The 288358-nt window shown below is 38.5% G+C and overlaps 3 protein-coding genes across 4 annotated transcripts; 1 reads left to right on the top strand and 2 right to left on the bottom strand.

Annotated features, from left to right (window-relative positions):
• Positions 1–6168: 6168 nt before the first annotated feature.
• LOC137287915 (DNA polymerase theta-like) lies at positions 6169–46899 on the bottom strand. Its single transcript, XM_067820289.1, has 27 exons — positions 46739–46899; positions 45076–46298; positions 43667–43798; positions 42961–43115; positions 42346–42502; positions 41501–41615; positions 39740–40125; positions 36185–36331; positions 35334–35546; positions 33803–33945; positions 32839–33007; positions 32132–32286; positions 30834–31158; positions 30222–30465; positions 23631–24399; positions 21119–23288; positions 20403–20537; positions 19807–20100; positions 17101–17313; positions 15604–15731; positions 14980–15340; positions 14341–14520; positions 12229–12413; positions 11455–11566; positions 9551–9675; positions 9141–9282; positions 6169–7997 (listed from the first exon to the last, which is right to left on the bottom strand). The coding sequence occupies exons 1-27, from the start codon at positions 46897–46899 to the stop codon at positions 7759–7761; spliced, it is 8778 nt and encodes a 2925-aa protein (XP_067676390.1). The 3' UTR covers positions 6169–7758.
• Positions 46900–48267: 1368 nt separating this feature from the next.
• Positions 48268–78140, top strand: LOC137288094 (chromatin assembly factor 1 subunit B-like). Its single transcript, XM_067820472.1, has 13 exons — positions 48268–48372; positions 49095–49217; positions 50352–50457; positions 53984–54010; positions 54516–54627; positions 57012–57115; positions 57907–58003; positions 58665–58922; positions 60952–61052; positions 61339–61390; positions 71544–71669; positions 76800–77031; positions 77472–78140. Exons 2-13 carry the CDS (start codon positions 49095–49097, stop codon positions 77826–77828), a joined length of 1695 nt encoding a protein of 564 aa, XP_067676573.1. The 5' UTR covers positions 48268–48372; the 3' UTR covers positions 77829–78140.
• A 12642-nt stretch (positions 78141–90782) lies between these two features.
• LOC137288093 (tubby-related protein 4-like) lies at positions 90783–280694 on the bottom strand. 2 transcript variants are annotated; one of them, XM_067820470.1, is made up of 13 exons: positions 280434–280694; positions 207344–207472; positions 179399–179563; positions 178154–178325; positions 171623–171733; positions 170162–170325; positions 167968–168195; positions 157310–157541; positions 136819–137009; positions 120995–121229; positions 116352–117517; positions 93593–93766; positions 90783–90936 (listed from the first exon to the last, which is right to left on the bottom strand). In XM_067820470.1, exons 1-13 carry the CDS (start codon positions 280692–280694, stop codon positions 90820–90822), a joined length of 3345 nt encoding a protein of 1114 aa, XP_067676571.1. In that variant the 3' UTR covers positions 90783–90819. The 2 variants fall into 2 exon arrangements, with proteins under 2 accessions (XP_067676571.1, XP_067676572.1); XM_067820471.1 differs by having other exon boundaries at positions 170183–170325.
• Positions 280695–288358: the final 7664 nt, after the last annotated feature.

Here is a 288358-nt window from a genome sequence, read left to right as displayed (position 1 = left end):
ACCACTGAGTCTAACAAAACCTAGCAGAAGGTCGCGTCAGGTACCCTTTGAGCGACCTATGACCGTCCAATCAATAGCGAGACGGTAAAATAGATTTAAGAAATCAGACAACGGCTACTACTTAGGGATCGGAGGGACTTACAAAATATTCAGGTCACCTTTGGGGTTCCTGCTGACATGGTTACCATTAGCTAATATTTCCGCACGATGACATCTTTGAACAGTGACCAAAAAATAAATAAATAAATAAATAAACGTCTTTAATAACCGGGTCCAGATCAGACAAATCCAGTGATCAACATCATGAGCATCGATCTATGCAACTGAGATACAATGACAATTGTCAACCAAGTCAATGAGCCTGGCTACCTGATCCGTTAGCCTCCTTTACGTTTACCTCGCTTTCAAAAGTTTCGGGCAAATAAGGGTACTATGTATGATCCCATTCATTGTTCCATAGTCGGCGGATGGAGTTATTTCAGAAGCCACCCAGATATCACCATAGCAGATAACTGCTCTACGTACGTAGCATTTAGAAGTAGGCGAAAAGGAGACAACGAATGAGCGAGTCTAGTTTTACGCCGCTTTTATCAATATTCCTGCAACATCACGACGGGGAACCACAGAAATGGGCTTCACACATTGTATACATGTGGAGAATCTAACCCTAGTCGCGACGTGACGAGCGAGCGCTTTAACCAATAGGCTATCCCAGCGCTGCACAAGGGAGATGTCTCTAAGGATATATAGTTTTCCTATAGCATTTATATACCTATAAATGTATGGTAAATAACATTCCGTGGCACGGAAACACTATGTTTATTGCAGTGAATGCGTCGTTTCAATGCAAAGACTCATCCACAGTGAAAGGTCGCATTTATTGCGATAATGAAGTACTGTAGCCGGTGAATTATCTCCCTTGTTCTTGGATACGAGTCATTTGTGACCAACTCGTGTTGGTTGCGGAAAGTGGCGTGTGGTGTGACGAATGATACCCTGAAATAAATATACCCAATGCTTGTGACAAGACCTTTAAAAATCAAGAAAGTCTGGAGGCTCGTTTTTATTATTTTTCAATGAACATAATATGGAAACCGTCTTTACTGTGAAATATGTTCATTGCAGAGACTACATGTGAGTTTCTTTCTTTCATACAGATGTATTTAAACAGCACGTTTGTTAAATTAAGACATGAAAAACATGATTGATCAAACAGGAAAGCAAATTCACAAACCGCTTGACGCATTATTAAACAAAAAAAAGAAAGAAAGAAAGAAAGAAAAGATATAACATTTTAAACCAAATGGGGGATACTCGCGTGATCCCCAGCTAAGCAGGTTATTGTTTTCATGTGAAAATATGAATTGTATCGAGTGCAAGCCTTTGGGCCTCTTTCGAAGAGCCTGACACTCAGTCTTAGCCGCAGCACTGAACTTACAAGGTATCACTGGGCCAATTATTCAAGTCAAGCAGTGCCCATAGCATTAGGCAAAGGTTCCAATCTAAATCCCAAGGGTTATATATCAGCGGTGTCGAAATACACGTTTGGGGACCTAAACACAATATGTTTTCCCTGTAACCTGAATGCGATCGATGTGCCATGACCTCCAGGTTAGCAGACGACACCGAAATCAGATTCCAGATGGCGCTGAAAATGCCAGATGCAAAATAGCCGAAAGGTAGCTTCCCGCCCACATTGTCGATAGTTAACTCAAATTGTGGCAGGGAGATAACAATGACATATACAAAGGTACAATTAAAATCTGTCGGTTCCGCAAATGACCTATCTCTATCCAGGAATTAGATTCTTCTGAGATTTATGAGGACGGAACCACTCTGTGGTCGATTATAGTATGGTAAGGTGATTACACGGCAGTAGGTTTGAATGAACGTCTGTCCCGCCTGCATCATGTCGAGGAGAAGATGAAGGCTGAGCAATCTCTTTAATACGACAGTGTATAGACGTTGATTTCAGTGGAAACGCCCGCAATTTGTTTTCCTTAATGAATGGTAAATATAATCAGTAGGCTGCCTGAAAGGTTGAAGTAGAGAGAGTCGTTTTGACACGCCTCCTCGTCGATATTCAGTCATTGTGCCTGTCTTTGTAATGTACAGCAATGGTTACATGGGGAGACGTATATCTGAGCTATCTGCACGACGCCTTGGCAATGGCCCATCCACATTTCTGCCATGTCAGCAGTAAATGAGGCATTTGTACGAACTCATGACAACCTTTTTATATGGCTGAGTAGTATCTCAGGCATTTGTACCAACATGGACAAAACGTGAGCACGTTTGTTGTCGCTGTAACAAGGTCTCAGGTATGTGTACGAACTTTGGCACAATGTGAGCCAGTTTACGTCGCTGTAGCATGGCCTCAGCTATGTGTACGAACTTGGGCACAATGACAGCTTTTATCTATGAAACTTTAACATCATCTTAATCAGTTGTATTAACTTAGTGACAATATTAGCCATTTTGCCGCTCTAGCATCATGACAACCAATTTTACAAATTTGGGTACACAAACAACCATTTCATGTGGCCTCTGCAATATCTCAACCAATTGTACATATCTCTACCAACATCTCCATACCATGGAGTGAGACATATTGAACTCAGCACTTTTGCATGACGAATCGGGAGGCAAAGGTCCTTACGCATACCAAACGCTAGAAATGGGCTTCACACTTCTCACGCTGTACTCATGTTGGGTATCAAACCCCGGTCTTCGGTGTGACAAGCGAACGCTATAATCATTGGGCTACCTCACCGAATCAATACTATGTGGCATGTCACACAGTCGGATTGTTTCCGCACTTCATAATACAAATCCTTTCTTGAAGTGACCCGCAATGAAAACGCACAACTGGTTTTAATGTGGAATAAAGTGACAAAATAAAAAGGTTTAGATGCAAAATCATTTTCAGTTTAAGACATGGGTAGTAAGCAATGATAATGGTTTTGAAAAAGTTGGATATCAGAAAATGCGAGTGGAAATGTTTTTTTTAACGGTGGGCTGCACAATACCAACCACCCCTCGATCCAATCTTCCATGAATGAGTGCATGAGTTTAGTTTTAAGCCGTTTTAGCGACATTCCAACAACAGTACGAAAGGGAACACCAGAAATGGGCTCCAAACATTGCCCACAAGTGGCATATGTGGGGAATGGAACCCGGGTTCTTGGTGTGACGAGCGAATGATTTAACCCCAGTCTCCCATGAAGACATACTTGATTTTTATATGAAGTTAAACAGGGGCGGTGGGGGTAGCCTAGTGGTCAAACCGTTCGCCGAAAACCCGGGTTCGAGTTCCCGCTGGATACAATTGAGTGAGTTTAGTTTTACGCCGCAATCAGCAATATTCCAGCTATATGGCGGCGGTCTGTAAATAATAGAGTCTGGACCAGACAATCCAGTGACCGACAACATGAGCATCGATCTGCGCAAGTCAGCGAGCCTGACCAACCGATCCCATTAGTCAGTTAGGACAAGCACAGCTGGATACAATGTGTGAAGCCCATTTCTGGTCTCGTCCGCCATATCTCATTCACTCACTGAAGATATACAACAGTAATCTCTAGAAGCCCACATATATGAAAACACATCCAAATGGTAAGTTGTTCAATGACTTTGCTGTATATTTCACTCTGCTTTGTCAGAACGTAGCCTAGGCAATCAATACATCACAAATGAGATAGGTTTGTTCCCGAATGACTCAGTTTGTACATTAAGTGGCCATGTACCATTCTCGGCGGATTCTAATCCCGTCTTCCCAGTCATATACACGATCCCTGAATCTACAGATTTATCGTGAAATATTCCCGCAGAAAGTCTTCTGGCAAACACAAAATTGTTAAACCTTCGCGCGAGTAAATGTCCAGACTCGTTGCATTGCCTGTAGTGGCTTAATTCAACAAGGAAAGCGGGGGTGGAATGAACGCACAGGGCAGTCGGAGAACCAGCTGAAAGCAGTTGCTTGAGTACTGTATATGTGCCTGACGCGGCGCACACCTCAGATCACTTGGCTACAGATGATCGTTTTGTCGATTGTGTTGGTCCACAGTCACAAATTCAGCAAATGACCTTGATATCAGACTACAATTAATCTATTTCACGGTTGCTGAAGTGATGGTGAAACACACTCCTATTCAAGCACATTCAGCAAGGCCATGCGGATTTTGGGGATGAATGTAATAGATGAGTTCTTGAACATTAAAAACGAACGATGTTATCTTCACCGTCACCTCTGTCACCAGACTGTCTGTCCCAGATTGCATTTTGTTTTTGTGTTACCGCACTCGGAAATATTGTAGCCATGTGGCAGCTGTTTGTAGATAATCGAGACTGGACCAGACAATCCAGTGATTAACACAGCTGGTATGCGACGTCAAGTCTCAGCCAAGTCTGACTGCCTGATCCAGTTACAGACTAATTCTAACGCTAATCTGCGGGGTTTCAATCTAGATTATTTACACTCTTCTTAAGAAACTGGAATGAGTGCCAAGGGGGCGGGGCGCATCAGCTGTATAGGAAACAAAGCCAATCACGAGTGGGTGAGCGAGTAAGTTTTTACGCCGCTTTTAGCAATATTCCAGCGATATCTAGGCAGGGGGACACCAGAAATGGGCTTCATACATGTGGAGGTTGAACCTGGGTCTTCAGCGGGTCGAGCGAACACACTGACCACAAGACTACCTCACTGCCCCTTGAACCAATGAAACCGGACGTAGAAAGTAATTACAAGAGCGATGACGATTACCTCTTTTTATCCACGGTAATAGGTTTATCACAATCAACATGTCGCCCGCCAGATATCACTCACATATTCTCTCTGGGCGTGATTGCATTGCCAGTGTTTTGATTTACCCGTGAAATAGTTGACTGAGCTCCTCACGTCCGAAAAAAATCGATGTTGCCAGTTATAGGTCGAGTGGGATAACACGCCGCGCAAGTTGCACGTGCCACGCGAGAAGTCCGTGCATACCATGCTATTCGTGGAAACCACGAGCTCCCTTACCGTGTCTGTCATAGTCGAGACCAATTTTCTCTGGTAAATTGACTGGAAATTAATTTAACCCTCGCTTTGATGTTTTTCTTGAACTTCAAACGGTGTGATCGGAATTTCAAAACGAATAATGTTCAGCCTATTATCAGAAAACGTTGAAGGCGATTATATCTGTTTTAAGAATGTTTGACGTGGAATTATTTAACACTCTGCTATGGAGTTAGAATTATTATTATTTAAAGTTGGATATTATTTAAAAATATCACACCACAAAGTAAATCTTAACACTGGTTTTGGAGTGACGAGGTATTTTTATAAGTAATTTTAACATCAAACATATTTCATATTGTGGAAGATTCTTTTCCCAATGGGCGACTCACTGAAACTCATGTTGGCTTCTTTTACCCATGCCATCTATCCAGAATACATAGATCTATCCTCAAGTTGTCAATCACTGGATTTTCAAGTCTAGACTCACTTATTTACAGACCACCATCGTATAGCTGGAATATTGCAAAGTGCATCATTAAACAACAAACATCATATTCCTTCAATGATCTGATATCAGTAATCTGGTTTGTGTGCTGAAGATCGCTAACAATAGGTCTTTGGCATGTCATCCTTTCCCAGTTGGGTAGAAAGATTCCCATGACATCAATTTCTGGACAGCCTGGTCTAGCCTAGTTGTACATGGTTCGATTCCAACCATAGATACAACATGACAAGCCAATTTCTGGTGTACTGCAGTGAATTTGCTGGATTATTGCTAAAAGTGGCCTAAAACCATACACAGCCACTCACTGTCATACTTCTCAAGAAGGGAGGACTATTCGGTAGCCTAGTGATTAAAGAGTTCTTTCATCACGCTGTGGACCAAGGTTCCATTTACCATATAAATACATTGTGTGAAGCCTATTAACAACTACAATTTGATCTGCCCATGTCGTGTTAGGGACGTGTTAGCCCTCTCTCCAGGGATGGTGGGGTAGCCTTGCGGTAAAGGCATTTGCTTGTCACGCCGTAGACCCAGGTTTGATTCCCCTCATGAGTACAATGTGTGTAGCCCATTTCTGGTGTTCCCAAAAGAGATCTTAGTGGAATATTGCAAAAAGCTACATAAAATCATATTGACTCACTTACTTCTCAACGAGAACAGAGAAAACAGATCTGATAATATTTATGTTTGTCATACATATTTACAGAAAATTAACATGTTATTTCATTATTCTACATCAATCATAATAAATTAGAATGAAGTAAATATCTATATTTAGTCTGAAAAGGTCTGTCTCAAAACAGCTGCATTATCGTCAAGCCCCCAGAAAAATGGCAGTGCTTGATGAATCAATTCATTGAGAAAGTTCATTTGTTCACCTCAGTCTACAAAAAACTGTAAATACAAAACAAAATACATTACTTGAAAAAGGTTAAGAACATTTCTTTCATATGTTCATAGTTAATAAATGAGATTAACATGGCGGAAGATAAATAGATTGTATGCTTCTCCCTTGAGTAGTACGGTCTGAAGTACAGGTAACAGGGCCTTTTTGTAGCAAAGGGTAAGATAGAAAGATGTGTACACCAGACTGCATTACCCTGCAGAGAAGCATACAGCTTAGGCAAAACAGAAAAAGTGAAATGTTTCTTGGGCTTTTGCACGTCACTTTTATTTGTGAGTAATAATTTTTTATTGCCATTCAAAAAGAATAATTTTGTCTTTGCTGCATCCCAAAAATTCATTTGTCCATTGTAAGAATGCATGTAAGAATGAGTGTGACTGAATCTACAACTCGTTAACACGCGCTAAACTTCCCAAGTGAGAGACAAAAATAACAATCTGTTCTTCCCTCGTTACTTTTTTCTATCAATAATTAATAAAAAAGTCCTACCATCTTCGTCTTTTTTTAACAAAATGTGTGTCCAAGAAACATTTAATTTTTTGTTATGCAGCCTTATAATACATAAGATAATAATTTCATATACATATGAGAAATCAAGTTTTCCTTAAATCATTTTGAGTGTACGTAGTATATCTACAGTCAGCACCAGGGATCATTCATTGTGTATGTGGCAACAAACAAGATCATATTCAACCTGAAGCAGATCATGAGAGGCAATGGATGACATTTGGCAAATTTCATTAAGACCTGTAATTCTACATGACATATCGTGTTGCATGGCCTGAATGGAGTCTGTTGAAGACATAATTACTGAAGGCCCTGGGGATAAACTTCCAGTGTGCTTATGGAACCTTGACAAGCTACATCTGCAGGAATGTGGTTACATGTACAAGAGGGTTATAAGACACCAGACTATTCACATAAATTCTCAACTGTAGTAATGACATTGATGACACCCATGTCTACATTCAGAGTTTGGGCTAGTGAATTATTTTGTCGGCTAGTAACTTGATTGTCTGACTGGATAGCAAAATTTGGAAACTATTTTGCATCTGGCCAACATGTCACACCACGATACACAAACAATAATAACATGGCAGAAACATCAAGACACAACACTACAGAAAGTCACGTTAAGACAATCGATCCCATGACAACACAATGTTCCCATCAATCTTCAGCACTAATATCACTAACTCTGTGGACTGTCAGCCATCTTTTGATGTTGTTTGATTTATATAACTCAATGGCCAAATAACCTGACAAACTGATCTTTGAACCACATGCCAGTGAAATCATGCCCTTAAAGATAATTCTGTTTGGCACACAGTTGCAGAGTTTATCTCCATGTTATTTCAACTGTATCTCCTCCAGAGTCCCCCAGCTTGCCCCAGCCTTGACCTTCACTGGGAGCTTCACAGAGAGCTTGGTAGCACTCTCCATGTGCTGCTGGATCACTTGACCTGCTAGAGTTACCTCCCCTTGGGAGACTTCATAAATGAGTTCATCATGCAGTTGCAGCACAAGGAATGCTCCCCTGGGAATGTCACTGGCCTGGGATGGAAGCCTGCGTCCATTCGTTTGTGTTTCTGTGAACACAGGAAAATTTGTTAACGATACAATCTCATGTGACCAAAGTCGGGAACATTTCCCTTGACAAATACTCCATAATGGGCTGGTATAAGTGGACACTTGTTGGAGGTTGTTACAATAATAGCTCTTGTATCAGATGTTATCAATTGTTAACAAGGTGTCCGTCCCTTTTGATGGGGCTGTTTGACAAACACCCACTTGCTGCAATTATCAGTGTGAAGTATCAGTGTATGGACAATTTGTATGATTACTTGTTTAGCTGTCACGCACACTGACCAGATTGCAGATAACGCAGACGTGTTCACCGATCAATTTACTTCATGCTGATTAGGTACTCAGTGTGGTGTAAGATCCTTGATTGTATCAATGCATAAGATTGACATTGTTTGTTATATTTAAACACATCATGTCGTCAGGTGTCAATATTGTGGCCATTGACTGAAAGTGAATAATGTAATATTATCACTGTTAACACAAATAACCTTTATGAAGAAAACTTTCTCAAATACGAAAAAAAAACCCTAATCATCACAATGTCAATTTAATTTGTTCATCTGTTATGAAACCCTCTAAAATATGTGCGAGTGAGTGAGTTAATTTTAACGCCGCTTTCTGCAGGATGATCACTCACCTGCCCAGGGTTACCCTACCCACAATGCAAGAGGTTCACTCACCTGTCCACCTTCAACACACCCAGTGTGATTGTCCATCACACCCTACTCATAATGCAGGAGGATCACTCACCTGTGCATCTATGACACATCTGGTGTGATCATCAATCCCACCCAACCCACAATGCAGGAGGATCACTCACTTGTCCACCTACGGCATACCTGTTGTGATCGTCAATTCCACCCTTCCCACAATGAAGCAGGATCACTCACCTATGACACACCTGGTGTGATGGACGATCTCACCCTACCATCAATACACGAGGATCACTCACCTGTCCATTTACTAGACACCAGGTGTTACATCCACCCTGCTCACAATACAGGAGGGTCACTCACCTTTCCATTTATGAGACACCTGGAGTTATATCCACCCTGCCCTCAATACAGAAGGACCATTCACCTGTCCACCTATGACACTGCAAGTGTTACTATCCACCACACGTACAGTGAACGAGGATCACTCACCCATCCACCTCCGACACACCCTGTGTGACTGTCCACTCTGCGGCAGGACCCTGGCCAGCTCCATCTCCACCTGAATCATAGCTGCCTTGACCACATCTGCGGCTGACCCCTGGACTGTGGTGTTGACAGCCTGACGTGCAGCCTGCAAGGACAGTACATACACCAGCCATGCCTTGTCATCATAATCATAATGAAACAATAATTTCAAGTGCCTGCATGTCAAAGTTGCGAAGGAAGTATTACAGAAAGTTATATGATAAATAGTTGACAAACAATCGGGGACACAAGAAATGGACTTCACACATTGTACATATATGGGGAAAAGAACCCAGGTCTTCTGCGTGATGAGCAGATGATTTAACCACTTGGGTACCCCACCTCTATCAGACAGCATCCCCTACAGTGTGTACCTGTGCCCTTGAATGTGGGTTGACATCCTTGATGGCTGGGAGGTACCTCTTCCTTCCTGAGATGGTCTGGACGTAGCCATGTTGTATACATGACTCAACGGTGGACCGCAGGAATGTCCGCAGACCTGCATAACCAACATACTAATATCATTTCAGGAAATTACAGAAGACACTCAAAGATCTAGTAAAATGTACGTTTCTGAATAAATGAATGCTAATATCAACATATGTCATATTTGGGATTTCACTTTCTCAGTAAAATACAAATTGTAGTACTTCTTTGGTTGAGTCCCATCCGGGATTCAAACCCGCACCCTCAGAGTCAGGCACCCTATCGCCAGCACACAAAGTCAGCCGCCTAACCCGCTCAGCCACCGCGACTTCCGTCTAACCTGCTCAGCCACGTGACTTCTGGAAGTTGCGGTGGGTGAGCGAGTTAGGCGGCTGATTTTGTATGCTGGCGATTGGGTGCCTGAGTCTGGAAGTCGCGGTGGCTGAATGAAAAATATAATTTATACTTATCCTGACTCATGAACTGAATCTGAACTCAGCTACAATCATGTTTATACTTTTGAAAAGACTTTCATTCACGGGTAAGATTGGCATCTGAATCAGGCAGAAATGACGTGACGACTCTGTAATTCTACTATTACACATTATTGTAGCTACATGAACGGACATCAAGTCTGAACCAGAAAATCCAGTGATGGATATTGTAAACAGTGATCCATACCCATTCTTGTATGAGTATCAACAGTCAATAAACCTCGCTAGCAGCTCCAACCCTATAATGACCAGCAGATTGCTGGGGACTGTTCAAACCTGTGACCTCAACAACCTGACCAGGCTAGCTATTCTTGAAACGTTCGTAGCCCTACAAATTTCTTAAGCCCATCCTTAACACATTGGCTATGATCAAAGTTCAGAATTTTTAGGGCTATGACTGTTTTGAGAATAAGGTTCCTAGAATCCATATTGACAAATTCTCATCTCTGATCTATACTAGGGAGGTATATATTGTTGGTAATTGTTCCTTATTTAGTTCCTGTCAATCAGTCCCTGAACTGGAAAGTGAGAACATGAGGCAACATACTTATCAAATGTTTAAAAGTCTCATGCAACCAAAAAGTCAAACGTAACTAAAACACAGTTATCACTTATTCATGATATATAAAATGCATTGTTGATTAAGAAAAAAAATTAAACAAAATTATAAGCATATAATCGCAAATCAAAAGTGCAATGTTTTGTCTTGGGTTTACCTCCCTCTAAAAAAAGCAGCCGTGGTACCGATTCCAGTCAGGGCAGGTGGGTGTGCACTTAAGTGTAACGATGCCTTTGTCATTGGCCACTGGTTCATTTGACAATATGCTTAGCTGGCTCTGTGTTTTGATTAGACTATCGCTCACGACCTCATACTCGGGGCACAGGTATACTGTTTCAAGCTTTTTGAACCTATTCACTGTGCATGCATTATAGGCCCAGCGCAGCACAGGTGTTGAAACCACTTCCCCTCAAGTGCTGGGGGTAAATTAGTTGAATTGGCATTTTTGATGATTTGTTTTGGTAAGGGCATACTGAAAGGTATCAGAATCTGCAAAGTTGTGTTTTACATTGCATGTGACCTTTTATACATGACTATGGTACGACATACATAATACACTGAGGGAAAGAAATAAGGGATCAGATGAAAGGACATAGGTTCCATTATTTTTTTCTAGGTTTCTTCACAAGCTATGTATCACAAGACTTGTGAAAAAAAACTGGAAAAATAATATGGGAACATTTGTGCTTTTATGTGATCCCTTATTTTTTGCTGCCAGTATATTAACAACTAAAAATCCATTGCCTGCAGAAACACAGGACAGAAGTTGCTGTACTGTACCCTTATGAATGAAACCCACCTGGGTACTTGGCCTTGAAGGTTTCCATGAAGACAGAAGCATCGTTCTCATCAACCCCCAGCTGTTCCCCTAGTGCCTTGGGGCCGATACCATACAACATGCCATAGCACACCTGCAGCCAACAAGAAATACAGCCATTATACAGCCAACGAGTTTTCGCACATCTTCAAAATAATATGTGTGGCATTTTAGCTTTTTCCACAAAAGAAACAGTTTTACTATCTCAGCTGTTGTTAGATCAAGAGGCAAAACAGTTAGTGGACATAAGCCTCCAACTACTGGCTCTTCTATAGTAGCACACAGGTATAGAAATGATTGGTTTCCCATGTCTCTTAGCAGAGAAGGTGTTAAACTAAATGTCAGTGTGTCTTCAGCCATTTGTACATATTTGGAAAGTTTTGACTATCTACCATTCATGACTTGATAAACAATTCACAGTACGACAAGCAGACTTATCTGGCTTATCCAAGCTAAACAATAAGTGCTACAAAGAACATGTTTACCTGTCATAATGATGTGAGAGGGTTTTCACGACCAACCACAGCTTTTATAAATTACATCATCCTCTCCAACACATTACTGAGAGGAACACTACAATAGGTTACAAGTGCTATGAAAGTCAACCAAATGTGATTAGATTTCCAAGATTAACTCTTGAAAAATTTGTATTTGTTTGGCATGATAAAGTATGTCAAAACCCTCCTTCCTTCTCTGAAAAGTTGTATGAATGGTTGAAAGAAGCATTTATAAAATCACATACAGCCTTCTTAGTACCTGTTTAGCCTGCGCCCTCTCTATGCTGGTGATGTCATCAGGGGAACAATTCTTCCACTGAGCTGCAATCAGCTTGAACACGTCTCCATCCTTGTTGAGGATAGACATGAGTTTACTGTCCTGGGACAAGTGGGCAATGATCCGCAGCTCTAGCTGAGAATAATCCGCAGCAAGCAGAACGCCACCTGGGAGGAAATCGTTTGTAAGGTGGTTCATGACATCCTTAGCTTGCATACGCTGAGAGCATGTAATTAATCAAGTTTGGTCAAGACACTCTCATTGTTGATATCATGAGCAAAGATCTATCCACAAAAACTTCAGACAAAGAATGCTTGGTGAGTGAGTATGGTTTTGAACTGCTTTTTATAGTCTATTTCCAGTGAAAACATACCAATGAATTTCACTTTACACAGAAAAGTAAATGAAATAAAGTGAAATTATGATTGTGAATCCTAATACTTTCACCTTGCTAAGTGCACATTTAAATCTCAGAATTTTAGGATGAAACTTAGGATAAAAGTTGTTTAACAAACGATCATAGATTCAAATCATTATACATAGTTGGAACAGTGATACAAATGCATTTGCAGTACAGGATGAGCATCAACTTACACCAATCCCACTTGTTCTCGGTGTTTTATTCAATGTGCACACACCCTTGTAATGCAAACTAATAATAGGAAAATAAAATATGTTGGTTTGTTAAACAACTTTTATCCTAACTTTTATACAATTCTGATATTTAAATCTTCTTAAACTATGAGGTTCTGCAATCATGATTTCATGGCAAACAAACTACAGCAATATTCCAGCAATATCGTGGTGGGGTACACCAGAAATGGGCATCACATATTGTACCCATGTGGGGAACTGAACCACTGGCATGATCAGTCAACACTTTCACCACTAGGCAGTCAAAGTAAACTTATCCTCAGTACTTTTCATTACACCCCACTACTGAGTCTAACAAAACCTTATGGGAGGTTGCGTCAGGTAACCTTTGAGATTGACCAATCAGAACAAAGCTTACCAAATCGCGAAAGTGGACATACACACATACCTTTTGAACTTTTTATCTCGAAAAGGTTCGTGCCCGAACGATTCCGAATGCCATTTAGCATATGCTCGCTTCCCGGTGATGCACAGGGCGTATGTACAACAATGACAACGGTGAGTAAACAGTCGCTGAAAATAGTGTTTTTGGCAATATTCAAGGATGTTATCTTGCGGAAATATTAGCTAATGGTAACCATGTCAACAGAAACCCCAAAGCGTATATACTGCAGGTCAAATAACTGTGTCATATGCTGAATTTTGTTTGTGGAGAGATCTGTGTCAGTGACCTGAAATTTTTTTAAAGTCCCTCCGATCCCTAAATAGTAGCCATTGTCTGACTGGTTAAATCTATTTAACCATCTCACGTTTGATTGGATGGTCGTTGGTCACTGAAAGGTTACCTGACACGACCTTCTGTTAGGTTTTGTTTGAGTCAGTGGTGGAGTGTAACAAATCACACTTAGACTGACCACTAGGCTACTCCACCCCATCCCTGCTTGGTAGGGACCTTCCTTATGGGAATGATTGGTTTGTTGTTGAATGCCACGTCCAGCCATATTGAGGCTATATGGTGAAGGTTTGTAAATGATAAAGTCTCGACCAGACAATCCAGTGATCATCAATGATGTGTTTCAACCACGTCATCAAGTCCGACAACCTGATCCCATTACTCTTACAACAAGCATGGGTTGCAGAAGACAGATTCTAACCCAGATCTTCACGGATACTGGTAATAATCAAATCTGAATCAGACACACTTATTGTTGATGTAATGGTCAATGATCTATTGACACAAAGTTCAATCCATGAAGTTGATTCTTAAAACCTAGGATGCTTACTGAGTACCATTTCTAAAGGAATGATCAACTTCTGCCAAAAAGAACACTAAATGATTTTGGTCATGGAGATGTCTATCTCATGGCTAATCATCATAAATATCAGTCAGCATTAAAAATCATTTTGTTGACAATTAATTGGCTGAGGGAACAACAATCTACAGAGAAATTGTGAAGTTTTTCTAAACACCTGTCATAAATCTTCATCACTGGTGCTCACCTTTAAAGGGAACAAAAGCATGTCTCATGCTGACTGCCACACTGACAGACTTGGCACTATCTGTTACTCTGGCAACTTGGCGACTCCCTCCAAGAACCTTCCTCTGCTTAGAATTACCTCCCCTTGGTCTGAGTGCTGGCATGTTGATAGTGTTGGCTGGAGGACTCTCACCAATCAGGTCTGTTCAAGCAGAGGTTAAAACTGGGAGTTAGAGTGTGGGGTATGACTACAGTTCACATTGGATCATACCTTGATCAGCACATGATGTGGCCAGCTGCTATCTTGCCACTGAAGTACAGTGACGCATACACAGTTTCCGTTATACATTATCTTTCAAACCTTTACTTGGAAACGAAGTAAGTTCAAAGCATGTTTCTTTTATGGAACTTTTATTTAATGTACCTCTTCCTGTTAAGCGTTAAATATTTACTTTGAAAGTGGTCCTAGCAAATAACATAGAAGTTCCCTCAAACACTGAAATGTTCGCATGATTCAGTTTGTAAATTTATGAAATGTATGAGAATATTTGTTGCTGGAATATCATAAGGTCAAAAACTTTTGTAATCTATATAGAATTTAATGAAAATGATAAACTAACCTGTCAAATTCAGAAAAATAATACCTACAAAATATACCTACCTGGCATAGCAATTTCAAAATCTTTAGGGATGTTCTGCAGATTTGGTTCCGACATGGACACTCTCCCTGTTGAAGTGTGCAGCTGACACTCCCCGAAGATGCGGAACATGTTCAGGTGTGAACAGGGGACCTTCTCCTTTTGAAGTGGGAAGACTTGCTTGGTGAGGGCGTTGCAGATCCGTCTCCACTCCAGGATTACCCCAGGAAGTGGATGGAGGGGCTTCAGTTTCTCCAGGACATCCTTGGAGGTGCTGTATGAGGTCTTCTGACGTCCTCGCTGACCTCGGTTGCCCACTGTCCGTGGCACAGGGGCGGAGTTGGAGTCACCATTGATGGGGAGCTGTAGCTCCACAAAGAGAACCTGGGGTTGAGGTCAAAGGGTAGATGAAGAAATTATTTTCCAGATTATGAGCACCCTTTGGGACCCAGAGCAAGCCCTATACCTATTGCAAAACATAGGTTGCACTTCACCTTTAAATGATTGTCCTGAAGCTAACACTGTGTTTGTGTGTGAGTGAGTGAGTATGGGCATGAGTGTTTGTGTATGCACTCAATCAAGCGACATAGAAGTGTACGGTATCATAGTATCTACAAGCATCAATTAAGAGAAACTGTAAACTTTACCTGCCCAACATCATCTGTAGAAGAGAGGGAGAATGGGTGTTTGGCCAACTCATAGGCCTGACTCTCAAGGGCAGTCAGCTTGGCCTCCATAACAGTCTTCTGACTGTCACACTCTGACTCACTGAAACCTGAAGTACAAACTTGTCAACAGCCAATTCAAAATACCATCTATTTGGAAAATTCAAGTGACACAACATAAAATCTACTGTCAGGGTTTCAACACTGAGGAAGTTGTCTCCCTTCAACTAGCTCATTGAGTGTCTTTTTGCTCTTTACTTTTTGCTTCTACTTTTGATTTACACATCAGAACATCAGAACACAATACATCTTACCTGAAACACAAACCCAGGAAAATGTAATTTCTATTTAAATGCTTTCCTGTTTCAAGCCACCAGCACATACTAAATCTGATTTGTGCAATTTGAAGATATGGAAGGATACTCCAAAGGCATTTTATGTAAGTCTCAATGTAATTCCTCGTATCTCAACGCTGGAACCTTGAGATATCCTGTTAACCCCATTCTCGATATCTCCAGGGCATACATTCCAAAAACTCTCAATTATACCCTGGATGCATCTACAGCCAATCAGGTGTCTACGCTGGGAAGTTAAGCATAGCAAACACAACTCACTGTCCCGTTTTAAATTATCTAACTGATTAAAATTGGCAACACAAACCATACACAGGTTCTCTGAAAGAGGTAGAAGGGGTTCTTGCATATACGTTTTCAAAGTTTTGGATCTGTCAATTTGTCTGTACGATTTCCCCCAAATCTGAGTCACACTGCGAACAAACCTTCTCTGTTGACACTGGCAAGCTCGGCTGTAACTGCGGCTTAGCTACTGTGAGAACGCGGAGCCAGCAAAGGGAGGTAATAAAATTATCGTAGATGCAACCAGGGTATAGAGAAGAGATATCAGAACGTATACCCTGGTGATACTGAGGATGCATTAACCTATGAATAACTGAATAAACAAGTCGGGGGTGGGTTGGATTTGGGTTATGAACTAATGTAGATCTTGACATTCTAGTATGGTAATATTGATAGTTTTGTTTATGATGACAATATCAGGCTATGGGCACATGCTACAGACTAATTGCAAGAGTCATTGCACCGTAACTGTCTTCCATGTATGTCTAGCCAGTGCCACTGGTTATAACTAGTGGATATAACAGTGTTCAGGTTCCTACAGGTTTCGGTTTAAGTTAAGGATTTGGAATATTGATTACTAACATAACAATGGAACTCATATGTTTCTATTGCATTATAAATACCAACAACCACTGGGAAAAACATCAAAATAAAATTTCCAACACATTTTCAAGGTTTCTAATGAAAATGTGTTGGATTTTGTGACCAGACAGTGGCATGTTGATGCTAAAAATACAACTGCCATGACATCCAATACTTTAGGGCAATTTCGGGATGTAACTTTGAAAACTCTCCAACAACTGAAGCAAATGCAAGTTGAAAATGACTGAAGTACTTGTCTTACCAAATCCATTGAGCTCCATCCTTGCCATGGTGAGAACAACTGGCATCTCAACATCACAGAAGGCCTCAGTCAGACCCTCGTCCTTCAGCTTCTTCATGAAAAAGGCCATGAGCTTTCTGGTGAGGACACTTTCCACTGTGGCTCTGTATCGTCCACTGCCCTGGGGTAGGGGTGCCAGCCCCACACTCCCCAGCCCCAGCCCACCTCCGATATCTGCCATAACACATCATTATATTACAACACCTGTCATTCTAACTGGTCTGTTGATGTGATGTGAATGAGCAATGTTCCAACAATATAATATACTGAACTACAAAAGAAACGTCACACTTTTCAAAGTCATCTTACTCACACCTGATGTGGAATTTGATAGGTTGACTCACAGTTTATGCTATTGTAACATTACAAATATGGCATTGACCATTCATAACATCATTTTAAAGAAATGAGATTTCTGAGTAGGATTCAAACTCATACCCTTTCCGTGAACATGGTAATGCTCTCCAACGCAACTTTCTGAAAAGCATGATGCACATGCAAATCCCTGGTCTAGTGGGTATAAAAAGGACCCCAAACCATCATCCTGTCATTCGATTCCTGATCACTGTCACCATGCCACGTTCGAAATCAGAGGGAACAAGCCATCGGACGTCTTCACGCTGGTCAACGTCCACGGGTCATTGCCAACGACTTCAACTGTAGTGTTCGGACAATCGAGAGACTGCGGGAGCGGTACAATGCAACCAACAGCACTAACGATCGTCAGCGCAGTGGCCGTCCCAGGGTAACAACAGCACGTCAAGATCGTCATCTTCATCGGGAGCACTTGCAGGACCGCTTCCGCACAGCGACAGAATCGGCTCGAGCGACTGTTGGAACCCACAACAGACCCATTTCTGCAGCAACAGTTCGCCGTCGGCTGAGAACTTTCAACCTGGCCTGTCGACGTCCTGCTCAGGGTCCTGTCCTGACAGTTCGACATCGTCGGGAGCGTCGTCTGTGGGCCCAACAATATCGGCACTGGCGCTATCAGCAGTGGAGGACTGTCATCTTTTCAGACGAGAGTCGTTACTGCATATCCGTGGCAGATGGCAGAGCTAGAGTTTGGAGAAGGAGGGGTGAACGGTACATTGATGCATGTCTTATGGAGAGGGACTCGTGGAGAGGACCAAGCATCATGGTTTGGGGTGGCATTGGACTGAACCACAAACTTGGACCCCAGGTCTTCCAGAATATTGGTCCAGGTCGAGGAAATGGAGTGACTGCTGTCCGTTACATTGATCAAGTGTTAAGATCGCACGTTGTGCCACATTTTGCCCGTCTTCCAAACCACGTGTTTCAACAGGATAATGCACGTGCTCACACAGCCACGGTTAACGAGGGACTTCTTCCAACAGCACAACATCCGCACATTGCCCTGGCCTGCTCTAAGGCCAGATCTGAACCCAATTGAGCACATATGGGATGAAATTCAGAGAAGGATGAATGACCTTCGACCAAGGCCGACAACTGCTGCAGAACTCACGACAGGTTTTCATGGCCTTCATCAACCACTTGATACAATCCATATATAGGCGTTGCATGGCAGTTATCAACGCAAATGGTGGCCACACACGCTACTGACTTCAACCCTGAATGTCAAGGACATGACCTCATCATGTGGCACCATGTGTTGTCAGACTTGTTTCTGAGGTACTTGTTAATCAACAGGACAAAACAGTTCCTTCAATTTCAACCTTGAATAAGAAATATATTTCCACATAAATAAAACAGTTTGCAATACATACATGTACGTCGTTTCTTTTGTAGTTCAGTGTAGATGCTATATATCTGTAGTTATAATTTCACCTCTTGTTAGAATTCTCTGTTGTTCAGATTGCCTGCTGTTAGACATTTTTGTTTTATTTGAAAACATTTACATGATGAAGGATCACTGGATTGTCTGGTCCAGACTTGATTATTTACAGACCACTGGCATACAGCTGGAATATTGTGGATTGTGGAGTTAAAATTAATTCACTCATGTGATGAAGGGACAGAAACAGCACTGTTACAAACAATACAAAAATTGCTATTCACAAGAAAACAACAAAAAGTAATAATGTCTTGCTGAAGAAACTAGAAATACACTCAGGACAAATCATGCATTTAGGTACAAATACTTACAAAATTTTGTCACAACCATGGGAAGCAAATGAACAGAGTGAATTGGTCATTTTAAGATATCTACGCTAGTCATTTAGCCAGTGTTTTCTCTGCTGCAATATTAACACCTTTGGCAAGCCATCTGTAAATAACAGGTTTTGTCAACATGTTTATTCCATAGCTTGATAAGCAATATTCCACTCTATATACACTCATGGCTGTAGGTCATACACAACACCTTTGGGGCAGTTGGGTAGCCTAATAGTTAAAGTATTCGCTTGTCACACTGAAGACATGGGTTTGATTCTTCACATGAGCAGAATGTGTGAAGCACATTTCTGTTGTCCCCTCAGGTGATAATGCAGGTACACTGCAAAAAAAATGTCATAAAACTAGACTCACTCACACACCCTAGTCACAAGCAAAGGTGTATGTGAGGGTTGGGGCCAATTCTGACCCCCTCAGGATGACACCATCTGACACAGTACTTAATCTGACACAGTACTTTAAGATAAATCTAACAGAGAGAAAGGGTTGATAAAGTTATTCCTCGGAACCTACTGTCAATCATGAAGACCTCCAGGGGCAGGTAGTTGGTGACCAGCCCCTGCATGTTCTTCTCCCTCGCCCCTGGGTCAAGCATCCAGCTGGCAATACGGGGATCCTGCACACGCCCCCCAAGACACAGGCCAGTTCCCCTAGCCAGGGTAGTGTACTGGGACTTGACATCGTAGGACATGACAGTGACTGAGTTGGTGTGACCATGTTCCAGCACTGACTTGATGCTGCTCAACTTCTCTTCCAGTGAGAGACTTGTATCTAGAGGGGGCGGGGCTAGTGTGTCATCGGGGTCACCTGGTAACAAGGATTTACTGCATAGAGAACTACATATGCATTAAAACAAGTCAAAGGAATTTTTTTGTCTGTTCGACTCCTTGGACAGCAATATTGTAGCTATAAGCCTGTAAACAGTGGACCCAGCCCAGGCCATTAGTCCTGACACTGGTAGGGTATGGTCGAAGTCTTAAGCCTGACCACTTAATCTAACTAAGACTCACAAAGGAGCAATACCAACACTGACTAAGAAACGATTCAAAGGTAATCAAAGGTATGACAATGAAAATAAAGTTTAACTTAGGAGCACTACATGAACTTACTGATGTCACTGACAGTGGAGAAGGAGATGTAGTAGGCGTCCCTGTTCTCCCAGGACACTGCCACACCTACAATGACACGGTCGTCACCGTCCACTTCAATCCCAGGAACAAGGGAGGTAACTGACTTCCTGCTGTCTGATTAGAAATACAACCACCAGAATTATCTTACTCAGTTAATGTCAATATGATGGGAGACCATGTTTATTTTGTTAACATCCACATGATCTAGAATGCCTCTGCATATAGACAATTATTTCAAACTATCTCAAAACCTCTTGCTTTGTAATATATTCAATGCACATGATCTGTTTCAAATTCATTTAAACAATTTTGGAACAATTCGTACCTTAAGTCACTTACATTAAAACAGATTTGCTGCACTCAACTTATAGTTATTATTATGCCACCAGCATATCTGGTGTACTTATCACATTTCGTAACAAGAGCCAGTCACCCTCATCATAAGGTGTCATCCTTCAAACTAAACGAAATTAATCCAAATCACCATTGCATACATGCAAAGACAGAGTGTTGGTGATATTAGCTTTAGCATTAGCTAGTTCCCAGACACGACAAATTTAAGAGCTGACATAATAAATCTTTATCGCATGTTTAAAACCAGTACATTTCTCTTTGGTAACTTGTCCAAGATTTCCATTGTTTCATCATTCAACACTTGAACAGTATGTGTCTCAAAGAAGCTGAACAGTACTCACTCCTGATGAATTTTCCTCCTATGCCAACACCAGCCTGAGGTTGACAAGGTGGCTTCTTCTCACATGCAACACACAGAGAGTATTTTCCCTTGCTTTGCCACTCTGTGATGAAACTCTCAAACAGTCTCCGGTCTGCACAGACATCAATGATGGTAAAGGATTCCTGTGTAAGCAGAATATCTGCATCTCCTATTCCAGTGGACTGTGACAGTGGAACATGTGATGACACATCATCTCTTTCACAACTGGATGAAGAAGCATCTGTAACACCAGATCTCTTCATCTTCCTGTCTTGAGGTGCTTCAGCATCTCTCTCACATCCTCTTGATTTGTCTTTCATTCCAGGATTATTAACATCTGTAAGAATATTCTTTACTGGACCTGCAGGCTTATTCTTAGGAGTAGTAGACTTACCAGCCTGTGTCTTGAGAACTGAGGCACTGAGGGGCGCCTTCCTACAGCTTCGAGCTGGCGTCACCCTAAGACAAGGTGACATGACGACTTTGTTTCCATCAGGTGGTGTTGGTGGAAGACAGTCACTCCCGTTGCTATCATTGTGGGATGTACCCAGTCCAGGTGTCTGTTCATCTTTCTTCTGCTTCAAACAAATATTTGGTGAGGAAGCCTGTGCCTCCACACTCGTCCTTTTCCTCTTCGGCAAAGCATCACCTATGGATATATTGTCTGACTTAGTCATTTTGTTATCACAGTTTGAATCCATATTATTTGATTGAACATTGTTGCCATCAACAAGTTTTTCAACCATGGAATATGTTAAAGAATCTCCAAAAATGTTATCTGGTTCGTCAAATTCCATTAAAGGTGACCTTCCTTGTACCTTTCCATTATTCCTTTTCACAGAATGCTTTGACTGAACCTTAATAGTTTCTTTATCACAGTTGCGTTTTTGGGACAAATCACAAGGGTGACTAGTACTGGGGAGACCTTCCTTCATCCTGACAAGGTTTTGGGCAACAGGAGTTTGCATAGTTTTGCTGAGACTCTTCCTTACTCCTTTCTGACTGTTGAGGAGAGAGCAAGAAAAAGAGTCTGTCATGTTGAGGGCAGCTGCCAGGTCCCCCTTCAGCAGTTGCTCATCATAGTCACAGGACACCGGGTCATGTTCTGAAGTAGGTTTCTCCAGCCTCTCCCTATTCTGAAGCATCTGTTCAGTATCACATTGACCTCCAGGATCATCTCGTCCAGCTCCTGTTTGAGATTCATCTGGTGTTTTCCTCGTCTTCAGACCAATCTCTACCACCCGTTCAACATTATCACAAGATCCTCTGGGACAGACTGTTCTATCTTCAGGGTGGTTGACCTTCACAGTGACCTTGTTGACCTTGTTGTCCTGTGGCTGCTTGTCTGGAATCTTCAGCTCAGTGTAAGATGTCTCTTCACAGTCAAACATAGTGGAGTCCATGAATGCATCTTCTTGATAGGCTATCCTCTCATAGTTGCTGGCTGGGATCAAACCATTGGAATCATCCATGTTACAAAGCGGTGATGTTGGCCCACTAGGAACTCGTTTCCCATTGTCACAAGTCTCTGAAGAACGTTTAAGGCTCAGGGTAGGTGGACAGCTCTCCAGTTGCAGAATCAAGTCATCAGAACCACTAAAATCCTTATCTCCCTCCTTGCTATACATTACAGGTCTCGTCTGTGGTTGATGACCACTTATAACATCAGAGGAAGTTGACCCTTTCTTTGCCCGTTCATCCTGTCCATGAACAGTGCCACCTCTCTCTTTGTCATGGGATTCATAAGATGGTCTATGGGTTGGTGGACAGCTCTCCAACTGCAACATCAATGTATCAGAACCACTGAAATCCTGACCCCCCTCTTCAGTGTACAGTGAAGGGCTTGTCTCTTTTTCAAGGACTTCAGTTTCTTTACTGGACTTTGTTCTATCTCTCTCAGATCCAACACAACTCTGTCCATGAGGCATGCAGCCATGACTTTGTGTGCCATGAGTGACACTTGCCTTCTCCGATACATCTCTAGCTATCTGGGTGTCGAGGATGAAGCTCTCTGTGAAGTCTTCCCCATCACACTCAGTCCCTGTGTTCCTGTCATTAGATGGAGAGTTAACATGTTCAGCACTGTTCTCTGAACTTGACTTGGGAGATTGTTGCGGGATATTGGGAGAGTTTTTGACATCCAGAATCATCTGAGAGGTGAATGAATCGGTGAATAAGTCTTCAGTGAAGTTGTCCTCATTTAAACTTGCTTGTTTTTCTATTGTCCCTACTGGTTGAAATGGAATTGCATTTGGAGACTTATTAATCACACTAGCAGGAAGTACTGCAACAGGTAGTTCATTTGAATTTGATTTTGAACTGGAAGAATTTAGTGGACGATTTCTGGTAGAAAGATGAACATTTTCTTTCTGTGAGTGTTGACATTTTTGGTTAGGAGGGCAACTGTTTTGTTGCAGTTTGCTAGATGAAAAAATGACCTGTTTTTCATTTGAGAGTTTATTCTTTACATCAATGTTTTCAGTGACACTTACTTTCTCCTCATTATCACTAATTGCCATTCTTGCCATCCTCTTGAGGGATACATCACAGGTCATAACAACATTGGCACTATTTTCTCTGCCAGACTTAGAGTCAGGCTTGCTTTGAAGAGCACCCTGAGGACTTGTCGATAACTTACTGAAAGATGTCCTCAGTGCTGGAGGAGGACTTACAATCAGACCTACATGGATCGTCTCTGTCTGCCCAACAGTTTCTTTCATTGACTTAGGAGAAATGTTATCCCTTGAGATAGAACTGTTGTTGGCTCCAGTCCCACTGGAATTGTTCCTTGCAGGAGAAATCAAAGAAGATCCTGCCCTTCTCTTCACTCTGTTTCGTGACCCTGAACTTAGCCTGCCTCTTGACCCTGAACTTACTCTACCCGCTGACCCTCGCCCATGTCGTCTGCTTTGGTTTGATGGTGTCCTCACAGGAGTCGATCCCTGATTCAGAGATGGGCTATCAACACTACTCTCATTGTGAGATCCAGGTCTGGTGACACACACCTTGACATTAGCAGCCCCATCCTGCTCCTCTTTCACATTGGTGTCTGACGTTAGATCTGCCTCAGCTTCAGAACCTTGCTGCTTCCACTGGATGCCAAGACCTCCCAACTCAGCCTGGATGATGCTCTTGGCCTCTTCTATGATGGCGACCGCTGCCTCAGCCTCTGTCACCCCTTTCTTGCCGCTGAGCCAGATACTGCGAGCCTTCTTTCTCTGTTCCATCTCCCACTCACTTTCATTGTCTTGTCTCTTGGAACTAATCATACAGAAAAAGATTTAATGGAATTTTCAGGGAAACAAAACAAATATGTTAATGGAGGTTCTCCCAGCAAAATGTAATTTTCTGAATAAAATTTACATTTTATACTTATCCTGACTCATGCTTATTATGTTTATGGCCTCCGTCTATGCGAAGACAGTGGAACGTGTGAAATCCCTCGAAGTTCCCCTCTAATTGAAGGCGACATACAATACACTCACCCATCGGAAGACTAGCTCTCCTCCCAATACAGTCACATGACCAGCCATGCTTGCCACTCTCTCTGCAATCTCAGAAGAGAATTACAGTGAAATAAACGTGCCTGAAAAGGGCGGTTGGGAGAGTTTGAAGTCTTGAGTCAGGATAAGTATAAAATATCAAGTATATTTTCGAAAATTACATAATTTTCCTTCTCCTGACTCATGCTTATTATGCTTACAGAATCCGATGGAAACAAAGCATTCATTAACTGGAACGTGATGATATATAGATCAGCTGATGACTTGTGTCTAAAGCATCTGTATGTCAAGATTTCTATCAAGACCAGTCGCGACCCTCCTTCATGTAAAAGTATATTCATTATGAGTACAGGGTCATAATCACTCATCCTAGCCTGTCCAAGACCTGTGCATGGACTCTCAAACATGATATTCCACAGAGCGTCTTGGTCTCAAGAAGTCATGTGATAAAAGGGTGATTGAAACTCGGCGCCTTTGTGGAATCATTAGTTGTTGTGCGTGAAATTGGTGAATGCCAGTGACGTCATCCGTGGTGATGTCCCGTAGGCAGTGGTTGGCAAACACCTTATTAGATTTCCAAAAGCAGTCCCCCATTATAATTGATAATATGTAGTTCTCATGTAGAGAGAATGTCAACCCCAAGGCTCCCTCTTCGTGTGGACTGGAAGCTTGCAGAGGTTCAAGTCCTGCTGCTTTTAGGCCCTCAGTATAACAGCTCTCATCCATACAGAGATAGTGTTGCAGGATACTTCCGTAGGTGTCTCAGTAGAAAATGGAAACATTGTCTCCTTGTTTTGGTTTGCTGGAGATATATGTATTCAACTTTCTAACTATGCATAATGATAAATCCTGTGTAACATGTGGCCCAAGGACTGTAGATAATGCCGGGATGTGGAATTGTCTCCCCAGTTGTCCAGTTGATTTTTGCAAATGCTGTTGCCAGGGTGAGTAGAAACAACATTTTCTGTATCAATAATTCAAGTGATGTCTGGTCTAGTGGCTCATAGACATCACTTGTGAGGTGTTGTAGTACGACATTTAAAGCCCAACACAAGCCATTCCTAGACATATCCCTTGACAACTCATCTGAAAGAATCGTTCCCACTGTCTATCAAAAGCCCACCCACACTGACCAGTATATCCACTACCTATCCAACCACCATCCACACATAAAGCAAGTCATAGTCTCCACCCTAGCCAGACATGCCAAAGCCATCTGTGACCCAGCCCACCTCCAAGATGAAATTGACCATCTCAAGAGAACTTTCATCACCCTCAATGGATACCCTAAACAACTCGTTGACCAGACTATAGCCACAACTCTCCAGCATCAGAACGACCGCCTCCCAAAACCTGAGCCTGCACCCATCCGAGTCAACATTCCATATCAAGGCAAGATAAGTCATCAAATCAGTCGACTCCTCAGAAAAACTGCCAGGGTTGATGTGACCTTTTATTCTGATAAGACATTGAAAAACATCCTTAGAGCAAATGGAAGAGGTGGCAGTGATGAAACCAACCCCAACCCCAGAGGCTGCATCTACAAGATAAACTGTGATTGCGGCAGCAGCTACATAGGTGAAACCTGCAGACCATTCAACATCAGACGCAAAGAGCACAAAACTTCAGTAAGAAAATTAGATCTGAAATCGGCCTCATCAACTATCCAAACCACTCCATCAACTGGATAAACACCGAAATCCTGGTTTCCAACATCAGTGATTGGCAGAGAAGAAAGCTTTGGGAAGCAATCAACATCAGAAGATTAGAACCTCAGATCAATAGAGATCAAGGCATGTACCTACCCTCTGCCTGGTGTGTCAACAAGGACTCATAGACTCTCAATCTATCAGCTGTGTAAACAACCATGTACTGTTAAAACATTCCTCCTTTTCATCTCTCCTCTGTGATTGTATATACCTAACTACATTTATGTGCTTGTATATACATCTTACCTCTCTGGCTTCATGTATACCTATATATATTCTGTAATGTTACCTATGCTCATTATCCACCTGACGAAGGGGCAAGAATTAGCCTTGAAATGTCGTGTTAAAAGAATTAAAGAAGTTGTCATCCATAAAAGTGTCTTGTATTAGCTTGATCCCTGTTTTCATGGTGATAACAGAGCTGAGTGTCGCCAAGTTTGTCGAGGTTATAGAACCTTTCCTCAGTCCTCTGGTATGTCGTAGATGACATAAGTAGTCTGCTACTTGATGATGTTTGGCTTTCACTGCAGTAAAGCTTTCCTTTCAGGCCCAACCGAAATCAGTTGTATCAGCATCATCAGTTTTATCTTCCTGATCGCTTTCAATAGGAGTACTGGAGCTGGTAAGGTGTAAGCCTTCTGTCCTGCCCATGAGATGCTGAGAGCGTCTGTTGTCCATGTTAACGGATCTAACAGTGGAGATATGAATGATGGTATCTGCTTGTTGAACCTTGAAATAGGTCTATTTGCAGAGATCCAAATGTGTGATTGATGAGTCGAAATGGCTCTCGATATTGCATCCATTCCCTTGGAGATCGTTGTGAAAGGCATGACAGCGCGTCAGCCATGGCATTGTGTGCACCTAGGATGTGACATACCCTTATGTGGAGGTTCAAGTCAGTTGATGATGTCAAAGAATTGAAAGCAGAGTGTGAGATCATGTCGATCCTTCCTTGTTTAAGCAGAACGCTACTGTGGAGTTGTCGGTGTGAATGATCATCAGCAGTTTGTTCCTCAGTGCTGTCGACCAATGATGTACTGTGTTGATTACAGTTTTCATCTCCAGGTGGTTGATATGCTGAATGTGTTCGTCGCTCTTCCAGATTCCTGCTGCCACCTCATTGCCCAGGTGTGCACCTCAACCATACAGAGCACCCGAACCTATATGCATCTAGGTAGAGATAATTGTTGTGGACCGGGTCTAGAAAATAAGTCCTTGCGCAGACATTCCATCAGTGAGTCCATCATAGTAGATATTCTCTCAAGTTGTCCGACAGCGCTATCTGATCCAAGGTGTTGAGTTACCAAATCAGGAACCATTGTAACTGGCATAGTTGTAGACGTCCTCATCTGGTCAAATCCTGTGCTGATATGAGCAGACCAAGCAGACATTGCCACTGTCATAGTGGTAACAGAGAGAGTACAGTTTGTTCTGTTATGGCCTCAATTTTGACCCACAGATGGGATAACGAGTGAGGAACTGAATCCTGAGGAATTGAAGATCTTGCTGCTGCTCTAATTCTGACTCCAGTAAATTCACAAGCCATTCAAGTTGAGTTAGCAGCCACATGGTGAAGTCAGCTGTAGCCTGAGTTAAGTTGTCTCATGATGAGCTTGAATGCTGTCATTCAGGTAAAAGGCACTGCGAAGTCCCTGCTGACGATTGGCTTGGTGACCCCGAGTAAAAAGTCACAGGGCCGAATATATTCCAAACAGTAGAACCATTCATTGGTAGTGCTCACTGATGAATAGGAAGCACAGGGATTTCCTGTAGTCTGGATGAATCAGAATGTGTCGGTACACATATTGTAGATCGATGCTGGCTAGATAATCTGCTTGACGGATGAAATGATGCGTTTGTAGCAGATGGATCATTCTGAACATTATAGTTTCAGTAGATAATTCTTGTTGAACTCCTTCATATTGTATATAAGTTGAAACTTTTCCTTGGAGCATTTCTTGTGGGGGTACCAGTAAGATTGGGGAGTAGAATCCAGAGCCTAGATTTTCCAAGCTCTCTTAGTGCTAAGATAGTCATAAGTGCCATACATTAACATTAACGTATGACTATCTTAGTGCTAAGAGAGCTTCCACAATCTAGGCACTGGTGTTAATTGATCCAGGTCTCTTATTTTCAGTAATGCTGCGTGTAGCGGGATGTTGTAGCTGTCTTGTAAGATGCTCATGAGAAGTCCTCAATTCTTCCAGTAGCGTTGTATACCTCCATCCTCTCGTGAAGGTTGTATGGCATTTGCAAGGGGTGGAAGACTCCAGTCATTCCAAACCTGATCTTCAGCACTTTCCTCCTATACTACCCCTAGCAGGATGTCCTCTTCCATGGGAGTGCCTGCTTCCTCTGGTTGAGCGATGAAAGGAGTTCTTGCCGCCATGAGCGTTGTACTTTTTGTCTCTCGCTCTCTGAACCCCAGAGAACATTGACTTGTTGGAGTAACACTTGAGGACCGTAGTCAAAGGGTCAATCAACTTTATCATCATTACTTCCCTGGAGTCCTCGCTGACGGATTCCTCAATTCTGCCGTGGAATACTGTAGATGCTGACCGGGGAGCTCTATATAAAGGCTTAGTGAAGCTGTTGTTGATAATAATCCTTGCCCATGTAGTAGATTCAATCCCCCAGACGTAGAGACTAGATTCTCTGATATGAATTGTTGATCCTTCTTCTGTGTGGTGAGTGCACAGAGGATCATCCCTTCGTCTTCAGTCTCTGTGTTGCTGAACTTGGAGATGAGGGCCTCGTTCATAGCCCTGGAATGGGTGAGTGCAAAGAAACTACACCCAGTGGTTGTACCTAGTTGAGCCAGTTGCAGACCCTCCACTTTGGAGGGTCTGTTGTGAGTCTCATTGCTAGTAGGCCTCATCTACACTGGACACTTTTATAAAGAGCTCCATGTGATGCAGTGGGAATTGACGAATGCTGAAGGCCAGAATGTGTTGTTGCTGGTACTTAGTCGCTGTCTGAAGGCCATTGACAAGGTTTCAAGGATCATAGATATCGACGCAGTTGGGGGAAACGTCCATGTGTCAATGTCCTTGTTACTCACCTTATAGGTATGAACTTTGTTGGAGTCCTGTGATCTAGACAAAGTCTCACTGGCATCAACTCCGTAGTTCACACTGGAAGGATGATTTCATTGACTAAGACCAAGTCTAAGTTGAAGAAAACATGTCCAAATGAAAATATATAAATTTCAACAATAACTTTACATCATGACAATAATAATTACAATCCAGAAACCGAATATGAGACAACTTAGTTTTCAGGAGCAAAATATAAGCAAAACTTATTACTTTATTGGGACCCAAATTGACCCCACCATCCTCGTCAGGCGATGAAGGAGAGAGTGACAAGAATGGCTGGTCATGTGACTGTAGTGGCAGGAAAGGGAGGCTTCTGGTGGGTGAGTGTATTGAATGTCCACTTCATTTTGAAGGGAACTTCAAGGGACTTCAAGCGTTCCGTGATCTTCGCAGAGAGGGAAGACATAAGCATAATAAGCATGAGTCAGGATAAGGAAAAATTATGATTACAATTTTCACTTCCCTTTGACTAATCTAGTTTTTGTTCACCCCCATAACTAACAAAACACACTTGACTGCTGAACTTCTTATTCGGATTTACCATAACGTATTCCAAGAATTACCACAGATGGCGTACACAAAGCTCTATTCCCATGAAAAAGCACACAGGTAACATGATTCGGTCTCCAACAATCATTAGAGTAAATGAGTGAGTTTTGCTTAATGCTGCTCTCAACAGTATTTCACTTATAACAAATACAACAGTGTGTCAGCAGAGAAACATATTTGGATGAACTGGGAGCTGAACCCTGACTTGGATTGAACAACAATACCTTTGAAATGGTGAGGATGTTTTAAGCAGATTTTCCACATCCTGTGGGTTGCTGTTGGCAAGGGAGGCAACTGTCTGATAGCCACCGTTGTACAGCTGGCGGGCACGCTGGCCATTCAGGAGGGAGATGCGTACCAGATCACACAGCTCTCGCTGAATGCCAAATGTCAGTCGGTTCTGGAACTGTGACAGGATCAGCTCTAGGTTGTACCATCCAAGGCGGCCACAGAAGACAGTCACCATACCTTGTCATGAAGGGACCAGTCATTGTAGAGAGAATATCGTAAAGAACACTATCATCATGAATAGAAATTAATGGACAAGTCATTGTGAAGACCGTAGGGTAGAGAACAGTGTCACCATAATTTGGTCCTCAAATGATGCTTTCAATCACACTTTCATGGAATTGCTTCCTGTTAACAAATCTTTATTTTCATTTTGGCCACCGTCCCTAAAACTGATTTATGAAACAAAACAAGCCTTAGGAAACAACATGCTACTTCGACCACACTATGAAATAAAATGAACATCCAGTGTTATCTACTGTCAGTCCAATTCTTTCAATTAGTGGCACGTATTGATCTAATTCAGTGAAGATAATTATGTGCTTCACCTGCAAAAGTAGCAGAGGACTGTTGCAGAGATTGAAGTTGACCTTTGTTGACATTGTACTTCCTGGCGACCTCATTCAATGGAACTTCCTGTACGAGATCCAGCAGAACTAGACTGGTGTAAAACCTTCGATGAATGGCGACAGAACGAGCCTGGGCAGCTGTCTTGGTGACGATGCGCCCTCTGACTGCCTTGACAATGAAGCCTTCCTCCACACCAACAAGTTCAGCCACACGGCGCCGACTAGGGTGCATCTTCTCCCAGCTGCAGTAGAACTGGTACCAGTCTATGTTAGCAGACACTTCCCCGGAGTAGATAGGGGTCACCTGTCATCATCCACATATGCATGATAAGCTTCTGAACACAACATAATACCATTTGTTTGATGGCACATGCAGCAATTTTCAGTTATGATGTGGGCCTAACAATGTAGACCACATAATCCAGTGACACATTATGAGCCAATCAAGTCACTAGGGCTGACCATAAATTTTAGTCAACACCACAGGCTGTGGAAGTCAGGGTCCAAACATCACAAGTATTCATAACATTACCTTTAGAGTAGTATTATATGTGCTGCTATCCATCTGTCTGGCTTCCATGTCTGCACTCCCATTGTCCATTATCAGTGCTTATACCTGTCAATACTAATCTTCACTAGACTTACTCCTAGCTTCCATTAGTCTACAAAGGCGACTATGCTTGTCGTAAGAGGCGACTAACGGGATCGGGTGGTCAGGCTCGCTGACTTGGTTGGCACATGTCATCGGTTCCCAATTGCGCAGATCGATGCTCATGTTGCTGATCAGTGGATTGTCTGGTCCAGACTCGATTATTTACAGACCGCTGCCTTATAGCTGGAATATTGCTGAGTGCGGCGTAAAACTAAACTCAGTCACTCACTCCATTAGTCTACTGTCATTACCAATCAACATCAACTACCTAATGGTTTACTAGTTTTCATTCACCTTTTGAAGTCATAAGAATATACTCCAAAATGTCACATTAATCATATGGAATTTATCATATGGGAGATATCTCACGTTTTTCAAACAAAATCTGTCTACACCTTCTTATGGTCCATTGAAGACAAACACTGGGCCTATAATTTTAGATGTTACTCACCCGACTTATAAAAACTGGTTGTGTCGGTGGATTACTTGTCTTTAGTTTATGAACAAAATCCAGTATCTTTAAACAGTTCAAAATCCACAGTAAATGCTTAATGGAGATATTTGTGGTGAGGACAGTTCAGTGGACTACAGCTGAAAAGCTGTTAATGTAGAAGACACAACCCACCAGATATATGACATGTAGCTCATCTTCTAGAACAAAGCAGCGCCGAGCTCTTTGCAGCTCTGCAAACACAGCCAGTCCCTCGTCCGGTGAGAGAGACGAGGCAAGCACTGCTGAACCAAGCTGGGTGGGGTAGAATCTCTCACTGGTGCTGCCATCTGACAAGGAAGTATAAGAGCTGTTGTCAAAACTAATTTGAAGTGGTTCCATGCTTTCATGCATGCATGCATTCCCTGCATTGTGAACAAGCGTGCATGCGTGCAACAAACCAACCTTCAAAATTAACCTATTCATTGGTAAGGGACAGAACTCTTGGACATTCAAGTATAGAAAATACATCTGTGTCACAGAAGCAAAACTGAAAGGAAGAACAAGTTGTTACAGGCCCTTAGCTCACTGTGATCGAGTGAGTATAGATTTTTAGCAATTTTCTAACAATATCACAGCTTGGGACATCAGAAATATGTGGAATGTAGGTTACAATGTGTGGAACTCAAACATGACCTTCAGAATTTGGAGCAGTGGGGTAGCCTAGTGGTTAAAGCATTCGCTTGTCATGCTGAAGGCCCAGGTTTGATTCCCCACAATGTGTGAAGAATATTTCTGGTGTCCCCGATGTGATGCTGCTGTAACATAGCTAAAAGCAGTGTAAAACCCAACTCACTGAAATATGGATTCTCTTGACATATCAGGTATATGTACAGTCTTACCACTGTTTTTAGTAGTTTTCAGTGTGACAAACTCGTTCTCTCTCAGGAAGCTGATGCAGGTGTCTATCAGCTGGTTGTTGTCCTGCTCCTCCGAAGTGGCTGCTAACATCGTGCACGACGCATACGCAGCAACATCCTGTGGAGCTGTTGCAACACCGCTAACCACAATCTGTACAAAGACAAGGCTGTATAACATACTATCAAGACTTCACTCACACCATACTCATCACAAACAGAATTCCTAATGGCATATTTATATATCTTCTCTCTGCTGTGCTCATCATTTAAGACTTTTTTTCAACTACTCACATTGAATGATGTATTGCTCCACACAAGTGTTTACTGGTATAGTACAAAGCTCGTTCACTGTACAACAGACCAAGGCTTTCTTTCACAACGTACTAAGGTGATCGTAAGTCACTAAGGTAACTTAAGCATAACGGTAAAGAATGGGAGTTAAGGTTTACCTTAGCAAAGGTTGTTTCATGAAAGGAGCCCCTTATCAATCTCTTACTGTGTGTTAAGCTACGAGTCAGTGACTTTGAGACCTTTCATAACGGGACAGTCACATTGTGGCAAGTCAGCCTGATGTGGATGGAAAGTCCAAAGTGATGCGAAAAGTTTACCCATTTATGAAACACACAAATCTGGCTATAGAGCTAATGCACACACAACTCTAAGAATCTGCACTTCTTGTCACAGCTAATGGAGGTAGCTGTGAACCTGAACCTGAAGCACCCTAAGCAAATGTGACAAGTAAGTCAAGTGATGCCTGATGTGGATAATAAGTCCAAAGTGATGCGAAAAGTTTACTCTTTCATGAAACGCACAAATCTGGCCATAGAGCTAATGCACACAAAACTCCAAGGATGTACTGATCTTGTCACAGCTAAGGGAGATAACTGCAAACCTGAACCTGCAGCACCAAAGGCAAATGGGAAAAACAACTCAAGTGATGTCCAACCTCCAGTATCGCCCTCTTCATACTGGAGCTGAGCTCTTCACTCCCCTCCCGGATGAGGCAGCTCCTGACAGGTGGCAGCTCTGACCTCATCAGCTCCATGGCACGACTCTTCTCATTTGGTTTACACACCAGCACACTCTCACCTGGCAAGATGGGTGTATAACAGTACATACTGACAGAGGATTGTCATAATGTAATTTTTTTAATTAAATTCATATTTTATACTTATCTTGACTCATGCTTATTGCTTATCGCCTCTTCCCTGGCAAAGGTAGTGGAACACCTGAAATCCCTTGAAGTTCCCTTCTAAAAGAAGCGGACGTAAAAAAAAACTCACCCACGTATAGTCTCCCCTTTTCTACGCAACTGGTCATGTGACCTGCAATGCTCTTCACTCTCACCTTATCGCCCGACGAGGGCGACTGAAATTACCTGAGTCGCCACTAGGGCAATAAGTTTTTCAATTATTTCGGTCCTATATTTATGTCGTATATGGTATTTGGTTTATGTATATGTATCACAATTTGTTTCTTCATGATTATTGTGTGGACCAATAATGTTGCTCAGTTAACCCAAACTGACTGTGAAGCGTTAGAAGGTTAATAGTCATTTGAACATCTTATCCCACCAGGTACCCATCAAACCATGTGTCATGTGTGCTTCGTTATTGGGCAGGACTGAATTCCTAAAAACTTATCTTACATTGTGATCATGCTTGTGATAGCAGCAACTACATGTGCAATATGGGATTCCGCAGTTGCAGAAAAAATCACAGAAAGTACCTTGCCATACAGAAAAACGTCTGGTTGGTGGAAAACACATTTGCGTGCAGAATCCGTGCAGAATTTGCCACTTTTCTGCCGTGGAATTTGTTCATCTTAAACAACTGAGTGAAACTGTCAGCCGAAACAAAAAGTAGAGCTAATGTCAAAAGTAGGGTTGGTTACACATAACAAGGACTGACATATTTATAGTGACAACATTTTCAAAATAATCATGATTAAAGATACTTTATTAATACAGCAAGTTTTGGGCATTTTTCAAAAAATATTAGATGAATTTGACACTGCAACTACATTCTCAAAATCGAATGTAATTGAAAATTGAAATTATTTCAGATTTCTTTTAGGTATAAAATTGTCTGCAAGAAACCGGAAGTTGTTCGTCTGCATCAACTGAGAAAAGAGAAACAACTTTCAGCGAGTGTTTAATTCTCAAACACAGAAAAAGGTGTTGGTGCTTTGTCACTCAAGATGTGATGTGTACTGTCGACTTAACTTTATATCTGTGTTTGAGAATTAAACTATGAAGGTCTGTATAATGTTTTAGTTGTTTTTTCTAAATGTTTTAGCCACAGAATGTTTTGCAGAATACTGAAAACTGGGGTGCAGAATTTGCTTAAATTTGCCGCAGAATTCTTAAAAAATTGCAGCGGAATCCAGGAGGGACTGATGGGAGAAAGAGAGGAAGGATCTCTTCATTTACAAAGACATGCATAAAATCGTCGTATGTTATGGTGTCTATGACCTACCTTCTGTGTCCACACCCTTCCTGCCAGCTCGGCCCACCATCTGCTTGTACGTCAAGGTGTCTATCACTTTCCCATGGAACATGACGGAACGTATGATGACACGTCTGGCTGGAAGGTTGACACCAGAGGATAATGTAGAGGTAGCAACCAGAACCTTCACAGTACACTGACGGAAGGCGCCCTCTATGATGTCACGTTCGTCAAATGTCAGACCTTGAACACAGCAGTTTAACAAAATCCAAGTAGTTTTGATGGCTGACTGATATAAATTATCATATTTCATGTTCACATCCATAATCGGCATCCACTGGAGACATCACGACAATTCAAATGCATCAGAATGCTTTGGAGACCATTGACTTCATTGGTCACCATGATATCATGATCTAATGACATTATTAATGTCTTATTCACTAAGTTTGATAAAAGGCTATTTACACTTTTGGGAAAACCTGTAGTTTCCAAAACATATTTCAGAATATAAAAGAGTGGCAGTATAATGTGTCATATCTAGTCAACTAAGTAAGACCTATTTAATGTTTGACTTTTCACTTCAGACTTTATTGTTTGACTTTATTTGTATTTATATTATAACCACATGAGTGAAGTTTTTAGATTGAATCCCTCAAACTACAAGTGATGGTTAATGCAAATATTTACAGAAAACTCATGACATGTGGTACATGTCATATTGAAACAATCCGATCCTCATTTTGGTCCATGTTATAACAATCAAGTGGAGATACAACCTGCATGAAATCCCAAAACCGCTTCACATCTGTATAATTAAAAAAAAAAATCAACTCTGATTCATAAAGACACTTTATCACTTCATACATTTCAGCCGTTACCTGCATGATGGTATGCAACTCCGAGGGGCACAGTCCGCCCCAATACAGAGTCCAGTCCCACAGGGCTCCTCTGCAGCTGCAGCAGAACGTCCCTCAGGGCTGTCTGGTCAAGGGGGAGGCGAACCAGGGACGATGCCCTCACAAACCCTGCAGGACAGGGAGTGGTCATTATACTGGCAGAATAGCAGCAGGAACAGAAATATAGACTGCTCAAGCCAGTCAGCTTGTGTAATGTACAGTGTTCCCAGAAATTATTGAGAAAATCTTTGGGTTTTTTTGTAATGATGCTGTTTATGTAAGAACTGCTATTTCTAGATTTAGATGTTCAAACTTCAAAATTGCCATAGAAACTGGAAGATACACTAATACTGATAGACATCTAAGACTGTGTAGCCACTGCAAAAATAATAATGTAAATGTCATTGAGGATGAATTCTATATTTTATTGGAATGCCCACTATATGCAGATATTAGAACGAAATACCTTAGTAATACGCTAAAGAAACCACACAACCTCATGTCTGTTGTTAACATTTTTAAAGATCCCAACACAAATACTCTCCATAATGTTGGACATTTCCTCTTTCATGCTGAAAAGAGGATCCATTTAAAATATGCTCAGCGACTGTAATTGAATTATGTTTGTATTTTGGGCCTGTGGCCTTTATACAGAATAAAAAAATGTCTGTCTGTCTGTCTGTCTGTAATGATGCTAAGATTGGAAAAAGGGCTTTCACTATGCACTAAGCATACTTAATAAAGGAGACAACTCTTGAAGGCTTAGAAGGCAGCTCATTACGTCAAGAGTTATCTCCCTTGTCTGAGCAGACAGCTTCCTGTGATGACATGGCAGAATTTACAGCAAGAGAGAAAAGAAAGCTCATTCTAGATGATTTTGAAAGGGGTGAGGCTGATGCTAAAGTGTTAGCTTGTAGATATGGTATTCCTCTGTCTACAGTATACAGAACTTTGAAGAACCGGGATAGAGCACAAAGCAGGGGCAGGTCGGCCTAGGAAATTCAGTGTTGTGGATCGCCGAAGACTTGGGCAGATTGTGAGTAGGGGCAAATTGAAAAGTGTTGAGAACATCAGAAATGAAATGATTAGCAGAGGAAGTCCTCAGGTATGCAATGAAACAGTTAGGCAGGAATTACAGAGACTTAATTGGGTGAAAAAACGTGAAATTCCCTCGCCGTTGATGAAAGATGCACAAAAGGAAAAACATTTAAACTGGTGTCGGGCTCATGAAAATCAAGATTGGGATAATGTTTTCTTTTCGGATGAAAGTTCTGTTTGGCTTTTCCCTGATTGTGTGAAAATTTGGACCAAAGATACTGTCAAACCTATCTACCAGCGACCAAAACATAGCCCGAAGTTTCACATGTGGGGTGGCATATCGGCTCGCGGAGTGACGCCATTGTGTGTTTTCACGGGAAACTTGACAAAAGAAAGATATGCTGACATTCTAAATGGTCACCTTCTTCCGATAGCACAAACATTGTATGAAGATGATTGGATTTTCCAGCATGATAATGACCCAAAACACACTGCGCACTACACAAAACAGAGGTTGTTGGGCGAAAATGTTCAAGTTTTAGACTGGCCCAGTTACAGCCCAGACCTAAACCCAATTGAGAATGTGTGGGGAGTCATGAAGGACAGAATAAACCAAAAGGGACTGAGAAATATTGAAGATATGAAGGCCGAGGTGGTCCAATATTGGGATACCCTGTCACACGATTACCTACAAACTTTGATGGGTAGTGTGCCTAGGTGTATTCAGGCATGCATTGCTGAGCGAGGAGGTCTAACAAAGTACTAAAACAAGACTGAGACTGTAAAAGGATGATGTTTTAACATGTTTATGTAAGTAAAACGCCAGAAGTTAATAAACGTAATGAGTTACATGACGCAACATGATTCTCAATAATTTCTGGGAATACTATAAAAGCTAGTCCAAGTGTGAGATGAATTTCAGTGCCCTGTACCACAATGTGATCCTCACTGAGATGATCATAACTCAAATACTTAAACACATGGTTCACGATAATCTTAGTATTACGATCACTTAGTGAAGCAGTGGCTAGATTTTCAAAGCTCCCTTAGCAGCTAGACAGTTGTAAGTTAACGTTAATGTATGGCACTTACGACTATCTTAGCGCCAAGAGAACTTAGAACTCTGGACCCTGGGATAAGATTTCTTGGTTTGGGGAGCATCCTCATATGTTGTTACTGCTCCAGGATGAGTTTTTGATTAATTTCTGTCACTGCAGCAGGAGGCTAAAATTGATCTGGATGTCTGACAACATATCCATGCAGCTGTTGAGTGCACGTGCAAAGGAACAATTTGGTAGAATTAATGGTGTAGTCATGGTAACAACAGAAATATGCAACCAAATGTCAGCACTTACCAAATGTCAATAAATGTCTTCATCAAGTTTTTAAATGAGTAGATTATAAAAAAATTAGATCAGACGTCAAATATTATGCTTGAATTTCTGATCATATTCAGTTGACTGGAATTGATTTGCCACGCAGAGTCTGATCAGTTGTGACACAATGTTTACATATTTTACACTCAAAAGAAGTATTTATCAGGTTCTTTTCACTATTGACAGAATTAACAACACAAGTGATATTAAAGAATCATGTTCTTTACAACATCTCCCAAGAGCTGAAAATGTGTGCATTGTTTAAGCATATTTCTGTGCTAGCCATCATGATTTGATCATCATCAATAATTTGGTCAAACATGTGCATGAACGTTCCAGGTTACCTTACACACATCAGTGAAGTTGACTTCTTTTGACAAATGAGTTAAAGGTATAGCTCCTTATTTTCTGGTATTGGACTGAAACTGAAATTAGTTCTAGTACAAATATCACAAAACAAGAGTGAGTGAGTGAGTGAGTGAGTGAGTGAGTGAGTGAGTGAGTTAGAATAGAATATAGTATCTCATTGATATCATGGCATGTCATCTCAACTAAGGCCAACATCTTTGAAGAAATCCATAAGCACTGATATTGTGCTCACACACCTAAAATATGAATCCAGTGCAAACTGGGATTCGAATCTCACAATCATAGGTTCCTGACATGTTCAAGGGACACAACTCCACAAAGCAGATTGTACCACTGGCATGTTTTGGGGTTTTTTTTCCATAAAGACTGAATGCTAATAGTTCAATCCATGTCACTATCATAGAGCCTGATCACACACAGTCAGCAAGTGGCAACAGGCTTCATCATCCAAAATATTTTGTATAATTAGTGTGCTTCCTTCATATTTGATTTTCAACATTTCCTTCCTGAGTAGTTGTGGATAAAAATCCAAAATGTGTTCTTCTTTGAGTGGCATTTCTAGAGGATGGAGAGTCAAATAAGCACATACTTTATGGATAGACAAATTGTTTATTCAGGTGATGCAACATCATATGTGCTTGACAACAATACAAGAATCTGTATCGAGACGTTACATCATGTGAATAAACAAGCTGTTCATCCATAAAGTTTGTCCTTATCGAAAAGGTTTTCTTTGAGCATCACCTGACTGTACCTTTATCAGAGTCTCCTTCTGCAGGTCTGGCTGCCTTCCTGAGATTATAGAATTCCCTGGCTATGGCCTCAGACAGCTTTTCACACCAGTTCTTCGTGGGGCAGAAGATAAGGACGGAGTGGCCGGCCAGGATTGTCTCCAGACACAGAGGGATGATGTGGTCGCTGTCGCCGGTAAATGTGAGGTTGGGGTCCAAGTCTCTCAGCTTCCTCATCTGGGAGTCAAACACTGATGTCCCCAGCTTGACACTCTCAGTGAGGGGCACTGGTCGGTAGTCAGTCTTGTACAGGTCAGCCTTCAGCCAGCGGGCCAGAAGGTCAAGGTTAGGCAATGTGGCACTCATACCTACAATCTGGACATGGTCTTCTGCCAGTGTAGACTCTGCACTGTGAAAACAAACAAATGAAGATGTATTCTGACTGGAACATTTGGCAACAGATACACTGATATCCCATTACTTGATAATGATACTGGATTGACTACTACAAAGTTTTATGGAAACCTGTGGAGGTAATGAATTCTTTGAAGAAATTCCTCCTTGGAGTACATATAAGCATTTAAATGTCCATTTTAAATCCTATGACTATATTTTTCAACAAAATATTTACAAAACGAAACATATTCTTGTCTTGAGACCACCCCTACAGGGCCGCACCAGGTCCCCTACAGTCAAGAGCAGATAACTCTAGCCATCAACCTTGCACCTTACTTTTCATGCAGTCGTTCTGTTGAATAGATGTGCATGGTGTTCGTTTTGAGTTTGCTCTCCTACAGACAATACGATGAGTGTACATGAATCTCAGTCTGTATGTATGGTTGCTTTCTTTATGCTGGACAGGGATAAGCCAGCAGCTCTTAGTCAGTGAGTGAGTGAATCGGGTTTAAAGCTGCCTTCAACAACCCATTCATATGAGACAAAAGCCAGACAACTTGTTTCGAAGTAACCAGTACCAACAACTATATGACACTTTGTAAACAAGCATTTCCCTCACATGCAGTTGGGACTTGTTGGCAATACATCATGCTTTTTGAATCACAAGTCATTGCCATAGACAAGGATCTTGTAATTGAAAATCTGAGACATGCAAAATTCTAGTTTTGACACAAGTGACAGAGAAACCACTGTCATTTCCACATTGAAAACATAATGATTAAAGTTACAACATAGAAAATGTTGAAAAGCTCTCAAATGTAACTAACCGATGGGGCCTATAATGCAAATGAGCCATGATCATAGAGTTAGCAGTTGCCTCAGATGGCCCTATGCAACACATCATCACTGATGTCAGACGGCAGCACCACATGTGCTTGCAGCATGGCTGTATCATTACCAGCAAGAGGAGGCAAATATTTTCAAATGAATATCAACAATATATTATTTGCAATATCCTGTAAATATGCTACTGACTATGAATTATGTGGTTTCTTGATGGCTGAAAACTACCAATATCATGTCTGTGATGCACCAATCAATCTTCATCTACAAGCCTACTTTCACAAGCACGCCCACTTTCACAGATAGGTGAGTGAGAGGGTGGGTTTAATTCTATGCCACTTTTAGCAATAATCCAACCATATCACAAACCATGGGAAACCAGAAACAGCTTCATACATTATACCCATGTGGGGAATCAAACCTGGGTCCTTGGTGTTAGAAGCAAATGCTTTAACCACTAGCCTATCCCACTGCCTCTTCACTCATAAACAATAGCATTTACAATACATGGATTACAACAAACAGAAGATGAACATTAGCAGTACTTTGTGTTGGTGTTGATCCTGTTGGCGACATAGGAGATCTTGGTGAGCAACAGCTCCAGCAGGTAGCCACGGTGAGAGTCACCCACCATGTGCAATTCGTCCACCACAATTATTCCTGCAAAACAATACAAGAGATACATGTCCCAGTTTGATATTCCAGAAATCTTTACCAGTATCAGTCAGGAGATAAACTTAGGGTATTTCACTATAAACTAGATTGTCTTAGAGTGACAACTTTGGTAAGTGATGAGAATTAGTGCAGAGAACAGCCCAAAGTAATGCAAGTCCAAAATGTTTTATGTGATGACACCTACAAGCACAATATTGTGCTAACAGAACTAGACACATAATCACAGCAGTCAGTTTCTGCCAGTCCATGATGGCTACAACTCTACACACTGAATTGTGGGGACACTGATGACTGTTTAAAAACCTTGGAATATGTGTGGAGCAAATTACTACAGAATTGCAGCTGCACCACATTTGTCCTCCAATCTAACTTCTTGTCAGTTTAAGCCAATAAAACACAAACGTTCGCTCCCTCTGTATATTTCTATGTCATAATGTATTCTGAAGTAAAGTCAAGTTAACATGCAGGCCTTTGTCAACATTTCCTGTCCCTAGTGACTAAATACACTGAGAATGTAGTCAGCCATACTCCATCTCTCCTCAGCAACCCTTGCTTGGCCTAACAGGCAACCAACAGGATCCAACTGTGCATATTGATGCTCATGCTGTTGATCACTGTACAGTCTCTTTGACACTCAGTTGTTTACAGGCCGCTGTTGTATAGCTGGAATATTGCTGAGTGCGGCATTAACAAACAAATCAACTTCATCTCTCACCCAGCTTGTGCAACTTGTTGTCCTCTAAAAGTCTGTTGATGAGGCTGTTGCCCTTCTCTATGGTGCAGACAGCCACGTCAATGCTGCTGAAGCCTCCAGGTGGAGAGTAGCTGCCCATGAACCCACTGACTCGCACTCCTGCATCCTGGTACAGTTGCTGCAATCAGTTCACCATGATGTGTGTCAGTGCTGAGACTGAAGGTCTGATGTAAGTCCTGAACTCTTACATTGTTAGTGTGATACTTCTACCTCCTGACAGACATGAAGGCAGGATGAAAAGCCTTCCTTCTTGTCTCTCTACACCCTTGTGCTGAGAATTCACCTGATACAAGGAGCCCTTCTTGTAATGAGGCAGCTTCTGCCTGGTTGGAGACATGAAGGTAGGAGGAAGACAGCCTTCCTCTTGGGTCTCTCTACACCCTTGCGGGTCGGTGGTGTAGCCTACTGGCTCAGGTTCAGTGCACCACATGGATACAAAGTGTTCAGCCCATTTCTTTTGTCCACACCATGATATTGCTGGAATATTGCTAAAAGCGATGTAAAACCCAACTCACTCACTATGCAACATTGTCCAGGAACAACTCACTTGATAGTGTATGATCCAGTGAGCCCTACCTGCAGTGAGAACATCTTCTCCCTGGTGACAGATACAAAGGGCAGGATGAAGAGAGCCTTCCTCTTGGTCTCCAAAACTCTCTTCAGTATCAGCAGCTCTGCCACCAATGTCTTTCCTGCACTGGTGGGGGCTGAGTATACCAAGTTACCTCCATCTGCAGATGATACAAGTTATTACAAGTTATCATGCCATGAACATGGAACATCCTTGATTCTGATTGATTAATATGAGGTTTCAAATAGCAACAACTCCCTCTAAATGAAGCAGCTGGTCTTACCATTGCATCTTTATAGAAACAATTATCAACAGAATATTATGCATTTAGTTCCTGAAACTGAAGAGCATGGGCTAGGGGTGGACCAGTCTAATCAAATCTAAGTTTACACTAAGGCACAACATTGTCTTTATTATATAGCTTATATCAAGATCAAAGAAGCTCTCCCTCATATCTACAGGAGGTCAAGATAAGTAAATCTGAGCATGTTGATTAAGTAAAGCATTCTGAGCAGCCCATCTTATTTCTGCATCTCAAAATGGAACAGAAACAGGGAAGTTCCACATGGAAACAATGAAACAATGATTAAAGACACTGCTTTGAGCCAACAAATAACATGGCTGCCCATATCCACAACTTCAGCTTTAATATATATTTTGTTTCATAAACAATGAAATGACACAGATGAGACTTCGTGGAATATTACTTACTGAGAACATTTCCAGTACAGAGACACTGTGCCTGCCACTCAAACATCTGTCTGACCCCCAAGCGATGGTACTGTGTCAGCACAGCATCAGGTAATCCCCATGCAGACAGCAACAGCTGGCTGGGGTCCACACCTGGCACAGGGATACAGAATCTTACAACAAGCATTCCTACACAATAGATGGAGAATCTTATGATATATATATTATTATACACAAAACACCTCGTGCTACACAGATACAGGATCTTAATAACTCACTTCCTACACAATAGTATCTTATAAACAACCACACTTTATATATAAATGACTTTACTCGCAGTAAAAAGGCACTAACTATAGAATTTCACAGGGCATAAAATACTGCATCCTTTACAGATTCGCAAAGGGAAAATTGGCATAAATAATTACAAGACATCCTGTAGGATGAAAACATAGTATGTCTTTTGGAATCATTAATATTTCCATTGCTTATAACATATCACTTAGCGTTCGCGACACGCCAAAGACCCGGGTTCGATTCCCCACATGGGTACAATGTGTGAGGCCCATTTTCTGGTGTCCCCAGTCGTGATATAGCTGGAATATTGCTGAAAGCGGCGTAAAACCAAACTCACTCCCTCACATATAACTAACATTAATGATCAGGAGTGAAATACTCTCACAGTTTGGAGTGGCAATGTTTGTTTTTTTGTCATTTTCACATTGGAATCCCATCCTATCCAAGGTTTAGAGCTTCCAAACTATACAGTTCATGGAAATCACGTGAAACATGCTTCAAGTCAGTATACCATACAAGAAATACTACATGTATTGTAAAAGGTCAGTTTATACTTGATAAAGATACCAGAAATAATAATGTGATCCAGGCAGTCTTGACAATTAGCATGATTCACCAGCACAGCTGTAGTATGAATATCACAGAGTTTGTTACACAGCGGTAATTGGTATGAGGTACCGTATCTGGTACATAAGAATTGTTATAGACAAGGGAGATAATTCAAGGAGTGAGTGTAGGTTTTCACCACACTCAGCAATATTTCAGCTACATGGCAGCAAACTGTAAATATTGAGTCTGGACCAGACAATGCAATGATTAATGCAAGAGCATTGATGTGTGCAACTGGGAACCGATGACATGTGTCAACCAAGTCAGCGAGTCTGACCATTTGATCCAGTCACCTCTTACATCAAGCATGGGCTACTGAAGATCAGTATTCTAACCTGGATCTTCATGTGACAATAATTCAATAAAATACAAATTGTTTATTCCAGTTAGTATGATACATCAGTGTAGATACTAAATCCATTATCAAGCAACAGTGTTAGCATCTACAATTAAACACTGCCTTCATGACAATACAGAAGTTGATTGACAGCACAAAGTTTGAAATACAAAGTTAGAATATGTACCTTTGTCCAAACATGCTGCATCCATTGAATTCAAACACACATCTGTTTTTCCATTTGATTCTGAACTCTCACTACCAGCAGGGCTCTTAATCTTATCACTTCCAGAACAAGTCGCTGGTTTAATTTCCTGTTGATTGTCTAATGCCAATGCTTTGGTTGAAGGTGAGCATTTATTCCGGGCATTCTCCTTACAATTCACATGACTGCCACCACAAATATCAGTGATTACGGATTTAGACTTGATTAGCTCAGATTTCCCATCAAGTTTTAACTTTTCCACATTTTGAAGATCACTCAAACTCGATCCTACATTTATTTTGTTCCCAACTTCGGATAGGGGGACAGAAGTTTGAATGTTTGAGGATTGTCTGCTATTACATTGTCTGATGTCTACATTTCCACCCTTTTTCGTCTTAACCATTTCTATAACCGCCCTGTCCATCTTTTCCTTTCCATGATTGTCTCCCTTCGTCTGAACCAGCCGCTGTGAATCCTGGGGTTTGGGGCTAGAGGAGTCTGGGCACAAAGCTACAGCGGCTGTTGAAGTCATGGGTGGTGTCTGATAGGAATTCATTGTTGCAAACAGTGCCTGAATGGGTTTCTCTTTATTCATCATACTTTTTCCTTTTTCCAGACCACTGCAGTGCTTTTTGTCTGCTGGGCTTTGTGTCGGGGTCAGAATGTGGATTGAATCTTGACTCTGCTGAGAAAATTTAGTCTTTGTATTTTGTAATTTTGTAGAACTTTTTGTGCCCCTGGTTCTTTTTCCTGTCATGGTTTTAGTAGGTATGTGCGTCTTGCTGGAGTTAGCAGACCCACAATTATGATGATACCGTGAGGATGTATAATTTGAATTTATTTCTTTGCTTGCTTGTTTCAGCTCATTAGCTTCTGCCTTCTCTGAATCACTGACAGGCTCAGCAGCTCTCTTATGCTTCTGTGGGGTTACAGAATTCAAAACAGCTACTGTACGAGCTCTTTGCTTTTCTCTGACAGGTGCTCTTTCCTTCTCACTCGCTACCTTTGCAACAGGTGTACTGCAGATGGGGGCTCCCCTATTTCCCATTTGATAATCTGCTTCCATTTTGTCAACTGCACACATGAAGTCAGAGTCAAGTTCAAGGCCAAATGAGGAGCTGAGACATGAACTGATGTCAGCATCTCTGGAGCCACCATTTCTACCAGGTTGTGTTGGGGTAGTTTGCTTCCTGCCATTGTCAGACCTGAAACATTAATAAAGGAAGAATTTCAATGTCATCAACACCATTGTATCTAGGATTATAAACCTGGTTCAAATGGTTGGCATATTTTGGGAATATTTATTTTGGGTAAAATAAGAAATGTTTGGGGGTATTTTACACTGCAATAGTGTAAACATAACATCAGTAATTGAAAATAGGAAATTCTTGTTATCTGCACAGCAAACCAACATTTACCAAAGGTCACAACAGAATGGTTTTAACATTAAGAATGGTGGTGTTTAATATATTTGGCTTACTGGCATATTAGATCTGATGAATCGTGTAAACTGTTCAGTTGCTGCAAAATGACTTCCAAGAAAGTTTAACATATATCCTTCGAAGTCTTATCAAACAAAATATATTTTAGATTGCTTGATGTGCCTCCATAGATTTTGTTCAAATTTGGTTCACAAGCAACATACCCTTTCCCTGTAGCAGTGACTCCTGTTGCTGGGTTAACTGGGATCCTTCCAAGCCTCTTCCTTCCTGAATATGAGGGAACATTTGACGCTGAATCATTGAAGGCTTTGCGCACTCCTGTGAATGGTTTTTGTTGGCGCCATGACTCGGTTAATTTTTTCATGTTTAGGAAATATCAGGATCTGTAATATCTTCTTCCATAGCAAATATATGCTGACTGGAAATTGAATGCAGGTGAATGACTACTGATCTGAAATGAAAAATCATTATAGCTTGTACATGTTACTGACCAAATACTGAAGGAAATTTCCTTCTTCTATAATAGGTGTTTACCCACATTATAATGCATTATATTCTTGATGGTGGGGCATTTTGTGGACTTCCATCTGTATCCTCTATATTTTTTTAAAAATAAATCTAGGGCTCAGTGTTTGCCGAGGCATAAGAATTCAGGAGTTATCCTTGAGAGGGAGTCAGGATATGTTTTGGGGAGTCAGATTCAGTTTGGAACTTCATGCAGACATCAGCTATGATTGTTTGATAATGACAAAAACAAGGCAAGGCAGGTTTTTGATCATCTCTGAGCAGTTAACTGGCAAACATTAAAGTAAGTCATTTTAAGCAACAGCAATTTATCCCAACTAAGGGTATACTGGCAATGTGTCAACAATAAAACACTAAATTCACAGAGTGTTTGATATCATTTGTGCGTAAAATACACAGGTTTTCTGCAATAGGGCAAACACTTCTGCTAGCAATATAGGCCTATGGTTTGTACAACATGCCTAAACCTAAACTTAAACATGAACTCTAAAAATAAACTTAACACATAGGAGGCATTCAAAATGGGGGGTTAGGTGGAACTCTTACCTATACTGTAACATGTACCAATACGAAAATTATGCATAGAGAGCTACTTTCTCACTAGTATTTCCTAACTTAAACATCAATACAGTCGCAAACCTATCACCAAAGCATCGAGACAGTGAGAGCTCTCGGTCATACTGTACCAGTGACAATGAAAATAAAACCATGCTTCACGTAGTGCCATAATAAGTATAGCTTCCAACCAGACACGATAATATGTGTGTAGAATTCGATCCAAATGATTAACATAATGTCGGTGTTGTTTATAACCTTAAGCTGTTTCCAACATTCAGCAGTACTGTTCGGCATTGCGTGCCATGTCACTGACACTCATGGATAGAATATGCTTAAGAATAATCATAATAACCCGAAACACAACATGGCGTGAATTACTATTCTTATTACTTAAATGTTGCAGCAATTCATGTTTGAAATTTCCGCTCTTCCGACGCCATTTTGTATGCAAAAAGCAAATTTGACTTAAAACGAAATACCAACACCCTTAAAACAAACATGTATCACAAATTCTTCCAAATCATGTTCTCAGCTGTCATGCAATACATACACTTATGGAAATAGTTTATTTCTAATATGTAGAACAGAAGACTCGTCACAAAGTGGTTTAATAATGACAAAGCTCCGTCCTTATTTCCATACATTTTTCACGGTGCGTATTTTTACTAGCAGCGAAGCATGATGGGAAAATATTGGCGCCAAATAAAAACAAAAACAAACTTTTCCCCAAGGCACCAATTTTATCGTTATAAAGGTAATTGTATATAATTTGTGATGGTTCATAATTGTATTTCTACATATGTGCTTATTTTTCGCCAAGCATTTGGAATTTCAGAAATGTACGTGCATGACACCAAAATTTTGCACTGAAGCGATTTACTTTATGAATCGAGTCTAAATCATTTAGAAATTTTCAACGTTTCATGTACAAACGTCACTTTTCAGCCTCCACATTACTGTTCTTATGTTATTTAAGGTAAGGTTAATCGGATTCGCGGATTCTCCCACTGCACTGTGATTGCTGTGAAGATTTTGAACAGAACAGTTAGTTGCAATATAAATTATAATATGAATTAATTGCTTCACAAAAATATTTGAAATACTGTCAATTATCTGATCCTAAAATTTAGATAGATGTATAGGTCTGTGCATGAGACATTGTGTATCCATAAAATTTCCACATGTGATCTAAACAAGCATCGCCAGTAATCTTTTTATCCACCCCAGTTTGTGAAAATGAATTCTAAAGGGTCACATGTAACCAAAAATTCAAGCGTAATTAAAACACAGTTATCACTTATTCATGGTATATAAAATTAAGAAAAAGATATTGGTCTTTTCAAATGGAAGATGGAAAATATCATTGGACCAGGCTAACGAGTAAATGAAAGAAGTAAACCAGACTTTGAAAAGTAGGTCAATCAGTAAACATGGTGACATGTATGACTGTAATTATTTCGGTTTCCATCGTTACAGATGAAAGTGGTAACACCCGAGATATCCTGGCATGGAAAGGAGCCCATCTACAGCATCGACTTCCAGCCAGGGGACAGAACCATCCAACGCCTTGCCAGTGCCTCTGTGGACAAGCTCATCAGGGTAATACTTTGCTGTGGTAGTGGTGAAGTGAAATGTCCATAACAATAGAGTCCTTGAGGACTACAATAAGGGATAAACCTGATAGGATGCTGTTCTGCAGCCTTTCTGTATAAAATATGGATTGCCACTGACAGAAATTTGTGTTGGTGCCTGTGGACAAAAAATCTTTGAAAAATTCTCCTCCAAAATATACAAATAAATATAAATAACTATGAGCTTGTTTAAACAGTTTATTAACATACAGATTAAGTAAATACATGTAGCTGAAAACTTCAAACACCCAAATCTGAAAGACGTCCACCTTTATTTAACCTGGTTTGGCACTTGGACTGTCCTATTAAGAATTAAGGCCCACCCAAATTTAACCAGGTGGGTCATTGGCTGCCTCAAAATTTCCTAGGTTTATGCTTATCCGGCGTCTGTGATGACAAAATGGAGTCTTTTTCAAAAGGAAACCAGGAAGTCCTTCAATGTGATATTTATTGTGTCATAACCTAAATTGGTGTCACAATGCTGCACCCTAAAAATAGCTCTGCAGATGTGAAGCAAAAATGAAAGTGTGCATGTGTAGCAATATATCTGCACATTCTAGTCTTCCCCCCAAAGTAACCCCATAAACCCACCAGCCCTCAGTTATACTGGTCATATAGAAAGTATTGTGGGTCTTGTCAAATTGCTTTGACTTGTCAGCCATAAAATTCTATTCACTAGTATGAGTTCACTTTATTTTTTTTCGTAACTTTCAATCAAGTCAGGCATATTGTTGGGAGTTTTTAAAGACTTGGTTAGTTTGGAATTTTGCCTCCTTGTGTTTCAGATTTACATTTATGGGTGCACTGTCGCGATCTGCCCATCTCTTGTACTGTGCGTGATGTAAATGTCAATTAACAAGTGGCATGAATGATGAAGGTGTGACCTAGAATGAACACTGTTACAATCAGCAGTTGGCCATCAAATACCTCTCAGATACAGATTTCTGACTGATGTTATGTTGATAACCTTAGGCACAATGTTGTTCTTCCTTTGTTTCCCTCTCATTTGAATTTGTATGTTATCAAACACTATATTTGTAAGGAGCTGTACCTTTGTCTGAAGTAGATACAATTTAACAACATGTGCTTTGGACAATTTCAGATGTGGCAAGTGAAGGTGGACAAAGAAGGCAAAGTAGAAACTGAGTTTCTCTCCAACCTCCGACGACACACACGCTCAGTCAATGTCTGCAGGTTTTCTCCTGATGGTAAGCTTGTTTCATTCTCAGCAGTTTGAGGAGTTAGTATTAGTTTGATGACAACTACTGGGGTAGTCACTTAATCCAGGGCTTTGATTTTCTAAGCTGTCTTATCGCTAAGACTTTCGACTATCTCAGCACGAAGAGAACTTAAAAAACCTAGGCCGGATGACTATTTGCTTCAGATATTATTCCCTGCCTTAAAGTTGGAGCGGAATATTCGTTTGAGGTCGTCCATTCATCAGACATGATTAGGACAGATTTCCACAAAAAACGTTATAGAAACCAAATGTGGTATATATTTTTAGTACACCTTTGCCTTGATATAGTTAAAAAATGAAATCCATGCAGGCGTTCACAAATCCCATGACCCCACGCCCAGGACAAGTCAGTTTTCATTTTGAGCAATCAGATAATGGTATCTTACTTGTCCATGGACTTCTAGATAATTTCCACTTATGGTTTCTTACTGCAAATAATCTTGGATTTTATTTCTTATCTGCTCATAAAGTAGAGGTAGTAGAGAGTGAAATTATCACTCTTCGATAAATAGTCCTGTAAACATTAACATTATCATTGTGTCATAAAATCAGAGCAAGTCGAAAATTAGTCAGGACAAGTTACTTTCTTGAAGCCACTTTCCCAGTGGCATGTGTCTTTTCAAAATATTTTTGAACCCCTACCATGTAACATTTCTTTACTAAGATTTGACCCTTGTCATTCTTGACTTAGTAGTGCACTGTATCCTCAAAAGGGACAGATTTTCTCAATTACTGTTATAGACAGAGAAACCAAATCTGGAGTGTTTTCAGAGCAAGAATGTCATGGTGTAATTAAAAAAACAGGAACCAAATAGGAACAGAATACCGTGGAAGGGAATATTGATGACCATGTCTGTTGTTCTAATTATTAAGATAGATGGTGACACTATGACTTAAATGACATTTATAGTGTTTCGCCCCATCAAATGACTTATTTACTTGATCATCAGTTTAACACTGTTACATAACTATCAGTATGAGATTGCTGTTAAAAACATATCAACTGTAATGGATGTCACTATTAGTTTTTGGAGATACCATTTGTTCCAAGCAAAGTTACTGTTTCGAGCTGAAAAGGATTGCTGCTTCTGGATGAAATAGTTATCCTGGTTACAGAATGTAGTCTGGCTAATAGATGGACATTACATCCCATTGTCATTCATGTTATCAGCCAATGGTTTGTGTTGTCAGAATTCATTATCCTGGTTATAGAATGTAGTTTGGCTAATAGATGGACATTACATCCCATTGTCATTCACACTGTCAACCACTGGTTTGTGTTGTCAGAATTCATTATCCTGGTTATAGAATGTAGTTTGGCTAATAGATGGACATTACATCCCATTGTCATTCACACTATCAACCACTGGTTTGTGTTGTCAGAATTCATTATCCTGGTTATAGAATGTAGTTTGGCTAATAGATGGACATTATATCCCATTGTCATTCACACTATCAACCACTGGTTTGTGTTGTCAGAATTCATTATCATGTTAATAGAATGTAGTTTGGCTAATAGATGGACATTATATCCCATTGTCATTCATGTTATCAGCCAATGGTTTGTGTTGTCAGAATTCATTATCCTGGTTATAGAATGTAGTTTGGCTAATAGATGGACATTACATCCCATTGTCATTCACACTGTCAACCACTGGTTTGTGTTGTCAGAATTCATTATCCTGGTTATAGAATGTAGTTTGGCTAATAGATGGACATTACATCCCATTGTCATTCACACTGTCAACCACTGGTTTGTGTTGTCAGAATTCATTATCCTGGTTATAGAATGTAGTTTGGCTAATAGATGGACATTACATCCCATTGTCATTCACACTGTCAACCACTGGTTTGTGTTGTCAGAATTCATTATCCTGGTTATAGAATGTAGTTTGGCTAATAGATGGACATTACATCCCATTGTCATTCATGTTATCAGCCACTGGTTTGTGTTGTCAGAATTCATTATCCTGGTTATAGAATGTAGTTTGGCTAATAGATGGACATTATATCCCATTGTCATTCACACTGTCAACCACTGGTTTGTGTTGTCAGAATTCATTATCCTGGTTATAGAATGTAGTTTGGCTAATAGATGGACATTACATCCCATTGTCATTCATGTTATCAGCCAATGGTTTGTGTTGTCAGAATTCATTATCCTGGTTATAGAATGTAGTTTGGCTAATAGATGGACATTACATCCCATTGTCATTCATGTTATCAGCCAATGGTTTGTGTTGTCAGAATTCATTATCCTGGTTATAGAATGTAGTTTGGCTAATAGATGGACATTACATCCCATTGTCATTCACACTGTCAACCACTGGTTTGTGTTGTCAGAATTCATTATCCTGGTTATAGAATGTAGTTTGGCTAATAGATGGACATTACATCCCATTGTCATTCACACTGTCAACCACTGGTTTGTGTTGTCAGAATTCATTATCCTGGTTATAAAATTTAGTCTGGCTAATAGATGGACATTACATCCCATTGTCATTCATGTTATCAGCCAATGGTTTGTGTTGTCAGAATTCATTATCCTGGTTATAGAATGTAGTTTGGCTAATAGATGGACATTACATCCCATTGTCATTCATGTTATCAGCCAATGGTTTGTGTTGTCAGAATTCATTATCATGTTAATAGAATGTAGTTTGGCTAATGGATGGACATTATATCCTGTTGTCATTCTTACTATCAACCACTGGCTTTTGTGGCTTACTCTGAGCTAAAACACTAGTTACTGAAAATTACAACACAGGCAAGTCTAAAAATATTCAATAATATATTGAGCAAATAGTGAGCAGGTTGCAATGAATCACAATACAGATTTCTAGTACAATGCAAATAAGTCACATGTCTAAGGTAATGGGTCATAAGTATCGAATATCAACTCACCAAAGTGTTGGTATTTACAATGAGAGCTTGTTTACAAAATCAGTGGTCAGACGGACTGTGTCAAATGATGGTGATGCACTGATGTAGACTAAGGCAAACAGATGACGAGGCAGATGTGCACATTTCTGGTATATTCTGAGTGTAAGTCTGTGTGTTAGTCCATGTATAATTTTCTCTCACACAACACAACCAACTCTCTCTAACAGGAAGTAAACAATAGACTGCCAGGGGCAAGTAACTCTGGAGTGCTATCTGAAAAGGCCTGCTGCTAAAAATAATATTATTTTATTTATGATTTCTCAAAACTCTAAACATTGTGACCCAATAACAACTATCACTTAATGAATGATAATACAAATTACAGAAAACACACTTTCGTAACATGGGTTTGGACATACCAGTATCATTTTAAACAGCAGCATAACGAAAACATGGTGATTCTTTCGTGATATTGTGATAATATACCGATAGTACTGTTATAGTTATCAAATTCTTTGATGACAGCCTCATGATGAAACTGTCTGCTTGACCAGTGATGTGCTTGCAATGCTGTTTCCATTTAGGCTAAAACTGTTTTCTTCATGTTTCAGGAGATACCCTAGCATCAGCTGGAGATGGTATGTTCCTTTTTGTTTCATGAGGTTGTGAATATTTCATTCTTATATTTTATCACATATCATGATTATGTTCCAATTTATTAAATTTGAATTTTGTGGGGAGTACTGTGTGTAATATCCAGGAGCTTCTGGGGATTCTAAGGTCTGCTTCTGAAATACTGAAATCTGGGTACTTCTAATCATCTGTTTTAAATAGAAAATACTATGACACAGACCTTTCTATCTTTTCTGCTTTCTTTTGAGACACTGTTGGTGGCACTGTTGGATAGCCTAGTGCTCAAAGTGTTTGCTCATCATGCTGAAGGCCCAGGTTCAATTACCCAAATGAGTCCAATGTGTGGGGTGCCTGCCATGATATTGCGAAAATATTGCAAAATGCTGCATACTCATATCTGATTGACAGTACTTTTATGTCTCTTTTATATCAGAACTCTTCTGGTTATATCAGATCGACAGTATGGATCCTCTGAATTCACTCTGAATTCACTCTGAACTACTCTTGCAGATAATGTGATATTGTTCTGGCGTCTCAGCGATACTCCCACACCTGCAAACAACATCTTTCAGGAGGAGGATGAAGACAACAAGGAGACATGGGTTGCCTCGACAACACTTAGGTAATGGAGAAAGTCTTGTATATAGAGACTCTCAGTACAAAAAAAAATGAGAACTGTGTTTTCTTTGCATTTATATTTAAAAGCATCTGATATGAGAAATTACTTCTTATCAGTCCTTAAAAGCACTTTTTTTTTGCAGAATTAATGATGGAATGGACCTGTGAACATGCATGTTAGAATCTATCTTCAGGAACCCAAGCTTGACTAGGTTGACACATGTCATTGTACCCCATTTGTGTAGATGTTTGCTTGTGCTGTTGATCACTGGACTGTTTGGTCCAGACTTAATTACAGACCACTGTCATATTACTGAGTGTGGTGTAAAACAACAACAAACCAACCATTGTAGTGTATTGACCAAAATACCTGTAAAATATCTGACAGGAAAAAATAATTGTTTGATCAGCTTTCTATACATTTGTGATTCAGTAATATAAACCTAAAGTGTGCTTCTCACTATATATTAGGTCATCCCTAGTTTTCCCACAATAACCACATTTGAGGTTTTTCTTTTGGAGGGACAGGTTTTACTTTTCGCTAGAAAGACCTCTTCCCAGGTTTTACTTTTCATTACAAAGACCGTTTCCCAGCATTCAAATGATACATGAGTGTTTGAAATCAATTGAAAAAATATCGCTCAAGATTAAATTCACAATATAAATGTTTTCACAGGTGGGATTAGAACTGCAAATCTCAGATTCGTAGGCAGATGCTCTACCGCATGGCCACTGGGCTGGCGAAGGTGCTTATGGTTACTGTCATTAAATTGATTTTATGTTCACTTCAGTTATTGTTATGTAGCTTCATTGAATGATCATCTACACTGTAATTACACATCATTAGCAGTCTATATGTTAGAGAAAACACTTTTCGACAGTTTTGGTTTTCTTCATTACCAAAACCTTGGGGTCGTGTTTTCTCTGATACATGAAGCGTACAATTTGATAGACTTTAAGAAATAATAAGAAGGAATTTGTTGCTTAACCCCAGATAGCATTCTTAGTTGGCCCAACGTTGGCAGATATTGGCCCAACATTGGCAAACATTGGGCTAACTAAGAATGCCATCTGGGACTTCCTACATTTTAACATGTGTCCTCCAATGAAATTGGCTGGAATCAAACTAACGTTACAGAGTTATCCCCCTTTGACTGCTAGTTGGAAAAACCTACACGCACACGCTAGCTTAGTCTTATGTCAAAGTGTTTCCACCAGTAGAGGTGAATCAATGCAAATATGTGAAGCACTTCACTGAAGTGCCGACACTATGACAGTAGGAGATGTTTTTGATGTGTACATCTATGTGTGATCAGTATGCACAAGTTTCAAGGGGATTTGGTTTGCTCTGGGATGAAAAGGTCTTGGATTCTGAGAATTGTCTTCAATAGTAGATCAATTTAGATTCTGCCTTTTACAGACCTTCTGCCTTGAATTTTCATATCCAAAGCCCGTCTGAAGTCAGTCTCATTAAAATCATATCTTCTAGTTCAATTTGATTTGTCTGAAGTCTGAGTACATATCCATAGAATATTATTGTGGATATTTCACACGTCTCGGTGCTGTTTGATCTTCCAAAAGAATGTGTTAAGGGTTTCATTTTTCTTCTGTGCTGGACTCTTGTTCTCCAAATAGAGCTGGTAAAGAAATGAAGATGGATTGAGTTAGAAAGCTGATATTAGATTGGCTCTAGTATCTGTACATTCTCTAGGTTGCTGATAGTTCATCTTGCATGCCCCTCAGTAGACTTGAGTTCGATTCCACACATGTGAGGCCTATTTTTGGTGTCCCCTAACAATATATTGCTGAAATATTGCTAAAGGTGGCGTAAAAATAAACTACAATCAATCAATCAATCAATCAATCAATCACTCATGTGTCCCCTGATATTTGTGCAGGTTGATACCATCATAATAAAGAATGTGAGTTTAGACAGATGTCAATTTTCAAAACAGTTTCTTTACAAAATATTGATCGTCTTCTGAAAACTTATCCTTTCCAATGTTTTGAACTGTCTGCTTCAGTTTAAGTTAAATATGGCCCAAATTGTAACCATGGTTACAAAATAAATGTTTGGAAAATTTAATTAAGCAGCTCAGAATTTTTTTAGAAAATGCTGTGCTCCCTGTAATGTAATAGATGGAAAGTGTCCAGAGTTAAATATTTGTTTTGTTTATTGTTTAATGCTGCATTCAGCAGTATTCCAGCTTTATGACGTCAGTCTGTAAATAATCGAGTCTGCACCAGTGTTAAATGACTCATTATGACTTTTGCTTATGTGGATGAATGCTTTCAAATAAAAATACAGGAGAATTGCATGGAGTTTAGAATTAGCCGCTAAGCAGTGAAATATATCACCTGTGATGTCTCTCCTGTAATTTTTCCCAGAGGTCATTTGGAGGACGTATATGACTTATGCTGGTCAGCTGATGGTCGTTATCTCATCTCAGGGTCAGTGGACAACAGCGCTATTCTCTGGGACACCAGTAAAGGTAAAGGCACTTGGAAACATGAATAAATACCTGGTTGCATAAATCTGTACTGATTTACTTCATTGTTCTCAAGGATTCCAAGTAGTGGGCTGCTACCATCTTTGTTGGTCTGACTGTTGACTCAGCAGTGAATGTGTACACATATCTTATGGTCTCAATCATCCACCCACCCACGCACTCACTCATTCAACCAATCCTATTCACTCTCTCACCTACTCACACCCAGCCCACCCCGTCACTCACACCTTCAACAACCAACTTACTCTCTCACCCACCCACCCACACTCGTCCGCATCCATCCACTCTCACACACCCCCACACACCTCACCGAACCACTCATTCACTCACTTACTCACACCCCACTCACTCACACCACCACACACCCAATCAGTCACTCACTTACTCACACCCCCACCCACTCACTCACACCAGCTCACTCACATCCATCCACTCTCACACACCCCACCCGCCCTTTCACTCTCACTCACTCACACCCCCACCTACCCACTCACTCACTTACACACACACCCACCCACCCACCCAGTCATTCACTTACTCACACCCCCACTCACTCGCTTACTCACACCCCACCCACCCACTCACTCACTCAGTCACCCACTCACTCACTCACTCCCCCACCCACCCACTTACTTACATCCCCACCCACTCACTCACATACACCACGCACTCACTCACACACCCACCCACCCACTCACTTTATTTTGTTAGAGATGTGACAGCTCTACTACTACTACTGATATCACTTAAATTTTCTCTCTTTCTATTTTTAGACAGCAAGCTAGCTTTGTTCAATGACCACAAGAGTTTTGTACAGGGTGTGGCTCTTGATCCTCTGAATGAATTTGCTGCCACACTTAGTTGTGACCGGTAAGTTAACTTAGACTAATGAGGCTTGTTTTAATTGTTTTCATCAGTTATTATTTCCTCAAATACAATGGAATTGTGAATTTCGCTGAAAGTGTTCCAAAAGAATAAATGTGGAATTAGATCAGTATTTGCTTGTCTCCAGCAGTAACATGGAATGATGGACTATGTGTGTATGTCCCAATTCTTGTTAATGAGATAACTCGTGAACTGTTGGACCCAATATCTTCAAATTTAGTGAAAGTCTGTGTTTGTGGATTATGCAGACATGAGTTGATTTTGGTGACCTTGACCTTATTTATCAAGATAATCACAACACTTTGACCACTTTTCAAACTTATGTAAACAAGATATCTCAAGTAACATTGGACTCAATGTCATCAGTTATGTTGACAGCCTACATTGGGTGATTATGTAGACACCAGTCATTTCAATCATCTTGTATGTGACCAAAATGTAAAAAGTAGAAAATAAGTTTAAAATAGTTCTCCTTTTTTTGGTGGAGGGGGCCATATTAGTGGCAAGCACTTGTTATTGTTGTTAGTAGGTTTTTGGAATTCAAAAATATTTGAAGATAGATCATCTGACCACCGGTCATGAATTTTAAAATAAATTATTTTTAACTAGATTGAAATGACACTGTGTTTTTTTTTTAATGTACCAGGTCGTTGCGAGTGTACAGCATGACAGGCAAGACCTGTGTCAATAACGTCTCTAAGATGATCATCCCATCAACAACCCCTGACCCAGAAGTGAAACAGAAGCCTTTCAGAATGTACCATGATGACACCATGGGGTCGTTCTTCCGGCGTCTAGCATTCTCTCCAGATGGCCAGTTTCTCATCACCCCTGCTGGATGTGTGGAGCAAGGAGACAAAGTCACAAACGCCACCTTCATTTTCACCAGGAACTGTCTTTCAAAGTAGGGAAAGCTGATCTATAGGACTAGGGCTGGTTAACACAATCACTGAATGAGTTGTGAGTATATGCTGCTATTAGCAAGATTTCAGCAATATCACAGCAAGGGAAACCAGAAATGGACTTCACATATTCCACCCACATGGAATATGGAGAATCAAACCTGGACCTTTGGTATGATGAGTGAACACTTAACCACTGTGCTACCTGCTGCCCCTCTCATAGGAATTATTGTTGATAGGAAAATTTATGAATAATTTTCAATGTTAAAACTGTGCCATCGATAATATCGTAAACTTTGGGGATAAAATAAAGTTTTAATTTACTCACACAATACAAAAAGTTCAGACTTTTTGCAGTGGCTGTTTCTGAGATATGTTCAGGATACTGTTTTGTTGTAGTCCATGTATAAACATTTGTTTTGTCAAAAATAGAATTCCCAGCTTTTTACAATACAATGCAAAATGCCTTTTGAAAATCCTTTTCAGGATTTCTCCCCTGTAACATATTCTGATAAAATGGATCGACTTTCTGGGGTTGTGGGGTAACCTGGGGATTGGGAAAGGCAGGAAACCTGGGCCATTTCGCACATAACAGTAAAAAATGTTTCATTAACATTTAGAAGTTTACGTTTGATACAAGTGCAGTAAATTCAGAAAAAGACTAATAATTCTGAAAATGGCCCATTGTCAAAGTTCTTAATCCCAATTCCTGGGTAACCTAGCGGTTACGGCATTCATTCACAAGACCCGGGTTCGATTCCCCACATAGGTACAGTGTGTGAAGCCCATTTCTGGTGTCCACCGCAGTGATATTGCTGGAATAGTGCTAAAAGCAGTGTAAAACTAAACTCACTCACTCGCTCACTTACTGTATCCAGTGGTCAGGTTCTATAGTTTAGCTGATCACAAGCACTGATAGTAGGATTATTGCTCATAATATTGTGTTCCAGGTTTGATTAACTATAGAACCTAGAATATTGTTCGATACAGTGTAAAACAAATACCTACAGAATGAAAATGGTTTGAAACCACTAATCAAATGATTGTAAGGAGTCAGTAGAACCAGTGGTAACACAAACAAGCAATAACGTCTTTTCTCACTACGAGATATAGACCTGTGAAGGTCTGGGGTAGAACAGGCCTTTAGCAGCCCATGTTTGCCATAAAAGGCAACAGTGCTTGTTTTAAGAGGCGGCTAACAGGATCGGGTGGTCAGGCTCACTGACTTGAATAACATGTCATCGATCCCCTATTGCGCAGACCAGTGCTCATACTGTTAATCACTTCATAGTCTGGTCCAGCCTTGATTATTTACATAGTGACCATATAGCTGGAATAATGCTGAGTGCGACATAAAACTGAACTCACTCACTCACTACGAGATGTAAGCATGTGAAAACCTTGCTCAACATTTTTCACATGGACTTTGACCTGTGAAGGTCCAGGATAGATTTTATCTCCAGCACCAATGTTTGTGTGGACAGGTTGACAATACGTCTTGTCAATGATGATACGTCCATGCTACAGGCACATGTGGTGCGGCCATCTGACGTCTCTGATGATGTGTCGCATGGGGCCATCTGAGGCAGTCATGACTTGGAGTATGGTCAATCCTGCTCTTGGTTAATAGATGTGATCATATCCCAGTAGTGTAGATCAATGCACCTGATGCAAGAGGTGACTGACGAGATTGGGTGGTCAGGCTTGCTGACTTAGTGTCATCAAACCCTAGTTGTGTAGATCGATGCTTATGCTGTTAATCACTGGATTCTCTGGACCAGATGTAATTATTTACAGGAATGTCGGAATATTGCAGCATTAAGCAATCAAGCAACCAACCAAGATGGACTTGGCACATTTGTAGTGCAACAATCACTGTTGCCTCTGGTAAATATATGCTACTCAACATTTATTAAGGATCAAAATGATCATCTTCAAAAGGATTGTCAGGGCAAATACCATGTAGAATATATCATGTTATAGATCCAATTGTGTTTCCGGTGCTAAGAATTATATTATCATCTTTCACAGGCCTGCCATGTACTTACAAAGCCCACAGAAACCCACTGTAGCAGTCAGGCCTTGCCCTCAACTCTTTGAACTGAGGAAAGTTGACAATACAAATATAAAGGGTAAGAAATCTTGCTTGTATTTTTTAGAAGAATTTTCTCCTGGACAAGAATATCATCTGTCAATGTCACTATTTTCCTGAAGTCAATTTATCAGTGTCTTGTGCGATCTAGTTGTCTGTATTTGTATCTGTAAATGTTTGACATAAAAAGCATGGGTGCGATGAAACGTCTATTGTGATTTTATATGAAAAATGCTGGCATTTATTGAAATATTTTTTGTGCATTTTAAAACTGTTTGATACGTTTGACGCCGATTTGATTGCAAGGGTTCTTTGTATTGTTATAGATCAAGAAAACAACAACCTAAAAGAATGGGAGAAATATTCAACATTATTTTGGTGAGTCACCCTTGTATCCATTTGGGATTCTCTGACAAGCAAGTTGAGGTTGTGTATGTGTCTCTTCTGAGAATCGTTTGTGGGAGGATCTGTGTTAGAATATGTTTCCAGCGGCCAATGCTGCTTTTAAGAAACGACTGAAGGAATCATATCGTCAGGGTCAGTAACTTGGCTGTTACATTGTCTGTGTGGTCGCCAAACATGATTCAGTCCTAAGACCAAACTTACAATATGATAGTGCTGTGTATTGGCAAGTATATTGTATTGCAATACAAGGTGATTCAGGTATCTGTATACCCTGTACATTATAGGTACGTAACTATTCATGTTATGGTTCTGATAACAACAATCTCAAAATTAGGCTTTATAGTCACGGATTCTGTTTTATACAATTTATTGCATTACAATATGTCGTTTTGTCATTGATCAACAAAGAAAAACATTTGTTGTGAATTAAAGTGTGTAGGTTTTAATTTAAACCATAAAGATAATCACAAAACCTCATATATGTCCTTTACCCACTTTGTCATTTTCTCACTGATTTTACCAAATCAGCAAGCTGTTCTCAACATGACGCCATGACTGTATGGTTATGTGTCATGATTAAGAGTCATCATGACTGTTTTCAAATCTTGGAAAATGAATTTAGCTTGCTGCTACTGATGAAATGCATCCGTGAGATTCAGTGACTTGGTTGATAGCATGTCATCTTACCTGCAAGGTATAGATAATTACCATTCAGGGTTTAAAAAATCCCATTGCTTGATGCCCGGGACAAGTCAGTTTTCATTTCAGGCAATCCCGGACCTCAGAGGAATGACATAATATGAAATTTATCTATTGAACTTTCAAGGATTGATGCTGTTCGGTGAAGTGTCTGATAGTAATGTACTTCTAATACTTACAGTGTACAATAGCCTCTGCCATCATGGAGCAATAGATGTCAGGGACAGTCTCCTTTGAATAACTAAATGCCAAGGCCTGAGCACCCTTTGTTTAGTGTCTGGAAGTCTTTGATATATGTCTTTGCAGCATATATGGTAATAAAAATTCCAAATTGAAATCTCAATGAACTAGGTCCAAACAATAAAAAATATCACTTATTGCAGAGCTTGATTTCTGGAAAAGAAATATATTTGCCTCTGTGCCACCTTACATGATGCTTCAAACAAAGACAGGCATTATCTGCTCAACATGTAATTATCTGTTACTTGTGGTTGTGATATTCCATTTCATGTCACTACAACAAAATTATTTTTGATAATCTGGTATGAGAATTTTATATTACTTCATAAAATTTTAATGACATGAACAAATTTTTAACTTACCTTACCATAGGTCTTATGCATATTACCTCTAGCTTCGCTAAACGAGATCAGACAGTCGTTGATTCGCCATCCCCTCGATGGCTACCTCATGTAATCTACGAATGTAGTCACGGAAGTGACGTGATCTCTCCACTCGCGCGAGAGCGCAGAATCCAAAATTCACTTTTACCTTTAGCGTTCGTGCGAACGGACGTGTTGGTTTGCAGTTTTTTTTTTTCCTACTGTGTGTAGTTTCAATAAAGTTGCTACTCCTTGGTAGGTATGGTTTGTATCCCCTCATTATGTATCAAAGTCAAGTCATACAAGCATTTAATGTGCTTACCTTGCTACCTCGTGTTGTTCTTTTCTCACTCAGGCTTGGCTTGGCCATGTCGGAGGTGAGAACGACATGGCGTCCATGAGGGTAGTTCATCTTGTTGGTGGTTTGCCCGTCATGTTTCTGCCCATGCTTGGTCATTTTCACTTGTGTTTTCGGTATTTAGCATACTTTTTTCTGCCATGAATTTCAGCGTAGCGAAGGCAGCCATTGTGGTTGTTATTTTTCGCTGCCCCGCACTTACGGGTGTGCCTATTTTTTACGTAGGGGTGCAACTACTTTCTACATTTTTATGTAGGGGGTTTTCCTCCTAGTATTGTATTAACATGTCGTCAAGTCGTGGTTTCTTGTCTGTTACAGTTCTGTGTATGACTCGACACTATTGTACTGTCTGCAAGGGGCAGAAATCAGCCAAGGACCCACATCCCTGGTGTCCGGATTGTGCGTCCGCTGTTTGTTCCATCGATAGTCGGTGCCTACACTGTCAAGCGTTATCTCTCACCGATTTCAAGACCTTTTTGGCGGTTCGGAGGAAACGTTTTACGCAACGTAAGAGAAGAATGTCGTCGCCAGCGTCTTCCTTGGGATCCTTACCTGACGACCAAGATCTACCACCGCCTTCAATACCACTATCAACGCCGAGTGTGGAGCGCTCATCTATTACGCCGGCGCGCTCCTCTCCAGAGCCTACGCGTTCGGACGCCTTTGTAGATTTATCTCACCCGGATGCCTTATCCCATCCTGAAGTTCAGAGGCTTCTGCGATCTCTCTTGACGCCGGGCGCTGCTGTACTCCCTACCTCGGTATCTACACCTTTACCAACGACAGCGCCTAGACTTACGCCAGCGCCGTTGCCTGTACCAGCGCCTCTGCCTGTCCCGGCGCCACTGCCTGTCCCGGCGCCTTTGTTTACATCAGCACCGGTGTTTTCGTCAGCGCTTATCCCGACACCAGCGCCTATTCCGACGCCAGCGCCTGTACCAACGCCAGCGCCAATATTGTTGCCGGACCCTGCTCCTATAACTACGTCTTATCGGATCCCCAGAGTGTCTCATACGCTGACTAAAGAAGAAATGTTACAGCGCCAGCTGGATGAAGAGCGCGCTCGTCGTTTAGAGGCTGAGCGCTCCCGGCGCAGATCTCGTTCTAGGTCCCCGAAGGGTCGGCGCTCTCGTTCTCCACATCGTAGCAGGCGCCGGCGCTCCCGGTCGGTTTCCCGCTCTCCAAGGCGCTCCTTAGAGGAAGACTCACGTACCAGAAGTAGACGTAGAGTGCGATCTCGGTCAAGATCACCATGACGTCTCTCTAGATCCCAGCGTTCGCGATCGCCGGAACCACTGCGGACTTCCGGCAAAGAATTTAACACTAAGAACTCTGCTTCCAACTCGAGTCAGCGACGAGAATCAACCTCTATTTCCTGGGAGGAACACGAGGAACAGTTCTTTTGCCCAGACTATGAGGAGGAACCTGGCAATGTTGGTGATAGTGATGGCACCTATCTTCCCTTAACTGGTGTCTTTGAGTGGATTGCCGACAGATTACCGGACTGTCCTTCCCCTTCTTCGGATTCAAACAACCCGGCGTCGATTCACTTGACTCCTGAGTTACTTATTCCACCACACCCTATGGTGGCGGATGCGATTACTTTGTTAGACTCGGACTTTGCGAAGTTATCCTTAAATCCGACCATCAAAGCGTCGAAGTCTAAGAAATCAGATTATAAAGTGCACAGTCTGGATTTTGCCGACAACGGGGCGGCGCTAGACGATTCAATTAAGAGGTTGTCAAGTTCAACTCCGTCATCTTACAGAGTTCAGGATTCAAAGTTAGCAGCTGTTGATACTGAACTGAAACGTATGCTTAAACCTATCTCGGCGCTTGCGTCAGCCACCTCCGCTGCAGCCTTGGATTTGTCAGAGGATAATGCCTCGAGGGTGGATCATTTAACTACCATTTTTGCTTGGCAAGGCAGAGTACTCCATGACCTACTTGGACACTTACGTGCGGCGCTAGCCATGACTACTACTATGCGCCGATCTGGATTTTTAGATGCTTGTTCTTGGCAAGAGGAATTTAAACGTCAACTTCTTCGTGCACCATTTACGTCTAAGTTCCTCTTTGATGAAAAGATACCGTCGGTGTATAAACAACATGCCGAACTTACTAACACGGAAGTGGCGCTGTCAACTTTCGAGGCCTTGGGCTCTGCATTTCGTGGCCGAGCCAGGGGTAATGCCAAGAAAAGATATGTACCCAGGAGAGAGTCGATCCGTTCCTCGTTTGGGAGGGGACGAGGTCGTACCAAAGACTCAGATGTCCAGCGCAAGCCTCAAGAACGTGGCAGGGATCCCCAGCTACGTCCGGTCGAGGTAGGGGCAAGCGTCCCTACTCCGGCCGCTGAAGCCATGGACTACTACGACTGGGACCTCCCACCCCCAGTCGTACCAGTTCATCCGACCCCTGTAGGTGGGAGACTAGGGATCTTCTGGGCCAACTGGACATTCCTGGAAGACCCGTTTGTTTGCAAGATCCTGAGAGCCGGCTACAAGCTACCACTAGCCAGAGCTCCGCCGTTGACTACCACTCCCCTGTCACGAGGGTACTCAATAGATCAACAGGTACTTATCCTAGAAAACATCAACATTTTATTAACAAAACATGCTATAGAGATAGTGTCAGAACCCCATCTCTCCCCGGGGTTCTATTCACCCATCTTCCTGATACCCAAGAAAGGTTCCACCAAAATGCGGATGATTCACAACATGGCGACTTTCAACAACCTGTATTTAGCCGAGCCCCCGCATTTCCGAATGACATCACTGGATCAGATCCGAGCCAAATTGTCACCCGGAGCTTGGATGGCCAGCCTAGATTTACAGGATGCTTACCTGCACGTTCCTGTATTCCCACGTCACAGGAAGTTCCTGCGTTTCATATTCAACGGAGTACACTACCAGTGGCGAGTGCTGCCGTTTGGAATTTCTACGGCCCCGTGGCTTTTCACTCGGGTCACACTGCCTGTCACCCGGTTTCTGCACCTCCGGGGGATAGACTTCGATCCTTACATCGACGATTGTTTTCTAAATCACTGCAATCCTCAGTTGCTACGCAAACAACTGGACTTCTCCACACGCCTACTTCAACAGTTGGGATGGATTATCAATTTCGAGAAGTCGCAACTGAAACCAACGCAGGAGTTAACATTCATTGGGGGGTTGTTCCTGACTCGGCTCAATCTAGTCAGGGTCCCTCCCGATCGATGGCAGAAGATTCTCGCCTTTACGGATCGAGCTCTGTCCCTACCTCTCACCCTCAGAGAATGGCAGTCTCTGTTGGGCTTGTTGACGTCGGCGCAGGACCTCACCCTCAGAGGACGGCTTATGCTGCGCCCACTACAGAGGTTCCTATTACCATTCATTCGAGAGAACGACCTCCAGTCGTCATTTCTTCTACCCCCGCACCTGCATCAGTACCTCAGGTGGTGGACGGTAGAGTGGAACGTCTGCGCCGGTGTTTGTTTGACAAACTTCAACCACGACCACGAATTGTTTGTAGACGCATCCCTCTTGGGATGGGGTGCTCATTTGAACGGCCAGACAACCTCAGGGCTGTGGTCAGACGCCGAAAAGGAGTGGCATATCAACAGCCTGGAGATGCAAGCAGTCATCCTAGCGGTTCGCCACTGGCTACCGGTCCTAACAGACTCCAGACTCCTGGTAGCGTCCGACAATTCCACGGTCGTGTGGGTGATTCACAATCAGGGTACAACCAGGTCCAAACAACTTCTGGACCAGATGTTCCTGTTAGCGGATCTGGTAGACAGCAACGGCATCGTGATCGCGGCTCGTCACATTCCCGGCTGCAAAAACATTCTGGCAGACGCCCTGTCGCGCCCCGGCAAACCATCCCCGACGGAGTGGATGCTTCATCCGGACGCATTTCGCCAGATTTGCTGGCAACTCGGGAGACCACTGGTAGATCTTTTTGCCACCAGTTTCAATCACCAGTTACCAACGTACGTATCTCCCGTGCCGGATCCACAGGCGTGGGCAGTCGACGCGATGTCTCTATCATGGGAAGGACTGGACGCATATGCGTTCCCTCCTCCAATTCTTCTCTCGGATGTAATCGCCAAGATCAGACTGACGCAGAACCTCCGACTGCTTTTGGTCGCACCTTGGTGGCCAGCCAGATCGTGGTTTCCCGATCTTCGACGGCTCGCCAGCGGAGACCCTTACAAACTTCCAGAGTGGTTGCATCTGCTTCGACATCCACACAGTCGACAGCTGCATCCGGATCCACGGCGATTCCATCTTCACGCATGGGTCATCTGCAGAGAGCATTAAAGGCTAAGGGCTACTCTGCGCACGTGGCGAACGTTATAGCTCGCGCGCATAGAGTTTCTACCCGTTCTTTATATGACGACAAATGGCGCTCTTTTGAGAATTTTTGCGCACGAAGATCTCAAGATCCCATGGCAGCATCTCCTCAGTTTGTGGCACAGTTCCTTCTCTACCTACGGAACTCTAGACATCTCAAAGGCAGTACCTTAGGCACCTATTTGTCAGCTTTGAATTCTGTCCTTGCTATCAAGTCAGATTCACAGATCTCCAAGATACCGGAACTTATTGCGCTTCTCAAAGCTTTCAAGCTGGAAGACCAGAAGACCAAGTTTCGTCCTCCAGCTTGGGATCTTAATGTTGTCCTTCAACATCTCAGAGGGCCGCCGTACGAGCCATTAGAAGAAGCCTCCTTTGAACATCTTTCCAAGAAGACGGTTTTCTTACTATCATTGGCAACAGCGGCTAGAGTCAGCGAGATCCATGCTCTTGACGTTACTCAGATCCGATTTGAACAGTCAAGACACGGACGTGCTCATTTGGGTTTGCTTTGGGATTTTGTGGCTAAGAACCAGCTTCCCGGGCAGCCTAACAGGTTATTCTCCATCCCTCCTTTGTCTACGATCTTGGGTCATCATGACTTGGAGGAGGAGCTGCTATGTCCAGTCAGGGCTCTCAGATGCTATATTAAAAGGTCAGCCTCTAGGAGACGATCCCGCAAAAGGTTATTCATTCCCTTTGCCGTGTCCTGCAAAGGTGAAGTAAACAGAAATACTATTGCCCTCTGGCTCAGATCGACTATCCTGGCGGCCTATGACGACAAGCACCTGCCTCATCCGGTAGCAAGTAACCCGCACGAGATCAGGGCCTTGGCGTCTACGATGGCCCTCCATCGGAACTGCACAGTACCGCAGATCATGGAGGGCTGTTTCTGGAGGTCATCAACTGTCTTCGCATCCCACTACTTGAGGGACTTGGCAGTTGAAGACGTGGAGGGATTACAGTCATTTGGTCCATTGGTGGTTGCTCAGCAACTTACCCGACCATCCGCCCATTAGGTAACTACACTTCTACTTACCTTTGGTCTTAAGATTAACCTCACCCCCAGGGTGCGTCGGTTTTTCTTTGGAGTTCTATTGGGTTGCTCTTTGTCCTGTTCCAGGTATTATCCTGAGACCGTTGACATTGGCTTTCCCGAGTTCTCCTGATGCATGTGCACGGTTTGCTGAGGGATGGTCCTCTGGAGTCCACACCACCATCCATCTGTCGAAGCCATATGCATAAGACCTATGGTAAGGTAAGTTAAAAATTTGTTAAAATCTAAATATTTTAGATATTTAAATACTTACCTTACCATAGGGCGGTGACTCCCTCCCAACGCTGGATGCTCCTCCCCACTTTGGACTCTTCGGACCTTCCGGTTGACGGTAAAAGTGAATTTTGGATTCTGCGCTCTCGCGCGAGTGGAGAGATCACGTCACTTCCGTGACTACATTCGTAGATTACATGAGGTAGCCATCGAGGGGATGGCGAATCAACGACTGTCTGATCTCGTTTAGCGAAGCTAGAGGTAATATGCATAAGACCTATGGTAAGGTAAGTATTTAAATATCTAAAATATTTAGATTTTAACAATATGTGTGACACTGTCACTCTTTCAATCAGTGGCATCAATCATTGCTCCAAACCAGTTTGAGCCATCAGTCGGTTTTCCAGATAAAGTCTGTTTTTTTAAAAGGGAAATAGGAACATGGACAGTGTGAATGTTGTTTTGAATATGGCCATAAATATAAATATGAGGTTACATTTTGCAGTGCACAGTGCAATTTCCAAATGCTAAATCGAGCCATGCATTGTGTCACGTGACACATTTTATATTTTTTTTAAAAATTGATTGTATTATGTTGGTTTTTTTTTAAAAAGAGCACTCAAGTCATACAATCTAAAAACTCCCAAATCTCTGTTTTTTTGAGGCAATAGAATTATGTCCATTTTGTTCCAAATTCAAAAACAAAAGTGAAGGTGTTTTATTGTCAAATGTAAGTGCTGATTTTGAGTGAAATGCATTCACAGAGACAATTGGTAATTTTTTAACCTGTCATTAATTTTACAGTTACATTACATTCTTACACAAGCTCTGCCTCCTGTTTCATCAAGTGTGTGTGCAATTACAAATACTGTGATATTGTTTCATGATCTTGTATTTATTTAGGCATTCAGTTGTTTTCTTCCAATGTATATGAGTTGAGATTCTGCTTATGAATGCGTATGTTCAAACATCCTTCCTGTCTTGTAACTTAGAAAAAAAAGCCTGAGTTTGGCCATGTCCAAATGCATCACCTTCGGCTGTCCCACTGTCAATGTTGGAAATTTTATCTAACAAAATCAAAATAAACTTGCTAAATGTGATTTTTGGGGGGGACAAAGACAGTAACATTTCCTAATCAGACCATGTAGTTAATTCCAGATAGTTGATGTAACATTGAGATTGTTTTTGTTTGTAATTAATTAAACAGAAAGTTACTGATTTTTAGAAAACTGGAAACTTCTGTGTAGAAGCAAAACTATTGATCATATTATAACAAAAATATTTCATTATGAAGAAGCTAGTTGGGTACCACTTGACATGATGTGTGTGAAGTGAACAATGGCTGTTCTATACTGTGTGCTGAGAAATTTGGCGATCACAGATTAATCCACAGGTGTTTCATGTTGATATATATGAACTAATTGAAGAGGATATATTTAGAAAGCTGAGAATTAGTGCATTCTATACATGATTCAAATAACACATAAATCTGACTTGTGGACTAATTAATGCAAGTTTTATTTGGAGATGTCATTATCCTGCTGTCCTGTCAAGTGGGTTTGACAGTAGCATTGAGAGGATTAAATTCACTTGTCTTGTGGTAAGCAGCTTTAAAAACAAGTTTTAAACCCCTCCCTTCAATATCAATCACTGCATTGTCTGGTCAGAACAGAATATTTGTCATATTTACATGCTTCTGCCTAGTAGTTTGAAAAAGTCTGTCCCAAAACAGCTGCATCACTGTCACACAAGCCCCCAGAAAAAAAGACAATGCTTGATGAATCAATTCAATGAGGAAGTTCATTTCTCTACAGGCAACTAAAAAAACTAAAAGCAGCTTACAAGTAAATTCATGAACCCATTCACTCAAACGGCAGCTGTAAGTACGTGGTATAGTCACAATTCACACCTAATTTTGTTATCAGACTGGGAGGAAGAAATACCTCCAAATTAATGAGATGACAAAAACAACCTGAACACACTTTAATAAAAAAAATTCAAATTAAGACCACTCATTCCAAGTGACTGCTGTGGGTGCTTGTATCACATATATTTCTTCTTTTTCAAAATGTCTGTCAAGATTTATATGAGCACTGCTGTGATCCTGTTTCAACTTTGTGTCATACACTTGATATGAAGATATATGATCTATTTAGGAAATGAAGGTACTACACTAGGCACCAATTATCGGAATATGTTTATAAGTTTGTCTGCAGCACTTTCCTCAACAACCTTTACAAAGCTTAGAAAACATCATGAATTTCATAAGAGGGCATACAAGAACATCTTGCATTTGGTGATTATATCTTTCGACCTGGAAATGAACATGAATTTCATGACGAAGTCCTTCAGAATCCTTTCAAAACATACTTGAATTAATTCTTTGGAAATGAAATGGTGCCGGAGGGGAGTTTGGAGGAAAAAGATAACAGACACGCTTTTTGTTATATTGTGTTTATTTGAAGTTTGAATCTATTTCAACTTCCAGAAGACCTACATAAGGTGATGAGGTCATTTGCACTGGAGAACTATTATTCACATGGAAGGAAGTTGAGCAGAACATTCTATATATTTAGGTTTGTTTGTTGTTTAACTCCATATTTCAGCTGTATCATGAGTGTATGGCAGCAGTCTGTATATAATCAAATCTATACCAGACAATCCATTGATCAACATCATGAGTATTCATGTATGGGTTATGATGGCATGTGTCAACCAAGTCAGCGAGTCTGACCATCTGATCCCATTAGTTGCTTTTTACAAGAACGGGTTGTTCGTTCAGAAGTCTGTTGAAATCATTCAGAAGTCTATTGAAATCATTCAGGAGTCTGTTGAAGTCTTGTGTTTTATTCTGTTCCAGTTTACCGTACCGAGTAGTGTTCGCTGTGGTGTCTGAGGACGCGGTGTTGTTATATGACACTCAGCAGACGACCCCTATCGCTTACATCAGCAACACCCACTATCTCCAGATGACGGACATAACTTGGTGAGCAGTCTTCTCTGATCTCTTGCCTGACTGATAGATGTCAACCACAGATATAGGGAGCCGTGCCAATTTACACTTATCAGAGGGGTACACAAAGTACGCAGTTTGGACTACCAGTTGTCTGACTTTCATTTTTGTGGGAGTCGCGGTGGCTGAGCGGGCTGGGCGGCTGACTTTGTGTGTTGGCGATTAGGTGCCTGACTCTGAGGGTGCGGGTTCGAATCCCGGACTTAACCAAAAAAGTACTAGAATTTGTACTTTACTAAGAAAGTGAAATCCCAAATATTACACATGTTGCACAGATTTAGGGTTTTTGCTACAATATTTTGCACATATTTTCAACCAGTAATGTCAGGTGAAATATATTTCTTGATCTTGACAAAAAGGCGTGACTAGTCATTTGATTTCCTCCCTGATTTTCACAAACTGTCATGATATTTGATGTAGCCAAGTGCTTTAAAGGTTTTGCTGGGCATACAGAGTTAATATGGCTTTCCCATCCTTATGAGGTACCCATCCAGAGCTAGGTGGATTGAGACACAGTCACAGCACTTTGTCCAATTTTATTGCACGTTGCTGTACCCACAACTGGGTGTTTGCATGTATTTATGTGGCAACCATCTGCCAATGGATTTGTGGGTGCTTTTAAGTGCACAGGGTTGTGATTGTGCTTGGATAAGGTTGCATTGGTTTCCCCCCCCCCCCCCCCCCCAAATGGCAAGGATTCACAAACTTTAGAAAATGTATATCTTCAGAAAGATTTTAGTCTACTGAGTGCTGTTGTTTTTTTACAAATAGCAATAAGAATGCCATGATGATCCTGTAAAAATGCAGGTTCCTGAAGGTGAAGTGAATAAATCTCTCTCTCTCTCTCTCTCTCTCTCTCTCTCTCTCTCTCTCTCTCTTTTTCTCTCTCTTTCTCTTTTTCTCTCTTTTTCTTTCTCTTTCTCTATCTCTCTTTCTCTCTCTAAAAAGTATAATTATCCAAGTACAGTAGAACATGGATATAGCGAACAAACGGATATAGCGAACAAATTTAAAAGTCCCGTCAATGGTCCCTTTATAATATCATTCAAATTATACGTAAATAACGAACTCGTGAGTAGCGAATTAACTGTTATAGCGAACTGATATCCTGACCCCAAGCCCAATTAACGAAGTGAGTAGCGAACTCACTCAGTGTCAGCTCAGTGTCAACTCAGCGACTTAGCAGTATACATCAACCTTGTGGGCGGTGAATCAACATTGTTTAACCTCGTTGGCGGTGAATCAACATTGTTTGATAGTCATTAATTAATTAACAAAAGAAACACATCGTGTTTAAAAGCTTGACTGATACACAGATCTTCAGTTCGCTCTCGTTGCTATGGCAGGCAAACGTAAAGCTATCACCTTTCACACAAAGCTTCAGATAATCCAGGCTGTAGAATCAGGAGTAAGATCGAAGACAAAACCTCACACACGTCAAGCTTGTTTTCTTGCCACCAAACACTACGAGTAAAATTCAACCCATGGATCAGGGTATTATCGCAAACCTGAAGCAACTGTACAGGGGTCAGGTGATGAGGAACATGCTGACAGCCTATGATCAGAAGAAAGAACACCAGATCACTCTCCTTGATGCCATCCAGATGATTCATGCCGCGTGGAGACAGGTCACATCTAAGACGATCGCCAACTGTTATCGGAAGGGAGGCTTTGTTATTTCTGTGCAAGATGAAGATTCATCAGACGATGAGAGTGACAACATGGTTCTTTCCGATCTCAGACTCATGTGGAGTGAACTGTCAGATAAGGCAGAAGAAATCCCGGCTGATGTCACGCTGGATGACTTCATCAATGCTGACAATGAAATTGTTGTAGCCGAAAGACCTACAGAAGACGAGATTGTGACGTCAGTCAGCCACCAGTTTGCCACACCCACTGTCGCACCTGCTCCCGACTCGGACAGTGAAGATGATGAACCTCGTCCGAAGCCATCATTTGCTGAGGCCAATGCAGCATTAGAGACACTGCGTCATCTGCTTGTGTGTGAAGGATGAGACAATTCTACTTTTGACTCTCTAGCAGATGTATGTCAATAACAAACAACGGATATAGCGAACTAAATCCCTTGGTCCCTTGGAGTTTGTTATATCCGTGTTCTACTGTAAGTTGTTATCAGTTAAACTAACGACTATAAAAGTCAGAAAGATATGTTTTTCATGTTCCTAGGGACCTTCATTTCTGGCAAATTGGATTTTGTTTTTGTGTTGTTGTTTTTTTTACCAAAATGAGAAAAAAATATTCAAAGCAAAGAATTCTGAGCTCGACTTTAACACAAAAAATAGTCTGATGAAATGTTCTTCAGGTAGATGTTTTAATTACTGTCACCAGATGAATGTTCAAAGAGAATAAAAACTTATAAATGTTTTCTTTTTAAAAACTGTTTAAAGCTACCTTTTGAAAAGAACTGTCATAACTTTGTCATTTTTTGAGTGTTTGTTCTTTTTTTTTCTCAAGGTCAGTGTTCTTCAAGATCGTAAATTGAGATATTAGTTTCCCGGTCTGAAGGATGTTTTATTTCAGCAGAACTTGACTTCCATCTTGTTTCCTGTTTTGGGCTCATTCCTGTCAGTGATGATACATCCATGCTACAGGCACATGTGGTGCCGCCATCTGACGTCAGTGACGATGTGTTGCATGGGGCCATCTGAGGCAGTCATGACTTGGAGTACAGTTGTTCCTTCACATGGTTAATAGATGAAATTGCATTCCAATAATGTAGATAAATGCTCCTGATACAAGAGGTGACTAACGAGATCTGATGGTCAGGCTTGCCGACTTGGTGTCATATCCCAATTGCATAGATGATTGCTCATGTTGTTGATCACTGGATTATCTGGTCCAGACTTGATTGTTGACAGGCTGCTGCCATATTGCTGGAATATTGCTGGAATATTGCTGAGTGTGGTATTATACAACAAAAAAGGGAATAAAATCTTTTACTTGGAACATCAAGTTGTCTTCCAAATTGATGTCCCCTAAAAATACCAGCCACTGCATGATGGTGTCCTTGAAAGTACTATTACAAGTGGGTGCAACTGTCAACACAAGATATGGAAAGTATGACTGATTAATGAGGAGTCATCTGTTAAATGAATCACAGTGTTTGGATGTCCTTTAGAAGTCATTGTCGTCCAAATCAGTAGAACCATTTTTTACCATCAGGACCATCTAAGCATCTTCCAAGCCTGTGTATGAAGCTGATACATGTATGCAAGTTGTGGCCGATGATGATACGTCCATGCTACAGGCACATGTGGTGCCGCTGTCTGACGTCTCTGACGATGTGTTGCATGGGGCCATCTGAGGCAGCTGGAAAATAATGCTGAAAGCATTGAAACCTAATTCACACTTGTCTAAGGGAAGTAAATTTCTGGGGAACATCAGAGCTTCAAAGAAAACCTTTGAAACTGAAGTTCTAAAACTCAACGTAGAACCATCATTCAGATCTCTTAGTGTTTATGTACACTGGAACTGGAAACAAACATTTCATGAACTGTGATGACTCTCTGTTCCAAGTAAATAAACCGATCAGGTAACCAATCCCGATATCCAGATCACTGACAACCAACTAAATCTGCTGGAAGAGTGAGTGAATGACTTAAGTTTTATGCCACAGTCAGCAATAATCCACCTATATGGCAGCTGTCCGTAAATAATCAAGTCTGAACTAGACAATGCAGTGATCAACATCAAGTGTATCCATCTTCACAATGTGGATACAGCGAGCCCAATCCCGCTAATCACCTCTTACAAGAAACATGGGAAATGGGAGACAATAAGTGGACTTTTGATCAGGTTCTCGGTTCATGGCTTCAGGATTTGGATGAATGGGGGTCATCGTAACCTAATGACGTTGAGCAATGCTCTTGATAACAATCACTGGATTGTCTTGTCTTGATTTGATTATTTATAGACCACTATCATGGAAATGGAATGTTCAACCTTACCAACAACAGGAAACAGTATCTCCCAGAGATGTGTGTTGTTATTGGTCCCCACAACACAGTCCTGGTTGTAACAGATGACTCATCTGGACTTGGTAGTCAGGCTCTGAAACTGTGGCTGCATGTCAGCATGTAGGGTTATTAGCTCACCGGTTTGCCTGCTCAAGGATTGATTATTTGCAGTAAATATCCAAATGTCTTGATATTATCCACACTTTCACTCAATGACATGCTTGAGTATGTCAGACTGGCCTTGAAAAGACCTTACGTTTGATAAATTGCCACAAAAGATGGATCTGGCACCATTGTTTACTCAGCTGTTAATGAAGAAATAAGCTGCAGTGTTTTACGTCTATGAACTTGTCAAGCTGCACAGGATTAACCCTTAACTCAAAACAACAAACTACACCTTACACTGATGTGTGGACTTTATACATCTTTGAAAGTTTACCGAGTCTCTTGTTGAGCTGTACAGTGTGTGATTATTGTTTTGAAAAGGACTCAAAACAGTTGTTGAATTCAGCAACTACCTGAGTGCTAAAGCAGGTAAGTCTTGAGTCAGACAGGTAGTTAGTTTTAAGTTGTATGGGTCCATTACAATGCTTGTTAATGTTAATACCTACATATTTGTCACAGTTACCTGAATATGTCTTAAATGATTGCCTGGAAGGTTCAGTCAGGCCCAGCAGCCCCTGAAGTGTTTCTGGGAGGAGGTCTTAAGTATTTGTGAAAACACTAGCGTTAAGAGACTAGTACTTGCCAGTCATTTGCAAATTTTAGCCGCCCGTTTAGAATCTATCTTCAGTAAACCTTGCTAGTCATGAAAGGCGACAAACAGGATCGGGTGGTCAGGCTTGCTGGCTTGCTTGATGAATGTCAGTGTTGTTTCGGAGCTCATGATATCAGTCATTGGATTGTCTAGTCAAGAAAACTGATTATTTACATTTCATACAGCATTTACGTTATTTACAATATGTAGCTGGAAAATTGCTCAGAGCAGCATTAAACAATGCAAACAAAATGTTTGTTAACAAAGATGAAAAGACTGACATAAAGGCAGTGAGAAGGACCTATGTGAAGGCAGCACCTCTACAACAATGTGTGTGTTTATCTCCCACTGTGACACTTCTCTCTGCAGGTCCAGCAACGGTCAGATACTGGTGGCATCTTCGTCAGATGGCTTCTGCACATTGGTGACATTTGAGGAAGGAGAGCTTGGCATCCCTTATGTCCCCGAGGAGAAACAGACAGAAGTGAAAGACTCTGAATCTTCATCAGATGCTCCAAGCGTCGACCTAAAGTCAGAATCTCACTTGCGGAACGAGACAGCAGTGATGATGGCCCCACCCGCCATCAGCCCAGATAAATTGGTATGTTACACCAATCTGAATAGATTCAGAAAGATAGTCTTCATGCACAATCAGTAAAATACATGTCACTTAAGCTTACAAAGGTTGTAGGGTGTTGGGGTAGTTTAGTGGTTTAAGCGTTTGTTTGTTTGTTTGTCTCGCCGAAGACCCAGGTTCAATTCCCCTCGTGGGCACAATGTGTGAAGCCCATTTCTGATGTCCCCTGCCGTGATGTTGCTGCAATACTGCCAAACACTGAGTAAAAACTAAGTTTCACCAACTCACTCACTCAGTGTTTCAGTACATTTTCAACATCTCCAAACGAACCTAGACTTTAGTGACTATAATCTCAACAATGGTCATCATCAAACTTTTGTCTGTTCCAAACTGTTACCAAGCCTTGTGGGGTTTAGAATTGTAATGTGACTTCCGTGATAATCAGTGTTTTTATTTTCTCCCAGAAAACTTCACCGGACGAAGCTGCAATGGAAGTAGACACTGGAAGCGAGGACCTTATTCTTATTCTGGACGAGACGACAAATGATGCGTCTGGCTCAGACAAGTCTCACTGCAGTGATACAAGCAAAAGTGGTGAGGCTCAGAAAAGAGGCGAGACTGATGCTACCAACAAGAAGACTAAAGACGAGGCTCCATCCACAAGTAGCAATATATCTGTGAAACCAACGAGCACTGAAATGAAGTGTCCTGAAAATGAGTCTGGACTTACTGTGAAACCCATCTCTGGCTCAAGTACGACGGCTGGGAGTAAGCCGAAGCGTATTCAGTTCCAAACAATATCTCTTCTCAAGCCTAAGTGAGATTATTTTATGAACATGAGCATCTTCTGAAAGAAACATGATGTATTGAAGGAGAGATTGATTAGCCAATCTGCAGTGCATATTTTCAGCATGTTTTTTCTGCTTAAGAGAGACACCATGCTGTTAGATCAATCAGTTTATGTCTGCAACTGAAAAAACACACAGAAACTTTCTTGTTAAATGCCAGATTCCTATTTTGTCAGGCAGACATACTTGTAAGAGCTGTGCAGCAAAAGTGCTTTATGATCTTGGAGGATTTTATACACATTGTCATTTTGAAATGGATTTTTATGATAAAATTCAATTTCCCAACCGTGTCGTCTGTTTGATTAAATGCTTGTATGGAGAACTTCCCCTCAATTGATTGTGTAGGGCATGGTGTTATTTAGAATTTCTTTAATTCAGAGCTCAGATTGAGAATCTTTTCCAGGATGTGTTCAAAATAATTGATGTCATTCGATTAATCAGATATTTGTGAAAAACAATATCAGGTCAAATCAAGATATTCACCATTATAGAATGCATGCAGGGAGCATTTGAATTACAAATTGTTTCACACACCTCTTTGTTCACGTCATGGGTTGAAAATATCCAGATTATGTCCTGACTCATGGTGTTGTGCTTAGAAAGCAGCAGGACAAGGAAGTGCGTACTGCATTTAAAACAAATGAGGCAAGGGTTGGTCTGCACATTGTCAGTATTCTGTGTCTGTGTAGAGAGCTCGTGTTATATCAGTGTGCTAGCCCCATAAAACCAACATAAATTCAGACAAGTACAAGCAGTCGCACTCTCTCATGCATGCATGCATGTCGCTGTAAATGTGCTATATTCCTCAGCACAATGTTAAACCCCAGGTCAGTTCTTGTTAAGATAGCGTAACTCTTTACACATTTTGGTTTTTTGGAATTGTTTTCTAATCTGTGATGGTGGGTGGCGGCAGCGAAAATACTGTTGCAAAATAAATGTCAAGGGATTACATCAGTGCAGCTGACATTAATGACCATGTTTTTTTGATAGTTGTTGAAGTCTAACTTGTAAGAGACAAAAGCAAGTAAAATTAAACTAGTGTCAAATGGATTTGTCCATGCAGAAATTAAAGGACAGAGTCTTCCAATGTTGGCTGCTCATGAATTGCTTGCGGCCACAGCAGTCATTACTCGGGCTTGAGAATAGGTTAGGGAAATATTGTTATTGCTTGATTTGTGCGGTAAAATGAAGCTAAGAGGATCATCACTAATTTTTTTAATAGTACTCTGAAATCTGTGAGGAGTGTCACTAATTTTTTTAATAGTACTCTGAAATGTGTGAGGGGTGTCACCAATCATTTTAATAGTACTCTGAAACCTGTGCCAGGCATCACTGATATTAGATTAGTACTATGAAATCAGTGATGGATGTCAATAATGTTTTAGGTGTCACTAATTTTTTAATTGTATTCTGAAATCTGTGAGGGGTGTCAGTGTGTTTGGGGGGGGGGGGTTAGAGTCGATTAGGGCTGTTAATGTTGTTGGTTCCAAATTGGTGCTACTAAACTTCGCCACAAGTGTCACTGTCATCATTGTTTGATTGGGATTGGACATGGGTATTTTTGTTCTCAGTGTTTCATTAGTGTTCAAGAATCAGTCATGACCCTTAAAGTCATCAATGTTTGAGTGATACTCTAGAATTGGTCATGGCCTTTACTGTCATCAGTGTTTGAGTGGTACTCTAGAATTGGTCATGACCCATATTGTCGTCAATGGTTGAGTGGTACCCTAGAATTGGTCATGGCTATCCATGTTATCAATGTTGAAGTGGAACTGTGGGATTGGTCATTGTTTGAGTGGTACCCTAGAATTGGTCATGGCTATCCATGTTATCAATGTTGAAGTGGAACTGTGGGATTGGTCATTGTTTGAGTGGTACCCTAGAATTGGTCATTGCCTTTATTGTCATCAGTGTTTGAGTGGTACTCTAGAATTGGTTATTGCCTTTACTGTCATCAGTGTTTGAGTGGTACTCTAGAATTGGCCATTGCCTTTACTGTCATCAGTGTTTGAGTGGTATTCTAGAGTCAGTCATGGCCTTTACTGTCATCAGTGTTTGAGTAGTATTCTAGAATTGGTCATGACTGTCCATGTTATCAATATTGAAGTGGAACTGTAGAATCGGTTATTGCCTTTGCTATCATCAGTGTTTGAGTGGTACTTTAGAATTGGTCATTGCCTTTACTGTCATCAGTGTTCAAGTGGTACCCTAGAATTGGTCATTGCCTTTACTGTCATCAGTGTTTGAGTGGTATTCTAGAGTCAGTCATGGCCTTTGTCAGTGGCACTCACGGATCTGTCAGGGTTGTTATTGTTTGCTTGGTGCCCTACAATTTGTCCTGGCAGTTGTTGTCCTAAATGACAGGTGCTCTAGAATCGACATGTCATAGAAGTCTGCCATAATATTTTAATGGTCCGTGGCATCACTGACATCTATATTTAATTAGTCATGGGCATTTAGTCATCAAGTGTTCGCTGTCAAGAGTCTGTCATGGCTCTTTTTACCATCAATATGTCATTCCTGCTCCAGAAATCAAATGTCATTGCTGTTAATGTCATCAAATGTTTGTTTTCAGCTGTAGAATCAGACACATATTTATGGAATCCTTCTGTGATGTAATCAAATGATCAACAGGCATTGCTGACACCTGTTCTAAACGAGACTCATTTATGGGAGACAGTGTAGCGACAACTTAATATGATGGATCTGAACTCCAAACAAGTCAATATGACAAGAATATCTGCCACTTCACCGGATAATGACAGAATAGTGCTCTCGATCTAATGTCAGTTCCTCAAATGTTTGTCCCTAAATTCAATCATGTTTCTATTTAGAGTAAATTAATAATTTCGATTGAGTTACTTCACAGCAAAGCATCTGCTATTGGCTGTGAACAAATAGCTGTATAAAGTGGCATAATATTTTTGTATTATTTCATGATGTCCCCTTTCCAGATGAGATGAAATGGAGCTTAATGTTGTATTAAGGATATTTCATTTATATGACAACATGCGTACATGTGTGCATGCGTGCATGCATGTGCTGGTATTAAGCCAGGCTTAATCTGGTTTAATAATGGTAGCTCACTGAATACCCCACTCCGCCCAAAGAACGGAAGGTATGAGTTTGATCCGCGACCTAATCACACCAAAATAGGTAAAAATATGGTATTTGTTGCTCCTACCTGGCACTCGGCATTGATTGGTACAAGAAGGACTGGTTGACTTGGAGTGAGTATATTGTGTCTAATAGAGGTATTCATTCTTAACTGTGGCATGGTATCTCATTTAGCTAGCACTATGACACCAGTTTAAATCTGGGCTAGTAACATACACACACATGCACATCAGGGAATGAGATATATTTTCAATTTCAATGTTGAACCCAATTCAACTCATCAGATGATGAATTTGCAACCTTTATGTCTATCACTTCTACATGCCATTCTAAGACCCTCTTTTTTTTCTTCACGTGATGAAGGATATACTTGGAAATGTTGTGTTCCTCATTACAGATGTTGACATCCATAAATTATCACCCTTAATTGACGTTATTCACGAGATGAAACACTTCAAACAATGCAAGTCAGTAACTTAAACAGTGCTGGTCTGCAGAAATCCTCGTTTGTAATAACTGGAAAACCACCTGTATGCATGCATAAAGGGACAGTTTTGGGCATGAGTGTTCTCTTGACAGGAAGGGCTGAGTTCGATTTCCCACACGGTTTCATGGCGTCTGGAAATGTGAAAGAAAACAGCATAAAATCCAACTACCCCATGCTCGTCACCATGAACAAAGATGCTGCATAAAGGTGGCAAATGGTCTAAGGCAAGGTACCAAGAACTGAGACCATATCTTGCCAGTGGCTAGTTAGTCATTCAGATTGTTGAACAGCAATACTGACAGGTCTTCACTGTTTTTAACCATATTTCAGTCATATTTTATTATTTTTTCATTGGTATGATGTTATAAAATTTAGACCTGTCAGTAATAATTATTGCTGACAAATACTCACAACCTCCAGCATCCAGTGTACGAAAAAGCCAATGGCATGCTAGCCCATGACTATTAAAAATCCAGTCAGGCCAGTAAATCTCCACAGTCACTGGGCCAACGGGCTAGTGAATTTTCACAGGCCCATTTTGTTAATATTACTCACTCTGACTGAAGTTATACACTTTTAAAACATGCAAGGTTATGTCCTCATAAAAATGTCTATCATATTTGCAGCTTAATGGTGAAACCTGTGTCACAGAGATAACATCTTATTCTTGTCTATTTTTGCAATCTATTGCTTAGTTTCTTCATTCATATTTCCTGCTTGTGAATTATTTTGTGGGCTAGAAACTTTCAGGTATATCTTGCCTGAATGAATAGCAAAACATGGAAACTATTTCGCAGACTGACAGCATCCAATGAATTCATCATAGTTTTACCATCATGAAACAAGAAAACACTGATCAAGGGACAACACAATTCTGGCTGATATTCTTCAACAAAGTTTATTCCATATATTGATGAGAAATATTAGGAATTTGGCACACAGAAAGCAATGAAGCTATCATACATATTCACAGCAGTAAAACATACTTGAACTATCAGGGTAATCCACCTGTCTTCTACAGGACACAGTATTGCCAACTGGAACGAATGCTACTCACAAAGATTACTCAAGTCCAATGTCTAGAAGTATCACAGAAATAATAATGTGTTCCTGTTGTCCTTCAGAGGAAACATTTTCTGGGCAACAATATGTAACTTTAATGAATGCGACTAGCTGTTTAAGGATCACTCCAGAGGAATGTAATGCAGATCTACTATGAAACTTTGGTGGTAATGCACAGGTAAAAAACCTGATAGGCTGTGATGAACATTCCACAAATCAATGGCAATTGCCTGCTTGTTATCTGTTCTGTGGAAAATAGTACTGGAATGATGATAGTATCCATGGCAATCATATGGCTACTGGTTCTGGATAGTCACTACTGGACATCAAACTTGTGTCATATACTTTGAGCTGATGACTGCTGAAGGAGCAAATATGAGACAGCTGAGTTAGTGTTACAAATGTGATCTGATCGTGTTGTTGGGAAGTACATTATTCAAATAATCCTTTTCCAGAATGTCTTTTGAATGTATCCAGATGACCAACTCTGTAGATGTAAGTAAACAATCCTACACAAATTTAACTTGGTGTATACAAAATTGAAATTTCTCACGGAGAAGTACAGTCTATAAGCGCTCAAGTATGTACACAAGAAAACTGACATGACTGTTCTACATTAGATTCCAGATCTGTACAGAAAACATGCCATTTAACCATAATGCTTCCCCCTCAAGAACTGTATTTAGTCCTACAGCCTCTCTACACAAACAGCTCATCTTCTGCAATGATCTGTCATGACTGTTTCACATTCTCCGTAACAAATTGCCCCCTAACTACAAAGACAGAGCAATGCTAAAAACTTGTTTTTCGCATTATGATTTGTTGGAGTTGACACATGCATATTGCTTCCTGCAAATACTTGCCACAAACGCACGACCAGTGTGTTGTAGCTGAAGAGCTATGTTTTATTCGGACAAGTGCAATTAATTTACAAGCTATTTCTAGTAAACTTTGAAGTGTTATTTCCAAAAGTTCCACTCCATGATTGAAGCAGCAGTTCGCAATAACCTGAAAACCTTCAGGATGTAACTTTTACTTTTTGCTTATCACTGTAGAGTCACTGGCTGAAAAATGATTTAAATTATCCAGCAAAAAAAGTGGTTACATTAAAAGGGAGTTAAAAGCCTATTTTTATTCAGTTTTAATGCAATCATTACTATCTGAATTTGTTTCACACCACCAGCTTGCCTGCATGACAGATATCGCTGCAAGAGAAATAAAATATGGTTGATACACCATTTCAGTCATTCAAAGGCTGTTATGGCAATTTATGTCTCCAAAAAGCAGGAATAACACATATCTATTTACCCTGACTAAAACCTAAGCAAGGTGTATTAATGAGCAAGAAATTAGTTAAATGAGCAAGCAAGTCAAGGGACATAACTCATTACATTACACTAATTATGATATTCACTGTAATAAGCACTTTGTGCACTTAAAAGATTGATGAAAGGGAGACCTTTGAACATCAAACACAAGCTATGTTTGTTTTAAAAACTTGAGCAAATTTGGTAGATGTACAGCTAACACTGACAGAACTTAAACTTTCTCATCAATAGTTACATGTTCTGTGATGTTTGCTGTAAACAGATTTGTATCATAGACCACAAAATATGGACTGTCGTGAAAACTGTCCATCTTTGTCAGTAAGATTTTGAAAATGTTGGTCAGAGGGTAATATGGCAATTTATAGTTATCAATATGGAATTTGAAAATATTTTGCACATTTTCACAATATGTAAGGAATGTTTCTCTAGGAATGGACAGATGTCTTATCAACCTTGGAATGATCTATACACAATCATTGGAACATAAATCCATCAAACAAATTCGAGAGAGCAACTCATGTGATAGTTAAAGCAAGTCCAGCAAGAACTCTGTCAAACTGGATCAAAGCATTGCTGTTTAATCTATTGGTCTGTATTAGAGTAGTTATTGATCTTTCAAAACAATAACACAGAATCAACTATCAGACAATGTTTAAGTTACCTTTTTGAAAAAAAAAAAAAAGTTTGTAGATGTCATGCATGTAATTTTAAATATTCTGTTAAGAATTACAAGCACCACTTTACTACTTTGTCACTGTGTGTGCGTTCTCAAGGAAAACCCTGGAAACAAAATGTCCACATTTCCCTAAATAGCAAAAGGCACAATTTGACAACCTGGTGTTTTTGTGTGCAAAGTTTCAACAAAGTGTACCGTTATATGATAGGGCTTTGGTCAGAACAGACATGATTATTAACTTAACAGTTTCAACACCTGACTTGAAAAAGAAACCCCCAAAATCCAAAAGTTTAAGTATCCCTAAAAAGCAAGAGGCACCAGTTGACAATCTGATCTTCCTGTCAAGTTTCATGAAAGAATGCCTATTTTTAAGAGATAAGACTGTGACAAAAAAATGAGAGAGATGTTAAATACTATATTTTCCTGTTACATACCAAGGGTATCATAAATGTATTAATTTCAAAATTGTTCTAATTTCACACAAAGTCACTCTATGACATTCATCATATACTAACATGTAGTCAAGATATGTAAAATTATAAGAATGGGCAAATCATCTGTTTCACAATTACATTTGGTACAGGAATGAATACAATATACCACACATAAAATGATTTGAGCATTATATGGAAAAAGGCTTATTTACATATACAGCAACATTCTTCCACACAAACCATTCAAACAAAATCATATAAATAAAATATATACAAAACATATAAACTAAATAAACTATCTGATACATATTTTGATTTTTACAACTTGAACATTGTGTTACGTATATGAGGTATATGTGTATTTAACACTTGTTGGCTATAGTCTGAGTGGGTTACCCTATTTCTAATTCGTAAGGTGAGGTATTGTAAAATCTTGAAGCTTACCCTATTTCTAATCTGTAAGGTGAGGTACTGTAAAATCTTTGAGACAACTGTTACGAATCTTACCATTTTTCTAATCAGTAAGGTGAGGTATTGTAAAATCTTTGAAGCAACTGTTACGAATCTTACCATTTTTCTAATCAGTAAGGTGAGGTATTGTAAAATCTTTGAAGCAACTGTTACGAATCTTACCATTTTTCTAATCAGTAAGGTGAGGTATTGTAAAATCTTTGAAGCAACTGTTACGAATCTTACCATTTTTCTAATCAGTAAGGTGAGGTATTGTAAAATCTTTGAAGCAACTCCTGTGAATCCAAACTGAAACTTGAAAACATTCACCTCCTCGAGGACATTTTTAACGCATCTATAAAATGTTCTGTACTGATACGACTGCCTACTTCAAACCACTATGAACTGAACTGCATTGTGCACTAAGCCCCAAACCAAAAAAACGCAGGTTCTTGTGGAACTTTTTTTAAATAAATTATTTAGCATGAAGAGATATGAACTGCTTTGAACACACAGATGTGGAATCGAAACCATGACAAATGGCAGCTTTAACCACTGGGCTACCCCACTGCTCTGTTTAGTTATATGATCAAGTCAGCTAGTGGGAGGAGCCCAGAGTGATGCAGTCCTTAGATAGGGAACATTTAGGTGAAACCCATCAAAACTGTTTGATGGTAGCAACTCAGAAAAACGTAATACAGGTGAATCTGTGATTCATGCCAATTAAAGGCTTGTGACAAGCCTTAGGCTGCATAAAAAAAAAATGAAATGTTTCAAAAGTGACAAGGCCGATAGCACTTTTCTCAGAATTTTGATTGAAAAAAAAAGAGTAAGCAGGGAGGAACACACTTTTTTTTTCTCCTTCCAATTACAGTTTTGTCCTACAACAATCTCCCCAAATACATGAGTTCCTACTGTCCATTCATACTGGTGCTCCCATGTGGAACCAGACAGGCCCTGTGGTGAACACCAAATATTGCAAAAATTCCCATGCAGACATAAATTCTAGTCTGTGGGTGACCATCTGACACAGATGTTATCACAAGAATCCAACTCTCTAAAATTCTGTACATTCTCCTCAAGTTCTATACAGACAGCAACATATCATAAGCAGTAGTACATGCATCAGAAGACTCCAAGATGTCTTCCAATGTTAACATGGTGACACTGGATTTAAGAGTAGATTTGGTGAGTCTGAGTGTAATATATTTCTCGGTTTCATCTTTGACTTTGAAACTAGTTGATATCCTACTTTACTGTACTTACTTATCCCTTACCTATACATCTGGTAACTCACAAACGTCTGTATGATGTTATAACCTTATTTCTCCTACACCAAAAGCAAACCATATGTCGCAATAATCGTATCCCCTTCCCCACAGCTCTAAACTCAAGCACCTGCCTCAAAACTTGTTTCTTTCCCTTACTGCCACAAAATTAGGTACCTGCTTATCACATGCCACAACAATATTCCCCAAGTCAATACTACGCGGACATCAAGCACATTTGCAAATCCTCCATAGTATTCCAAGGCATCCTGTGCTATTTACTCTGTATGATGGATTAAGATACAAAGGTATAAGTAGAGTGTCAACTGCAAGCAAAAATCCACCTGTGCAGAGTACCAAAACAGGAGAGGGAGCCATAATGGGGTATTCAGGAAGTGGAGTGATGTTTAGTTTTATGCCATGTTTAGCAAAATTAAGCATTATCACCGAAGGGGACACCAGAAATGGGCATCACACATTGTACCCATGTGGGGAAACAAACCCAGGTTTTTGGTGTGACAAGTGAATGCTCTGATGGATTCTTTGTATGTGAAGTGAACAAAATAGAATTTTCTTAGCAAATTGACTAGTTATCCTTCCACAAAAAATGCTACATTTGGCAAATATTGCCAATTGCAATTTTTAATTTTTGTGGGCCACATAAAAATAACTTTACTCAGCATCAAACAGTTCTGATTTGAATGAGTACTTTATTTTCAGGATGTATCAAATTTGCAAGCAGAAGACACAAATTCAAGTGAATGTCAAATTTAATTTCAGTAAGATTTGGGTTTTTTGCCAGTTTTAGCAATACTTCAGCAATACTGTGGCAAGGAACATCAGAAATGGGCTTCACACATTGTACCTATGTAGGGAATCAAACTCGCGTCTTCGCCATGATGAGTGAATGCTACCCCACCACCAGCAAATATAATTTGAAACTTGAAGATTTTGCTGTACAACCCTTTAGATACAACATAAGCAAGGGTCCTGTCGCCAGTGCACGTTGTGTGTGCTCATTACAACAGTGTTATTCAAATAATGCTGAACCAACCAGGCCTGGAGGGTTGGAGGGACCGCCATAGTAGCTACAGTCGCTTGTTCTCGATAATGGAATCAGATCCTCCTACTTTGTAACTGCATAACAAGATAATGGATTGTTACTAAATTACTGACAGACCATGTTAAAAAGAGGTAATCACATTCTTAACAATCACAGGAATATCTTCAGTAATTGTACTCAGAACCAATTTGGAACAGAAATGGTAATTAGTCAACATGGAATGTTATGATAAAATTCATAATTACATTTACTTAAGTACCTGCTTTAAAAATCACTCATTCAATAATAAAAATACTCGTAGTTTTCAAATTAAACAATGACATGATAGAGACAGTTTCCATACTTTGACATAGTAACACATCAATAAACATTAACATAACATGCTGAAAACAGATGATGGTACCACAACACTCAAACGTGACATCTTGAAATGCTGACAAGAATTGCAAAGTCATAAAATATCAATGCTATGAGAACCATTTTGATCATGACCTTGAATTTTGTACAATGATGGCTATAGTATAGGACAATGTAAAAACACTAATCAGTCATGAAATTAACTCAACATCTCAATATACATACATGACAAAATTTGCATAGCTTTTGAAGAAATATTTCTGTACCATTCTGAATATGATGTAAGTAGAAGAACATTGTCTACCAGTAAATGAATGCAACCAGACTTGAAATGAGATCGTAACCATCAGATCCATTAAATGAAAAAAACACTTCTCAATGTCAAGACACACACATCTATATTTCTATAAATAATCTACCAATTTCCTATATTATACAGAGTTCATCAGAAAACTGTAAACAGGCTGTATACAGCCGGGATACAGGCTGCCTGCAGGAACCTAAGGGCAAGAAACATCATCAGGCAGTTCCTTAACAGAGCAGTTGTTATATAATGCCCTTTGATGTACAAAATCATTTTGGTGGACAACAGTGCCAAATCTGTGAGCACCATAAGCTGTTGATTATTATTTTTAAAGATTTATTCAACAATACTGAGGACACAAAAAATCAAAGTAATTAAATATGACCAGGAACCATTTCACCGATGAAATATATAATTTGTTGTACATGACTGTAGTATCACTGTCTGGGCTTAATTTAGGGCTTTGTTATTTGCACTCGTGCAACCCCAAATTACAAATTGTCAGCTAGTTATTAGTCAAATTTGAGCCAGGTGCAAGTCAATTTTTGAGAAATAAATCTAACAGTATATGTATAAGTATGTCAGCTCATTTTCATAGATACATTTGGGCTGTGACAGTTCTTGTAAACAGGAATCAGCTGCGTCTCTGTGTTGCTATTCACGGGTACTATGTCATGGAAATATGTTTGTGTGCACCAAAACCTATGACATTTTAACACACAATTTGGCTGATCGGACTGGATTTATATCCTCAGTTGCACCTGGTGTAAGTATGTTAACATCTCGGCCCTGTCTGTAGACTTCAAGTCAATGATTTTGAAAGCCTGTAAAGGTCATTCGGAACTGTAACTTCCTTGAGAAGCATTTTAAAGTAGGAGCAGTAAGGAAGGATAACAACATATGAATGAACAACATCTCTCTCACTGCAATAACAAAGTTGTTCATCCATGTACTATTATCCTTCCATTCTAAACTGCTTCTTAATAAAGCTGGTAATAAGACTTCAAGAAAGTCACTAACGCAAGACTGCAATAAATCATTTGTTATAGCTACCAATCTAACATCACTCACATGAAACATACCTATATATGAACAGAAAATACTGGAATATTTTCAAAGCAAACTGGAAATTCTCATAAAATTTGAAAGTATATCAAATTTCAAATCACCAAGCATACAGCTGCAAGGATAGGCAACTGGCCTCGGAAGGGATTGCCAAATTGCTCCAGCTGAAGTCATTTACTGGGAACTATTCGGAACAAAAAGGAGCAGTAATAATACAGACTTTGAGGTCAACTTTTGAAAAATATCTGACCAGTTTAATGGATGTGAAATCTGAGATTACACATTTCTCAGGGGAGTACAGATTCTAGTACTTTCCTGGGTTGAATGAGTCCCATCTGGGATTCAAATCCATGCTCTCAGAAACCTAATCACCTGTGTATTCATTTAACCAGTTGATAGAGCCTACTACTGAAACCTGTCCATATATGGTAACTACTGAAATTTACCCAGTTACATTGTTAACTACTGAAACTACTGATACATTGTCAACCATTAAAAATTATTCAGTTAGACGGTCAGTTCATGAGTGTTACCCAAAGTTACATGTCAACCACTGAAAATTACCAAGTTGTCATATGGGCAACTAACTACTTCAATACTGATTCAGGCTGATCTACTGACAGTATGCTGGACAAACACAACTGTGCTCCGATGGCCTAATCTAAGTGTATTATTCTATTGTTAAACATGGTTCACTATAATTAATTCTATTCAAATCTTCATGGAGTAAAATTGCATCTAACCTGATCGCATACTAATATTTTATCATTCAAAAGTTGGCCTGGTGCTATCTCGCTCATCTGAAAAAAGTCTCTCATTAGATTTAGGAACAGATAATGTACTTAGTGCACATTTAGTGCCAGTATTTCCATGAAACTGATATGTTGACAAGATATTACTGAAAAACTAAAATACAAATATTTGTCTCCAATTTTCTTCAGAAAAACAGAAATAGCAAAATATACTATTAGCAGGACTTAATATCACATATTTCTACCTGGTATGATATGGATAAAATATTTCAATATTTCTAATAATTAGGGACTCAAACAATACAGTTCTTATTACAAGTAATTATTAAAGCTAACACTATGTGACTTTTGCTTCCCACACCTGTTAAAATGCTGAACTTCAAAAAACATTATCCTTGGAAGCAAGTGTGTGTAGATCGTGGCATCAGTAAATGACCATTTAACAACGGACATCTGCGAGCCTTGTATACCTTCCGGCCATTCCACATGTACTGAGAGCCTGGTTGTGACATCGCAGCTGTGGCTTAGATCTATAGATCCATCAAATCACAGACACAGCACATGATGTCGGGAATCATTAACTGCCCTTCAGATGGAACAGCTACTTCAGTCTCTGGGTGACATTGGCAAGAGCAACAGCAAATGCTTGTATAGCAGTGAAAGGGTATTGGAAATCTAGAGTGTAGGCATTGCTGTCGATACGCCCAAACTGCATCACCTGAAACAGACAATAAACTCTCATAAGCATTGCTGTTGTTTAACTCACACTGCATCTGAAGCTGACAATAGGTAAGTATCTGTTCAATTGTTGATTGAACTAAAACCATGGTTATCAAAACACTCCGCGATTTGTATTGTAATGTCACATGTTAATGGAATAAAGGTTACATCTTTAAAGATCTGACCAATGCTGTTAACCATCAACTTTTACAATGCCACTTAAACACATCCCAAACCCCAAACTAGATACACATATATCTATGGCTATCAGTATACCCTGAAACTAAACAAAATATTGCATCACCTAAAAACAGGCCATCACTGATGATGAATATAAACATTTCACACCTGATAAGTATATATGCATTGCTGTTGATTTGATCCCCAAATAGATTAACAAAAACATACTGAAGAATTGTAGAAAGTGATTTCAGCACTTAGGCGACTGTAACTCCCATCCTTAAAATGCACTTAAAACAAGCGTTCGATGTAATCGCGGTCCGGAGGCTCAGCACCAGTTGCTATTGCACTTCACCAGCAGTTGTGCAGGCCTTTGTGGCCTTCAGTAAATTAACCGTCTTTTTTTTTAACTGGAATCTTTCCCCTTGCTTTTTCCCCCTTTTTAACATCAGGAAATCATTCATGATCCAACATATTACGAAAATTTAGTGTCACTTTCTGGTATTTGAGCACTTTGCACATAAATGTTAACACCAGTCATTAACTAATAAAATGTCTCACTGTGCCACATGATTCGCTAACTGATTTTCTAGAAACAATGTGAAGTTGTGACCAGTGTAGTCTATTATGTTTTTATTGGTATGGGCCTGCAGATTTCATTCAGGGCCTGTAGATTATAACATGCAGACAGCAGCAGGCCCTGATGACCAACTCCCAAATCAAAGTATTGCAAGCACTGCTTAGAAGTGTGCTAAGGTTGTCTTGTAGTACTGACAAACATATGCATTGCTATCAATCACTACTGAAATCAATGCAAAAACGGTATCCACATGGACCATGCACAATGTAGCTCTTTTAGTGACTTAATAACTGAGTGATGTTCTGCACACAGCTAGCAATATTCATACACTTGTAAGTAATGACAAACAGAGAAAAGAAAGTTACATGGACAGTCAACTTCTGTATTGCAATGGGTAACATTTCGGTGTAGGAACTAACACAGTTATTGAGTAAGTGATGTCAACTTCTTTATTGTAATGTTGCAACGTTTCGCTGTAGATACTAACAAAGTTATCAAGCTAGTGACTATCAATAGAACTTAGTTTTCCTTCATTATTACAACTTCTTCAATGTCTTTCAAAGGAATCAGAGAAAGGAGTGAGTGATTAAGCTTAGTTTTATGCCACTTCTAGCAATATTCCAGGGGACACCAGAAATAGGCTTAACACACTGTACCCATGGGGAGAATCAAATCAGGGTCTTTGGTGTGACTAGCAAATGCCTTGATCACTGTGCTATCCCAACATCATCCGATAAAGGAGCAGTCGACATGTTACTTTACCAATTTTCCAATTTGCGCCAAGTAGTATTCTGGAGTCAGGGGTGTGATCACTGTGCTATCCCAATGTCATCCTATAAAGGAGCCGTGGTATTCTGGATTCAGGGGTGTGCAGTGACACCCAGGATGAAGACAAAGATGCCTTTCCTTATTCAGAGGTTTTGTAAGGTCCTGTGTGACAGTCATATTTGAAATGCAATACCTTTGGGAGATTGAAAGATGTTCAGAAATCAAGCTTACGGATATGAAATGTTTGCTTTCTTGTTGACATTGTCAAGAGAAGCCAAGGAAACACCTTCTTCCTCCACCCACTGACAGCAGGTAGCTGTAACTTCCCACATTATAGAGCTTCTCAATATATAGGTGAGGAGATGACACAGAACTCCATGACAAGCACAGTTCCAGTCCAGATGAATAATGGCTGTGTTATGCCTCCACTAACTCATGTCAGCCATACATTCTTTGATTAGACACCAACCAAAAGTCTGTCTACAAAAATGGCCTGTGTCTTGTATGATGGTACTGAGTTCTTTGATTGACATTTAAAAGTTGGAAGAACATGAACAAATGACACTTTTAATGGACAACATCTTTTACTCCTACTCACAATGCTTCAGAACTATTTTTTACACCTTCATCATCTTAATGTTACCGATACAACATGGCATGCACTCATGTCCTTCCAGTAAAAAGTACCAGCAAAGTGTATTCAAGGAGTTCTTGGGTAGTAGGGTAGCCTTATGGTTAAAGCATTCACCTGTAACCCCGAAAGACACAGGTTTTGATTGCCCACATAGTTACAATGGTTGAAACCCATTTCTGGTGATAAAAGCTAAAAGTGACGTAAAACTAAACTCCTTCACTGAGATGGTTCTTGTCCATAAACAGTAATCCACAACCTTGGTGCCTTCGAGTGAGTGAGTATTTTATATTGCTTTCACACATTCTACCACAAGGTCCATAAGGTATCATAAACTCATATTATTCATGACTTCCTGTCTGCAGGAGTAGTTGATTAGAACTGACAAAATTTTTAACTTTGTGTTAACTGCTCCACAGTTTAAGTGTGCTGCTGTACAGCAAAAAGGTGTTTACACCACCCTGACTAATGCTATAAGCTAGATTAGAAATGTACCTGTTTCCCACGAAACTCTATTTGGAAGTTTTTAGCAGATTCTTGAGTGACCCGTCCACCAAAGTCTAACTGGTAGACTTGACTGTTCTCATTCCACAGTGGAGCCTTATTGTGCATAACAAACTGCTGCTTGGACCCCACACGGCTAGAACTGCTGCCCCGGACACGACGCAACTGAAACAAGACAACAAAGCACAGGTCAGCATCAGTCATCCACTGAAGTGAGTGAGTGAGTGAAAATAGCTATACACTCTGTTTAACAATTTCCCAGCAATATCACAGCTGGGGATACCAGAAATGGGCTTGAAACCCTGCTTGTAACAAAAGACTCAAAATCACCAACACTAACATATGACACCTGTAGAATGATGCTGAAGACCCAGGTTTGAAACAAGACGAAACACAAATCAGTATCAGTCATCTCCTGGAATTATTACTATTTTTGTGAGAGTCCTTGTGAGGTAAAAGCGTTTACACATTTATGCCCATGTGGGGTTCGATTCTCCACATGGGAACAATGTGTGAAACTCATTCCTGGTGTCCAACACAATAGAATTGCTGGAATATTGCTGCAAGTGGTGTAAATTCATACTCACACTCACAGAATGCATTAAGTTTAGTTTAGTTTTATGCCACTCAGCAATAATCAAGCTATATGACAGTGTTCTGAAAATAATCGAGTCTGGACCAGACAATCCAGTGATCAACATTATGAACATTGATCTACCAACTGTGTCAAGCAAGTCAGCGAGCATGACCACCTGATCCCATTGCATAATTTGCCACTTACGACAAGCACAGGTTGCTGCATGAAGATCAATTCTAACATGGACCTTTCCTGGTAGTGCCTGTATTAAATCAACCATAGTCTTAGAAAGCCATACATGCTTTGGTCCAAGTCTGTTGCAATAAGCGCATGTCACTGAACACTGACTTAAGTAGTTGACTGTGTGTCACTGTATGCCAATTGCCTGGATCAGTGCCCTTGTCTAGAATCAATTATTCATAACCTTCATATAATGAAACATTCATCTTTGTCCTATGTTAAACAGCATTCCAAACAGTAAATCATTGAAGTTTGGGGCTAAGAGTCCTGCAATGTTCTAGTTTGAACTTGTATTAAGAATAGTCACTCCGACCACCAGCTTCATCAAGAATTCTGTAAGATGCACAAATTAGTTCTGATTTCATCAACATTTGTTGAAGTGATCATCTCGAAATTACAGGTGATGGGTCAGATGACCCAGCCCTTTTGAAGATCTCAACACCTCTATGAGGCTCCAACTGGCTTACCAGATACCACCTTATTAAATAATATTTCCATAAGAAAATGCTTCTGTGCAAATGACAATGTAATTGCACCAACCACACACGCGGCTAGGAGTGTTGCCATGAATGTCATGCCCAAATAACACTCTCATGAAAGTCTCTTAACAGACACATCTGGGATACTGAAATGATTCCAACCCTAGACTCAAGCAATTTTCTTAAAATATCCTTCAAAAGGTTCCATTTGCGTAACAGGAACATCAAAGTAGAAGCTCTGTACTAAAAGGAAACCATGATTAATTTTTAACTGAATTCTCCTCAAGTCAATAATTTGGTTTGTTACATACAGCATGATTGATCACTAAGGCGAGTCTTCCAATCAAGTACATTAGTAGAAATCACTTCAACCAATGTCACAAGAACACTTGCAACATGTTTTCCTTTAGTTTTCATGGAACTGGGTTTCATGTGATATTGTTTTATGCAGCTTATAGCAATATTCCAGCAATGTCAAGGCAGGGGACACCATAAATGGACTTTGCACACAGTACCCATGTAGGAAATCGAACCCAAATCTTTGGCATGATGAGCGAACACTTTACACACTAGGCTACACTATCACTCCATTAAATGTAAGATTGGGATCAGTAGGCCAGGGGCCCATTTCACAAAACTCTCGTTAACCTAAGATCTCGTAACTTTCTCGTAGCATGTGTACCTGGTATACTGTGGCAGAGGTGCAAATGCTATGAGAAAAGTTACGAGATCTTAGGCTTACGCGAGTTTTGTGAAACAGGCCCCTGGTTAGGTGACTGGTCGGTACATAAGGATGTACTGGCAAGTAAACTGTATTGCAACACATTATAATGTGATCTAGGCACCTGTATTGCAATACCTATTGCGATATACTAAGATCTGCACTATTATTGTGGGTAATACTAATTGTACAAGCAAATCCTATATTCTACATATGGTATGGTTCAGAAAATTGCATGGTTCAATCTCAGTCACTGGATTGTGTGGCCCAGGTTATTTATCCACAGTCTGTCATAGATTGAAGATTCTAAAACCATTATTAAAGAATGAATGAATGAGCACAGTTTTACAACGCTTTAGAATATTCCAAGAATATCAAAGGAGCACAAGATAAGCACTTGACAAATTGTGCCCATGTGCGGAATCAAACCCATATCTTCAGCATGCAAAGCAAACACTTTCACCACTAGGCTTTAGTGTTAATAAACAATTATGGTTAATCACTGATATTTCAATTTAGGAATTTAGAGATCCAATCAAATATTTTAAAGCTGATTCCAACATAATAAGTGTATCCCAAACAGTATTTCAGACATCATATTTACATACACTGTCAAGAATAAAAAAAGAAATAATTTTATCCTACAAATCATAAACATTTTATGATTCTGTGCAGTATTTATCAATAGTATTCTCTGTCAGCAAGTGGTTGTCACCTGTGTTTTGAAGAGTTGGTCAGTAATGGTATGTCACTAGATTGTTTATACCAAAGTTTCTTCCCCAGTGGAATGACCAAATTGTCTATTTCAAGTCAATCTAGGGAGCTGGACTTGTTATCGCGAACTTCTATTTAATCTATTCTCGTTATCATGAATCAAATGATGATAAATAAGAAGGATTTGCTCAGGTCCACACAAAAAATGTCAGCTACTTCTTTTAACTTAACAATATTAAATTTCTTTGTAATCTAATAAACAATAACACAGGACATTACTTTCGTCTTAGAAAACAAAGCACACTCGTGACTGAAATCCAGGTTTCCGCAGGGCACTTGTTCCAATCTTCATCTCCAACATTTGTTTCTCTACTTAATTTCCTGGCTGCTCGGCTCTGGTGAAGTGATAGGAAATTCAAGCTCCACAATACCAAACTCACATGATCACTTGAAAGTCGAAGCCACCATAGCCTGACAGCATCACATAGTATTTGATTTTAATTTGAAAGAAAGAGGTATATGCCAGCAAAAACCTACAGCAATCAAGAGCAAAACAATGTAAATAGTAGGCATGTGAGGAGAAAAGGAGACGCTTCGCCCATGAGTACTCCCGAACAATTCTCATCAGTCTTGTAGACTGTTTATATTCTTCCGAAGTGCTCATTGGGGTGATCATGGAAACAACTGACCTTTTAGGCCTTGACTTTCAACTAAGCAAATACAGTGGAAAGGATAGTCGGACAGAGAAATATCCACAGGAAGAAGCAGCCACTTTCATTTAGGAGTGCATTCTCTCAGAAGAAGGAGATCACTCTGTGTAATGATGCTGGTGTGGCTTTATGAAAGACATGAACATTAAAGGGCATTATAGGAATTATCGGCGTCTGTCTTTAAAAATATGGAGTCGTCATCACATTGTTGCATGACTTTCTCTTCATCATGATCTGTACTGAACTGACTCACTTTATTACAATTTGATTTTGTGGTGTGTTTTTCCTGCTTTGTGAGCAAATTGCACAAGGATAAAGAACATGTTGACTTGGGTTAATTTCCTGATATGAATTTAGAAATAATACTAAAATATAAACAAGGATATTTGGAGTTGATTAATTTAAGGAATTTGTTTATAAAAACAAGAAACATGGATTTAAACTTAACTGATTCATAAATATAGTACATGCCTGAGGATAATCAGTCTCTACTATCTGTTGAAACAGATTTCATTGATGGCATAATAAAATGATATATATCAAATGATGTGATTGTACTACAAAACAGTAGGTTCTAATATATCAATATTGTCACAAAGAAACAGGTCTGCAAGTGAGCATATATATCATTTCAATATTTTCCAAGGGAATACTCTGTAAATCAGTAATACTTTATGAAAATTGTCTTAACAATTTCTGAATCAGTGATTTTGTATCAACTACGCAACAGATCCGGAGATGCCAACCCCTAATTGGTGCAATTAGGAATCCCTAAGATAGCATAAAATAGGAACTATCCCAACAAATTAGGGATCTCTATTAATTGGTTTTACGGAGAGAAAAAACTAAGCCATGCTTGATTGCTGTTGATACAAATAATCTGTAAACAATTTAGAAGCTTCTGTAAATAAAGTGTTATATTTATTTAATTATCATTACTTACAGTCAAAGAAGATCCTAACCCTCCATTAAGTAAGACTATCAAGATCTTTGATATATTTTGATCGAAAAATTGAAAAATGCATTTTTCGGGATGATTCCGATGAATTCATGACAGTTGATATCTCTGCATCACAAGTGTTCAGGCCCACTTTTACAATGCTTCATCTAATAAATCATAAAGTGAGCATCTGCTTATTGTGATTAAGCTGTTACACCAGCACAATAATTTCAACTTTAACACATTTCATATACCAGTAATGCATTTATTCAAGGCCATTGAAGATTGATAACTGTACAAAATTACAGTCAGTTTCCAGACTTAAAGCAGTTTTTCACCAAATGACGGGTCTCCATCTTATCACTTGGGCCACGCAGGCTTGTTAACGTTCAAACACCATCAGCTCCAAAGGTCCTTGTTTCCATCTTGCACGACTCAAAGGGTCAGCAATCAAATACGTGAATATGTTCACAGTAATTATCGCTACCATCACTTGTCCAGGGATCTATTGATCGCATATAACTGACCGGTGCACCACCACTAGCTGTCATGATCACTTACAAAGTAGTCAGTGACAGATCGCGTCTTACTGGTACATCTCCTCTCATCACTGTCTCACAGTACGCCTCTTGCACACAGAGCCACACTTTCATCTCTGATGTTCATGTTCAAAATGGCAGAAAGTGTTTGAAATTTGTTGAAATCTCACAGTTGACGATTGCTTCATTACAAACAAACAATCATCAAAAAAAAAATTGGTTAGTGTCTGTAGATTCTGCTATTTCAATACACGATTCTTTTTTTTTTTGAGACTGTTTATTCTGGCAGTGTTTGTCTGTGTCACAATACAATGACAGTTTGCACTTTGAGTGACAGTTGGGTGCGTAGACCTTTTCAGCTTTACAGATATTACAGGTTCAAGCTGAAATTTAAATACAAATCCCAGCTTAAAATAACATTTAGAAATTATTTGTACCAACACTTGTAATTACCATAAAGAAAAGAAAGTTTACAAAGTTTTCCACTCATAATAAGAACTGTTACTGAACGAAATCACTCAAGAGTGGAAGCACATGGCCACCTTGCACTGAACGTTTACGCTCTTAACACTAACAACTGTGAATGAACGAGTATTTTCATGAGACAAATTGTCCTGCGATATATATGGAATAATTTGGGGGTAATTACTCACAAATTTTGTAGCAGAATCACATGCATACATCAGGTCTCTTATTCAAGCGATGCACAGCTTCAAACTGACGCTTCATGTCTACACACCAGTAAATAAGTGAATGAGTGTTTGAATTAGGTTTTATGCTGATTTTTGCAATATTCCAGCAATATACAGTCAGGTGACATCAGAAATGGAAAGAAATATTTGAGTGTTGTTTAAAGATGACTGCATTCTACCCACATGAAGATGGGAACCAGACAAATGAATCTGACCAAGTGATTAAGGTCTAACCCACTTTCTGAGGGTAGGATAGCACACATTGTACCAAGTCACAGAACCTGATGACACTATTCTATGTTCACTGTACCTAAGGCGATGCTGTATCTGCTCCTAACTAATATGACAATATGAGTTACCAGCATCATTCATTGCACAATAAAATAAGTTAACAACATCCAGACTTTAAGTTACCGACATCCTCACACGACTTTCAAATGCTTATACTTCAAGACACACGCATTAATAAGCAAATTCAATGCATTCCATGTATTCACGACATCAAAGTTAATCAGTGAGCTAAATAAGTTTGATTGTATACAGGTGGAAGACTGCAAATTCGGGTGAAATAAACCACCAAGTGATCTTTCATGCCACCATGTTGGGATGCTGGTAATGCACATCACCTTAAGTACAGCCCACCACCGATACAAGCCACATACCCCATTGAGCTCCCCCAAACCAGAGCTCAAACGTCAAAACAGTACGCAATCAGCTTATTGCGCAAGCAAATCCAGCTCCAAAATGCCCAGCTGGATAGTATTTCAATAGCACACATCGCACTACAATTCACGGCTGAATTCTCAAGAAACAAAGCTGCATTTCTTGACACCACCGATACAAGCCAAATACCTCATTGAGCTCGCCCAAACCAGAGCTCAAACGTCAAAACCATACACAATCAGCTTACTGCGCAAGCAAATCCAGCTCCAAAATGCCCAACTGGATAGTATTTAAATAGTGCACATTTTACTGCATTTTACAATTCACTGCTGAATTCTCAAGAAACAAAGTTGCTTTTCTTGACACCTGGGTCTCATACAATAAAGATCTCCACAAACAGGAGTTCACACTTTATTGCAAACCCACCGACACGCACTCATACCTGTTTTATACATCTTGTCACCCTAGACATATCAAAAGGAAAGGTCCTATGATTGAAATGCATCTGTTCAACTCCTGAGGAATGTGAAAAACACAGCCTCAACCTCATCAAGTATTACCTACAGCGAGGGTATCCAACGAAATACATACAACTAAACAAAACCAGGTCCGACTCTAAGGACAGAAATCTCTCTTATCCTCCCAACCAAAGAACCACGAATAAACAATAGAATGGTTCTAGTTAGTAACCATAAGCTCATGAACATGGAACTCAACGCCATTGTCAGCAAATGCTGGCACCTTCTAAGTGGGTCAGACATCTGCCTAGCCACTCTCCCCTCACCAAAAATAAGACTTTTAAGGATCACCTAGTCAAAGCCACTTTGACCTATCCCAGACAACTACCACAAATTAGTGGACAGACAGTCAGATTCGTCGACGATTTGTGCGACAAAGCGAATTGCAAAATCTGCAAAATATTAAGCAACAATGCAACAGTTCAGTCACCAATAAGGCCTTCATTTGTTACATTTGCCAGTCCCGTAATGTAGTATACCTTCTCACTTGCAAACAGTATGCAAGAAAACAGTATGCAGATGAAACTAAAAGATGTTTCAGAATCCGATTAACAGAACACTATGCTGATATCACACACAAGCGTGAGAAACCTGTCGCACTTCATTTGAACTCGGAACATCATGGTAAAAACGATTTACAATTCAAAATCATCACCCAACTCAAAGACAATCCGGACTCTGAGACAACCACGAAGAAAAGAAGACCTCTTGAAATGAAGTGGATTTTTGAGCTCCACACATTCCAGCCGCAAGGACTCAATGACAGAATTCTAGGCTGAAATATCCCTTTCACCTTATTTAAGTACAGTGATGCTATGTCAGCTCTTAATGCAAACAATGAATGAGAAACCAATGCCACCAGACTCAAAACTCAAGTATTTGCCTTTGACATAAGTTTTAGTTGGTGAAAGGGGCAAAAATTTAACACTGAAACCAACAGAAAAAATCAAAAGAATGACTCACAACACAGGAAAGTTTCATGGAAACCAAGAAAACAATACATCACAAAAACCTTTAAAAACCAAAAGGCACCACTTTGGGGTTTGCCACACATATCTGCCAAGTTTTACTGACAGATACTAAGAAGTTTTTGAGTTCTCTGGAAATGAAACACACCTCTCACTTTTGAGAGTAAGTCAAAAACATTTCCAAGGAAACTGAGAAAATGATAAATCACCAAAACCTGGAAACAGCAAAAGGCACCACTTTAGATTCCGATTGATATATCTACCAAGTTTTGCAGAAAAATATTGAATGGTTTTTGAGTTCTGCTCCAGAAACGAAGCCCATACCTCCATTTTGAGACTAAGTCCGAAACATTTCCATGGAAACCAAGAAAATGATAAATCACAAAAGCCTGTAAATACCAATAGGCACCACTCTGGGGTCTGCCACACATATCTACCACGTTTTGCTGACAGATATTTCGAAGTTTTAGAGTTCTGCTCTGGAAACGAACCACACCTCTCACTTTTGAGACTATGTCTGAAACATTTCCATGGAAACCGAGAAAATAATAAATAAAAAAAACCTTACATAGCAAAAGGCACCACCATAGGTTCTGACTGCTATATCAACCAAATTTTGCAGAAAAATATTGAATGGTTTTTGAGTTCTGCTCTGGAAACGAAGCCCACCCCACTATAAGACTAACACCAAAATGTTCCATGGAAAAACAAAAAAAATATAAATGCCAAAAATCTGTAAATAGCAAAAGGCACAACCACAGGCTGAGATTACTATATCTATAAAGTTTGGTCTAAAAATATTGAACGGTTTCTGAGTTATGATCCGGAAACAAAATGATTATGGACAGACGGACGGACGGACGAGGTGAGGACTATATCCTCCTGCATTACATGCTGGGGGATAATAATCAACAAGAAAATCAGCTAGTATAGTGGAAAAATTATCAGGGCAAGTGATTTTACAAATGCCACTGTATCAGAGTACATTAGCAATTCAAGAATTATTTCCATCCCTGTAACACCTGTTTGAGGGAAAGTATCCCTGTAACACCTGTTTGAGGAAAAGTAAAGAGTGAATTTGGTTCTGAGTCACTTTTAACAATATTCCAGCAATATCAACACAGGGGACGCTAGAAATGGGCTTCACACATTGAGCTCATGTAGGGAATCGAACCCAGGACTTTGGTATGACCAGAAGATGTTTTAATAGCTCAGCTATTCCACCACCCTAGTGAGGGAAAAAGCTGATATATGTCATCAGTATGGGATATAGCATGGTGTGGGAGTGACTGGAACACCCCTCACCCTCCACCCCAACCGCCTCAATAATGAATTGAGTTGGTATCAACAGGCCGAGATGAATGTAATGACAGTGACTTTGTCTTGTACTAAATCTATTGTTTTCTGCAAGACAGGTTTGTTTTGAATAACTCTTTGAGGCCCGTTGTAATATAACATATAGCTGATCAGACAAATGTCATTATAACTAGCAGTATTTATTGGTGTGACTCCCAGTTCCTGGAGTGTAAATAAAAATGAGTCCAAATCAAGTCTTGAATGACCAGGCAAGTCGACATTTATTACAATATTTTAACCCTTGGTTTAATAATCATACCAGGTTCCTTTCGCACTTTTTGACTTTTATTAGTTGCTGTAAATGCCACACTCAGCAATATTCCAGCGGTCTGTAATTAATCAAGTCCAGACCAGACAATCCAGTGATCAACAACATGAGCATCGGTCTGCGCAACTGGGAACCGATGACGTGTCAACCAAGTCAGAGAGCCTGACCACCCAATCCTGTCAGTCGCCTCTTATGACAAGCACAGTCGCATTAAAAAAAAGAAGGGGATACTGGAGTTAAAAGATTGATAAAATGCAAATGATGAAGCCAAGAAGGACACAGACGATGAAGTGAAATTAAAGGAAAATGTGACAATTTATTCCATTCCAATGGAAATGTTTTATCTGTATGTGTATCTAATGCTCTCTATCATAGGTGTTGGCAGAAGCTCGTGGTATGCTCACAAAACTGAATAGCCCCTACATTTTTTGAATGGTATATTTTAAAGCATGATAACCTTGTTTTGGGGGACTAAATATCAGTCCACATAGTTCATATTCCTTGATGCAGATATCTGACTAGCCAACTGTCACAGAAGAAGTCTTTATATCTCTGGGTGTACCAAGCTGAACAGCTGACTGTCACGTCAAACCTCCTTATATCCGTGGATATATAAGGTTGACCAGCCAACTGTCACGAAGCCATGTCCCCGCATGGCTAGATAAATGACCAGCAGCCAACCAGTTATATGGAATCTGAATGATGGCTGACCCAGGAACAGCAGCAGTCCAGAGGGACAGACAGGAACCAATATCACCCCACAGAAGTAATCACAAGGAATGAGAAACCTGTGGAGACCACAGATTAATGTTTCCAGTGTTGCCAATAGCATGCATGATTTCTGTCTGCTTCATGGTCTAAGAGCTTCGCATGGTCGTGCTTAGAGTAGCAATTTCTTCCTAAATAACATTAAGTGTTATGTAGAATGGTTAAACATGAATAAAGTGAGAATGTTTATCATCATGATTTACAAAATAAAATATATGGCATTTTTCACAACTTCACAGATTGTTTCCTCATTTCATTTAAAATTACTGCGCTGTTTATCATTATTGATATGACCTCTTCCTCAACACCTTAAAGGGTTTTGTGGAGATTTGTGTTTATTAATTAATTTAAAATTAAAGATGGCCACATGGCTACCATATTGGAACAGCAACTATGTTCTGAATCAATTTGAACCCGCCTATAGAAACTACTATGAACACAAAATTTCTTCTCAATCCTTTCAACCTTTTCAAAGAAGTTAAAACATTATGAACAAAGACCACATGAACTAAAATAGATAAGTATTTATAAATTTCTCATTGTTGAATGACTGCTTAAATGTATTGTAACAATATCACAGTTTTTACTTCCATAATTTATTTAGAGATTTTTTTTCCATTTCCATTCTACTTTCACCTAAAGTTTTCTGGAAAGATTCAGCTGTCTTCTACACACAGTCCAACAACATTTCAATGACCACTGATCATAACTTACATATTACTGAACAGCCGTGAAGATAGGATTTACAGCAAATGGTTTTCATCAAGTCATGTTACAATGAGATCAGGTGGTCAGATTAGCTGACTTGGTTAGACCTCGCAACTGCGTAGATTGACGATCATGATGCTGATCACTGCATTGTTAGACAATCGCCATTTAGTTGGTATTTTGTTGAGTGCAGCATTAAACACCACACAAACACACATTTTGAAATTTTACTTCAAACAACTGCATGGATTGATACTCATGATGCTGATCACTTGATTGTCTAATCCAGTCTTGATTATTTACAGACTGACACATTATGGCTGGAATATTGCTCAGTGTGGCATTACACAACAAGCAAACAAATTACTGAATCATAGTCTTTGGGAACTTTCATCAGTTGACACTTAAGGACGCACAGTCAGACCTTCAGCAGCCAGTAATAATTGATACTTACTGAACACATATTACAAATGAGCTTGGTGACATATCACTCACATTTTGATCTTGGGATGACCCACATTTATGGAAACTGTCCCTCATCGATTAAAACATGGGCTATTATCTGCTTATTGTGAACTATAATCTCTGGTTTGACTTTTGTTCAGCCGTTACAGGAGTTTGGTAATTACAAAGATTAATTACAGCAGTGACAGAGAAAGAACTAAGTGTGAGAGTATTTAAAAATCAATTTAAATTATAAAATCCTTGTAAAAAGCAATAGAACACTACAAAGGAATGGGTATTATTCCAAAAGAAAAGATGAAATTACATTTACAATTCCTCAGTTTCAAGACTCACCATTTTCACCAATTATTAGGTTTTGTATCTCAGCACATGAACTCCATAAACATAGACATAAACCATTCTAGAATGCATGCCAAAACAGAAAATACATAAGAAATCTTTACTGAAAATGTAAATATGTGCATTAAATTGTAAAAAAATCTACATATATTTTGTGTTTGTTGTTTAACAAGTTTCCAGCAATAACAGGGATTTTGAAAGGCAGGGGTCATGGGCCATTTTGCACATTAGAATGGTAAATGGCCCTGAAAAATTTGAAAGTTTACTATTGATACAAGGGCAGTGGCCCAGTCTAAATTCAGAGAATGGCTAATAATTCTGAAAATGGCCCATTGTCAACATTCTCTTTCCCAATGCTTTCTATAAGAAGGTTGTATTTGGCGAACAATCAGTCCATTGATTGAAATTATAATGAACAATGCCCATGGAGTACAATAAAGGAATTTGTCAGAGAACCAGCAAATAACAACAAGGTTCATAATCTGGATCTGAACTCCAAAAAACCAAAGGAGTTCTGTGCAGGAATTTCTCAGGAGTTCTCGTAGAATGAGAATACAGGAACAGTGCTGATAAACTATGGATCAACATCACAGGGATTCTCCTCTTAGAACACCTATACAGGAAGATCCGGGCATACGTTATTAACACAGCTCTGCACAGAACATTGCAAAGCCTTCCACCACTGAACAAGTCAGCAATGCTTTCAATGTTATCTTGTGCTGCCCTTGACAGTCTGAGAGCCTGTGTACAAGTGAAGTGTTGGAGATAAAACAAAATTGGCTTCAGTGAATCCTCCAAGACGCTATGAATCGAAACACTTGGCCATGAATTTCAGGTCCCGCTCTAAACTTGATAAATTTAATTACTTACATTACCTGTCACACTGTCAGTGTGAAAATTTTAGCCATTTGAAAAACTGTTTTGTGTATTTATTTTAATGTTATTCAGATATATTAATGCTGTTTAATCAATACAGAACATATTGTCATGGTTATTGTTTGATCATCATCTCATGATGTTTGTTGATTATTTTATTACGACACATCATTTAATTATAAACATGAAGGGCAGTGATTGTGATTGTGTCTGTGGCATTTGAGCATTATCTGTTAAAGGATAATAACAGAGTACATTCAAAAGAATTCACAATGGATGGCATAGTTACAAGATGATGGTTTATGTCTAAACACAAGAACACAGACAAGAAAAAAAACTCATGTTTTGAGTTATTGTCCTTTGTTGTAAGTAATCTGATAGTGTACATGGTTTGTGTATTTAGTGGAGTTATCAGAGTTTAATAATTTCACACAATATTGCAAAAACTATGACTCGATTTTGGATGTTCTTTTACAAAATTGTTGAGTCAAATATACGTGAATTATGTATCTCATAAGCTCCTAGTTTACTATAATGTTAAAATGGATACACATTTCCATGTGACACAACATATTCAAGTGAGTGAGTGAGTGAGTGAGTGAGTGAGTGAGTGAGTGAGTGAGTGAGTGAGTGAGTGAGAGTGAATTGAGTTTTACACTGCACACAGCAGTAGTACAGCTATATGGTGGCGGTCTGTAAATAATCGAGTCTGGACCAGACAATCTAGTGATCAAACAACATGAGCATCGATCTGAACAATTGGGAACCGATAACATGTGTCAACCAAGTCAGCAAGCCTGACCACCCGATCCTGTTAGTCACCATCTTACGACAAGCCCACTTGCCTTTCATGGCAAGCATGAGTTGCTAAAGGCCTGTTCTACTCCGGGACCTTCACAGGTCTCATATTCCAGTAAACATTTACTTCATGATAAGAATTCTGTATACGAACGTATGTATGTGCAAATTATTGTAAGACACAATTTCTGATTCTCCAACGAACAAATGTCATCAATGCATTAGTCTGCAGCACAACACCCTCTAACAGTAACAACATTTTGGAAATGGATAAGTGCTTATGCAAATATTAGTTTTCCTGATATAGCATTCATGAGCAGAGAATGAATTGTATGAATTATTATCTAAAAGACCTTTTACAACATGATCAAAAAAATGTAAATTTACTTTTTCATTTAATAAAGACACTCCTGGATGAAACATTACGATAAATATGTCAAGAAAAGATGAACATCATTTTGCAAAGTGCTTTTTTCTTCTGCTTTTCTTTTCTCCCAATTCTTGGCAACCTTTTGAACAAACTTTTAAACCTCAAGGCTAGTTAAATAATACAGACAAAAAGTACCATAAATGAAATTATCAGAGAGTTTATTCGTGAGCGCAAGTGGCCTCCATTTCCTGAAAAATGTTGGCATATAAAAAAGTATACTTGATGGACTTTTTCTCCTTTTTTGTCATTAGAGTTAATCAGATTTCAATAATTGTTAAGTCACTTGTTAAACTTAAATTAGGAATTTTCCAATTTTATGCAGATTAAATAGAAAATTTATGACTCCAACTAATGCCTGGGGCGGAAAACACATTAAACAAGAAGCATTTGCAACTATCTCCCACTTCATCAGTGACGCTGAAATACAATGAAGAGAGTATCTCCCTTATCATAAAACATATAACATTACAAAAAGGTTATTATATGACACAAGAGGATATAATGCCTTGTCCATTATTCAGCTAAAAGTAATCTTTATACACGATGAAATCTCCCAAAACAACAAAATCATAAAGATTTCAGGACAAAAGTGGGCGTTATGGTGAATATCAACTAAATCAACAGTTTAACAATCATAATATTTCCCTAGGTTCTGATTACACCTTCCATCCATATTCATATCTCTTAATCCTAATTAAATCTTTCACAAACCATTCTACAAATAATTAAGTACCACTCACATCATTGTTCTGCTTGCATAATGGCAAATATTCTGTGCTAAGTTTGCAGAGCAGCGTGCATAAACTTTCCAAGATTGATGGTTGCTGAACTGCAAGATTTCTGGTCACAATCGTGTCTCAGCTAAAGGTTAGTATTGATCGTGGAAAATATTCTGAACTGAAATTGATTATGCCTGAATCCGGCCTAATGCTTATCCAACAGAGTCCAGTGAAACTCCTGTTTATGCATTTATGAGACACAAATTACAACTGTAGACTCCCAGAAACTCCACCAAGATGTCTCAAGGCCTCTGTGGTTAGAATGGTTACTCAGGTCAACAACGACCTTGGCCAATGAAAAGGCCGACAGACAAACATGCTATTTCATCATAAAGCAGTTGGTTGCCATTGATGCATCCATAATATGAAAGCAGAGAATACAATTGCCTGCCACAAAATGTCAACAGTCTGGGTGCCATTTCTTGAAGAGCACCTAATCTTCATGGTGTTGCTTTTGTACTGAGGTTTATGCACATCTAAATGTTTCATAATCCAAAATAAGTTTTCCAAATTAAGTTATCTAATTTTGAATACAGTGGTTTCATTAAATTTTTTAATTCTCCTGTTGCACTATTTCTCACCATTGATATGCAGTAGATATTATGTTTCATGTGCATATTTTGAAATCATTATCATTCAAAGAGTATTATTCTTCTCTTATTTCCTTCTTCCATATTCATGCCATTTGAAGAAAGTTTCAAACATTCCATTAGTAATGAAAGTGAAAAAGTTTGCAAGTGCTTTCATCAACAAACTTTCCTTACATAATACAATCAAAAAATAACTTCTACACAGACTTGAAATTTGCCTGTTCTTTATTCGGTGAGAAATAATGAAGGAGAGTTTGCAGGTGACACTAAAGGTCTGAAAGTGAGTTTCCAGGTGTGAGTAAGTAGATGGGTGGGTGTTACAGAATGGGTAGATGACTTACTAACATGGTTGGTGGGTAGGCGAGTTGAGAAGCGAGTATTCATGATGTGGTCCTGTATGTCTGTGGAAATGTGGGTGCGCCCATGAGATATCAATGTCAATTAGTGGGTCTGTATGAGTGTGTGTGAGTGGGTCTGTGAGGATCTATGAATGGGTCTGTGTGAGAGTGCATTAGTAGGTATGTGTGAGAGTGTGTGAGTGGGTATGTGAGAAGATTATTGTCATGTTCTGAGTGAGATCTGTGAGAGTGAGCCCTTAGTCGACAAGAGAGGTAGTGGGTCTGTGAGAGGGCGACTAAGAGTATCTGTCAAAGGATAAATGATTGGATCTGTGATAGGATGTGCGTGTAGTTCTGTGAAAGAATGTATGAGTCTTAGAGAAAGTGAGTGAGCGGTTTTGACAGAGTGAGAGGGTTTATGGAGAGTAAGTATGAAAAAAGTGGCCCTAAGATCTGTAAAATAGAGTAAGAGTGAGTTTGTGACTGAGTGAGTGAATCAGAGTAGCGAGTCTGTGAAGTGATCAAGAGAGTGTGAGAGAGAGAGTGAGTGAGGGGGACAGGTATGCCAATGATCAGCTTCTTTCCATGATGACAACAAAGTTTCTCAACAATAACTTCAAGAACTTACCTTTGTAAATATTACACTTTCTTGTCACAGTTAGACTAAGCACTCCAGCCACCCATTAAAAATGAATTGTTCACAAGTCTTACACAAAAATGCATATCAGGAATTGCCTTGATTTCATTTGCAGATGTTCAACTACAAAGTTCCACTTGTAATCTTTCAAAAATCTCCCCACAAAATATGTATTCCAAACTGATGCCAGAACTGTCTAGCATGACATAATTACTTTGTTCCAAAGCCTTCAGGCTTGTTTGTTATGACAGCTTTGCTCACACAAGGTTAGCAGTCAAAAGATCAATATGTCTGAAGTCAATTACCCATTGGCGCCTGTTTGTGTTACATCAGACCATATTAAAGGGAATACATACAAAAATATTAAGCTCATTGAGACAGTGTCTGAACCAAGACTGCATATGCATAATGTCATATCACTTCTCAGACGTTCACAAATAAAGAAGACCTCAACTTCACTAAAAATAATCCCGTCTTCCTGCCATATATAACAGTAAAGAGACAGGAATCTGAATCGTCTAGACATGGAACCATTTGGATATAAACCTGACTCAGGAACATTTGACTAGTTCGTAAGTGATCAGCAAGGTTATTGATCGTCAGTATTCTATTTCATTAACACTGATGATATAAACAGTCCACTTCTGCTTCACTCTGTTCTTATGTGATACCACTACAGCTGCTTCAAACCCTCTGACTTAATGGATATTACATGATTTCAGACTGGCCCTTATTTGCTATCATTAGTAAATGGTATCTCTAACTGAATCAGAATTTTTGCACATTTCAACCTTAATGAAAGCCAACCCACAAACACCAGCATAAACAAACGTTTCCAGTCCACTGCCCACTTAAAAGATGGTCTTGATGGGAGGATGTTACAAGACAGAAGTCTGGAAATTTAGGAGACTTTACCTCAGTTTCAGTATTGGTCTTTGTTTGTTTTCATTAGTAGATGGTATTTTTAACTGTATCACAAATTTAGCAATTTTTGCAGATTTCAACATAACTGAAAGCCAACTCACAAAAGCAAGCATAAACCAGTCCAGTAGCTGGCTAAAAGATATCTTGAGGGGGTAATGGGAAATGTCACAAAACAGAAGTCAGGAGATTTGGAAGGCTTTAGACTGCAGTCATTTGCTCTCAGTCTGTTAAAAAAAAGTAATATAGAAAAATGAATTAAAGTGAACAAGATGTCAAGCTGAATGTAAATTGTAAAAATAATTTCAGTTTTGGCAAATGTGGAACATTATTCTGTTTCCAAGGCAACACTGACAAAGCTTGTTCTGCATTTATTTTATTACTACCATTCTTGTCTTGAAAATACCAACTTATGTTTTATTAGATCTATCTAGTTTTTTGCAGTCATGACAGACAGTCAAGATATAAATTTCATCAAGTGATTTGCTATTTCAAATTTCTCTTTCACAATACAAATACCACTGAGCTGACAGTCAATGGTCGGAGTTATCCGAGTATGACATAAAAAAAAGAAAAACAATCTGTAACAAAATATGTTATGATCAGATTTTGTCATTTATCCTTGTGGAAGCAGTGGTAGTTGCAGAGATAGTCGAGGTTATGCGGTTGTGAAAAAATGGCTTCATAGAGTCAGGGTGGTGAGAGTGATGGGAGTTTGAACTGGAATAGAAAAAAACTGTTTCTCATGACCATCCTGTGATGCTTCAGTGGTGATATGTCATCATGACACTCTCAAACTCAAGAGAGCTATCAATTAACTAACTCAACTACTTATTTACACACTCATCTCAATCCTACAAGGACTGCATTCACTACATGTTCATTCCTTCATAGCCCTACGAATGTCTTAAGTCCCAAACACTGGCTACGATCAAAGTTAAGAATTCTTAAGGCTACGAACATTTCGAGAATGAAGGTCCAGTTCACTAATCCATTCTCTAACCTACTCATCCACTCACTCAATAGTTGACATCATTTACTAAGTCAAGAACTGATCTACTCTCTATGGTACTCATTTACTCACTCAACAACTGATCTTATTCACTCAGGCAAGAACAAATCTACTGGCTACTCTTTAACCTACACAGTCAAGAACTGATCTAATCTCTAACCCACAGAGTCAAGAACTGCTCTACTCTCTAATTACCCACACAGTCAAGAACTGATCTACTTTCTAACTCAATCATCCACTCACTCATCCACTGATCCACTAAATCAACAACTGACCCCCATCCTTTAAAGAAAAATTATAAACTCACAATAGTTGCTCTGACTGACCTTTATGTCACATAACACATGCATGTTTTTATTAAAATGGCCCCACTAAACATCAGATGACAATATTCAATAGTACATCACAAATTTCAATCATTAGATGTGAACATTGTTGAACATTTAGAATCAAGAAATAATCAGATATATACATTCCTTCAAGCTAAAATGTCACGAAATAAAACACTCCATCAACCTCTTCTCATCAATCACAGACCACAAAACAGCTTCTTTCATTCCATCAGAATCATAAATTCACCAGAGATGATAAAAATTACCACCGGAAAATCAGTCAGTTTGATAAAGCTGTTACAATTCCAGTAGATTCAATCAAATTTCTGACTTGATTCCCCCAAATAATTAGATTTGTAAAAGATTAGCAAAAGGTAATTAAATTTGCTACCAGTTTCTAGTTCATGAATGCAACACAATTTGCCATCAAATTTAAAATCTGCTGGTGCAGAGCTGATTCATGCAGCTCCTATTGAATCTTTGACATATACTTCAAACCAAATAATCATGCAGTATTAGTGTTCTTACAAAATTAACATCTTGCTGAGATTCAATACTGCAACTTGACATATGATACATTTCCGTCCAGCACACTCTGAATTATACTAAAACATGACCCACCAGTTCATACAAGTTCCAAAATGCAATATACATTTACACACAACAGAAATGGCAAAGTATATCTATATTGTCCTGTTTCAAAGCAAAATTTAGCCTAACATGTAAGACAAACTATCATGAGATCTCTTTAACGTGACTTCTTGGCAAAATGTGTCAATTTTATCATATAATTGACACAAACTGCACATGTAAACTTTTGAGATGTAGACAACAAGTCTGAGGCCAATCCGAAAAACAAATATCAGTGGTAACAGTCGCCAAAAGGATGCAACTCTAATTGACAAAAACGTCAACACTAATAATTGTAAAATTTTTATTTGTAAAGAGTCATTAAATCAACCACCTGATGTGGATATCTTCATAAAGGTCATGAGGTGACCCAGTCTTCTAGGCGCCACAGTTTGATAAACAAAGTTGCATTCCTTGAGCATGCTGGATTATGGGTTTGCGTCCCAGTTTAAACCGATCATTTTTGCGAATTTTGTCACAACCAAACCCATGCTGGTGGGTTTCTTGAAACTGGTCAACATTTATTAACAGCAACTGATCGCAAGTGAGTGAGCAAAATTTAGTTTTGCAAAGTTTTTTGCAATATTCCAGTAATATCATGGTGGTGGACACCAGAATAGCTTCACACATTACAGCAATGCTGTAAAACACTTTAACCAGTAGGCTACCCCACTTCCTCTTAATGAAGGGATGAAATGGTCAGGATTGACTATTTGGATGAGCCCATGTCATGGTATCCCAAGACAACATTTGTATTCATTGATGCTATTGTCAATCACTACACTGTCTAATTTAGGCTTGGTTATTTACAAGATGTTGAATACAAGATAACTGAAATACTACTGAGTGTTGCATTCCACAACAAACAAAACTGAAAATTAAATAAGCCTTGCACCTCCGAGTAAGTGACGCATCAAGCCATCTTTAACTGGAATATGTGCAAGTCACATTGGCTGTGTGGATCAGTGCTTAGATTGATGACTTTGTATGTTTACAGTTAGAAGCCTGGCTGTGAGAGTGTGGGTTTGCATCCTGGCTGGAACTCAACCTAATACAAGCACTGGAGAGGATAGTATAAAAGATGTTACACTTTCTACAGGGTATTGTGTATTCATAACCAGAATGTTGTTGACAGTGGTGGACTTGAAGCTGGGTATCAGCCTCTGAGCAATTTTACATGTATCCCTAGAGCTGCTCAGCTCAGCATACAATACAAGTTGTTATATGATTGCTGTTTATAAGTATTTGTTATTAATTACGATGCCAATTATAAGAAATGCTAAATGTGATATGTGTGTTTGATATTCATTCTGTGGGTCCTGTGAATTTTCAATGAGTCAGACAGACATCTAAAACTAAAAGGACCCAATGTCCTGTTACTTTGAATTACCATTTTGTGAACACTGCAAATCATCTAACATATATAGTGTTAATTCCCATATATAGTGTAAATTCCCAGAGCTGTTATAATATGCATTTGTTTCTATATGCTCCCAGCCATTACACTGTGCTTTATGAGTAAGAAACAAAAATACAGAACATCTGTAAAAAATAGAGAATTTGAACATTTCAGTTCTTGTGAAGAAAATCAACCTGAAACTGACAAACTAAAAAATGTCACCATTTTTTTTTTAACAGAATCATATGTATTCCTTGGCAATGGCTATATTTATATACAAGGATTTTAAGGTTTAACCAATGATGTCCAAATGCCACCGACATATTCACCATCCTCCCTTCTACTGGGACTCACACATTGGCATTCATTTTTGTGATTAATTTAAGTTCTTCATTCCTAAGGGAAATATTAAACTTCTCATAAGTGTATTGCTTTTCGAGTTAAACTAAGTTTTCCAAAGTTCAGAATAGGTTTTCATGTGTATGATCGCTGAATAACACATCTGCTTTGTGGCCACTGGTACATTTTATATTGGAGTAAGGAGATACCGATGTTAACCCTCATCTGTGTCACAATATATTACATCATATAATACAGCTTGAAAATGTTAAAATGCCTTACTAATGAAAACACAATGTTAATTTAAATATGAGTGAGTGAGAGGGAGTTTAATTTTATGCCATTTTAGCAATATTCCGGAAATATCACAGAATGGTGCACCAGAAATGGGCTTCAGACATTGTACCCATGTGGTGAAGCAAAACCCAGGTATTCTGTGTGACAACGAAATGGTTTTTTTAACCACATGGCTACCCTTCCAACCTGTTATAACATGATTCACTTAAAAAACTCATAATCATGTGAGGAACATTCTCCATGAATGCAATTACTCTTATTAATGAAACAGGCATCTACTAGCATGAAAAATCAAGACGTTTTTCTAATATCAATAAGACAAAGTGGTGCCAGGTATTAAAATCAATAGCAATCTAATCAATTTTATGTCATTTGTTTTGTTTATGACCCCGGAAGATCTGGCTAGTGTCAGCAGCCCATGTTTGTGGCAAGAGGTGACTAATGGGATTAGGTGATCAGACTCATTAACTTGGTTGCTACCTATACCAACTGGATAAATCAGTGCTAACAATGTCAGTGTATGTTGTCTGTCAAAAAAATGCAAACAAAAAATATCATTGATTAATATTACCCCAAATCAGATAATGTATACAGAATGTAATATAAATTCAATAGTATGTAATTTCACATCAATAAAGGACAAATAATTGGCATGTACTAATATAATCTGAGAGAAACGTACATCTAGCACGGTACTATTTTGTTCATCCACATGTAGATAAATCTGTTTATATGACAAAATTAGTCAATACAAATATAATGCATAATGCATCAATGGATAGTTGTTATTATGTGTCTTTTAGAAAGTAGTTTGTATGTACAGCCTATGCACATATTGTAATATATGTTGCCTTGTGTAATTTCATTATTGCAAAAAGAAAAAAAAAACCCAAACCATTCACACATTCAATAACTGAAACAAAATAGAAAAGAAAGGCTAATATCTTCTATGCCATCCATCTTAACTTCATTATGTTTGGGACATTGAGGTGGTTGCTGGGAGATGAATTTTTCAGTTATGTGACTGTGATAGATCAATCCAAAGCCATGTCGAAAGTCATCTGGTTTAATGGCACCCTTGTTTTTCAATGTCACCTTGAACACATCACCTCATTCTTCAAGGGCTGCCATCTAGACTCCACCCCTTTAGACAAAAGTGTCTCAGTATATTTACAAGTGGCCTGCAAACTGGACCTGTTTCAGGCTTAACTTAATCCACATGTAGCTCTGTTACCAACTAAAATCAGTAAGCTTTTTTCACATGATTTTAAAGACTATGCTGCAGAAATATTAAAAACAAAGCTCAGATGAAAAATACCAGTTGCCAAAGTGAGTGAACATTGTTTTACGCCACTTTTAGCAAAGATTCCAGCCATATCACCCCAGGTTACACAAGAAATTATCTTCACACATTGTACCCATGTGGGAACATTAACCAAGGTCTTTGAGATTACAAGTAAATACCTTAACTCAACTACCCCAAGTTGCCAAAAAAGCAACTAAGCACATGGTTCAGGTACACACAAACCTTCAGGAAGATCACAGATACCTTTTTCTGTACTTTTGAATAGTGCTTTTTGTAAAATTTACGTAACCAAGGCTAGCTTTTACGTCTATATTGTCAACAAGAATGGATGATTGTAGTGAGGCTGAATTAAGGACAATCTGTAAAAGAATAAGCTGTAGAATATTTGAAATGTTACATACCTTTTGCTTCAGCTGAGATTTTTGGAAGGTCTCCAGATTCTTGTAACTATGACCACCTTTCATCTCCTCTATAGCAAGCAAAATGTCTTCATCGGAACTGTCCACTGCTCTGGAATGTTTGGTTTTCCTTCTGAACACAGGACTTAGATGCCGACACTTTCCTTTCAAAATCTCTTCACGTAATTTTCTTGTAGGTGAGTCAATTTTTCTCACTGGTGAGGCTGGTAGTGATGCACTGTGTAAAATTTCAATATCACCGCCATTTGTCAATTCTGTCTCCTTGAACAGAGACTTGCCTACCACATTGATGCCCCTATCCACAGACCCATGCCCGACAGGCTGGCCATCATCAAACAGAACCAGAGAAGCAGATGTATCTTCTTCCATCACCAGAGAATCACAGCTGTTCCGTTCTGAAAAGGTCTGTACGTTATTGGTTTCCTCAGAGGGATCAAAGTCTACAGAACCCTGTTGAGCAAGGTATAGGCGCCGTTGAAGGTCCACCACAGTGGGTGCAGTTGGACTGCAATCCCCCACCAAATTATTTTCAAAAGGAAGCTCCGTATTTTCTGGGGTCTCCTCATCAATGTACTTGATTGCCTCGCTAGCTGGATCTGCCCATCTTGGGCTGTCCCCTGGTCGGACATCGGAGGAGACTACGGTGTCTGAGTCTGTGGAACTGGGACTTTGCCTGGGCACATTTGGAGTAGTTGCATCAGTTGAGCTGAGGATGATTCCTGCCCCTCCATTAGCTGGGCCTTGTTGAACATTGGAAGCCTTCACTGAAGCAGTTGCACTAAGCGGGGTACATTTTCTCACTTTCGGTCGAGCACCTTGATTAGCATAGTTTTCTTTAACCACATTGCTGTCACTACCATTTTCAAGTTTAAATGCTAAAGAGTTATGATTTAAACCATTCCTAATTGGTGATAAGGATCTGGATCTTATACTCCCTGAGTGGGAAAGTCTTGTTGGCAAGAACGTAGCATTGGGGGAATCATTATGCCCATTCAGAGCGCTGCTGACATCCTCTCCTCGACAGGCTTCACCACGAGCAGGTTGAACATCCACTGAGATCTGATTCGCTTGTTGTAAGTCTGTATTAACAGGCATCACCTTATCCACCGGTTCAGATGTTACCTCATTATCCAGACCATCACTTGTTGCTGGAACATAAAGAACGGTTGGAAAGCATAAAGGGAACACAGAGTCATGAGTTTCTTGCAGAATTTCTGCAAAATAGCTATATCATGATTGTCCTTAGTTTTCCCCAAGACATTTCCCTTACTTAAATCTTAAGACACCAGAACAGAATGTCAAAATTTGCAATCCAGTGACTGTCTGAAACAGAAGTGACCAACTGAGTTAGCTTACACCTCTAGCAGACTGTTGTAACTTCTTATGTGCTGACACTTGCCATGCAAACAGCATAGGTCAAATCAAAGATATTGTGACAGTTATTCCAAACCTAGCCACAAGATCATGGAAAAATCTTTTAATTCTTGGTACCAAATTATGATACCATAATTCATTCTTAGCAGGATATTTTAGTTCCTGCATTGCAGATTCAAACAAAAGGACCACCTCAGACCAAAATACCCCATGAAAGAAATGTCCCTAATCTAGGATCCACCTTGTCGTATACCAAATTACCAGACCATGGAAACTGATGACATACTAACAGAATACAAATACTACTAGGTACAGACAAAATCGCATGATACCAGTCAAATAAATAGTGTCTGACATACATTTTACCCCTAGAAGATGGGCAGGTGAATTCAAAAAGAGAATAAGCCATAATTGAAAGTTCGAGACCTGCACTTATAAATACACTGGAGCAGATGATTATCACTTTCTATGACTAATTTACTCAATGGGTTTAACATGTACAGCTTTAAAATCACAAAATGGCTCTTTATATATGGCAAGGAGATTTTCTTGAGGAAGTTGAAATCAGAAAACAATATTTCACCTAAACGTTACAACAGGCAGAGCCCAGGATACCTGAATACATATGGAGTTAAAGACTCAATCCATTACAGACATGTTTCAAGGTAATAAATTTGGTATGGCAACACAGATGTTTCTGGATATCAGAAACAGGATAAATAAATCTCCAAAAGAACCAACTAAACAGCAATAATGATAGCATATTCCTATCTGATATAGGTCCATAAAAACTTAAGAAACACATGAGGCATTTATAGCAGCCTTATTCAAGACGACCCCTTTCACACAACACAAGAAAGGCCACTGTGTCTCGGGACTGACGCCAGAGAGACCTAATAAATCCTCAGAATGCACGTTTAAATGTTTTTTTCTATAAATCTACCCATTCACATTTCACATGAGTGGCTGCAAAATACTATCCTGTCTCTTACACAAATGAAAAGTATAAAAAAGACAGCTTTAAGTAAATACTGTGAAGCTGAAAGAATACACACACTTCCTATGAAGAACAAAAACATTTGGTGAGGCCCTTGAAGAAAATGAGAGCCAAAATGTTACAACTCATTGGCAACATTTAAGCCATTCACTGATTACTTTCTTAGTAAGTGGAGAGTCAAAAGTTTTTGTCACAAGGGCAACATTTCATCCCGAAAGTGATGCCTATCTTAAAACTGACTGAGTGAAAACTCCCGAAACAATTCTGTTGACAATATTTCAACAACTCAGTGATCACCATTTTATTGAGTATGCAGGGATTGAAAGAGTCAACTTTGACAATGGGCCATTTTCAGAATTATTAGCCATTTTCTGAATTTAGAATGGACTCCTGCCCTTGTATCAATCATAAACTTAAAAATTTTAATGGGCCATTTTTCATTCTAATGTGCAAAATAGCCGAAAGCCCCTGCCTTTCCCTATCTTGAGTGTGTCCAAATATAATGTCCCATTACGCAATATTTCATCCACACTGTGATCACTACCTATAAGTAAGTGAGTCAAATGAAATATGGCTTCAACAATTTAAAAAATCAATGTCATACTGGCAATATTTAAAACAAAATGTAGTACTGCAAACATGCCTTACTACAGCAATATAGTGACAGTATCTTTAAGTCATAATATCAGTTCTCGGCTAAATGGCAGCCACTATCTTAATTAAACAGCTCTTGAAAAATATTTATTTCCAATAATTTACATATAAGTACATGAAAACCTATAGAGATATATAATCTGTATGTGATCCAGATATTGTTAAATAAGACAACATATAAATGAATATGTGTAAATGACAAATACATGATATGTGCCGAATATGACTACATAACTACTGTCTAATACCACCAGTAGCTGCATCAACCCAGCTCCTGATCTACACACAACACACTGTATCTTTATCTCAGACAAGTACCAAGCATAACTCTATGAAAAACACACAGTATATCTTTTCTAGTACCAAAAACAAGAACCAAACATAAATTGAGTGAGTGAGTGAGTGAGTGAGTGAGTGAGTGAGTGAGTGAGTGAGTGAGTGAGCGAGCTGAACTGAGTTGAGGTTTACATCACTTTTAATAGTATTCCTGCAATATCACAGCAGGAGACACTAGAAACAAGCTTCGAACATTGTACCTACGAGATAAATTGAGCACTTAACCACATGGCTACCCAACCACCCTCATAGGTTGATGATAAAAGGCAAACTTCAATTGAAGTTCATACTTAGGATGAGATTCATTTATGCATGTCTCCACTGATGTTTTCTTATCTCTACACTTACAGAACAATTGATCATATTACTATTTAATACATTGTAATAGTCTTCAAATGACATTTAGGTCTTTTAGTTGCCACGCAACTGGTCATATCCAACAAGCAAGCTGGCCATTCTGGACTGCACAAACATGAACTAACTAGATTTGTTATCTTTTTTTCAAAATCATCATTCCCTTAAATGTTCTGATTATAACAGATTTCTAGTAATGTCTGTCTGGAAACCCCATTCAAATTTCACTCAATACATGCAACAGCAAGTTCTATCTACCACAACAGTAAAGAAGACAGTCAAGAGCTAAAGTAACAACATACATAATGATACACATATTAACTGACAGATATATAAATGTAGTATTTCTACAAGTATGCCTTCAAGAGTGATTGACTGATTTTGATCTCAACGCTATTTGTCTACAGTCTTTCAGACCTATGCTGTTAGGGTTGCATCTAATGAAATCAGAAAATGTGACTGCTGGATCTCTCTGCATAACTGAAGTCTGCGAAGGCCACCTTAGAGGAACCTATTTTTTGGGTATGGTGATGACAAATCAAAGATGATGATGATGATGATGATGATGATGATGATGATGATGATGATGATGATGATTCCTTGATATACTTGTGGGTAACTAGATTTATGGTATTTATGGCAAACCTCTGTTGAAAGTAGGAGCATCCAGTCAGGTTATCGAGGCAGGAAAATGCACTAAAGCAGAGAGGTCTCACCTGATATGACTGCCTTTCAACAATGTCATCCATCTCATATACCTATCGGTCTTCTCAAACCTTGTTACCTCTACAACAAAATGGACCTTGAGTTTCAATCCTGCATCCCAGACAGTAGACACAAGACAGACCAACACAGAGTCTACCCATCCGTCTACTTAATCATGCCATAGTAACCTTGGACCTACACTTACAAGACGAGTCATCGTCCTCACTCATGCCTGCAGGGGTGAAGTTGGGGTCCCGGGACAGCTGCTGGCTGCTTCCACAGAGCTCACAGAGGGTGATGGTCATCTGACGTGGCTGCAGGTGGAGGAGGCTAGTTTTGTAGACAACGTGCCCTAGCATCTCTGGGAGGTAGGAAGCACACCCAACCAACTGGAACTTGGTGCCCCAGATGTTTGATGTAACTTCTACCAGTTTACAACTCTGAAAGAGAAGAACATTCGTGAAAATTCTTTCAGACATGATTGCTTAACTATGTCCACTTGTCCTGGACTATTGCAATTCCATAAGCACAAGTTGGAACTTGGTGCCCCAGATGCCCAAGGTAACTACTGCCAATTTACAACTCTTTATTTGGAAATGTTTCAAAGCTAAAAGACTTGATAGGAATACTTGTCCTGAATCGAGTGTAAACTTAGCAAATTCCTGGATAAATCTGCCCTTGTTGCAACTTGTGGACTAACTGTATCAACACATGGTGTCTATACTTGAAATTCATTATTTCTGCCAGTTAGCTACAATTTGTTTTGTAGAAATTTCTTTTCATGATATAAGGGATTGTATCTGTTAAAGACGAGAGTAATTTTATTCAAAGCACTATCAATAACTGTAACTGTTAGCAGCTCCAAAATCAAACTGACATTGATGAAAGTACTAATTATATAAGTGAATTCATGGTCCTGGGGTTTTTTTCTAGTATGAGTTCGCACATCATTGTTGAAAGTACACTGGGTATATTCATGACTTGCAGTAATTGGATTACTACCAATTACACAAGGGAGGAATGATGTGTTTTTCAAATTTCTTTCAGGATGGAAAATTTATGACTTTCAGTTATCAGATTTCCTGGTGGCAGCTCTGAAAGAATGAAATGAACCTGATTGTAAAGAGCACTAGATTCTTTGCAGGTCGTCAGAGGCGATTAAATGAAATGGGTGGTCAGGGCCCGACAGAGTGTGTCTACATACCCTAACGGCATGGATTGTGTGTCATAAAATTGGTCAGTCTGGTCCAACCTTTGATGATCTATAGCAACCATCCTATGGTTGGAATAATGTAATGTTAAATAAAAATGTGACAGTAAAATGTGTTTAAAAAATGCTTAATACAAACTTTAATACAGACTTTAAATCAAAACAAACACCAAACAGAACTTGATATGACTGGTAAATGATCTGACTTAAGTTTGTACTTCATTGTGTGGAGAATATTCAAATTGATACAGTGTCCCCATAATTCATTCCCTTAAATCATATGAGGGAGGAAATCTGTTGTTCTTTTATCATACATTTTGTTACAAATTTATTAACTGCCTTACATGTATATATATTTACTACGAAAGGTTAACAGTCATAACAGCATAGACTCACTTGCCTTGGATGAGGCCAAGTGTGTCACATGTGCTTGTTATATGATATCTGATACATTTCTCAAAATAACATCAATCTCATTCATAGATCTTTCCAAAAGATATACGTTTTTTCGGAGCATATCAACTAAAAACACAGGTGGTTGTTAAATGTTTTTCATGTGTAAATACATGAATGTTGCCAGTGATATGCCATGATTTACCATACTCCATCAATGTTTTAGCTGTCAGCCTACTGCCTACAAATAGCATTGCTTCTTGTCAAAATATATAGGGAGTTAACTACAGATAACAATGAGTTTGAATCAAGGAAATTATAGGTGACATTGAGTTCAAATCAAGGCCTCTATAAAGTTCATTCACAGTTCAGGTAGAAACTCGATCCAGATTTCTCCAGCAAATGCACCTGCTAGAATTTGACTTGACTGGTTACACAATGTTTTCTGAACAGATCCCTGATAATCTTACTGCTCTTACATGATTCAGACAAGCTCATGTTGCAGGTGCTCTCAGTACAAATGCAACACGATCAACTTTCAAGAATACTTCCCTACAGATCTGTGTACATGTATTGTTAATGAAGCAAAGTGTTCCATGTACTCAACAGGCTGGAATCATAATAGATATCAGTGAGAGGGAATAACAAATGAGGAAACACAATGAGGGTCTGTAGTTCTATGAAGGCAGAAAATTATCATTTACAGACCCATAGAGTTACAGTTACCGCAGCTAGATTTGATGTAACACAGAAATGGTGCAGTCCAGTAATATCTCTGTTCACTGTGTGTAGAAGTTCATAGTGATGGAAGTTGACAGATTGACGACATTGACCACTTCGATGCATCTAAGCATGTGTGTTATAACCAGAGACCAAGAATGAGAAGGGATTAGGGATCATTTTTAAAGCAAAGTGACAACTCTTATTAGCAACTTGAACTCTCATGAGGGTAAACAAGCCCTTCTTAGCCCAAGTTTAGCCTTAATCCAATTTCTACAGCTACTGCTGAATTCTCATCTATCTTCAATCTTGGATCCAAGGACTTGGACATGATCGTATAGTCAGAATCAATCTAAATAGAAGTCACCTATGTGGATCATACTAAGAACTCAGAATTGCTGTTGCCCAATCAGTCCACACTTCATGTCATTTAATGACCTGCAGCACAAGGAACCTAAAGTTCCTAAACTGGATCAACATCAGGTATACCTGACATTGTAGCCTGTCGAAATGTGTGTAGCATGCAGCTTAAATCAGCAAAATTTGTTCACCATCACAACCTGAAACCACTTCAATGACACTGAGTGAGTTTGTTTTACACCATTTTTTTGCAATATTATGGCAGGGGACACAAGAAATGGGCTTCAGACAAAATATACCCATTTGGGGAATTGAATCCAGATCATCAGCACGGTGAGCTAACACTTTCTCCATTAAGTCAATGTTAGTAAAGAAATTAGAGCATAATACAATAAATTGTGGATTTCTGAACAAAGTGATACACTGATGTTTTATGACTGGTCTATGAAATGAAATCCCAAGTGATGGAGCCACTAACACAGCCATGGACAGCATTGTGTTCAATATGCCTGGCCTAAAGTCAGGAGTTATAATAGGCAATGTAATATGTCAAACAGTCACAACTAACACAGTCATATTCAAACTTCCAAGGCAAAAGAACAATTTCCAGGCATCCTGAAGACATGCCTCTTATTTTGGATTCTAGGAAAACCTGATCAGTAATCCAAGACATAAAACTCATGCATTTTCATGCTGCATGATTTTTGCCATAATTCTTTCTCATGTACAATAAAATATCACAGCTGTCTATCAAAAACTAATTTTTAATGCTCGAAGTATTATCAAATAGGAACACAACCTGACATGAAAGCATTCCCCTGGGATCAAAGATTCAAGAATTTGCAAAATGGGTATGAATTATTTACAATTCCCCTACATGCTGCCATCTTAACATCAACAGAAACACCAAGTGAGAGATACTGTCAACCTCAAGTGTTAAAAACACCACTATACCAAAACCACAGGAACTCACACAAATGTCTTCGGTATTGCCTGCCTATTGATTCAAAAGAAATTTACCAGTAACTACGAGTAAGCACATGCAGAAGGCTGACTGATGTTCCTGAGCATAATAATTTCTGACTAAAACACATCCAACATGTAAGATGCTTTAGCTGCTACCCATCAAAAGACTTGTCACATCTAAAATAACATGATGGAATAGTAGCAGGCCAAGTACCACGCGCAATGCTTTTAAGTTTTCTATAATAAGCTTTTAGAACAACCCTTGGGCCTCAGACCTCATGTTAAAAACTAAATCCTGTGAATAAAAGGATTTCATGTTATCCATTATGTTTTTTTAATGTTACAGATGTGAAATATAAACTGTAGGGCAATTATGGTTCCATACCTTCATATAAGAGTTTTGCTGCACTCAAAGAAAATGTCTCAATTTATCCTGTATATAATTTCTACCTAACTCAAAAAAGTTTTACACTTCAAACGACACGGAAAATGTGGGTGAGGCTTTTAAGGCTTTGAAGGATGGACACTCATGCTCTCCATACACCTGAGTAACACTACCAACACCGTTACAAGAGTGGAATCAGGCAAAAAAAGGTCTTGTGTTTCAAGGAGAAGTCCCCGTTCTCCGCCCCGTTTTAACTTGTAAAGCTCTACATGTCAGTATGAAAGGAGACAGTGAAGAATATTATCAAAACAGACAATACAAATAAGTGACTTATTTCTTGTCACAGATAACCTGAAAATGTGGTCGTCTTTCCATCACTGAATGAGATAATTTTGTCTACTGCAGTAAAACCATATCTTGCTGTGACTGGTTGCATGCTATTGAATGCCCTGGTTATATGATTGCAGCCTGTAAAATATCAGAGCAGGAACCTGTGATTGATAGTGTGTGAGTGAGTTTAGTTTTATTCCTCTGTCAGCAATATTGATGCAAGAACATTTCTGGCATGTTTCACTCATTTTACCCACATGGAGAATCAACCCCAGGTCTTCCATGTGATGAGCCAACATCTTATCCACTTGGCTACCCAACCACCCAATGGCTGATATTATGAGCAATTTCCCACACTGCCAAGTACAATTAATCACGACCCACCAAGTCACCAACCTGGAACAACTAATCGTATCAGAATAAGATTTTTCAGTATTCGGTAGCAGTGAAGTGTGTTAGTGAGGTGAGAGATGTTTTTTTCGCAGTATTTCAGTCACCAGAATATAAACACCCAACAGAATTATAGATGAATGCCTCTGCTGTTGCCTACTTATTCCTCAGATGGTGACTGAGGATCATCATTGGTGGGAATGAGGTAGTTCTTATTCCCCAAATATAAAATAAACGAAAAGTCAACAGAATTATGTCTGAGCATTTAATACACCCAAACTGAAACAAAACAGTAAAACCAATGAAAAATCCCTACACTGCACATTCACCGATAATGTGAATGCTAAGACTTCTGTATAAATGTCTTCCCGATAATGGTAGCTACTTCTTAATACTAACTTAACTGTAACCCCCAGGCTGGTACTCTATACAGACGTCTTTGTCCCCCAACAGTCATCTAACCAACTGCCAGCCTTCAACTCATTAACACTGTCACCAGCCATAGCCACGAAATGCACGCAATATTTCAACCCACATGCATGTACGCCTAGTGACAGGTGCATTCAGAAGCGCTGACCCATGCTAAAAACAAAAACATCAGGTTCCTTCTGTTCAATTGGTGCAATTTATTTCTGAAACCCAAACATGTACAGATTCTTGAACTAGGCCTCAGTGGGTGAAACCATTATTGGCCTACTAATATCACCAGTGTAAGCAGTTATTACAAGAATTTTGGATCCTTTGACCACTGTGAGAATAGGTTTATAACAACCCACGGTTGTTGTAAGAGGTAACAAAAAGGATTAGCTGGTCAGGCTTGCTGACTTGGTTAGACCTTGCAATTGCATAGATTGATGATCATGATGCTGATCACTGCATTGTTAGACAATCGCCATATAGTTGGTATATTGTTGAGTGCACCATTAAACAACACACGAAACAAACATTTTGAAATTTTACTTCAGTAAAACATGATGTGCAATTAATATATTTGTGTATGTATTTTGCAGACTAGCATATATGTACCCAACTTCCCTCTTTGCATCCTCACTGCACTAACTCAGTGAGAGATCAGGCAGAACGAAATTCATCTTGACAAAATGATTTAGCTTCAGAAAAGCTATTTGGAGTCTGTGTCAGTCATCACTTGTTGATTGCACAAAACATCACATGACTGACAGGCAGTTGTGAAATCTTCATGAGTCCCTGTTACTATAACTGAGTAAACAGACTCGCTGTGAGGAGCTTGGTGCTTGAACGGCCAAGGGGCATAACTCTGCCTAACCAGGAAGGATAATCAAGTAGCACAGACCTTCAAACCAGTCTTAATAGTTGAACAAGTGTCAGACGATTAAAGCAGTCACTCACATCAAAGACGTTCAATTCCTCTAACAGGTAAAATTAGTGAATCTTTACTCCCTTCATTTGTGCTATTCAAACCAATTTGCTATATTTAGTGAACAATGGACCTCAAATATTCACAGATATCAGTTAAGTGTTCTAGCCAATAGTGATGTTGACTACCCTGAACTCTAACATATGAGGAATGATATCAAGTATGATGGATTGTCTTTGTGCTATTATCCTCCAATACCATTAGCAATGCTCCAGGATGAGAGCAGCACTTGTTGATGGGACACTCTGTCAATTCTTGATCATTAATGAATGCTTTCATCAATAAAGATGTTATCAACATTCATGGAGAGTGGATTTCACAGAACAGTGTGAGTCAGAGTTTCGTTTTACTTTCAGCATCAGTCATGTTACATGATAGAGAGATTAACGCCACACACTGTACCTAACAAGTTGTACCATCTGGGGAATTGAACCTCATTTGGAGGAGCTATAGTCTAACAACTGGCAGCAACTGCTTTAACATCGAAAGGATGAATGTTCATTTAGAAAGGCGCACAAAAATTAAAAAAAGTCAGTAAATCTGAACATCCCATACTGTCAGCAGCCTCTTAGATTCATAGCCACCCAATCCCATAACATGCCTCTTATGACAAACATGGGTTGCTAACGACCAATTCAAACCAGATCTTAAAGAATGAATAAATTCTAATTTTTTGCACTGTTATAACCATTACATATGAAAGACTTGAGGTTAAACTTAAGTGGAACACCAAACTATTCTTAAAAATCTTGTGGTTAATTCATACCGAGCGATTAAAAGTTGCCAAAAGCCATCTGCTTCACTTTCGCCCACCAACGAAACAAAAGACAGGTTATGTAACTCTGTTGCCATAGCCATGCAGTGACGTCAGGAGGAACGATTTTCAGTTAGTTGTATAGCAAATGTGTAGGCAGCTTGTCATTTTGCTGGTTTCTCAACGTCAACAAAGACATGCCGAATTGTTGTGTTGCAGTTAATTGTTCCTTAAAGTCGAGTGATGGTGTCACTATGCACAGATCCAGGTTGTGGTCGAAGTGACAATATTATTGTAAGTAATATTATACTGACCACCGCCGCGCTTCCAAGAGTGAAATCCTATTGTCCATCAATCAAATACATATGTTACTATCAAGGGAATGTAATTTTGATTTTGTAAGTCAGTGAAAACAAACTTAAATAGCATTTATCTCCAGACAGGGCACAGCCGTATTTGAAAATTGCTAAAGTCTTCTTAGAATTATTGAGATTATGGTTTGTTTTCATCAAGTTAGAAAATCAAAAGTACTTTCTAGTCGGAATTAAATATGTATTTGAGTCATGGCTAAAATTATTTTGCATGACCCTCATATCTATACCTCATATTGCATCACGGAGACATGCCACTCCGACTGGTTGAAATTTCGTTCACCGCTGAGAATTGTGCACTGTTGTCAACAGGTCAATTTAAAGTAATTAAAGATGGAAATGAGTAATTTTAATGACGGGGTTTCATTTATGATGATCCTAGTGAGTGATTTATGTATTTGCACCCCCTAGAGTGACATGTGATCTTTAAAAGCTAAGTCATTTAGGGAATGTTGTTTTATCAGCATTATCATGTGCATTGTCAAGTTATAATGACCACATGATCATGATCTGTGTTAACATGTTACACTGTCTGCAAACCACACATGACAAATCCCTATCACAAATGAATAACATTCACACAGGGCTATTACACTGTAATACAGGTGTCATAATTTATATACTATGGCAACATGAAAATTGAAAACAGTGTACTGCATTCACTGAGTGTCCAGTGACCGACTTCTTGTACATGGAATTCAAACCCATGGTGCTAGATTAAGACTAGCAGTACTGTTATCCTGACAACTAGCTTCATGAAGTAGTCAGCAAAATGGACTTCTGTTTCTGTTGTTCTGAAATTCTGAAGATAAGTGACTACAGCCACAAATACAGGATTAATGGCCATGATGTAATAGAGGAAAAAGTATTATAAGAATTATATATCGTGACAACTTTAAAATATTTAACTGAGCTTATTGTAATACTTGAGAGTCTTTAATAATGTCTACTGCAACTCTGTTAAATGTGTGTATACATGCCAGTTTTGTTTAGATAACTACTTAACTACTTTTATTCATCATTCCAGAGATCCAGGATAGAACTGATCTTCAGCTGTCATGCTTGCTGTATAAGGTGACTAATGGGATCGGGTGGAGAAGCTCAATGTCTTGGTTAAAATATGTCATCGTATCCCAGTTGTGTAGATCAATGCTCATGCTGTTGATGTCTAGATTGTCGTGTCCAGATATTATTTACAGACTGCCACCATGTAGTTGGAAAATTGCTGAGGTGTAAAACTATACTCACTCATCCCTTCACGTGTGATGCTATGTGTTCATATTCTTCTCACTTATAAATATCTACACAAGCCTTCATGTCTCAGACACTAGCAATACGTATTTCAAAACTGCCCTAATTTTATGTTCGATAATAAAATTTTAAGTAACTTCCATAATATTCATTCTGGTAAATGTCACTGTATCATGGCTGGTCTAGACACAAGTTCATTTGTTAATACACCAACATGGTCCAAACTTGTACACTTGCATCAATATTTGCAACAAAGGATAATGTATGATTATGTCTGCATGCACCATAGCTTTGGAAGGAAACATTTTGCAAAATGATTCACCAGACCTTGTTTACATGCATAAAAAGATACCTCAACTGGACACTATCTCAATATATTGTGGGTGGAGGGGTGGGTGTAGTAGCCAAACGGATAAGGCTCTCGCTCGTTATGTCAAAGAGCAAGGTTCAATTACCCACATGGGTACAGTGTGTGAAGCCCATTTCTGATGTTTGCTGCTGAGGATACATCCAAGATGTCCATGACACAAGGTTCAGTGTTTGCCCAAGCATAAAAATGTATGAGTCATCATGGAGGGCACCATGGACATATTTTGGGAGTCAACTTCAGTATGAAACTTTCATCAAGACATCAACAGTGATCATTTAATATTGACAAAAACAAACAAACTAATGCAGGTCAGGTATTTAATCAACACTGAGCGTTTAACTGGCAAAGACTTAGTCATAGAGGTTTACAGTGTCTGAAGTAAGGGCCCAGTAGAACTGCATCAACAATGACCCAAGCTTCTAAATTCACAGTGTTTTTGAGATAATTTCTCTCTCAATTATGCATGTTTTCTTCATCATGGCAAACACTGTTCGCATGCAAAGAATCAAACCTAGGTCTTCTATGGGACATGAGCATGCTTGAACACTTGGTTGCCCACTTCTTCCCTCTCAAAAGACTGACACGACCTGTTCACCTTGCAGTTTAGAGATGGTACATTATGGTTAATGCCCCATCTTTTTTCACTGGAAATAAATAATCTTGAATCTAATGTTTTTGTACTTCTTTCCTCTCCACACACAATTTTCAGAGGCTGTTAGGAACGAAGCAAATATACAGACCCATGATCAGAAACCTGATCAATCACACCGTTTACGCGTCCCATAAAATATACAGTGTAATGAAAGTTTGATCAAATGTAGGAAAGTTTAGTGTGTCATCCAAAAGATTGACAGTGGAACATTTCATCCAATTACCCTGTTTCTGTTGTGGCTTGTGAATCAATTACTCTGTTACATTTCTCAGCTGACATGAATACATCAGTGGTGATGAACAATAAGCTCAAATTGAAAAGGATAGAAAAGCTTTTGGGGAAAACCATAGCCCCAACAGACTCCATCAGTACAGAGATTAAGGGTGATCACTCTAAGTCAGAATACTTTGGACACACAAGTTTCTCCTCAGCAATAGGTAATAATCGGGGAAGTGACAGTCCGTTTGAGCTGTTATAGTAGCTGAGGGCTATTGCAGGGAGTTACGGATAATATGGCCTATGTCTATCAGAATGGAGACCACTGAGGAATCAATACTGCAAATTCAGCTTCCTGGGAGATCCTATGTCCAAACAGAGCATGACAAAACCTATCATCACTTATAACACTATTGACTGCTGATTCTTATCAGTAAATACAGCCCATCAAAGACCTGGGACTAATTTGGAAGATTTTGTTCCGAAATAAGCCAAATAATCAGGCTGATGCCTCTTAATGAGTCTAAATACGCCCGATTTTTGGACAAACAGACAATAATCCTTAGAGAAAATAGTCCCTTAATTCTGATGAGGATCAAGAAAGGATACATCCAACCCAAAGGATGGTATGAAATGATGCCACACTATGCATGACACTGAGAAGTAATGATGGACCTAGAATTGATTTGTCAAGGTAGTGGTCTTGATAGAAGTACTAATACTGTTTGCGTTTTAGCTTTTTGAAGATTTGTAAAGAAAATCAGCTTAAAATTAAACTTAGAATTAATGATGGAAATAATCCGGATGAAGCACAACCTGAAAACTTTAGTCTGAGGGAACTGAACTTCAAGATGTTGCTCATAAATAATTCTGTTTAAAGAAAGTTTTTGTCAATAATTTATGCCTGTCACTGAACCCTGCCGACGTTAATTGGGAGAAATACCAGTCCCATTAAGAAGCTTCATCATCTGTTTTCTGATGTATTACCCATAAGGTATTTAAGAGGCAACTACTGAATGAATTGTCAAAGCATGTTGGGATTTAACAATGCTTTGAAAAGCGTTTCAGTTCAGTTGTCAGCTTCATGTTGAATGAAGATCCAAAGTTGCACAGGTCATTGACATGCTCTACTATCTTTAAACCAAAATGATTGATGTAAATGGGTTCGAGACCAAGTGAGTGACAGTGTGCAAGAGGACGCCATATTGTTTTGGGGTCAGTGTACAATGTAAGCATAGGAAACCATGTGGAAGATTGAAAGATTAAAACAGGGACTTTCAACCATGGAATTGTGTCAGTTGGTACTCTGCGCATCAGACTAAGGATCAGAGAATTCTAACACATAAAAAAACATAGATTACCCTAGCTAAAAATTGCACACAGTTTTTGATGCTATTTAGTATTTGAATCTAAGGGTCCACATTTATTACTAATATTACCATAAGGTTAATGGTGACCTTCTAATGCAGCATTATCAACATTCAGAATCATGATTTGAAATATAAAAAAAAGATGCATATCCACTTAAGACAGGTACTAAATCACCATGACCAATTTAATTTTGAGTTGTTTGAGTCCAAATATGCATGAACACATTACCAACATAAGTTCCATGACTATGTGTATAATTAACCTGTTTCATATTCCATACATGTATGTCTCTACATATCTGTATTTGCTAATCAAATGGACATATCAGTTTAAGATATTAATTGATATTAGTGACGAGGACGTTGGATTTTTTTTATTTTTTGATTAAAAAAAGTGACAAGGGAGGAACACATTTTTATGTTTTTCTCTCAGAAATACAGCTTGGGAAGGTTAGCAAATGTTAATGAGTTGTACATTCAGTCATACATGTTCTCACACTCATTCTTATAGTGCACAGATGGATGATCAGGATAAGTCCAACTTATTTGTTTAAAATGGCAATAAAAAATTGTTACACACACATATAAAAGTGATGCGCCAATGAAACATTTCACTTTTCTATTGAGCCTTATACATAAGTTCTCATGAAATGAATAATGTTCTGTTCTGTTCTCAGTTCATGTGATATGTGACTCAGCTGGGTTATAGTAAGTTATAAGAAGGAGAGATACAAATTAGAAGTCAACATTGTGTTTCAAGAGGAACTATGTTTGAATATGTTTACTCACTGGCTAAAGAATACTCAATTGAACTGATCTTAGGGTACAAAGAATGGGTGAGTATGGTTTCATGGATTTTTTAGTAATATTCCAGCAACAGAAATGGGCTTGTCACTCATTGTACTCATGTGGGGAGTCAAACCCAGATTGTTGGCATGGTGAGAGTAGGCTTTAACCACTAGGCCCCCCCAACCACAGCTAAATGCCTACAGAAAACTATCCATACCAAGACCAGAGGACACAAAGGCAAAAAAATGAATGCAAAAATGTTACAACACTACCGCCAACTTAAACTTTCCAATTATTCACAAAGAAAACTTGTTTCTTCAAACATAATACAGACAAAGATCTGTTAATTCTTTGAGGAAATGGATGCCTGTTTTTACAGAAAAAGGATTCCATAAAAATGGGTTTAGAATACAATAACAAAGCAGGCAGTTCTCAAAGTTTATTGCATATTTAAAGGTAAAGTAGATTCCTCTTATATAATGTATACCTTGGAAGGACCAAACCTTAATGGTCACATGCAACGTAAAACACAACTTTGCAGATTCTGGTACGTTTCGGTATGCACTTACCGAAACAAATCATAAAAAATGTCAATTCAACCTATAAAGTTGAAAAAAAAAACGCGATGAAAAAAAAAAAGCCTGTGAAATTGGAGTTTAAACGTATCACTAAATTCCCCCCAGCGCCGGGGGAAAAACTGGTTTTAACTGCTGTGCTGCGCTGCGTCCATAACGCATGCGCGGTGAATAGGTTCGTGGATCTTGAAACAGTATGCATGCCCTGAGTCTGAGGTCATGAGCAGTAGTCTAATATTGGTTGTGTACACAAACAAGTAATTAATCTACTCGTTACGTAAAACAACTTGTTGATTGTGGTAAGCAGTCTCTGTCACAGAGAAAGCTCAATGTCTGGTTTATTGACACCTATATGTCTGTCTGCCTGTCTGCTAAAGACAACATGCAATACACAGCTTCAATCATTGACCACGTGCAATTTGAACTTAACACCTATCAGACTATACGACATAAAGAAAATAAGTTGATTTATGACTCGTGCACCCGAGTCCCGTGTCTGCCACATTATGTAATTAGGCACGTGTGATACACATGACGTTTTTATGTCTGTGGGTTGCAAACAAACTACATTCATTTTTTTCGGATGACAGGATCTAACGGAAACTGGTGCAAACTCTTGTCAGTTTCAAGTCCTGCTTTGTACTTGGACGAATGACAGATTCCAGCCATGCAGTAGTTTACCATCTCTACTGACATGATTTTTTATTGGATCGAGCGCAAATTCAGAGAACATGTATTTTCCAAACCCAACATCTCTATATACATTCTTCATGGATAACGACTTCTTTTCGTTATATGATTTTGTTTGACAACAGTATATGAATCCATACTGAAACGACGCATCGAGTACACAAAAAGAAGTTGTTATCCATAAAGAATCTTACTTTCTTGTGACTGGCTATACTTCTAAAACGCCCATCAAACAGATCATCTTTCTGTACACACAATGAACCCTCAGCAAATCAGCAAATGAACCAGCCAATCGGAAGCCGTCGTTACACTTGAATGCATATCTACCCGCTATGACTGGGTTTGGTCTCCCGAGGGCTTCGTTTCGGGGGAAGTAAGCCCAAGTACAAAATATTGCACTTTTGAACGCTTATAATTGTGTTTATTTGTTTTTTTAAAAGCAGCAATATATATTATATGTCATGAATAAGTGATAAATGTGTTTTAATTATGTTTGATTTTTTGGTTGCATGTGACCTTTAAGGACCACATTTTGTAAGGCAACTTACTTCCTATCAATATATAGTCACATTACGGGACAAACAATTTTGACAGTTTGATAATGCTACATACATGTGACGTACAAAATTTATGAAAAACAGAATTAGATGTGTATCTGTCCCTTCTGCAGCTATGTTGAATTTTGAACTTTTTTTTCCTACAACAAACACTAGGTGTTGGCATCTAATTCTGACTCAGAATCCACAATGAGCTAAAATAATTGCACACTACACATGTCCTTCAAGAAACCGCACTAATTCCCTCATGGACAATTTTTTTGTGTGGCTGCATGATCATTTCTGTGTGTGAAGAATTATTCATGACACAATCCTTGTCAGTTACTCTCAAAATTCATTAACACTCTTGAAACTGCTGACGTAAAATGTCCGCCTAATATCTTAATTAATCACAAAGTTTGATCAGCTGTAAAGCTCTTGCACACATAGTGAAGATCAGTCCCTGAAGAAGGCTACTAAGCAAGATTGAAGTCACAGCTCAGAGCAATCAAATCAGGGTCAATTCCACAGAAGTTGCTTCTATGACAAAAATATAAAAAGAAGTAATAGGTCTCTGCTTGGGCTGGTTTGGGAACGGCTAAACAGTGGCTTCGGTTCATCACTGATGCAAGCCAGTCCTGTGAGCAATACAACAGACAGGTTGACCTATCAGAAGACTGTCTCCCCAATGGAACACCATCACATAGATTATTTTGTCACACACCAGAAACACTGACTGACCAGTCTCCTCCAAGGCCTGGCTGAATATTACAGAAGTCTCCCCCAAAATGGATTTTGAATTATGAGATTGTAATTACAAAGGTTCTCTAGTCTCTTGGGTAGTTTGGAGGACCACCAAGTAATCAAGCATTAAAGATATGTCTCTATCGCATCATTAGAGTGCACAACCCTTGTCATCTGTAATGGGTTCTTATCACTTTCATTATATCACAGGATGAGAAAGACTTTGTATTTGTATACAAACAAGTAAGTTTATACCTGAAAAAGAGACAGTTTATTCCTTGAAAATATGCAAAGAAGAGATAGTGGATGCTGGTGTATTTGATGAGCAGCAATCAAAAGTCTATATTTTGTCACATGGTCTATGAGCTTTTTGGTACTTATTTTATTTCTGATTCAAAGCAGGTAACTAATCCTGAGTTGGACGACATATCTACCAGTCTTATATCTGTATTAGGCAGCATACTTTAGGCTATCCCCTAAGTCTGTCGGTCAAAGATAAACGATAACTCATGTTGCCTCTTGCATTCATAATCTTTCAAATTTGGTGTCTGGTGATACTGTGACAATACGTATAGAAGTGATGTAAGGTGTAAGATAACAGTTTTGGTATATCTGTTCTTTCATTGTCACAGACATTACAGGCAGACCAATTATCCATTGTGTTTCCTATTCTGTCCTAGTAATATGTTTTGGTGCTGTTCACATGGGTCAAGTGCATTCAGGTGGTTCCACTTACATTTTTCAGCTGTCCCAAGACAGTCATTATGACAAATCTTAGTTAGGGCCCTGGGCCAGTTTCACAACATGATCATAGCTCTTAAGTCCATGCTTAAGTATAGGTGTTACAACCATATTAGCACTAAGATTGCATTATGGAACAGTACCCTGGGCCCCCATTTCTTGTAAGCCTAAGATCTCGTAATTTTTCTCATAAGATTCGTACTTTCCATACAGCAACAATGACTTACGAGTCGTAGTGCTACGAGACTCAACTGCCTTGTGACATGGGACCCTGCTGACTAAAGTGATGTCAGTGCTTTTTTTTAACCACCAACATTTACGGTCAGGACTCACTTGCACAAAGTCCTGTTAGTGCTAAGACTAAAGTAAGTCTATGTTAAAGAATAGGAACAATGATTTAGCAGTACAGATGGCCTGATGATTCCATGACAATTGCCTGAAAAGAAACTGATCAACTGAGACATGCCTACAAAGGGATGGATGCAGGAGTTGCTCCTTTTTCAGGTTTGCGTCTTCACGCCAAAGACCTGGGTTCAGTTCCATTCATACAGTGCATTTTGGGTATTTCTCTGGATACTATGGAATATCACTGTAGGGACACCAGAAAAGGGCTTCACCCATAAAAAGCATGAGGGCAATTGCAAATCTAAATGCAAAATTTCACAATTTAGTTGTGAAAGTAATTATCCATACAAACTCATGCTTGGAGATAATTGAAAGCCCTCTGAATTACAATGCTCTCCCTGTTTCTCAGTCTCATAATGCCTGGATAAGCTCATTAAAGATTCCGCCATGACCATCAGTAACAAGATATACATACCTCCGGCAAATTGTCATTGTACAGCAGTTCATCAAGGGTTCGGAAGGTGATGCTTCTGTCAACTTTTTCAGCACGGAAGTGTTTTTGACGGCGTTTTCTCTGCATACGTGGTGACCCACACCCTTCTGAGGAAATGTCTGTGTCTGACTCACTGTTGCTGCTGGTATCATCCCCATTCTCATCTCGCTGATCTGAATAAGCAAAACACCATTAGTAAGACAGTGTGACTGTCGCATTGAAGATACTTTTGCCACAATTACTGACATCAAAGCACTGGTGAAGACCCAGAAAAAAAGATACCATGCTTTAAAGCATCTACAGCAGGAGCCCTCTGTTTTATTGTAAACCAGAGTTGAAAAAAACAGAATGAAAGTAAAGGAATCTTTGTTATATAATGATTATGTTACAACTGTGAGATCTTAGAGTTACAAGATTAAATTTGATACCAGGTTTTGTTACTTCTGTTCGAACTTACTGTTCTACTTTTAATCCATCCACATTTTTCCACATTTCATTCATACAATATGTCTATCGGTAGGCACTGGTGATATGGCAAAGCTGTTACATTCTACTGAATAGTCAACACATTATTTTTTTTCTGAAACAACTTCATTACGAACAATTACCAATTCTGAAGCAGTGGCCATCTTGAGGCATAAACCCTACTTCAACTACCTTCCATGTAGTAGCATGGGTGATGCATGTTTTCTCTTCTCAATATGGTAGCCATCAGGTCTAGAGCACCATCTGGCATCTATGACACATGGTTCACAACTGATCCTGACATAAACCTCATCTAATGGCTGTTGTAGAAACCCAGGATGTATCAACCAATGAACTCTCAGTATGCCATGAACCTTGTCTATATTATCTCTTAAAGACTTCAAATATAATACTGAAGTGCACTTATTTGATCAGGATGTTTTTAAATGGACATTATGAAATACTATGCTATATTGGTAAATTCCATTCCAAGCCACACTTAGCAATGTTAAATTTGTATATAAATAGGTCTGAAGTAGGCAATCCAGTCAGTGCTTTTGACATCATGGGCATCAATCCACACAGTTATCAGCAAGTCTGACCACCCAATCCGTCTGTCACCTTTTACTACTAGCATGGATTCCTGAAGTACAATTCTAAACCAGATCTTCACAGGCACCCATGGTACAAAGGCATGAATGAGTAACATACATAGCTATACACACAATGCTGTAATATATGTATTCTTCTTGTCCAAAACCATGACTTTCTCACAAAGTCCGTTGTTTCAGTCAGCTATTAGCTTTGACCGAAAACATCCTGGAAAACTTGACTTCTTTCAGGAAACTGGTTAAGCCAGATGTTTTAAATTGAGCTAGTGAATTTAGTTAATACTTCAAACTACAGACTCACTTGCACTGTTGGTGGAACAGGCCGAACCTGAGCTTGGATGCTGACAGGCTGATTGGGCAGAGAATGGCGCTACCGCCTGTATATTCCCATTTCCTCTACAGTGTTTCCGGTACTGAACGATCAGATGTCTACCACAGAGCATCTGATAACACCATACTTAAGTGTACTCTACTATATGCTTTCTCAGGGTTATGCAACATGTCCATGTAGTCTAGTTCAACCAACAAACCTGTCTGTCTCAGATTGTATACAGCCTTTTAAAGACATTCAGCTTGGTAGCTCTACTGCACATGAGGCCAACAATTTAATATATCAATGCAAGTCTGCCAATAAACAACAGCAATGAACTTTAAATATTTTCCCCATAAATACTGAGATAAAAGCTTCTAACAAATATGAAACTAACTAAATTTCCATGTTTCCAAATCTGCAAAAAATAATGTACTATTATATAAAGGGTAGTTAAGTATAAGTTATTCAGCTGCAGGCTTGAAGTACCTTTTGAGAAAAATAGTGTTCCTATTTTGCAATACAATTTTCCAATAAAATGACATGAAGCACACTTAAACAGTACATTTAACAAAACAAAAACTCATGTGATCTAAAGAAAACATAAAAAGGCTTAGTTTCCTCAGTTCTAGACAAAAAGATAGTTCTAGTGTATAAAATGCATTTAGACTGAATTCAAGAACATCTAACGGACATATATAGATTTTTCAATCTGCCATGGTGGCCACACTGAAAGTTTAACAAACATAGAGGTCACATGATGTTGGGTCAACTGGAATATGAAGTTTCAGCTTTATTAATCAAGTGGTTTCAAAGGACTCAGTCTTTACAGCAAGAACAAATGCATGTTGTCATTAATCCAATATGTTACATCAAAGTGAAATATTACACCTTATTATATTTGAGCCATGACAGTAGCAGAAAAACTTGCTTTCTGAGTATGGTTGCAAGTTCCTATTTCTCTGGATGTGGGATTCAAACAAACAATATCTGATCTTAACAACAAAGGGAAATAACTGGGGAGGGCAGCCTCAGCTGATTCAGTCTCAAAGTCATCCATGCCATGAAGTCTACTCACTACAGTCTCACAGGTATACTATCAAAAGAGAGGATTAAACTGTTACTAAAAACTGCATCACTAAACATTGTGATTAAGGCAACATCCGCCTGCCAGTACTTTGCACAACAGGACATAAGTAACCACTCATGCAAACACATATACCCTAATCTACTCCCATCTTCAATAATTCACTGTTTTAGCCAGCACAGTGACCTATCCATGGCTGTATGAGCATACACACTTGATGATTTCCACAAGCAGGCTTACAAGGAACCTGACTACGTAATCCTTGTTTATGGAGCAGATCAGGCAATGATGGTATGCAGGCCTGTCTCCTGAGGCCATCCCTTACTGTGGAGTATGATGTCTGTAGGAAGGCCTCATATATTATCTGCAGGGAGACTGTTATCATTTACTGAGTCACATTACAAGCTTTTGCCTAAGTAGCTTCCACGGGGAGTGCCATGTACATTGAAACCATGTTCATTCAAAGACCTTTGAACCATCTGATGCATTATGAGTTATCAAGGGTATGATACAAGCTAGGTGCCTGTATTGGATGCTTAGCTGAGAAGAAATAAAACACAACACATACCTTGTGTAAATAAAGGGATTATTGTTTGATAGAGATCATACACAGAAAACTAAAAGCATCTATTTTTGACCACACATAGGCATATTACCATTATGGATGCTGTGTGCCTGTGGGCCCTGGCAGCCTGCTGGCCTGTGTAGGACTATGTCAGGATACAGTAAGGATCTGATGTTTCTGGACTTGAATGTTTGATTCTCCTGTCAGGATCACTGCATTAAGGACCATAATCATTTTTTATGTCAGTTAAATATCTGGACAAGTGTGGGTCAAATACCCTCAACTTGTGTCAGTCAATTGCGTTCATAAAGGAGGTCAAAATACTTTCCACATGGATCAGTCAAATATACTGCAGAAAATGGGTGCAAAACCCAATACCCTGAAGAAAGCAGGTCCAAATACCTTCCAATTATTTTTCATATAGGTGGTTCCATTACCCTCCACATGGGTAGATCATATTGTCTGCATATGGGTAGGCCAAATACCCTCCACATGTGTGGATCAAATAGCCAGCATATTGGTGGGCCAAAGCCCTCCACATGGGTAGATCAAAATTAATAGCCTTGACATGGAAGGATCAAACAGCCTGCACACAAAAAGGTAAAAAGCATACACATGAGTCTATCTACCAATAGAAAGTAGTTTAGACTTTGTAACTCTTTCAAAACAATCCTAAATAGCATTTATTCTCAGACTGGTGGATATTCATGGCAGGGCACTGTTATTTTTTAATAGTTGTGGCATCATGGTCTAAACTCATTTAGAGAATCAATTAGTTATAAGTTTGTTTTCATCAAGATGAAACAATCAAAACTACTACCTACTCATAGTTAAACATGTTTTAGAATCATGACCAAAAAGGTTTTGAATGACACCTCTTTTAACAGAATTATGAATAAATAACCACTATGACAACAAGCGATTTTGACAGAATCATCTATGAAAACAAGTTGTATCTCAGAAAATAAGCAAAGCAGGTGCAAAACTAAATGGCAGTAAATTGGAAAAACATAAAGCTTTCGGTTTTCAAAACAGGTGTTTTGATTGCAGGTTTAGACAAAACCTATAAACGAAATAACATACCCCCGGAAATATACTACAGCAACCCACATCAATATACCCCACATTCTGGCATGGAGGCATGCCCCTCTGATTGCTTGAAATTTTGTTCGAGGAACAAAATTGTTCGCTGTTGTCAAAAAGGTTGATTTAAGGCAATTAAAGGTCGCAATGATTAAAAAATACAGTTCGTTCTACCACCATATATAGTGTAATAAAGCACACTTTTGCCCTGAACTATTATACTTAAAGCATGTGGACGCTTAAACAAGTGATTGAGTGAGCGAGTGAGCTAAAAGTTAAAGTCATGTCAGAAATACTTCAGCCATATTGTGACTGGAACAAGCTGTTCATGAAGGGTAATAACAAGTCATACAGTTCTCATAGATAGTGACAAGACTGAGTCACATGTAGTACACTGACTGCTGGGCGATATTATCGAGTAATTCAGGAAGTGATGTGTAATAACAGCTTGGGACAGTTAGACAGGACGTTGACGGAACTCAGGGGATCTTGGTGTTCAATACATAGACAATTACAGTCAAAATGCTGCCACCATCACAATCTCAATGACTGCAGCTGGGATTTCAAAATATCTTTATCTATCACTTGCACAAGAAGTATGTCAGTTATTGTCATACATTTCAAGCCTCACTTGAGCAGTTTTATGACCCCGAAAAAACAAGTGTCTCTCTTTATCTGTGCAAAATAGATTTCTCGGCTACATATTTCTAAAATGTGGCCCATTTCTTTCACTTCAATCTTATGCCCTGCATAGAGAATTTAAATCCATTAACACTTCCCAAATATGCGGCACTTATTGAAGTATCTAACACTGAACCCAAGACTGACGAACATCTTGATTTTTTCTGATATGCAACTATCAATATAAAAGAGGGCGTAATTAGTGACATATAGATATTTTACAAACATGTATCTGGGTCAAATAAAAAGGCTAAAACCTAAAGCAATTATTATTCGTATTATCTTTCTCTGAACCAAACTGAATATTCCTCCAGCGGAATATTACCATTTCCCTTTATGGAGATGTTATTCCACACTGAGATTTGTGTTGCACTTCCTTCACTAATGGACAATATTGAGACTGGAAATTTGTAATATATGCCTAAATGTCAGAAGGCCATGAAACCTGAGGGGCTGTTTGAAAAACTACCTTAAAAATGCAAATCTGACTGAATGCCTCTGAAATAATTTGAAAAAGCATTAAGAAAAGTATTGAACCCAACTCCAGACTCTGTTCTGATTGCATTGAATGTCAGCCCCTACAGTTCAGAGTATGATCACTTTAGAGGAGACTAACAACCTCAGTAACAATGTATTTTGCCCAACCATAAATACAGGAGGCACTCCACACCATCACAGATCCTGCAGCACCAATGGACAGTCACACTTCTCAGAGCCATGCTATTCAAATTAACATCAAACCCACAACCCACTTAAAGGAGTCTCTCTTCACGGAGATGGTTTCAGAGGTCTTCTGCAGAGGTCTTCTTTTCTTGGAGCAAGTTTGGTGTTCACCGAGAGTTGCTAAAGGGATAAAGAATGCAGCTGCCACAGAAACACACCAATAACGGTGCAATCAATCAGGGTTTCCCCTATCCTAACTCCTGCTGGAGACATCTTGTCATAAACTCCCTCAGTGCTTCCATGAGAGCTACATGGCACTTTAAGTGTGAGGACAGAATGGAGTGATACATTTTATTAAAGTCATTCTTCAGTCAGTGAATCAGCGTTATTTCTCTATTAGATCCTGCATGTGCTGAATTCAGGGAAAGTGAGACCGTAAGCAAGTCAAGAAGCAAACTGCCATTATCTAACATGGATAAACGAAACATTACCTGCAGGCATGAGTATGGCCTTCTGCTCTACATGACTGGTTAGATTTCAACTCTATTGATCCTAACAAGGGCGGCTTGGCTTGCAAATACATAGGTGATGGTTATTGTGAGTGCATTTACTAATTACCTCTTTGCTCTCATGAAAGACAAGTGTTTTGAACCCCCTTGAATACATGCACAAGACTGAAGCTAACGTCCACTTGACATCCATGTCTAGGCATGCAATCACCGGTCAAACACTTTTCTATCAAGCTTGAGTAATGTGGAAATCGACTGCTAAGGTATTTTATCATGGATAGGACCAAGCATAAACCAAGTCGTGCTGCCAACCTGAAGCTTCTTAAGACACTTTGAGAAGTAGAATAAGACCCCTTGGGAGTGCTGTTCCTGGGATTAGCGTGAAGAATGGTCACTGTTTTATGGAAATGTAGTTTCTGCATATAAATCAAGCTATGTTATGAAGGAGAATTCTGGTTATGTACACCAAATAATTGTCCCCTTGTCAGTCACATGCCCAGCAGCTTCAAAGGCATTGCGATGAACAGGAACTAGTGGGAAAAAAACATCAATAAGCTTAGTTATTTCAAAGAAAAGAATAAATATTATACTCTACAAGGCATATGCATGAATAATGATCAACTAAAAACACCTCCATCTTCCTTAGCAACACAATCACAAGAACAAAAAATCCTTCCCTGCTTCTACAGCAAAATCTGGAATAGGAGTCATAGGCGGTTTTTTTTCTTCCCCCATGATGCATCGAACCAGTACATCTTGCCAGTGGTATTCTGTACAGGTGGAACGATGCTGTGAGTTGATATGCTAATGTGTGAGCAATACGATTCATATTCTGACAAAAAAATAAATTATTTCACAGGCTGATATTCTTGACTAATTTGCAGGTGAATCACAATCTGTCATCCAGTGATGACACCTCATTAGAAATCAGATTTCAGATTATGAAAATATCAGTATCATAACATCAAAATCTCAATGTCAGCCTGACCAGTGAAAATAACAAGACAGGCCCTGTACCCAAAATGAAACCAGTTGTGGTACAAACAGCAGTTCCCTCAAGCAAATTGTCTCGCATGTTTTTGGAACTGATAAAAAACAAAATTCTTAATGAAGAGAAAAACATAAGTAACAAAATCTCCTCCAAGTGTATAATGATCCATACTCAGAATTAGAAGATCATAGCTAATCCTGTTGCAGACATCTCCCTGGCATCTCCAAGGGGGCAAATTCCAAGCTGGTGCCACATCAATACACATTGCCTAGGGTCAGGATCATTCTGTGGGAAGCTGCCCATGACAAGAAGAAACAGCCAAAAACAGCATAAAAGGAAATACTGGGTACAAAGTACTACATACCTCCTGGCTGGCTCAGTGTTAAGGAGGACATATCTTGGGGATTTTATCACGCATATTGTGGCTATTTTCTAATCCGAGAATACGTCATTGTGTTGTCTTTGTAAACAAAATGCTTACTCTATAACCACATGATAATGGTATCAGGTTGAGAGTTTTTTAAGGTCATGTTTATTCAAATCAGTTTTTTTATACAGTGTAACTATTCCTTCCTGTGAATAGTTCATCAGTATACATGATTAAAGCCAGAGGAAGAATTGAGTGAAAATGCCTCTAATACAGGGCAAGGTATGATCTTCTTTCTTCTGGATACTTCATCAAGATGTATCATTAAAGCCAGAGGAAGAATTGTATGAAAAATGCCTCTAATACAGGGCAAGGTATGATCTTCTTTCTTCTGAATACTTCATCAAGATGTATCATTAAAGCCAGAGGAAGAATTGTATGAAAAATGCCTCTAATACAGGGCAAGGCATGATCTTCTTTCTTCTGGATACTTCATCAAGATGTATCATTAAAGCCAGAGGAAGAATTGAGTGAAAAATGCCTCTAATACAGGGCAAGGTATGATCTTCTTTCTTCTGGATACTTCATCAAGATGTATCATTAAAGCCAGAGGAAGAATTGTATGAAAAATGCCTCTAATACAGGGCAAGGCATGATCTTCTTTCTTCTGGATACTTCATCAAAATGTATCATTAAAGCCAGAGGAAGAATTGTATGAAAAATGCCTCTAATACAGGGCAAGGCATGATCTTCCTTCTTCTGGATACTTCATCAAAATGTATCATTAAAGCCAGAGGAAGAATTGTATGAAAAATGCCTCTAATACAGGGCAAGGCATGATCTTCTTTCTTCTGGATACTTCATCAAAATGTATCATTAAAGCCAGAGGAAGAATTGTATGAAAAATGCCTCTAATACAGGGCAAGGCATGATCTTCCTTCTTCTGGATACTTCATCAAAATGTATCATTAAAGCCAGAGGAAGAATTGTATGAAAAATGCCTCTAATACAGGGCAAGGCATGATCTTCTTTCTTCTGGATACTTCATCAAAATGTATCATTAAAGCCAGAGGAAGAATTGTATGAAAAATGCCTCTAATACAGGGCAAGGCATGATCTTCCTTCTTCTGAATACTTCATCAGGATGTATCATTAAAGTCAGAGGAAGAATTATGTGAAAACTGTTAGCTAGTTTTCAGATCTACATTGAAATGTACTGGTAAATATAAGGTTGATGATCAAATTGAGACATAAACCAGTGTGGAATATCATAAACACTCATGCAAAAACTCATAAGGAGGAAAGCTGTTGTCACACAAATTGCAACATGGTTGCGCTGATAAAATAAAATCATGATCCTTACAAGAATGAGTGGTTGAAACCGTGTCACTATTGATTGCATTTTTTTTACATGTGGACAAAGTCACCGCTAAGTCGGTTTTAAGGTCGCAATATCAGCAGCCATGTCTCCTGCAAATTGTAAAGATTTATATTAAGATTTGTATCTATAAATATTTATTCAGAGTGACAAAAATCTCAGGTCACAATTCAGAGCTAAAACTGACCCTATTCTATGAAATTTTCAAACAGAGTAATATTACAAAGGGATGAGATAGTCCAGTAGGGTAAGGCATCACAGTACAGAGTTGTGTTCCTTGGGCCTGGAACATACTGGCCCACAAAATAATTCACTCGTCCGAAATTTGAACGAAGAAACTAAGCAAAAGAATACATAAATAGATGAGGATAAGATGTTGCTGGCATGACACGGGTTTGATCATTAAGCTGCTTATGTAATAAACATTCTTATCAAGCCATAATTGTGCATGATGTAAAGGTGTACTGTACTATAGCAGGTCCAGTGGGATATGTATATACAAAATGAACTCATGAAAATTGGGGCCAATGTCTGTGAAGGCTCACTGGCCCAACTGGACTTCTACCAGGTCTAAGCTGGTGTTTGTGTTCTCATATGAAACAACATCAATCAGAAAGCAATTACATCTTGGAAATTTGATTTTGCATCTAAAGCCATCTGTAGGAAGCAAGTGTGAAATATTTTGTACTTCTTCAGGCAAAAATTCCAACGGAGCAAACAGTGCAGAAACATTTACAGACATGACATTTACTGGCAAAATGATACATTCAGAGTAAAGACACATGAAATCACTTTGAAGAACTTGTAATTGTCCATCCTTCAGACAACCTACAATTATGTATCTGGCCACAATTTTCATTACACTAAATGAATGTAAAAATGGCATTCACATGCCTGTACAGTATATCTCACACAAGCCTATGCCATACATATACAGAATGTCATACTGGTTCATTTGGATGTTTTGTATTGAACTCGAAGATGTCATAGGGGTTCTAAGAGCAAAACATCCACAGGCACTAGTATGACATTCTATATTTATCATATACCCTCTTAAATACTAAAGTCAGAATTTAGACGATCAGCTACAAAGCAATGTTAGTGCTAAGGACACTGCAACCCCAACCTGTGAAGATCTGGGTTAGAACTGTTTTTCAGCAACCCACGCTTGTCATAAAGAGGAAACTAACATATTTGGATGGTCATACTCGCTGACTTGGTTGACACGTCATTGTATCCCAAATGTATAGACTGATGCTAATGCCATTGATCACTGGATTGCCCAGTCCAGACTAGATTAGTTACAGTTGGAATATTCCTAAGGGTGGTGTAAAATGAAATTTACGAACGTAAGTTAAATATTTCATAGTATTAATTATAAAAGGTTATCAAATTGCAGTTTCTTTATTGATTGAAAGTCTTCAAGAGGAAATGAGAAAAGACATGTTCCTGAAATTATGAGCTACACACTGCTGCCATATAGTCTGAATATTGCAATGCAGGGTTAAACAACAAACAAACTATATCAGCAATGCTTGGACAAAGACCAACAAGAGTGTTAATGCTAAGATTCATCATTGCTATTGAACCTTCTAAAAAGGAAAAAAATCTCTTGCTGGTCTTCATCTGTGTGTCAGTCCAAACGGTGCCCACCTCTAAGGAAATATTTGCAATGGCTCTGTGAACTGTACTATTTAACTGGACCCACCAGTATTTTGATACAGTCCCTGGTAACTCTGCTAACAGCAAGTCTCTCTCAAACAAGCTGACATTGAAGGTCAAAATCTGGATCACAATAGACAACACTCGGGGCCAGAGAGGCCCAACCACTGCAACCTTTACACACAATTCTCCATGCCAGGTCTTGCAATGCTTTGATGTGGCTGCTGGGATAAGTTGTGGACATGATCAAAATCAAAGTGAAACCAAATTGTATCATAAACTCTGAAACTTCCTTGGATATTGTTACCCAAAGTGATGCTGGGTGCTTCTTCATTGACTCAATATGACAAGATTTAACTCCACAAGAATATTCATTTGGCATAAGATCTAGAACATAAATTGAGTTAATTATTATCATAAATTTTTAACTATTATTTCATAAAATTCTTTTGGCCATTCTTTTGAGGAAGTCTTAATACACAGAGCCCATTAAAGAGCTTCCCCGATATAATTTGAACAGAGCAGCACTTTCACACTTAAATATTCTTCACTGCCAAACAAATTTCAGCTGCTGTTCATTAAGACATTTCTGTTGGTGTTGCTCCAGATAAGTGAATGAGCTTGTACAATGCAGTCTTCTGCAAGAAAACATAATGTAGAGTAATTCTTCCAACCTAAATAGAACAAAATTATGTACTATTAAACGATATCAATCCAAACAATTAGGTCATGATAATACTCGATCAGTCAGTCTCTGTTGTTGTGGGTTTGTTGCTTAAAGCAGCACTCAGCAATATACCAGCCATATGGGGGTGGTCTGGACCAGACAATCAACGGAATGAGTATCGATCGAACTGGGATAGAATGGGTTACAAAACTGTAACATTAAGAAAGTGTCATAAAATTCTTCTTACGGAAGTTGTTAATATCTGAGCCAAATGTAGCATTGCAGTGATGACCAATTGCAATCACCAAATACATAAAAATATTTTGCTGTACACGTGTAGCCATCAAAAGCAAAGAAATAAATTTGGCAGCCATATTTGAGACCCTACAGAAGAATAATCTGAACCAAATGCAGCACTGCAGTGAAGACCAATCACCAAATACATAAAAATATTTTGTACAAGTGTGGCCAACAAAAGCAAAGAAAAGAATTTGGAAGCCATATTTGAGATCCTGTTGAAAAAAAGATCCATGCTTAACATATGACAGCCAGTCAGAAATATGATCAAATTTTCACATTTACTAGCCTTGGGGGAGGTTAACGATCCATTAAGACAAAAGAATTGATATATTTATGTACTCATAAATCATGAATGATAACAGAAATCAAGTTTGATTATTAGAAACTACAATTCAATTTGGCAGACCCAATGCGAACCCCTGAAAGCACCATCACTACTACTTCTATCACATCTCAAACCATCTGAACTCTGGCCTCCAAGAAAAGCAGCCATGTGCTATCTTGTGAGTGAATTTCTTAAGTAAATCTCATTTCTTAGTCTAGACCAACAATTACAGAACAATGAGAACAATTAGCCCATCTGAAGGCTGTGTGTTTGTATGGAATGGTTGACAGATCAGGTGCCAGAATTCAGCTTAGAAACTGAGAAACATCACCAGCAAAGCTGCCCTGGACACATTGAGAACAGCCTTCATCAATACAGACTAGCACATACGCACTATACACATGGTTTAGTGCACTTTCTCAATCATCATGTTATTTGGCTGTTACTCACTTCAAATGCCTTAGAGAGGAATGGCCCAGTCTTGAGAAGTGCCATACTTGCTGTGCAGTGCTGAGCCCCTGGCCACACCAAGAACCAATAATTAGGGGTTCAAATCCCTGGTTCTCACTGATAACGTTCTAATGTTCACAAATGATGTTTCAAAGTAATGGGACATTGGGTCCTGTAAGTCTGATCCACTGAAAATTCACAGGATACATAAAATATAAATTAAACACACATTACAGATTTAACATTTCTTTCAGGAAAGTGTTAAACAGCTGAAACTAGCATTGCCCTGGGCTTTACTCCCATGTTAATACTAACACACTGGAATTAGCATTAAACCAATTAAATGGTTTAAGGGTCACTAAACCAACCTAACTATACTATTGGGTACCATCAAAAGTTTAGACTCACTTAAAGCACTCACTATATGTTATGTATATAAATGTGGTGACATCCAAATTGATAATTTGAACCTGGGCCTTCTGCGTGACCAGTGTACCCTGTAATACCAAGATCCAGTCCAAGCGAGATAAGAAGCTGAAAGTCATGACTTGAGCATTGTGTCAAATATGTCAATTGTTAAAATACAATATTTGCCATAAAGGGCATGTCTTCTTTCCTAGCCTATAGCCTGTTTGTCGTGATATATAGATACTTATATATGTCATTCCAGGAAAGAGTTAAAAGACGACAGAGGGAGAAAGAAAGAGAGAGAAAGACTGAATGAGTTGGATTTTACGCCTTTAACATTATTCCAGCCATGTCACGGTGGATACACCAGAAATGGGCTTCACACATTATACCCATGTAGGGATTTGAACCTTGGTCTTAGACATAATGAGCCAACCCTTTGACCTCATGGCTCAAGTATATACAAAAACATGAAGAATGTCAACAGCTTTACTGTGTGCTCTTAGAAATTAGACTTTAAAAAAATATTCATGCATTCTCCCTTCACCTGGCTAGCTATTCTCGAAATGTTCGTAGCCTGACAAAGTTCTTAAGCCCATTCTTAACACATTGGCTACAATCAAAGTTAAGAATTCTTGGGGTTACGAAGGTTTCAAGAATATGGGCCCAGTAACTGAGAATTAAGAGCCAGAAAATGCAGGAAATCAAATTCTCACGATCTAGACATAATGTAACATACTACTTTGCTTCAGTGTCATATATTCAGTTTTACTAATAACTCAACATGATTTGAATATAAATTTGGCTTGTGAGAGAGCAAACATTAATATACTGAAAGAGATGAGGGATTCAGATTAAATAACTTTCAGATTTTAATCACATCAAACATAACAGACTTGATTCATTGCTTTCAGTTTAAATAAAGAAAGGCAATACCAAGTATGTCCCCGGCATGCTCACAATTGTCTGGCAACATCTGGGTGTACTTGCAATCCGTGTCCTCATTTTGCATGCACACGCAAGTCAGAGAATAGGGGAAATCCTTTATTTTGTTTCCTTCAGCATATATATTCTGCCAAGAGCTGAAGGAAGATGGGCACAAATCACCTTCACATGGGCACTACAGCATCATTCAATGCTAAAATAGAATCAACATCACAAACGCAAAACCAGTCTAGGGGTCTGATTAAAATTTCATGTCAGAAGGGCAGGATCTCTCGATCAGACTATCTCCCCGAGCCAGCATTGCATAGACAATGGCAAACATGGACATGCATTATCAGGTTTGAAAGTTAATCACATTACTGATAATGCTTTATTGATGTTAGGCACCTGCAGGTGTGGAGGAACAACACTAATTCAGTCCTAATTATGTAACCACCACATGCTTCACATAGCAAAAGATGTCAAGGTTTGCCCGACCAATTAAAGGAAGCAAAAAAATCAAAGTGGCATATTCTGATTAGTTCACTACGAGTACATCTTGATTCATTTCTTTTCACAGGCATTCCTACTTTTACATCCAACTGCCTGGGGAACATCTGAGAAGAACAACCCTGAGGGAACCACACTTTTATGCATAAAGAATGACCAACTTGAGACTACCTTGTCTGCTTGGGTTTGATGGTCGAAAACAAATTAAATTTCTTTGCATGTGGATGGGCACTTGAGCCATTTAAATGCACCTGGTAGAGTGAGTAATTCACAAATATCAAAATTCATGCATATAGTCTGAGAAAGTAAGTAATTTCCTCTGAAACAAATTCATTTCCAGAAAATATTGATATTTTCTTTTTGTACTGAAAATAATGTCCTTATGGGACAGTCATAACAAAGTTCTCTTCTTGACAATATTCAATAGCCTGTCAGTGAAGAAAGTCTTGATGCAGGAAGCTGAATCACTTATTCCATGTGGAAATGTCAAAGCATCAATGAAATATCCAGAAACACGATCATCTGAACATTGTACTACTTCATGTGCACTTGTGTGACAAATTCAAACTGAAAACCTCTTTAATGATAAAGAAATATCATTTCTACGAAACAGTGTATTTCGCTTTAATACATTCATAACTGTGATTGTATTGCAGGATGTCAATGTTTAAGAGTGGTATTATTTACACAGTTGACTGTCACTAGCTGTTGTTGCTTTTCCTTCAAGTGTCTCCACAGAGCTTCAGACAACTTTTTGGGTAAATGAGTTATGTACTTGCCTGTGTTCATCTCAATTGGGGATCCTAATTTTCCTTTGAGTAACCAAATAAATTGTTTCGACCTGAGTCGAACTCAGTTGGGTATTTTGCCATTTTCCATTAATTGTAAATATATAAGGAAGTTTTAATGTTGGTTTTTGTGTTTGTAATTCATATTTGATCTGTAATGTTAAAAACGTCAAGTTCATGAGCTGACACAGAACCAAGTGTCAAATCATTAACTTGTTTAATAAAACTGATATTACAAAGAAGGTCGTTTAGTATCATCTATGTCAGCAATAATCCAGTTGCATCACCTTTCCTGGTAAATAATTAGAAGAATCAAAGACAAAAACTGATGACATCCGAGATATCAGAAGCAAACAACCATGACACATGCAGTACTGAGGATTCAAAGTCTAATGATAATGCTAAAAATGGACATCGTTCATTTCTTCAAACATAGGTGTTAGTGGTTTTACCACTTTCAAAATCAAGTAAAACGTTAAATCTTGTATGACTTTTTACTGGAGAGGTTTTAATCTGTAAATCCAAGGATCTCACAATATGGAATTAACACAGAAAAAAGGAATCGAAGCTCTTCAACATATCAAGTGTCACCTATCATGGGAATAGTTACACCACTGGTCCTGTGGGTTTTCAATCCCAACAACCTTACCATGATCTATTGTTTGCCTTATTGTAGCACCATAATTATTGGAAGGCAGGATCTATTCTTGGTCCATCCTTATTACTTTCACTAAAGTTTCTACCACAGCTTCTACTGAAAACTGCATGTATTCAATAGTCAGCCTCTGATCAAGGACTTATGGTACGTCAAGGTAAATGTGCTCAGTCCAAGAATGTATTCCACTCCTGGGAGATATAGGGCGCCAAGATGGCTGTAAAAACATTCCTCCTAAACACTGACATTCATCCGATAATCACCTTCTTCTATGTTTCTTTACATGCAATGACTTGTTTTCACCCAAATCTATTTTCTTACCAGGAAACAACAACCACCTATCAAATATTAAAAAAATAAACATTTTCGAAATCAATGATAACAAGATACCCTTTAATTATCCATCGGATCCAATCTAACTCTTACTGTTAACACACCATCTTATCGATTGCAATACACTTAATTGAAACTGAAATTTTATCTGATTGACCACAGCACACTCCTAGCTCAGCTACCTGCTGGCATCAAAAACATAATTTCCTAAATGGACCAAAAAGGGAATAAAATTCCACTTCCAAATTGCAGTTTAATGATATGGTCAACTCTTTCAAGAAGAAAATCAATAGGCAAAACTGAAAATGATTCTCAGTGGAATAATTTAAATTGGACAAGGCATGCCGACGGTATCATTCTTCTGTTCCAATGATTCCACAACAATTGGTCTATTTTTCACATTTCCAATAAAGCTGTATGAGATATTTATAAGTGACATGGTCCACTAGGACCAGTATGGTGACTGTAAATGCAATTAAATTATGTTTGTATCAGAGTCAACTGTTGCCTAAATTTATGTCCATGCTTAATTCTACTCTACGCATACCTGTAAGGATGCTTACTGTTTAAGAACTGCAGAAATATTTGTACTGGATAAAGGATTGAGTGAAGGAGTTTAGTTTTACGCCGTACTCAGCAATATTCCTGCTATATGGCAGCAGTCTGTAAATAATTGAGTCTGGACTAGACAACATGGTGATCAAGTCAGCATGAGTATCGATCTAAACAAATTCAGACAGAATGACATGTGTCAACCAAGTCAGAGTCTCTGACCATCCAATCTCGTTAGTTGCTTACAACAAGCATGGGTTACTGAAGACCCGGATAACCCAGATCTTCATGGGTAAAGCAGTTATGAGACCACTCTGCACTGAAGGACATATTCTGTTGAAAAAAAGTTGAGCAAACTACTCTTTATTTCCCTACTTTTAATCTGTGATTCCATTAGACATTAAACTACAGTCAAAGGAAAGATTCAAGTGTTTAAAGTTGTTTCCAGTGGTATATGTCACCTTAGCATTCAAACAGCATCTATGGGTGCCATTAGAAATATATTGTATAGCTACATTAGACTGATGGCAGTTAAGTGGACATCAGTAACTATGAAGATGTAAAGCATGGGAAGAGTCAAAATCTTCAATTGCTATTTACACACCAAACCCATGTAGGAAATCCAACTTGGATCTTCTGTAAGACGAGCCAATGTCTTAAATACTGAGCTACCTCACAACCCATCTAACAATAAATACCCTAAGACACCATCCATTCTAGATACTCAAAATTATTTCAATATAAACACCATTAGGTCAAGACACTGGAACATGTTCTACCAGACACTATCAGTTCAAGACACTAAAACACTCTGTACATGTAACATATTCTGATTCACTCACTTGTTAACCAATTCTCAGTTTTCACAACCATCTGTTGTAGATTGCAGTAAGCAACAATGTTATCTTTATATATGTATACACACTGCATAAAAAAATTCTCACAAGGTTAACAGGAACAATGCCATCAACACTTATCCACAATCACACACACAAATTAACTCTATCATCCTAATGTCGATGTCACTAGACCACTTAAGAAAGTTTTCTCTTCCTACACGTGAAGTGTTATTACACTTCGTTAAAAATAAGGTGGCCTGAACTGTTAATGCTAAAGTTAAGGACACTGCAGCCTTTGTGCTTTGATCTTCAGGGATAGGTAATTTGACCAGCATCACGATGTCAGTCCATTATGACGTAACTTAAAGTGCGTTGATGCCTTTGATCTTTCAGCCAAGCATCTCAGCAAGAAGAGTTGGGAATGGCAAGCCGCGATGATTGGGTGTTTGTACGGCATTGTTAAACCTACACAATGAACAAAGGCTGTTATCATTATGTGATAAGGGTCTTTTCAGTGTTTTTAGTCATGAGAACAATTTAGGAAGCCAATTATTAGTCAAACAATTAGTCTGCAAGACATCAATAACAACAACAAAAAAAACAGATAAAAAACTACACACTGGACATTTAGTTGTCTTGAACATTACTTGAAGAGTTTCTGTTAAAGTCCTGTGGATGAGCTTGGAGGAACTCATGGAATACAAATTTGTCAAATTTTATATTTGACCAATTTAAGTATGACTAAGTTGGGTATAAGTGAGTTGGCTATAGTTACGGACATTTTCCACATAGGTAACACCCATAGAGTGACAAGACCTGGAAACATTTCTAAGGTTAAAGCAGTATTTACTAGAGGTGCGGCGATTCATGGATATACATCAATCCATGGGCCGCCAAGACAGTGAATTGTTACAGTGAATTGATATCCCAATATGATACTTCAAAAATAGGCAATGATACATCAATGTTTAACTGAAAATATTGTCGAATCATGATAGGTGTTAAGAAAAAATACTCACTTTTATTTCATGATTAAAATTTGTTTCCTTAGTTTCTCTTAATGAGTAAACATTTTCTCAGAAATTCTTGCCTCAAGAACTGTTTCAGGCATTGCACTTGCATGCTATTGACATTCACAAATTCTGTGTATAAACTTACTTATCTTGCTTCCAAATGAACATTGAACAATGCTGGCAGAATTTGACAAAATACTTTAAAACTGGTTTTGTTTTGATCTTAAGGTGTTTTATAGTTGGTGCTAGAATTAGAGATTTTGGTATTGTGTTATATATTGCATCCCCGCCTTTATAGTGGGATACATATCATATCGCAGCTTAGGTGCACAATACTTTGGCAGTATAGCACTGTGACAACAATTTTAGCATCATGAAGAATCGTACTAATTTTCTTGCTGCACGCCAATACCAGTGCTAGTATTGACAACTACAGCCATGGAAAGATAACACTGTATAGTGAAATGCAGCACCTTAGAATCCCTGGCCACCCCCACATAAATGAAGGATTCTTGCATCATGATCTGTCTTTAACAGACAAACTTTATGGATGACAGCTTCTTTATTTCATCAGTGCGACATTTTGATAGAGATTCTTGTACTATTTCTGTTTGACATCGGTACAAGAATCTGTATCAAAACATCACACTCATGAATAAAGAAATTTTTAGCCATAAAATATGTCGACATTGTACTTTCCAACTTCTAAAATGCCACTCAAACAAACTATCAGCCTTGGCATAGCCTCATACAATACAGTGACAACCTGACAAAGAAATGGTATGACCAAGATCCCCTAATTCAGACTGATTATTAGAATGACATCAATGCTCTCAACTTCTACACAAGATGACAAGAGCATACAGATGCGCAGATTGGCTTGCTGTCACCTACACAGCACTTTCAGTGTTTTGGCAAGATTTCTTGACAAATCAAACTCTTTCGAAGCTAACTTCCTGTATCAAATATCAATTTGGAATAATTTGTGCAGAGGAGGTTTTCTTTCTCCATGTTTTGAGAGAATAATCTGATCAATCAGTGTCAAATTCCATTGCTTTCAGATTTCGGTTCCAATATTACTCTGTTGAGTCTGCCCTAAGGACAACTAGTAATATCTTATAATGCTGAAACAAATAACTGTATTTCATAGCAAAATACTGCTGTTAGTCGATATTGGACATAACAGATTCAAAAAAAAAATAATTAAATGATTAAATCTCCTACAAAGACTACAATACACTGTCAAAACAGAAGCAAACTATCATATTTCTCATATTAAATCTGTAATAATTTCTGCACGAACAGATATAATATAACAGCAGCCATATCAGTAAATGCTATTCTGTGACCTTGTATAATGTCATAGGATTTTTGTTAAAATAACAATAAAAAAACTCATTGACATATGATCAGAACCTCAATGAAGTCATAATCACAAGATCACAGTCACATTTCATCTCCAACATCAAAGCAACTTGAAACTTGGAAAGCTAAACTGAAGAGCCATTTTTCTTGAAGATATATGTGCCATGGTATACATGGTGAGTCAACAGAAGGATTTAACTGCTATACACTGTACCTTCTAAGTACAATCTAGTCTAGTAACATGAAACTTGAAATAATGATGAGAACAAAATAAGAAGTCAATGCACAGTAGACGCTGCTGACTAGAAACACTGGGGTAAGTACAGGGCCCAGATTTTTTAAGCTCTCTTAGTGCTTAGATAGTTGTAAGTTAATGTTAATGTATGGCAGATACGACTACCTTTGCGCTAAGAAAGCTTCAAAAATCTTGGCCCTGGACCAAACAATTGTTATTTCTTAAATGTTAAAAACTAAAACAGAGCAAAACTGACAGAAAAATCAACACAATACTCATTATAGTATCATTACAGCAGTACAAGCATCATAAACACTTTAATACCCAGATATTGGCTAAAATTGGTCATAACAAACACTACCATTTGATATCAGCAGAAATAGTTCTTTACAAAACATGTCCCTTCAATGCAGCAATTGGTTATAACAGAATGAAATTTATTTTCTCAAGAAGGTATACCGCCTGTCATTTTGTGATGCTAACACTCAGATCTAACACAGAGGAGTGATCAAGCTGTCAGGCTTTCTATAACTGTTTACATTTTAGAGTAACAAACAAACTATATTTTTTGTTTCAAATCAATCAGCAATTAATAAGTTCTAGAGTATGTAAGTTGCTTTTTTCAATTTCACGAATAACTTTGTTATGTTTCTTGTCCAAATGAAAACATGCAGCAGTAAGTTGATCAGGTGCCAGTCAAATCCAATCAGAAAACTAAAGCAGTTTAAATTGCTTACCTTTCCCTGTTGTCTTTATCTTAGGATCGAAGATGACAAAGTCTGGTCGGAGTTTGCTGGCCCTTTTGCCCTTTAGTAATGGTACAAGGCCACCTAGGTACTCCAAGTAGAGCGTGTAATGGCCGCCTGATGTCTCGTCGCCATGGCGAATCATGGTACAGAAAAGCCTCTCATTGCCAGGTGGAGGGGTGCTCACAAACTCTCGGAGTTTGAAGGGGTCCGGAGTATAGCTCTGTAATGAAATATAAAAATCATACGTGAATCAAAGCTGTTGTCTTTGATCAGAGGTACATTAAACGAAATTGTTCCATAAACCCTATCTCACCTTGTCATAACAATGTTTCTTTCCTTTGATGCCAGTGGGATTTGAACCTACTAAATCCAGACCAGAATCAAACAAATAGTCTTCTGCCAAAAGAGAAATTTTGTTGAAGCATCAACAAAATATTCTTTAATATGATCCTAATTAGGTTTCATTCAGGATGATGCTATTTTCTACTGAACATAAAAGTGATCTGGGAGTTTTTCATGAAAAGAAATAATGAAATAGTGTTTTTTTAACTTGTTGGTAGTTTCAAACTTTTTCAGTTTCAAGGATATATGCCCAGTGGACTGGGTTTAAAAAGGGTTTGACAACTTAAATCTCTAGTCTCTAATCATTGACATAATTGATAAAAAGTCCTACACACTGGAGAATCAAACAGCAGCAAAGATAAGTCTTTCTGGCAGAATGTTTAGCATATCAGAAAGTCTTGCATTGTTTGGGAGTTCACTTTAACAAGTGATAGACTAATGGTTACACTCGTGAAGAACTAATCTTCAGTAACCCATGCTTGTCACCCATACTGACTAGTGACCAGTTATCGACGCATACCAGTTATCGCTACTTTCTCTGTATAGCGCATGTACAGATCTGACCATGTCAATTTCATAGTTTTTCAAAGAAGAATTTTCGAATAGATTTTGTATATCCTAAAACCTTTCCATGGTTAGTAAACGAATATTCAAACCAACAGACAGAAGTTTGTTTTTCTCAAAAATTGTAATAGCGAGGTCGGGGGAATGTCACGTGATCGATAGGGTGGGGCTGTAACTTTTTAAAAAAGTCTTCAAAAGTTACACCGACACATAACTTGTGTTTCTATTTACAAAGCAACATTTTACTATATGGCTTTGTATAAAATTTCACATAAAAGATAAATACAACTGCACTTTAACATGTCCACGTTTTTGTCAATCTTTTTCTTCTTCTTACTGACATCCGACATCTGCTAATCCTTGTCTGTTGAATTTGTGATGTACTTGTGTTGTGTGAACTTTAATTAAAAATATTTACCAGATTTGCATATTGTTTCAAAAGACTCAAACTAAAACAAATTCCATAACAATCACCTGGTTATTTCATTGAAACTTTGTAATAACATCGACCACAACAAAACACAACGAACCACTTAAGATCTTTTATTTGTTTTAGTTTAAAATAACATAAAATAGATACAAATCTTATTTTAAAAAATATAATATCAACTGTATTTCTTTTATTTATGTTACAAACGCCTACCAATATATTGGAATAGGTACGTGTTTTGTCTATAAAATTCACCGACAGTCAATACAAGTTAATATAAAGAGAATATACATCTGTTGGTCCAAGATCGGAATATCAGTTAAGCTGCGTGAACTATTCGAAAGTGGAGATAACTGTTCCTGCTAGTTGTTTCGAAAGTACAGTATGTACTACCGCGCTTCCTGTTGGCCGCTCATAGAGAAACACAATCGGCGATTGTACACAAGCAGGATACATTGGTGAATAGCTAATCTATCACCATGAAAACTTCTGTTTCATTTGGTTGAGGAACTGCTGGGGAAATCACAAAAGACCGCTAAAATATGGCGATAACTGGTCGCTAACCAGTACCTGTCCAGTATATCTTGTAAACGCCTGTGTCATACAAATTAGAGATCAATATAGAAAGCAATAATAAAGTCTGAATTTAGACTATCAGCTACAAGGCAACGTTACCCCCAACCCATGATGCTGCTGCTTTTAGAACATGCTTGTTGTACAAGGTGACTAACAGGATTGGGTGGTCAGACTCGCTGACTTGGTTGACAAAAGTCATCATATCGCAATTAAGTAGATTGATGCTCACATAGTTGAACACTGGATTGTCTGGCCCAGACTTGATTATTTACAGACTGCTGCATTATAGCTGGAATACTGCTGAGTGGAGCATTACACAACTAACGAGCTAACTTATACTGTGCTGTATTTGTGTAATGTTACAGGAAAGCTGAAAGGGATGCATTACTCTAAGATGTTTTTCCTTCATGAAGAAATACATGTATACTCACAAGTGTGATAAAAATACAAATTGATAACCCATATCAGTGGACTCTGGAATTTGTATCCACAATTATAGAGTCCTAGCTCACACAATGGATAGAGTGAGCAAGCTGGTTTTTACACTGCTTTTAGCAATGTTCCAGTGATATCACAGCATAGGACACCAGAAATAGGTTTTACATACTGTAACCATGTGGGGAATCGAACCCGGGTCATCAGCATGACGAGAAAATGCTTTACCCCACTGACCTATATAAGATGGAATCCACCACAGAGTACTATGGCATCAAAGACAACTGTGCAACACATGTCCAAGGCAACAGCAAAGGGTCCTGTATGGTGCACTGATTAATGAATAAAAACCTACTGCAGACTTAGGATGAGTCAAATGTTCATCATAAAGGGTGTTTTGAAAATTTTTTAGCATAAATTTTACTTTTCTATAATGTTTCTGTGACATACCTATATCTGCACTGACAGGTAATGATTTCACAACGTAAATTTTGGTTGGCAAAGTTTTACTAACAAGCCATGATCCAAGAGGAATGTTCAAGAAGCTTATACTAATTAAGCTGAAAGTATGGTACTGAATATTGACTAAAACCCCAAAATGTTATTGACTTTCAACCTCATGACATGTCCAATCTATACCTAAACTGTAGTCCATGTTATTCAGTACTCCTTCAGTGCTTTCATAAGCATTTCTTTTTGCCAGTGATGCAATTCAGCAAAGTACAAAACAACAACATTAAACAGGTAAATCAAACAAGCAGTAGTTTTTTAAACTAAACCTAAAACCAAAATTTAGAAAAAAAAATTTGGCTCCATTCCCACTTCACAAATGTATTATTAAGATCAAGGAAAATGCATAAGTTTTACAAAGCATGGTGCTGAAATATGAAATATTTCATAATTTGTCCTCATCCAATGATTCATTCTATAAAACTATATTTATCTCAGTAACTATTTGACCTGAACCGTAAGAGATTTACTGACTTCTGAAAAAATGACTTGAAAAACTCCACCTTGTATTTTTGTCAAAAAGCTATTCCCTCTAGACAGACCCCAAAATGAGAATCCTGTAATTCAAATGACATTTTTAGCTTTTTATATCCTTCCTAAAAGTGAACACATTTTTTGTATTCACGACTCACATGAAAACGGATACAAGTCATTAGAGGAATGGCTGATTTAACATTCTCCAGCCTCCTTGCATGTTTCATTCTATAGTATATTGATGGAAACAGCCATCTTTGGTCAGATCCAGCAGGATTTCTCATCAGCCCATGATCGCTGGTATAGGGAAATAGGAGACGTAAATATGATCATACTCTAACAAATAATGTCTCCATTACCAGTTTTAAAAGGAATTTCCATCAACTTTCTCATATAGGCCATAAAGCACCTGTTAGTTTTTCTCATTAGTCCTCAAGGTCAAATGGTGGCTCAGCGGTCAGCAGTCCTACTAATCTCTGTGTATCATCAGATGAGGCACCAGAATGTAATGGTTTGTGTTCAGATTCAACAATTGCCCCAATTACGGGATAAAATGTGAAATCTGCCTCATTTCCAGTCCAAATAAGCTTTCAGGACATGATATTATGCACCGTACAACATTACTGACTGAAAACCAAGAGTATTCTCCTTGATTTCAAAGATGTCTGTCTGAGAAAGACATACTGTGCACATTTTCAACCAAACAAAGCACAAAGCAGCAAATACCTGCTCTGAATATACACATGACCAAAGATACGGTTTCAAGGAAAATACAAATAAATAACTTAAATAGTTCCATTTAGGAAGAAGAGAGACACAGCTTAAAAAAAATTAGTGTGCTAAAATTGAAATGCCACCCTTCCCTTTATATTTATAAGATGTCAAAATACAACATTTCAAACATGAAAAAAACAAACACCCTGTAAAAGGGGAAGTGTACATGAAAAAAATCACTTTTTTTTATGTGAACTAACTTTGTTTTTTTTTAATTTCTTAATATCAATGTTTGAAAATATACACTCATACAATGTATGTATATACCACAGTTTAAGTGCTGAATGTTATGCCATTATGAGGCCTCTGTTTGCCAAACTAAATAGGCCACACCTACTATCCGTTAATTATGACCTAATTGGTGCCAGCTGATTTAGACTGATCTCCTGTATAGTCCCAAAGCCAAAAGATTTAAATACTGACATTTAACAGGTGAAAACAAAGATGTAAATGTACGTAAGAAGCATTACAACTGAAAGTGTAAGCAGATAGATAGAAATGATTGTGTGTATTTTCATTCATAACTTCACTTCAATGAAAATGTCAAGTATGTATGACAATGTTGGCGTAGTATGACCTCACTATCGGGAAGCAACTTTCTCAAAATGGGGAGTATGCAGGATGTTTCAATGAAAATGTCAAGTATGTATGACAATGTTGGCGTAGTATGACCTCACTATCAGGAAGCAACTTTCTCAATATGGAGAGTATGCAGGATGTTTCAATGACAATGTCAAGTATGTATGACAATGTTGGTGTAGTATGACCTCACTATCGGGAAGCAACTTTCTCAAAATGGGGAGTATGCAGGATGTTTCAATGAAAATGTCAAGTATGTATGACAATGTTGGCGTAGTATGACCTCACTATCAGGAAGCAACTTTCTCAATATGGAGAGTATGCAGGATGTTTCAATGACAATGTCAAGTATGTATGACAATGTTGGTGTAGTATGACCTCACTATCGGGAAGCAACTTTCTCAAAATGGGGAGTATGCAGGATGTTTCAATGAAAATGTCAAGTATGTATGACAATGTTGGCGTAGTATGACCTCACTATCAGGAAGCAACTTTCTCAAAATGGAGAGTATGCAGGATGTTTGAAAGGATATGTTTGTTGTTTTAAGCAATGTGTATGCATAAATGTGACATGTTAGTAGTCTGACATATTCTGACAATCTGCTGGTTGTTATTTCTTTCAGACACTTGGTTTTGGTGACAAAGACCATGAATCATTCTATTTTGAACTGTATGAAGAATTCAAGAATTCATAGTTGGGATGTAACGGGCAAAACATAACGGACATACGTGTGACGTGATTTTGAAAACACACTGGCTGAAAGTTCACTTCGATGTTCGTGTAGTTTCCTAAACATTCTCAAGGATTCTCAATCCACTAATGATGTTTCAGAACGATCATTGGTGATTCGGGTAAACAATAAAAATACTGGAGATGACGTTAATGACTTTCTTTGGGGTTTTTTTTATTGCTTTTTAGAATTGATTCTACCTGTGAAATTCCACATTTCAATTAATTATTTTCACTAAATTTGCCCTACAATGAGAGAATATCATAGAAAAAAGAATTTCAAACAGAATTCAAAACTGTGAATTTTGTCTTCGGGATGTATTTGGATATGGTTTCGACATCAAAATGAAGGTTGAAGATGAGGGCCATACATGTATGAGTTTTGTAACAATGCAACAAACGTAGAATGCCTTCACATTCATCGATGGCAAACTAGATGTAGTGCATATATACATTTGGATTTTGGTGAATGAATTTATTATGGATTTTGGTGAATGAATTTATTATGGGTTGGAAAGACGACTGACTCAGATTGCATGTTATACAATTAGGTTATGTAGTAACACTTATTAAAAAATGTAACAGTGTGGAACCGCCACATGGCCAGCTAACAGGTGGATTAAAACAATAGCCTGCACATCGAGACACAAAAACCACACCTTCATTCGATTATCATTTGCGGAAAACAAAAAGGTTAATTTCCATGTAAACTTACCACTTAAAGCTAATCATAAGTACAGGCATGTATTTTTACTTCTCTATTTCTTGTTTAATGCCACACAACTACATTTATGGTATATTACATCAGCATGGAAATAATGTAAACTGAACCAGACAATCAGGTGATTGATACTGCAGACAGCACAGTGTCATACCACACTACTGAAGTAAATTCAGTGAAGGAGTGAGTTTAGTTCTACGCCGCACTCAGCAATATTCCAGCTATAGGGCGGAGGTCTGTAAATAATCGAGTCTGGACCAGACAATCCAGTGATCAACAGTATGAGCTTCAATCTGCACAATTGGGGACCGATGACGTGTCAACCAAGTCAGCGAGTCTGACCACCCGATCCTGTTAGTCGCGTCTTATGACAAGCGTGTGTCTAACTTAACCTACAATCAACAGGGGATGCACAATAGCGGTGACTACTGAGTTACAACTATTGCCATAGTTTTCACTCTTTATGTCATTTCCCAAATGAATGTAGAGTTTATTTGAAATGGAAACAAACTGAAATAGGTTTAGTTCCTTTTCAAAACTGACAAGAAACCTAACTAATGTAAACCAGGTCAAGCAAACACTTAACAGGGGCAGATAAACTGAAACCAAAGTGAACAAATCTAGCACTGTATTTTGTGCTACACATTCATCAACAACAGTCAAATACTAAACTATCAATATTCACTTGTACTATCGATGCATCAATAGTTTTTAGTTTCTACCATTGATAAACTGTTATCGGTGATGTCAACAATTGTAATTCATTACTAGTTTGCATCGCTACTGTCCTAATGCACAACTAGTTACTATGACTATGTTTCACAAAGAAAGCATTGTTCTAGTGCTGCTATGGTTAAAGCACAAGACCTGCAACAATTTCTCTGATCACCTTGTACATGATCACCTCATAACACAAGGCCAAGGACTAGTGTTACACTTTGTCTACATGATACCTTGCCCAGGGCTGGTAGTTCAAGTGTGCTTATTGCGCTAACATACTACAGGTACTACTGTGCTGAAATAAAACAGCACTAAACATTAATTATTCATGTTCTCAGACATTCTTCTGACACCTTGACCCACATGAAGCTAATCAGGGGGTGAATAATTCATCTGTTTCAGAGAGAAAATACCATTTCTTGTTCCCTTTATACATTTTTAAACTTATATTTGATATCAAGATCATATAATTATTCATTAAAGGGTCAATCTCCAAATGAAATTCCTGTATAGTGTGCCTAACCTGAAAATAACATGTATAAAGAGTTAAATCAAATCACAGATGGCTAGACTTACTACTGAAATATATGACTATATGGCTAGAATGGTGATTGCATGGTCCTGTGCGTAGAGCTAAGGTCACAAATCAGTTGAAATTAAGCAACATCGAGCTCTGTTTATCTGGGGTAATATTGCTGTAGCGCTTTGAGCATTTTCAAGGGTGTGGAAAAGGTATGTTAAAAATGACCATTATTATTTCTTATTTTTACTATCACCACGTTAGAAAACACAGGCAGTGTATCAACAGTCCCTTGTATAATGTGTTTGCAGTGAAAATGTACTGATGTGAAAGTAAGACTGCAAATCCTAATAATTTTGCCTTGCCAATGGAAAATAAAAGTCTCAGAATATTATCCACAAGGATAAAAGTTGTTTAACAAAAAGTTCTTAGATTCAAATCGTTATTATTGGTTTGTATTACAAGGGGGTAAGCGCAGCAGTTGGAACAGTGATACAAATGCACATGCAGTATGTGATGACCAACCCTACTTGTTCTCGGTGTGTCCACCTGTGAAGGTCACAGGGTAGAATAGGCCTTCAGCAACCCATGCTTGCCATAAAAGGCGACTATGCTTGTCGTAACGGGATCCGGCGGTCAAGCTCACTGACCTGGTTGACACATGTCATCAGTTCCCAGTTGCGTAGATCGATGCTCATGTTGTTGCTCACTGAATTGTCTGGTCCAGACTCGATTATTTACAGACCGCCGCCATATAGCTGGAATATTGCTGAGTGTGGCGTAAAACTAATCTCACTCGCTCACTTGGTGTGTCCTTTAGTGTACATACCCCTTGTAATGCAAACAACTAAAATGTTTTTAATCTATGATCGCTTGTTGAACAACATTTATCCTGAGTTGAATAAGTGAGTGAGTGAGTGAGTGAGTGAGTGAGTGAGTGAGTGAGTGAGAATTCCAGCCATATGATGGCAGTTTGTAAATACGCAAGTCTGGACCAGACAATCCAGTGACCAACATGAGCATCAATCTGCGCAAATGGGAACCAGTGACATGTGTCAACCAAGTCAGCGAGCCTGACCACTTGATACTGTTAGTCGCCTCTTTTGACAAGTACAGTTGCCTTTTATGGCAAGCATGGGTTGCTGTTCAAGGCTTATTCTATCTCGGGACTTCACGGGTCCTAAGCTGAATAAAATTCTGAGATCTAAGTGTTCAGTTGGCATGGTAAAATTATGAGCATTCACAATACTAATTTCACTTTATTCGATTTACTTTTTTGTTTAAAGAGGAAGTCATCAGTATGTCTTCAGAGCAAACAGACTATAGACATCAGTTGCAATAGTGTGCATTAGTGACATTGCCAGAAAGAAAATGTCAATTTTGCCAAAAGACAAGATCAAGTTAATTTTTTCTAGAAATGACAATAATTCTCTTTTCTTTTCATATTTCCTCGCTTATCTTTCTCTCATTGGGAAAGACCTAAAGAAGTTTCATTATAATGAGTTTCATTACTCCAGTCAGACATCAATTTACTGTTTTCAAATCAATACAGAATATCATCAGTAGACACATAACAAGTAAGAGGTCTGTAGTCTATACTCATGTATACTATGTTTGCTTCTCACATCAAGAAGGCGAGTAGATTCCATGTCTCCCCTGTTGAAAAGTGAGTGAGTTTAGAAATATTCCAGCAACAATATGGCGGGGGACACCATAAATGCTCTTCACATATTGCACCCATGTGGGAAATTGAACCACTATGGCAAGGCTACACCCCCAGGTGACAAGAATGGGGAAATGAAGATAGTGAACAGAACACCCAAAAGCAGGTGATGAAATTATGTTTCATACGAAAACACTCTATCACAAGAGAATTGTCTCTTACTCAGTAACGAAAGTTCCGACATTGTGAAATTTGTATTCATGGAATATTTTTTTCAAATTCCCCGTAAAACAGCCCTGGTGATGAGAAGTGTGACAGGAATTAGGGAAGCTTGAAACATTCCAACCTTTCATGATAGGAATAAAATAGCTAAAAGTCAACGTGCTGTTAGTCAAAATTGCTTGAAGTCTGGATGAAGTGACACATGATGAGAAATTTTTGTGGTATAAGCTCAACTATTGAAGTAATTAACCTCAAACATAAATCATGCTCATCTAAACATTTTCGTCTTAAGATGAGCAGCTAAAGAGCTAAGCAAAGGGCAAAAGATCCTTGTTCTTCAAACACATGAAATGGTTGGGTAAATAGTATGTAATTAGTTCATTTGAAAAACTTGTGAAAGACTTTGGCAAGTGTGTCAAAACCACAGTGAACAAGCAATAAAATAACATTGAAAATTGGGTGTAACTTCAAATATTGTAACAAGGTGACTTTCTAATACCACTGAGCGCTTATGAGCCAACACTCTCACACCTGAAAACACAGCCACATTATCAACACAGACATTGACATCAATGGTGGCCATCAAACATGCTCCCAACATGCTGGGAAAACACAAACCCCTGGGTGTATATACTGCCCCCTTAACATATCAATATTCCATAATGACATTTAACATTGTTAACTGATATGTATCATTTATGTAAAGATAACACCATGTGGATGAATATCTTTATTACAGTGAGAGAGATGTTTCAGTGTAGGTGAACCTTTCCTTCAAACCTGTAGTTAAATCATATAACATCAGAAAATCCTGTGGAGAACTCAAGGTGAAGGTTGTGGTGGGAGGTGCATTACCAAAACACCCTCAGAACAATGATACATTGTTAAAAACAGGCTATGACCAACACAGGGACAATGACACATGGGCAGTGGCGAGAGCATGCGGCCATGTCCAACATTGTCGGAACACAACACATGGGTAGTGTTGAAACAAGGGCAATGTACAACACTGTCAGAGCACAATGACCCATGGGCATTACTGAAACATGGGCTATGTCCAATACTGTCTGAGGACCACAAACAAGAAGTGTGACGAACATGAACAATGACAAACACTGTCAGAGGACAATGATGTTCAGGCAGTGTTGAGATCTAGCCCTGGCCTCAATAGTTAGATCTTGCCACAAGTACAGATACAACGCCTATTTTCCATCACAATCTCCCCTGGATCAATCTGATTTAGGTCAGATCAACTGTACTTTTCTTCACTATGCTAAGATCCAGACAATTTCAATAAAACAATAACTCCTATCATATCGCTGGGGACTGACATCTCTGCAAGCAAGAAAGATATTGGTAAGACAGTTTTCAAAGAGATCATCTCACCTTTATTGTGGGAGAGAAAAGAGCTTGAGCACCAAGACGTAAACGAGTTGGAAGTGGTAACCGATCCACATATTTCTCCTGACGGCAGACTTTCTGTATGACCCGCTGACACAGGAATTGAAGTGGTGCCACCTGTTTGCTGATCCATGCGACATACAGATGGCATCCAGCTGCTATAAAAAGACGCTTGTCGTTGTGACCCCAGGTTAATGCTGTAAGAGGTTTACCCTGTAGAAACAGACATCTTGTGTGAGTGAGGGATAGACACATGAAGCAATCACATTGTTCTAGAACTACCATTTCCGCTAATATTAAGTCATGACAAACATACATAATATTGATAGGAAGAAATAAGGGAGAATGTTTCTATGACTGCTTTGTACCAGCCAAAAAGAATAACTTCTATTCACTTGTGTTAACTGTGAACATGCCATATAATATACTGTTTAAGTAGTGTGAAAGTGATAGGACCTATGGAAATACTTCAACAACCATATATAATGAATAAGAACGAATACATAGATTAACTGTAACTTGCATCCACTAGCATGAAATATCAAGATTCACTTCAACAGTGTTAGACTGGACATTTCATGTAATTACATATACTCAGAGAAACAAATAATGGAACACAGGAAAATTCAAGTGTTCCTGACGTATTTTCCAGTTTCATCACCAGCTGTGAATATTGCTGTGGGAGGAAATCTGAAAGAAAGGAACACTGCCATGAAGTGGTGTTCCCTTATTTGTTTCCTTCAGTATATACAAATATACAGAAGTAAACCTTGAACCATTAGTTCTGTGTTTCCTGATTTCTGTCTAACTGTATGGTAACAGGCTGGGAGATGGTCACATAAGCAAAATATTAAACATGCTTCTGTTTTGTTTTTATATAACTATGTTTTCAGTTCAAAAATGTTCTAATTGACTGTTTTCCATGCCATGCAGTGGTTCTATCACACTAACAAGTCTAAATAGCTTTTGGTATCATTCTTCATGACAAAGGACCAGCAAACAGTCTAGAGAGGCATTCTCTAACATAGAAGACTAGAAACAGTCTTGAGAACTAGTGGTGGCATTCTCTAACACAGACGACTGGAGACAGTCTAGAGAGTTAGTGGTGGCATTCTCTAACACAGAAGACTGGAAACAGTCTAGAAAGTTAGTGGTGGCATTCTCTCACATAGAAGACTGGCAACAGTCAAGAGAGTTAGTGGTGGCGAACTCTAACATAAAAGACTAGCAACAGTCTAGAGTGGTGGCAATCTCTAACATAAAAGACTGGCAACAGTCTAGAGAGTTAGTGGTGGCAATCTCTAACATATAAGACTGGCAGCTCAAACAGGTAGTGGTGGCATTCCCTATAACAGAGGAGCTCTATCCAGAGAGCTTACGGTGGCACTCCCTATCACAGTGGAATGGCAAAAGACAAGAGAACTAGTGGTAACCCTTTCTGTCACAGTGCCAAAGTCTTTTTTCCTCATTAAAACATGCTTACGAGTTAAACAGTATCTGCAATAAATCATTTATAATAGTAGCACAGTGTAAAACAGAATTCAGATAATATTTGTTGAAGATATTGAATCTATTTTACAGAATTAAGGAATTAGACATGAACATTATCATATGTAGGATTATTTACTTTACAGCTACAGAGCAAGTGTAACAGGCAAATCCAAACAATACTTCCTCATACCTCTAATTATCTTCTTTTCATTCACACAAAAAGCTTCCTGTTACTGAAATTCATGGTCATTGGGGTTTTTAGTGTTAGCAGAGACACTGGGGTGGTCTAGTGGGGATGCCTAAAGGCCTTCACTAGTCACACTCAAAACCTGGGTTCGTTTCCCCATGTGGGTAGAATATGTGAAGCTCATTTCAGGTGTATTGGTGGAATATTGCTGGAATATTCCTATGAGTTGTGTGAAAAAAAAATCACTCACATATTCCTTAGAGACAGCAATTATAATACATGTATAATATTATATGAGGATGCCCTATAGTGACAACTTTCGATATTATCATTATGACATGTCCCATTACTTTTGACTAGACTGGGAAGAATGAATTAAAATTTAAATGACTGTAGTCTGATATGACATAACATATAACATTACCAAAAGAGGCACTGATTGTGTTTGCCTTACTTCTGTTGCCATTCCATTGTGATAGAGAGTGTACTTGTTGTACTTACTTCCCCCTCAATGAACCCCACCTGAGAAGGAACGGTGACCCAGTGCTTCAGTTTACCATCCTTGGTATAGAAGTGGAGTTCATTGCGGCATTGGAGGTTGGGCAGGCGGATGAAGCCTCCCACTGCCAGATACTCCCCACAGTTGGACCAGTCCATTTTGAGACCTGCATAGACGATTACATAAAGTTCTAGTAAAAAGCAGAAAATGTAAAGGATGCTTAACAAAAACTCAGCTGGTGCCTCTAACCATCTCAGTTGCGTGGCACAACATGGTTTAATGGCATGGTTTACTGCACTGTAAGATTACATAATTCTTTTACTTGTAGGGATGTTTTATTTCTTCTCAAGAACTTGCTGCAATGGGTATATTTGTGCATCCCTCTAGATTCAATATAATTACTTTCCACTGTCAATTTTGTACATTTGTGCACACTGGACGCACATTTCAGTATCGTGCAAAACTCTGTAAAGGTAAGCAGGTTACCACGTTATTGAATTATCCATCAATAATTTACTGATTGGAATTCGCAAAAAAATAGAGAGTGCAAGGCATAATTTCATTGCCCTCGCTGATATGTGTGCAATCTTATATTTCTACAAATTGTTGTCATGGAAACCATAAAAAAGTAAAACTTTCTAAATTTCTTAAGTTGCAAAAGGCAGCAGTTCAAGGTTAGACATCTGTGCAAAGTCTGATCGAGAAATACTGATAAGTCTTCAAGGTATGCTTTAGAAACAGAATGTGACAGGTTGAAAGATGGAATGAGGACTGCTGAACAGGACTTATACCCCTGATACTAAATCAAAGGGATCATAGACTTATATCAGCTGTTGCTGACCATATAAATTAGTACACAAGCTTCCAGGCGACTCTTAATTCAAATGGGCAGTGGGATACCCTAGTGGTTAAAGTATTTGCTCATCATGCAGAAGACCCAGGTTCAATTCCCCACATGGGTACAGTGTGTGAAGCCCATTTCTGATGGCCCCCGCCATGATATTGCTGGAATATTGTTAAAAGTGGAATAAAACTCAATCACTCAAACTAAATCAATGATAACACATCCAATTGAGAAAAATAATTAATCATAAACTTCAATCCTGTTTTTATTATTGTTTCCTACTTTTTTCAATTTATGCAAAAACATTCTGTGTGTTTTATTTCTCTCTACATTCTGGTTACGTAAGACAGATATTTGAGAGCATTCAACGTATTGAATATATACTACTTCCTGAAAGTACACCTGGAAAATATTCAGTGCTGATCTCATGATCAGGTGTACATTTAATCAATATATGCCGAGTTGGCAAAAATCCCTGATTGACACACTAACCAAAAACAGATTCAACTGAACTATTGAAGCATGACTATGGTGAAAGTCAGTGATTCCCTCATGGGTTGTTACTGCAAGAATGAAATCAGATGAGTATTGGAACCCATGAAGCGTAATATTGACAAACCTGTTAATGTTGTGTACACAATGCGAGGACACACGTCATCATAGCCAGAGAGCAGGAAGATGTCCCCATACTTGAAACATACTGCTAGTGTGTGGGTCTTGGAGATTCCATCTGCAATGGCACAGTCAACATTACATATAGGATGTCCTCTAATAGATCTTCATATGTCAATTAATGAGTACACATTGTAACATGAGCTAAGTATGGGTTGGGATTATGGTGGGCAAGATCTTTGTTTACAACAGTACATTTTCTAATAATCTGAGGAATTATAAAAAATAACTGTCCACAGCAACATGACAGCTGTATCAAGGTCCTCATTGATATTATAGTTACCTTCCTATCGTAAGTTCCTTCCGGAATGCAGTATTACATGCGCATAAGTCCATCAAGCAATCACGAATATTGCAGTTACCGAGTCATCACAAAGATATCAAGTAGTAGGACAGCTGTATCAGTGTCATCACACAGACATCAGCAATATTACAGCTGTATCACAGTGTCACAATGCACAGATATCAGTAATATCACAGTGTCATCAAAGTGTCATCACACAGCATCAGCTATATCACAGCTGGATTAGAGTCATTGCACAGACATCAGCAATATTACAGCTGTACATAGTGTAATCACTGTGTCCTTGCACAGACATCAGCTTTATCACAGCTGTATCATACTGTCATCACAGTGTCATTGCACAGACATCAGTTAAGTCACACATGTATCAAAGTGTCATCACAGTGCCCCTGCACAGGCATCAGCAAAATCACAGCTGTAACATAGTGTCATCAAACAGACATCAGCCAGTGTAACAGCAGCATCAGCGTCATCACAAACATCAGCTTTATCACAGCTGTATCATACTGTCATCACAGTGTCATTGCACAGACATCAGTTAAGTCACACATGTATCATAGTGTCATCACAGTGCCCCTACACAGGCATCAGCAATATCACAGCTGTAACATAGTGTCATCAAACAGACTTCAGCCAGTGTAACAGCAGCATCAGCGTCATCACAAACATCAGCTTTATCACAGCTGTATCATACTGTCATCACAGTGTCATTGCACAGACATCAGTTAAGTCACACATGTATCATAGTGTCATCACAGTGCCCCTACACAGGCATCAGCAATATCACAGCTGTAACATAGTGTCATCAAACAGACTTCAGCCAGTGTAACAGCAGCATCAGCGTCATCACAAACATCAGCAATATCACAGCTGTAACATAGTGTCATCAAACAGACTTCAGCTTGGTGACTGAAGTGCACTTCCCATGTAACACAGTACAATGGGGACTGACATGCACTTCCCATGTAACACAGTACAATGGGGACTGACATGCACTTCCCATGTAACACAGTACAATGGGGACTGAAGTGCACTTCCCATGTAACACAGTACAATGGGGACTGACATGCACTTCCCATGTAACACAGTACAATGGGGACTGAAGTGCACTTCCCATGTAACACAGTACAATGGGGACTGACATGCACTTCCTATATAATGCAGTACAAACGGGACTGAAGTGCACTTCCCATGTAACACAGTACAATGGGGACTGACATGCACTTCCTATATAATGCAGTACAAACGGGACTGAAGTGCACTTCCCATGTAACACAGTACAATGGGGACTGACATGCACTTCCTATGTAACACAGTACAATGGGGACTGACATGCACTTCCCATGTAACACAGTACAATGGGGACTGACATGCACTTCCTATATAATGCAGTACAAACGGGACTGAAGTGCACTTCCCATGTAACACAGTACAATGGGGACTGACATGCACTTCCTATATAATGCAGTACAAACGGGACTGAAGTGCACTTCCCATGTAACACAGTACAATGGGGACTGACATGCACTTCCCATGTAACACAGTACAATGGGGACTGACATGCACTTCCCATGTAACACAGTACAATGGGGACTGAAGTGCACTTCCCATGTAACACAGTACAATGGGGACTGAAGTGCACTTCCCATGTAACACAGTACAAACGGGACTGAAGTGCACTTCCTATATAACACAGTACAAATGGGACTGAAGTGCACTTCCCATGTAACACAGTACAATGGTGACTGACATGCACTTCCCATGTAACACAGTACAATGGGGACTGACATGCACTTCCCATGTAACACAGTACAATGGGGACTGACATGCACTTCCTATATAATGCAGTACAAACGGGACTGAAGTGCACTTCCCATGTAACACAGTACAATGGGGACTGACATGCACTTCCTATGTAACACAGTACAATGGGGACTGACATGCACTTCCTATATAATGCAGTACAAACGGGACTGAAGTGCACTTCCCATGTAACACAGTACAATGGGGACTGACATGCACTTCCTATATAATGCAGTACAAACGGGACTGAAGTGCACTTCCCATGTAACACAGTACAATGGGGACTGACATGCACTTCCCATGTAACACAGTACAATGGGGACTGACATGCACTTCCCATGTAACACAGTACAATGGGGACTGAAGTGCACTTCCCATGTAACACAGTACAAACGGGACTGAAGTGCACTTCCTATATAACACAGTACAATGGGGACTGAAGTGCACTTCCCATGTAACACAGTACAATGGGGACTGAAGTGCACTTCCTATATAACACAGTACAATGGGGACTGACATGCACTTCCTATATAACGCAGTACAATGGGGACTGACATGCACTTCCTATATAACACAGTACAATGGGGACTGACATGCACTTCCTATATAACACAGTACAATGGGGACTGAAGTGCACTTCCCATGTAACACAGTACAATGGGGACTGACATGCACTTCCCATGTAACACAGTACAATGGGGACTGACATGCACTTCCCATGTAACACAGTACAATGGGGACTGAAGTGCACTTCCCATGTAACACAGTACAAACGGGACTGAAGTGCACTTCCTATATAACACAGTACAATGGGGACTGAAGTGCACTTCCTATATAACACAGTACAAACGGGACTGAAGTGCACTTCCTATATAACACAGTACAATGGGGACTGACATGCACTTCCTATATAACGCAGTACAATGGGGACTGACATGCACTTCCTATATAACACAGTACAATGGGGACTGAAGTGCACTTCCCATGTAACACAGTACAATGGGGACTGACATGCACTTCCCATGTAACACAGTACAATGGGGACTGACATGCACTTCCCATGTAACACAGTACAATGGGGACTGAAGTGCACTTCCCATGTAACACAGTACAAACGGGACTGAAGTGCACTTCCTATATAACACAGTACAATGGGGACTGAAGTGCACTTCCCATGTAACACAGTACAAACGGGACTGAAGTGCACTTCCTATATAATGCAGTACAAACGGGACTGAAGTGCACTTCCCATGTAACACAGTACAATGGGGACTGACATGCACTTCCCATGTAACACAGTACAATGGGGACTGACATGCACTTCCCATGTAACACAGTACAATGGGGACTGAAGTGCACTTCCCATGTAACACAGTACAATGGGGACTGAAGTGCACTTCCCATGTAACACAGTACAAACGGGACTGAAGTGCACTTCCTATATAACACAGTACAAACGGGACTGAAGTGCACTTCCCATGTAACACAGTACAATGGGGACTGACATGCACTTCCCATGTAACACAGTACAATGGGGACTGAAGTGCACTTCCTATATAACACAGTACAAATGGGACTGAAGTGCACTTCCCATGTAACACAGTACAATGGGGACTGACATGCACTTCCCATGTAACACAGTACAATGGGGACTGACATGCACTTCCTATATAATGCAGTACAAATGGAACAAGTTAACAACTAGACACAAGTAATTGTGAAAAATCTTCCGTGAAATATATTGACTTTTCCTCATCAAGCTTCATCCAAATTATTGATTCGAAGCAGTGCTTGTACAAACAAAACTCACTAAAGCTTTACTTCCAAACAAATATATACAAGTCATCCTCCAGAGAACACATGTACACAATGTCCATGGGATTGTTTGACAACAGGTTATTACAGCATTGGTGTGTATTCACAATTTCTACACAGATGAACCCCCTGTCTGTATATCACAAATCTGATTTCATGCTCAACTATCAAATTAGCTTTCTCTTGCTCACTGTTTTTCATGACATCAATAAAATCGAATCGTAAAACAATTCTCCATTACAGCATGTGTGTGCTATTCCTTTAATCACATAATTCCACTTCCTTAACATCCGAAGGAAATGATGGAACCAAAATAAGAATTTATGATATCTGTATGTCTTTATTTCTAATTTAGGTTTTGTCTGCATAAAGACTGAGTAAATAATTCAGGTTGACTTGACAAACCAGTGATTCAAGTTATGAGTGATGTCCCATACTAGCAGTATGCAAAAACATGCAATAATTGGTCAGATCATCTGAGTCAGAGCATTAAACTTTTTTGGGGACAGGTCATTTGTAAAGATCCGCTTAAGTCTTCAGTAACCCATGCTTGTTGTAAGAGGCAATAAACAGGATCAGGTGAGCAGGCCTGCTGACTTGGTGGATACATGTCATTGTATCCCAGCTGTGTAGCATGCTCATTATGTCAATCACTGGATTGACCATTTTAGACCATCACCATTTAGCATGAATATTGCTGAGTGTGGTGCTAATGGACACCTTAGGACAAGAAGAGTGTATTTGGGACAAGTTTTAACAACATGAGATAGAAACATTGATACATCTCTACAGCCTGAGTCTTCTGAAATTAGCCTGCTGTTACCATGACAACTGTTAATAAAAGAATTTCCTTAGTGGCACCAAAGGATCAAGCAAACCATCCTTACATGCCAACACTAACAATCAGTTATCACTCAATGGAACCATCCCAATCGAGTTTCCAGGCAGTGCTTAAAGATAGAAATTAAGGTAGGTTCTGGGGTCCTTTAGGTTTGCCCTACCAGTATTGGAAGCAAAGTCTCAAGCAATTGAACATCACCACTTTGAAGACGTTCTTGTGACTTCCATTCTTAATATTGGTAATATTTCACCATATAATGGCAGGCAATAAAGAATATAGTTTGGACAAGGAAACTAAATGAATGGCATCATGGACAACCTCTGAACCTGCAGTCAGCAAGTCTGACCATCAGTAACCTTAGTGCAATGATAAAGAATGGGAGTTAGGGTTAACCTTAGTAAAGGTTGCTTTGTGAAAGAAGCCCCTGGTCCATTCAGTCATCTCTTATGAGATTGGGATGATGAAGACCAATTTCCGACACAGATCTTCACAGGCGTGTTAATTTTGAATACTTTAGGTACAAGGTACTGGACCATCAGTACAGCCAACTGGTATATATCAATTGACCTATACCACTCACTCACAAACCAGACAGCCTGTCAACCCAAGAGAGCAACATAACGTCACGGTAATGAGGAAATGATGAGGTGTGTCTTACAGCAGGGCTTGATTCCTACTTGATCAAAATGCCTGCTAGTCCACCATGCAGACAGACACTGAGTCACATACACAGTTACAGAGCTGGTAGCGTAATCTGCTGAATCTATGCATGGAGCCTATTGACTGGAGTGGATCCAAGTCTGGTTGACAATATGGCTAATGCATGCAATAATTTTGCAGCACACTAAAACCTCTCTTTAGCCAAAACTATAATTACTAAGCTTATGTTTTAGTTGTTGAAAAGTTTACTCATCTAGCTGAAGGCCTTGGTTTGATTCCCCACATGCATACTATTTGTGAAAGTCTATTTCTGAGTCCTCTGCTATCATACTGCTGGAACACTGCTTAAGTGGCACTAACGCTACTTCCACTTAAACAGCAAGGCGCTGCTCTTGTTACAAGAATTTTGTGCCTCTCTAACATCTTCTCAGGTAGTTATGGTATTATTTATTTGTCTGGGTTAGGAAATCCTTTTGACAAATCTACTTTATATGTACAATATTTCAGAAGCATCATCCTTGTCACTGAACTGAACTGTTAAACTAACAACCTGAAATGTGAGAATAAGGGAAAGAAAAGATCCACTGTCAGACAACATTGAGGCAAAAACAATTCCATAACAATATCCTGAGCGACACTGAGGCAAAAACATAACAATATCCTGAGGATACATTTTGAAAATTGAAAAAAATGCCAGCAATTTAACAGAAAGTGAGGTCCATTTACAGATGCTAGACATTTCCTTGTCTGGATCAGTGACTTAGACTTTAATTTTAGCAACATAGATTAGATAATAGTCATTAAAAGCTTGTTTTGTAATGTTGATTTGGAGGCTGGATTAAAAACCCAAGGATGACAATTTTCACGTCTTGTAAGCAGGCAGTTCAGCACAGTAACACATAGGAAACTAACCAAATGTAAATTAGGTGCATTAATTTTTCTTTTTTTTTTTTTTTTTTGGGAGGGGGTACAAATGCAGTTTAAAAGTGATTCTGACAGAAGGAGGCATTGATAATATTACAACCTATTTACATAAAATCTGGTAAAACTCTCACCCTCTGTGTTTCTTGTAGAGTCTTCAGAACTTTCAGCTTCCTCCATGTTAAATCTCTCACATGACCAAGCCATAGAAGAAATTTCCATCCCATCATGTACTGTCACTTGGGATATCATCGCACCAGTTGAGCTCATCACTATGATCTGGCCATCAGTGGTCCCAAACATTACCTGAAAATGGAGGATGCACAATTAGAATATATCTCATCACAGAAGAAGAAGAATTGTGAGCACAAGTTATTGTGACTTGGAGGAGTTTGTCTATTACCAACTGGCACATTAAATCCCAGAGAAGAGCCACAGAGAAACATATTTACATTGCTTCCTCCATCTTTATTTCATGGACTAGCATAAATCCTTGAAAAGATGACTTCCATGATAACATGATTAGTCCAATGATCCTCTGCCTTTTGACATATGCCTCCATTAAATGTAAACATAAAAGAGTTTTCCTACAAAATGTCCAAATGGCACTTTGTATCCATTAAAAACATCATCACTCAAAGACTATTGCCATGTCTCGTGTTCTACTACACTCATCATGATATAATATATGAGCCAAAACTTGTGATCATCAAGAGACCAGACTCACATGATTCAATAAACTTGAGTTACTTTCTGCGCATCAAAAGACACCATCAACACGATTTAATACACTTCTGATCAAGTGGGGGCCAAATGTGCCTCATGATGTCATATGCCAGCCGTACCCTCTGATAACTAGGAGGCCAAACATACCTCATGACAACATACCCTAACCCTATCTTCCGATCATCTCGAGTCCAATGCCCTTCATGACATGATACCCCAACCTTTCCCTCTGATCATCTGGTGTCCAATGCCTTTCATGACATGATACCCCAACCTTTCCCTCTGATCATCTGGAGTCCAATGCCTTTCATGACATGATACCCCAAACTTTCACTCTGATCATCTGGTGTCCAAATGCCCCTCATGATGTGATACCCTAGCCCTTGCCTCGGATCATCAGGAGGTGAAATGCCCTCATGACGTGACATCCTAACCCTTCCTTCTGATCATCTGGAACCTAAACGCACTTCATGATGTGATACCCCAACTCTTCCTTCTGATCATCTGAAGGTCAAAAGCACCTCGTGACAAGATACCCCAACTCTACCGTCTGATTATCTGAAGGTCGAAAGCACCTCGTGACAAGATACCCCAACTCTACCGTCTGATTATCTGGAGGCCAAAAATACTCATGATGTGATACCCCAACCTACCTTCTGATCATCAGGTGACCAGACACCGCATGATATTGAGGTGTTGTCCAGGTTCAGCATGGACGACCAGTACCGTTGTCCTGCAACTGATCCCACCAACACAAAGCCATCCCGGTAACAGATCAGAGCCATCCGCCCATCATGAGACCAGGCAAAATCAGTCACCTGCAAAACAGAAGGCAAGTATTGCTGAAACTCATGGTCAAGTAAAGGAGAGATAAGTTCAATCCAGTTGCCACTCATAGAAATGTTTTGGTTGACTTTTATCGCCTTGGTCAACAATATACAGTTTTATCACAGCCACCTTTGAATATGGTATAATGCCACTTTTGCAACTATTCCTGCATGACCATAGATGGGGACACCAAAAAAGGGCTTCATACAAGTTTTAATGTGATCAATTTCTATCACATTAACATCTGGACATCCTGCCCTGTTGTAACCCAATTACATTAAAAATAGTAAAGTCCTTCCATTAAAAATTATCATTTAACATTTCGAAAGATTACTGTTACACAATGAATGGAGACTGTATCATGTTACATCAACAGTCCTCATTGCATTGCCCTTCTTACAGGTTAGAGCGTTTGCCTGGAATGTGGAAGTTCGATCCCCGGCCACATCATCCCAAAAGATGTTAAAATGTAGTACTTGTTATTCCCCGCCTGGCACAGGACATTAATGGGTACAACAAGGACTGGTTGGATCAGTCAGTATAATGTGTCTGAGTGTGGTATACATGCTTAACTGCGTCATGTTATCTCAGAGAGCTAGCACTCTAAAACCAGCTTAAGTTTGTGCTAGCACAAGCAGCTGCACAGACAATATAAGATATTAAATTCTGTATTATAATTTCCATAATATGGCATTTACAAAGGTCATACTATTAGTTACATGGTGTTTTGAAAGGATGTACAGGACTGTAAAATCCTTGTAATTCCATAATTTCCAGAGACACAAGATTCTTACAGTCCTTTATGCCCTTTCAAAACACTGTGTGAAGAATTTATTATTCTTAAGATCTTTATATTTAGCTTATCATTAACAACATTCAACCTTTGGTAGAATGAGAGGCAAAATGTTTCACCATGAACAGTCATAAAGCGAGTGTATGATAATGATCCAGTTTGTGGTTTTGTTAAACAGCAAGTAAAACAGAGTAACATTTTATATTTGGGGGATAAACTTATTGATGCAAACAAATGAGAAATTATGGCAACAACTTTATTACTCTGTTTACACTCAAAACATCAACTCAAACAATCCGAAGTAATTAGCCGTTCGGCAGCCACAGTCCATCTAAAGCTAAGGTCACTGTAAATGGAAGTCTACAGGTAATCTGTCCAAAACTGCAGTCGGGTTTGCAGTGAATGAATGAGTGTGGTTTCATGCCGCTTTTAGCAATTTACTCCAGAAATGAGCTTCACACATTGTACCCAAGTGGGAAATCGAACCTGGGTCTTTGGCGTGATGAGGTGATGAACAAACACTTTAACCACTAGTTGACAAAATGGATAACAAAATCCTTTCTGTAACATGTTCTGACCATGTGTTTAGTGTTAATATATCATGACAATGACCAGTGACCACATTAATGTCATATTATTGATCACATTATTGTCAGATTATTGATCACATTGTCATTTATCAACTACATTATTGTCATATTATCATTTATCTCAACCACATTATTGTCATTATCAACCATCTGTTCATATTATGAACCACCTTATTGTCATTGTTGACCACATTATTGTCATATTATCAACCACATTATTGTCATATTATCAACCACATTGTTATATTATCAACCAAATTATTGTCATGTTATTGATCACATTGTTGCCATATCTACGACATTATTACTATAGTATCTACCATATTATTGTCATACTATTAACCATTGTACTGTAATATTCTTGCCACATTATTGCTATATCATTCACATTACTGCTATAGTATCGACCACATTATTGTCATATCATCGACCACATTATTGTCATATTACATATTACATGCACAGAAGCATTCACTATTATCCTGTCTGGCTAAGATAGACGCCATTTTGCTTATTTTGCTTTAATAAATAATAAATAAATTAAGAAAAAACACTCCTCTTGAAACAGCTCATGAATACTGTGTTCTTCTTTTCAAGCAATGACTTGAATTCCTGAAGGGATACAGCCTGATTCACCGAATACGTGAGTGAATCACAACAGCCCTAATCTGTAGCATGGCATTTACCGTGGGGATGTTAGACAAGCAGATTTGATACCACATATCCATAACCAAGAAATCAATGGGGTTGCCATGAAGCTCTACATTCAAATGTCAAATGTACACTGGCTCTGCTTACACTGATATGGCCATGGAAACAACATTTCATTGTTGACAAAAGCACAAACTCAAAGTCTAATGAAGTTACCTATTATCTAAAACCCTGAGGTCCTCAATCTAAACATGTCAATGAAAGGGTAACTTCGAAAGGAAAAGTATGGCAAATATAACTGAAAGTGGAGATCTCTTCAAAATCTGATGTATTTTGCACAATCATTAATCATTCAAAAGTATAATTTACTGAATGATATCAAACTTTAAAAGAAATATGATGTTTTCCGAAGGCAAACATTTTGTACAAATGTTGTTTAAGATGTGTGTGGTACTCATTGAGTAGTCTCATGTCTGGGAGGTGAAAACAACAAACAATATTATTTTGAATGATTATACTGCTGATTTAATCATCAAGTGGTAGAGGACTTCTTTAAGTGGTGTTTTAGAAGTTTGTATGAGGATGAGGACTTTTATGGATATAGAACTTCTGGTTTATCCAAAATGAAACAGCTGAATCTTTAACTCAACTGCATTTTCGAAATATAGAAACCCAAACACCTTATATAATCTATCCACAAAATTCAAATAGTGTCCTATAGTTAGAGGTTTGTGCTGATTTCAGTTCATTCTGTGAAATGCATTTTCTCAAATTTGAGTAAAATTTCAGACTTAAGTCAAGATTAAAGTTTGTTTCGGGGAATCGGACCCTGATAATGTCAGTCACGTCTTACATAAGCATTAGTTACTGAAAACCAAATCTAATCTTGATGTTCAGGGGTATCCAGCTTTATGTCAAGTATGCTTGTAATACTCACTGGCATTGGTATGGATATGAGCCAACGAGTGTGTAAAACATCAAGATTACAACCTCACTGTCACTCTTCCCTAGTCAAAGCTGTTGTCACCATTCTATATCCAATACTTTCCACATTCATCACCCTAATAGACATCTTTCCTGAAAACTGAGGCAGTGGGGTAACCTTGTGGTTAAGCATCTGCTCATTATGCTGAAGTCAATTCGGGTTCAATTCCCCACATGGATACACTATGTGAAGTCCATTTCTGTTGTTCCCCGCAATAATATTGCTGGAGTAATGCTAAGAACAGCCTAAAACTAAACTCACTCACGCCTGGAAGCCAGGGATCAATTCAATCTGGATTCCTCATTATGCTTATTCATTGAAGAAATCTTTTGTGATTAACAAATATTGCACAAAATAATTTTAGCTTTTCAAACAAGCTGAAAAGGGCAAAAATATAACTTTGTGACATGCATGTCAGATGTACTGTGGAAAGAATCGTGAAGAATGGCTTTGGCCAACACAACTAATCTCAACATACAATATATATACATCCAATCCAATGGATGTCAGCCATTCACATGTTTCAACATATTGGTTGGCGCTGACTTCAGAAGAGAAATGGTTATATGACGATGAAGGGGACAGTTATTATTGCTTCTTTGACATTTACCATGGAGAAAAAGGAACAGCATTAACGTTTTCTCCAATGTCTCAGCCATTAATATAATGAATCACTAACTGTGCCTCACTATATTCAGGCTTTTTTTTCTTAAATGCTTAAAAAGCAGAACATCATTTATTATCTTTAGGAGATAATAAAGAAAATAAGATGAGTTGTTATTCAAAATTATACTCTGGAGACATATAAACTGCCTAATTAAGTATGAATTGTCGCTAATCTCATTTGCTTCAGAAAATGTACTTGTACCAATGAATTGCTCATTTTAAAGCCCCAAATAAATAGTTGTGAGGGAAATACCAACAACTGCAAGAATATTGTTGATCATTTCCAGTCAAAAGAAATACAATGACACTTCGATGAGAAAAAAGTATTAAACATGTGACAAAGTGTCTTATTTTGCAAACATAATTCACCAAAAGGGAGAAAATATTTATTTTTGCATGCTCATCTTGTTGGAAATTTAGTAATTTACAACAAAGTGCACAAATGAATGAAGCTTGTGAGATATTGATTTGGTGTTACTCACAGCAGCCACAAGATAAATTAAATTAAAGAAAAATAACCTTCTAACAATTGCTGTGATAATTCAATAACTGCAGACAGGATCTCAAGCATAGCATGTATGTGACCCTGACACTTCTGTCATCCATCTATAATGAATGGTCATGATAGGGGTAAAGGTCATGAATGCACCTCACTCCAAGAATGACTCCATAATTTATAAAACACGTGCAGCATCTGCATCTTTTTCTACCTTTCCACCACACAATCAAAGTGTGGGTCAATAGACATGTTACCTCACAATGAATCACCTTTTTGTGTTTGTCAATACCAGGTCCATTTTAACATTGATCAAACTGTTTTTGTTATTTTTCAGTCGATTTTAATGGCTATTCTGTCGATTTTAATGCTTTCCATTATGTAATGTGAAACACTTTGAAAGATTCTTCAAGATGCTGACAACATTGAGGTAACTTTATCTGAAGATTCCTTCCATACCTAAAAAAACCCCAATATCATGCGAATGAAAGAATTGAGAATCTTTCTTTAGGGAAATGACATATTAACTTAAGTCTTATGAATACAGAAATGGTGCTCCTTATTTTACAATGTTTTTCACTGTGCTTCCTATAAGTGGTATCTATCAAATCACTGACAGTCCTGGGAAAGACACTGATCATGATTATGACTAGTGATGAGTGACATATGAGATCTCTTCCAGATGTCTGAATCTCTCCAAGTCAGCATATGAACAAGTTTCCAATGTCCACTGCTCAAGGCGGTTGCTGTAAAACAATTCCTAGAAGACCTCATCATCTCACACTAGCCATACTGCATGACTACATCTCACGTATCTAAGACTTCCACATGCTTTACTAGGCATGTACTGGGCATGCACATCATTCATAACTAATATACAGCAAAGGGCTGTCTTCTATCTTGCACAGGTCTCCCATAAACTATGAAATGAAAACAAAATCACCATAGGTCTTGACATTCAGTGATGTCTTACCTGATTTGATACTAAGAAAGAAAACTCTCACGACTCTCCAGTGCATCTGTGCACTGCCAGCAAACTTAAAGCATGATACACAATTAATTTGTTTTAGCATTGGATCATATTTTGATGCTGCACCAATATTTTATACAAAACGTTTTTATCAAAAGGTAATGCAACACATTTTTCTCTTGCAATTTTGGCATAATGAACATCAAATATGACTAAACTTAGTGAGCATGGATGCTTGGCTGATTCTCCAGTAATCAAACTATTTTAAGACTGGTGAGCTATGGTATGAGCTTTATGTCTGAAATGTAGCATCATAACCACAATAGTAAGATATGTATCATATCGTGAGGCAGCTGTATTAAGACGCTGCAACAACCAACTACACATCTTGTAAAACTCAACCTAAGCTCAATAAAACACAGCTTTCCTTTCATGAGTCAAACAACATACCAAATTTACAAAATATACAAGAACAAAATCATTCTAGCATGAAAACAAATGGGTAGTTGCACATTTTTCCTAAATCAAAAATACATTTTTATTGACTACAAAGACTGAGAGGCCAGCCAGTAAAGCTGGAGGTCTGTGCTTCGAGGCTATAATCGGGCTCGGTGCTCCAGCTCAGGCATTTACTTCCAACTGATCCATCAACTCTTCCAACATCACTTACCATCATTCACGTCCTCCATTGCTATCTCGAGAAAAGTTGTGTGCAAACAGATAATATCAGAGCCAGCTGAAGCACCCAATCTCAATTACATAATGATGGGTAGTTGGGAATGTGGGAGTTAAACTCAGCTATATTTCATTTTGCAGCTCATGCTTCACTCCTTGACAAAAGCCAGAGATCCGTTTTCAGACATTCATATACACAACACAGGATTAACAACATATATTTCCCTGCTCTAATACAAGTAATGATAACAGATACCTGGTAAGGACAAAAATGTCTATAATCTCCACATAGCTTGTATAGAGTATAGATTCAAGCTGAATAATACATGCTGAGCTACCAAGGTAAATTCAATCTATGAAATTGCTCAAAGCATGCCATTATGGCTTTACAAAATGGCAACCTGTCAAAAAGCTACACAATATTTTTTCTCTCATTTTCATTATATTTAGAAATCCAATTTCCAAGTTTTAATAAAAAAGGAGAGATAGAACAGTGATTTGATCCTATTTGTATTCTCAAGACAGTTTGTGGTGGAAAAACTCCACACGATTTCAAGAAGAGACGTCATATTTTTTAACACTGACTGAAAAATGACACTGAATAATGTGAAAATATGACAAAGAAATAACACTGACTGAATTTCTCAGTGAGCACATACATGAAAGCGTGGCCTTGTAATGATGAGCTTACAGATATCTCTGGGAACTATTATCTTAATATTTTTATAACATTGATGTAAGGATGAAAAGAAAAGCAATATTTCTGATACACCTCTAGTGTTTGGATGTTTGAATGTGCCTGAGCGGCTTATGTACAGCAGTATTGTAGATCTGATAAGCTGAACAAAATCCCATTTCAAACAAATCTTTTTCAGGCCAATTTCTTTAGTCGATGATTTATACATGAATACCTTCTTTACAGATCTTTTCATCAGCTCTCTTGAGAATAAAGGAAGATAGCTCGGGAATTCATTACAATTTGGCAAGTTTTGTGTGTTCTCAACTGCTGCATGAGGCAAGAGTGGTGCATGTTGCCATTATGTGGCAACCTTGTACGCAATTCTCAAAAAAGTAAGTGTAGTGGTTAAAGCGTTTGCTTGTCATGCTAAAGTTCAATTCCCCACATGGACACAATGAGTGGAGCCCCTTTCTGGTGTCCCCTGTCGTGACATTGCTGGAATTCTCTTAAAAGTGGTGTAAAACTGAACTCTCTCGCTCACTCAATAAAGTACATTTCTGAGTTGTGTAATTTGAATTTTATTTATGTCTTCCTGACCACCACCTGTGTCTGTGTGCTGTAGAGTGCAAGTGTGTGTTGTAGTGTGTGATCATGCAAGCGAATGTTTGCTTGTGTATGTGCTTAAATTGAGAAGGAGCCCCTGTGAGGCAGGAGTTTCAGCCTGAACCTAAAAAAGCCTTGACTTGCTTCATTAAAGGAATTGTCCTTAAATATTATGGTGCATATTCTACTACTGGTCTGGCCTAATGTTAGTTTTGTTGTGCTCACCCACTGAGAAATAATGCAGTAGTTTATCATGGATTTCCCACACAACAGGGAACACCTAAATTGCCTACCAACAACTTGTTCTTGTTCGATGTTTAAGACCAGGCAGAGTAACAACAAGTGTCAACTTATGACACCTTTTAGAACAAAGCTCTCCTGCTGAAAGTCAGATGCTCTATCCATCAGATAGTTAGCGAGTGAGTGAGTGAGTGAGTGAGTTTAGTTTTACGCCACATTCAGCAATATTCCAGTTATATGGCGGCGGTCTGTAAATAATCGAGTCTGGACCAGACAATCCAGTGACCAACAGCATGAGCATCGATCTGTGCAATTGGCAACCAATGACGTGTCAACCAAGTCAGCGAGCCTGACCACCCGATCCCGTTAGTCACCTCTTACGACAAGCACAGTCGCCTTTTATGGTGAGCATGGGTTGCTGAAGGCCTGTTCTACCCCGGAACCTTCAAGGGTCTTTCCATTAGACAACTAAAGGAGGTAGCAGTATAAAAGAAGAGTGACTGAGTATAGTTTTACAATGCTTTTAGCAATATTCCAAAAATATCATCCGAGGGGACACCAGAAAACGTTTTCCACACATAATACCCATGTGGGGAATCAAATCTGGGTCTTTGGCACTATACAAGAACAGATGGACCTACAATGTTGATGTGTTTGAGCACAGGCTGGGAAGGGATACTGAATGATGATGGTCAAACTGTTAACCAAAGAATGCAACACAAAACAACCCATGTCAGACTGTATAAGTTTTCAAGAACCCAAAGAATAATTATAAAGTATTTTATCTTGATTTCATCACATATCCTCAACCTGTATCTTTGGTCATGAACCAAACCATAATAAACATGTTTTTCCTGATAAGTCTATATACTACAATACCCACAACAAAACATATATCCACCAAATAGTTATTCATCAAAACAAGAATTATGTAAGCCAGATATACACCTGAAGATCAAGGTTATAATAGGTCTTCACCAATGCTTGACAAAAGAGGTGACCAACGGGATCGCTGGTAAGGTTCTTTGACTTGATTAACACATAACATGGTATGCCTGTTGTGCAGATAGATGCTCATGATGTTGATCATTGGACTGTCTGGTTCAGACGTGATTACATACTTCAGTATAGCTGCATGCAGCGTAAAACAACAAACAACTGAACCAGAAATGGGATCACGTGACCATTACCTAAGAACGCATTATTCTCAGAATGTCAGCCATATCCTGAACAGACACAATTCATTCAATATAAAACAGAAAAAATCCTTTCCTTTTTCATAAGAACTCTCTTGTACAAATTAAACTATATGATTTCAACCACATCATGTTTATAAATTACTATCAAACACACGACACCAGGTGTTCAAGCCTTACACAGCCACTCCAGACAATTGCATCATCCATCATAACTAACTTCAGAAAATTGGCAGACTAAGGTTCTGCTCAGACAATAGCCAAAGAAACCCAATCTATACAATTACATTTATGTCAGAGAAGGAAGAACTACATTACTACAACCACCATCTTGGAAATATGGTCTAAAGGCCTTTTGTACACTCCTCAATGCCATAAACTACTCCATATAACTTGCAATTAAAACAAACTAACTCAATATACACAGGATTCAGAGCTTATGTGCATCTCTAGTTTGTTGTGTTGTAAAAGTCTTATTTGTGGTGCAATTCAATCTTCATGTGAGATGTCATCAAATCTAACCAACATCTATGCTAAGACACTAGTGGCATCAACAAAAGCAGTTTGTGCCTTTCTTGTCACATGTTTTAATTCACCAATTTAGCCCTTGGACACAGTTCTCAACTATCCGTAGCCATTTTCATCATAAGGTTTCCAACACTGTAGTTTATACAGAATTTAATGTTTTGATTATTCAATTTCAGTTAGAAATTCCAGGATGGAATGACATGAGGGAGAGGCATGTTTTGATTCATAATAATCCAATATAAGGAAGAATCTGGTGTCTTAATGGAAGATTTTGAAATCAAGTTTTATTTAAGAACAATTCATAGTGACAAAATGTTATCACATGAAGACCCCATTTTTGTTTGTTGTCTGAACTTAATATCACAGCTATAGCATATCAGTCCACAGATAATTGATCCTGTACCATGTAATCCAGTGTAATCCAACCAAACAGCATGCATGCACCTGTTACAAAAGTCTGACTACCTGACAAACCAGTGACATGTTATGAAAGAATAGGTTGCAGAAGACCAATTCTAAATATAAACATGATTTTCAAAGGGGACAAGTAAACTGGAACACACTTAACAAATACACTTTCTATGAACATTTATGCTTCCACTCTCAAACATTTTCTCCTTGCCAGCACACACAAATCCTAACTGACAAACCTAAACCTCAACAGGATGGCACTGTTGCATACCTGAATCCAAATACGTTTCTATACTGCCATTCATCTGTGACCATACAAAGAAATATCTACCATGAACAGTACAAAAATAGCGATAAAATTGGTGTCTTATAACATGGTAACATGTCATCAAGAACCTATCTTATCTATGACCCCACTCATTTGGTCACATGAGAACATTACACAGAAGCATCACCATAAGCAAGTCCTCATGAGATGACAGCTACACTTCCTCATACCAACCTAAATGAGATAGTGGCCAATAGAAAGCAGACTTCAAATGAACAGAGAAAGGAACACAATGACTGCTTTTATTAACTTTTAAATTGACGTCTGGATTCATCAGAATCTAGAACACCACCGCTGTAGGTAGAAAAACATGGACAATGTGGCCACAGGGTGACTAATGAGACAATTCAAAGATCCAACCCCATCTTGCCACAACTGATGAAAGACGCCCACCAGTGGCACAAACAGAACCACTACAGCGTAATGAGGCTTGGGTGATGGGAAGCTGCAAGCTCCATGTGATGATGGCGCTCTCATGTTACACTTCCTACAATGCACGTACACATGCTGCTGTCCTGGTGATTAAATCACTCTTGCTGCCGTAGTCTTAGTCAACTTGTGGTCTTCTATCTGGTTGTGCACAGGAAGAGTTCAATAAGGATGGATTCCAGCATGACCAGGGCCATGTCAAATGTACACACTTTGGACTACTGATCAAATTAAGATTGAGATGCATGCAATTACAAGTGTTTGTTAGAATCTCATCACTTCGAGACGCCGAAAATAACCACAAAATAGCTGATACAGCTTGAAGCTGTACTTACTGGAAAGCCTGAACAGAAACATTGGTGGTGTTTAACAACTTGGAAAAGTTACAAAGAGTGAGTGAGTGAGTGAGTGAGTGAGTGAGTGAGTGAGGAGTGAGTGAGTGAGTGAGTGAGTGAGTGAGTGAGTTTCTATGCCACGATATTCCAGCAATATAACATCATGACGTACACCAGAAATGGGCTTCACACATTATATCCATATGAGGAATCAAACCCGGGCCTTTTGCACAGCAAGCCAATCCTTTAACCACAAGGCTACCCCTCTGCGTCAGCCAAACTCCAGTGAATCTGTTTCAGTGGCTACTCATATTAATGTGTTAAGTGGTCGTGAGTGCACACATGTAATTAATTCTGACAAATAAGTGAAAACCCAAAGTCTTAGTATTAATCTGTAAAACTGTTGGCGCATGAATAGGTGGTGAATTGGTTTTAACTTATGACAGAACATACTTGCCACACTGCTGCTGATCACAGTACGGGTGGTTTGATGGTCTTGAGGTTAAAGCGTTCATCCATCCCTCCAAAGAACGGTGTTCAATTTCCAACATGTGCACAATATATGAAGCCCATTTCTGGTGTTCCCTGCCTTGATACTGCTGAAATACTGCTAAAAGCGGCATAAAACTAAACTCACTCTGATCACAGTACAAACGTTTTCTTGATTCTCACTCATTGCAGTACATACTTGCTTCATACACTTTAGTATATCTTAGTAATATGTGAATATACTCCCATGCGGGGAACTGAACCTTGGTTTCAGCATGATGAGTGAATACTGCAACAGTCATGGTATTCAACCAAAATTCAACCAACAGTCTAAATACATTTCAAACTATTTGGGGGGTTTTCCAGGAAAGACACATTCAAATATTATGTTATTTTTGTCACATGTTATCAAAACAGTTTGGTACAGTTAATCAAAGTGCTCAGATTTTCTTAAATATTGTACTATTTGATAAGTCAAATCATATCTTGATGGATCATAATAAAACACAATAAATAAGACATATCAACGTATTCCATTTACGATAAACAGACCTATTTTTTGTCAACTAAAGTTCATTTTAATGTGTCAAAACCAGTAATCTGACATTGCCTGTTGTAAATATAAGTTGATAAGTTGGTTCACTGCGGATAACATCACATTTTGCTAATATCAATGTATAGGTGGTGAATTACACTGAATGACTTTTTAAATAAAAATTAAGGAATTACAACAAAACAGAAGTCCTGGCCCGCTATGTTCCACAAAGTGATTGTATCACTACAACAGTTAGAAGTGCTAACGCTTGGGAGTTATGATCATGTAACCTGCTTTGAAGAATGAGGGCCAGTCATACAATAAATTCTTGTTATAACAAGACAGTGTAATTTTGTGATTACTCCATTCAGGACGCATTATTTCCAGTTTTACATGCTGTGTGTAAAGATTGTGTTTTGGGAAAAGAACATCAACATTCATTATGGTGTGTATAATGCCCACTCACACTACATATCAAGGTTTTTTGAAAAAAAATATGCACTATACTCACTATACAATACACTGAATCTGATAATCATAGTACATTAGCTAACTGGATAAATCGTATAAAACAAGTTCATTACATCCCCTTCACATAGCAAATCACTGCTTAAGATACAAAAGGTAATATTCTAAATTATCTAATCAAACCAACTCATCAAAATCAATATTTTGTAATATATGCAACATGATGAAAGTAGACAGCTAGCACGTCCAGAAGCTTCTCAAACACCAATGCAAATACAACTAAAGTAATAAATTTATAAATTTCCGAACTTTCAAATTTGTAAGCTACCAAGTTATTCTAAATAGTGTAGTCTTGTGAAGTAATTATTGTGATCCATCAATTATGTGGTTGAGTTGTTGTACAATGTCGCACTCAGTAATACTACTGCATGATGACAGTCTGCAAGTAATTGAGTCTGGACCAGACAATCCAGTGGTTAACAGCATGAAGATCAACCTACACAACAGATTAATGACATGTGTCAACCAAGTCAGAGCGAATGACCACTCGATCCCATTTGTTGCCCCATATGACAGGCATGGGTTGCTGAAGATCAGTTCTAACCCGGATGTTCACAGGTCCCCATTAAATGTGAGGCAACAGAATGATTGAAAGTGTTCCAAAACAGAAACTACTGACCTTTCTACTTCAGCTTTGATGTTGGAATGTTGCATTTACATTTCTCTCTGTAAGAACACCTTTGCCATCAAAGAATATATGGAGGCACTAAATAATCAATGTCTCAAACACATGAGTTTTTATCATGCACACTTTCAGCTTCTTCCTGTTTACCAGGAGTGACAGAACGGTGGCTTCCAGCAAAGAGAAGACTTTTTTCTTCACTTCTCAAACAAACTGAAGTGACGTCAATAAATATTGAGAATACTCTGATGACACAAGGCCAAAGGTAAACAGGTTCACCAAAGGCCTTAATGTCAGTTAAACATTTAGGTAAATTTGTTTAGAGTTTTGAAACACTATCATTGTCACAACACACAAAAGATCAAAAAGCAGTAACCACAGTTCTACGCTTCTCTCAGCCACAGCTTCAAGAAGGAATGAACAAATCAGTCATTGTGCTGCAATTCTGAAAGTTTTAGTCTCCCATCAATGAGAATTGATGGAATTAGAGATGGGAAGATTTGTGCCGGACCTGTCAATGAAGGTCTTTAGACCAATTCTAAGGCTCATTTTTTCACAATAATTTGGCTGATTTGTTGAAAAGTTCTGGTAAAATATTGAGGACAAAACACTTGAGATTTGATCAGTGAATGTCGGTTCATTGGTGCACCAATCCAATGTGACGTTGAATCTCTGAAGATTACACACATTTTGAAGAAATTGGATTCCTCTGGAGGTAGGAAGCATTGAGAGGAATACCAGATCAATATATCTGTTCAGCAAGGAGGAGCAACTTTTTCCTTCACAAAAAGAACCACTGGCAGAGTTAATGGAATTCTCCCAGTGGATCTCAACCAATCTTGCTCCCACCCAGATAGAATAGTGAATACTGACTTGATACAAGCACAATGTCCTAGATTCATTATAGGCATCTATCACAATTCACGACACCATAATGGCACAAGCTTCATCTCCCCGTCCAGACTCCCAGACTTTTCATCCTGCCAAAACACTTGGCAGTTCTTGGCCCCATTATCCCACGTCAGCGTGGTAGAAATTTCAACATGCCAATGTGACATAGTGCTGTCAAATCCAAAACAATGGGATTCAAGTGAAAGGACTGAAGATGACACTGACAGTAATGCACTGGAGGAATCCAATTACCATTTCCGCTGCTGGAGCAACACGGGTCTTAGATGCATCGAATATGACATTTTCCATCAAGATATCCAAATTACAGTTCACAGAGTTGAAGTGACAATCACAGTATCTTGATGTCTGAATCAAACACTTTTAGCTAGAATACACCTATTATATACAGCTTAGCAGCTGTACTATATATCAATAATTCTTAGGAGGGAGTAATTATGTAGCTAGCTGCGTAATGCAAAGCACCAACAGGTTCTGGAGACACAAGGAGAACACCCAAATGCTGAAATCCACACAGACTACAACAGAACCTTCTTAGTCTGGACACTGCAGTTGAAATTTACAATGTTGTAATGAATCTGTACTTGAAACAGATATTCCCTGGATATGTCAGGATATAAGTCATATAACAGTACTGAAATTGGATGGTTAAAATCAGTTATTCCCAGTCAGGATATAACAGTCTAGTATACTGATGATTGAATCAGTTATTAACATGACAGGACATGATATACAAAGGGAAAATTTATGGATGTCAACTTTATTTTCAGGAAGATGATGCCAACTTTTCCATCACACTTTGTTCCTTACTTTTAAATGCCATTCAAAGACAGCATATAACGGTCATAAACAGCAGTGTACTTGGATTTGAATCCCATATGCTGTAAAAGAACGGTATCTTGACAACAGTAAATATATTTTGGTCAGATAAAATAGTAATTATTCACAGTGCTGCAACACTGTAATTTGATCTTATTTTGTGGATGTTCTCAGAAAACATATGTAAGATAGTATGTAATATTGCTGTAGCTAAACAACATTCTTAATCATCGAATCTGACATGAAAGCAACAGCAGCATTGTACTTCAAGGATTACAAGGAGTTACACCTATGCTAACCAATATTTTCAAAATCTATTTCACTTTTTAACAACTGATTGAGTTTCTTAATTAATTACTCCAAATGATGTCTACACAATATAACTATTACACAATTTGATGACACATAAAGCAAGCTATAGGTTGTTTAACTTAGCATAACCTTGATTGTATGGCAGAGTAGATTTGCCAGTATTCCAAATCCTTAAAACTAAACAGTTGCAAGTTTATCGATAACTATGCACATAATCAGTCTTGTTTGTGAAATATCACACATTAGCCTCATTCAAACTTTAAACACAGGCTAATGAAATTCAAATACCAAATCATTTAAAACTAATTATCATCAAATACTGTGTTCCACAGGAGATGTGAGATGAGACAATATCTCCTAGGAGATATGTTTTCACAGCAGATTTTGCTCAATGCCCTGACAATGCTATGATGCCATGAACTTGATGACATCACAATGCTATGACATTGCTGTACTGCAAGTGTACTTAGGGGTGAAACGGTACACTCTCACAATGTTACGGTACATACTGCAGTACAAGGCCTTCAGTTCGGTCCGTTTTGGTTCGGTATATGAGATATGATCATGATGCAGAAAACTGACAAGAGGCAAACTAAAGCTTGCATTGTTTAATAACATGGAAAAATTAACCATAATCTTTGTTATTTTGAAGGAACTAAACTGTCATTACTTAAATTATGTTAAACATATTAAATAAATTAACACAACACATAGAAACTGGATAGTAAATGGCACGTGATCCTTCACACAATCATCGGTACTGTTCGTAACAGCATGCATTGTCACATGTCTAGTTCACATGTCTATAAATAACACCAAATTTCAGGTCAAGTCATCACATTCATAGCTGATCAGTCGTTGAAACATATCGAGGTGTGATATGATGTGTATCAAGTTGATCGTTTTGTTATTTTAGTATGAATGAATTGATGTCGCTCATAATGTTTTCCTAATTGATTGGATTAAAAAATGACACACATTATTCAGTATATCATACTGTAATTACATATGATAAAGACTTAGAAGTCATTCCATCTTAATTCCAATGATCTTAATTCCAATCTGTTGAACATAAATTCAATAAAAAGTATGAAATCTAAGACATGTATACATTTGGACTAGTTACCATACTAAATTAGAGATTTCTAAGACAGATTTATTGAGAACATATGAGAGGAAAGTTTTGCCAAGTCATGTAACGATATTTAGCTGTCAATATTATGTTTTCAGTAAATCCAGTGTTCATGTTCTACTTTGTACTTATTCAGAAAACAAGTGCAGGTATAAGAAAATTAGGAAATTAGTTTTTTTATGCATCAAATGGTTGTTTGTTTTTATTCTAAATTCAGATTCTAAATGTATTCTGCCAGTTGTATTTGGATAAACCCAGTTGGAATTTTATACTTACCATATGTGAGTGAGTGAATGAGTTTAGTTTTATGCAGCACTCAGCAATAATTCCAGCTATATGGCGGCAGTCTGTGAATAATCGAGTCTGGACCAGACAATCCAGTGACCAACAACATGAGCATCGATCTGCGCAATTGGGAACCGATGATATGTGTCAACCAAGTCAGCGACACTGACCACCCGATGCCGTTAGTCGCTTACCATATGTAACAACTCGTCTTGAATGCAAACGATATGTTTTCATATCGTATACAGTTACAGAAGGTATAACACAATTCGACAAATATTTTTATTTGAATAACAGAAAAAGGAACCAAGGCCCTGGTGTCTTGCTGACTTGTTGGAGATCAACATTCATTCAAGGCAATTCAGAAAATAAAATGGCGGTCGTCTAGGAATGCAACAATTTGGACAAAATGATTCAATTACTAGACAGTTAGAAAAGATATAAACAGGTTTATACAAACACATATTCAGTCAAACAGAAGGAAACCAGTATGCAAAATTTTGCAACTGGCCTGATCATTGACCTTATCTGGAAACCCGAGGCAGCTATATCTGACACAGGGTAAAACCACAAACACATTCAGACAGTTTTAACCAAAGCAGAGGCTTTTCATGCTCACATGTATTGAAAATATTGACCCTTCACTTATTCTTGTAATAATTTCAGATGACCATCTTCATGTCCTACAATGTTAAGGATTTTTATAAAAAAACATAATATGCAACATTACCACGAATGATTACTGGTGTCACAAGACATTAACTATTTCATGACCTAGCTACTCCCTCCTCCTCCCTGACAATATGTACCCCTTCCTCCCCCACCCTAGCAATATGTACCCCTCTTCCCCCACCCTAACAATATGTACCCCCCTCCACCGCCTAAACATTATATACCCCCTCCTCCCCCGCCCTAAACAATATGTACCCATCCGCCCCCACCTTAACAATATGTATCCCTCCTACCACACCTTAACAAATATGCACCCCTCCAACCCTGTCCTAACAATATGTACCCCTCTCCCCTAACTTAACAATATGTACCCCTCCTACCACATCCTAACAACATGCACCTTCTCCTACCCCGTCCTATCAATATGTACCCCTCTTTCCCGCACCTTAACAATATGTAACCCCTTCTCCCCTTTTACCAATATGTGCCCCCTCCTCCCCAGCACTAAAAATATGGGTATTATTTTAATGACCCTCCCACTAGAATGTAATTATGTCAAGGTGAATCCACTCTATAACAAGTGACCTATTTGCAACTGTCAAAATACACCAGGCTGCTGCTGCTTCAACCACTGAAGCAGTTATGACAAAATGGCCATCCAGGGACATGTTGGGAAATTTTACAGCTCCTAACAGGGTTGTATAACTGCATGCCATCATTACGAAGGAGCAGGTAATCTCACAAGACAAGGAAAACCTGTGCTTGTAAATTTGACTGGAATGATGTTAGGATCCACAAAATGCCAAACAGCAAACAACATGATGAAAGTCTTTTAACAAAAAAAAGTGAACTTTGAATTGTGATTCTGAAACAGTATCACTTGATGTATCTCCAAATAAAACCAAAAGACATTATCAGAAGAAATGGTTAGGGAAGAGGACAACATGAAACTAACAGTGAGTCAGAGTTTGGAAAGATGGACCAAAGTTGAATCTACCAGCTGCACTCCTTGTCCTGAAGATTTTGGTCTCATTCCATATTGTGATCTTAGACTGTTGTCAGTCTATGTTTAACTATGGATTCAACCCAGCATGGTGCTTGGCCAAGCTCTTTAGAAGAACTGTCCATAAAGCCACAGGGCCATAACTTCAAGAAAACTACTTATGTCAAGCCCAAAGAATATCTGTGCCTGCAAGAGTGTCTCCTTCGAGTGTTTCATTGACCGACTCAAATCTACTAAACATGTTTCAGTTGGGCAACTATTTACTTCCTTCATCATGTGAAATGTTTCACAATCATGTCTGCTTGAGAGATATCACTAGTGAGATCACGCCTCCATGCAATGTTTCGCTTTACTTCATTGTGAGGAGGTTTCCACAAGATAAGAAAACAGAATTCACACATTTTGTAAGCTGAGAGGCAAAGTACAGGCATTAAATGCTGAAGTGAGCACAAAATACAACACAGAATTATGCACAATACTTTCATAAACAGAGAACCAATTATTAAGTGAATACAAACTATATACAGAGACCTTATATAATCTGAGAACCAACAGCCAAGTAAGGAATTTCCAATATTCTGTTGCCATGGAAACAGAATGGATAGAAATGGGCAGAGACCATATTTAGATCAACTATTTTCAAGTTTTCAAAGTTTCACTTTCATGAACAGAGAAGAAGTAAAAAGATTAGAGGCATCAGATGACAGCAGCTAAAACCTCTTCAAAGCATTTACAACTCATATACATAGATTTTATTCACTTAGTATGGCAAGGAAATGCTTATGTATTTCCACATGGAAGACATGGAGAAGAGTTCATATTCTTAACTTGAATGGCGTGGGAGAAGAAGTGTTCTAGAAGAGTGTTCTCTTCCTATAAATGAAGTTAAAACTTCAGTTAATGAGCTTTATGCTTTTTTACTTGTAACTTTAGTTTGAATAAACCTTTGAAAGCTTGATAACTAGCTAGTAACTATGTTGAAAGTGGTCAGGTTGTATAACTCTACCCTGAATGTCATGGACACAATACTTAAGCTCATGGGGACCTATTCAGACCATGAAGCAAGCTTTCACACATACATTTTCCTTTCAGTGACGGTCTCATGATGACAATTTACAATTACTGTCCTCTAACCGACTGACCAAATAAGCAAACAACCTTTGCCCTAATGAGACAGTCCAAACAAGCCTATATTCTGGAAACATTCGTAGCCCAAGAATTCTTAACTTTGACCATAGACAATGTGTTAAGGAATGGGCTTAAGAAGTTCATATGGGCTACAAACAATTTAGGAATAGCTAACCCATTTCCCTAAAACAGCATGTTCCACTGAAGTGACGACCACCTTCAAGTTTTCACAAATACAGGCTTCACCATCATTTCAATGACAGGCTCAAACCGTACAACAAAGAACACACTAGCAACCTTCCACTTACACTTCTGTTTACAATTTAGCCTTGCAGTAAAAGCCTCCACTGTGGGGCGAGAACTGGTTCCCAACAGCCTATGTCGACTTCAAAAACCTTTGCCCACTTCCACATTCTGTCTTATGGAATAACCTGATATGCCAATAAACTTTCAACATTAGACATCCACTTTTCCTGGAAGATACTTAGCTCCATATCTCTACATTCCATTATCAATAACTGGCTCAGATATTTGTACCAAAAGATCCTCATACAAGACTCAATCAAAATAACTGCATTAGGTAACACTGGTTTCAACTCATTGTAATTGTCATTATTTCACAATGCAGCCCTTGTTGGATATCAAATGCAAATTTATAATCTTGGTACATGGTTCTCAAGCTCACTGACTTGGACCTACAAATCAGCTCATGGAACTTTCCTACCACCTTGATAGCTACAACTTCATTTCCAGGCTGATCAGGCAAAGGGCAGTTCAATCAATGTTGGAGAATGATCATGTAAAGTCATCTGTTGTCACATGGTTTGGCAGGCTGCGGGAATATCCTACTTCAGTCTCAATGTTACCAGACATGCAGCATTGTTATTTGGACATTTGCAGAGTTATGCACAGATAGAGTCAATCCTGGTGAAGGAAGTGACTTCTCTCAGACAGTAATTAAATGTTGGAAAGATCTGTCTTACTCACAAAATGGACCCTTTACAAATCCAGAAGCCAAATTAAACATGTCTGATCCAATAATTAAGTTTTGTCAATTTGAACAATTTATCTGGACTTACTATGTTCTACCTAAAATGGATAATGGTGATCTCCACCAAGGGTGATGCTTAAACAGAGATTGTTCATTTATTTCTTCAGGTCAAGTTGAGAATCAAAAGTGTTAATCAGTTGGGATATCTGTGAACATTCCATGGAAAGAACTGCACAAGATCAACATGGAGTTAAATAGGGATGAAGACAGAAAAGGAATGGTGTCAGAAGCTGTCAAAAGAAAACTCAAAGCTGTGTCCTCTCAGACTACAAAGTGTTACCAGTCTAGGCTCCAGCAAACAAGGACGGACAAATGGTGAGGTCTAAATCAAACACATAAATTGCACAGACTGACCAACAGATTCACCAGCAAGCACCTGCATCTCAAAGCATGATCAGCAAGCATATTCACATGCAAGTACTTGAACCTAAGAGATGGATCAGCAAGCACCAGAGCCTCAAAGACTGATCAGCAACCACTTGAACATTAGAGATGGATCAGCAAGCACCTGAGCTTCAGGGACTGATCAGCAAGCACCTGAGCCTCAGGGACTAATCAGCAAGCACTGATCAGCAACATCTCAGAAACAGCTGATGTTGACGTGCTATACACAGTTGCATAGAATAAACATACAATTTCCAAACATCTAAGTTTACGCCAGACCACTTTTAGTTCTTGTTTTATGGATCCGCTGGTCATATTTTTTCAAGAATAAAAAAGAAAAAAAAATCCCCCCACCCCCCAAAATAAAATCCCAAAGTTAAGATATATGGGAGCAAGACTCTGACTATTCAAGGCTTTTTGTTGAACACGTAAACACCAGTATCTGTTCTCAGAGATTTTATACCAAATTATTTAACAATATATGTGTTAAAAATTAGTGCTTCGGGCACTTCAGTGATAGTCAACTTGAAAATCGCATTTGAAAAACTCATGGGAATTTTGGCATTGACTGGGGCTTTTTTCCCCTTTCCCCCCATCCAGCCTTCAGGTTTTCTGAGGATAATAAACAAAAAATAAAAATTATAAATGGTCCAGCCTTATCTAGATTTAAGGAGGTTTAATTCCTCTTGTCATCTTCTTACAGCATGGGGGTAAACCTCTAAACTTGGTAACTTCAACCTTCTCCCTATCCTCTTAATCAAGCTGACATGACTACTGCTTAGGTAGAAAATGCTCTTAGTTCACTTGTGGACAACAGAAACCGCTTTCTCTTCCCACAATGGTTACTTGTCATATCTTCCTACGTAACCTCTGTTCTAATACGACCCTTTCATGGTGCGAGTGTTCATGACTCATGATTGGAGGCAATCAAATTTAGTTGTGCAATTAGCGACCTTGTTTCAAAAGTAATCATTCGCAAGATCTCGGTAATTTCCGGATGAATCGTGAAAACTAGAGCCTCTTCCTGAGCGAGATACTCAAATGTTTCTTCTAGACAGAACTCAGTCATGCCATATTTGTATCTCCACATTGCTTGAATTTGTCAAGTTGAATCTAGGCTGATGTAACACGTGTTCTGATTGGACTGATGGGAAATAAATCTGCTGCCATATTTTGCCGGGAGAGGATTTTATGAGAACCACGAAATATGGCCGTATTAGAACAGAAGTTCATAGGAAGATATGACAAGTAACCTTTGTGGGAAGAGAATGCAGAAACCGCAGAAGTGTGTGGTTTAGTGGGCAACATGTCATGCCTTGGCATAATCACAAAAACTTGAGAAGAATGGACATAATTTTCAATACAAGAATCCTTAACCATTAGGGACAGTATGTGTTACTGTGACAGTAATGGTGACAGAACTCGATGTCATTAAAACAAATATATATGACCATGCCCTGATTTCTCAAACCACACTTAAGTTTTCACTTAATTTCAAACTGAGTTTAACAATTTGAAACAGCTGAAATTTCAACAATACTGCATTTCTAACACAAAAAAAACAAACAACTTGAGCAATATATTCACAAAACTGTCTAATATTTTTTAGTATAATTAGGAGATAAAGGCATTCTGTTTTCATTTTTGCGGTCCTTTATCTGTTGATTTAAGATCGGTAAATGTTTCATTTAAAGTGTTAGCGATAAATGTTTCATTTAAAGCGTTAGCGTGAGGCTTTAAATGAAACATTTACCGGTCTTAAATCAACAGATAAAGGACCGCAAAAATGAAAACAGAATAGGTTTATCTCCATTCTAGCACGACTGACACGCGTTTGAAATCCGGACACTTTCACGCAAAAGAGCACAGAGTTGTGATGGGGCGTTTTTCCAGGAATCGATATGGAATCGTCCAACTCAAGAACAGGATGAGCAATGATTTAGACAAAACATTTGCAAAGTACAAGAACTTTATTTTGGATGCTCAAACAAGTTGTTTGTGTCTCTACATATGGATACAATGCTGTGAGTTACATAGTGTAGAACCCCCAAACAATTTTATACAATTATATGCAACAGAAAAATCACCTCACCCCTAGATTACATTACTATAGACTTGCCCATGACCTACAAGTAGGACGACTGTAAAGTGTTGTCACTTCAAACTTTCAAACTTACTCACGGAAGTAATTATTAATCACCACGCTGCTGTTGCCAATTTGGAATAGACCAGACATCCCAGTTTTGATATTGGACTCGTTTATAGTAGATGTGTATGGTGCAACAACTGACGATGCAGTGGGGACCAAAGGCATCAGGTTAGGGATAGGCCGAGTGTTTTCATTGCTGGTGTGAAGGATGGTTGAGTAATGGCGTTTCTGTGCTGCCGATGAATCGGTGTTGTAGGATGATAAACTTTGATGGTTTTTGTGATTTGTTATTTTGACAATTTCTCTAGCCTCAACACCTGCATATGATAAGAGTGTTACAGTGGTGGACCGAACACAATGGTTTGTGTACTGCTTACTAAGATTACATTTAACAGAGATTTGTTTATAATAATAAATTTCATTTTCATTTTAATTCATACTGTTTTGTGCTTTGTTTTGGAGTGGCAACCGTATGCAGTACAGTCTTGTACGACTGTTTTTTAGAGCGGTGTCGGGTATTACTGAACAAGCGGCCGTCACTGAACAAAATTCCATCCCCACATATATAGACATTGTGAGGTTCGTTTTGTGTATTTATTTGTGTTACGAGTGATGAAACATTAATTACTAACTTAGACGTGATGTGATGTTAGCAGTCATGTAATACCCAGCACCGCTCTATGTCGCATCTAGCGTTAATTCAGTGACACTCAATGTGTGCCGCAATTCTGTTGTTGAAGAATTTCATGTGTACCGCTTGATTCCAGTAGGTCATCATCGAACCATTCCGGTTTTAGATGAAATTTCTCTTCTCCGAATATCTCGTAGAAGGTACCAAAATCACCTATGTCTAATTCAAACGACATGTTTGTTTACAAACAAAAAGGTCAGCAAGTGCTATGTATTCATACGCAGGTGAAGCGGTCGATGTGTAATTAGTGGTCTTTTGATTTAGGTTTAAGGACGGTCACGTGCAGCAGTCAACCAATCAGAATCGAGTATCTCAAAATGTCATACTAGAATATCAATTTCTGTACATTCTGGGAAATGTATTTTCTAAAATTTGAGTAAAAACTTTAACTTGAGTCAAAACTCAGACATAAGTTTGCTTCGAAAAATTGGGGCCTGGTAGGACAAATAACTTGTTGAGGTTCTTGAGAGACATACAGAAGTTGGTGTACAAGGGAAAGGCAAATATTGTGGATGACAACTTATTCTTTATTGTATGTCACATTTCTGGGCTCTTCCATGCTTCTTCGCTGAATGACAGCACTTTCAATTCACCTGGTGAAAAGGCAAGGAACAGCCCAGAAATGTGACATACAATAAGAAGAAGTTGTCATCCATGATTTGTGCCTATAAATTATTTGTTCATGTTAACATGGGGAAAACAGTCATCTGTGTTCTTGGCTATTGACATATGTGAGTGCTGGTGGTTCCAACACCAACTGTCACTTCTGCCAATCTACTTCTGTGATGGTGTGAAGACTACATCCACTCCCTGGATGTCTCGACACAATATTCAAGTCACACTCCATTTCCATTAATCGTCTATACATCTGATCATTACTGGAGCCATCTTTCTCATCAGTCTGGGATATACAGGGACATTCTTGCTTAGAAATTACATTCAAACAGGCACACAATCGCTAAAGAATAAGTTTAGAAACAGTGCCTAACGTTTACATTCAAAAAGACACACAATCACTAAAGGATAAGTTCAGGCATATAATCATTAAAGGATAGTTTGGAAACTGTGCCTAATGTTTACATTCAAACAGGCACATAATCACTAAAGGATAAGTTGTGAAATCATGATCTGTGCTGATGCATATACACAAGCATGCATGCTAAAGTGCTTACATTCAAAGACATCACTTAGAATCTATCAAATCAATGTTCATCACAGACCATCACATCAACCATGAAATGTTTTATTGACCTCAAAAGTATTGTATGGGGTAAGATTTCAAGTCTAACATGTTTTCCCAGATAATATTGTCATCTGACAGAAATGTTTCAGTTCATTACAGAAGTGATAACTTCTTTGAGATGCATGTTTAGAAGTTGATGAATCAGATAAAGACAAACTTTGTGGTAGAACAACTTCTTTTTTCGAGTGAAGCGATGTTACTTGCATCATTTCTTGTACAGATTCTTGTATCGTTGTAAAGAAAGTATGAAGCAATGTTTCGATACAGATTCTTGTAAGCAATGTTTCGATACAGATTCTTGCATCATTGTAAAGAAAGTATGAAGCAATGTTTCGATACAGATTCTTCTATCGTCGTAAAGAAAGTATGAAGCAATGTTTCAATACAGATTCTTGCATCATTGTAAAGAAAGTATGAGGCAATGTTTCGATACAGATTCTTGTATCGTTGTCAAGAAAGTATGAAACAATGTTTTTATACAGATTCTTGGATTGTTGTCAAGCAAGTATGAAGTGATGTTTCAATACAGATATTTGTATCATTGTCAATCTGTATTGAAGCATCACTTCAATAAAGAAGTTGTTCATCCACAAAGTTTGTCCTTATCTGATAGCAATGACAGTCAAACATAACATGACTGACCAACCATTTACCATCAGGTTAGCCTATCCTAATGGCAGGGCACTAATGATAACCAATGAAAAACAATACCGAAAACAAAAAATACTATTCAGCACACGGAATTTTGAGTTTGTACTTAAAAAGATGCAAGTCATTCATGGTCATGTCTTCTAAAGTCCCACAATGGCCATAGTCAATATACTTCCAATCTTGAAACATTACTTCCAGGTCCCAATTACGAGAACTTCATAAGATCCAGTAATTATCCACAGGATTATAGAAGATAAAGTGCATCAGTAACTGGCAATGAATAATGCAACAGTGTTTTACATTAATCTCAAAGACAACCTTGGCCTTGATAGCTCTTTCATCAATATTTCATTTATTAGGATCTGTACCAGTACATGCAAAAACCAAGTTCAATATCTGTGGAGTTAACAAATCCTAAGAAACTGAAAATGATCCAACCAAATTATAAAATTCAAAATGTCAGCCCCAGAGCATAATCAAATATTTGCCAAAACAAATTCCACTCAGCGTAAATGGCCAAATAGTGATGAAAATAAGAATGGATGTTCACTCACAAATCTTTAGTACTGATCAGTTCATGACTTGGATCCTTTTCTAATGTATTCTCTTCTATATAGTTTCTTTTGCGTGTTTAACTCTTTGATGAACAAGTGGAATCTAAACATGCTGATGCAGTTGTTTAAAAATATCAAGCACATCTAGCTGCTGGCAAAGCAAAATCTTTCTCAGTCACTGGAAGAAAGTCGATGCTACAATTTACAGCTTCATGGTAAATAACTGAGTATGGGCAAGGTAACTCAATGAATTCATGCTGTCTTTCAACCACCCTGTCAACCCAATCTTCCATGTTGCCATTTTCTTTATCTTTTTTTCAAAATTTCTCCACAGTATACACAAGTTTGATAAAACTACAACTGATATGATGATCAATGGCAACTTATTTTACACAGTGCAATCCTAGAGGTTGATCCTTAAACATCAATGACCCACCCAAATACCCCCACCAACTAAAAATTCTGATACCTTTTCAGCACTGAAAATGTCACAAGAATCCCATTTTAAGTCTGAACTTATCTTTCAAAAACCCACTTGTCTTTGCTTGTTCAATAAATGGTCAGAAAAAAAACCAATTACAAATGGATAAGATTGGACACACAATTTTTGTTTGCATTTTTTCTCAAGCATGATGGAAGATGTCTCGGCCCATAAAAACATCCAGTTTAACATAAATGGCTTGTATCACTGTGACACATGATCTTTCTTTCCTTACAAGATTCCAGGTATTTCCTGACGTCATTCATTCACTAGCTCTAAAACCAAACAAGTTTCCATGGTTACTCATACAAAAACTACCAGGTACTCTGCTCCCTACAGAGACCTAATTTAGCATTATATCCAGTTAAATCAGACATTGTCACGCAGGTGGAAAAGCATCTTCTTTTCAGAATATTGTCTTTTGTCTTCACTCCACTGCAATGATTTTTACAGTTGTGCAGTTCTATTTCATCAGATCACATTTACAGTCAAACCCCATTTATCCAGACGTTTTGATTTCACTTGAAAATCGTCCGGATAGCAAGATGCCCCGGTTAACTGGATCAAACGGGCAAAATGTGAAAATTTAGTGAAAGCAAAAACTTTTCATGTACATATATCAATAAATTAACAGTCAATCATCATAATATGTAAGTGTACCAATAATACATGGAAGGCGGAACGCAGGAATGCAGGTTACCATTTGTCAGATTGTCTTGGATGCAATCGTGTAGCGTGTCGGGGTTCAGGTGGTAAGTTAGATGGAAAACGTAAATCAATGACAAAAAGTCTCTATTTTGCATATATGTTTGCAATTGCATATTTTTTTTTAATTTTAAATGCCCTGAAGACGTATGTCCTCACACACACCAAATCCTAACAACAACCTGAGTGACACACATCCTTAGTGTTTTGATGGCTAATTTATCAATTCACATCAAATGCCTTCCAACAAATTAAGAATGAAATCACATAGTCGTGCAGTAAACGGTATTAATGTGACACATACACATGCACTTTGCACAGATCACTCCATCTGGATAACTGGATCATATTTCAGAGGAAATATACGGGAATGATTTGAAAATTCGCCGGCCAAGTCTGGAAGCATGGGGTCCGGTTAAGCGAGTACAATTAATAAACATGAGTTTCGTTTCACATAAAAATCGTCTGGAATACAGGGTTTCCAGATATGTAGGGTCCGAGTAAACAGGGTTCGACTCTAGTTGTTTTGTGTCATACTGATCTATAACTGCAACAATAAAACATTTCAAGAGAGCATACTTTAAAGTGTACTGCTCAAGAGATGTAAAAAAGAACTGCCTTTTCTACTGGTCAAGGTCATATGTGATGCCATGATATGGTATCACATATCTCCTCCGTACAAAATACTGAAAAAGATCCCATAATACATTGTCAAGATTGACATGTGTCAGCTCCACATATGCAATCAGCAATGCTACCAGCACATGTACATGAGGTTGGATAATGAACAGACTTGTGTGCTTCTTCCATTAGAAGGAGCAATACAGAAAAAAATGTAGTCACATAACGAACCTGACTGTTTCTGTCATTGATCAGCTCAATAGACCAGCGACCTTCATGCTTTATCCACACAAAGATGACGCCTCTGCTGTCACATGTTGCAAGCTTTTGATAAGGTTCATTCCATCGGACAAGGATCACCTGAAATACAACCAAAACACTTTGATTCAAAGTTAATTATTTTATGAAAATAAATTAAGTGCTTCAATACATAATGTTACTGAGTGAGTGAGTGCTTGAGTGAGTGAGTGAGTGAGTGAGTGATAGGTTTTATGCCATGTTCCAGTATTATCACCCACATCAGAAATCTCGCACATTGTACAGATATGGGGAATCGAACTTGGGTCTTTGGTTTGGTGAGAGAACAATTTAACTGCCAGGCGCCCCAACTGTCCCTTTGTTCCGCAGGTTAAAGCATTCACTCGTCACGCTGAAGACCCAGTTTCAAACACTCAGTCAGTCAGTGAGTGATTGGGTAGGTGGTTGAGTGGCTAAGCGAGTGTGTAGGTGGATGAGCAGTTTTTTTGAGCAGTTACCAGGTTATATCACTGCAAATGTGGCTGAAGTTGAAAGACATGAGAGCTTGAATTAATGCAGATCCCAGACATTTACCATGGGTGTCTATGAGTGTCGGTAAAGTAATAAACACAGTACAGAGTCTACACACTTCTTTGTAAATACAACTTCGGATTTGTCAATACCATCTCAGTCAGTCACGTATTAGAGATGAACTGATAACCCTCCTTTATTACCTTAAGAAAATATGATATTCAGTAATCAACTATACTAATGGCCATAGCAGTGTGGCTGAAGGACCCGTGAAGTAGCTAGCCAGAGCAAGACATACCACACACTCTCCATCACAATAGTTTCATTACAGCGAATATAACTGGTGCACTGACTGTATTCCATACTCACAGAACCATTGCTAATTTCAGACTTAATTAAATCATGGCAGCTCTCTACATGACAACACTGTTTCTTTGATTGTGAAAGAACCAATCAAACCTAGTTCCATGGTATCTCTCATCTGCCTGTGTTGTCTGCCTGCCATCAAACAACAGCAGGTGAAGGGCAGTAATCAAAGCAGGTATTTTTATACACCCAAGAGACATAACTCAAGCTGTAACAGAGATGTGAAGGGACCAGACAAATTCGAACACAGACACTATGTGATCTGAGGCTGTACTTGCGCGTAATTTGAGGATCAGCATACATTCATCTGACTTGAAGTGTACTTACAGGTTGTTTGAAGGTGAACACACACAATGACTAAAACATGATGTGAGGTGGTAGACTGTGATTTGTGGAAAACAAATACTTTCCCTAGCAGTAGATTCATGCATTATTTGAGAGCATGACAATGAAATATGATTGGACATGTGATTTGATAGTGAACACCTATGTGATATGTCTATGGACAGTTTTAAGATCAGTCTGGTTCCTCTTTACAAGGCAAACAGGCTATTACACAATCATACAACCAAAGTGTTGAACATTTTTAAACTGTGCCCGACTTTACCTTTTCTACCCAAAAATGTTAAAGCGGTATTAAACTACAACTGGGTGTTGAGATATAAACACCATGTTTCCACTGACACAACTTAACATTTCTCAGCTGTGAGAAAGTATGTTTCTCAAAAACCTCACCATCATTAAAGAAACAATTTCTAATATCCATAACCTCTCTAACCTTATCTAATAAACCCTTTGAAGAACACAAATAATAGACCAATCTGAAGGTTGGCATCATTAACTAATGTTTCTTGAAAGGAAACAGATGCCACAGTGTCCAACAAGAGAATGTTTGATCCTGGATAACGGCCAGGTAGCCACACAACATAGTTGCTAATGACATCGGCTGGACATGAGCCTCGAGAAACAGCTGCTCTGTTACCAAAGTTACTTATGTAGATATGTATCAAAAGCAATGAAAACAGAGAAACTACTATCCAGGAATTTACCTTGACAGACAAAATTTGGGGTCCACAGGACCCCTACTTACTGACTTAAAATGTCCGGACATGAAATACATGAAACACAAGAGTTCTGTAAAGTGATAAAATGGTGTAGCAGACTTGGGAGATAAACATCATGTGTTGGCCAATTTCTGGGTGTTACTGAGCATTTGAAGCCCAGGAATACATTTGGAACAGACGGCGTCAGCCAGAGGTTTCAAATGAAATATTCCTGAGCTTCAAATACTTAATAACACCTGGAAATTGGCCAACACATGATGTTTATTGACATTGTAAATCAAAAAGTAAACCAAAGGGTTTTACTGTCTGCACTCCTTTACATCGAGTACGGGTACAGCAGTGAAGTGTCATCAGCTGGTCGTTTTATCTGGTTCCCATGGTAGCATCTGGAGCTGCTCATTTGTGACATCATTCTGACTTTACGTCACAATATGATTTGAATGACGTCACGACTGTGGATGACGCAACAAAACAATTGTTTGCATTGTTTCTAGGTGTCAATACACAGCGAATAGTCTTGCAATTTCCGGGAATCAAATCCCATTTGATCATGTTCTTCAACCAATCAGTGACTTTTGGTTTGCAATGTACTGTAAGGTTCAAAGATTACTTTAATCAAAAGAACTATGTACTTGTTACAGATTTTTAACAGTTAATATTAGGATGTGTTCCAAGGAATACAGTATGTGTCATTTTCTGTATCCATTCTATTCATCTGACACACATTTTGTGTAAAACCAGGACTATCTCTCACCGAGTGTGCATTAGCTATGCTTTAGTTTGTTATCACCATAGTTTGTTTTATGCATTTTGACAGAAATACACATCAAGTGGATAGGACAGAAAAACGGATTGCTGTATCCATTAGTTTCGTGTCAGCACATTCACTGTAATAAATGATATGAACTTAATGTTGCACTTAGTAAGGGCCTTAACTCTGTCAAAGCACATGGAGTGAGCCATCTAACTCCAAAAACTAACAATTTTCATACTCATTTTTGATTAGCATCTCTCAGAAAAACCTGCAAGGTTTGATTCAGGTAACTTTGGTTTCACATAAAAATGTTCCATTGCAGACCCAATGCCCAAAGTAAAACTAAAATCTGATTTAAAAACAAAATTGAAAAATTAAAAGGCACCACATCATCAAATAAAATAAACCAGTGTCAGGCTTAAAACAAAGAATATAATCTGCAAGCAAATGACAGACATTTGAAAAAGTCTTCCACATGTCTACCAGAAACCTATTAATAGCTTCACAAAGGTTTAAGAGAGCTGCAGGTTGTATCCCATGGCTGCCAAGATGCACTGGCAGTGGGTATAAATCCTAGATACTTGCCAAGGATCATCCTTCCCCTGTCAACATCATGCTCATGGGCTTCATTAAAGTGGTAAACACGTATGAGTTGTGTCACTTCTGGCCTTTGTCACACATTAAGCTGACAAACCATGACGTAACTGAAATACTGTACAAAGCCCGATAAACCCTGACTGTCTTCACATTGAATGATATCAAATCATGAACACAGATTGAAGCCATAAAAGGAAACTCTCTCACATATCAGTATTAACAGATTTATCTCATTTTTCTATCTTTCATTTTAAATGCAGTTATGTTTGGTGCCTGTCCTCACCACAATATTAATCTTTCATGAGATAGATACCTTCACCACTGATATATTTTATGTTACTGTGATGAGTGAGCAAACTCAGCAGTATTACAAGTATATGGCAGCGGTCAATACATAATTAAGTATGGGGCAGACAATCCTGTGATCATTAGCATGAGCATCCATCTACATGGCTGGAAAAGGTATAGAAGCATGGTCTGATTAAGAGGTTGCAGAAATTCTGTAGTCTGAACTACAGGATTTTTCTTTTGAAAGTGACATTTTCCATCATGGTGTGATACACACACTGTGTGTTATGAATGAGTGAGTTTAGCTTTAAGACACTTTTAGTAATATTCCAGCAATATCACGGTGGTGGACATCAGATATGATCTTAACACAATGCACCCATTTGGGAAATTGAACCCAGGTCTTTGGGATGGCAAGCAAGCACTAATATTAACCCTTTGGCAGCCCCTGCGTTTCTCGGAACAGGAATTTGTTTTATTGGGTTTTTTTCATCCACATTGAATTTTAGGCCCAGGATATTGTTAACTGTTGCTTCTGCTGTGCTGTGCATTTCAGAGTGCCATAAAACATTAAAACACGCCAACCAAATATCATTGACACCATACTTTCTTAACCATCCATCCTATTTGGTATCTTAAAGAATCCTGTCTCTAAGATTTTCAATTTTTTTAAACTGGACTACCACAAGCATGTTCACCAGCTTACATAAACCTTGTGTGCAAGAATACATTTCTTTTAAACATTAAAAGAACAGACTAGCGAATAAATACAAAGAAATTCATATGGGATCCAATTTTGCTGATGAAATAATAAAATGGACAAGCAAGTATTACTAAAGGGACGTCACCATTAACAGCCTTAGCTGCAAGAAAGTGCCTTTCTGTGGCATGTTATTTTTTTTTATTTGTCTTTTTTTTTTTTATAATAACATCACAAAGAGTGCAATACATTTGGTACAGTGTCCAAAACATTAACGAATCTAAGGAAGGGGGTTAGTGAGTGAGTCGGGTTTAACAGTACTTTTGAATGCTACTCCAGCGTTTATTTATTATAAATAAACGTGGGTGAAATGATACATCACAACTGCTCTGATGAAACCCAGGAATGGTGCTATCAAATTTAGATATCTGTATCCTCCAGTCATGTCAATGTCATTTTATCAAAATGTGGGAAAAAAAAGTAACTAAGTACAACATCAAAGACATTAACCACTTTCAGGAAACCAAGGAATAGTGCTGACAAACACACTTCAAGTCATAAATGAACCAGAGGAAGACTTGAATCCATAGTCATATGATAGCATGTTTATCAGTCAGGAAATCAACAACCACATAGAACAGTATTTATACACTCATGAGAAAAACAGTATCAAACAAGATTGACAAAGTAAAAGCGCTTGTTGTCGGATTAGGAAAAACATTACGCCATGTTGGTGTGTCTAGAAGAAGTCACTTGCTCATTATTGAATAACTACCTCTACAAAATCTGTACATAAAAAAAATCAAAGCAAAAAGAAGTTATGGCTCATGAAAAAGTTTATCTTCAATACAGCTTCTACAATGACACAGAGGGATATACATCATAACGATCCACCATCAAGTTCCATTATCGGTTTTGAAACATGATGCATCAGTGCCTCAGAGAATCATTCCCTTCTACAGACTTCCCATTAAAAGACATGTGGGTGGAGGGAGTGGGGAGATGACTGGCTAGTCATGCTCAAGGCAGCAACGAATACACAATGAAGCGAATAAGATATGTTTTCCAAATATTTAGTAACAAATAGGAATATTTATTCATGGATGCTGTCATGTAGTTGCTATGTGATTGCTTAACTTGAAACCTTTAAATATTTTGTATAAAAGCTAATAAATACAACACAACAACGCTATACAGCAATGTTTCTAAAGTAATATCTTGGCAAGATTACATTCTTCGTATCTCACTTTGATGAAGAACAAACCAGTCCAAGTAAAAACTTTCCCTTCAAAATATTCATAAATATTCTATACTAGTGACCGTGAATAATAAATTGAATTCATGCAGTTAGATACATCAAAAATACGAGTGAACTGCAACAGCCCATCCTTGAGGTAGTTCTCAGTGATAATGCAAGAATTTCTATACAAGCTACGCAAAAATAAACCAATCTCCCATCAGTCTGCATTATGTATAACAAACCCTAACTACAGCAACTCTTAAGCACTAACATATACATGTATGTCATATATCTGTAGTGGTTGGCCAACTTTACCTTTATCCATCACAAGTTTAACATCAGGGAAATGTAATTGGGCATATGGCTTGGGGCAATTGGATGGAAGAGATTCCTTTTCAGAATTCTTGCACAAACAATCTAATTTTACATTTGGCATTCTTCCTACAGAACTTTTCTTCTTACTTTTTGCTTTTGTCAATGGAAAAAAATTCATAAATAAAACATTTCCTCCAAAACCTATTCCCAAGATCCAAATTGGAATGCACTGTCTGACATCTACACAACACACAACCATTGTCTAGTAAGCTTGGAATCCCGTAACAGGTGCCTGGTGGACAAACGTAATTACCAAGTGTTCTATCCTTTTATAAGAGTTTTGACACTGAGTGATTGAGAGAAGAGAATCAAACGATGGAAGATAATGGAAATTTGTTGAGGCCGACAAAAACTTCAAATCTGACTTCTCTCTATCACTGCTGTTCCCATCCTTCATCACTATAAGACATGCATGTACTGTCTTTGATATCTAACCACACCATCTCACGGACATGCCACAGAAATGGGTGCAATTACCACACTGAAGACGATCAATATTACCATATGGCTCAGAACTCAACTATGCTCTTCCCTCTCAAGTATATTTCCATTATGTGAGCAGAATACTGACTGACATGATTCCTACTTTAAATTCAATGTCAGTTTTATCCCTAATCGCAGTGATCAGTAATATAAGCAGGGACATGCTGGTCAGTCTTTGGACTTGATTTGTCCTGGTTATCTCCCTTTATTCAATCAACAGTTTTCTCGTCTTGTTCCAAAATGGTTTGTTGAATAATTCACTTTGAGACACCAATCTGTAACCTTTCTTCAGCAAACCCAAGTCAAGTTGAAATGAGGTTAATCTGCCTTTCAAATACAGGCTTATGAAAAGGTTGTCGACTAAAATTAATTCAAGGTTCAATTTCTATGTTGAGGCTGTCCTGAGCAGGATGGTAGTTTGACAGGCAATTTGCATGTGACATTTGAGAAGGACTGGAGAAAATAAAGTGATGATAGGATGTGGCTGGTCATTAAAAAGGTGATGTTGAGAAAGGTTCATTAGCGCGCATTCAGCACTCCATTAATAATCGAAATTCAGATTTCAATTTTCCACAAATGTCTTTACTACATTATCATCATCAACTCCCCCAAATAAACGGAAATTGATTTTGGGAATTAGCGCTAAGTTAGTTCTCAGGCAACACCTCGAAGTAATCAGCTGCGCATCAGTTTCACTTTTACAACTTTTATTTTATAAAGGATAACAAATTATTATTATGAGTCCCAGGACAAGAAGCACACTTTTGTATTTTTAGTTAAACTCAATACAACCGCTATGGGAGTCAGGACACTTATAACTGAGGTTGTAATTTTATCAAAAACAAATTACATTGTAATGGTCTACAGATCCACAAAGGGCATCTAACACGTGGGTTACTTACTCAGATTCAAGGAGTCTACAAGAAGTTCAAGTCAATATTAGGCCAATTTACCGGTGTTCCAACTCAATGTCATACCTCATTACCTTTATCTTTGTAATTTCAGCCATAGATTAACATCTCATGCATCATAGGATGTACCGTTTGGAACAATGCTTTTCAAATTTGCATAAATGAGTTAACGTAAAGAAACACTGATGTGAGCAGACACATTCAAAGAAGAAACTCTTAGGAAGATGAGATAAATATGTGAATACCACTGCCATATTATTACAGATATCTTTTCTTAAAATTGGTTAGAAGTGGTTTTCAGCAACCTACACTGGTTGTAACACGTGATAAACAAATTCAGAATCAGGAACACAAACTTGGGTGAGTGAGTTTAGTTTTACGCCAGTATTCCAACTATATGGCAGTGGTCTGTAAATAATGAAATCTGGAGCAGCCAATTCAGTTAGTCTGACCAAAGAATCCCATTGGAACCTTCATACAAGAAATATGGATTGCTGAGGATCAATTCTAACCCTGATCTTCACCACAGCTTGTCATCATGCATTATCAACAATGTGGATAGCTGTTCACTGTTTCAATCTTTGGACTGCCTCCTCAGGACTTTAGTGATTTGGGTTTTACGCCACTTTTAGCAATATTCCAGCAATATCACAGTGGCAGGCACCAGAAATACACTTCACATACTCTACCTCTCTGAGGAATTGAACCCAGATCTTCGGCATGACAAGTAAACACTTTCACCATCCCCACCCACCCCCATCAGGACTTGAATACTGACAAGTTATCACCTGACAGCTGCAACAATACAGCATTTAACAACAAGCACAGCAGGTGAGGGGGCTCCAGACAGCTTCAATATATAACATCAAACTTGAACTCATAGTGCAAATATTTTGCTATTCAACACAACCCTATTCACTCACACACCAAACCTTTTCTTCATGTGAATCTTCCAACAGCTATACAAAGCAACACACATCTGTTTTTGCACCAAAAGCAGCCTCATTGCAAAGAATACACCAACATGAACACTCTGATTTAATACTGAATTCAGCTGGCTATACTTGCCAACTTTCATATTCTTTTCGATCATATGTGATCCAAAGAAGAAATATAATTCTGTCTTGTTACCCAACAAGCCAAAAGATCAGAGCTGCGTTTAAATACTACATAAGCATCACATTGAGATATTCAAACAACTTCATAACCCAACTCAATCTAATGATCTCCCAGCACCCAAAAACATGGTCTATCCATTAGAACCACCCAAAGCCTGTTAACATCTAACCACCTGAATACTGATAATCTTGTGATTACCGGCTACATTTCAGCTTAAGACTGACTTCAATAATCACAGGTCATGTTCAGGCAATGTAGAACTTTCTGCTTTCTCTCCCCTCCTCACATCGGAAATCAATGTAATTGCAAAACGATGTTCTAGTCATTAAACTACAGATAATTCTCGATGACTGCAGACCTCTACATTTCATACGACAAAAGTCAAGCTGCATTGTCATATGCAAGAAGTGTTCAATGATTTCTCCCTCTCACTGCCATTGTTTGGACCTTGGCAGGTGAGACAACTTAACGCTATGGTATTGCAAGTGATTACACCTCATAAGAATAATTACCATAAACTTCACTGCTTTTTTACCCAACTCCGATATATAAATTTGTGACTTCCCTTTACCCCCTTGTTGACAGTCTGATACACACAAAAGACTGGAAGAGCTCAATAGAGAACATGGTGTAAGTTGATTGGCTTTGATTGGCTGATACATCACCGTCAATACCTGGTTTAGTGGGACAATCAAAGCGCACTGAATCTGATGTATTCATCTATGTTTAGCCTCTCTAACTGTCAGGTACAGTGCATAGTTATGAAACATAAATGTCTTAATCTAATTATCTTTTAAGAGCATAGAAATGGTTTTCTTGATTTGATTGTGCTTTTTTTATTATATCTGGTAACATTTCAAAATTGTACCATCAGGCAAGAAAATACCAAATGAAACCATATACCCTCTTTCTCACATGTACTTTAGGCCTTGACTGTGTTTTAGTGATTCAAAATTGTTTCAAAACCAAGACAACAGCAAAATGGTTAAGGTCATAATAAATTAAATATTAGATAATCATTCATGACTGCACCACTGACACACATCATCTATTATTCTGCCATAAGATGATTTCCAGGAAGCAAACACAAAAAAATTTCCAAAGAAGGCACCACTATGAACAACATTCCAGCAATATCACACGGTCTATACTATGAATGGGCATCACCCAGTGGCATCCATGGTGGAAAATGAATCCATGTATAAAGCATGACGATTCTTTACCTACTGCTCTTACCATACCATCCTGAAGTCAGGAGTTACCCTCTGCATGCAGCCTTGCATGCTTATACATGTAAATCAGTTTCATGAAGAAACAATTAGTGACCGCAAAGAAAAGACATTAGAGAAGTTTACCACTTGCATAATAATTTAGATGAATTTTCAGTTTTCTGGCAATCGTCTTCTTCCCTGATCTAAACAATGGCAAAACATCGATATCTCATCCCAGCCATCCCTGAGGTTCAGTGTGTGTTTGTTCCCACAAACTGATATTAGCAATAACTTATCTCTAAGCTACCAATCTTCACCACATCAATACCTCATAACCAGAACAACTACCTCATAACCTGACCAACTACATGATATTACTTGGCCATGCGCTGACCGATATTTAGTCAGACTATGAAATGGATGGTCACCTAAAGTATTTTGTCATGGGTTGGATGTTAGGTATCATTCCTTTCAATTGTGAAATGGTTCTAGATGAAAAAAAGCACTGGTATGGGGATGTGGGTGGGGAGTATGAATGTTGGATACAAGTGAGGAATACGAATGAAGGATACAAGTGTTGAATAAAATTGTAAACTACAAGTGAGTAATATGATTTCAAAATACACGTGAGGAATACAAGTACAGGATACAAGTAATGAATACAACTGTAATATCCAAGTGAGGAACACAAGTATAGGATACAAGTCAGGAATATGACTGTGATATACATGTGAGGAATGCAAATACACAGATGCCATCATTTAGGTGAATTAGTACCTTTCAATGGATTTGAAATTATCTTTGCTGTAGTGTTGGAATCAAGGGTTATCCAAAGCCAAGTGATACCTGTACTAAGAATCTTGAGGATGCAAGCATGAATGATCAAATGACATTTAAATGACCATTACAACATAATTCTCAAAAGCAAATATACACTGACATAAAATAACCTGTTTTCACTCAAAAATCAATATCACATTTTCTCTTTTTCCAAATTTATGTAAAATCTCAAACTTTTTGACACATTATTATTAAAATTGAAAGAAAAAACAGTAAAAAGTTTTCCAATGTCAAACACTCTCATTTCCCAGAAACATTATTGTTCCCTAATTAAATGTCAAAATTCCCCAATCCATAAAAATATATTGAACTTTCCTTGACAAAGGGATCTATTTTCTCAGTAAATCTCATTAGCATCTTTTCTGCAGCTACTGAATCTATAAACCATAAAATTAGAGCTTGTACTGAAATAATTAACTACTGTCTGTTCATCCAGAAATCCATGCTCTACACCAGCTAATATGTAGGGCAGATCATTAATGACAGCAACCGAATTAGCGGCTGAGAACCAATAAGGATTCATCTAATCAGTTCTCTACACCATCATTATTCTCACTCATGTTGATACAATTGACCTGACTTGGCTGTATGAATACAAACAATATGGACATAAGTGACCTGACATGAACTGAGGTCAAAAGAAGTAATTAACATGTGGCACTCACAAGACTACAACTAATAACCTCATAATATCACTCCCTAAACGAGAGTGGACATGTAAAGTTTTACTTCTAGTAATATTCCAGCAATATCATAGTGGGGGACACCAGAATTGAGCTTCACATATTGTTCACAGGTCTTTGAATGTCATTTAGAAGTGAAAAATACATAAGAATGAAGATTTTTATGGATATCAACTTCTTTATGAGAGAACACAACGTTTCGGAACACAACGTTTCGGAGTTAATGCTTACTCCTTCATCATCCTGTTGCTTACTCCTTCATCATCCTGATGAAGGAGTAAGCATTAACTCCGAAACGTTGTGTTCTCTCATAAAGAAGTTGATATCCATAAAAATCTTCATTCTTATATTGTTCACAGGTTGAGAATCAAACCCCCATTTCTAGCATGAAGCGCAAAGGCTATATATTGGTTTACCCTATGTCCCATGGCAGGTATGTTTGAGCAGCAATTTATGAACTCTCTTAAAAAGGTTGACCAAGCTGTTCAAATTTTTCCTCAGTATATTTATTCTGTTAACAAGACATAGAAGTATCTTAAAAATTTAAAGATTTATGAAGATTACCATAACTCATAATACATTGTATCAGATGTGACAGGAAGGTGTCACAAAGGAGGTGTAGGGTGTCAGAAAAACCAATAAATCTGTCTTATGTAACAAGCAACTGGAAACTCGATCTTTCAACTGAAACCAGTTACATCTGTCTCCTAAGTTACGTACTTTATACCACAAGCATCATCATTTAAGCATATCGCTTTTCAATGTTTCCAATAGGAATACCTTAGTTGTAATGTCAGACTCAGCATTTTTCTGGATGCCACCATATCAGAAGCAACGTTTCAAACTGAAACCTGCACCTGTCTCTGTGTGTCTAATACTGATTTAATAGCCCAAGCATGTTCTGGGAGTGGGTAATGCTGGTCAGTCTCTGGGTTTTGTTCGCCTTTCGATTCACATGTCTCCTTAACAGACATATCAGTCTGGGGGACGTGGCTGACACTGGGGCTTTCTCAGTGGTATTTTGTGCAAAAAAGTCAGTTATTTTCATTCTTTTGCATGACATCATTCACACCAAATAACCACAAACCGTTGTAAATAAGAATTTTGTATTCATTTGAACCAGGTATTAAAGGACTGAGTCATCCATGCCCCAAAGAATGATGAAGAAGAAAGGACCAAACTGCAATGCTAGCTGACCGAGATCTTTCCAGAGTGCATATGTACCAAGTTGAAGATACCATTGAAAAGACCTAATTATTCTATCTTGCAGTTATCAAAGGCAAATTAATCTTTGCCAATAATGCTGGACTATATGACTGATGTCATTCATCCACTTCCCACTATCAGCTTCTCTACACTCCACTTATATTCCCATCTTGGTATGTTCACCTTAACAGGTGGTATGAAGTCAAGACTCCTGACCTAAATCCGTTGTCTGATAATACATATTTACATACCAATATCATTTCATCATTTACATTAACACATGTTCTCAAAGGTGTTTCTATATAAACTTGAATCACTATTCTTGAATGAAGTAAAAATAAATCATTAACTTGACTGGCAAATCTACAACTGGCTGTCCTGAATGGACACTTATAATGAACAAAAAGTATCAACTGTCACAGTGCAGGTCAAGAACAACATCAAAGACAAACAAAGGCAACACCCATCTTCAAATTCTAAACATCTTGACACAAAAATCAAACTTTGATAAACAGGTTTGAAAAATTCAACAAAACTTCTCCAAAGTGAAACATGGCAAGGAGGCTTCCTGGCTTTGAAGTTGACTCACCAGGTTATCGTGTTTGCCTTGAGAGGGCAGCCCAATCTATCACACAGACTACAGGTCCAATGCAATGCAATTACTCAGACTTGGTCTGACAGGTGCACCTTAACCAAACAAAAGCTTTGGAGATGTACAGGCTGAAAGAGACAGTACATCGAGCACAGACACTGAAATATTGCTGATCACAGGGATCATGGATCAAGATCTATTGAGGAAGTTCCTCATACTATCACTGCAATCCTTCCAGTTTACAGATGATCTGTACACACAGATTCCGCTTTCATTGGGACGATGAGATCTAAATTGGGGCATCATAAGTATGGTGATAGATTGTTTGTCACACTGTAGTTGACCTGTGAAGATCTCGGTTAGAGTTGATCTCCATGAATGTCGTAAAATGTGATCGGGTGTTCCGACCTGCTGACTTGCTTGACATGTCATCGTATACAAACTGCGTACATCAACGGTCATGCTGTTGATCACCGAATTGTCTGGTACAGACTTGATTATTTAGAGACACATAGCTGGAATATTGCTGAATGCAGTATAAAACTCACTCATACTGAAGTCACAACCAGCACAAGGACATCTGAGCCAATGTCCATACCAGCCCTTAGGAACAGGCACCACAATCACAATATTTGTCATGTGAGTAGAATGATTGCAAAAATATACCTTTACATGAGTACAAAATTTGACATGTGAGTACAACGATTCCTTACTATAATACAGCTGTATATAATTTTCCATCTATAGAAATCCATCTAACTAAAACCAATGTAAGCAGGAATGAGTGGGTATGATTCTATGCTGCTATTAGCAATATTCCAGCAATATCAAAGCAGGGCACACAAGGAATGGGCTTCACACATTGTATCAATGTGGAGAATCAAATCCAGGACTTCAACATGACAAGCCAACGCTTTAACCACTAGGCTACCCCACCATTTTCATTCACTTGCCTGCCCTGACCTTGTATCGTTTTTAGGAATTCGTCTTTTATCAACCATCATATGATGAGCTTACCTGGAGAAAATGAAATTTTGCTGGACCCAGGCTTTGGACTAGTGGCTAAGCCTTGTGTGAGTGACATATCTGTATAACCCAGCTGATGCCTCATTACTGCATTCAGCAAACTGCTGACCTGAATGATTGCCCCATACAAAGCACACATAATATGCATTGTTTATCAATGTGCAAGCTGACAAAAACACCTTACTGTTTATTATTTTAGCTAGGGCTGCAATGAATACACTATGTGGTGAATATGATATCTATCACAAATATTGGGTAACGAATATGACTAATTATTCACGAAAATGACATTGTAGTTAAGTGATTGATGGACAATATGGAAGAGCCATGTTAACTGTTAATCTGTCATAGTAATTACTAGTGATCTGACATGACACTCAAATTTGGTATGTAATAGACTAGTAGTTGTTGCCCACAGCATCATGTACAGCAATTGCATTGCAAACTAACATGACTTGAACTACTGCAATGCTAATACATATTCCATTCTTGCACATCTCACTTTAATAAGGGCTCAAGCAAAACATGCTCTGATTAAAAAAAAATGTTAATATTCATTCATATGACCACAAATAACGAATTGTATTCATGCAGGGCTACGGTTCAATTCACCGAATATGTGAGTTTATTGTAACAGCCCTTACTTTACTGTGTTCAGAACATAGAACCTGACAGAATGAATTAGACCAGTGATAGAGTTTTTTTGTAATGATAGACATAATTGTAGCTTCCACATCGAGTTCATGAGTTACAAAATAATAAACAACAAAACAAACAAGAAGATGAAAGCAGAGAAAACAGAGCCCAATGAAAATCTGATGAACTAAAAGTGCTTTATGGTTCAACTTCTTTATTATACAAGGTCACAACGTTTCGAGACAGATTCTAGTCTCTTCTTCAGGTGAAGTGAGGCTAAAACTAAAGGGTTGTAGTATATATACTGATAACAATGGGTAACAAGATATACAGGTGTATATCTGTATATCTTGTTACCCATTGTTATCAGTCTTCTGTTATGTGTATATAACCTGTATATCTTGTTACCCAATGTTATCAGTCTACTGTTATGTGTATATACACTACAACCCTTTAGTTTTAGCCTCACTTCACCTGAAAAAGAGACTAGAATCTGTCTCGAAACGTTGTGACCTTGTATAATAAAGAAGTTGAACCATAAAGCACTTTTAGTTTGATTCCTCCAACTTCTAAATGCCTTTGAAACAACTTAAACTATCTGATGCATATTCAACAGTCAAGATTAGTGATATGTGTATGACAGATTGTAATGTATGATTGATGGGTTAACTTTTGTTGATGCTTATGATGTAGAGTGAGAGATTGTCCATTATACACTGTGATTTTTGTTTTATTGAACATAAATGTTTATCTGAAATGTTCAATCACTCATCGATTCAACACAAGACTAGATGCAAACACATTCATCACTGACATAAAATTCAATCAGATTTTTTTCATCAAAGAAACAAGACTTTTAAAGATTTCAAATCATGACAAAAATAGGTATTTAGAGCATAATTACCGGAAAATACACAAACGGTAGTGCCCGATAATAATGGATGATTGATGAGCTGGGACAAACCGATTAAAATCAATGATTGATGATGAAATCCTTCCTGACAGGCAAGTCTTGTGGTGATCCATGACAGGAGGATAGTTTCAAGTGAGTCAGTAGATTTTGTTCAACTCAAAATACTGTACTAACACTAACACTTTTGGAGCCACAGGGGTCAAAACTGAACAAGCATGTTTGGCTTTATTCCACTTATTCTGGCAATATCCAAGTGGGGGACACCAGAAATAGATTTTACACACAGCAAAGACGCCAAGAAGGCAATACATATAAAATATATTCTTAATAACTGTCTTACTAATTAACCTATTATCCTGATTTAAGAGATAACTGTACTCAGTTATCCATCATGATCAAACAAAACCTGCAATTTTACTGAAAACTAAGCACATTTTGGCATATTTCTACCAATAAAGCATTATAGTTTAAAATTTCAAATCTGACCAGAGTTAAGCAAAGAAACAAAGACATTATAGAATAAATCAGGTATGTTCTTTATGATACTTCAGAGAGTGAGTTTAGTTTTACAACGCACTCAGGAATATTCCAGCAATATGGTGTCAGTCCGTAAACGGTCAAGTTTGGACCAGATAATCCAGTAATCAACAGCATAGGCATCTATTTACGCAGGTGGAATACAATGGTGTGTGTCAACCAAGTAAGTAAGCCTGACCACCAGATCCCATTAGTTGCCGCTTATGACAACCAGGGGCTGCTGAAGATCAATTCTAACCCAGTTCTTCACAGGTCCTATTTCAGAGAACATATGCATTATTTTTTTTTTTCAAATGTTTGTTGTTTAAAGAACGAATAAACCCAATTTTTGGTACTCTTTTTACCACTGCATATGAAAGATTTCTGGTTAGTCATCAACGTACCACTGCATATGAAAGATTTCTGGTTAGTCATCAACGGAACACCATTTTGTTTTTTAAAAAATGTTGGTTAATTAATACCAAGCGCTTAAAAGTTGCTAAAAAGCTGTCTGCTTCTCTCTCGCCCGCAAATGAAACCATAGACAGGTTATGTAACTGTCACCAGAGCCCTGCAGTAACATCACAGAAGGAACGATATGCAGTCAATTGTATAGAAAATGTGTAGGAAGCTCGTCATTTTGCTGATTTCTCAACATCAACAAAGACAAACCGAATTGTTGTGTTGCCGTCAATTGCTCCTTGAGGTAGGGTGATGGTGTCACTATGCACAGATTTCCACCAGACCTTGTAGTTTGTGCTTAAATTGGTTGTTTGTGTGTGCAAAGCGAGCATTGTGGAAGCATGTGGCATATACTAAATCGGATGGTTCGCCCCCTATCACACTTCCAGGATAGAAAATGGAGTTCAGGTTTCATCAAGTTTATAAAATCAAGACTGCTCACTACACATTGCTGACCAAAGGGATTTTGCATGAATATAACGCATTCTTCCTCAGAAGCGAGGTTGTGGTCGAAGTGATAATATTATCGTAAGTAATATTATACTGACCTCCACCTCACTTCCAAGAGTGAAATTGTTATGCTATAAGCAATGTCATGCAAATCCTATTGTCCATCTATAAAACACATATTTACTACCAGTAGAAAGTAATTTTGATGCTGTAAGTCGGTGAAAACAAACTTAAATAGCATTTATCCTAAGACAGGGCACCACCACTTTTGAAAATAGTGAAATCACGAACTAAAGTCCATTTGAATTAATGAGATTGTGGTTGGTTTTCATCAAGTTAGAAAAGCAAAAGTACTTTCTACAAGCAGTTAAATATGTATTTGAATCAAGACCAAAAGGAGTTTGCATGACACAATCTGTAACATAACATAAGCGAGGTCGGGGTCGAAGTGAAAATACTGCGCGATAAATTTCTTCACTTGCTAAACTTACTTGGTTTGTAAACGTTCACTCACCAGTATGCAGACACATGTCAATATACGTCTTTATATTTGGTCTCATAATCCTAATTACTTCAAAATCATACTTGAATGCATTTTGAAACTCAACAAAAAGAAGCGATCTGCGAACGTATAACAGGAGTGTAATATCTAGACATTTTATAGTTTGCCTATATGAATCATAATTCGCACGCACGCCCTAGTGTATGTCATCTGTATCATTACACTTCACGACAAAAACAATGATTCTGCTGAAAGCTACGACAACTGAATAAACAAAAAATGCAAATATTAAAATTAAAGCAAATTAAAGTTATGGGAGGAATGTCTGGCTATTACCTTGTTCAAGGAATGTATCCATCAATATCCACAAAAACCAGTGATATATAATACATCTGCAGACTTCCCAAGTGATGTGTCTTTTAACAGTCTAATATACGAAAACGTGATGTATCGTTTCAGGTTTTTCACATTGCTGTATAGTCTCATTGGTCACCCAAGAACGCACACATGGCAACTAATTGCATAATGTGCATTGTTCTTTTAAAAAGTTATTTAGTTTGCCAATAATGAGCAATCAATCAATGTATTGGTGGTTAATCCTTTGAAAGAAGGGTGTTGTTTTAACATAGACACAGACATGACAGCGTGTATTCAGTATAGATTAGTAAATGTACATATATAAACACTACCTTTTGACAAATCCCCCATTTAAATCCGCATAAAAGTAATTAATCAATCAGTGTGTTATCAGTTAATCCTTTGATTGATCCAGACACAAGAAATGCCAAATGGGGACCTTTGCCAGATAATCTAAGTGGCATTACCACTAATTATGCCTGTTATAAATTTATTAACTGAGCATCAAGTGAATGATGACAAATAACGTGTAGATTTATACCACCTGACACGGATTACAACCTAGCGACACCAAGTGATTTTGACAGAATCGTCTATGAAAACAAGAGTTGAAACTCAGAAACTTGACAAAGCAGGAGACAAAAGTAAATGATAGTAGATTGTGAGAACATATAGCTTTCATTTTGCACAACAGCTGTCGCGATTTCAGGTTTGTACAAACCTGTAAACGAAATAGTTTACCCCCTGAAATGTAGATGAATTCTGCATAGACACTCATATCTATGCCTACTATAACGTCACAGAGACGCGCCGCTCTGATTGGTTGAAATTTCGTTTGCGGCTGAGAATTGTGCACTGTTGTCAAAAAGGTCAATTTAAGGTAGTTAAAGATCGAAATGAGCAGTTTTAATGATGGTATTTCATTTATAAAGATGTCAATGAGTGATTTATGCATTTGCACCTCTTACAGTATGTGATCTTTAATGCTGTACCGAGCAACATTCCTACCATATGACAGCAGTCTGAAGATAACTGAAGCTGGACCTGAAAATCCAGTGATTGACAAAATCAGCATCAATCTCCTTCACTACAGTCAAGGCACCAACTACACTATGTATTGTTAGACATTTCTTTATGAAGCCCATTTGATTTCTTTCTTTATGACACTAATTGAATATTGCAAACATCAGGATAAACCCATCCTCACTCACTTCCTTGTTACCTGAACTACATATTTTCTCAACCGCTTGATTCTGCCAACAAATTTAACTCATGAATGGTGGTAACGCAAGTTCTGCTTTGCCAGTGTTCAAAATGTCCAGGCCGCTTATAACAGTGAATGGCATACCACATGCCTGCATCTAAACCTGCTGAAACATTCATCAACCTAGTGGAAGGATATTGTGAAATATACATGAGAGTAATTTCCTCACAATTTATCCGTACAATACAGAGTCAGTGAACAGTTACCAGTGTGATAGATCGAAAGTTGTACTACAATCAGTTTCCCTCTGTCTTCAACGCTGGCTTGACATCCTCAGTTGATGTACATGGCCCCTAATTGGTTTGTCAACACTGGCATGTTTTGACTAAGGGATACTCTATAGTAGCAAAGACAAGGGCTGTCATTACTAATGTGAAACAGATAACAGTAAGAACATACAAGAACAATAATATCCAACAGTGTCATTTTGCTTCATTTGCACTAGGTGGCTAAAAAGTGAGTGAGTGAATGAGTGGGTTTACATGTGACATTTGATTATTGCACTGAAATCTCTCTCTCTCTCTCTCTCTCTCTCTCTCTCTCTTTCTCTCTCTCTCTCTCTCATGTGCTGTACTGTGAGTGAGTGAGTCTTAATGGTGTCTTTATCGATATGACATGAGACGCCAGACATTGGCTTCACAAATTGTATCCATGTGGTGAATCCCACTGGCAATAGTCATAAATGAATACTTCTAAAGAACTCACAAACTCTCTGCACACTTCTAAAGAAGTCACTTCTTCTTATAAATAAATGGTAACAGATAACACTCATTATTCATAAAATCGAATACAATCTAACACCTAAGATATAATGCTTAAAATCACCTACCAACTGAAACTTACATGGGACAAGCATGCTCTCACTGAATCTAGAAATGTCATAGAGAAGATTTGAGTTGTTAAGATCTTTAAATAGTATCTGCAATAATTGGTGTCCATCCTGAATGTTGCCGAAATAGAAATGTGACAAATTACATAACATGGTTATAGAAATCTAACACATGCTTGATGCCCTTGGCAATATAACTCTTAAAACTGCTTGCCCAGCTCCAAGAATCCTTGTCCTGAAGTTTATGATAAATTCGAATCATTTCTTCTGAACAGAAACCCACTTGAGAATCTCAGGCATTACTTGACGCTACAACATGCATGATTTGTTAAATTCCAGTGGGATGACCTTACAGCACTCACGCCTAAAATACAGACCAATGATGACAGTGACAAGTGTTGAATTCTGCCAAAATATCACTGTTTATGGTTAGTTTCAAATCAAAGTCCACAACAGTGAAAACAGAATGTCCCACTTGGCAGCCAGTATTACAAAATCTTCTGATTACTTCCGTTATATTAAAGGTATTTCCACAAACCTAAGCTTCATAATTATACATGTGATCATTATTATTGCAACACAAGCCATCCCATACTTCCATACAAAAACTATACCATTGTGAAGCCAGTGAAACACAAAGACATCACTCCACATCCTTTACCACGCACCTACAGCACCACAAATTAATCCTATCTAAAAATAAGAAGTATGGAATATTATTTTGTCACATTTATATTTGTCACAAAATTAATAACACCAGAATTGAATGATAGTGCAAAAGAAATGGAAAATTAAGTGGGCAGGATCTATAAGAACATGAACGATTTGAAAGACTTAATGAGACTGGTGGAAAAAAGACCCTGTTCCAGATGAGCACAACTACCATCCCTTGGTGATACGAGCCCCACAAAACAGGAAGATGTGTATCCTTCAAATTATTACTGCCAATATTTTCCATTTTTTATTCCTTGTATTCCTTCAGGGCAAGCATGATTTATATAAAATCAATACATTTTTTATTATACACTTCAACGTGTTTCTAAAGTCATTAAGGAGGGATGAGCAGACAAGCCTCATATTACTGACAGGCCTTGAAAATTGATAATTCTGTACTGGTTGAAAGGTAAATTTACAACATAATTCATCAAATAACAGTGCTACATCACCATCAGTTAACAGGTACTTTGAAGCTTCTATGGAACAGGATGTTAAGATACCAGTATCCTGTATCAGAAGTTTGAACTGGGATGTATTCTTCATATATTTTCGATGAATTTTAGATACAGATTCAGTAAAATACAAGGCCTTAGTTCAGGGAAAATAACATAGAAGATACAATGATGGAACTTATAATAAATTGCCAGCCATTCCAGAAACCTGACAAACACATGCTGAAACATTTTCAGGCATTGTTGAAATAATCCAAACTATTTCTGAAACATTCTAATTTTTTCCTAAGATATGCCTATAGACCAATGCCAAACATATTCTAACATATGACAAAATTTCCATAGGCTTGCATGTTATTTAAGGTAGTATAAAATTATTTTCATGGGGCAAGTTTGGGATGGGTCTTTCTAAAGTTTGAAAGGCAAACGTGAAATCATCTCTGCTCTGTGCACATAATTTCAGTTCATTTTCCCAACCAGTATTTAACTAATGACATCACATTTATCAACTTATGAGAGTTCTCGGAACTGTACATGTTGATTAACTTGTCGCCATTCGATAAATAAGCAATGGAACATTAAACAGAAATTATGTGATCGTATGCAAGATGATTCCTCACAACTATGCAAAATTTGAAATGGATCTCAGGAAAATTAAATTCATGAAAATTACTTATGCTACACTAAGTCAACATGCATGTATATGGAAATCCCAAAGTGTCCCAGTATAAATGGCATGGTTCTGTATCTTTCCTAAAAGGTCTCCATGTAAAAATCACACTACTTTAGAAACATCAAATGGGCTTCACACATTGTACTTGAAGTCAGATCTTCAGTGTGACAAGCTAACACCTTAACCACCAGTCTAACCCATCTTGACAACAGACATCCAGATGTTTCTGGTGACAATGTTAAAATCTTCACATTTCACAGACTTTCTCAAACAAATTATTTTCCTTCAAAATGAAGACGATAGAATTATTTCTCCAGCCGCCTATGCTTCTTGCAAGAGTCAGCTAAATGGGACTGGGTGACCATGCTTGCTGACATGCATGATGATTGTCATTTTAGCAAAACTTATAGCAACTAAGGGTAACACACTCTTTCACCTCAACGTTTGCTGCATTCAGTTTCTTAGTTTCCTTATTTTTGTCGATAGTATACTACATATGCACGAAAGTGTTGAATCTTTGTCCATGATGAAAAGGACTAGACCACGTTGCCAACATGACCTTCAAGAACATGATTGAAGGTAATGGCTACTTGACTCATCAGCCTTCCATGCTCTTAGGGGATGCTCTTGTGGGTGAGTAATCCTTGAAATAAAGCTCTTTGGGGCATTTAACTCATTTCAGGAACATTTTCACAAGAATAACTGATATGAAATTCAAAACTGTCTCAAATTATAGAAATGAATTTTGGTTTCACCACAAATGTATTTTCTCAAACAAAATTTAACACTGACTAGTTCTAAGCATTATTCATCCATTGGCTATCAGCAAGACACTCAGATTTCATTATTCTCCATGAAGAGTTGGGTAAACACCATAACCTAAAACATTTGCCAGATTCAGGCTTTGCATTTTCTTACTGCATCCACAAATGCAGTAATTTGACAGATCCAAGAATTCACCAAGCAGTTTGGTAAGACTCTTAAATTCCATTAATTTGACAGATCCCAGAATTCACTGTAAAGAGTTTGGTTCCCTAGTCCTGCCAAGATCTGCTGATTGTAGTTCAAAATGCCAGATTCACATGAAACTTTGATCCAGATTGTCAGCACCTGCCCAAATTACTTTCCTGTCATTAAGCTCCTTTGCTGTAAAATACTATCAGTATTAAAACCAGCTGACTCACTGAAAGAGGTTGACACATGTAAGTGAGTGAATATGATTTTACGTCCTTTGGAGCAACATTAACATCACTGCCAAAGAACACCACGTGTTTCACACATTATCCCATGTGAAAAACAAACCTGGTCCCCTGTTCTCGAAAGGATCCTAGCCCCCGGATATCCTAATTTTGATCCTAGGGTCTAGGATAGGTGTCCTACATTATTCTCGAAAAATATCCTTGCACTGGGACATCCTAACTTAAGACAAATACAAGGATAGGTTCTTACTTGTCCTAAGTTCATCTTAGTGGAAATCAACATGGTGTGTTACTTGTTTGTTCACCAATTTGTACATTGTGAAAACTAAATTACAGCTGAATTTACAACAGCACACAGTTTCTTTACTTTTTTTTTTGAGTTTATATCAACTTATCAGTAGTGAATAAGACATACTTGTTGCAATACACATATTCTTTAGATCTACTATTTTAATTTTTACTATTTTTTGCACATCTTAATTCTCTTTTTGGCAGACTTTCAAAATCTGACGACAAATGTTATGTCCTTAAAATGAATTTGATGTGATGAAAATATTAAATATGTTAACATGTAAAAATACTTAGATCTGATATAATATTTTAGATCTATTCGTGTACAAGTTCACTCTATTTTTCTGGATACAAGGTACGAATTTTGATTATAACTATAATTAATTACAGTTTCTTCTCGATCAAGTAAGTCCACCAAAACCTTTTACTTCGATTTATTGTCTCACCATGTGTCTTGTAAACAAGATCGTAGCTGCCCTTACAAATGTGTTTTTAACATTTAGGTGAAGTGAGTGAAGTTTTTTTTCTATCTCACCTACTGAGGGGCTCACTATCCTAGCTAGGATCTGTTACTCAACTTAAGACAAGGATATGATTGTTTCGAGAATGGGTCTTATCTTAAAGAGTAGGATGTCCTGATGTCCTAACTAGTTAGGATCTGTCTTAGCTGGGACACTTTCAAGAGTAGGCACCCTGGGTCTTCACTGCTTGGTTACCCCACTCCCCTGACAAATGAAAAAACAGTTGAATCCGTCATAATACTTTGCAGTAACTGTTAAGAGTGTCAAGGCAAAATAACTCAGCAAAATGTTCAATATGTTGGTAATATAATTCTTCAAATCGGTCAATCTTTGTTGAAGTATAAACAATGGGTAAACATCTTTTTAAACACTGCTCACTACAATACCATCTATAAGCCATAAATTAATGCCCTTAGACAACAGAACCCCTAACTACCACAGCCTATTTCTCTACAAAAGGACCCTGGGGAGCAGTTGCAGGCTACAATGGAACTAGTGATAACAAGATCTGGCAGGGCTGCCAGTTTGAAGTCATCCAGACTCCAACACCACAATAACAGCCAGGCACCAACGTTGTACCCATTTCCTACAGAAATACAGCATCAATTCTACATACATAATCTGGGCATTATTCATTATCTGTGGGAGTTCAGGAATGCATCAAGCCCCCATCGCTTCTATTGTTTCTTCATCAATTTAATCACTCACTCTCTCTCATCCACCCACGTACTCACTCACACACCCACTCCCACCCAGACCCCCACCTACACACTCACTCACTCACACACCCACTTACTCACTCCCACACCCACCTACTAACTCCCACACCCACTCACTCATTCCCACCCACACACCCACCTACTCCCTCACTCACACATCCACACTCACCCACCTACTTGCTCACTCACTTGCTCACTCACTCACACTCTCTCTCTCACACACACACACACACACACACACACACACACACACACACACACACACACACACACACACACACACACACACACACACACACACACACACACACACACACACACACACACACACACAACCTTATTAACACATAACTTATCTCACCAACTTTCAAACCATCTTGCCTCATCTGCTTACCAAGTCACATCCTTCCCCACAACCTCTGTTCAAACCAACCTCACGAAAAGTTAAAACCAAATTCCATACCGACAAACCAACTCAACTATCACTCACTCACCTATCACTCATTCATCAAGACACCAGCTGAAGCTGCTCATTCTCTGTAAACAGACATATATTGAGGCATAAATTTTCATCATGTTCCATCTCCTATGTAATATTCATCTTGCGGTTTCCTTGCCCCAGGATGAAGACCTGATCTGGCTTCATAACCTGCAGTAGACTCTGGCCACAAACACAACGCCCTTTGTCTCCATGAAGGAGTGATCAGCTTCATGCATATTACTCCCATAAGAGTAATTCTGGTGCTGTAAATATGATTCCAGTGCTATAATGGTGGCTATGTGTGAACAATTTACAATTTTCATTTCCAATTTCTCCAAATGTCAACAACATTAAAATTAATGAAAACTCGCTGATATGTCAACAACATGAAATCTTAATAATGTTTAATACACAAATGTAAAAACATCAAAATTTCATTTAATTAACAAAAAGAATAGTCACATTGGTAAATCAATGTTGGACCGAAATACAATTTCTAATTTTTTTCTATACAGCCCATACTCAGCCAGTCAGATACATGTAAATAGTACGAAGCCTGAAGATGCCTCAATCCAAACATATATTGAGTGTTGGTCAGATGTTAGGAGTCCTTGCAATCTAGAGCAATTCGGAATGGGGTTTATCCACTTACATTCCACTTCTAACTCAATGACATAAGAGATTTGGTTCCACATGTCCTTGATAGACAAAAAAGACGCTGTTCAGAATTCTTTTTAAAATCCCCTATTTCTAATTCATCAAAAAGCACCAATTCACCACAAGACTGATTTGTGAATCAAATTCCACTTTTCATCACAAACAGTCAAAACTTGAGAAATAAAAATGAAAAAATCATTGAAAGTCACTGTCCTTGAAACAATCGTAGCGCTAAGATGATCATAACTCCAACACTTTAACATAGACTTACGACCGTCGTATCACACTGATTGCTTTAAGAAACCTGGCCTTGATCTAACATAGCAAGTTTCATCCAGAAATATTCCACAGTGCTGGAGTTCTCCTCTTAAACAGGGAATGTATGGATGAAATGGAGGACATACTGGAAAACAAACTGATTGCTTTATGTCATATTTTTTCAGAATACTAGAACTGATGTACACCATCAAGTGTGACAAATGAGTTTTCTCAAGGACTGTTCAACATATTATATCAACATAGCATTTAATACATAACCACTGCTACATAATTGAAATAAAACCACAATAAACACAAAGAAACAACTTGAAATATTTACTATATGTCAACAGTATAGCTTTAGTTGGCATGAGGCAATTCATGAGGTAGAAATGAAAATTAATTTTTAGCACATCAACTGAAAGTGAAAACATAACCACAAACATTAACCCAATCTCACTGCATCTGCCATAATTTTCTGACATAAACATGAACATGTAGCTGAAGATGAAGAACAACAATTATGTCACTACAGCAACTGATTTGGATATGATTATGTTTGAAAATGATTGTCACTTCCTTCTAATTTGACCAGCATACTATCAGTTCTTTGGAACACAACAATCCATTGGTAGAAAAAATCAGTACTGATAAATATTTCGTACTCCAGATTACCATCATTCAACTGTCAAATATACTGCCGGCACAGGGTCTCACACAGCAGCTCCAGCCATAACTGATGTACATTCATATCCTCAGCAATAATATGATTTTTTATGTCTGACATTCTGCTTGAGAGGTTTTTGGTTGGTTCACATATTATTATCATTCTACAAAGACTTGCTTTAGCATTAGGGACCTTTCATAATTTATGGCTTGGGGGTAGTGATGATGATTTTTATGGTGTTGCATGTACAATATTAATGACCAGCACCCCCCACCCCAACCCCACACAAAATTAATGAACAAAGTAATAACATGTGTACAATCTTGATGACCCCTCTCCCTCCCCAGAATAAACTGGGTGACCCCCCTTAAAATCATCACCACCCCTCCTATAAATGGTCCCTTAGTGCTAAGATCTCTTTGTGGAAATGGACCTAAGGCCCCATTCTGTGAAATGATCATAGTGCTAAGGAGATCATAACCTCGAGCATTAAACATTAGCTAGCGACAGTCTTACTCTTAGCGCTATGATCACTTCCTGGAACCCAAACTGTGACTCATGCTCATGATGTTGATCCCTGGATAACCTTGTCCAGTCTTGACTATTTCCAGGCCATCACCACATAGCTAGAGCTGCAATTGCATTAAACAACAAACAAACAAAAGCCAAGTTCAATGTCCTTGTGATTGCATGGAAGCCATCTGGGTTGTTTCAGTAAATGCATGTATTTATCTCCTGAAAACATCCACAGGCATATGTATGAAAGAAGTGAAAAAATACATATGCACATTCATCTTGCCAAATATTCTCCAGGCAGAATTAAATGACCACAGCACTTAAATCATGTAAGCAGCCTGCAGGTAAGCAATGCATCCAGTCATCTGGAATTAATGTTATTACAGCTTGAAACGAGAAGGGATTTTGAAACCAATTTTGATAGCACATTTAATTGACAGTCATGTGGTTTCTATGGCAACCACAATGTCTACAAGGCTGCATGAGCTACATGAATGGAAAATCAGGACTAACTGTTTTCAAAGAAATCCTCCCCAAGGAATAGGAAATTAGTAGAATAAAGAATTAAACAACTTGGCACAACTAGCAAAATGCCCAACTAAGGTCATTTAGTTGAGAACAAAAATAATGATTACTCAACCAAAATGATCACCTAGAAACAAATCTATTTCTTTTACAATTTCTAAGGTGAAATTACTTGCTACTATGCAACAAAATGTAATTATCACATTACTGAGGATTTTACACTAGAAATATGCTTCATACTTTGTATCTATGAGGGGAATCAAACCTGGGTCTTCGGCGTCGCAAGCTGTAACCACTAGGTTACCACACCACCATACACCAGTGTGACCTGTGTTTAAAAGGCATCAGTTTCAGATGAACCTATGGTTCACAATGTTTTGCTGTTCCCATTCCAGCAATCTTAGCTTATTGGGTTCTGAAAATAATTGGACCCGTGAAGGTCCTGGGGTAGAATAGGCCTTCAGCAACCCATAAAAGGCGACTGTGCTTGTCGTACGAGGCGATTAACAGGATCACTGGATTGTCTGATTTTCAAGGCAAATATGGTGAGGAAACCAGTAACGTATTTCAGTTGTTGCATAATTTATACCAATGTACAAAGTCTAACACTGTAATTTCCAACATTCATACACTATCATATCATCAGTCAAATCAACATGACTACTGGTGTATATGCATCAAGCACCTGTTACTCTAGACAGTCCAACACACATGGGTGAGTGAATGAGTTTAGTTTTAAGCAGCTTTTAGCAATATCTTTGCAGGGGACAACAGAAACGGGTTTCACCCGAGTGGGGAATTGAACACAGGACCACACACATGAACTCACCAGATGTATGTACATGCCACCATGTAATGTGTACATGCTCATCTGTTTGTCAAATATTTGGAGTTGGTTATTCACATTGAGTAACCATTCTCAAAGATAAATCAAGGTCTAAGAGAAAATCATGCCTTCCACCACACAACTGTAATAATAAAGAAAGTGTAAAGATACAATGTAACTGATAATACTCAGAGAGAGTAATTATGTCTTTCTCACACATACATCCCACAACTTTCCCCCCTATGTGAGTAGAAGCGGTGGGGTAACCTAGCTCTCAAAGCATTTTCTTGTCATGCTGAAGACCCAGTTTTGATTCCCCACAAGTGTGAAGTCCCCCCGTGATATTGCTGGAATATTACTAAAAGAAGTGACAACTAACCTCACTCACTCATATGTGAGTAATTTTACTAAGATGTGACCTTTTGCCACTGGTCTGCATCATTCGATCAATCCTCTACACACACTCTCCACCCATATCCACCCCTTTACCCTCTCAACCTGTACCCGACACCTATCATTACCTCCAGTGGAGGATTGGCTTGGCTATTTCAATCTACTTTTCAACCCTGCATTTTTCAGGATTACATCATAATCAGGTTCATGCCCGATTTCTAAAAATCAAAGCTGTAAAGTCTCTCTCTCCCTCCAACAGTGTGGTAATTGTAGCCAAGTTAGGTGTTCAAGTCTCCCAGCAAGAAAAAATGACATGAAAATCAGTGTCCCTAATGTGACACAGGAAAATAAGCTCTGATCAAAGACGTCTACTTCCCGTTGAGATATTAATTGATTTAACACTAAAATATTGCGATGAGAAAAAGTGGAGACTTGATTGAAAATATGCCAGGGACTTGACAGTTAATTCAAGATCATTGCATCAATGCCAAAAGTTGAATAATGGTCATGACTGTCTAATCATTCAGATTCCATGAAAGGAGATACAGTTCACCCACGGCAACCATCAAAGTCCAGCGCTATATCATAATGCTGGATCAATGCCTCCAGATAGAATTAACTTTTATTTTCGCAAAGACATGAAAAACTGTTTCCTTGGTACATGAACTGCCAGATGATCTTTTCCATTAGCATCTAATGTCGTATTTTTTATTGCCCTGAAAAATAAGCTGTACAGCTGGGAATGTCTTACACACAGTGACAGTAGATGACAGTTACAGTTAATAGCTTTCCCTGGTAGGTATGCCATGACACCAGCATGTCTATTGGAAGTCAAGTGTCAGTACCCAGAATTAAATAAGGATACTATTAGTTACCATGTGTTTGCGAGTTTGATACAGAAATTTATTATGAGTCTGAGTTAAATATCAAACTAGAATGAAGACGACTAAGACCTAGATTCAATTCCCCACATGGATACAATGTGTAAAGGTCATTTTTGCTGTCCCTTGTCGTGATATTGCGGGAACATTGCTGAAAGGGGAGTAAAACCACACTCGCACTTCAGCACATGACTGAATTCAAAAAGAATTCTGACTGTTTTTTGCACACATTCCTACTTCAGTGTCACCATCTACTGTTCAAGCTGGAGTGTCGTAGATCATGGAATAAGGTCCCAAACCAATGCTGGTATTACATATATTCCCTTACAGTTACTGACAGAAAAAGGATGATAATAATGGGTGCCAATGGGATTTGAACCAATAATCATTTGATCCCATAATGAGTAAGTATGCAACTCTGCACAGAAAATAGCACTTACTCCATATAGCAGCCCCATATGGGCCACAGCACCTTAATTCCCCTAACAAAGATTGTATGACTTGTACTGGACAATATACAGGATTAGTTCACCAATGATGTTATGACAGTCTTATGAGGACACACTATTTAAAGTACTCATTTGTTTGGGATATTGTGTCTTCAGTCGTGATGAAAATATTGTTAAGAGACCCATACCTGGCCTACTTCACATAAGTGAAAGCATTTTCATCATATTTCCCATTGAAGGCACTGCATCTTAATGTCAGTTTCCAATGTCAGTGCAATCCTGCATGCTTCAAAATATTGTTACTGCCGTGGTGGACGCATAGACACAAAGAAGGGCCTCCAACCCTTCTCAAAGAAGTTTCATAAACCTGGGGTGAAACATGATCTTAGAACTTTTTATTAACTTTTTTCTCATAAATCAGTTAATCATGATGTAGACAGTGCCCTTGGCCTGATCCTCAAGCTACGTAGAAAACAAAGTAAGACAAAATGAAGCAAGGTTTTGTTATTAACCTTGAAATGTTCCTCACTGGTCCCGTATTGATGACCTCCATAACACAGGGGGACCATCACCATCTTCTGTAGATCCAAGCACAATCAGTCAATTAAATAGCCAAGATTTACTCTATCTGACCTGAGCCTCAGTCATTCCTACAACCTATCTTCATGTATAGGAAGATTTCCAGTTAAACTATAAAGTTATAACTGAAAGTGAACTAAACAATATTTCAAACACATTGTGATTTTGTGATTACCTATTGTTTCAACCTCTAAGTCAAGTTATAGGTAGCCATGTTTTAGGCCCCCAATTATGCTTTGTAATGAAATGCCAGGTTTGATTTGAGATGAGACGAGAAAAAAGAATTGGCTCCATGCTTTTAACGCTTGTATATAATTAACATTGATGGATTATATGATATAAGTCTGTTTGCATCCCAACTGCAGGTGATAAGGATTTCAGATTTCGCATGGTGAATGTCTACTACAAACTTGATGAAATCACTGATCTATACCCAAAGCATGTGCAAGTGTATGACAGCTGGTGACAAGATCACAAATGAGCTTCCTGTGTCGCAGTATCTAAGCAACTGAATTCTTGAATTTTATCCAGGGGTGAAACAATACACTTCTTCTGATACATAGTTTAACAAATGAAAAACTGGACATTACTTGCTCTGAGCAAGGATTCAGATTGGTTCATTTTCTCAGACACCAGTTTACATATAAAAAACTGACCTTTCTCTCGTTATGCTAAAGGTATGAGGTGGTAAATTTTCTCATACAACTATTCACATACAATAGTAATAAACCAACCATTCTTTGAACCATCACATTCTAGTAATGTCTTAAGGTCTAAGGTGGTAATTCCATCCCCAAATTTCCATTAAATAATTTTTAGGTTATGATGGAGACAGACAGTGAGTTAATTTGGTTTCACAATACTTTGAACAGAAATTATTAACATCAATACTAAACACTGGCCAATCAGGAAAAATCTGAGATTTGAATCAACCATGATTCTTGAATATCTAAAGGGTGCAACCAATAAACTAGGTCATACACCAAGGGCCATGATAACTTGGTTGGTTTGACGTATGACTCCACACTCACCAATAATCAAGCTATACAGAGCCAGTCAATCCTGAGATCAACAGCATGAGCATTGATCTGTGCAATTGGGAATTAATGACAAGTGTCAACAAAGTCAGCGTGCCTGACAACCCAAACCCATTAGTCGCCTCTTACGAGAAGCATGGGTTGATGTGGATCAATTCTAACCCGAATCTTCGCAGGTTCCCTAAGGAGTAAGGTTGTAACTGATCCAAGGGGAGGAAAACTTTATACAGTTCATGAATATTCAGTAATAAATACAATAACAACACGGTAGTTGATGCATAATACATTATATTCAGTAACACAAACACAAAATGACATGTTTTGACTATAGTGCACTAAGCCCAACTTGGGCTCTGTCTTTCTTGGATTGCTTCACATTACGGTCCCGACATAATCCTTTGCAGGATATTTCTGTGTAACTTGGACTGCTGTTTAACTTGGGACTTTTTCATCAGTCCCAAGCTGGTCTGAATTAGACAGAGTGCAATGTATGCTGTAAGTGTGTATGTATCACCCCACTGACCAGTGACCACACTCCTGTCCAGTTTCACATAATAGAGCCTTTATCTTGCCTCACTAGGATTTATTCGATTTTAGACATCTTATTCTGATAAATAACATCCGTATTCATGTGAAAAATATATTGTGTTTTAAATAATGAACAACTGAGTTCATTGATGACAATGAACTATAATCATGAAGGGATTTGTTTAGATTCTGCAAATCCTAAGAGCCTTAAATCATTGGAAACACGAGATTCAAATCTCATGGCAGAGGGATGCAACAGCAACCACACCACCAACTGGTCTATTGTACATAAGGCTGTTTTGTCTTACAGAGAATTATATATGCCATATTTATATGCCATATTATCAGGCAGAATGCATTCCTGTTACCTACTGGTATCATGTTGTCATAACATTGTGACATCATAAGCATTGTGAGGTCATGGGCAGAGTTAACAGTTAGCCTTACTGTTCAGTTCAGCTCAACCTGATGAGGGGGCTAGGATAAGCCCCAATACGTCGTAAAAATAAACTCAAGAAGTTGCTATCCATAAAATTTGTACTGTATATATACCAAGTATCAAACTATAAACTATAAACTTAATATGTTTGTATTCAAAGGTAGAAAATACTTTCTTACACTTCAGATTGAGATAACTACTAAAGGTGGATAAGTGAAGATTGGTCGCATTGATAAAACAACAAAGCAATCGATTACATTTTCTCAGGATCGAAAACAAATGATTTTGGAACTACTGTTTTTGTGTTTGAAACACTTGATGTCATCAATCATGACATTTTACCAATTCCTTCTAGTCATAAATTATGAACGGTCCCTAATGTCTTCAGTTTCCATCCCTAGCTTAAAAGTTCCATGTCAGCTATATAGGGTGCAGCTAGTTTTTGTTTACATGGTAACATGATTAATCTCCATTCTCGAGAGATACCTGACAAAAGTTGCTACTATAACAAATGCAGGAAGTGGAAGACAAAATATTATTTCCAATCTCCTGTCACCATGGCTACAAGAATTTTCATTTCCTGCATGAACAAAAACCAACTGTTCATTGGAAATCATATGTCGCATTACATCTGCAGGATACTCCGTACTGAAATACTGAAATGAACAAGCATATTATTTTCAACATGTTCAGTGACTCTTATTTGCGAATACTACAAAATACCTAAAAATTAAAAAGTTTCTCTATGCGAATCTATTGACATGCAATTGCTTTTTATGCACAGAATGAGGAAACCCTCACATCCTAGTCATGCAAAGGGACACATTCACATCTCCATAAAGAATATGGATGCCTACAAATCCCTATTTAAAATATGGATATCATCACATCCTTATCAAGAATATAGACACCTTCACATCCTTAGCAAGAATATAGACACTTTCATATCCGTATCAAAAATATGGATCCCCTAACAGGCCTATTAAGAATAAAAAAATACTCACAATCTTATAAAAAACAGGGATGCAATTAGACCTCTATAAAGAATATGGATACCTGCATATCCCTATTTAAAATATGGGTAACTTCACATCCTTATAAAGAATATGGATACCTGCATATCCCTATTTAAAATATAGGTAACTTCACATCCTTATAAAGAATATGGATACCTGCATATCCCTATTTAAAATGTGGGTAACTTCACATCCTTATAAAGAATATGGATACCTGCATATCCCTATTTAAAATATGGGTAACTTCACATCCTTATAAAGAATATGGATACCCTCACATCATCATCAAGAATAGGGATACCCTCACATCCATATCAAAAATAGGGATACCCTCATATCCTTATTAAGAATAGGGATAATCTCACATTCTTATCAAAAAAGGGTTGCTATGACAATCACCATGATTTCATCATGATTTAGGCAATACCCCAACAACACCTTTACATTGATCATTGTCATACAGAGAATACATTCATGCAATATATTCACAGAATATGTTAAACAAGAGCAGGGATTGGGAAAGGCAGGGGTCATGGGCCATTTTGCTATCAGAATAAAAAACAACCCATTAAAATTTTGAAGTTTACCATTGATACAAGGGCAGTGGCCCATTCTCAATTCAGAAAAAGGCCAATAATCCTGAAAATGGCCCATTGTGAAAGTTCTCTAACCCAATCCGTGCAAGAGGTGCCTGGTTCAAAAAGCTGCTGTGTAATCTCAACCAAACAATATGTCTTCAGGAGGCCATTTAGGGATGATAAACTATAATCATTCCTTGCCTAGTGCATTGCACTGATACTTCAAACATCAGAGTTATCAAATCTGTATTGCCCACCTTTGTCTCTGCTATTGCAGTTATTTGGAGAACAACAAAACAAGAGGTAAGCCAATATCCTGTGTGGCACATGACACCCAGACTGAGTTCTTGTAATAGATGATAGAGCAGAATCTAAAACCATCACCAGAACTAAAACAAGCCAACAAACTGGCAGAAATTATACACACACATCATGATAAAATATAAAAAGATTCACCTCGATGGAAACTCTGCCGCAGAGTGTAATTACGAACACAGGAAAACAGGCTTGAAACTATTGTGTTAATATCACCAAGCATGTTCAACAGAGTTTTTACATGGCAGACAATGTACAAAGATTCCCCGTTTGGGTTAAAACTATGTTCAGATAAAGAAACAACTAAATAGCCCCCCCATATTCAAATGACAAAGATCAGTGCAGGTTTAAGATAACAAAAGCATTACTCCAAAGATAAAACAATGATGCAACACAGTAAGTACCCTGTCTTAATAATATCTTCAGAAACAGATTCCTCATAACGTTAAGGGATAAACAGTCGTGAAAATGAATCACTGAAGATCAGTGATGATACCAGGTATACGTGAAAAGTATTTTTTGTTCTTTACTTTTGATAAGCATTTTAGACATTGTGAATAATAAATTTGGGAGGTAATGGGGTAGCCTTGTGGTTAAAGTGTTCGCTTGTCACACCAAAGACAGGTGTTTGATACAGGTCAAATTTGTGAATTTGTGATTCAAAATAAGAATCAGTCCATAGCTTTATCTGTCAATAAGAAACTACTTCATGAATTGGGAGGTCAGGTTTTACTGACTCTGGTGATTGGGATTGATTGAGTTTTATGCTGCACTCAGCCAATATTCCAGCTACATGGCTGTAAGTAGATAACTGAGTCTGCACCAGATAATCCAGTGATCAACATCATGAGCATCAATCTATGCAACTGGGATATGATGGGACATGTCAGCCAAGACGCTAAATCTGACCACCAAAACCCATTAGTCGCCTCTAACAACAAGCTTGAGTTACTGAAGATCAGGCCCCGATTTCTTGAAACAAACTTAAGTTTTTACTCAAATCTCAAACTGAGTTTCACAGTTTGAAACAGCTGAATTTTAACTCAACTGCATTTTGGTCATATAAAACCCAAACAAATTAAGTAATCTTTTCACGAAACTCAAATTGTTTCCTACACTTTGAGTTTTGTGCCGATTTTAGTTCATTCTGAGAAATGCGTTTTATCAGTTTTGAGTAAAATCTCAGACTTAAGTCAAAACTCAGACTTAAGTTTGTTACCAGAAATCGGGGCCAGTTCTACACTGAATCTTCATGGGGTTTGATTGTGCATCATCATGCTTCAACTATCTTGCTCATGACACCAATCACCTGTTTGCTTCAGTTACCAGATGCTGGAATATTTCTGCATGCTCCTGAATTATACTCCAAAACCAAGCAAAACCAGAATCTTGAACCTCACTAAATAAAACTGTGATAATAATGGAATCTTGACTTTATAAAATAACAATTAATATCTACATACATTCCTACAAAACATGTCATATTTTGGATTTCCCTTTCTATGTGAATTACTGGTTCTAACACTTTTTGGACTGAGTCACAGACATGATACTATTACAGCACACAAAGTCAGTGTCTGAAATCCAAAATATGACGTATCTAAAAGGTAGTGTGTATTCATATCGCCCTGTGGTCATATAGCTAAATACAATTTGTGATGAAATGTCTTAGTAATCACCTGAAAGCTGACATCATCACTACAAAAAAGAAAGTAAGAATATCTCCATCCTTTCATAAAATGAATCCCACATATCCCTGAACTTGTCAAATTACATTCCTCAATCACCAAAAATACTAATAGAATTAACCAAAATCTTGCCCATCAACAATAACACAGAGCATCAAAGACATCTATATATAACAATTACAGTTTCCCATTGACTCAGAATACAATCTACGTAATGACATCGCAGCCAAGAGCTTGCTATAAGTAGACATAACACTTGTGCATGGGACCAAATTGTCATTTCGATCAGCTTAACATATACAAGTCAATTGTGGAGCGGAGAAGGAGTTTTCCATGACCTATATCAGGCTAATTAGTTTTCCTGATCACCTAACGAAGCAGCCAGGTAATACAAGACTGACAAGTGTAACCCTGTATAGAGCATCAGCCTGTCAGTGGACAAGCCAGTCACTCATCCGGATAAGTCCACAAGCTCAGCTTCAGCTCCAGCTATGATCAATATATTGCAGACTCCTGTACTATATTATCCAGGTAATTTTCATCTTCATATGACCACCTGATGGAGTAATTGTCAATCTCAGAGAGAAATTGAGGTCGTCATAAGGTAATACGGTCTTCTATATTATAAGAAGGCAAGATTTCCCTTGAACAAGGCCATGCTGCCTCAATTATTGTTGGGCAAATGAGTGAGTTTGGATTAACACAGCTTTCAACACCAATACAGTTCTATTATACGCAGTCTGCTTTACTGTTGGGGGAAAGTTCAAAGTGATGCAGGTGTGAGGTGTTTGGTGAAAACCAAAACTATGGCAATGACAAACCTAGAACATAATCAGGGTGAACCAGGATTCGAATCCCAAACACCTAGTTGCAGATACAGCAACCTGCAATATTCTTGGGCAAAGTACTCAGTGATCATGTGATCCAGTCCATCCAGCTGTGAATGGTTACCTCCTATGGATGAGAATGCCACAGTAACTTGGTGTGTTTAGTGGTTGCAAGATGATCCATGGGGAATTGAGATTGACAATATGATGTACCATTGAGACTGACATCTAGTGATCCAGGGTAAAAAATACCTGCATCCTGAGCATGTACTAGTATTGGGATATGTACTAGGATATGTGTGCTATATAAATATCCTATAATAATAATCACTGCAGCACCTTCTGTAACTGGGCCCCAACAAGAGATTGAGTGTGTGAGTGAGCGACTGAGTGAGATAGTGAGTGAGCGACTGAGTAAGTAAGCGAGCAAGTTTAGTTTTACACTGCTTTCAGCAATATTCAGACAATATCACAACGTGAAATACACTATGCCCATATGGGAAATAGAACCCAGATCTTCAGCGTTACAGGAGAACACCTTAACCACTAGGCTACACCACCATTGTTTACTGCAAACACAACTGGCTGACACCGGTTACCCCACTGCCCACCCTAACAAGAACATCAAGCAAAGAGTATTCCTAGGAGCATAATTCACTTAAAGCATTTTCAGTCATATTGTCACTTAACCTATAATTAAAGTACTATTAAAACAATTCTTATACTATTGTTTCCTAACAGGTGAAAATAGAAGCACATCAGACAATCTGTATTTCATACAGTGGAAATATTCTTTTCAGTTTTATTGCTCTCATAAGTACAATGTGTGAAGTCCATTTCTGGTGTCCCCAACAGTGATATTGCTGGAATATTGCCCAAAGCAGCATAAAACCTGACTCACTCCTCTGCAGCAGAAAGGATGGATTTACATAAAATTGACCTAGTCTGGAATTGGACAAGTTTATGGGCATGTGATAGTAAGATCCACAATAGATATAAAACACGCCACAGAATCTGTGCTGGATCTGGGTGCTGCATATGTTATATATAGAAACAGGCTGCCAATGGCCTTCATGAACATTACCAGTGGAGCTGTAAAGTACCATTTTCACAAGACCAAAAAATTAACTGAGTGGGTCAGTGTTGAGCGGGTCAGTACTGCTTGAAACTGAAGTGAACAAAAGACAAATCAAGATACGACTTCATTGATTGGCATTCTAGAAGTTGAGGAGATGAAGAATGAAGACAATTTTTACAGATATACAACTTCTTTATTCTGTATAGGCAACGTTTCAATGTTGTCAAGAGTTTTAAATCATGATATGACTGACATTTACCTGATATGACATTATATATAAACTCATTCTCTTGATTAATCCAGTCATCGATATTCCCACTAAATCTCACCCTTGCAAACTAGCGGTTGATATTATGACATGCAAGTCAAACAAGATCCCATTCCACAAATCATCATATTGATAAGACTGTTTTAAGTCAATGGTAAATTATACAAGTTCAGTTAGTCATAGCCATACGGTCTCTTCCTTTGTAACTTTGTCGTGACAACCTGATCCATATATTTTGAATCTTGCAACAACAATGCTTATGATGTTGATCATAGGATTGTCTGGTCCAGACTCTATTATGTATAGATCACTGCCATATTGCTGGATTATTGCCGAGTGTGGTTTTAATCAACAAACGACAAGAATACTGCTGGGACCAATCAGGATAATTAAAAAAAATGTGTGGTGAAGTAGCCATATCACATGATCAAAGAGACCACAAATTAAATTCAGTAAATGTGAAGAATTGAAGCTGCAATGACTCCTGACCTTTAACGATCAACAACAGTGTTTTGACAATTTCCAACTTTGTCATGACTGTATGTGGCCATTACTCTTACAATTGATTTTCAGTCACTCATTCTTGTCAGAAGAGGCAACTAACGAGATCAGGTGGTTAAGCTCACTGATTTAGCGGACATGTCATTATATCCCCATTGCATAGATAGATGCTCATGCTTTTGTTCACTGGATGATCGCTCCCGACTCAATAATTTACAGACTGCTCAGTATATAGGTGTATTGCTGAGTGAGGCATAAAACTAAACTGACTCACTGGCACACCACTCGTGGAAGACATGAACACTTCACACGTTCATTAAATGTTAACACCGAAGACACAGGTACAATTCCCCTCATGGGTACAAAGTCCATTTTAAGTGTCTCCCTTTGATATTGCTGGAATATTGAGTGAAACCATTCTCACTCACTCACTCAACAATCTGGTTGTACATCGTACATATACGTAACCAACCAGCACTCAGGTATTCTCCCACGATGTTATCCAGTTTGATTTTTAACATCATCAGCCGAGTTTGTGTTGAAAGCTAGTGTGTTGACATTTGCAAAGCATTTCTATTCTGAGCTACTGTCAGCTGTACTCACTGTTACTGGTCCACAAGGGATGGCCTTTGTTTGATCTAGATTCATCTCAATGCATGACAGCACTGATATTATACAGGCTGGTATATTCACTAGCTTCTTATGATTACTCTTCACCAATTATCATACTGATGGTAAAGAAAAAACTATCCTGGGCTATACATTTGTAAACCATTCTGCTTTTACAACAAGCCTCAAGTGAGTGAGTGAATGAGAGTGAGTATGGTCTAATGCCGCATACAACATCCTGGCAATATGACTCCAGAAATGGCTTTCACACATTGTAACCATGCGAGGGAACGGCCCGTGTGTTCAGGTATATTCAACCACTAGGCTACCCAATAGTCCCTCCAGCCACAAATAAACTGGAATCTTATTTTGTCAGTAATGCAATAATGAATTGTTACAGACAATTACCAGTCCTAATGTTTCATGGTTGCTTGTATCACTGTAAAGGACCATGAACAAAATAGAAAAATTAATCACAGTAAGGCCACATAAACATATACTCCATGCAGCAACAAGCATGCACATAAACATATTGGACATTATTACCCCACATGATTTATGCTACTGGGTACCCATTTACTGCTAAGTGAATGGAGGCAATTTTGAACAAACTCCCCTAACTGACATACTTGATATCTCCAGGGTACATGTTCCAATGAATCTCCACTATACCCTGGATGCACCTACAGCTCAGCCCGATAAATTTATTACCTCCCTTGACTGGCTATTTATCCATTCTGTTGTCTACACTGGAAAGTTGAGTGAAAATCACAACTCACTTTCGCTTTTTAAATTATCTAACCCATTAAACTTGGCAACATAATCATGCCCAGGTGCTCTGAAAGGGGTAGAAAGAGTTCTTGCATATATTTTTTTCTTAAAGTTTCAGACCTATCAGTTTGTCTGTATAATTTCCCAAAAATCTGCTATCCTTGTTGATCCTGGCAAACCTGGTTGCAACAGTGGCTTAGCTGATTGGCTGCTGTGAGAATGCGGAACCAGCAAAGGAAGGTCATAAAATTATCAGTCCAACTCATTGATGCATCCAGGGTGTAGTGGGGACTTATCAAAATGCAGACCTTGTATATATCGAGGATGCTAAACTGAGTGAGTTAAGTAAAATTCTGCTTTATGTAATATTCCAGCAATATCACAGCGAAGGACATCTGAGAAATGGGTTCCACATAATGTACCCATGTGGGCAACGAACCTGGATCTTCAGCGTGCTGGGCAAACACTTTAACCGCTGGATTTACCCACTGCCTCCACAAAAACTGGGGCCATATGTGTCATCTGTGACGCATTGTGAGGCAGGACACAGGTCCAAGAAACTAGTGAGGATTACAAGAAAAAAAAAGTGAGCAACTTAGTCAGTAAGATGGATAGATAACTTGGTGAATGGCATCACAATATCAATCGGATTGTTTGGTCAGACTTCATTGTTATACTTATAGGGTCTTGTTGTATTGCTCTAATACTGCTGAGTGCAGCATCAAACAAATGAGCATAAACTGCATCAAAAGAAACAAATCCATCTACCAATTACAGAAACAACATGTATTTCATGGATGCAAGGTGCTCCTCAAAGCTACTTCAACTCAGATGTCTGAGCAAAATACAACACCATATGCCTGTGATTATCAGCACTGTCCTTGACATGCTTCTAGATGCATCCAGATCAAACAAATGGCTGTCCCGGTGGACCTGGAGCAGCCAGTGCAGCTGACGGTATCCAGCTCGTAATAGAAATGCCTCGCAAATGTCAACATGCACCAACTAACCAACACGAACACAGCTGAGTACGTTAAAAATACAACCAGATAACATTCTTATCACAGTAATTCTGACCACTGCTGGGTTCAATGTACAGGCAGGATGAGTCTTCATCTAGGTGAGTTGTGTTCGAGTTGTCCACCACTTACGTTCGTGCCATCAACCATTGGTGTTCCAAGACTACAGTATCTACAAGTCACACAAAAAATACAAGAGGAAAACATTCTTGTCAGAGGAAACATAACTACTGCTGGGTCAAATGTGCTGATGTGTGGTGGTGGTGTGCATAGGGCTCAGGTCAGAAATAAGTTGAAGAAAGGAACATTGAGAGTAGAGACTCCTTGGATGGGTGATCATGTTTGGCAGCTTGACTCCTGAGAGTTTCTAAGGTTTTCAATCCTGCTCCACAACGAAGCACATGTGATACATGTGGTCTCACCTTAGACAAGTGAGTTTGTTCAAAACTGTGTGGGATTAGTCATGCGACAATTATAAACCTTAATGCACTGTGGTATTGATTGCTAGCATTATGAGCACACCTAGTGTTAGGTTTGGCAATATATAAATGGACACATTAGTAGTATCATCATTACAGCCACGCTGACTGTTCAAAATGGTGAGTTGTGTTCATGACATCAACCACTGTAGTTCCTAGACCAGACTACAGTATCTACAGATATCACAGTAATATGATCAGTGACTTTGATGTAAGGCTCTGTTGAACAGCATTTCAGTTGCAACACTGCATGTCAGCTCAATCTGGAAGAAAACTAGCAATGATGCAGATCTGTATGAATTTGGTAAAACACAGAGATAAACAGCTTCGATTTTTCTGATTTTAGCATACATCAACATTCTCTCAGTCACTTGTAGAGCTGTATCACACTGTACCACTGTTCCAACTCTGGGTTACATTAAACCTTGATAAGTTTTTTTTTTTTCTAGTTAAACTGTTTTCAACACAAATTAATTTTGAAAAAATCAAGTGTACACAAAATATTTTAATTAATCTTCTGGTGTACAAGTAAATGGGAAAAAAATAGTCCCCCTTTCCAGTTACACAAGACACACAAAAAACCCTTGAGTGTCATGGTTAAGATATACTGCAGAAGACTGATGATCACATGGTCAATCATATCTGAAACCAGCATCCCAAATCAATAGAAGGATGTCTGTTGTGCACAATATAGACAGCTTGATAAGCACTTTTTGATCCGCGCCCACGAAAAATAATTGCTACCATGGCTGCAAAGTGTAACATGAACTAAGGAGAACACGAGACATTTCTCATCATATTGTACTCTTACTGGACAACATACGCGTCATATGAAACCCGCCCATATTGATGAAGTTTACAAGCAGAGAGATCTGAAGCTACCACCTCAAGCAAACTGGGAACATGGTTTTCCATGAGTAACTGGTAGTCTGGTAATAGAATTTCAAAACTTATATCTCTACATACAGGAGACCTCTGGTGAGGATGTCCAGCAAGTTGTTTGCTCTGGACTCAGACTGAAAAAAAATTATGTGATGAAGTAAATGATTTATGGTATGTTAACAGAATATCTTGTTAACTCTGCTTTATCTGATCATCATGTTTTATCTGTTATGAATGACAGGCAGCACCAGATGTCAAGCGTATCCATCCAAATTAAAAATATACAAATGTCATGGTATCACTTACAATATACAGAATCTATTATAGATGTTATGAATAATATTCATGAGTGTGGAAATATTTACTTCCAGTTTTCATCACAAATGGCCATTTCCCGAATCAAAGAGTGTTAGTAACGTTACCACTGGCTGTAACGCTAATGTTTATGAAATGCTTACAAATGTTGTAGGCACATTTTCTGGATTTACGTTCAAGATTTAAAACAAATTACATCAAATAATGTGAGTGTGTATAATTGTACACCTCTTACACCTGATATTCCAGCAATATCAAGGCAGTTGTCTTCACACATTGTACCCATGTGGCAGGTGTTCAAAATTATTTTCAAAAAGCAGTTGCCACTGAGCAAGTGACTCTTTAGAAAGTAACTTGTCCTGACTAATTTTCCACTTGCAAACATTTTATGACAAAATTATAATGATGTAATTATGAAAGAATAAACCAACACAGTATTTGATGTTAATGTTTACTGAATTATTTTTCGAAAAGTGATATATAGCAAAGAAAGATAACTCTACATTATTATAATTGTGAAGTTTAATAACTACATTTTGAGCTGATATGAAATGAAATCCAATTTTATATGCAGTTTGACACCATATGAGGGAATCATTTATTAGCCCACGGACAAGTAAGATACCATTATTTGATTGCCCGGAAATGAAAAATGCTTGTCCTGGGCATTGGGTGAAGGGATTTTTTAACCCCTGTGTATGGAATTGAACCTTGGTCTTCAACGCCAATGCCACAAATAGTATGCCATTGTTCATCTTCACATCTATTTTCAAATAAGTAGCAGCGTAATTTCAGTTGTCACTGTCTAAGTAATTGCATAATTACAGAACCAATGTCAATTTGTCACAGTCTGCTGGACATTATGAGTGTGAATGAATGAGTTTAGTTTTACGCCGCACTCAGCAATATTCCAATATTCCACATGGCAGCGGTCTCTAAATAATCGAGACTGGACCAGACAATCCAGTGATCAACAACATGAGCATCGATCTGCGCAATTGGGAACCGATGACACGTGTCAACAAAGTTAGCGATCCTGACCACCCGATCCCATTAGTCGCCTCTTACCACAACTGCAGTTGCCTTTTATGGCAAGCATGGGTTGCTGAAGGCCTATTCTACCCTGGGACCTTCACAAGCCTGTACATTATGAGTAGTAACTGAATAACTGTATGTTTTCCCCCTTACAGATATAACCAAGTCAATGAACAGTCTCGTAATTTAGTCACTTGTCCATAGCATGGTCCACGAACATTTCTTTTGGTCTGGTAAGCTGTGCTGATATAGTGTACACCTAAACACTAATACCTACAGAAAATACTCCCAAGAGATGCATCGAGTGAATGTACTCAAAATTTGGATGTACTGACTGATTTTATTTGGGGATTTTCATCTAAAAAAGTATGCAGAGATGATTGCTTCAAAGTAATCCAAGTTACCATATCTCATGGTATCTCATTTTGGAGACACTTCACTGAAAGTGGAAACTGTTGGTGACACACTTCCCTGTGTTTGCATGAGGATCACAATCAATTTTACTTCAGACAATTGGAAAAGGAACATATAACAACATGTGTACAGAGGTTACTGAACAATCTTCTGTGTAACACCAATTTTATTAAACAAGTTAATGATTTTGGTATCAAACGAGTGAAATGTTATTTCACAGAAGCGAGTTAAGTATTCTGTTTATTACTCTAAATTGATAAAAACTGCCTCCAGTGTGATGACTCACATATCAATTTTCCGCAAGTCAAGCATAGTCTAATACCATTATGACAGAGGCACTGGCATTGTGATGTCATAACTGTAACCACTATGATGTCATACGTCTAGCGGTATTATGCTAGTGTAATATTGCGGTAAAAATATCACACTGCAGTATCTTCTATGGGTGAGTAACAAATGATATTTATGACATCAGTGTCTGCTGGAACAGAGTTCATTCAGTGCAAGTCGTGCTGCTCCAAGCACTAAGGATGCACAGTATGATCTGCATAGAAGTTCACTGGGGTGCACTCTTTACACAATACATTTCACAATAGTATTTTTGGATGATTGGTAAAGTGAGTGATTTAAAATAGTAATTTTTTATGTGTTTAATGTTATACGTTCACAAGAGAGCTTCAAAGTGTTTCTGTAATTCCAAAATGCAAATCCTGCACAGGTAAGAAGTAACCACCCTTACGTGCATGCTCATTGCAACTTCTGTCAACAAAGATGGCAGCATGGTCAATTGTTATCACCAGCTTCTAGTTTTGTTCTTTCAGTGAACTTCTATTCATGCAATGATGGCTATGGTTGCTTCGAAATTCAACATTTAAATAAACAATATGTATCGTAATAAAGTCCTGTGACACACTTTGAGCCTCCAATACCAATAGCTACCAAGCACAGGCTAGAACTACACCAACCTATTAAGGGCCTAAGGGGTTGTTGGGTAGCCTCGTGGTAAAGCCTTCCCTTGTCACACCAAAGTCCTGAATTTGACTCCCCAACATGGGTAAAAATTGTCCATTTTGGTGTCCCAAGAATTGCTGCAGTATTGTTAAAAGCTGTGTAAATCTAAACTCATTCACTCACTATTAAAGGACTAATATTGAGAAATGTCCCCAGATCCCTTATTACCAATGTAGTCACAAGGAATAATTTTATTGCAGTTTGCGGCTCTATCAACCAAGACATACCGACCTAATTACCTAACTTTCTTCAAAATATGAACTCCCTGCTCAAATGAGTGCTCAGCATAATGGGTGGTGGGGATAATAAAATTGATTATAGCCTTGTGGTTTAAGTACTTCACACAGAAGGACACGGTTAGATTCCCGACATGGGTACCATGTGTGTAGACTATTTCTGGTGTCTCCTGTCGTTATATTGCTGTAATATTGCTAAAATCGTCATAAACCAATCTCACATGTATAACAATATGACCAATTTTTCAGAAAACATTCAAGAAATCACATACAGATTTCCTTTCCATTTCAAGCTGTTGTCATTATATATATCATTCACAAGTAAAATAAATAAACGTGCAGATGATAATCTTGGATTTATATTAAAAGAGCAAATATGGTAGGCCATATTCTGTTTCATACTAAACAGTCTACATGATGCATCTAAATGACACAGAGAAAACAAGTTCCAACTGTATTCATGTGTTTGTCTTCTCCCAAAATCAATTAAACATCGACAAAGTGCTTCCCTGAATTTCAGGTTCAATTAATCTCCCCTGGAGAAGCTCTAATCAATGCGGACCAGAGCATTCAGAGGATAAAATCAAATAAAATGCATCCACAACAGACACTGAACAGTGAAGTACTTCATACATGAGTTCAGTGTTGAAAACACTCCACCTGAAGTGGTCATGGATGGGAAAAACCTATAATGGACCGACTGTTGTTAAGCTACCAAAACAAAACAAACAAACTCAAGACATATCTTTACACAATACACACAGTAAGTGAAATAGTTGAATCACTTTACACAAGTTTGTGAAGTACTTCACAGCATTACTTCAGTCACTTGGGGAGACTCTCAAGTGATGCATTTATAAGTTTCATGCACTGGATCTGTTGTGACAAGCCAAGGAACATAATCAAGCTGGATCTTGGAATCAAACTCAGACTTCTGAAACACCTGAGAGAAATATCTGGATATCTTAGTAGCCAAAGGTTAAAAATAATTACATATTGAATTAAATATTAAAAAAATAATACCGAGAAATGAAGTGGGCGAGTGACTTTTGTTCTACTCTGCATTCAGCAATATTCCAGCTAATGTTATGGCAGCGGGCTGTAAATAATAGAGTCTGGACCAGACAATCCAGTCATGAACAGCATGAGCATTAATCTGCGCAACTGGGGACTGATGACATATCAACAAAGTAACCCAATCCCACTAGTCACCTCTTATGACAAGCGTAGTGGCTTTTTGTGGCAGGCATGGGTTGCTGAAGGCCTAATCAACCCCATATCTTCCAAGAATTGAAGTAGTTCCAGAGTAAAAGGTGAGCCAAACAGTATCAACAAAGTGTGTTCTTGTATAAAGCATTCTAATGACAATATATCAAATAAATTGATCATTTGTGCAACATGTTCTCATCCACGTCCTCAAGCTTGCATGACTACACAGCATCACCAGAACACTCTGTACACACACTGATGACCAAAGACAAGTATATTCCTTTCACTGCTACACATACCTAATCTCCATTGATGTTCATGATTATGCCATAGATGTGTTAGATTTTCTACTATTACCATCCATTTACTGAATTTCCTGAGTGAAGAAAAATGTGTAAACCATAAAATAAAGAGGACATGACTGGCCTTATCTGGCCAGATCGATGTCTGACTCAAACTATGCTGAGAGGCCTCAGGAAGACATGAATACAGATCAGCTTCCACTTAATGCCTTATCCATCATACTCTCTTGCTATTAGTGTTGCCAACTTACAGACACAACAGGAAAAAACTCACTTTCCATCAATATCTGATTTGAGACAGTTTACCTGTTCCATCAGTATAAGTATCATATTTAGGGTACATTAAAACATGTTCAAATAAAGGTACTCATGTAATTTTACTTGAAATTGATTGATTTAGCTATTATGCTTTAACTATCACACCAGCTAAAGGATTAAATGCTGCAAGGCTGTCAGATGTAACTAGCTAGCTGTCTGTATCAATATACCTCCACTTGCCAACCTCACAAAGTAATGAAATTCATATGATGTCAAATACTTTCTGTGATGAATATCATCAGGCCTAAAATATGGAATACCATTATAGTCATTCAAGTCCTCAAAAGAAAGATTGTATCTAATTTGAATTTAAAGATATAGTGAGGAAACTTACAATTTCCCCTTCAAGTATGTCTAAACAAACTTAAAGTTCATTCTGTTAAAGCTGTTACTTCATTATATTAGAAATGCATTCTGCAAAATCACAACACTATTAACCCTTTCTATGAAAGTGTTACTTTGTTATAAATGTATTCTGTAAAACCACTACTCTCATTATCGAAACTTTCATTAAAACCCCTACATGTAAAACCACTTCACTACTAATCTATTCTGTAAACCACAAATTCTAAACCAGTCTGTAAAACATAAAACTAAACTAAAAGTAGAGTTGATGAGAACATTGTGAGAGTTGCTAGTAACACCCAGATAAATTATTGTTTTCTTGGACACATTCCCAAAACATGCTATACACAACATTACTCATTAAATCGATCGAGTACAAGATAGGAACCATTTTGTGTTCAATCTGTGCAAATAGCCTATTGGCCATGTCTAGACAAACCGTCACCTTGCATCAACCATGATGCACCTCTGTCGTCTCCAGTTGGCCAACCTATGGCACTCCAATTATACCCTATACCGCTTAGGCTGCTAGCTGTCATGGGAAAGAAGGTGAGAAAATTATGTTTTCATCGACATCTTGGCCTCTAACATGCTGCCTAGTTAATCAATACTTATATGCAGATGCAAAAGCTTCTTGAAGTTAAAAGGCCAGGTATTAGCACTTAAGTCCGATATCATTAGCATCATAACACTATCAATACAAGCTGTGGTCTGGGGATTAGAAATACTGAGAAATCTCTTCCCAGAGCACCTGTACACGTATCAGTAGAGCCAGACCAATCTGTCTTCTTGTGCCAAGACGATGGAGTCAACACGAAAAATAATCAAGTCTTTGATAGGCATTCCGAAGTTTGAAGAGTAAGAAGACACGCAACTTATTTCGGGAAAAGGTTTATTTACTTCCATCAGAAGGGTACCCATAGTACATGATCAGGGTCACGATCCATAAAACCTTCATACTGCTACAACATGAATAAACTATGGTTAACTATAGAGTTATGACAGGTCATAACGTTACGAACGCTTTGCGGATTATAACCAGTTGGACCATCATTTCCGAGGAAGTTGCAGTTGGTAAGAGGGTGAGATCATTGACTTTGTGTGCTGGTGGGCCGGTGCCTCCCTCATACATTGTGTAACATTTGCAATATTTCGGATTACACTTTGTTAGTATAGTACAAACTCTAGTTTTTATTTGGATTGACTCCCTTTCGGGATTGGAACCCGCACCCTCAGAGTCAGGCACCTAATCAGCCACCACGACTTTGTGTATATTAGCATGGTTCCCAAGTCCGAAAGCTATGACTACACAATGCCATTTAAAAAGTGGTCAAATATAACAAATGGTACATTTCGGAATACGCTGTCATACATCTGATCCCATTCTAAATGGCATTGTTAAATCAGACATTGTGGGTTAACTCAGATGGGACTCTAATGCCCTCCAAAATACATACTAGAATCTGTAGTCAACAAAAGAAGAGCATTTCCAAATTCAAGAAACCGTAACATCACCTGTCTATGGGGCAACAGGTGAGAAATGTCACTAATCAAGTAAAGAATCAGCAATCCCAAAGAGCTTCATGACTTCCTGACAAACAATGCAGAGTTTGCAACTCTAAAAGGGAAAAAAGGCATCGTTTCCCATGAATATGAATAGTGACAATATTACCAGGATGCTGGTTTTAACTTCACATATTCATAAACTTTAGCATGTGGCAATACATTATTAACTGTTTTGCACAAGCTGTGACAAAACCGGCGTGATGTTTCAAGTTTCACCAGTTTACATGCAGTTTGTCCCCTGTAGAACATTACTTATGATAGGTACACAAAAATTTCACTCTTCCTGATATTTCATGCACGTGAATAATTCATGAAAAATGTCAAGAATGGTAATTTGGTTTGGATAAGTGCAAAGCATAATCTGTGGCCAAATTGTGGAATTTTCAGACAACAGCAACAATGACTGGCAACTGAATATGTTGTTAGAGTAAAAGGTAAAGTTCCTAAAATAAAACTCTTCAAATAAATAACAAAAACATTAATCTTCTATATAATCTATTCTATATCAAACAGTGTTCATGAGAAAAACAAGAAACATGTTGAACTAGCTTAACACTATTAACAATTCAGAAATTAACAACAATTTTTCAAAATAATGTAACATCTCTCATGTCAATAGGTCCAAGGGACAAAAAAAACAAAAGATCTCCTTCTCATAAAGAAAAACCTATTACCTCTGAATTGATTCTGAAATAAAGCTCTTGAAATAAATAACAAAAACATTAATCTTCTAAATAATTTATTTCAAATCTAACTGAGTATCAATGCATTTTTTACCTTCATGAACATGAGGCACATCTGAAGAAAAACAAGAACATTTTTCTGGCCTAACATTACTAATCAAGGACAGAAATTAACAGTGATCACAAGAAGGAATGCAACATCTCACATATAAATAGATCTGGAGGGCACAAATAAAGTAAAGATTTTCTGCTCATAAAGAAATCACCCTATTACAGCTGAATTGCGGACCTTCATATTACAAACTGAATATCCCCCTCCAGTATCACTGAGAAGAACTGGGTCATCACAAGATATCAAAGAATATCGCCATAAATTTTGTTCTATACAATATATGCTCTTTATCCTAAAATATACTTGGGTTGCCGTGGCAACAGGAAACATTTTGATTCTCATGTTAGCTATACTGATACACCCAACAGGAATGTGATTGTGTAAAGATTTGTACAATACCTGAGTAACTATGCTCCACCATCAGTGAGAAGGAGACCCAACCCAGACAAGCGATGTTGTTCTCTAACTGTATTCTGCTTTAAGGCTTCAAATCAAAATTCACATGGCAAAAGTAAGTAACATTTCAAAGCAATCAATTCTAGTAGAAACTGAAATTTCCATAGTAAGATGAGTGAGACTCTACACTGCTTTTAGCAATATTGCAGCTGTATCATGGTAGGGAACTCCGCAAAATCGGCAGTATAAATTGTACCCATGTACCCATGTACCCACTTTGGCTTTATGAGCCAGCAATTTTAACCACTAACCTACCCAATAGCCCAAAAAGTGCTATAACACAGCATTCAACCCTCACCCCCAATTCTAGTAGGTAGGTGACTTCAAAATGAATAACTGATATAAACCCTGAATTAACATTTCGAGTGCTGTCATCAAGATAAAGTAATGAATCTTAACTATTCAAGCATAGTAAAAAACATGATTTATCTTTGAGAACCCGTAAAGAGCAGCTATAAAATAACAGGCACCAAACTCTCAATTGGCTTTGTCTTGAATGACTGTAGATATTTATTGGCCCTGTAACCTGTGAATACCTGGTTTAGAATTGGTCTTTAGCAACCCATTCTTGGTATAAGAAGTGAGGAAAGGAATCGGGTGATCAGGCTCACTGACATGTCAACATATCCCGATTGCATACATTGTTGATCATGCTGTTGAGTACTGGACTGTCTTGTTCAGACTTGATTATTTACAGACTGCCAACATATAGTTGGACAATTTCTGAAAGCGGCATGAAACTACAACCTACCAACCTCTAGATCTGTACAATCATCCCTATTGCAATTATAAGTTACTCCTTCACTGCACTAATTCAACCCAAGTACTCCCTGAGCGCCTCATAGAAGTTCATCAATATTTGTTTTCCACCCAGAGCTGTCTTCATCAGCACCACTACACAGGATATATTTACCACAGATCTCTTGTCGCCACCAATCATAACAATACCATTTCATCATATATGAATTCTCAAAGCCGTGGGAACATATATTGATCATGTACAAATGCTCAAGGATATCCTTGCATTGTATTATCATTACATGGCTTGACATTTAGACCAGTTTAGTCAGATATACACTCAGAACTCAAGTTTTCTTCCAATATGATGTTTGCTAAAACGTAGCCTTGTATTATTATATATGACATTATCAACATACACCGGAACAAGAGATACGTATCCCATCTTGGTATAAGCAAAATAATACTTTTCTTAGTGCTGTTGTTCAAAACAACCTTAGTGCAAAGACTACCTTAAGTCTATGTTAATGTATGGGGGTTACAGACATCTTAGAACTAAAATCGTATTGTACAGCTTAGTACAGATCTTGTAAGTAAACCTCCAGAAATGAAGCTTAACATAAGAAACTGTAGCCCCTAAATATACTAGACATAGTACTTGGGGATATATGTAAATTTTGAAATTATGAATAAAGATCTATTTATTCACTGACTTAACAATAAGATATCAATCCCCAAAATACCATAATCTTTAACTAATTTTGTCCAGTTTATGTGTTATAGCACTATTATATCCAGACAAATAAAGTTATTTCATGCTTGATTTGGGGCAGTGAGGTAGTTTGGTGGTTGCAGTGTTTACTCATCACACCAGGGATCTGGGTTCAATGGCTCACATGCACCATAACCAGAAATACATATCCTGCTTACTAGTAAATAATACTTTTCTGGCCTCAAAAGTAAATCTAAAAGAAATCAGGCTGAACATAAGAAACTGGGACCACAAAATACGTGTTACTGCACATTTGATTACCACAAAAATTAAGTTCTACTTAGCATTATTTCATGGTTGATTTTAATTTCACTATATATACTTCACTTGCATACAATAAAACAAACATGATAGTTTGGTTTTTCAGCATTTAGAAGAAAATTTCAGTTATTCCAGTTCTGTGATAAAAGCTCAATGCTATAGGTCATAGACCACAAGTACAAGCATGGTTACTGTGCCAACAGACCAAGGATCATAACCATGTCTGTTCCAATATTCACTGCAAACATCAGTGAATCCTGGTGCATGTAAGGGACACAAAACGGAGTACAAGTTAAAATATGTTAGTTACAATAACAAAAATACTTATTCTGACAAATGAGAACTGTGTCTACAAATGACTACTTTCTATTCACTGTGAGGAATATGGGAAATTGTCTTGACAAGGCTCGACTTTACACACTATGCAACCCTTTCACCCCATTGTGACACACAAGCAAGAAACACTGAATGGTGATTAAAAGCAAGAGAAGATGGTTTTATGTTGTTTCCAAATTATAGTAATATTCCAGCAATATCAAGGCAGGGAACACCAGAAATGAGCTTTTCACATTATACCAATGTGGGGAATCAGGCCCAGACCTTCAGCATGACCAGCTAATGCTTTAACCACTCAGCTACCCCAGTGATTCAGAGACATTCCGTAATCCCACCTCATCACTGAGCTCAAATGTAAATCTCTTTGGCAATGTTCACAGCAATGTTTACAAAAATGATTTAATAACGCTAAAATGTTTTGCATGAAAATGCATGTTTTGCAAAACCTTTGCACTATCCTAATTCTGATAACAAAAGGCATTTCATGTAAAGGCAGAAACCATAAGAAATGATCCCAAACACACATAATATCCTCGTGCTGATATCCCATTACCTGGTTTAGCTGCAGCATGTGCCTCGTTTTATTCAATTCCAATCTCAAGTCCCAAGGGGGAATCCTGAATATCAATCCATTAATGATGCAATAACTCGCAGTGAGTAACACGACACTGAATGCTGATTTCAAGTTAATTCTTACATAAAATTAAATATTACATTTCAAAACAGATTAACATCAATCCATGTGAACACATCATCCATATTTTTGGTTTGATTTGGTGGTTGTTTAACGCCAAACTCTGCAATATTCCAGCTATAAAGCAGCGGCCTGCAACTAGTAGTGTTTGGACCAGAGAATCCACTGATCAACACCATGAGTCTCTTACTCAATTTGGACATGATGACATGTGTCAACCAAGTCAGTGAGCCGGGCTACCAAATCACATCAGTCACCTCTTACAACAAGCATGGGTTACTGAAGACCAATTTTAACCTGAATCTGCATGGGTGTCATCCATATAAAGAAACTTTCCATAATACATCAACATAAGAGTGTAGGGCAACCAAAATACCTTACTTTCAAGGAAAGCCTGTTTGAGTATGTGCCAAAGATGTTTGAGCCTCTGATTTTCAGAAGATCTTAGTATTGATAGATTAAATTTTACAAGCAAGGTCTAAAAGTTTCAGTAGCAAAACATTTTTACTATCTTCTTAGTTTGGAATACTGGCCAAAGTCGCTGATTACTTCCAACATCTTTTCAAAAAGCAGGGGCTCAAAACATTTTTTAAAAACCACTTGCCACAGGCAAAGTGACCTTAAGAAAGCAACTTGTCTTGACTAATTTTCCACTTGCCCTGATTTTATAACACAATATTAATCATGATGATGTAATCAAGAAAGAATAAATTAACAAGCTACTTGATGCTAATGGTTACTGGACTATTCATTTAAATTCTTTGAAGGGCATTTAGAAGTGAAATACATAAGAAAGAAGATTTTTATGGATATCAACTTCTTTATTATGAGAACACAATGTTTTGGAGTTCATGCTTACTCCTTCATCAAGTGAACGATCCAAACCTGATGGAGTAAGCATTAACTCCGAAGCGTGTTCTCATAATAAAGAAGTTGATATCCATAAAAATCTTCATTCTTATTCATTTAAAGTGATAAATAGCAAAGAAGATAAGTCTACTTTATTATCATAGCGAAATTCAAAGACTACATTTTGAGCAGATATGGAAATACAAACTTATTTGCAGTTTGAAGCCATAAATGGAAATTATCTGGTAGCACACAGACAAGTAAAATACCAATATTTGATTGTCTGAAAACTAATAGTCCCATGCATCGTGAAGGGATTTTTGAACCTGTGAAAAGGTTCTTTTTTCAGCAAATTATTCTCATAACAAAAACTTTTTATTATTTTGTATCCCATCTCTCTGCTATGACAGCATAAAACAAATTAACTAAACAGCCCGGCCTTGAAAATATCAACTTACACAAGAACTCTGCAGTATACAGTATACAGTATAACAAGACAAGAATGCAAGTCCTCAAAATACACCGACAATTTGTATTGATTTTAAAGTATAAATTATCCATTTCCATAGTCTAGATCATAGTAAGATATAAAAAGGACATATTTCATTTATAAATGCACAGTTACCAGTCAAAACAGGGACGTAAAACTTCCACAAAAATGGCTATTAATCCTGAACACAGAAGGTGTATGAACATTCATAGACAAATATGGTCCCTCAGTTCAAGCGTCTGAATATCTTGAGTATTAATATTGTGGGAATAATGGTCTGTAACATGAGATTCATGGGAAGTCACAGCAGTGACTGCAGCATTGACATAAAGACATGTTTGCTCCAAAAGTGAGAACAGGAAATGTGTGTGGGAATTAAAAAACAATATTACACATGTCTCTGGTCAGTATAATACCTCATATCGAAATTCAAAACAAATGATATTAATGTTAAAGGAACACACTAAGGCTGTCATGATTTACTGACATATTCAGGGCACCAAACCATACTGTTTCATAAATTTAATTTGTTATTCTCATTTACTAGAACTGAATATTTTAGAATTGTTTCCAGAAAGTATGCATTTTCTCTGATTTATCAAAGGTTTATACTGAGTTTGCAAAATGCCCCAAGGCACTGTACTCGACAGCATGCTTCATTGTCTTGGTGCAACAGTATTGATGCTTCCAACTACAAAGCATAATATGACAGTGGCTAAATTTTTGTATCTGTGAATAATTATTTGCATATTTTACCTCCATTCATGAACTGATATGTATTGAATTTGCCTCACACTGTGTTCATTGCAGGCCAAAACATACAAGAATATTCATGTCCAGCAATGTCATTATGCTACAATGTGAACCAGCAGGCTTTAGAACATGCACTAAAATCCCTGCACCCGCTGCCCAGGACAAGTCAGTTTTCAATTCGGGCAATCAAATAATGATATCTTACTTGTTCGTGGACTACTAATTTCCACTTAAGGTTTCAAACTGCACATAATCTTGGATTTCATTTCATATCTGCTCATAATGAAGCTATTTAAGTTAGCTCTAATAACAAAGTAGAGCTAGTAAAAAGTGAAATTATCACTCTTCAATAAATAGTACGGTAAACATTAACATCACGCATTGTGTCTTAAAATCAAAAAGTAGAAAATTAGTGAGGACAAACTATTTTGCGTGCGTGCGTGCGTGCCTGCGTGCGTGCGTGCGTGCGTGCGTGCGTGCGTGCGTGCGTGCGTGCGTGCGTGCGTGCGTGCGTGCGTGCGTGCGTGCGTGCGTGCGTGCCTGCGTGCGTGCCTGCGTTCCTGCGTGCCTGCATGCGCAAGCGGATGGGTGAGCTGCCTTGGCAAGTAAACCTATTAAAGTTCAAGGTTAAGGGTATGACGATGTCACACTGACTGATCACAATTGTCCATGACTGATTGCAATACATTGATAACAAACTGAAATAGCAACATTCAACACTGCCATCTCAATACACTTTTAATATCTACCACATGGGCATACTATTGAAGCAATGGTGTCTAAACTGTAATGGTATTGCAGTAGTGTTTTTAGGCTTTATGCTCTCTGCCTCATACCATTCATTCAGTTGATGAAGGAGTAAGGCTATACGCCCAAACATGTTCCTCATAATGAAAGTTGACATCCTTAAAAACTCCCTTCCTTGTGCGTATCACTTCTAAATGCCATTTCATGACCCAAATCAATACTGTTATCAAAATGTCCTTGATAGTTGCTATCACGTACAGCACTGAAAAAAAATGAAGAAGTGGTATAAGGTACAGCTATACAACTTACAGGGAAAAAACTCAATCCATATAAAATCATAAAAACAAACTGACAAAACAGGATGTTAAGCAGTATACATTCTATTGATGTCTTGTAACATTATTTATAGCATGTTCTATCCCAGCCTTGGAATCTCCCTTCACACCTTACTCACATCGGCAGTTTAAGAGATCAATCATATCATTAATGCCAAATGCACTGTGCTACCTAACAAAACTACAAATGTACTCATCAACAATTCCACTTGAATGATTAAATGGGATTTCTTGCATGTACAGATTAACCCTTATCATTACATTACATAAGGCATACATGATACATTTGTCACTAAACAGTTGGAAGTTATATGTGTCTTATCACATGTCGGAAAACATTTGGATCACTCTTAAACGTAGAAAGTGAATAAGTATGGATTAACTTGGCTTTCAATGGTATTTCTGCAACATCACAGCATATCAACTTGATGCAGGGTAAAAGTCCAAATTTGGGGGGGAAGGAACAACTTTGAAATTGCTTATGTACTCCAGTACAGTGACACACAAGAAATTCCTTGCCCTGATAATTTTTCCACTATACCAGCTGAATTTCTTGTTGATTTTTTTAAACGAGCAGCATAATTAACAATGGAACGTCAGCTGGACACCAGTACAGCATCATACACAGATGTTATGCCCAAAAGGAAAAAACACTGGACTGGGACATCGGGCAACGGGTTAATTCCACCCCTAAAGTTCCAAAGTTGTCACATATCTGTCAGTTAAGTGAAACCCATGGATAGAAACCTAGAAAACAATGGAGTCAAACCACGTTGTTGGCATGTCAGCCTTAGAATGCCTCACTAGCAGGTAAATATGAATGTCAGTTCAGACAACCATGCTCGCTGACTTTGTTGACACATGACACCGTATCCCAATTGTATATTATCACTGGATTGTCTGGTCCAAACTCGATTATTTACAGACTGCCACCATATAGCTGGATTATTGCTGAGTGCAGCACTGAAAAACAAACCAAGAAACCAATCATGACAACTTGAGGTAACTGGGATACATATTCTGACACAGAATTACCCCAGGTCCTAAATTATAGCACATTCTTTCTCAGAATGGAAACTGTAAAAAAGAGTAATTTCTTAAGGTACAAGCCTCATCAAGTCTAGGATTAGAATTGGTGTGCAGCAACCCATGCTTGTCTGAGAGGTAAATGAGAAGATTGGGTGGTCTGACTCACTGACTCAGTTGATACATGTCTACATATCCCAATTGTGTAGATCCACGCTGTAGCTGCCGATCACTGGACTGTCTGGTCTAGACGTATTTCACAGACTGCCAATTATTTGCAGATGTTTGCAAAACTATAATATGTCTTTTTTAACATTTGGCACAATAGTTCCCCCATGTTTCCATTCCATGTGTTTGGGTCGTTTTTAGTGTTATCATGGCTGTGCAATAACTGTCCATATACACAAAGGGCTAACCCACTTGTCAGCCTCCTCTGCACTTCATTTGATACATATCCCAAATAGATCGATGATCATTATGTCAATTACTGGATAGTCTGGTAAAGACTCTGGTGTTATTTACAGTATGCCCTCAAACGGCTGGGAAAATGCTCAGTGCTGTGTTCAACAAAAACCCAACAAACCAAACATTATCAAACCTTGAACACCTCGAGTCTGAATCGAATTCACACATCAACACATCAAATACCACACAGCATAACTTGTTCACCTACAAAATATCACTTGGTCTCAAATTCCATTTACCAATGTTTCAGTTCAGTATGACTCACCTGACAAAATCTAAACCATATTATTTTTCAGTTTAATGTTTAAAACATCTGCAGTGAAGCTCATCAGTATTGTATCAATAGTCGACAAAATGGAAGCTTTCTCCATCACATAGGTGGTGGTGTTACCACTTAAGGATGACCAGGCCTGGATAAAAATGCAATCCCCACAAACCGTCAACGCTCCACTTACATCCTATATTATTGATGACCTTGTACTACATCCTACAGAAACAAAGTCTCTGTAAGCCACTAATCAATGAAATGTCCCATTGACACAACAGGTAAATATTTCATCACCACATTAGGCCATGGCATATCCTGCAAAGATCACAGAGAGTCAAACACATGCTGGGAAAAATGTCCATTACGTGGAATTGCATGTACAAAGCTCATGAAATCCAGGTCAGTGAGAGCTCACGATATGAGCTGAAAGCAAAATAGCGTATTTCATCCAATAAACAAAGAAGGATGATTTAAAAATGGATAGCCTGCTTGCAGGGATTAATTTCACAGGGAATACATTGATACTACATGCAGTCAACCACGTCTGTGTGATCCATTTGGTCAGAAGTCTAACCTTGAATCCCAACGGACTACAATGAAATGATACAAATGGGTGTGGATTACAATTTGTCTAATGACCATCATATAGATGTTTCATTTACTTTGACATATGAATGGATGACACATTTATAAAGTCTGCTTGGCCAACAGCCAACAAGGTCAGGTGCTCCAGGCAGAATATCACCACATCCATGAAAGAAATGCACTGAAATATTACAGATCTAGTTTTTAATATTTGACTGACTATTGTGTATGGTTTTACACTGCTTTTAGCAACATTCCAGCAATAAAATGGTGCAGGACACCAGAAGTGGCATTCACACAATGTACCCATATGAGGAATTGAACCTGTGTCTTTGGCTTGATAAGCGAATGCTTTAACCACTGGGCTATTCCAACACCCCTTCAACATATGAATGTTAGACAAACAAGTGAGTGAGTGAGTGAGTTTGTTTTAAACTGCTTTTAGCAACATGCCTGCAATAACATGGTGGGAGACACCAGAAATGGGCTTCACACAATTCACTCATGTGGGGAATCAAACCCAGGTCTTTGGCGTGTTGAGATAACACTTTATCCCCTGGGCTACCCCATTACCCAAATAAATAAATGAAACATAAAACAGGGCAACTGATAATGACTAGACTTTAAATAAATCATGATCTCAACACAATTAGTTGTATATCAGTCTTCAAGACACAATCATGAAATACATGTATACTACCACAACCTACAGTTATACTAAACTCAAAGGGACCATCAGCTGTAATTTTGTGGAAACTGTTGTATGTTATAAATAGTTCGACTAAAATATATTAGAAGAATCCAGGTTAGCTGTCAGTTAGCTGTTCAATCCAGCACTCAGCAATATTCCAGCATCATGGCATTCATCTGCAACTAATCAAGTCGGGATAAAACAATCCAGTGATTAACAGCATGAACATCGATCCACACTATTGAGATGCGATAATGTGTGTCAAAGAAGTCAGCAAGTCTGATCACCCGATCCTGCTAGTTGCATCTTATGACAAGCATGGTTGCTAAAGACCTATTTTACTGAAATCTGATTTATTTACAATTTCTCCTCACATAATATAAATAACATGTCAACTTAAACAGGTTGAAAGGATATTTGCCATTCAATCATTTACCACATTTTGAGATGTTATTTTTCTTAGTTAAAAGGTATGAGCACATCCCATCTTTATCTTTTTGTCTCTATTTTTTTCTTTGTATTTTAAGGCCTAAACTTTCATGAATGTGGTCTAGAAGTATACACCTGATTTTTAATTTCTAGATTAGTACTGATAATGAAATAGAAACACACGAGTAGAACAAATGCAAAACAGTACTAAAAGGTACTTGTTTGTTTTAATCATTATAAGATTTTTTGTACAGATTAAGCAACTTTTTGTTATAAGCATTGGTAATAAAATTTTCAGGGTTTCATAATTTCACCCAATTGCAACACAGGATCTGCATCTGCAAACAATGTCAAAGGGCATTCATTTTGTTTCTTGATTTCATCAGGCATTAAGCCAGCTGATCACATAAACTTACAACAAATATGCATAAGGCCATAAATATCTGAACAATAACCTAGATACTCATGAACCATTCAAGCCTTGTCATTATCATGCATTGATTTGGTCAGTGGGTCTGACTGGGCAGCTCTAAACAGCAATGACTGCGAGAACATAAAGATCCTGAGTACCTTGTTTCAGGAAACTGTTCCACAGTTATTGACCATTACATACACTCAGTAAGACTATCACCAGCTTCAACAGGAGACAAAGGCGATTTATACACGATGATAATGAATACTGCCTCATAGTTAAGTGTGTATTACAGCATTCAACAACACTGCAAGAAAATGCCATCACAGAATGTTGAGTTATTTATACTTCAATATTGGTCATATATCTCTGTCATAACACTTCAGATAGGTTAGTTTCTCTCGTGTGAGTAGGTTAGGTATTACATAGCTCACTTTTGTAATATACTAGAGATATCTTAGCAATTATATTTTAATAATCACCTGACAAAAGTCACAATAATATTTAACTTGTTTGAGTGGCACTTTAGAAGTTGGGATGCACAATACTGAACAAACTTTATAAATAACAACTTCTATATTTTGTGGGTACAATATTTTGATAAGGATTCGTGTACTGTTGTACACGATGTTGCAGTCACAAAATAATGAAATTGTTATCAAAAAAATTGGTTAAATATTGCAACCATTAAACTGCACCTACATTTTTGTAAATTGAGCATTTTAAGGTATAGCAGGTAACATATTACTCAAAAAAACATAAAAAATCAATTACTGAGCATACAAGCATTCCCCACTACATGAAATTATACCATTTCATGTGTTTTCTTAAATGTTTTCTGGTTATGTAACCTATGTTCAACCAAGAAATTGATTTTTCATTTGCCTCCTCCTTCTTGTAATACTGAAAAAGAAACTCAGCAAACCATGGAAATATGTTCACATTTACCAGAAAATTTGAGATCATATATCATTTTCAAATAATATTAAAATGATCCATCTTTGAGAAAATTCAATTAAGACATAGCAGCCTATAGGTCTAAGGTCAGAAACCAAGTTAACAAAAGTGGAAAAAATGTAGGACTACATCATGTCAGAGAACATTACATTAATGCCCACCAGCATGTGTTTGCAAAATTAGGGACCAAAAAATGAAAGTGTTATCAAAGAAAATATCATTCTTGCCCTAACACTGGCTGAATCGCCTTGCTAGTTCTGTCAGTTTCCTACGTCACATGCACAATAGAGCAGCTTGTCATATGAAATAACAGTGTATGTGTAATAAGCTTATGTTGGTAATCTTGTCAGATTTCCCTGACCTCTGGTCAGTTCTCAGACCTAATCATAGAGCATCAAAAATGACAGACATCTTTTCTACATCTTCTAATTGGTCAGCCCTGAAACTCCCGTCTTTCAATTTGTCTGGACAAGCTAGTTATTGCCATCATTAGATTTAGGCAAAAATATTAATGAGAATTATCTCTGTGTGAATGCTGTTAGTGTGATAGTAAATTGGATATGAAAGTTTTCATGTCTGGAGATGCTTCAAAATGACAGACAAATTGTGTAACAGGTGCTGATGGGCATGTCCTCCTTGTTGGAACATTGGCACATCATTCACGTGTATTTCTGTATGACAAATGAGAGACTTGGTTTTTATGCCTGTCTCAGCAATAGTCCAAGAATATCATGGAAGTGGACATCAGAAATGGGCTTCACACATCACATTCTACAACTGTTTCAAAACAAAGATGAAAGTCATCAACCAAATGATTTACAGGGCTCCAGACTACAGTCTGGTATGTCAAATGGTCAATAAAGATGGCTTAAAAGTGATGTGTTTGTTTTGAAAACAACAACTTGATGTCTTCCTAGTATGGAACATATGACTTCAAACATATTGGATACAAAAAAACATGGTATGACCACGGATTGGACACCAACACATGCACGTGCACAGGGAAGATTTTACAGGTATGAATGTCTTATTCCAGTAGTAATGAATGTTGATCATTATTTCGAATCACAGGTTCAAATCTAAAACGGTAATCCATGATTTTACAGCAACATTCAATGCTCACATTTCCCAAAAGCCTCACTAATGATCAGTACTCTTGCATACATTCCAAAATGAGCTGTTCATCCACACACACTATATAATACTGGACTAATCTAACTGTTTTCCATAACTGTAAATCTGGACATTAATAACCATGATGAACCCTAGGTCCTGCAGGCATGCCAAGAATAGCTCCCAATAATGGTATCCAGCGCTGTAATCATTTACGTAACCATTCCAAATTAAAGCTGTCAGAAAAATGTACTTTTTAGGCTGAATTTGTGATAACTTGATCTATATGGAGCTGAGGGTCCAATTTATTTTGTGGCAAATGTAGTTTGAATTTGTTCTGAAGTGTCCTTTTTATCATCACTTCAAAGGTAAATGGTTACGAGCTTCTAAAACATGATTTAACCACCCAATGAAAACAGTGATTAAACATCGAGGATAAAGGCAACAGAAATCCATACAAAGAACTCCGTCAGCTCAAAGTAACATGCAGTAGGACAAAATATGTCCCATAAATGTCATGTTTACCATGCAACACAGTATACTCAAAGTAATTCTCAGATCTAACATGCATGATCAGCAATTGTAAACAAAACTGCACTTGGCTCCACTGGTCTTCAGCACAACAATTTTACTTGACGCCGGATAGTTGAAATGGGATAATTAGGGTGTTTAATTTACAAACTGGTGAAATTGGAAAGTGTACACAATAGTCACATGAAAGGAATGAAATGAAGCAAAATTGTCACTTCTAAAACAGTTATAGGCGCATCAAAACATATGGTAATGAATTGGACTGAGCTGTTATCAACTAGTTGGCTTCATATTTGACACCCATCACAATGAATGGTTACTCATAAAACACATATAGAACCGTATAGAATTAGTCCATCATTCTGTGGTTAAAATTAGTTAACTGTGACTATTTCCCTGGTAAAGGATCGTCTGCATTCAAGAGTTATTACCCCTCAATGTTCTACTTAAAAAAGGTGAGTAAGGTGTTAAAGAGAAAACCAACAAAATTGGCACAGATGGATTTAACGACAATTTTCAGTATTTTCATATTAGGGTCACAATAGAAGTGCCAGGATGCAACTCTTGAAAATGGGTACAAACATCAATTTCTAATGTTCTGTCACATACATCGTACCCTTGGTAATTCACAAATAAATTTTTATCTTCAGGAACTTTCCACGTACACAGTGGTGAGATTATAAGATTACCAGTGGGTAAGAAACCAATTACATTTTCTGCTAAAATGATCTTCAGAGTTGGCATGAAATGACTGGCAAGACTGGATGTTCACAAGGAAATATCAAAATATCAAGAATTTACCAGTCTCTGACAAGTGCATTCATGTCAATTTCAAATCCAGCACAAAGGAGTTCACAGCTTTTGACATACAAGATCATTCAATTCTTAAACCCCCAAACACCGACTAACGACAGATGTACAGCTACTTCTGGTATCCAGCTATTCCTGCCCCATACTGCTGCTCGCTAAGAACAGTCAGTTCCGTAACAATGTCAACATCCTGGATACATGCAAACAAATTACAGGATCAGATATGATACATATCATTCCCGCCTGGACACTGACCCAACGTCTGTAGCAGTTAATTTATCTATTGGATGTCTTTCACTGTCCTAACAACCTGATCTGCTCAGCATCACTCGGACACATAAACCCCTCAAGGCATACCAAGAAGCCAAATTCAGTATTCATATTTGCAAATCTGCATATGAATGTAACATTTGTTGCACAAGCTAGACTTCAACAAGAATTTGTTCACTATGAAAATAGACATACATTTGATTATTAAGTTGAAACAAAACAATGGCTATGGCAACACATACTCTCTCCTATTGTTAGGCACAACTTAGAAAAGCCATGATCTTAATTAATCATGCTGATAGCAGTAGTAGACACAGATACATCCCCAAATCCGTGTTTTGGGTGGACTCTGAGCACAACAAGAGGGCTTGCAGTAGCATTATTCATCAATGCAATTCATCATGATATATGCTTTGTTCGGAATCGATACATATTGCCAATCTGCCCAAGCCTAAGTCTAGCCAAGTATGTTTTGCTCTTGTGAAGCAAGCTCATTTGTCCATATGTAACGACTGAATTCCACTGAAAACATCCATTGAAGTTTGAAGAGACAGAAGAGTTGATGGTCCGTACATATTGTTGACACAAAACGTCACTAAAATATATTTGGTTTCAGCATCTTAATGCGTTGGTGGTGTCTTACAATACTACAGGAATACACATAAAAATATGTATTAAACATATTAGACAATGTGATAAAAATATGTATTAAACATATTAGACAATGTGATAAAAATATGTATTAAACATATTAGACAATGTGATAAAAATATGTATTAAACATATCAGACAATGTGATAAAAATATGTATTAAACATATCAGACAATGTGATAAAAATATGTATTAAACATATCAGACAATGTGAAAAAATATGTATTAAACATATTAGACAATGTGATAAAAATATGTATTAAACATATTAGACAATGTGATAAAAATATGTATTAAACATATTAGACAATGTGATACAAATATGCCTTTTGTCTTGTTTTCTTTTATCAAACAAGACTACATGTACATAATTTTAGTCAGTGAGCAATTGATTGACTGAGTTTAGGTTTTATGCCACTTCTAGCAATATTCCAGTAATATCAAGAAGCAGACACCAGAAATAGGCTTCACACATAGTACCCATGTGGGTAATACCAATATATGTGTTATAATGTTTACAGCCATGCTGTGTGTCAAGGTATTGATGAGTCTCTGTGGTGACCTGTATGTGATATATGTCCATACAGCCTGTTTCTAACAAATATATCCAATAAGGAGTAACCATGTGAGATATGACCAACAGAATGAGTGAATGTTGTTTCATGTTAAAAGAAATGTCACCACTACAGCATACCAGCTGTGAATGCTCATGTTGCCGTAAGAAATAGTGATATACACATTTTTTATTAAAGCGCCTTATCTAATTCATCAGATAAACTGATCATTCAATGTTACGCTATCAAATCTTGCTTGGAGAAAGAATTACAATCTTCAAAACCAATGACAGTTATTTTTCAAGTCTTTCTTGTGTGAAGTCCCAACCAAGTAATGTTATGAAAATATTAGAGCTAAAGCTATGAGATGACTGTAATCGTATACAACCAATATACATGAATAACAAACACTAGTGTTGATTTAAGATCAATATTCATATTATTACCATTTTAACACTTTGGAGATATTACCCATAAGGGCAGAATGAAGATATCTCATATCTCTCCACTATTTCCACATTTGCATTTCATCAGTGTTGATAGGTCAATTAAGTGAGTTTAGTTTTATGATGCTTTTAACAATATTTCAGCAATATCACTGCAGAGACACCAAAAATGGATTTCACACATCACCTTTATGGGAAATCGAACCCAGGTCATCAGCATGACAATCGAACGCTTTAATCTCTTGCTATTAGCAAAAATATATGATATAATCTATTCTTTATGACATAACAACATCATCACATTATGAAGTCAGACCATAATCTTCAACATAGTTTTTCTGTAGAGTTCATATCTTCTATCTAAAGCACAAACATGTAATCAATTTAATAACTTACATGAAACTAGGACTTACTGATCAGCTGCCCCTCAAGGATGAATGCCGTAAATTTGGGACTTAAGAACAGGAGGAGCTGGGAGGGGGAAACGAAAATCAATGATTCTGAATGTTAATAGTTATAATCCTTACTAAACATGCCTCCTCCAAGCAAAAGACTAGAATCCATTTAGGAAAAACTGTATTATGTGACTAGTTTCAAGCCAAAGTCTCCAAAAAATCAGATTAGTCTAGCAGGTTTGGCTCAAAAAAGTCATCATGATAACACCAATACATATAAAACAGTGATGCTTTGAACAAAATTCAAGACAGCAGATGAATGGTTTTGGGAACAGACTGAGATAGACCATGATTTTGGGGTGAATGTGCAATATGTAACTAATTTCAAAATCTGTAAACTTTTATTGGTCAAACAAAACAAGAATCATGTGAGATAGATGCAATCAAACCTCTATTCATTACTCACCTATTGAACATATCACTGTTTATGAATTTTACAAAGTTATTAAACATTGTGTAATAGCATCGCATGATGCTGTATGTATGACGTCACAATGCTAATACCTCTGTCACAATAGTATTAGACCTTGTTTGACTTGCGAAAAGCTGGGAGTGTCCACTCTCTTGGAATTCTTCGGAAATTCTTCACTCGATATTATTTTGCCAACATTGGGTAATAAATAAAATACGAAACTATGTCTGATGTAACACCCCCATTATGAAACTTGTGAATCGTATTGGTATCTGATTCTATTTCGGTCGGTAGAAAAAATATATGATATAATCTATTCTTTATGACATAACAACATCATCACATTATGAAGTCAGACCATAATCTTCAACATAGTTTTTCTGTAGAGTTCATATCTTCTATCTAAAGCACAAACATGTAATTAATTTAATAACTTACATGAAACTAGGACTTACTGATCAGCTGCCCCTCAAGGATGAATGCCGTAAATTTGGGACTTAAGAACAGGAGGAGCTGGGAGGGGGAAACGAAAATCAATGATTCTGAATGTTAATAGTTATAATCCTTACTAAACATGCCTCCTCCAAGCAAAAGACTAGAATCCATTTAGGAAAAACTGTATTATGTGACTAGTTTCAAGCCAAAGTCTCCAAAAAATCAGATTAGTCTAGCAGGTTTGGCTCAAAAAAGTCATCATGATAACACCAATACATATAAAACAGTGATGCTTTGAACAAAATTCAAGACAGCAGATGAATGGTTTTGGGAACAGACTGAGATAGACCATGATTTTGGGGTGAATGTGCAATATGTAACTAATTTCAAAATCTGTAAACTTTTATTGGTCAAACAAAACAAGAATCATGTGAGATAGATGCAATCAAACCTCTATTCATTACTCACCTATTGAACATATCACTGTTTATGAATTTTACAAAGTTATTAAACATTGTGTAATAGCATCGCATGATGCTGTATGTATGACGTCACAATGCTAATACCTCTGTCACAATAGTATTAGACCTTGTTTGACTTGCGAAAAGCTGGGAGTGTCCACTCTCTTGGAATTCTTCGGAAATTCTTCACTCGATATTATTTTGCCAACATTGGGTAATAAATAAAATACGAAACTATGTCTGATGTAACACCCCCATTATGAAACTTGTGAATCGTATTGGTATCTGATTCTATTTCGGTCGGTAGATACCAAACCATTCACTCATTTCATAAATATGGTTTTTACATAGGACATAGTTTAGTATTCTCTATGTCTTAATCATTAAAAAACACAGAGAATCCATTTGACCATGTAAAAAATTCATTCAACAAAACCCTGAATTATGAGTCACAAATATCAAACTAGAAAGTGGTATTTACAAAGACACTGGTAGGTTATTGATCCCATTTCTTCTTTAAGGATTGGCTTATCTCTTATGTATACTGTTGAGTGGCAACAACATTTCATATCCCTTGTACTAATGTTATTGATCTTTAGACCCAGTCTGTGGGAGGGCGATTGGGTAGTCAAGTGGTTAAAGCATCTCTCAACATGCTGAAAACCTGGGTTAGATTCTTCTTTGAGTGGCAAGTAGAAGCTGGTATGAAGGAGAGAAACAATTTTTATGGACAAGACAAATTCTTTAATGCAGTAGTTGCTACATTTATATGTAGTTGCTAACACCATTATCACTTGCTTGATGACAGTGATACTGTTAACATCTGCACCTAAGTCGGGAGCAACCTATTGCTTGATAGCAGCATTAGCATCTACACCGAAACATTGCATCTATTAAAATGAAGAAGTTGTCTATCCATATAAATTCCTCTGGAATAAATTCCCCACATGGTTCAATGTGTGGAAACTGACTTTACATATCAGCCCTTACGATATTTTCAATGATAAGTCCATGATTTTTGCACATTCAAACCTAATAGTTTTCATATGTCACTGACCTTAATATAATAAAATCGGAGATACACCTACATCTGCAGCAGGCCCGGCAAGCCTTTAATGCTGATACAATTACTACATATCCCTTATTACTGAATGAAACAGGTTGACAAACATATAAATGCTACCGTTTGATCAGCAGTTCTTCACACATCGAATTTCATTTTGTTTTGACTCGTGAAGATCTGGTTTTCGAATTGATCTTGCTTGTCAGAAGAGGCAAGTAACAGGATCAGTTGGTCAGGTTCACTGACTAGGACACATCATCGAATCCCAACAGTGTAGATTGATGCTCATGCTGTTGGACACAGGGCTGTATGATCCAGACTCAATTATTTACACCATACAGACGGAATATTACTGAGAGCTAAGAAAAAAATAAATTCACTCAGTAATTTGTTTCAAAATTATCTCTAAGTATCTTTAAGTATACTTAACATACAATATAACTAACATCCAACCAGTTACTTAGTTGCAGCAAAGGTACTTGTCATCATAGAGTGAAACAAACCAATTACGATCAATATTCTATCTTTCATAAACTGCCTTGACTTATGTGCTGTGACTTATATTTGGCAATTTGCTGATCCATTTCTTGTAAAATTTGGATACCACTAAAAGCTCTTAAAATAAGTCGTAAATTATGGAGACTTGTTTCAACAAGCAGCAGATCATGCTGACTGACCCAGAGGATGTGTATTATGTTTAAATTAAATTTAATAACAAATGAATCTTCTCAGTTTTGTTAGTAACATTATTGACAACATATTTCCCTGACATACTAACTAGCTGTATATCCTGCTTTTCATTCAACAGTACTCAAAGACAACTGCAGCATCATATCTTTTGGTAGGGTATTAACATGCCAAAGAAAATAGGTTTAAAATCAGATATTGTTATGATGACAAACATTTGAAATTAAGCCTATACTCATTCCATGTAGATTTGTTTTTGAAGCTATTTATATTCGAACATATATTACAGATAATACTTAAGTATTACGACTGCCAAAAAGTCATGTTATGTCATGTAATAATAAAGTGCACCATCATGCAAAAATATCAGATAAAATTACAACACAGTACAATGCAGACATATGTTTATGTATAAAAGGGACAGAAAGGTTTACTTTACTGATATACCTGTGTGAATCTGAAAAATCAGTGCCTATGAAGGAAACATCAAAAGCCTAGAAAATAAATAATAATTTCTGACACTCTATACAATGAAAACATACTAAAGGGTTGAAAGTGTGCCAGTTCAAGACTTTCATTAATACTGATTGCTAAACGTTAACAATACGACAAAACCTGACCCGGTTTGATTCTGTGAATGATCAGCCAATACCAACACTTTACCTATCTAATGATTTGTTATTTCAATACAGGCAATCATAATCATCACTGATGTCTAATGGAATCATAGAACATATATTTTGGGACATAACGCGTGATAGTTCATTTTTCGAGGAAATAGATATCCTATCCATGTACAGCATGCCCACCATGAAGGTGAAGGCTATACTGGTTAACTGTCACGCAGCTAATAGTGACACATACAGCTTGGGTTGCGCATACAATATGCGCTGACAGTTTGAGGCTGGACCGTCCTGATCAGCGCACCAAGCAGATAGGTGAAGGGAGGATAAATTGAAAAAGATCATCCACTAGACAGGACAGTGAGTTTAAAGGCAGGTGCTTGAAGTCACTGGTTATTCAGATAATGTCTACAATAACATCAGGATTTCAAACCACAAAAATGTGGCAACACCCAGCTTAGGCAATTAAAATTTCATGCAAACAGAACATGTACAACATCATTCACATGCTAACATAACAAGTCACTTTGACTTCCTGAATTAAATTTTAATCACATCATAGTTGCCAGCACTGACTGTGAAAGAAGTTTGTAAGATAGTTTACGATTATTCATTCTAAAGTACACAGTCAATGGACATGATGGACTCAGCAAGATGTCAACATGCTGATGAGAAGTCTTTCAGACTAGTTCTAACAATTGTTTGTATTATTCTGAATGCTTCACTTCTTACGCATTAAATTCAGGCAGCTGCCTTATTCAAGATTATTACTGAAATGAATATAATATACTTCACCCATAAATATACTTCATAATATATTTCACCCGCAAAGAACTTCAAAGTCTGGGTTAATGTTTAATGTTAAAATTATATAGTACTTATCAAGCTTACATTGAAATAGTGAATCACATTTTCTCTCACATGCATCCTAAGTGCTAAATGATTATGCTATTATAAGCATTTAATGTAATTAAAGACTGTACTTCTTGTCACATAGTCAATCAAGCAGAAACTACAAGCTCCTGTGTTATACCATTGTAGCTTATCTTATATTGTCAAGTATTCTTGCTCTTTGCATCATAAGTTTCCAGACATCATGACTTGCTGGTGTCATGAGAAGGAATATTGGACATGTTTTTGAGTCATCTTCAGTTTGGAACTTTCATTAAGACATCAACTGTGATTGTTTCATAACGAGAAAACAGAAGGTGAGGCAGGTCTGGTATTTAATCAGGACTGAGCAGTTAACTGGCAAACCTTTAGTTTTAGAAGTTTAGACTATCTGAACAAAGGACTCAGTAGCACTGCGTCAACAATTACGCAAACTTATAAATTCACTGCGTATTTGAGATAATATGTGAGTCAGAAATGCAGGTTTTCTGCATCAGGGAAAACACTGGGTGATCATGTAGTCACTCTCATGCAAACATTAATGAGCTAACAAGTCTGAAAAGTTAATAATTGTAGTGTTTATCTTTATTCTTTGCATTATGCTATAATGATGATTGTTACATTCAAATGGAAATAAGTGGATGTTCTGTTTATTGGATAACACCACAGTCACCAATATGCCAGCAATATGACATTCATCTGTAACCAGTCAGGTCTGGACCAGACATTCCAGTGACTGACATCATGATGATCAATCTACACAACAGGGATAAAATGGCATGCCATAACCAAGTCAGCCTGATCACAAGACTTGTTTTTGGCATCTTAATAGCGAAAAGTATTCTTGTTCACATTTGTAAAAAAATTGTTGCATTTTTATGGCCCAATTGTTAAGGTGTAAGTATGTTCTCCAGTATAGATGGGCTGACTGACAGTGACAGGAGTGAGTTTAGTTTAACACTACTTTTAGAAATATTCCAGCAATATCAAGGTGGGGGACACCAGAAATGACTTCACTCATCCTACTCATTTGAATTGAACCCAGGACATCAGCATGATGAGGGAACACTTTAACCACTTGGCTAGTCCAAAATCCCTGACTGACCGGAACTTCTGAATCTGACAGATGAATAAGACAGATCTGATTGGAATAAACCTGTGACATGCAGTTACCATGTATGTCATGTGGTGTGGAAAATACAATGGCAAATGAAAACTGATTTTTATTGAGAAATGAGTTTGTGTACAAAATCTGTAACAGTCATCAAACAAAACTCAAAATTCTCATTCTCGTTTTCTCAAACATTCATTGTTTCTGAAGAAAAGGTCACAATCAATCATGATATCTCTTCATGATTAACCCATATAATCCAACATTTTAAGGAACTTCAAAGAAGGGTTCCACATTATGCAAACATGTCCATTTTATCCAACAATGAAAAGAGCAAATTGTTCAAGAATCCTTCAGATGTTCTGGCATTCATCAGATTCCTGGGAAGCTTGAGTGAAGTAAATCAAGGACTTCATATTCCTGATTTATAATTTTATGCTCTGCCTCAAGCAGCATCTCTGTGATGGAGTGTTGTATGTTAACCAATATCTAAATCATGATATTGTCAGAAATACATTATACAGGAATACTGATAATGAGATTTGTATCTAAAAGTGTATTGTACTGATTTTAGGTAATGGGCGTCAGGATACTTTGACTTTCTGAGTAAGAGCTGGTATAATGCATGAATTCATACACCTCTTTCATTATATCAGTTTGGCACATACGTGAGAGTAATGATATCTTCGTGTTTTTTTTATCACCCAGCATTAGTTAATCCTGTTGCGTTTCCCTTTATAAATAATGCACTGAAATAGGTGCCTGAAACAGCACTCACAATGTTTCAATAGTAACATCATTCCAACAATAAGATCCAGTGTGACTCCGAAGTCCAGTGCCATCCGTATGAGGTAAATTATACACTGGTACGCACTAGTAAACATACAACTATTATAAACTTGGTTATTTCAAGTCTTCGGGTAATAGGACTCATTTGCTATTTTATACCAGCATACATACTGGTTTAAGACCGACATAATATTCAAAGAGTTGGAATGTGACTTACCTCACTTCGGTGTCCTCGGAGATTGAAGTTCGACCGAGGTGGCGCTTCATACTTGCGACAATGGCTGGTGGTAAATGTGACCCCTACCACGCCCTTAGCATTACCGCTAGCCAACCATCCTTCCATGTAATACTGGGAACGGTTGAGTTTCCATCCTCCACCTTCATCAGGTAGACCATCAGGTACCTTCCCCATCCATGACAATGAATGGATGGTGGAATCGGTACGAGTAGATGTCGTCTGCTCAAAATGGACATGCATTTTTGACTTAGTACTCAGAATAGTCTGATGACAATTCTAGGCTCCTGTTGTCAGTGATTAATGAAGAATATGATGTAGAAAAGAAACAACTAATATCGTGACAGAAATATCTCCATACGCTGATCCTCAGCTGTTGTTAATTTCTTCACTGGTCTGAATACAAACAGTCTTCAAAGGAACCCCCATTTGGAGTTCAAATGTTTGAAGTAGATGGTGCCAATAGGTATCACAGTAATTGTATTTTGATTATACTCAATCTTCGACTGAAAGCATCCAATTCTTTCATCTCTTCTTTACCAAAAAGCTGACCAAACAACTCAAGTTTTAATCATACAAGCCATGAGAGCTAGGCACTTCTCACGTCGATGTTTTTTTGTCGCCTCATTTTAAACCAGCATAACTGTGTTCGTGAATCAATAGCCTGTCATCATAGCGCAGTTCAACTTCAGTCCTGCCTGCAATGCTGTTACATCCATGACTTATTAAATGGGTGCACTGTGCATGATGTGGTCATAGCACCATACCTTTTCTCCATTGGAGCCTAATAACCCTCTCCACTGCTCTTATCGGTATCCTATATATCCCTTCAATGATCAATATATGTAAAGCAATTTACTCGAGTACTATTACATACATGCTTCTTGTAACAGTAAGAAATCACACAAATTCTTACATGGAACTATGGTTATGTTACTCAGTTTCCCTTTTCCTAACAAACGTAACCATAGTTGGAGGACTCCTCATCCACTGTTTAGTCAGAAAACGAAACATGGAAAATGATGGATGCTTGTTCATGTCCGCTTTTCAATACTGAATCACGTCACTGAGAGGATCTTCGACTAAACGATGATGGTAAAACTTTCAATATCACCAAGCTGTCCCCAAGCTTTATATGTCAGTATGTTCACATATCATAGCTTGTTCAGTCTGCAACTTGTCAGAGAAGTCATTCATTAGCCACGGAGCGAGTCCAGCACACTTGGTCCGCCCTCTGTGGCAAATAGGAGTCTGGTCAGTGCCTCCACTTAACTGAAGAGGAAATTGTCATCTTAGTGATTATTCCGCCCAACCAGTGAGAAACTATCGCACGCATCATGACTCGGTTCGCCCTCAGCTAGGCCTGCTCGTTCCGATGTTTCACAGTATCTTGGGCCATAGAAAGAGATCAGTTTTTTTCTTGGTCTAGCGTCCTGTTTCTATTGTTTCTCCGAGTCTTTGAATAATGGTGTCACCGGCCCGTTTCTTGGTCCAGCCTTCCTTCAAACTGACTCATTCACCGTGATCGGGGATAGATCGGGCACGCTCGCCTGCATCCCTGGTGCGTTAGTATCGACGGTCGCTGCGAGAGTAAGTGGAGGCTTTAGGTATTACGGCCTATCCATATCTGTTGTTACGGCTCCCGAGTGATTAGTTTTCGGACACATTTTCATTCGACTAACCAAATTGTTCTATCGTGATCAAGTCAGTTCGTCTGCAGTCTTCTAAGAGACTGCCACTGCGCATGTGCCCCTCGACCACATGCAACTTCCGTATCTGTCAAAACACAGTGGGCGTGTCACAATGGCTGAAAGCGATGTTTGGTGATGCTGGCTTTCTCCCTCGGCAACCCACTGCTCTCACTAGCATCAACCGGGATATGTCGCTTACAAATTATATGGCATGCCCGCAGCAAAAGATCTTTCGACCCGTGCGGGATACCATCGATTTTTATCGGTCGGCGTCAACTAACATGGGCTAAAAATAGAAGCGCACGTGCAGAAAATAATGCCACGGAACTTCCTCAGCGATTACAGGATACGAAATATAGCAATTGCTTTAGGTCATCAATCGCTCGCTTAAACGTTTTAAAACATTTTAGTGCTCCATGTACGTAGTGTGTTCTCTTTATGTTAAATAATTCCTTGCGTTTCAATCAATTAAAACAACACGTTAAGTGCAGGATTCAAGTAAGTGCAAAAGAACTTATTCTCGCCACTCTTGCGTGAGTGTCTATGTATTGATTGTAAAAATATATACGTATAGTCAACACTTAGGCTACACACAGACAGGTGGTATGTTTAATGTGCTGACATATAAAATAACGGCAGTGTTTACCGAGGAGTGAGAAGTTCGCTGAACTATTTTCGTTCGACAGTCGTATTAATTTTGCAGAATACTTGAGACCATACACCACAGTTAAGTAACGCTTTCTTTTGTATTAATACGTTGTCTACATAATGAATACATGATTAATATAGCTGACACTAAATGCCCCGTCAAACGAAGAATAATTACATTGTGCAGCATTGTGTACTGATGAGGTCTAAACTTAGACTGAAAGGTCACCCAAAGGTCTACATGTAGAATTACCGTAAATGTCAGATGTATTGCAGACTTTAACATAAGACTTTAGTATGTCACAGAGAGAGAGAGAGACAGGGGAGAGAGAAGGAGAGAGTTTGTGTATATGTGTGAGAGGGAGGGAGTGTGTGCGTGAGAGAAGGAAATAGCGCGTGAGAGAATGGGCAATGTGTGTCTATGTGTAAGAGAGGGAAGGAGTGTGTGTATATTTGTGTGTGTGAGAGAGAGAGTGAGTGACTAAGTTTAGTTTTACGCCACACTCAGCAATTAATATTCCAGCTAAATGGCGGCGGTCTGTAAATAATCGAGTATGGACCAGAAAATCCAGTGATCAACAACACGAGTATCGATTTTCGCAATTGGGAACCGATGACATGTGTCACCAAGTCATCGAGCCTGACCACCCGATCCCGTCAGTCGCGTCTTACGACAAGTATAGGCCTATTCTACCCCGGGATCTTCACGAGAGAGAGAGAGAGAGAGAGAGTGTGTGAGAGTGAGTGAGAGAGAGTGAGAGAGAGAGAGAGACGTTATATCAAATGGCGGCAAACATTTTAACATTTCATTCTGTTGGGAGTGCGGCAATCTCTTATATGTAACATCTGTACACTAATTTTTAAAATTGCAGTTCAATAAAATAATGGTTTGACCGATAAACGATACAAATCGTGTGATGGGCCTGTTGTTACATAAGTTGTACTGATGGTATCGATATTTGTAATTTTAAAAATACATATGAAAGCCCTGGTTCGATTTCCAGAAGTGGCTTCTGAAATGCATGGTTGCTCGACGAGTGTTCCATTTTCAAGAAGGTTTTAGGTATTATTTACATTGCAGGTCGCGGTCTGATAGTGGTGATTATTTAAGTCACACTCCAATATCATTGTTATTATTGATTGTTTTGGAGGTCAACAACAAATGACTGATGGCACTGCCAAAATGCGTGTCATCAAGATAGCTGCGTGCCCGACTTTGTCTCACGTCCACTGCTCAGTGAATGAGTGTGGTTTTAGCTACTTTTACAACACTGCAGCACTGCAGCGATATCAGAAATCGGCTTCACACATTGTACATCTTCTGCGTGGCGACCGAACACTTTAACCAATGGGCTACCCCACCGGCCCGTACCGATCAGTGTTAGAGACAGTGTGTGGGTTTAATCTTAAGTACATATATGCCGTCAAAGGATGTACGAGACGTCATCTGTCATACATATCAATTGTTCAAGTGGTATCATTAAATTGTTACACTAAATAAAAACTAAAAACCAACATTTCATGAGTGAGCGAGTAAGCGCGTTTAGTTTCACACCACACTCAGAAATATTTCAGCTAAATGGTGACAATCTGTAAATAATCGAGTCTGGACCAGACAATCCAGTGATCAACAACATGAGCATCGATGTGCGCAATGGGGAACCGATGCCATGTGTCAACCAAGTTAGAGAACTTGGCCACCCGATCCCGTTAGTAGCCTCTTACGACAAGCAGTCGCCTTTTATGGCAAGCATGGGTTACTGAAGGCCTATTCTACCCCGGATCTTATCGGGTCGTCGCCACTCAAGGAGGCCACGGTAGTACAAACATTTCACGAGAACGTTGTTTTGTGTCTCTCGCCTGATAAAGATGAACTGTCAGCAGCTCAACGTGAACTGTTTCAGCGACCGTCTCAACAAATTCCAAAGGAAGCAAACGTGTTTTTTTAAAGACGTCATGCGTCAAATGATCGGATCGAATGAACCCATTTCATCCAGAAATTAAAGAGTGAGTGAGTGAGTTTAGTTTTCGCCGCTTTTAGCAATACCCCAGCAATATCACGACGGGGACACCAGAAATGGGTTTCACACAAAGAATCCATGGCAAAACTTTCTAGGTACGTTCGAAGTTGAAAAATATCGAACAGCATTTGAGGTGATTTCGTTTTGCATTCTAAGTATTCTTACTGCATTCGAACTGCATTCTACGTATTCTGAACATATTCGAGAGAGAATAGAAAAGACGAGCCACACAAATCCCGTCAGAATGTCTCGAATGCGCGCGCCTCTGATGCTTCGGAATGTATCACGATTACTGCTGGACTCCAGGTGGAAAATTCTTCAAATTGTCATAGACTAAATCATTTCAATAGGTTTCCTTAAAACTTCATTTATTCAAACAATCTATTTGTTTCAATATAAGTCCAAAGTGCACCGAAATTCTATCCCCTTTGTCTATGTAATGTATTCGGCAAACATTCGGTGTATCCCCTCTTATCATAACCCCCCCTCCGGGCAGGACCCTTAATTCTCAAACGCTATCAATACATGTCAATTGACACCTCCTTAAGTCGCCTAATCTTACGTGTGTACATGTGCATGGGCCAGTGACCTTGCACAATGTGACGTAATGGCCCTGTGTATAAAAACCTGGCTGATATGGTCAGTCGACAGACCATCCAGCGAGACCATCCAGCGGGACCATCCAGCGAGACCAACCAGCAAGACCAACCATGGAGACTAGATCATCGACAGAAGTGGACGGATTGTGCGTCTAGTCGGGGTGTCGGCCAAGGCCGTCGCCCCACCTACGACTACGTCGACGATGAAGAATCGCCGTCGGACTTCTGAATGTGTGTTAGTGACAGAGCGGGTCTCCACATCGGGATCATTGGCCACTCAGTCCCGATGTGCGTTCTGTCACGTATTTACCACTGTGTATACCATTTCGACCATCATTCAACCAAACAATAATAAAATATGGCTGCTGCTGTCTTCATCTCTACCGCTGACTTTTGTCCACCGTTACTCTTGTCCACCATCCTAAATCACCACCCGAGAGCGACCACGACGGACGCTCTTGGACAAAATGTAACGGAATATTTCGTCTGGAGTTGGAATACAGTTCGAATGTACCTTGAATACACCCGGAATACGGTCAGAACGTCCCGTGTGCTCTTTAGATGAGCCCTGACGTCATCAGAACGAAATACGAAGAATGAAAACGGAGCTACTTGTCGCTGATACGTCCGTCAGCTAGCATGTAAGTCGCAGTCTCACCACGCCTGAAAAAAATGTTTATTTTGACATTCTGTCCCGAATGCGGTTGGAATTTAGGAAAGATTTCTTCCTGATTCTCCTTGATTCCTGTCAATTCGAAAAAGTGTGATGGAGCCTTTAGACACCCATTGGAGAGGGAGGAAAGTATTCTACTGCCCGCTTGATCACATCTAGGATTTGTGCCAGGTTGTGATCTGATATTGAGATCGAAATTAGCTGATGGCCGTGATGAACTCTGCTGTTTTCACAGATGAGGCAGCTGGTTCCAGCACTGTCTTACTGTCGTTGTTATGGATAATTCCCCATAGTTGCACAGATCCTGGGAACAATGCCCAGCATCTGCATTAAGGAAAGGTGGCATTGCCAGGTGGCTTAGAGAGCATTGTGTGGGGGTATCAAAGTAATACTGCTACACCAGGGTTGTTCCGGACCATCTTTGCTAAAAAAAACCCTCGTCCGTCTTGTCAGATTGAAACAACTTGGCCGTGAGGCAACCCGTTTCCCAACATATTACAGGGGTCAGAGTTAGTGAGTATAATTTTATGCCGCTTGTAGCAATATTCTAGCAATATCACGACGGGGGAGACCAGAAATGGGTTTCTGACACTGCACCCATGTGGGGAATCGAACAGAGGTCTTCGCCGTGAACAGCGAACACTTAAACACCCGAGCCCAGCTAAACTCATCGTGCAAAGATCTAGACGTCAAAAATACATCTTCTAGGTATAAAATGCCAAGAGTGAGTGAGTTTAGCATTATGCCGCACTCAGCAATATTCCAGCTATGAGGAATTGCTATGGCGATTGTTTAATGTGAGTTGCTAGAGGACACACCATCTACCACACATCGTCACTGTTCTGTTACTTGGTATTTAGACATAGAAATGTACATGCAAGCACCGGCAAACAAATCACCCCACCCCTTTTACCCCACCTGTCATCACGCCCGAACCCCCACCTCAGCTGTATTTCACATGGGAATCACATCTGCCGTACACTGCATCTTGCATATCATTCAAAACTTATCACGAGAGTATCATCCCTGCGTGTACATGCATTTATCGTCTTGGTTAGAGAGGTGTCAAAGCGATCTGGGCGTGAGAGACAGTAGACTTGTATCAGGAAAGTGGTGAAGGAGCCATCAGAACCCCTATGATCTGTGCATGAAGAAACCTGGTTGTCTCGGGCAGCATGCGCTGTTACTTAATAGAGGCATCCCGAGAGGACACTGTCACGATGTAGACACATAATTTCTCGTTGCGAGGAATAAAAAATATGGAAGAAATATTCTAATGAAACGCCGAAGGAAAACACCTGTTGACGTCTTACAAACTTGTGCTTACGTCGTATCACGTGGCTGTGCTAGCCCGGTATATATATCGTATCCATTTGTTACTACTCGCCTCTTTCCGTTACGCCATCCGGTTTGCCGGATTGAAACGAGTAGTTACCAACGATATCGTACCCCGACTCCGATCAGAGCATCAAATGTTCCAAATTTCATTGCTGTGGTGAAATGACCATCTAAGCTTGAATTTCTAGGCGTTTTAAAATGTTTGTTATGAATAGACTCATTGCACACAACCCATGCTTCTAAAGCTAAGGATAAAAACACAATTTGAATAAGTTGACAATACATGCATTTCCCATTCTTTTACCCATAATTTCCCCATGTATCACCCGCAATAGCAGCCTGCAGGAAGACAGTGACACCTTAATGCCTGCTGAAGTCGTGCTTCTTATTCATACGGCACAGCTTCCGATTGCGTCCTCGATCACACGTTGAGCGCCATAAAATGCCAGAAAAAGCACGTGCTTAGCTTAGCATTATTGAATTATCCGTTCTACATTTATCGGAATTTGAATATTCCACAAGTGATGCCAATGAGGTTTAAAATGTACTTAGGTTCTTGAGTTATGCTCTTGAGAATCCAAACAACACAGATAGCTACACAAGATAGCTTGTGTTTGAAGATGAGATGCTAGTTTGTAATGTCAGCAACTAGCACCAGTGAAATTTGTATTTGTACATTCTGTACCAAGAACTGTACAGGAACAGTTTCGCCACCGAGGCGTCGAAATCACAACAGCTACTTCGGAATGCTGGCACTCCCCCGCCACGAGCTGGCACTCCCCCAGCAACGGCACGTCAGTTTCATTTCCACAGCGGACTTTTTCTTTCACTATCGTCTCAGACGCCTAAACGCTCGTCAAGCAGTCCGCGTGATCATTCCTCGATCTGACATACATGACGGTGTTCCACTCCGTATTATTGAGCATTTGTTACAAAT

This window comes from Haliotis asinina, chromosome 6 (assembly GCF_037392515.1).
Source record: "Haliotis asinina isolate JCU_RB_2024 chromosome 6, JCU_Hal_asi_v2, whole genome shotgun sequence".
NCBI lineage: Eukaryota > Metazoa > Mollusca > Gastropoda > Lepetellida > Haliotidae > Haliotis > Haliotis asinina.
This window is presented reverse-complemented; position numbering and strand designations above follow the sequence as displayed.

Bases quoted from the DNA above. Each gene is read 5' to 3' on its own strand.
- LOC137288093 (XM_067820470.1), bottom strand. From the start codon at position 280,694: ATGCATGTCCATTTTGAGCAGACGACATCTACTCGTACCGATTCCACC. The intron at 170,326-171,622 runs GTTTGTCAATAT...TCGTCTATGCAG, and splicing joins TGTGTACACAACATTAACAG to GTCTCAAAATGGACTGGTCC. The intron at 121,230-136,818 runs GTATGTATATCT...CTTCTCTTTCAG, and splicing joins ACAATGACAATTTGCCGGAG to AGTTGTAAACTGGTAGAAGT.
- LOC137288094 (XM_067820472.1), top strand. From the start codon at position 49,095: ATGAAAGTGGTAACACCCGAGATATCCTGGCATGGAAAGGAGCCCATC. The intron at 49,218-50,351 runs GTAATACTTTGC...GGACAATTTCAG, and splicing joins CTGTGGACAAGCTCATCAGG to ATGTGGCAAGTGAAGGTGGA. The intron at 54,011-54,515 runs GTATGTTCCTTT...CTACTCTTGCAG, and splicing joins CCTAGCATCAGCTGGAGATG to ATAATGTGATATTGTTCTGG.
- LOC137287915 (XM_067820289.1), bottom strand. From the start codon at position 46,899: ATGAAAAAATTAACCGAGTCATGGCGCCAACAAAAACCATTCACAGGA. The intron at 33,946-35,333 runs GTAGGTCATAGA...CCATCTTGCCAG, and splicing joins GAAGGGTGTGGACACAGAAG to GTGAGAGTGTGCTGGTGTGT. The intron at 33,008-33,802 runs GTTGGACATCAC...GTCTTTGTACAG, and splicing joins TGAAGAGGGCGATACTGGAG to ATTGTGGTTAGCGGTGTTGC.